The sequence below is a fragment of the Sceloporus occidentalis genome, unplaced genomic scaffold, assembly GCF_023333645.1.
Source record: "Sceloporus occidentalis isolate IW3139 unplaced genomic scaffold, rSceOcc1.0.p SCAF_17, whole genome shotgun sequence".
NCBI classification, from domain to species: Eukaryota; Metazoa; Chordata; class Lepidosauria; order Squamata; family Phrynosomatidae; genus Sceloporus; species Sceloporus occidentalis.
The window spans coordinates 6,252,636-6,540,993 of NW_028316997.1; the positions used below are offsets into that span (position 1 = coordinate 6,252,636).

The following is a 288,358-nucleotide window of genomic DNA, read 5'->3' on the forward strand; positions in this document are numbered from 1 at the left end:
TGTACAGTCTCATCGCCACACTCCGGGTTTGGCCCAGAGAACTTCGTGAGAAGTTGACGGGTGTCAGTGTGCTGTCCTGGCTGCGTCCCGCAAGGGTAGCCTCTGGGTAGCTGGAGCCCAAAAGTTCTCAGGTATGCTCATCACATACTGCACACAGGAGACTTTTCTCATCAAATGTATGAAAACAGTGTACACCCAGATACTTCTAACACTATGTTTTTGTGGTGTATGACAGCAAAACTTGTCACCCATAGCTTCAAAACTGAAAGCTAACATACATAACCGAAGTGGTAGTGGGGGGCAATTTATAAAAATGGCACTAAAAGTTCATCACGGACAGTACATTTTGTCACCAATATTGACAAAATGGGCATTAGGCAGTAGGTATGGAAATAAAAAGAGTTCTTGGAACCCTTTGAGCTACAGTTAAACCCACAACAGCTAATGCTGTTTCACAATTTCCAGCTGTCAGATAAAGTCTACACTGGTTTAGTTACTTGATATGGTAATCTTAATTTTCAATAAAATAAGTGCAAACATCACTACAAAAAAAAAAAAAGTTAAACCTAGTTAGATACCTGACTTGTTATTATAAGTTACTAATATTAGAAATTAGAATACAATATTTAATATTCAAAGCCTTGAATTATTTGAAAACAATGTTTTATTAAATAGGTAATAGATAAATGTGATAAAATATTGTAGCCCATTTTTAAAAGCAAGACATATTGAGCGCCCTCTGAATTAATAAAATAGGTTTACATGAAGACACAGTGTGATCCCCTGCCAAGCTTCGGATCTACGCAAGTGGTTCAGGCAGCAAAACATGTAGGAATCACTTGGTCTTAGTAGTGATCGCACTATGCTGATGTGTATAGGGCCTATACATACAGTATCTCGTTAAGAAGCTTGCTGCTCTGAATAATCTGCTGTTGAGAGCACTCATCACCACCAATTTACGTGAAAAAATTGTATATTAGCTTCTCTGCAAACAAAGACTTTTTTTTTTTATCCTGGAGACAATTTTACACTCTTTTTCCATATCAGTAGTATGCCATGGAATCCAGCAGCAAAACCAATCATATAGAGATTACATTATTTTTTTGTAGTTGGTGTGGTTCTATGTGACCTCAATTCTTGCCATTTATTCTTCAAAATATTATTGTCCTATAGTGTTGAATATATTGACTGTGCTATAAGTCGAAAATAAAATATTTTACACATTTGACATATTTTTTAATTGAATATTAATGTTCACCAGGATCGGACTGAGGATAACAAGGTAGCCTTGACACTTGATAACAAGGTAGCCTTGACACTTTAAGTCCACCTAATGAAGTTATGTGCGGCTGACGGCTGGATATTACAGGCCACGTTACATATTTATGCTCATGTAGTGTGTGACCAGGCATATCCAGCCAGCGGCCACACACTGCACCACCCTATCTGCCCGCTGGAGAGGCATATAGGGTGAGTATGGGACACTGGTATGATCAGGCTTTTTTGAAAGTTTTCTCGTTGCTATCACATATGAAATTAAGACTGATAACAGTCGAACACTCAATAATGACAAGCTACATTCGTAAAGGTCATTTCAAGTACATTTGCTACCAAGTGCAGTTTAAAAATTCTCCCCATTAAAGTTGCATAGTAAAAACATGCCTAAGGCCCTGAATAATTTATTAGACATGTTAGCACAGGCTTTGTCACATAAACACTCTTAAGTTTAGTTGAGATCTGTCTATCTTGTTCAGACAGTTGAAGCAATGTTCTATACAGGATTTGGCAGCAATGTCCTTTTGCGTTTAAAATGTGAATACTTCTTCACCTAGGAACCAATTGTTCTAAAAGATTACTCCATAGAGAAGTGCAATTGGGTCTTGATATTAGCATACCTAAGGTGTTTAAAAAGTCCTTCTGATTTATTCAATGTATCTTCTAGTGGTCCTGTATATAGAAGAACTGGGAAACGAAAATCATCGAGCGAATGGTATTCATTTTACTTATAACACGGATAATATAAAAACATTACAGAAACTATAATAAGCTAAGTGTTTTACTAAGTTTCAACCCTGCTGAGGTAGCATTAGGATGTCATGTGGGGCTTGACTATGAAACTGAAAAAAACATTTATAAGCAAGATAAAAAAACCACAAAAAAACAAGACCCATAGTAATCAAGTAACTTTATTTCACTTTGTTCATTGCTGCAGCCACTAATATGAACATCTGGTGATGAGATTATCATACAAGTTATGCTGCGTTAATGAGTCCAGTAGTACACGCAAGTATTAAATTTAACAATTCTGCTGGTTGGCAGAAATAGAGGCTGCAAAAGCAAATAAACACAGTTTAATATCATGGGTCAAACACTGTACAACAAATTAACTAATCTACACAGAGAAATCAAATTGGCTGTTATAATGATGTAATAGCAGAAGGCAATAGTTCTTTATACAAGTCTATGTATATGCATACATATACATACAAACACATATATTTCTTCTTGCCTTTTACACCTGTTAATGTATGTTACAAACACAATATGTTATATTCCAAAGCCACAACCAATTCTAAAAAAATCCAAACTGCAAAATTGCCAGATACAAAGCTAGCATTACTGGTCTTTTTTAAGTTGAATATTTTTACTAAAACATAAATATTTTTTACCATATATTTTCTTTCGACATTCAAAACTGTAAAGTCAATATGGCTGAATTATTGTTTAAAAAGCACATATATACAAATTTTCAATACATAAAGTATTTGGCATAATTATCACAATCATACTGCATATGCATGTTTTTTGCTTTTTTTTTTTTTAAAAGGTAATGGGATATCTTATTAAAGTTAACGAGTTATGTACAAAAATATTTGAACATTTACTATAGAAAAACTTTCAATAACCACTCAGCAGCATATGCCTGCTTACAGTTTTCTTGGGAAAAATATAAAAAGTGGTCATTCTTTGTCAATCAAATGGTCTGTAAAGCAAAATACACTCTTTACTAAAATTACCTTCCCAGAAAAAAAGGGAATATTTTAACATTATTATTTTAACAAGCGGGTTTAAATGCATAACAATGCTATTAATTGCAAGCACATGAATCATGGGAGTGATTGTGAAGGTGCTTTGCATTCAATGGGGAGGATAAAATCTTTACAGGAATGTTTACAGGTATGTTCATCTGGACATAGAAATCTATATAATCGAATACAACAAAGAAAGATACAATGCCTGTGCTTGCAGGAAACAACCGTTTATTTGCTAATTAGTGAGATGTGGTGAGATGAAAATGTGATTTTTGCTGCATTAACTATGCATTTTTCCTTTAACATACGCTGACCCTTCATACAGCATCTTACTCCAACTTGCCTACATCTTGCCTAAATTTCACAAATTCCAAAAGCCTAAACTGAACACTACTAGTGAAGGCACAGCACTGCATCTGTTCTAGAGGTTTTGAAAAAGAACAATGTTAGCACACAAATGCCATCAATATCAATAAGGATATTTAAGAAATTGCCTCATAATTTCAATGAGGTTGCAAAACTCATTAATGTAAGGGACTAATGCAACGGATTCAGTTTGACACACAAGGGTTATGCTTATCCGACAATTATCAATGGATAAAAAAAACAAAAAACGCAAGATAACATTTCTTCAAATATGTTGAATTGTAAAAAACACTACTTTACCAAACTAGTAGCCACTTTTATTTTTGTAGTATTTTATGCTGTTGTACTTATTTTTTTTCTGCATGTGTTAATATTTATGATATTTAGGTATGTGGTTTGTGTCTTCTGGTCATCAAAATGAGTTCTCGAAATAGCTCTTATCCATTGTAAGAACAATAACACATAAGTCATATAGTTAAAATATTTATCAGTCAAGTGATCTCAATGCACTAATACAAGCTAGCACATATCTAGTGTTAATTGTTTCACTCTGCAGTAGCATTGCCAATACTTCTTTTCAGTGCAGTCCCATGGCTGTGAAAATATATCTGATGATAGGATGAAATGAACCCAATAAACAGAATGGCTGTTACTTGATTTTGGACCTAGTTAAAGAGCGTCTGCATCTACAGACAGAACAGAAAGAGGAAAAACAAAACTGAAAGCAAACAACACAACTGAAACCCCTTTGATTTAATTTACAGAAATACTATACATTATATAAATACGACTGGGGAAACAACATGAGGGATGTGATGAACTATCAGCAAGCTTCACCATGGTCCTTTCGTTCACATTCAATTAACAATGTGTAGTTATGGAGCGGGCATACAGCACCATCTTTATTTTAAGTAGTTTTAGTGAATCTTAGCAGTGTCAAAGACTTTATTCACAATCAAGAGGCAGTGTATCAAACACTATTTGAAATACTGGAATGAAATACTTCTATTGCTTGTCGAAACACGTTTCAGTCAGAAGCTCCACCATCTTGTGTATACAATATCATTGTAGATAAACACTGAGTTACACATTAATATACATTGGGTGGACTGCAAATGCAAGGCACTTTGAACAATGGGCCCAGTTCAGAGTTCGTTACATGGTAATAGCTTCAGAGTAAAAATAAGCATGTGTCATCGGGATCTAAGGAAGGACATTAATACTACTTAAATTCTTTTATGTCGTATGACTTTGCTAACGCATTATTGCTTTAGGAGAATATGATGCATTAAATTACAAGATTTTTTAACATGTCGATTTGCTGGTACACATGCTTTGTGGGATTGTGTAAGGTACGTCACAGTTAGTGAGTAAATGCGCTCCCTATAATAATGGAACAGGCAGAATCATCTCTAAATTAAAGTATCATAAGAGTTATATCAGATCACCCTCCAAGTGCTGGACACATCTTAATTGGTCATTTTAATTAGGTAGTAGATATTTTAAAAACAAAGTCAGATACCATTCATTCAAATGATCAGTCAACACCATAAAATATAATTGGCATTACTTGTCCTTCCTATAATGAATTGGAGAAATACCATGGGAGTTGTAGTCTGACTGACTGCAGCACTTCGTATTACATAGACATAGGATTGAGCTGTGGACAAAGAACAAAATCATCTTGCCTTTTAGTAGAAAAGGCCACTTTGACCAGTCTCGGAGGATAATTGTCAGACTCTTGCTAGTTTCCCTGTAGTTCTCATGAGTGATGTGGCAAATGTGGCCTATTGAGGGAAATCCCACAGCTTCTGAGGCAAAAACAGCTTCAAAATTATGCCAAGAGCCTTAAAGATGAAGTGTGGTTGGATAAGGTGACTTGGATTCGATTGAGTGGTCAAGTTGACATGCAACACTGTGTGTTAATACAATTAAACTGTAAATTTGTGATCTCTCAGCACAACAGCCAGGAGACTATTTCCACCATAGTCAACAAGTCTTTACTGCTTTAGCATTGTAACACATGCAAAGCTCGGATACAAACCCTCAAAGTTTATACAACAAACTGGTCTCTGAATATACAAAATGCACCAAATACAGCAAATTGAGCAGTGGACTATATACATTACACATGCACATCTAAACATTCCTATCAAAATAGGAAAACATTATAGGAAAAATACTATTTCAGAAAAGTTACTCCAAATTAACAATTGTGCCATAGTCTAAGTTTGGGGTTGGCATGCATTACAAATTTGGAACTGGTGACTGGTTAAGTAAACTCTTCAGTAAGCTCTGCTTTACACTTAAAAACTGCCTGTCACGTATTTTAAATAAAGAAAAAAATAAAAAAATTCTAATTTTGGAAATAAACATTTGATGTATATATCTATATAAAACAAAGAAATATTAAAATCCACAGAGCCTTGAAGAGCTTGTTCAAAAATAGCACATATTAGGAGAATAAATGTGCTTCTTATTTTCCTTTACTTGATCAAAAGTGCCTCATGTCAAGTTAATCCTGAATTTATATTCCTAAAATAATGTGCAAAACAATAATACAAAAAATACACTTCACTTCCTTAAATAGGGAATCAAAGAGTAAACAATTAAAGTGCCCACACTTTCATTAAGTATATCTACCCCTTCTGCAGTTTTTTTTATTCATCAAAGGACCCCAAAGGGTAATTTGTTAAATATTATATGATGAATCATATTGTTCATTCATGGCATTAAAATAAAAAAATATGCACATTTTGTTACAACTGTGAAACTTTCCTTGGGAAAGGTCTAGGGCGTTGAAGGGGTTCGGTCCTTTTGCCATTCTCCAGGGTTGTTGGACGAACTGGGCCCGGTTTGGGTGGTAAAGCTGGTGGGTCGATAGGGGCAGGAATCGAAAGGCATTGAGGTATGGGAACAGGGCGTCTTAAGGTCCTTTCATACACACTGTAAGGGGGTGGGGTCTTGTTTTCCTTTCTTGTTGGCTCTTCTGGTATACCATAACCAGGAACCGATTGGTCAAAGAACTGAGTCTCGAAACCTGACATTTCTGAAATACTGCAGCGGCTAAGCGAAGAGATTCCGCTACTGCAACTTCCTGACAAAACTGGTGAATTTGAAATGGATGGATGGCAGTCTACCGGAGATGGGGTGAATGACTGCATTGAACCCTATAAGAAAGAAAATATTTATGATTGTTAAATGAACCATATTGTAACAGAAACTAAGAGAGGCATGGTAGTAACACTGCCGGCATTAAGGAACCACAAGGTAAAACACACTTTTTACCAATTGCAAAATTGTGTAATGGGAAATGTATTAACTATAATTGTTAAAACACATATGTTGTTCATCAGCCATTAGTCAAGTGTGTGTTCTGTACAAAGTTTGTTCATTATAGAAGTCGGACTGAAGACCCAACATTATCGATAGGCAGCCTCTGATCTGCTGTATAAGACCCTATTGACCACCAGCCCACCAGACATTTGCCTGGCGTGCCAGATGTCCAGTACGTGTGTGCAGTGGGCTAAAAGCTAGGTGATCAAGAGGCTGTTTCAAGTGCAACCTCCTCCCTTTTGACCTTAATTCCTACCCATGGCAGCCACGCGTAGCCGTAGTGTCTTCTACTTAGTAGAACTACTTAAAAATGATTTCAAGAACCTTTTTTTATTTCCAGTTATTTTGCTCCCAGTGTTGAAAAATATTACAATCTGCAGAAGCAGAGAAAATAATAGTTGGCATGTCTGTTTATACACGGTCAGATTTTACAATTTTGTTTTCATATCTGACAATAATCAGTGGCCAGCCTTTTTATTATTGTGATGATTATTTTTTTTTGCACAATAAATGCAAAACAGGTTTTAGCATGTTATTAACTTTCCAGAGAAAAAGCCATGTGAGGTGTTTAATGCCAATGCAAATAAAAATGCCTTTTGAGGTGTAATGGTGCCATCTTCTGGGCTTGTACTACTACTGCTCATGTTAAAAATCCATATCGAGACCACACACAATGTTGCCATATTGATATAACAGCTTAAGTAAGTAGTATTTGCATGCCTTCCATCATGTAAAAACATATCAAAGTAACTTGCATTAGTTATATGAGCATCACAGACACTGCTTAGTTTAATGGTACCAGTTATATGAAAATAACTTGGGCACGACAATCTATTACCTTCATTGGGGATCTTCCCATTATAGATGGGGACACGGCAGCTATATTCCTGGCTGGAGAAGCTGTAATCACACAAAACATGAATTATACACTACAGACCTGTTTGTTCAATATATGAATTTGTAGATTTGGTAATTTATTCTTTTAGAATATACAGTATATATCTTGCCTATATGGCATGTATCACTATGGTAGTTAATTTCTATTGAAAGATCAATAGATGGTTGTAATACTGAATTAATACAACAGACTTCCACTCCCACATTTGAAGGAAGGAGATAAATATTCTATCGGGATTGACACTAATACTGCATTCCCACTCTGCAGTTTTAACTTCATTTAGTGGAACAATTCTACAGTTGCGCAGCTGGAACTATGTGTGAGAGGTGACAGTGAGAGGTGGCAGGTATAGTGGCAGATTTGAAGCTTTCTGTTGCTTATCCCTCCAGACATGATTAAGTGGGTAATAGTTAATTGATGACATGTATGATATACAGTCAACCAACATTAACAATAACCAAGCCCTTACAGTCATTATTGGAAAATAAACAAACCACCCTTGTTCTTTTCATTAATAATGCATTTCTCTTCCACACAGCGACAAATGAAACTCACCACCCTGTGTGGGCCTTGGTGGCACAGGAGGGATCATGTGCCGTCCACTTTCTGACATATTTTTAGCTTCTTTCCCACTGTCCAAGCTCCAACTGCTGGGGGTTGAGTTCACTGCTAGAAATCGACAAACATAATTCAGTCTTGATGTTCATTCTGAAGATGTTATATTTAATAGATGCAAAAACTGCTATTTTAGAACTATTATCCAAAACATTCTAAGCACTTTAAAGTATATTTTTTGTTATCTGAAAGCATTGTAACAACTACTCTAGTTTTAAAGAATAATGTTGCTTTTAACCTTAACACAGCAGATTTAAAATCACAATATTCCAGAATTAAATGTTGCCCTTCTACTCTACTTTGATATCTAAAGTAGTAATATACTAGGAATACAAAGCCAGTCGAGAAATGCAAATTCTGCAAATAGCTGTACCATGTTAGTTGTGGAAAGGAAATTAGCAGATTTGATGAATATAATACCTTCATTGGCTAACCAAATTGCAATAGAACACAAGTTTTCAAGGTTACATATATTATACAGTTGTTGAATGGTTGAAGAATGACATTTCCAAGGAGAGCAAATAAAAAAGGAAACCGCTTAAGGGAGGTTGTTATTGATAGCTGCTGCTGAGGTCAAGTCTTTTAGGGTTTAGCCTGTATGCTTGTACGGCAAGTCCGTAGCACTCTAGATTTACACATGTGATCAAACACTTTACACATGAGTCAAAACTACAACTTTTTTTTTATATTATTTAATTCCATCTGGACAATTTTTTTGTGCAATAAAACATTCTAGTTTATGAGAATTCCAATTAGGAAGTCATGGCTCAGAATGCGAGTGAGAATGAGAATTAGCTTTTTTCTTTTTAAACTTGAATAGTTGCAATATATAAAAAATATACCCCTATGCCTGACCTATCCTCGTTTGAATTGTCTTAGACTTTACTACTTCTGCTGGGATGAGTCATTAACATCAAGTTTTTGTTAACTGATCATAAGAAGACATGCAAATTCCAACTACCAAATAAAACTTTTTTTTTGCTAATTTAAGATTTCTATTCAAAATCTTACCCTTTTCAGGAGCAGAAAGATTTGGATCACTCCTCGGCAAAGTGTTCTCTCCAATGTGGTTGAACATCCCTCTCTATTAAGAGTTTTAAAAAATAGACACAGAACGTTAACATGCGTGTGTTTACGGACTATAACCAAGTTTCGTTACAGCAAAAACAGTGACATATCTTGGTTTTTGGCTAAATAAATCACTTTCAATGCTGAATTCTATAACAAAAGTGTGGTTGAAAAGACAGCGGATGCAAATGTCACAGACTGGAATTGGCTTTGACACAGTACATTTGATACAGTATATGACAAAGTAAACTTAATTACACTATCACCTGTAAAGAAAGTATTTTTGTATCCCATGATATTTGGGTAGCTCACATTCAACAAAGACACTTTACAGAAACAGCACCAAGTGACAAATTACATCAGCATGATCTTTGCTTGTGACATCGTCTTTCTGTTACTAGAAGTGTACACATTGCCTTTGTTAAGTGTTATACTAATAGAAACAGTGTTTGTACCAATAGAAGTTAACTGCTAGGAATCAGTAAGTGTCGGCACCATCAACACAGACAGCGTGAACGGTACATTTTCATGAGAAACACATGGAATAGAAATTAAGTGCTAAGCACTTTAAAGGTAATGAGAAACCAATGTAAATAAAATGTTTATTTGCTTCTCTTTTCAATCATGAACAGTTTTCATCTCGTCTGTGGTCCCCAATTGGCTGTTCTATGTGACAGCACAGTACAAGAGTATTAGTTCTCACTGGGTAGACCATTTGAACATATCATTTTAGGCTTTCAACAAATTACCAATGATCATTTTAACCTCATCATGAAAAAAGTTGAACACGTTATACATTCACAGCAGATATTACAAAGAAAAAAAATACAGCTATAATTGGTGATTTCAAACCTATTAATAAAGATGATTATGTTTCATCACTGTTTCTTTGAATTCTAACTAGACCATTAGCAGAACACTTTAGCTAGAATATCAGAAACCATCAATCAATGTAAGTACCAGTTCTGGAAATACGAAAGAAAATAATATTTTCCAGTGAAATGATTATTGCAGCTGGCAGGAGGATAACTGATTTTTCTGCAAATAAACTAAGTGTTGAATGGTCACCATATACGACAAAGAATCAAACACCATTTATTCTAACAGTCTAAAAGGCATCACAAGTAAAATGCAATACATTTAGAATTGCAATATATAAAAAAAAGTTTTATCTTTTTTACATTAACACCCTTAACTCCCAGCTACAGGAAGTGAAATTATATAATGTCATAAATGTTGGGATGAATATGAATACGCCATGTGCTAAAAAATGCATTTTTTATTGGCTTCCATGTTTATGTGTTTTTCAGCGATTTTCTGTATGTTTCATGAGATGCAAAGCCATGTTTCTCTATTTGTCCTCCATAATGTGAGACTGGCTATTAACATGATTTATTTCTAAATGTAATTACTACATAGGTAAAAATGTAGTTCAATCATAATATACATCATATAAAAATTGACATGTACGGTCCAATATGCATCTGAAAAATGGCAGCCAAGTTGGATAAATAAGTAATACGCATCTAACACTGTGTCTTAGCTGATAAGTGCCCTTCTGTGCTCACCGGTCATCTTAGTAAACGCTGTAAAACATTGTGCTATATAACCGGGTACAAAAGTAAATATTCTGGTCATTATGACCAGTTGTTACCTGGGTTTTTAGAGCACAGCAAACTTAAGACAAGCAAAAACACCATTCTTAGTATTATAATGGAAAAGAATCAAATCAAAATAATAAATTAGCAAAAACAAATATCATTAAGATTACAATGTATTACTATACCTAGTATATGATGTTGTCCTGGAAACATTACATAAATGACCAAAGGGTTTTAATCCAAACAAATAAGGTTACCTGGTTGGGTAGTTGCATTTACCAGTCATGTGATGCTTGAAGGCTCCTACAGAATGTATTTTCCGTAGCATAAATTTTAGTACCCTTTTTTATATTTAGCATTTATCTTGTTACAATTTTCCTTAGTTTTATCTTCAAAAGCACACACTGTCAGTTGGGCTGAATTTAAACTGACTACCTGGGGAGGTTCAGCCGGAATTGGAAATATGGCACTGCAGGGTCTCTCTCTGGGGGAAAGGCAAGGATTTTCTCTGGAACTCTTGTGTTTGTCAGATAGCAGTGGGGAAGCTAAAACAGAGGACACAACAATCAATACCACAGTACAGATAACAAAATGAAATACATTTCCAATGGTGCAAAACTGTTTTTAAGACATGCAACCTTTAATGGAGAAGCTAGTAGGATACAGATATCAATGGGCTAAACATCTCCTGGTGGGATATTGTCCTGTGTAGTTCTTTATATTAAGAAATTATTTTCAAATAAAACATATTTCAGCTTTTATTCTGTGTTATGTTATGCTGAAATGGTTAAGTGTGCAGAAACCAATGTGAACGTCCCCTGTACATATTAAAATGAGAATGTGAGTCACACAGATCAGAACCACACAGTACCTCTGGCACTTGATGGAGCCGAGCTGGTCACGTTAGGTGAGGCGGAATGTGTGGAACTCAGACTTGAGGTAGAAGGACTTGGCTAGAATTCAAATAACATTTTGGGAATAAACAAAATAAGCTCCCCTAGAGGTACAGAAAACAAATGATGCACAGGACTCAAGTAGTTCAGAACAAACTTTCACATTTAAGAACTACCGAAACATGGCAAGTACTTACATGATCACCACATGTATTGATGGCTAAGTGGCATTTCTCAGGCAGTAGTGAGACAGCTACTAATACTAATACATGGATGCTAATGGATGGCATGTGCAGTTGGATTAATACCGTTTGAGGTATTGAAACAGCATTGGCTGGTCATCTCCATGTACCTTCCATCCCTAGCCGCATTATAACCAGTTCCTAAACATGGGACTTTCTCTGATAAAGGCTACTCACTGGTGTAAGGAGATGAGTTTCTAGAGTATTTTTTTGATTATTTTCTCTGAAAATCCATAATAAAATGATCCTGGGCTGTAATCTTCTAATCCAAGTATTTTGGTTGTTGTAGGAACATCATTTTAATGTTTATTTTTTTCACTGTGCAATAAACTATTGCTTAAATTAAACAGCAAATTGTACTGTAATCTACTTTCTGTCTACTTGGTCTGCATAAACCTCGAATGGGATAATTTATTCTGTAAAAAAGAAAGAGGTTTTTATTACCTGCCAGCTAATTTCACAATACTACCCTTTTTCTTAGTGATGAGGTTACAGAGAACAGCCACAGCTTTTTTACTATTGATTGTTATATAATAATAATTGTATTGATTTGCAGCATCGGCAGTAAAGCAGAGTACTATGTAAAAACTCAGAAATGCTTGCACCTAAAGATCAAAGAATAATTACGTAATAATTATGTAAGCTAACTGAAATTTGGTCAGTGAGTTATGTTGTAGTAGAGAGGTTTTTTTGGGTAAAAACACTACCATGGTTGTGGTTACTATAGTAACTATCTGCAGAGCTAGATGAGCTGACATTTCTGCATAGCTGTTTATACATAAATGTCAATGTGTACTCTGATGTACGGTATTTATTTTTAATGTATAATATTTAAAATGGTTCCATGATATCAAATAAGATGTGAGAAACTGTAATTTGGAATCCTGACAAGATCTCTTTCTTGCTGTCTCTTGTTTAAAGAGAAATACTAAGAAGCTTTTTCTGGAGAATGAAAAACAAGCAGTGGGAGAAGCAGAAGAACTGAATGACAGCAGTACATACACACACACACACACACACACACAGCTAAACAGAAACTCTTAGAGAGCTTACTGTATTTAATTACCTTAATCTAGAATACACATATATCAATTAACAGAACCAAGCTATGCCAGAAAGTGGGTATTTACATTAAGGAGAATATTTTCATTAATTACAACTTTATATGTAGCCAGTGGCGACTCTAGAAACAATATATAGGGGGGGCACACAAGATACCACAGTCAAACTGGGGGGGCATTAATAATTTCCAAAAGTAATGTGCTATGGAATTATACTTTTGTTATTGGGCTAAAATAATACTTGATCATTCAACATGACAGGCTCTGCCACACTGACAACTGAACACACACACCAGGACAGGCTCTGCCACACCGACAACCAAACACACACACACACCAGGACAGGCTCTGTCACACCGACACCCAGACACACACACCAAGAAAGGCTCTGCCACACCAACAACCAAACACACACACACACCAGGACAGGCTCTGCCACACCCACATCCAAACACACACACACCAGGACAGGCTCTGACACACTGACAACCGAACACACACACCAGGACAGGCTCTGCCACACCAACAACCAAACACACACACACACACACCAGGACAGGCTCTGACACACAGACACCCACACACATCAGGACAGGCTCTGCCACACCCACATCCAAACACACACACACCAGGACAGGCTCTGACACACTGACAACCGAACACACACACCAGGACAGGCTCTGGCACACCAACACCCAAACACACACCAGGACAGGCTCTGCCACACCAACACCTATACACATACACCGAGGACAGGCTCTGCTACACTGATAACCAAAAACACACAAACAGCAGGACACAATCTACGTCACAGACGTCTACATCAGGATGGATTTTTCACACTGCATTGTCGTTTATACCCCCCTTAGTGTTTTTGCCCCTTGTATATTGATGCCCCTGCTGCCCATATATATTAACATTAGCCCCAGTTGCCGATAGCAGGTATAGATCAACACATTAACACACAAACCAAGCTTTGCATGTATAGATCAACTGAAATTCACTTGTGATCTCAAATAAACAGAATCAGACATACAAATCCTGTATTTGCAGGTATACAATAGTATATGAAATGTAGCATTGCAGGTATAGATCAAATAAATACATGGAAACAGCATTGCAGGTATTAATCAACTGAATAAGACATATTAACCCTGTATTTGCAGGTATACATAAATAATGTATGGAAACATAGCATAGCAGATATGGATCTACAGAATAACACACAACCCCAGCTTTGCAGGTATAGATCAATTGGAATTCACAAAAAAACACATCATTAAAAGGTATATTTAAAACCCCCTAACTTACACGCATAGATCACAGGTTGCATACCCCAAAGCCAGCCCTGGAGTCCACACTGCAATCACACTCCTATCATACCCAGGCAACCAGTAAATGCTGGTACCTAGGCATGATGGGACTGTGCTTGCTGTTAGCAATCACACTCCTATCATGCCAAGTCAGCCAGTACATGCTGGTACAGGGTGGCTGTAAGTGATGTGTAGACCCCATACTGCTGGCAGCATCAATACACAAGGGGGGCAGCTAGCTAGGTTTCAGCATGTACTGGCTGACTTGGCATGATAGGAGTGTGATTGCTAACAGCATGTTGGACGCCCCTTCCTTATTACTTTCTAACCCCCTCTCCCTCCCTTATCACTTTCTAACCCCCTCTCCCTCCCTTATCACTTTCTAACCCCCTCTCCCTCCCTTATCACTTTCTAACCCCTCTCCCTACTCACTATCTACCCTCCCCCTTTGTAGTTCTCTCACCTTTAGGTCCAGCGACAGGAGCACGAGGCTTCTGTCTTCGTTCTCTGCTGCGGTGGCCGCTGCTTTACTGCTGAGCGCCGAAATATGACGTCATATTTCGGCGCTCAGGATGAAATGCCAGCACCGCAACGGAGGTAGAGGCCTCGTGGAGGAGAATGGGGGGCACCGAGCGGTTGCTAGGCGCCCCTCTCTCTCCTCCGCATTAAAAAAAAGACGGGATTTAAAGTCGCATTGCGACTTTTTTCCAAATTCGGCAGGGGGGCAACAGGGGGGGCAAGGATTAACCTTGCCCCCCCTTGCCCCCCTGTAGCGACGCCACTGTATGTAGCATGTGATGCCATTAAACAAGGGTTCTAGGTTTTTAAAAACATTTTGTTTCCTTGCTGGGTAGTAATTTTACTTAAATGTGCAGTTAATGCTCTCCACCATATCTTTCCAAATCATAGACATGGCCTTTTATTTAGATGTCATGTTTAGGTGGTTCAGCATCTCTATAAGACAGACTTGAGTAACTGAGTGAGTAACGCACCAACTTATTCAGCCACCAGAGGCCGCTGGTTACACAAGGACAAGACAGACTTGGGTTTCTGGCTGTTCAACGAAGGGACTCTACACAATGTAACAATTCACCCGCAACACAGAGACACATAAGACTGACATACATATCACAGAGACACATAATACGGACATACATAACACAGAGACACATAACATGGACATACATAACAAAGAAATACAGGTCTCACTTGCCGGATTGAAGTTGGGGAGAACTTCCAAAAACCAGACCCTTCTCCTCCATAACAGATAAATCCTTCAGAAACTTATGATAGCCCAGGAAAACCATATAGTACGAACGAATGAAACCAAATCAAACCGCCTTTAAGGGGTCAAGCCTGAGACGAGTTTATGGACAATAAAAATATGGACTAAAAAGAAGCCCCTCTTTAAGGCTCTCAACTCATGAAAGCCACTCTATACTGTCCTCACTCCATGAAAGCCCCTGTATATGTCCCTCACTTCTATTACCTTATTAATAAAAAGGCGTCTAGGACCTTATTAATAAAATCAATTCCGTATTGGAAATTAACTGCAAAGCCCAAGAAGTCAGTGTTCAGATTAAGTGATAACAGTAAGGAGTCCAGAGGGGTAACAGTAAGGTATTCAGAAGAGTAAAGTGATACACGGCTGAGCCCAAACATAACCCAAAAACTGTCAGTTTGTCAAATGAAAAAAGATCACACAAATTGTAATATTCCACATTACCCATTCATACTATATATATATATATACACACACACACAGTATTGCATTGTTTTTAAATGGAAGAACTTAGCCTATAGCTTAAAATGTAGAGAGTGAGAGGGTAGGAACAAATAGGAGTCCAAGAGAAAAAAAAGCAACAGAGAGTTCCAGAGAAAAAATTAGCATGTGAGAGTTGCTTGGTCGGGGGTGAACGGTCCCTGTATCTCTATGCTTTACCACAGAGAGAAAGGATATATCCTTCCATGCTTACCACAACACCTGAGGGATATGACCATACATGCATGCTACCTTGCACCAAGGAACAAGGATTTTAAGTGCACTTCCATCACATGCCTCCACTAGGCAAACATGGAAATATAAAATATGGTGGCAGAGAACCATTTGGTCCATCTAGTTTGCCCATTTGTCCCTGGTGTAAACCCACCAACCTTATTTGGTCTTTGGTATCATCTAATGTTCCAGATAGCCTTATGCCTATCACATGCATTTAAACTCTTCCACTTCTACTCTTACGTTACTTCTAAGCCATTGGGGCAGGGGATATGTATATTAGATATACATTTTTTATGAAGCTTTAAATATTAAAATTTAAATTACGTTTCTGTCTTATAGACATTTGCTACTAGTAAAATGTTTTCATCTGTCAGAATAATACACTTTCATAATCTTACTCATGAAATGAATGCCCAAATTTCAATGTCCTTTAGTTTAACCAAGATATCTATGAACACTTGCTGATCACAAAACTCCTTAGCTACTACACACCTTAAATAGTATTCTAAGATGGCAGGCAAGCACACAGAGACACACAGACAGCTTAAAAGACCCACAGGCATTGTACATCTCAGAGTGTTAGGATTCTGATAACTTGGTGCCATCAAAAAGTGACATTTTGGACTAGAACCCAGACTTGGTCTAGTTCAGTAAAAGTGACTATGGTTATTAGGGATACATTTTTTCCTTACCTGCATGTGAAATACTTCATCAGAACTTTCTGACTGTCCTGTCAAGTTGCTAACTTCTGCAGATGCTTGAGAAGAAAGTGATGAAGAAGAGTATCTGTTGACAGCTGGGTAACTCAATGGACTGTTCCACAGAAGAAAATGAAACAGAAAACCAATGTTACAGAATGAAAACTATTTCCAATGACATCAATTATATTATTCTGAGCAGATCATACACTATAAATCAATGGTGGGTTTCTGACTCTCTGATCCACAATTTTAGGTGCTAGGTTACATATGAACTTGTGAATGTATAAAATAAATAATAAAAACATATCCAATAATAAATGTGTAGTAATTACTCAAAGTGTAAGCTGGGCTTCAGTTTTTCTATTACAAATTTAATATGTGTTATGTATAAAAAGTGTTTCTGGTACAGTCAATAAATGTGAATGCAAAAGGGGTCCATTAAGAAACACTTTCCCGATAAAACGTTTAAACATCTGTGACTATTTTCACGAGCTAAAGTTATTTTTTAGCTCGTATACAGGCCCCTAGTAAGTGTTAGTAGGGAGGTGTGTGCTTCACCTGACCTTCTGTTGAACAAGGGACAACTCCTGTGGGCCCCAAAACTAGGGCCCAGGGCAGCTGACCCTTTTGTCTACCCTACATTAAAGATGGAGCAGATGGGGGTTTCATACCTCTGACTTTTGAATTTCATCATCATATGTCATAATAAGTCTGTATGTATGAGCTTGATAACTGCTCATGCTCTCTCTACACATTCTGCAGTGTTTCAAATTCTATTTTTTATGCTATGAAATATTTATGGCAGCAGGTTACAATTCTAGGATACATATATTATATATTAATCCTAAAACAATACAATAATATATACATATATTACCTTCTTCTAGGTACAACCCTGGCAGCATCTGGACCCATAATAGCAGGTGCAGAATTTCTAGGAACCCGAGGGCTTCCATTTGGAAAATTAACAGGACTAGGTGGTACACAAGCGGAGAAATCCTGATAGTTCGATAAAAAAAATATTAGGAAACACAACTTGACCCACACTTGAGCAAAGTGATGTCTTTATAGACCAGCAATGCCTTAGATCCAATACAGACAGACACACTGACGACATTTAAAGTAGACAGTCATTTCAAATGTGTAGACAATAAACTCCAAACTGTCAGTATACATCAATCAGAAACATAGTGACTTCATGTTCTGACACCATATGTATGAAAACATGTTTTAACAAAGCGAAATTTGTTGAACCCTAATAACCAAAAGATGTCACTGTTGCTTTATGTTATTCGTTTTATTTTTTGAGTCACATGGATATCCGGAATTTAGCCGCATTTGTTATATAACTGGATAGATTCTCATACCTGGATTCCCAAACTTGACTTCATAACAAAGAATTGGTCCACCATCTTCTTGTGCAAAGGTCGCATGTCTTGGGGTACATATTTCTCATGCACAGCTAAACCAAATTCTAAAATCTGGGCCTTAAGAAATAAAAGGCATGTTAAACCCAGTAGCCTGATATATGTTTAGTGTTGGTGCAAACTATATAGTAGGTAGTCTAGTATCAATAAACATGGATTCAGGAGACAGTAAAGATTCATGACTTGCAGAAACCCCTGGGGCAATTCCTTAGGAGGTATTTTAATGCAATAAACAGCTAATAGGGTGCAAAGTAAAAAAACAGATAACATCAAAGTGATCACAAGAAACACTTTCATGTAGTAATGAGCATTTATTCCACATTCCTGCACAAACACTGCTCTAATTGGCTAGACTATGCCAAATTATCGGCAGCAGAGCAGACAAAAAACGAGGTGAGCCTTAGGTTGTTTTATAGATTTTTTTCCTTACATTTAACCTCGGCCTCTTAGGATATAAACTGGGATCGTGTTCACATAGTAATGGCTAAAATAAATCTAGTGCATCTATTTGTAACCAAAGAAATTTAAGTATAGTAAAAGAAAAGATTCTTGCAGTTTTATGCTCCATACACGCTGCATAATATATTTCACTGCGAAATATTTAAACTTTTTAAAAGACTTTCTGCTTATTGATTTGGGGAATTATCATGCTGCATATTCCATTGAAGACGGGGACATTTTAGGGAGGACAGTGAAAATTTCTGTATTATTTTTTAAGCCAATTTTTAGTGCTTATATTTGAAATCTTCTTTGCACTTATTTTAGTAATCCTCTTTCTTATTGCTGTGGTCAGTACAAATTTCATGTTTCTTGCACAGCGGATATTCGGCAATTGTTTACATGAAGAGGGACACATTTAATACATTGCGATTAAATACATCGTATTCAACGTCTATTCAACGAGCTTTTCCAGCTACTCTGCTGAAAGTATTTTATTTATAACTAAATACAGCATCAAAACACCACTCCTGATATTGTAAATGGACAAAATCCCGTTCAGAATACTTTAGGGAATATGTATTTGCCATGTGGCACAAAAACTGACACTGATTGGCTGTCGCCATAGAAACTGAAAAAGCCTCTTAAAGGTTTATGCTTTAGAGAGCTCAGTTAATGTTTTTTTCAAGCTGGCATAGCATCCTTAATGTGTATAGTATAAATTGATTGTATAAATTCCTTGCAATATTAATCACATGTAGCTCTGAAATGAAAACTAGATAAGAATGTATTTCTGCATAATTCTTTTCTTAGACATCAACATTCGTTAGTGTGTTTGAATTATTTAATGAACGCTTTTGGGATGTGAATTGATAGAATTTTTGTTTCATGTGTTGACACTGCTGCCCACATAAAGCAAGGGTTCCTAGGAGACATTGTATTTGCAGTACATCAGCTGGAAGTCTATTGTGTTACAGAGAACAATTCTAACTAGACTGAAATAAGGAACATGAAGGAAAAACAGTAACAATGAGAAGCCACGGGTTCACTTTTTTCTCCACAAATTGTAATTCGGCACAGGGGTTATGCCTTTGGTTGATAGTTTCAATAAGAATTAGATTTAGTAATTGTATATCTCTGTATTAATTTATTAGAAATGCATCGCTTTTCTGACAACGGACTTTTCTGACAAAGACTGCACACATAGATCATGTAATAAGGTTTTTACAGTATGGTGCCTATGTAAGTTTGGTGTAGTAATATTGTTGGAACCCAGCTGCTCGTGCCTTTCCTTAGCTCCTGGTTTCTGTACATTTGTGAGGGATGGCACACTGATTCTCTAGTGGGCAGCAGGGAGATCTGTTTCAAGTGGCACCTGTCTCTATATGTCCTGGCTCCATTTACATATGGCACAGGCAATCAACCATTCAGTGCCAAATAATATTTTGGTTTCTTAAGACATCCTCTATGAACTCTAAGGAGGTAATGACTTTACCTCCTCTCTACTTTACCTGCTCAAGCATCAGTTCTCTCAAACGTGCAATCTTGTCTCCATCCTCGGGGTGCTGCAAGATATACTCTTTCACAAAGAATGCCTAAACAGAACAGAACAAGGCAATGATGAGACTTGGAGACAATCAAAGGTCATGTTATGCATACAAAACAATATCAAATCAAGGTTACACAAGCAAGTAAAATATTACTTGTGAAAAGGTAAAGACTATCAATAAGGTCACATTCAAGCCACAATTTAAAATGTTATATACAAGTGCAAAAAGTACCACTTGGGACACCCATATATCATTATACCAAAGTACAATATGAATGAGTCAACTTTAGTCTCTGTCATCCTGAGAATGAACCTATTCACCCTATCATTGAATTACAAACTATGGGAATCCAAGTCAAACTCCTACCATTCCCAGGAATGCATATGCATGGAGTATGCGACAAACACTGGTTTACCTAAAACGTATGCGACATGCACTGATTTACTTCACACATTCAAGACTTCAAGAATATCCTTCTAATACTGGTTTATAACTTCTGCTGCACCGGCAAGTTCTGATTTACCGTCATCTAATAGTAGAACCTATAACCTTTATCTTACCTCTTGATACCTAGAAACTCCACCATTGACTGCAGCATCTATAACTCCATTCAGACACATTGTCAAGGGGTTTATGTTCTGCATCTGTCGAGTCTGACACTGACTAATAAGAGTTCGCAGCTGCTGGTTCTTATTTTCCAACACTTCAATAGCATTTTCTAGGGGGCTCATTTCCACCTTAAATAATAAGTACAAAGACAATATGAAACAGAATTTTAATAGCAATATATTAAAGCTCTACAGATGTGTGGTGAAAACAGAATTTCAAATAAAATTGGTTTGAAATATTTAACAAATAAAGCACATTAATGTAATGGCAATGAAATTATTTAAGAACAGGAGGTAACAGGGATGGATATTTCAAAGACAGAGAACTGCTTGGACATTACATCTCAATAATAGCTCCCAAGGACAAAATAAATAATACTTCATAACATGCTTTCATAACGTGTTTTATCATTCGGATTACCTGTGAAGTATAGACACGTGACACTTGGGATATTAAAAACACACACCTAAATTACAGAGATATTAATCTGAACTGGCATCACATTATTGTTAAAATTATTATTACATGTTGAGGGCAAATTATGGCTAGTATTGATATGAGAAATATGCCTATTTCTCATCTAGAGACACAGACAACTAAACAAAGGTGGTTTCTAAAAGAATGCTTGGAAAAATTGCAGTGATAACCAATGCCAAGAATGATAGAAAATGGATGACTCATCCTAAGCATAAGGATAACGGCACTTGGTTATATGAGAAAACAATTCAGGCGAGAAGCTCTTGCAACAAAAGTGGAACAGGATCTTAATTAAAACATCTAATTGCTCATTGAATGTTTATTTCAGAGAACAAGCAGATGAAATGCTCCATATAATTTTTGTGCCGGACAATTACTTATTATTACCCAAATAATAGCCTAAGTTGGTTTTAAAATGGTGTTATTCAACATTATATTGAGGTTGTTCAAATGACTATGATATCCACTATAATAGCAAACAGAGGTTGCCTGGCAAGAGAGCAAATTCGACTTGGGACACTCTAGTTTTGGGTCCTAACCTGGAGCTTTTTCTTTTGGAATGTTACTTAAAATATCTGATAGAGCCACCCGGACATAAACAATAGTCAGGACATTGCACATTTACAAGATGATTGTGCTTTTTTGTGGGGTTGCTATATATTGAATGTGTTTTCTGCTTTGAATGTGTTTTTCAGTGCTTTCTACCTGATGTACCATTTGTACACCACCTTCTGGTGTGGCCCTTAATCATAAAACAGTAAGAGTAACAGCAAATTATAGGCATTATTATATGTTATGTTAAAGAGCTTCTACAATTTAATAATAAAAAGCAATGAAAAAAATAATGTTTCTGCACCAATACATCATCATGGCAAAAAGGAACAGGGCTTGTTAGTTTTGTTCCTTATTGTCCTGATGAAGATCCGCTCTGCAATGGGGTGGAAACATTGACTTTTTATATAAAGTAAAATGTTGTGAGAGGGCATATTGTTTTCATTGCCTTCTATATATAATGGTAGAGAACAGGAGCGGACCCTACTGATGTGATCATTGGCACAATGACCAATATGCTGTGAACTGACAGAGAAAAAACTCAATGCATGTAAAAAAAAAATACACAAGGGTTGGTGACTCTTTAAAACAGCATATTATCATTTAAAATAAAACACTGAAAATGGCTATAGAAACATCTAACTTAGTATGTATCTAAAATGTATAGAAAACTGCAAGTCACATACAGCAATTTATATCATCAAATAGTAACTTTGAAAGCAAACATTGCACAATTTCTCGGTATCTAAACGCATTTTAGAAATCAGAATGCTAATTAGGGATACGTAACATATTAGGGTTTCCATGGTAACAACCATATTTAACACCCCCACATATTCTTAACAAATATCATGCAACTGCTAAACAGGTCACTGGAGATTCAAGCAGCTCTGTCTCTTTCAAACGCCTACATTTTACAGTTCTCTTACACTAAATAGACCCATGTCATCATGTTTATAGAGCAAAATAAACCCATCTAATGTATATTCCATGGAAAAAGGTATTAACTTCCTGCTCTGAGAGTCTGCATGAATATTATTCCCTCCTATTATGTTATATCTCATCTACAAGTTGCTGATTTAGTTGCATTAATTAATTTAATTACGCTAAACGCTGTGACAGAGATAGTTCCCCTTTAGATTTCCGATTTTCATAGTCAAGTTAGCCCAATGTGAACTCATCTAAAGAAAAATAGTTTCCATTTACATTTTTTCTAGGTCAACATAAATTTAAATGGTTTCAGAGACAGGATGACTCTAGAGAGAAAGAAAGGTTAGAAGAAGACTCCGTAGGACTTGAGCATTTCTGTGCACTTTAATTACTTCACAGTTGGTCAATAAGGATCAAGGATAATAATGACAAAAAATAAAGATTGATGCACAATTGATGACAAAAAAGAAAGACTGATGCATGAAGAGTAAATAAAAGGGTCAGGTACAGTTTGATGAAGAAAGTGGAACAGAGTGCAAAGGCTAGATGGAGAAGATGCAACAGGAGAAAGGTTTATGCAGAACTGTACAAGAACAGTGATAGGACATAGAATAGAAAAAGACAATGAGGGAAGGACAAAGGAGAAGATGGAAGGTGAAAGTTAGGGACAGAAGCTAATAAAAAGTAAGGCTTCAGGGATATGCTGGTTTAGTGAAAAATGCCACAGAGGGAACAAGAAAATATGACTTTAGGAGAAATGTTATAGAAACAGCTGTTCCTATTACGAAACATAGAATCATCGTCATTTTATACATATGTAGAAACAGAGAAGTTGTGTTTTTGTGCATGTGACGCAGTTACATGGGGGCCCAGGGTTGTAATAAATGAAAATGTGCAGGTTGTTTCTGGACTCACCACTTCCCGTTTTTCAACTTCAAACCAACGAGAAATACCAGGCAAGCTTTGTACAAGGGTCAGCGCGGTCCTCTCTACCCAGAGACTCTTCAAAAACACAAAAGATGTATTATTTCATAAGTGATAAGAAAAATGGATCTAGCCTAAGAGAAAAATGTAATCTTTAGTTGAAGGAAAAGATGTAAACACAGAAAAAGCTGTAAAGTAACATATGATTTTGGACTGCAGAGGTCTCTTCTTTAGGTGGAAGTGGAAGAGAGAGAACATACACAGATTATGCACATGGAAAGAAGAAATTTGTAACAGTTATAGGTATAAATCGCAAGAGAACAGAAAGGATCTGAAAATACACCGATGTTCTCAGTAGGCAACTATTAATTTTAGATCTTTTTCGTGTTATGTCTTAGAAAAAAAATCATTTAGGTATATTGTGGAAATATGGGGAATAAGGGAAAATATTTTCGTTAACAAAAAAAAAGCAGTTGTATAGATCTACCGAGTAAATGTTGGGGCCAAGCGTGCCAATTACCCCCTGATTTGAAGATGTCAAGACTATGAGATTTTTTAAACACACACTGTGTCTATGTATTTAGAATACCATGTCAAGTGTCCCAATACTTTTGTCCATAGAGTATATTCGTTATCAGAGAATTCCTTTCATACAGTACATGTGAAGAGATTAAACTGAAGGTTAATGTTCCATGGCAGTAATGTTTCACAGAAATTAACAATTGTATAAGAACGAATAAGAAAAAAGTTTTTTGGTGTATTTTGATATTTTAGCCAAATCTCTGTCTGAGTAGCATCCAAAACTTTATTATTTCAGACAGCTGCACATGAAAATGACATTTTAGTGGGATGCACATTAATACTGCCATTCAAAAATACCTTTTTTAACCTGGAACTGGGGACTTTATAGTTTTCAAGCTAATAGAACACAGTCCCCATCGTGATCTGACTAAGGCCGTTTTGGAGCTGTGCAGACATGGCATGATGCCCCTCCAAACTTTAGTAATACACTTAAATTAACATGTTGAACATTTTGTAAATATACTGTACCTTGAATTCATTTTCTTTATCCTTGGTTCCTTTGTGGAAAGGTCTATCATATCTGAATCTCCAGATATGATTGACTTTGTAAAAGCTTTTTATGTTGTCAGGGATGCCATCTCTCTGTAACACCTCTTGGCTCTCTGGAATTGGAGTCACCGCATAGATCTGCAAATCTAGTCATAGGGTTAAGGGAATCCCAGTAGCCGGATGTAAGCATTGCATACGTTAGTTATCAGAAAGGCTACTAAGCCGTTTGCTTTGAAACTTACGGTGCTGTCCCATCTGCTTTGCTGAGTTTAATAACTTCACAATTAAATTGAACATTAGAAACAGCATGCTGCCCTAAGCATTAAGAGAAAAATCTTTAATCAGTTAAAATTTTGTCTTTCTGCTGGGAACATGTGACAAAAAAAAGCCGACACTTGTAGCCCGTTGCCGTGGTAACTGAAAAGGCTTCTTAAAGGTTTATTTTTGTTGTTTTTATGTGATAAAGCTTTTAGAGGAAATAATAAAATGACAGACCTCCTAAGGTTTATTTGCATAGCATTCTTGAGAGAGAAATGAAGGTTTTGTCTAAGTGGAACAGCATCTTTAAGTATAGAACAAAAAAAAAACATACATATGTACTGTATGCTAAATATTCTGTACACTGTTCCGGGGCACTGTTCTCTGACTTTCATGGAGATACACAAGGAAAATTCTATTTAGACTGCCCCGCGGTTGGTGGTGTGGATGTTATGAAGGCTAAAACATGTAATATAATTATTTAATAGTTTATAATTTCGTGAAAAAGTAATCAAATAAAATATACATCCTTGATTCGTGATTTGATGTACATGGAAGCTGTCATACAGACAGATCAAGAACCTTTATCTACCGCGTCAAGTGAGCAAAGCTTAGAGAAATTGTCAGACTCTGGCAATTTGTGATTAATCATAAAGCAACTTTTTAATCAGGGTATTGGGAAAAATAGCATACATTGTTTGGGTTCTTAACATTACAAGGATACATTGTGCTTCTGCCTGAAATATTGTTTCATCTGGCTGGTTGGCATGCTGCATTGCAATCGCATGTGGAAATTCAGTTAGCATGCGCTGCTGGAAAGCCTCCAGCCGCTCGTAGTCATGTCCTCGGCAAACAAATTCCTTGTTCTAAATATACAAACAGATCTTCATTTTTACATCAACCAAATATCAACGCATATACCGTATTTGCTCGATTATAAGACGACCCTGATTATAAGACGACCCCCCAAAATCTGAATATTAACTTAGGAAAAAAAGAAAAAGCCTGAATATAAGACGACCCTAAAGGAAAAAAGTTTTACCAGTAAATGCTAATTCATGTAAACTATTTTTTTAAATAAAAGCTATGATTGAGAAAAATATTTTTTTTGTTTTTATTTCCTTGTATTTTCCAACCTGTCCCCCAGTTACGCACATCTGCCCCCAGGCTTGCCACACCAATATGGCACTGTGGCCCATGATATGCCTTGTAACCCCCTATATGCCACTGTGCCCCATGGTATGCCTTTTGACCCCCTATGTGCCACTCTGCCTCCAGAAATGCCTTATACCCCTATATGCCACTCTGGCATTTAGGGGGTTAAAAGGCATATTATGGGGCAGAGTGGCATATAGGGAGGTATAAGGCATTTCAGGAGGCAGAGTGCTCTATTAAATGCCCCCTTAACGCCACTCTGCCTCCTGAAATGCCTTATACCTCCCTATATGCCACTCTGCCCCATAATATGCCTTTTAACCCCCTAAGTGCCAGAGTGGCATATAGGGGTATAAGGCATTCCAGAAATGCCCTATGTCCCCATTTAACACACACACGCGCACACACACACACACTTACCGGTGCTTTCTAATTTCCTGCTGTATTGCCGGGGCAGCGGGTTGACGTCTCCTTCCGCTGCAGCCAGAAGGAGGTGGAGTTGGCAGCGGGGGTTTGTCTGCGTCCGTCGCGGATACCTTCCCCGGCTGTCAGAGATCAGAGTTCCCCGCACCGGTGGGGGGAACTCTGATCTCTGACAGTCGGGGAAGGTATCCGCGACGGACGCAGACAACCCCCGCTGCTAGCCACACCTCCTTCCGGCTGCAGCGGACGTTGTCTACGCGGATCGCGTAGACATCAACCCGCTGCCCCGGGAATACAGCAGGAAGCACCGGTAAGTGTGTGTGGGGGGGGACAGGAGGATCCAGGTCCCCTGCAGCGGTGCAGGGGATCTGGATCTTAGTCTCATAATCAGACCTCTATTTGAGGTCTGATTAGAAGACGACCCCGATTAGAAGACGAGGGGTATTTTTCAGAGCATTTGCTCTGAAAAAAACCTCGTCTTATAATCGAGCAAATACGGTAATTGATTGCAAGTAGACGTAGTGGTTGACATGGTCAACTAAAGCACATTATATGATAAAGTGGTTATGGAAATATGAAAAACATTTCAACAAGAATTTAAGTTTTAAAATAGGTTGTAAAATAATGTACACGTGTGGTGATAAGGTCTTCAAAATAACACATATAACATTTAACAAAGCTTTCTTGCTGGTTTGTATTTATCACTTACCCTCAAGAAAAATGGAAATTTTTTCCCATAAAAACCAACCCTAAAAAATTCAGGCTCCAGGCGTTGTTGATCCATAATTTTATCGTATAGAGATGCTTCCATCATCTGGCAAGAAATACAAGTTACAATGCAGGATGTCGACAGATTCTGAGCTAGTGATAATACGTGAGATGAAGGTGGTGTTTGCTTCAAATGTAATAAGATTCGTATCAATTCAAAGTTAAGATGAAAGCTTATTCAGACCATTTGCAGCCATTAAAATGGCATAACATTTTAAATTCTGCACAATTGCGCATATAATAACAATATTTTTTTATTTTAGTACATTTAGAAAGAAATTGTATGTTAAACACAGGTACAAGGGGGAAGGGGGCAATGTTTTAAAAATTGTGGGCTATTTCTTGAAACGTTGAGTGTTTTACCTGCAGTTCCACACACAGCCACTAGGGAGATTGAAGAAACCACTGATTGACTTAATGCTTTCTATGCTCCCTTTGGGTGTTTTTAATGCATTAGCTTTATGTTAGAGTGCTTTAGAAGAGACTGGATGGTATCCATTGGGCATGTGACTGGATAGTACGCATTAGGCAAACTGGACAGTAAGCCCTGCATATAAATATACTTTGGGCTGCATTATTATTGGGCCTCTGGATCTGGCTGAATGTAGCGAGTCCTCCTCTGATGTCACTGAATACTTGTAAGTGGAGAACATATTCTAGTATTACAGAGCTGCTACATAGCATATGTCGACTACTAAACCCTATGATAAACTTACCCTCATCTTGCTGAGATTTCTGTAGTCGTAGTAATTTTCATACTGCTCAGCAAGCTTCCTGCACAGTATTATTCCATTTTCCCAACACTGTGAATATATAACAGAGTGTACATTGGCCATTAACCTTGTGTTTGTTCCCTGTACTGGAACACATTGCAGGGTATAAACTGTATATTTTCACTATATAGTAATACAATAATGCTAACATTCATTTAATAAAATCCACAAATGTAATCTTTGAAGGCTGGGCTGTGTTAAAGTAAACTTGGGTAACAAGTAGACATCTGCAAATGGACCAAAAACTATTCGGATTATTGGATCGTTTTGGGTCCATTTTTTTCTGACAACAAATTCATTTCCTCCAATTTGTTTTAGACAAAAATCAGACGCCCACATTCACTCTCACTCACTTTCTCACACACTTATTCTCATACACTCTCTCTCATGAGGATGTCACTGTAAGCTCTGCCATTTTTGCAGAAGTTCAAGGGAGATTATCTTTGGGGGAAATGGTGGAGGTTCTTATTAACAAAAAATAATAAAATGAACTCAAGCAAGAACATTTTCATGATCAATGAAAAATTAAGGGTACACAGCAATATTTTATATTCCTGTTTCGATAATATATTTTATATTTATGAAACCCAACTAAACATCTCATTACATAAACACAGAATTTATTCCCTGATCTGTACTTACTTTTCCCCTGTCGAAGTTCTGTATGATGGTCATATGAAGGTATTCTTTTCTTTGCCATTCCGTTTGCATTGGATAGTTGAGAAACTCTCTCAATGGACGATCAGACCATTCTAATAACTCATCATACAGGAGAAGAGTGTAGGCAGCCTCTGACAATGACATGAGCAGTGTCTAATAAAACAAGTTTTTCTTTTCCTTCTTTCAAATCATGTAAAAATTGTTTTGATTTTAACTCATCAATGTCACAATACATTATGAAGGGCCAATCCCATGAGTAAGAGGACCTGAGATGATCTTTCATAATGTGCCATTTAATAGTTTTATCTTTTCACATTAACTATGCATTATATTGGATCTGGATCATAATGGTCACTTTGCTTCATTCCCAAATCACAGGGGGAAATGTTAATTGATGTCACAATTAATATAGTAAACTTTTAGAATTGTCTTTTCTAAATACAAAGAAGTTTTGTGCTAAACAAATGCCAAAAGTCAGGAACTTTTATGTAACCTATTTGTGCTCAACCACTGGGGGGGAACTAACTGACCCTGAGAATCAAGTGAGAGTGTTTTCCATGAGTTCAAATATATGTCAATTAAATTGATGTGTGCTTGTTATTAATATAAAGATTATTTTAACATAGTTAGTAACAACAGTTTTTAAAAAGTTACCCGTAAAATTCTGTGCTTTCATGTGCAGATCGTATAGTTTGTGTATATAACGGATATACATTTCTTCTTTATTCAGTTCAGTTTTATAAAAGTTCTGTAAAAGAAAACGTTAGTTTTGAATTGTAAATATAGTTATAGGGGTATACTATACAATAGATGTAATCCTATTCCCTTAAAAAGCAACACATTTTTTTACATTAATCTAAAGAGCACAACTAACAATATCATCACGTTATGTTTTTTGTTCAAATATTTTCTTTAGAACATGTTATTCAGCTTGAACCGGACCTCCTCTGCCTATGCATTAAAAAAGATTTAGGGGAGGCTAAATGCACAGTGAAGTTGATAGATTGAAATTTACATGTAAATTAACAATACAAGAAACTGTGAATTTCTTACCTGAGAATGTATTCTCCTTGCTTATCAACTGATAGCACATAGAGAAGTATAGATCCTCCTCTTCCTAGGCTGGGCAGAAACAACATTTAAATAACCCAGACCTCTCTTTACTCTATCACTAAAATAACAAAGCCTGACAATTGTAAATATATATATTTGTGCTACTGGATGATAAGCAAGAAAATAAACTCTTAGATAAGGAATTCAGTTTCCCTTGCTACCCCTTGCTATTTCACATGGGGAGAGGTATACAAAAGACTAAGGGAGGGTGAGAATTCTGCGACCAAAACGAATTCTCTGAGGACAAGGATGAAAACCCGTAATGCCTGGTGAAGATCCGGAAACTCTTCCAGACTGCAGCTTTACAAAAAGCACTACGCAGAACGTCTGCAGATTCAGCCCAGGAAGTGGAAACGGAATGTGTAGAGTGAGACTTCAGACCAAGGAGAGGATCAAGAGCAGCTGATAAATATATAGACTTCTTCTGGCACCTGAGAAGGAAGCAAACAGTGTAGAAGATCTTCTCCAAGAACCAGATCCTCTAAATAAATGGAGAGACAACTTTTGATGTCCAAAGAATGAAGAGCTACTTCCTTGCTGTTAGACGGTTGAGGGCAGAAGGTGAGCAAATATATATCTTGATTAAGATGAAATCAAGACACCACATTGGGTCTAGAGTCCAGAGGTAGACACAAAGAAACACCATCTTCATGTAACCTTAGAAATTGCTGGGACATGGAAAGAGCCTGGAGCTCTTTGACCTGACAAGCGGAAGTAGCAGCTACCCTGAATACCGCATTTAAGGTGAGGAAAACTGTCTTGAAGAGGTTCAAATCGAGCCAACATGATCTGGGACCAAATGACATTCCAGACCCCAGGCAGAAAATTCCAGCAACCTTTGTGGCCAAATCCTGGAAGTGACTAGAAGGAAACACCAGATCAAAGGATGACCAGCTAGGCTTTACTTCTTAAACACGCTCAAGGCTGAGACCTGAACCCTCAGAGCAAAGGGGGAGAGACCTTTCTGAAGAAAATCCAAAATCTGGCCAACATCTTCAGTCTCAGGACGCGATGAAGAAAAGTTCTTTCAAACCTTGGCCAACATAACAAAAGTAAGGTATTTACAACTCTGTAGAAGGGTCATAAGCACACTGAAACAAAGACCATGACCGATTGGTAATCTCTACTCAACATCCAAGCCGTCAATTACAGGTAACTCGGGTTGGACCCTGATGGAGAAGATCTGTTCTGTATGGTAGTCTGAAAGGTTCAGCCACTGACATTCTTATCAGGTCTGCTTTCCACAGTCTTCTGGGCCAATCTGGGTCAATCAGAATAACCCAAGCATGATCCATCCGTTTCTTTTTGAACCACCCTGGACAGAAGGGGGAAAATATACAGAAGAACATCCCCCAAATTCTGAGAGAATGTACCCAGAGCCACTGGATCTCTTACTGGAAACACGGAAACAAAATGAGAGACTTTCATGCTGGAGCAGGAAGCCTTCAGGTCTAATCCTTCAATGTATATGGCAGTGAGGTGGATAATGTTTGCCTCTGCCCAACAGCATTTTCTTCTAAATCTCGGCTTTGTGTAGCCCCTTGTTTGTTGAGGTATGTCACTACTGATTGATTGTCTGATTGGAAGCAAATATTTTCTTGAAAGATGAATTCTCTAAAAAAATGTCTAAGAGACTTCTAGACTGCTACAAGTTCTAAGAAACCTCTCGGAGTCCAGCCAAGGACTCCTAAGAAAGGCTCCCCTGAAGCTTCTGAGTCACCTGACCGAGGGTGGAACAGTGGGAATAGAGTGCGAGGACCACCCTAGGGTCCAAAGCAATAAAGGTAAACTCCTGCCTAAGGAAGGGCAGAAACAACACTGGGAGGTCTGAGGCATTTCATTGTTGTTTCTGCCCTGCCTAGGAAGAGGAGGAGCTATATTCCCTTACTGGTGTAAGGGAACGCAATTCTCCTTTTAATGGAACCTTGTAGGATTTATGGTAAATGTGAATTACTGTTAAGAATAACAGATTTTGCTCAGATGTCAAATCCTGCTGTTTCCGCAATGACATCATAATGTTATAATGACACCTTTTATTCAAGACAGGTCCACAATGTAACCTTTTCACAAAGTACAGTTTATAATAGCATACTGTTAACATATTGAGGATCCTTGGACCTTGAATTTACTACATAGTGGTAATTGTCTATAGGAACAGAATAGATTTGCTTTGCATGTTCCCTAGCTGCAGGGAATTATTTCATTTTAAAATAATTTTAAAATGGCAAAAAATTAACAAGTGTAAGTGTGGATGAAAAATGTCCCTTGTTCAAAATCAACATGAGGACATATAACCGAAAAAGTAAAATAAATACCATACCAACAGGCTCACGGTGCAGCCAATCTTTTTCCCATCAACCTCCCCCATTTTCATACAGTCTCTAAAACGACAAAGGAAACAAACAGTTATACTTTTCTTCCACCAATAAACAGATGACAATAACAATCAGTTATACTTTTCTTCTAAAAATAAACAGATGACAATAAGTGTCATAATATGCCATTATATGCCTCTCTCTAGACCATTAAGATTATAAGATTATATTGAACCCTTGAAGCATACTTGGGAGTTTTCCCAGCTGGACCTGGAGTCTCTAGGTAAAGCACTGCTTCTCCTCTTTCTCCATGGAAAAGTGAACTGTCTTTAGTCATGTCCACACTCCGTCCAATAATCCTCTCGTTCCCAATCGATGTAATCATTTCTGGAGCTAGCAACGCCTTTATCATAGCATGCCCTTGGCTTATCACACCCCCACCCTAAGCTAGCCCCATCCTTGTGCTTGGCTAGCCTTGCCCCTACGTGCAGCCACTCCCTCAGAAGACATAAAGCTCTGGGTAGCCTAACCTGGTATGCTTTTAAGACACTCAGTTTCTTACCTGTAGTCCAGCAGCCTCTCCATGAGCCGGGTGACAGTAGCAATCAATGACACACCACTCTCTCTCCATGTTTCCCGCTCAATTTTTTTTAATAAGCTGAAAAAAATAAACATTTTTGGTAACTTTTTAGGAAAGTTTGTGCTGAGTGAAGCAAAGATATCCGATGTGTTATACACACAAATGCATGTTATACAATATATGTACATCATCAGCGACATACTGGACTAGAGAGGAACTTACTTTTTCCCGACTATATAATAAACTGAAAAATCCTTAACCTGGCTTTTCAGTTTAATTATTTTTATAAGGTTCCATCTAATAATGTTTGTTAGTCTAATAATGGTGGCTGCAACTAAATAGGCACCTAACGAGTGAGCAATTCAATATGTTGCTCACTTGCCTGGCAATAACTTTTTTTTTTTTTTAAGTAAACAATGTTGCCCTTTTTTCATTTTTTCATCAGTTGTAGAGTAAGTCTCAAATACCACTGCAACTGAATTTGAGAATACACCCCATGCTCAATTTAGTCGAATAAAATCTTACCTAGGGTAGGGACCAAACAGAGGAATTCTAATCCAGGAAGCATTGACAAAAAATAATGGTCAGATTATCCATAAGGGGAAAATAAAAACATTTAAAGACTAGCAAATTGTAATTGGTAATACACACTAAAACAATATTAATTTTATAAAATAAAAATAACATTTGTTAATGTCATAAAACGTCTGATCATGTTAAAGTACAACAAACAATTTTTTTTTTCAGTGGGGATTATGGGCCGGTTGGGGAGTTCCGTTGCCGCACACAACACTTTACAGCTTAACTGCCACGAGGTCGCTTGTTAGGTAAAACAGGCCCTCCCCATGTCTGACCGTGTTATAAATTATATAGTCAATAACAATTTGATAAATTAGGCACTTTGTAACTCACCTTTGAAGTTTTTCAAATACATGTACTGAAAATTGAAATTCGTAATAAAGGAAAAGCTTTTAGGTGAAAAATCCCCTGATCTTGAATATTTACAGTAAACTATGTCCTGATCAGAAATATGGGGCAGGCTCATAGCATATTAGCGGCTCAGGAGCAGTATTACCATACATTTTTTAAGTCTATTCCCTGCATATTCTCACTAAAAAAACACCTATTCAGAGAAGCATACAACCTACTCTACCTAATATATACAAACCTGCATTTTAAAGGAAACATTCAGTTATTGCAACCTTTGAGACTTCTCCTCCATTGACACTTCTATGCATAAAATGTATTGCCATGTGACAAAATACACTATAATTGTCTGGTGAAAGAGTCAATGTTGATTAATCCTGGTAGAAGATAATGAAGCACACTGGAGGAGACATGTATAAGTATAAACATAAAAGAATACTCCGCTCAATAGCCATACTTAAGTGTTTACTAAAATAATATTGAGTTTGAAGCGTAAGTTGCAACACTGACTCATGGATTATGTTGAGCCAACACTACAATGCCTTCTGTAAGACCAGACCTAAGCGAATGCATAGATAAGTTTATATAGCTGTATTATGTATGTGTTATGCAGCGCTTAATTGCATGAGAAACTCATTGTTTATGGAGAACACCTCTGAATGTCATAGATGAGGTACGGTATATTGTCTTTTGGTGGTCATATTTTTGAACTTCCCAGGCTCTTCTATTCAGAAAAAATACATGTCCTCCCTTGAATCGTGCCTACCTCCTTACTGGCCACATTACCCTGTTTATTGCACAGAATGCCTTCTCCCCCAACACCCAGGTTCACTCGTACAACTGCTCCTTTGCTTTATTGTTGGCCTACCCATAAAATATTTCCTTTACGTTTGAAGTTATTTTTATGTCCCTGCTAAGTCACCTTCATTCCTAAAAGGCAAATAGCCCCAGTCCATGTTCCAACAGATCCTAATTGATATTCTTAATTACAGAGATATAGTATTCCTTTGCCACATAATTAAATGTGGCATTGCCTGCCAGCATAGTTATCTATTTGTATTTGATGTGCTTGGTGTGTTATAATTAACTTGCATTCTACAGTATTACTCATATACTGTATATTACAAGTATATATTTAATTTTATTTGTTCCTGTATATAAAGAACTTAAAAAAATAAGTATAGCTACATCTGCCCATATACACAACTAAGGTACTAAAGTAAATGTCTAACTAGCTCTCTATCCTCTGTTGACAGTATACAATGGTATATCGGGGGCAATCATTACAATATATGTATTGTAAGAAGTGCTGTATAATTGTTGTCACTATATAAATGAAAGATAATAATAGTAATCATAATAATAATAATAAAACCCATCAGCCTCACATATGTTGTGCAATGACTATTTTGAATTGTCATACACAGGGTTGGTCACCCAGAGTGCCACGAGAGGCAGAAGAGAGGCAGTCCCAATAGGTAGGACAGATGGCAGAAAGAGGGTAGAACCATATACCACCCATACCCAGAGAACAAAGACTCCCCGGGAGTCCGGGACGCCTGGTAATCAGTTGTGAGTTCTGGAGCACTGGTGGCAAGCTGGAAAGTTATTTGGAGGTCAATGTTTTAATCTCAGTTACACGATGATGAAGACCTTTATCTTCATCATCATGTATAGATCTATTTACACATGGCTTCTTAATAAATAATGTTATCAATCATATTTTTTATAAAAGCCCCATCCAGTACAGAATGTTAATCACCCAACATACAAAACTATAAACACAACCTGTCATTTCTTCTGATGCTAACAGAATTTTTCCACAGGTAATCATGCAGAATGTAAGAAGGTTGAAGAAATACTAAATACATTACACCGTCACTATGGCAAACTCATGGGCCACTGATTTTTTTTAATTTGTTTATCTGTGTCATGCTTAGCTGGAGAGTTATTTGAAGGGTCGATGTTTTAGTCTCAGAGAGAAGGTCTGAATTCCTCACAGTAGGGGAAAATGGGCAGAATAGGTAGGCTGAATGTTTTTATCTGCCATCAACTTCCATACATCTATGTTTTTACTTTCGTTAGATAACCAAGAATCGGAAACATAGCTGTGCTGTAAATGACTTTGCATGTCTATACCCATTTTGCATATGCATATTACGGAAAAAAAGAATAAATAAACTTAAATTATTTATTATTATTAAATAAATAAAAAAATCTTGTTCGAATCGGTAAACAAATGTCATCAATGTAGATTTGTTTGTCATTTAACTGAAATAACATGTTTTAGGAAACAAGATATAAATGCAGTAAACACAGACAAAAGCAAAATGACCAGCTATTATTTACAGCCAGCAAGCAAACAGTATCTTAGACAAGAGCTAATGGTGTATGGTGCATGTAAAGTATTTCTTAAAATTACCATTTTCTAATAATAATGCATATTGGCATACTGTCACAGAGACGGTTGCCTAAAGATGTTTGGGATACCTTTTCATCCACTATCTTTGAAGGTCACATAACCTTCCAAGAGCTCAGATATCTCGTCTGTTATGTAATGGCATACGTACAGATTTAAAATGAGGAGGTTCAAGTGAGGAGCCTCTTCACTACTCAGTTTGCCATTACGTCCGTAGAATGGTTCTTGAAAGCTTACGTGACTCTACATCTCGTACTGTGAACATTGTCCCACTAAAAGGGTATCAGAAGCCTATTTGGTTTGCAAATTCTTAATAAAAAGCATAAGTTCATGCGTATCTAAAATCAGATAATATAAGAATCTAAGAAACGCATAGACTCTTGCAATTGGCAGTATTTGTGGGATTTAATTTTGAAGGCATTTTTCTAGCCACAGTCATATTGACTGGTATTCTAACCATTCTTTTCCAATTCTTTGTATATTTATCAGTATGATTTACTAAACCTGTAGATTTCATTTTTTGTAATCCAGGAAAAATGCCAAAATCTGGCAAGCATGCCTGATGACGCTGGTCAGTGGATTCTATTCTATGGTTTCGTAAATACCTTGAGAATGTACAGCAATGTAAAGTAATGAGTGGATTCACAATTACTTTGCTAGATGGATTCAGGTCAATAAGTATAGTTAGGAAGTAACTTAGGACGGACAGCTGTTTGTGTTATTGCCAGAGGTCATTAGTTGCCATTTCTACCTGGGCACAAAAACTCGAAAGATGTTCCTTTAACTGCAGCAGAGTGCAGCACTCACAGCAGGCAGCTTTTATGTGCCGTATAGATAAAAAAACAAAAACAAATCCGAGTGATTTGTATCTCAAGAAACCCGTGGGAGATATACGGAGGAAATATATATATATATTTATTTATTTATTTATTTTTGCAAAAATAATATTACAAAACTCTCAGGGTCTCCTGAGTATATAGATAGGACATTTATATATCATGTACACAAACTAGGATTGTCTTCAACACTGATAGATGAATCAAAAAAAATCATTAGTGCCACAGAGGGACAGATTGGGACTGTATTTTTTTCCTTAAAATTGTCTCTGTATTTAAGACTTTATGAAGCATCTGCCGTTACCTATTCTACCTTCTCCTCAAAGCACTACACGCCAACTCTCCACCCACACAGCAGTATTTCTCTTTCAATAAAAGATCACTACTTAAGAGATATACATAGTCATCCCCAAACACAGCGCAGAAAAAATAGTAGCATTTGCAGAGGTAATTAACACATTTAGGTTGATTGAATAGTAATCTGTAAAAAGCACATGACAACAACCCCCCTTTATCTTTTGAAATGCCAGCGTGATGAATATATATATATATATTTTTTTTAATTTTATTACTTACATGCTGTTGAAGAGCTCCCGGTATGTTTCGTCACCTTTTCCTTCAGACATAAGGCTATCCAATTTGTCAATTAGCTTTGCTTCCACCTCAAAGAGATGCATAAAAGATGTTTTAATCAGCAAGAATTCCTCCAGGGCTCAGTGCTGCGCTCCCTTGTATTTCAGATCCCGGAATGTGTACTGTTCACTTATTGTCACTCGTGTTAAGCTGCTACCACTGCATGAAAGAGTTCTCGGGGCTAATTGTTATAGAGCAATGTGACTTTATACTACAAGCTGAGTAGCATTAGCTGATAACGCTGCGAAGGCTTCTAACTATATATGGATTCAAACAAAAAAAAAAAACACGGAACAGCCAACTAGATTGCCTTAATTTTTTTTCCTGCAGGGCTCTATCACATGTAAACCTGGGTATGTTCCTTCCTTAGTGTCCCCTGCTTAGTAGTGTGCATGTATGCTTTTCCACGCATGATGCCGTCGTCATTGTCCTTGTGCATGTGCTGCAGGAAAATAAGATATCTAAATGAACGTTTCAAATGCCACTGCCATTGCGATTCACGGTAACGCTGTACCAGGTAAACCACTGGAATCAGAAGATGTTCCTTACTTCCGAAATTCACGGGACATAATGACTACCTTCTGATAACGGCACACGCAACACTAATGTATCTCCATTAATGCATCAATGACATTATAGTTGTACTGCTGTTTCGGAAATCAATCTCCAATTATCCCCTCTCTGCATCATATCATCACGATCAGCTTATATTATCCAATTCCTCCCACTATGTTTGGTGAAGGTAACGATTCGACTATCTACTAATAAATGTATTATTTAAGACAATTAGCATATTTGCAATAAACATAATGCACATTGATTACAAGTTGCTTTCCCATTCTATTTCGCATTTTTTGTTATGCTCTATGCACCATAAAGTAAGAAGTCCATTTTCATGTAAAAGTATATATGTTACTGATTATCTGTAGATTTGGTTTATTGGACCACAAACCCTGCATATGCAGATGACCATTTATCCATATTTGTCTAAATTAATGCATGTTCAGACAGAGGTAAACATTGCTGCCTTTGCAACAAGTTTGTAAAAAAGATGTCTGGTCTAAACGTTAGCCACATTGGCTTGAACTCCATGCCATTTAAACATGTATGAGTCGAACTTCTGTATCTCTCAAAAAGAAAGAAAAAAGTCCACAGTAATGCAAAAAAGCAAAGGTAAAACATCTCAAACTATCATTCACCAAAATATTCCAAGGTTTAGTGATATAAACTTGATTTTTAGGCATATTTTAAAAGTTGACCATGAAATTCTAATGATGCCTAACAGCTATGTAGACTTTTTCCGACCACCAGTTACTGTAAGGTCTACCTACTTTTCAGTCCTACGGAACTTTCCTTAAAATACCTAATTTGGCCTAACCCATGCCAAATTCATGAAATTACTGGAACACCACACACATTTGCTTTTAAGAAGTGGTTTGTTAGGAGCTAAGTGAAGAAGGTCATTGTGAGGAAAGAAGTCGTTTAGAGCGGACTGTTATATTTTCTATCATTTTGGAAGCTCTAAGACATGAATGTAAGATAACATTGGGAGTTTATCTGGGCCTCTGTAAAGCTGCAATTAACGCAGTGAAATCCCGTTTAAGGAGCGATCAAAAGCTTCAGTAGTTGTTGGGCGACTATATTAGATGTGTTAGAGAAATAACACTGTAAATATTCTGCAATACAAATAGGGAACATTTTCACATTTGGAGTCCCAGCATATTTTTAAATCTTACATGAGAAGTTAGAAAAATATACATTATATGGAGCATGTAAGCATTATTTCTGGGGTTTTTTTAAGATTATCTGCATAATTGCTCATACATCATCTTGACTAAGAGGATCGGTTCAGGGGTTAACGACATTGCTCCTGCACAGAAATCAAAGTCATTTATTGTGTATGTGTTAAACAATGTTTCAAATCGATGTTCCTACAGAGCAGCATGATGGTGGGTGTAGAGAAATGGTTTGAGACAGCAGGAGAAAAATCGAGTGGGAGCTGTAAAAGTACTTGGAACACTTAACAAGCTTCTGAGCTGGAAAATAGAAAATGTATGAGTGTGAAAAATGCTTGGCCAAAATAAATACAGGCTACTCTGCTCACAGATCATGTCTCTTACTGTACTTCAACAAAGTGGTTACCACAGACTGACCTCTTTTCACATCTTTAATTTGTAGCATGCTAACAGGGTAAAGGACGAGACAAAACAAACTTCTTCAATGCCAAAAGGGAAAGAAGGGTTCCCATGCTTATTATTTTACATTCAATCATCACACAATGTTCCTGCTCGGCAATTCCCGATAAAACATTTTCTCAATGGATAAATTATGGGTGCAAACTACGTAACGAGAGAGAGGGGTTTTCAGGACCAGTTTTGCAATTCTATCATTTTATAATAAATGATGGCCAAAAAATTTAGTTCCTATTCAAAGCACATATCTCATGCATCCCTATTCTTTCCTTGATGTGCATTTAGCCCATGTGTGCATTAATTTGGTAGGAATGAATGAACAGAGCTCTATATCAGGTCATCTAACAAACGTACTTGATTTGATTCGTTGATGACCTTTTCACAATGTCTGCACCAGTTCGGCTGGGGTAAGTTTACTATCAATTATTTTTTTGTTATCTTGTTTGAAGTACCTGTTTAAAGTTTCCACTCCGTCGCTGTTCCCAATCCATCATATCATGGAAAATAGGAATCATTACGTTACGTAAATCTGGCTGGGGTATCAATGTGACTTCCAAAAATGGACCAATCAAGGCTGGGATAAAATGTAGCTTATGTTCTCCTGTAAGAAAATAATGTATGGATTTGGATTTGATGATTTAAGGCAATTGAGGAAATTCAAGAGGAAATTCAAGAGGTTTCTTTGAATCACAACACTGGGTTATGGAATGGAATCATCCGAGCCTCCAATTAATAATCCAATTAATGTCTAAAATGGAACCACCTTCATTTTTACATATGGATGACTTATTGATGTGATGGGAGTTCATACCTCTACTTAGGTCAATTAAGTTAGCCAAACATTTATACATAAATGCACCACTTATGGCATGATTTTGTGGATGCATGTGTTGCACTCAAGAGAAACGTTCACAAAATTCGCTATTTCATGTCACAATAACATACCAACAAACGTGAAACCTCTATGCCAACACTTTTAAGTAGTATGGCTTAGTGCATAAAAAAAATAGGGCAGATTCAATGACGGTAATATGGTGTTAGCTTTTTTCACTGAATATATCTAATGACTTGGTGGTGCTGGTTTAGAAACCCCCCATATAAGGTACTTCTTGTAAATAAAAAATGCGTATATCCTTTTAACATTTTAATAATAAAAAGTCCTCTTCAGGCCACACTAACTTCAGCAGCTTTAGCTTTAATTAGTGGTAACATTAAAAGAGATCCAAGAGGCTGACAGAAGTCCAAGCTTCAATGGGAATTATTACACAGCATAAGAAAGATAGAAATGTACTATTGTTATGATGTCATAATTTATTACAAATAAGATCTACACTCAACAACAAAATCCTCTCTTGTCGTAACAAGATTAAAGTACACTCTTTTGTTACACAAGAAATCTGTAATTCTTTCTGGAACCACCATGGTTTTCTTTTTCTCACAATTTATGGAAAATGTTAAGATGTACATCTTGAAAATGATCACATATAAAAATTACTTGGACGATGAAAGAAGGTTAGAAGAAGTCATGATTTACATTATGAAACAAATCTAATAAATGAATCCCTGTGTTTTCATATTATAGTTCTCAAGCTCGTGTTTCTAAATGTTCTTGTCTTTCGCTCACGTCAGCATTAATGAGTCAGAAACAGATGCAGGGAGAAGATTATCTGGTACTTATGTCAAATGATAGTCACTTACAAGTGTCAGCGTATGCTGATAAACTAGGATGGGTTAACGTGCAAGGGTGAGCCAGCCACTGAATTATCACATTTGCAAATATATCAGAACCAACATATAATCTGTTTGTCGATATAACAATGATGGGCCTGTTGTAGGATTCACTCTCCAATGCAGAAAACCAGGGTCTATACATACATTAGAGTAAAACACTCCCAGTGTGCAGCTTTTGTAGAATAGATGACATACAAAAGTCTTACCCAGATTCTGCCACATGCTAAAGATTTCACATCCCATCGTAACACGCATGTCTCCATATCTTACGGAAAGAAGAGAGGTCAGAATGAAATAGTTTGCTTCTATGTCATACAGATATATGGTCCAAAGTATTCTATTATAGGAATATCGACATGAACTATAATAACAGAATAATAGTCAAAGAAAAATAAATCTATGGACCTTTTTAAATGAATTGACAGTGGTATTACTCATATCCATTGTGAATAAAGTAAAATTATTGAATACAAGGGAGGATAGAACATTTCAACTACTTTAAATATGTATTGTTGCACCAAATGGGTCGTGGTTTCCCAATATGTAGATGAAAGTCTGAATTTAGGAATTAATAAAACCAGAGCTTTTTAAATCATGCCAACCAACATATAATCAACCAACATTCAACCAGCACATGTGTTTATTATTATTATTAATATTATAAGCTTGCTTACTTCTCCAGCACTTTTTTCATCTTGGATGGTGTAAATATTTCTAACTGCAGACATGACTGATTAATAAAAATCACTGCAAGGTAGAAGTAGGAATCCCAGATCTGTTGGAAGAAAACAGAAACTGTAAATTGCTATTTCACGTCATTAAACTAGTATTTGAAGAATCTATTTCAAGACAACTAGACACAGATTTTTTAGTTCAACTTATAATAATACGTTTTGTTTCACTAACGGGATCATCATTAGGCTGCCAAGGTTATCAATTAGCCATGTTGACAATGAAGGATGCCCAAAAGGGAACTCAGTAGGAAGGTCAACAAAATCACTACCCACTAACGTCACCTGCAGACAATACTTAGGTACTGGCACCTTTATAAGACAGTCTGCAAGAAGCAGGAGGCAGAAATCATTCTGGACTCAAATGCTGCAGACAACATTACTAAAGACTGTAAAAAACTTGCAATTAAAAGCTCTACTTAAAATGTTACTCCTGGTTGTTAGCTGACAGCTCTCACATATATAAATACATATATATTAAAGACTTTCTTACCTTGTAATCAAAGTTCTCGTTTAAGAAATTCTTTCGAAGGGCATCCGAAAGATATAGAACTGTTGTTATGATGACACTGGCAAAATAAAAAATAAAAAAAGTATTATTTAGAGCACACAGAGGTTCAAACCATATTAACAAATTCTTAGCATCTGTGACCACTGCAGAAAAATAAAGGCACAGTATCTGTATTTTGGAAAAGCTTATAGAAAACCAGACTCTGACAGCAGATATTAACAATTTGATGCATACAGCCAATTATCCTACCTGCTGTAACACCTGAAACCTCAAATGACCTTTACTTGGTCATTGTACTTGTCTTATGTTAGGAAAGGCTTTATGCCTACCTCATGCATGTTTAAATACCATCATTGTATTCAGCTTTCCCACTTCTGCTGAAAGGCAGTTGTGCCTATGCTTCACCCTCTCGGAGAAGTAACAGCAAAATGAACAATTTCTTGATACATCATAAGTAATAAAGCCACGGCTTTGACTTTTAGTGAATGGCAGCCAGTCAGCAGTGGGGCTGACACTTTCTTGCACTCCTTAATGAAGTATGAGCTGCAGTGTGGCTGGGTTACTTATACAGCAATGCCATGTCACCAAACAGTCCTTAAAATGACACAACACTAATTTAGCGCCGAGCACAGACAATGGTTTATTTGTCATAGTTCTCAGAGCAGAAAATATTAAATGCTCATTTGCTGCGGTAACCAAAAAAATACGATTTTATTCCATAGAGAGCTGTGCCGTACTGTGCCTATTCTTGGTAACATGACAAATGTATTTTTTATGGATGTTTAATGCCTTTGATCAGCTCTCAGCCACAACAACAGGTTATTTATTGTTGCCTTTCGTTTTTAATCACATCAAGCAGTTCCCGTGAGCCTCTGTCCTGTCCATTTTAGTGCATGGCCTGTAGCTGGCAAAAGAGAGATTACGAGCAGCTGCAGGAACTGGAAGTCAGGGAGAATGGCTCTTTATACAGCTGAATGGCCCAGGATTTTGACTTTTTAATTGGTCTCTTGAGTGGCAGAGCTAATTAATTGTTTTCTGTTGAATGATAAGGGCCTGCTTCCTCCTCAGGGGCATGGTTTAGAAGGAATCATCTGCACCTAAAGACAATAGGTCAAATTACTAAGCATTGTACAATTTCGAGATTAGCCTCTTTAGTATAAAGGGAACTGTAATCATGGTCACATGGAGCAAAGTGTTCCGTTTGGGGTTCTGAATGCCCTAAATATGTGCACTCGTTCCGCTTTAAATAGCCCATATTTGGCATATCATTGAAACATACAAATGGAAGTAATAGCTGCTTTTGGTATGTGAATCATAGGTATCATTTACAGGGTTATTGCTTTCGATTTCAAATAAACCTTGCATTTAGTAAGAATCACTGTAAGCGTGGATTTACAAAAAAAACCCCCAACAAATTCTTTATTAAAATTTATTTTGCTTTCATACTGGAGCATTCCTAAAAGTGAAAGCTTTAGCCTTGTAATAATAGAGGACACAAGCAGCCATACATTATCTTAAAGAAACATCATTTTTGTTAACATAGTTATCCATTTCAGGTACAAGCTGTGTTAAAGAGTGTGAATGATCTGGAGAGTGGGCTAGACCCACACACATAAGCTCTAGTGTTTAAGTTAAATACTGCTTTTTTTTTTAAATGTGCATGTTTAACATTTTAAATAAGAAAAAAAGACATTTTATTCCTTGGCATAACGTGTTTTATTATTCTTTGGTGTATCCAAGTTTTGAGCATGATATAACTTTATATTACCTACTATACCCTATGTTAACACTAGGCACGGTATCAATGAATATGGATGGGTAGGATTGTGTAGCTCACGCAAGAGGGCTGTGGTAACTGTCTGTCTGTCTGCATGTAATATAGACTCGGCTGCAAATAACTAAAACTAATATAGTGCTAGGCAGTGTTAGCAGTCATTCCGGAAGCATTTATCTAGCTCAGTTTCCCATGCCTGATATTTTATTTCAAGTATAATCTGTTTTCCCAATTTACATTTAACAGAATTCAAAATCAGGCCAACGCACGCTATTGTTAATACCCAAGATGGGTCACAAGATATACGGTAATTCTTCTTCGATAAAGTTCAAGGATACACTTTAAATAACTTTTCCACAAGCCCCTGTCTTTGATGTTTTAGGGTGCATATGTTGCAAATGCCAAAGATATATATCGTGGATTCCTGATGTTACCTACCAGTTATCATTCTATCTTTTCTATCTGGAATTGAACTAAATCCCCAGGATTTTCCAGGATGCGTACTGTGATTTTGTATTAAGGAAATTAATTTCTATACACGTACCTTGACTATGTTGCATTTAAATTACCGGTATACTGGGTGACCGCACTTAGTTTTTTGTTTTTTTACCATGCTTTTATGTATTAATAATATTGCTCATAATTAATAAAATAAATTAAATAAAAGAAATGTCATAGCTTGATTTGCTAAACAAAGTTTTATTAATTTAATAGACAAATACATGTTTTATCAACCCTTAGTAAAGTTAATTAAATGGGGCAGATAAAGAACGAAGGGAAACTTGCCAAGCATTTAATGTAAGAGACATAAAACACGTATAATACTCTAAATGCCTAAGTATGAAAACAAACTTTACAGACACCTTTATTTCCTACACAAATGTAAAAAAATCTGTCAAAATGTCAATATCATAAATATTTTTGCAAGTGCATACTTTAAATTATTTTAATTTGATATGGCTAAGCAGCTATGATTAAAACCAAATATGACTTCTCAATTTTACCCAGTACATTACAATCCTACAATGTTAACCCTTCACAGTTCTTTTGTTTTTATATAAAACGGTGTCCCAAATTGGAGTTTGTTTTTCAGTGTACACTTTCCCTGAGACCCAAGTCATTGCTTTAGAATCCAGCTGTGCTCTTGGTGGTGACAAGACTGCTGTTTCGATAATACTCTTCGGAGCAAACATTAATCCTATTTTTGGGGTGTTTCTTTCTTCTGTGTTATAAGTGTTAAAAAATATAGTTCCAAATTAAACCCCTGTAGGTATCAAAGATCATGGATCACAAGCCCTTCCTCTAGCCGACTTATTTAATTTCCACTGCAATAATTATGTTGTCTTAAACAAAACTCTTTGTCTTTATATACTGTATCTCTTAGCCTTGCTAAAAATCCAATTGTCTGGCATGAAATGTGCTACTGGGAACACTTTATTCACCACCCAATCATAACTGCCACTCAGGGATCTCAAACTGGATGGCGGTCAGTCCAGGCCTAACCTAAGCAGAGAATTAACTTGGGCCGATCACAAACTGGGGTCCTTGGCAGTTTACTATAAGCTTAGTTGTAAGCTGTCGTATGTTTAACTTTACATGAAGAAAATTTTGTTTTAGAAGAGTTCCCTCTGAATTGAGTCTTCATTGAAATTAACTTGAGTGAACTTTGGTGACAGGCACCTATTTAGCTTTAATGCTGCAGATTGATGTTGCTTCTCTGTTTTATTTGAAACTAACTGTAAAAATGAAGAAAATGTCCAAAAAAAAAAAAAAAAGATAAAGAATCATAAATAAATCAATTCTGGACCTAAAGTAAAACGTGTTTTACCCTCCTATATATGCGGTTGCAAAAAAACACATACTTTTGTATATTAAACTATTTATTTCATATCTTACTTGTTGGCAACAAAGCGCATCACAGTCCAATCTTTAGGGAACATCTCCGGCCTTATAAGAATTCGAAACACTGTAAAGATCTGCAGCAAAAAATCCTTAAAAAAAAAAAAAAAAGAACAACAATTACAGCACACGCAAACAACAAACGGACAAATCTTTATTAAAACGTCTAAAGAAGGTAACGATTTTGCATCCTTATTCCACGTGAAAATGGTTAACATAAAAAGAGGTAAGATATCTATATGCGCCTTGAGCTTTGTAGGAACTATGGGGATTATGTATAAGGATACATTCTAATGCAAAAGTTGTAGGATTGGAGCTACTACCACAGAAGCCAACAGAAGGTTCAGCTGACTTTTCCACATTTACAGCATTAGTTGTTATCATTCAGTTTTGTATATCTTACTAAAGGTTACCCCCACTCTGACTGTATACTAAAATATCACTAAATACATTAAATACATTTAATGAAACAAAATAAATGTTAGGATTCTACAGCAAAACAATAGATATGGCTTCACACATTTAGTTCTATGTTGTTATAACACACCACTTTATTTCTGATTACAGCTGTTGGCAGTGCATTATTGTGTTGACCATTTAATAGATTTGTTATAGGTTATCATATGAGAAACAGGCAGCCATAAAGCATGATACTACAGATTTTATAATTCAATGTTTCTCTAAATAAGGAGGGGTAGGTTATTTCAGTTGCCAATGAAAAGAAAATAAATAGATTTGCCCCTGGATATATTTTTTAATTGGACACACACAAAAAAATAATCAAAATGCAAGCACATGCAAATATAGATCAGAAAAAGGCAAGGTTATGTTTCAAGATTTGTATCATTATTAAAAATGATGATAATAAGAATAACAGCATTTCCCTTTACCCTTTCATTGGCATTTGAGCTTTTAAATATGTGTCTCATTTTCTATTACTCCGAGCAACCGAAAAAAAAAACCCTCAGCAACCGAAAAAAAAACCCTCAACTGTCAAATCAATCCAATGTTCCTCAGCCCCTAGACGGTCCTTGCTTGGAGCTATACTCTACAGAAGTCTATATCACTAAGGATTTAATCACCCATCAGTCTATGTAAGCAATGCTTCTGCAATGTTTATTTGGATCAAAATAGTTTCTGGTGTTAAGATCATAACAGAGGAAGCAACACGCTCCAATTTGGGACCTACCTAGCACCTAGCTATTAAATGCTACCCACTGAGAATATAGTTTAAACATTGCTTAAGGTGCCTTGTAGCAGGATGTATTTGTATCCCCCATTTTTTTTAGTATATTGTTTATCTTATATCAATAAGGGACCAGTTCACTGAGCTTGGACGGGCAGGTACAAGAAAGTGCTTTGGAATTTACAAAACAGATAAGCCACTATATGGACTCTGATGAGCTGCATTCTGAAAATGCTAATTAATTATACGGTACCATAATTTAAGAAGACAACCTTATCTGATAAAAATACATGGTTGAATTCCTTCAGTATTACACTCTACATAAAGGTTTTAAAACAGTCCCTCTGTGTTTTTGATGACTCAAAACGTGGATTGGGCTTTGTGCCTACTGCATTAAATTATGAAATGCCTAAGCAAGCTCAATTTTTAAGTGAAAATGTTAGACATTTTGTTCCACTTTTCCAAGCATACTTTAAATTGCTTATCATATGTTTAATTAAAGCAATACTAAATTATTTCTGTCTCAACCTATATAAACTGGAATATTTACAAAATTATGTAAAATGCCTAATGTATTTTAGTCAAATTGTTATGTTATATACTACTTGTTATGTCCTGTTTACCCACTGTACAGTGCTGCGGAATATAATGGTGCTATAGAAATATATAATAATAAGGTTCAAGATTATTTTGAAAGAGAATAACATTAAAATATATTTTAGAGTTTCACTTGTGTCTTGCGTATTTTGATTTGTACTTTATTTTAAAATTGTTTCTTTCCTACATTCACTGATTGGGAAAAAACACATTCAAGAGCCATATCACTGTATTTTAATATGTGGATCTTGAAACAAATTCTGCACAAGTGCAGTTGATTATTGTGATTTTTTGTTATCACATCTGTGCTGCAAATGTTTTCCTTTATCTAGAAAACATCTCACTTTGACCATCCATCTGATCCATTTGACCACACTAGCCATGTGCCCCGTTTCCAAATGGCACTCTACTCTCTCTAGGGCTATAAATAGAATTAATATTTTAGAGATTCTTGATCCAAGGAGAAATCAAATTGCCTCTTGGATGGCAGAATTCAAAGTAGCTTAATTAGGGGTTTTTTGCCTTCTTTTGGAAGTAGGAAGGTTAGGTAGAAGGGTTGAACTTTTTCAACCTTATGTACTATGTAACTATATGTAACTATGTAACTACTAATCAGTTTTCATTTAGGTGCAGTAATGGAAATTCAAATACATCAGTGATTTAAAACCTCATGGTGTGGCTGGCTGCATTTGCATCTATGCCACCACATTACTGCTCCTTGATAAAGAGTTTTGGTATAGATCCCTGTAGCTGTATACTTACTTATGTATGTGCAGATGGTATAAAGAAGATCATTCAATACAGTTTAGAATCATAAACTCAATCATAAAAGTCATAAGACTGACTTACTCTGAGTTCATCCTTTGTGCTGAAACTGTCCAGAAGTTGCTGGTAATGTCGGTCTGTCATTTGCCTCAATAGAGATAGCAGGGAAGCAACAAATTCACCCTAGTGGTAAATGATAAAGAAACATTTATGGAAGAATCAATCATGTAACTATTATGGAAGAAGCCATCATTAAAAGGTCAAAATGCCTAAAATTAATAACATGCAATTATTTCTCTCGGTTCCATATAATGCAAAATGGACAACAAGAATTTAAGAAATATTGTAAAAAGCTCTGTTTAGTATATAGCCCCAATAGAGCAGCCAGTGTATGTAAAAATAATGTGTTAGGGACAGATAGAGAAATAGTGTTAAAAAATCATGAGATAGAATTTCAAATTAATTTTTTCTATTGAATAAACACATTCGATAAGCCAATGCCTTGTTTTGAAATGGCTGGACCTGTTATTACACTGCAGCATACCCTAGCATTGCCAGTAGAAAATCCCATTGCTTACAGTTACGTCCTGAAACTGGAGTCGCATTGCAGTGCCTGATGCCTGAGGTCTGCTTGTAATTTCTAATATAGTTCGTAGCAGTACATCTAGCAGGGTGTTCACAATCACATCAACTTCCTTCATGGCAGACTTCTCCTGAAATATTTCAAAACGTTTAATGATAAGCATGATTCTCCTAAACATGAAAGAGCAGAATGATTAAAGTAAATGTTCTGTACCGTATTACACTCATATCGCATCTCTCCAATGTATATAATGTTGTGATTTATTAGACAGAAATACCAGAATATATCGGAAAAATAAAACACTGGTAGTCTTGTTCTGGTGAAACACAAAGGTTAAGGTAATTGTAGAGACTTTTTTTCTTTTGTGCCTTTTTGAGAAATTATATTAATAGGAAGTCCAACAATGTAGTCAGAAACACAGAATCTGAGGGCAGAAACCTCATTTTGGCCTTGGTATTATTTTCAGGATAGCCTTATGCCTATGTTATGCATGTGTCAGGATCTATGTTTTTGCTTGCTGCTGCATCCAGGCACTGCACGTCTGTGTCTTAGTTTATGTTTCTCTGTTCCTTGTAGTTAACCTGGCCTGTAACTATGTTTGTTTCCTACCTGCTACAGGTAAGCACCTTGGTGCATCTTTAGTTTTGAAGTTCTATTTTTGTAACTTAGAGCTAGGGTTAGGACTTGCCTGATGTGAAGTACTGATCAGTGGTGGCAAGCTTATATCTTAGCGCAGTATGATCAGCTAAATCTTCCCATGTTTTGCATCTGGTCCTAGAGGTAGCCTGTTTATTCCTTTGGTATCTTTATTTTGGTTTTCTGCATGCCTATAGCCCTGCCCTTCCCTTCCATTTGTGATGCCTGCCTCGGCACCTGTACCATCAGACCAGGCCTGAACCTGGATCCTGCCATAAGAGCCTGCATTTATCTTGTACTGGATGCCTGGCTGCTGCAACCCCTCTCCATGGGTCGTAACAACCAGGAATTTCCTCACTATTGTTGTTGTGAGATAAACTATCTAATAAACTATCTAAGTCAGCAAGAGTTATACAAACATATAACCATGCACTATGCAAGTCCAATCTTGATTCTTCTTGAAAGAGGAAGTTCTTTATCTCACCACCACCACTGACCATATTGTTACCAACCAAATGTAAACATTCCAACATGAGCCACTGGCATAGTTGCTAATAGCATACATTTAAAATGGCCAAAAATGGAAACATTTGTTTTAAGGGCTGTGGCAGCTGATATAAACTTGGCAAGACTCTTTTTTGTGACTTTGTGACAGCTAGATACTTATTTATGTAACCGAATAAGGCATTTAGAAGAAGAATGTATTTTATTTACACAGTTTAATTTATGAACACATTTTCTGCTGTTTCTGTACAGATTTTGGCTTTAGAACACTTGGATATACTTATACCCACCAAACATTTTGAGAAAATAGAGAGATGGAATGAAAGGGATCCTAAAAAGGGACACTCGGGAGGTATGTCAAATTTTCAGAATGTCAGACAAACAGACCTGGGTATTGCACGTGTGTGAGATGCCAGTTTTAAGGACACAGACATTATCTAACCATTTGGTATGGGTGGAAGCGAGAAGGGTGGAGCACGGTGACATCTGACAACATGCCACTGACATATGCCACTGACAAAAGTAGGAAGAGCCTGACGCGACATGACAACGCCACGCATGTAAGGCTCAAAAACAGCACTTTGACTATCACTGTATGGTAATGTATGTAGTAAATGTCTTGCAACTACTTACTGAGCTGTTTTTCTTGCTTAGGCAAAACATGTTGCTAAGGATACGCGCACACATTACGAGATCTTTCTGCTCCTGCAAATGCATGTGGAGATGGTGCAGGACAACAGGCAGGAGAATGAACCGTGATTCTGAGAAAAGAAACAGGTCTTTTTACACTCGAATATTATAATCTGCGGCTGACCTAGTACAAAGCAGCGTTTTTTCGCACTTTACCAAAACCAAACATACAGCGATGGCACTCTTAGAAAGAAAATGTTCATTTATAACATTAATACTGATAAAAATGGTGGTTTATTTTAATAGTCATATCTCCTAGTTTACCCATAAAAACATTTATAAAAAATAAAATATGTACATAAATAAATCTAATATCAAAACAGAATTTCAGCTTGTTAACAGCTTGTTAATAGTTATACGGCATAATATGAACAAAATAAGAACATACAGAAACATACATTTCTACTTGAATATTTGACAGTAGTATTGATCATCTATCTACATACCTATTACAAATGTAACAATGTCTAAATAACCGAAAGAAAGCAAGTTGGAGTATAACACTCTGATGTCTTGTACCGTATAGGACTGGTACATTATGAACATAAGTATAGGAGTTTCTGCAACCTTGCTTACTTGTACTTGGATTGACATTATTAACTTTGCTTCATAGGATTAGCATAATTTACTGAAAGGGTCAATGAATGTGGCCAGTATATTTCTCTAATGGTGGCTGACCACAATAGACTTTAGCAAAATGAATTAGCCTTGAGTTTGGAGCAGGGCGTATTGTTTCCTCCGTAATCCCACCATTATTTGTGAGCGACAGATTTCGGCTCAGAGCAATTTGCAATTTTACTATGAAACTGGGTAGTGTCTATGAAATGACATTGCGGGTGATGCAAGTTGTGTCTTGTTCGTAAAGTGTAAATAATAGCATAGGCAAAGGAAAATTGCTCCCTTTGATGCTGGAAAATCTGAAATGAAATTTAATTTGTCTTGACAGTAACAAAATACATCGTATATATTCTGACAGATAGATATCGCTATATCTATATTTTAACTTTTAATGTGTTTTGGTAGTTAGAAGGTCAGAATGGATGCCTTGTCTGTGAAATATGTTAAAGTCAGTGTGAAACAGATTAGTAGCACTGCAGGGGATAACATGATTCCATAATCAGTGGTTCAGTCCATATAGATTTATGATGGTACTTTAAAATCACTAACTCTCTTGTCTGCTGAACTAAACCTTCATTCCCCAGTTAAACTCAGACATCTTCCTGCACCCTTGCCGGTGCTTCTAAACAAACAATACTGTTTCTTGTTGATCTACAACCTATTTGTAATGTCATAAAACACATCATTGAGTCTAGGATGCTGGCCAGAAACTAAATTAGTTATAGCGAATCCATTTAACACCATGGAGGGACTATCAACAAATTCTGTATTAAATTCGTCTTACGCGGATTCATCAATTACCGTCTTGTAAAGCTTGTAAAGGGTAAGGGTTCACGCAGTCCGTTTCTATACTAAATGACTAAGGCAGGAGGATGGTAATATTGACAGGTGTCCATTCCAGGAGAATACTCACACAGAGAAATGGAGCCTAAGTTGATTGCTAGTTTATTGAACCCAAGTCAAAAAATCTATAAAAACCTGTTAGTGACACTTTACTTTGCCTACACAGGAGTATCCACTCTATATTTCTATATATATTGGAATGTGTCATCTTGTCCTTGTACACAACACTGTGTATCATATACTGCAATCAGGGACAGGTACATGATTTTTTTGTTGTTGTTAATATCGGGCTCTTTTCTGTTTTACCAGGTGTACTGTAGAGTTCGCTCTCCACTGTCTTTGCAATGCACTGAAGTTTTATCTCTTGAATGGAGTCATCTAGATGCATGATCTTTGGCAGACTGCCCAAAGTATCATGTACGAAATTTGCCACTTCACGAACATTAAAGAGCTTCAGCAATTCCGAATAAACAGCTGGGAAAGAATTCAGGAATACAGCCTGGAGGAGATTTGGAACAGAAAAACACAGATAATACTAAGAAGAAAAGGTTAAAATTGCTCATGTTCTAGGGTTACAAATAAATATTGTATGCAATAGGAGGTACCTGCAGTGCTGCTGTTGCATAGAAAACAATGATCTGCTGTATCTGTAGCAAATATTGCATGATATGTGTGATTGATTTGCAAATTACTGATTCTATATCTTCCTATCATCTGATTACGCAAACATGCATTTTAATGAAATCGGATATAAATGCCCATCACTGTACATATTAAATTTGATTTGCAATGCGTATTTCACAAAAGAAAGCTCTGTCTCCGTGCCGTAAAAAATGACGATGGTATCCAAACCATACATGTCAAATTTTCTGTAACTTTCTAGAACTTAAATCTTTGCACATCATTCAGAATTGCTGTGCTCAAAAAAAGCAGCACAACATGGAAATAATTAAAAAGAAAATAGGGGGAAGGGGCAATCCATAATACAAGTGATTCAAGTTGTCAAAGTAACAAAGGGATACAGAAGCTAATACCTGATTTTACTGGGCAATGGTATCAATATATCATTAGTCTATTACTTAATGGGACCATGTAAAATTGACATGTGACCAGTTCTGAATCAAATGATTAAGTGTTTCTCACGGTTAAGGGAACATTTTAAGACAGCCAAAGAGTTCCACAAAAGCTCCAGGGGCAATTAGAGCAGATGTATGATAAGTAAAAATGATTGAATGGGTCCTAACATTCCTCATAAATCAGTACTTGATAACATACCCTAAGCTGTTATTATGGGTTTTACAATAATACTACTATAGATAATAATATAATAAGTAGTTTGCATTATCATTGTTGGCAAGTGGCAGAAACAGATATACACATGGGTTCAACAGATATACACTATTTCCCATTTTTTTTGGCTTCTGTGGATTTTAAGCGTGCATCCCCTACGCATATGCTCGTTGTACAATGTTGCTCACAAGCAGATGTTTTGACCATCTGGGTCTCATCAGAGTGATGTTATATTCTAGTTCTTACAGCATAAAGGCAAAATGAATCTTCATAGTCCATGAATTCCTCTACCATAAAACACTCGATGTGAGGAACCTATCCCTATCTCTCCCCTTATTCAATAATGCAACATGCATAAGACAAGATAGGAAGGATGTAGGAGATCCAAGCATGCAGCCAGTGGAGGACGCTCCCATACTCCTACTTCAGCATATTGAAGCAGATGAAAGTCTATACTTGTCCCAAGGAAAATCGCTTTTTAATACATTTCGAAGGGGAGGACATGCCCACACAAAGTGAGCCGAAGATAACCAAGTGTCACGCTTACCTTCCATAGTAGCTGTGCCATGGCTACTATGGAAGGTAAGTGTGACACTTGGTTATCTTCTATCTCCAACAGGCTGTTATATTATACCAGTGGAGTAAATGTGAACTGGTGAATCTGGAATATACCTAGACTCATCTTTTTCTCATATTAGTAGATCCACCGGCGACTATATATTCTTTTTTTTTGTTAATATAAGTTTATTCATTTTTTTCATTTGGTTTTATGCAAGCTTTTGGTCATAGACATTTATGAAAGACAGAAAACGTTCCTATCTATGTTGCCCATTTTTGTGCAATTATACATTGAGAAGTCTTCACAATATTATGTATTTCACTAATGTATGGTGAAGTCAGTGAGTTGAAATCTCCATAGCCTACCAAAACCAGAAGAAATAACTTAAAAGGCATACCAATGATAAAAAAGGCATGTATCTTCTTCGTAGTATACATGTAAACACCATTAACTAAACACAGTTTGGGAGAATGACATATCTGCTTTAAAACAATTCCTGTACTTCGTGCAGAATGCAAGTCCAATTTGGACATACAGTACATGTCAACTGACGGTAATCATAATCTTGCTTAGCATCAAATATGCTCATTAACACGAGTTAGCAAGGTTTAATGTCAAATAACCATATACTGTATGTTCACATTACAGTGCATCAGAATAGCCATCATGTAGCTTTCCTGCTGCCGCGTAACCGCTGAGATAGCCACACTCCTTTCCTTTTAAGCATATTAGCAAACCAGTGTGGATAATGAGCTACATGTTGACTAGCCCTTAATTAGAAGAATGGTATAATATTGCACAATCTGACTGTTCCCTACCATAGTGACCCCAAGGTAGGGTTGCTATATAAGCCACCTTTTGCAGGACATATATATATTTCACATGCTAGTCTCTATGTTAAGTGTTGGTCTAGAACGGGATGTATAAACCTACAGAAGGGAATCTGTTACTTAGTCATACATCTCACATACTGTAAGGAAATACCGGTCAGCTACATGTGAAAGTATATGTGTCCCAAAATAAAATGGGTGATATGGCAACCTTACAGCAAGGTACACATTTGCTAAGTAATGAAACTGATGGAGAGGTGCAAAATATCATTCAGATATACCTAATTAGGGCAACCAAGTCCCCCCAGCCTCTGGTTCTGTATGTATAAAGAACATGTATGCGGAAAAGCAGCCCTTACCTGCGACTGAGATAATGCACTAGTCCCTTTGCTCTTCTGGGACAGAAAGAATCGGATTGACATTAGAAGTTCTTGAATACAGCACCGGAACTCTTCCTCATTCTGTCCCCCAGTGGCGAGAGAATACAGCTTACGTGACTGCACAATGTATTTAAATATATATTCCTGGGCCTAGAACAAGAGTGCCATATGAACAATGTTTTATTTATTGATATGCTAAAATTTCCACTGTTGCCCCTGGCAGTCTTTTAAGCCCCACCGAAAGGGAACGGTAGAGGCTATCTAGTAAAGATGAAATCATTTTAGAAATATTCTATTATAATTTAAAATTCCTATACAGGTGCCTGCAAAATATACAGGGCTCTGCGCTCCATTCACAAATTGCAGAGCAAAACGCAGTTTGAGAACCTGTCATCCTTGTAATCCACCCACCTATAATTATTAATATGCAAAAATAGGACTAAATCCAATTACTGTTACATCAAAGCAATAGAGCTTTAATCAGAATATGAATGTTTCACTGCAATGCAAATGAAGATACGTTTAACCCTTAGTATGTTATATCTCTCATTACCTTTAGTACCTCCTGGAGATGCTCTTGCCGCTCAGCTTCAATTATTCGGTCAACATACCATTTCAGAACTTTTATAAGGTCCCTAAAAAGTCAAGAGAGATTACAATCTTGTGATGTTGTGTAAAAAAATAAAAAAATACTGAATCTACCTAGTTCACGAATACATGAATTTTACACTATTATGTCAGAGCAGTTAAGGTAAAATAGCTTGATTTGTGCCTGCATAATCTAATCCCTTAATCACTGAATCACATCACAAATCTAATTTATAATTTAAGATTACTGCATATAGTTTCTTTATGAGATTTTTTGTTGGTTAAAGACATATGTATATGTATGAATAGAGGCTTTGGTGACCTGCCTCCAGCCTATTAAGCATATTGAGTACATAGTCATTATAGACGCTGGAAGGTACAAGTATATTTAGAGCAGCCTTATAATTTTTTTCTTCAATATTTGATTGGGTAATTGTCCTCAAAGAAGAAGATCATTTCCAAGCTATGCATTTTCTTTTGGCATTTTTCAAAATATGATTATAAATATGCAGTCATTTAAAATACAGACTGGCAATACAGGAGTTCATACATTACCTGTAAGCAAGAGCACCAGCAAAATGTGCTTCTATATAAGTATCCATTACTGGTTTGAAATGTTGGAATTTACTGTCCTGCAGTAAATTAATTATATGGACCTATAAAAAAATTCACAGTTACTGTAGATACTTCAAATATTTATACTGATAATTATCTTTGTGTGATCAGGGTGAAAGATATGTACAAACAAATATACAACTTATATACTCTTAAATACTAAGATTTACAAATGCCTAGAAATCAAACGAGGCGCATTTGCCTACTTGACCCAAAGGTAGTCAGTTAGGATTTGGAGGAAAAAAACTTGAAGTCACTAAGCACTGGAGTTTGGAAATACTGGTATATAGTAGTCCTATTATGTATCTGTCTGTTGAAAGTGAAGGTAATATGTCATTCAGAATAACAGACAGTTAGCTAGATAATGAATTTCATTGTGAAGTACAGGGAAGGTACTTACCAGACAATCAAAAACTTTGGAAGCATACTTTTGAGAACCTTCATCCAAAATTCCAAACAACGTATCCAGTGTGTCCTGCAGGAACTGTCGAGAGAGTAAGGGCGGTGCTTTTATTAAAGCAGTTATACCTAGGAATGCACAGGATCTCCGGGTGAATCCCTGTCTCCCCAGGTCTCCAGATCATCTTCTTCATTCTCCAGTCAGGGGAACAGTGTTTGGCCATGCCTGGTCCCCGCCCACTTCCTCTGTTCCCTGTACAGTTCCCCAATCCACTAAAGGTTGTCTGCATCTAGCCCTGCCCCTTCACAAAGCCCCTCCCCTAGATGAGGGTGAACGCCAGATAACATGCTCTGGAAAGTTGCCAGGTATGGTTATACAATAAAGAAGAGAAACATTCCAAAATGCCAAATAATTTTCTACCTTGACAATTTCCGATCCATCAATCTCTTTTAGCTTGGAGAGACTACCAGGGATTTTTTCTGGGTGCATTCGCCACTTTAGAAGATCTAGCATATCACCTAGGAAATGAATCATAATTTAGTAGTGTAGTACAGAAAGGTGGTAGTTATCTCAAACACAGAGTATAATCATGCAATTAAAATTATCATATAGATGTCAAATGCACATGTTTTATGGATCAGTTGTCATGACTTCCATATGCAATTTGATGTGCAATAAAAGCCCTGTTTGGAATAATTTTGTGATTATATCCCTGAATCCTCATGTGAGTTACAGATAATTAAACACTAGTTCTCAAAAGAGATTTAGGGTACCTAAATGTTTTTTTAGTAATGCAATCTACCAATTAGTAGTGTTTTTAAAGAGACAGGGAAATGGGAATTGGTTCAATGGTAAATACTCGACTTTGGTGCCGGCCAACTCTTCGTGTTCATCTTCATGGGGAAAATAATCTTCGTATTCCACGAATATTCGCCCGTTTCTTTGTTCAGCTCGGGTGAATATTCGTACATTTTTCGTGTTCGTTTTTTTCTTCATTTTTAACGCGGTACGCACTACGCAGCAGCTTTGGCTCCAGGATTTTAAAGGTCGGTACAAGAAACACTATTGGTCGCCGTCAGGGGCCTTCTATGCCATCAACCAATGAAGGCCACCTGCACTTCATTGGTTAATGGCAGACGAGCCCCTTGCTGGCGACCAAAAGAGTCGCTAGTACAGACTTTTTTTTTTTAATCCTGTGCCGAAACTCGGCCTGGGGAGACCACTACGGAAATCCGTAGGTTCGCTGTCAGGGGTTTAATGTCCATAGGAGCGACTCTATTGGTTGATGGCAGATGAGCCCCCTGCTGGCGACCAATAGAGTCGCTTGTACATACTTTTAAAATCTTGGTGCCGAAACTCGTCCGAGTCGCTCGTACGGACCTTTACCTCTTGGAGTGGGGAGACCATGGTCATGGCCAAGTTCCGCCGTCAGATGTTAAAGGTCCTTAACTCCTGACAGCGAACCTACGGATTTCCGCTCTCGTTATCTACGCAGCATCGCAGGGGTTAACTGGAGCGGAAATCAGTAGGTTCTACGTCAGGAGTTAAGGGGCCTTGGGAGCAAATCTTTGGTCACCTGCAGGGGCCTCCTCTGGCATCAACCAATTAACCCCTGCGATGGTGCGTAGATAAGGTAGGCTAGATGAGGAAGGAACCAGGGAGATTAGTAAACGAAGACGAACACAGAGATTCTTGCCACCGCCAAGTTTGTTTCTTCGGTATTCAGGCTGAACAATGAAAACGCACCCTTTGTGTTCATTTTCATGTTCGCCTGAATATAAATGCACAAGTCTAATAAATACCACTAATGGTAGGTTTTCAATGTATTTTCTAACATGCTGTGATCAAGCATTTGATCCTTAAAGCAAAAAATTGTATTGCTATTTAGCACCAATCCATTTATTATTATTATGTTTTATTGTTTTTGTTAAGTGACCACAATCCATAATCCCATTTGTAATAATGCAGCGAACATTGGGGGGTTCGTAACAAAATCAGCTTTTACTATCACTAAATGTACTTAGTAAAAGTACCTATAGCTTTTTTTGTTTGTCATTAATTGTAAAAGTTTGGATATATTTGTAATAAAAAATAGAATGCTTTACATTAGGTGAGTTCTGTGGCTAAAGGAGGCAAACTGCTTCTTTTTCTGAATGCTCTGATAGAAATGCTGCTAGAGCCAAATTGTACTAAAGGGGAGCAGTAATATTACGGGAAGAGTAATCATATGAAGTGTGGTCTAGTAGAATATAATATAAATATTTTGCACCTGCTGGATGTATAATTAATGGAATACACTGAATAAGGGTTTAACTCTTATATGACTGTAAAACAGAGAAGATAATTAAAAACAATTGGCACTGAGTAGCTTATAAATCAGTGGCACTTTTAATTTTAGGACCTTCAGAACTAATTGAGTGCTCCTGCTAATATTTTAATACTATGAGTGTAATCACTAGAATATACTGGTTTTATTAGGTTAAATTGCTTACAGGTAGTCATCATTACAGACGTTATGGCCACTATTTGACTTTTGAATAGTACTGATCATCCTATTAAACGTACTATTTAAAATCAAATATTTCAATACTTTAAGAAATAAAAAATTCTGTCATTCTAACAAACTGGCAATTTCAGGTTAAATCATAGCCCATTGTTATACCTAAAGCCATATGATGTGACTCATAGTCGGTAATAAAACATAACCTTTATTTTAAATATATAATTAAAAGCAAAATTGCAACTTAATCTCAAAAGAAAAGAACATTATTTTTGCTGAAAAAAATATTAGTGAAAAAAAAAGAACCGTGTGTGCAGAAAATGCTGTGCACTAAAGTTAAATAAAAATTTACTGGTTGAGAAATTCTGGCTGAAACCAGGTTATAACCCTCAGTCTAGTGACATAAACATATATATTGAATATTGGGTTTCTACTCTGTCTAATAGAGTCAACAAAGGAGTAGTCTGGTAATATAATTTTTCAAAAAGTTATTTCAACAACCAGTAAAAACTTAAACAAAACCCAACGAACATGCCAGTATCCTTTCAACAAAAAAAAGGAGAAGGGTAAGGTAGTCTTGATTCATCAATGCCAACCCCTACTACTGTGTACTAAATCATTAAAGCAATAAGAGAAATGTTTTTAATGACAACAGGTTTATCGTTTAATGAAACTTCTTTTTATTGCCATACCATTTTGTGTTAGCTTCGTAGAACAAAGAAATGAGGTTATCCAGAAAGACTCTTTCGTATTTTTAATAGCTTGATTATTATTTCCAGGTTGATTTCCTTTCAAAAATGGGAGTTTGAGGTAACGACAAGAATCCTGGAATACGGTATTTTCTTCACACTGTAAAAACAAATTTTCTGTTATATAATATTATATAAATATTTTAAAATTCTCAAATTTCACACTGGTATATTTCCTAATTTGTATTTTTCAGAGTGTTTTAACATTTCGATTACAGACTGATTCATGGATTAAAAATCCAGTAGGCCCCATACAATGTTTGCACATATTCAGGGCATGGCTACTGCTTTCATATTATAAGAATGAATTAACACAAAACCTTCAACTCCTTCACACTACTGTACATAACTGTAATTCCTCAAACTATTCTTTGACTACACCCTTTGTAACTTACATATCAGTTCATCTCCAACACTTCACAAATTGCCAGTGCTAATGTTAAATAAATTGTGAAATAAAAGGTCAACCTGGATTTACAAATAATTAAGAGAATTGTAAAAAAAATTAAAAATAATAATAAAAAAAATATATATATATATATATATACACACATATACACACTTAACTCTATCACAAGGGGTGTTTAATTTACCTTATGTACAACGAGTTCATGTGTTCCATCCGGAAATGTTCTCCCATCTTCTTGCATTAGGGGCACAAAAGAAAAGCCAAATAGCTTCTTCTCACCCTTCTCTTTTGCTAAAAAAATATCAAGAGTTATATGTCATTCCAGACTACTTTTACAAAGTTTACAAAGAGATAACCTGACTCTCCATAATGCATTAAGAAGTGTCCTCCTACTTTCTGGAATACATTACAAATGTTGGCCTTTTATAGTCTATTAATTTTGTGAGATGAAATCTAAAGTATATACATCTAAACAATTTACCATTGAATTGTATCAGTTTTTATATAGAAATATTTAGTAAGGGCTTAGTACCAATCTTCATGTAGTAATGTAAATTCGCTATACACTACTACTACTACTAATAATAATAGCAACATATCTTACTGGAACAATGCCGAAACTCAAAACGTATATGTGCTCCTCTAAATTTATCCACTGGAATAGGAAGCTTTAGCAGCTCAGTCCATCTGGGACTGTTATTGTGATATAAGACAAAGGAATGATACTCATTAGCTGTTGGTTCTCCTGAACCAAATGAGATATAATCCTGCAATAAAACAGAAGGAACGGTTAGGTGTTAAAATAAAATAAAATATTATAAAAATGCAAAAAATATGGGCGTTAGTTAAGGGTTTTTACTGAAATAGTTTTGAAAATATATTTGAAAATAAAACTGGTGTTCGTACGTGAAAACCCCATTAGCCTTTTTGTTTCTACAATTTAAGAACCTCTGCATTCTTAGAGAATTATCCTATTGCAAAATATTTTGCCAATACTTAAGAGTTTTTAAATAATAAATAAACACACAAAATTAAGTTTATGCTCCTTAAAGCTTTGGATTTAATCAGGTATGAGAATCTAGCTGCATAGTACTGTGCTCATTTACCACAATGACAACCTTTTCCTTATAAAGTAGGTTCTCTTCTAGGTAGAAAGTAAGAGAAAACAAAATGCTGCCCCAGGGACTGTACTCTTCAATAGTTGTCTGAAAACAGGAATTGTTTGCATATTTCTAAAATTAGTACCATTTGTTAAGGAATATACACCTAAAAGAAATGTCATTTAAATGAAGGATAGTGGCCAAAACTGGAGCACAGTCAAGGACCTCGCTGCCATCTTATTTGGCATAATACATTCCTTATCCTGGATCATGAGTCCCAATGGGGCATATGGAGTTAAAAGAGATATCCGCACCACACAAGTGTCCTTCAAGGGTTAAAGCTACAACAACATTGCAGCAATGGACATCAGTAATGCTATCCCAAAATATATACCATGTCACATGAAGAAAAGATGTTGCGGTGAAAAAAACAGACCGACAGAGAAAATTAGAAGAGGTCCAATAGTACAATATTACATTATTCATGAAATAGTGTTTAAAGTTAATTCATATAGACGAATAAAAAGAATGATCAAAATAAAAAGTTACCTTCAGGATTTGGCCCTCGTTGTTGACAATGACCATTGTGACTTGAACATTTCTAGCCACACTTTTCCCGCCTTTTTCAAACTCTCCCCTTTCTATTGTGATATAAAGGTCATTCCTCATTTCACCTGTAATAAAAAAATAATATTATATATATATTTAATATTTTTTCATTAGAAATTAAACTACAGATATAAGAATGCAGTATAACTCTGGTAAGAAGAAGAAGCTTTGACATTGTCTTGGTACCCTAAAACTCCTGAGAAAGGTGTAACATCATGAAAACCACTGATCCTTTGTTGAACCTGGGAAAGCAGTCCTTATATGCAGTAGAAAATGTATTAAATTCTTTTGTTGATCCTTCTAACTTTTCCAAACTGATGCACAAGTGATGTTGTACACTAATACAATAATAATATAATCAGGTTTATTGTACTACTTTTCATTAATATACAGTTTAAAAAAAGAAAATGTAGTTAGCGTTGTTAGTGTTGTAACCTCCACATATTTCACTGTATCAAAAAATACACAAATGCAAACATTCCAAAAGTAATTTTAGTTTTCTAATCAGAGAAGAAAAACGAAGCTTTCCTATTTCTCAATAATTAAGTTCTTAAGCAAAGATGTAGGACAAGGAAGGATAAGTATCAAAGAATAGCTCTCTGTGTTGCTATGAAGTGGCCTAGCAACCATGCTTTAACATGCATCACCTCTCAGAGTATAAGTAAAGTAAGTATAAGTAAAGTATAATGTCTATTACCATTATGTTCTAATTTGCGCTAACTTCTATTCTACTCTCTACCACGTTCTAAAATTATTTTGTTCCACTGGTGGTGCTTCTGTATTAAACACAGAAGTGTATGTATGAGGCATGGCTTTTTAAAGGCTTCTTTACAGTTTGTGTTAAATTAGTACACTGAACACAATTTCAGACAATTTGACTGCTGCAGTCAAACGTTATGGGCAAAGCAAATATCCAGAAATCAATAGAATTTTTGTTGAAAATTAAGTATTGAAAGCAGTACTTATGCTTTTAATAATACATGAGAGTAAAATGATAATAGCTATAACTAAAAACATTCTCACAGTATACCCAAATGAAAGCAATTCCATGCTGAAGAGGTTTTAATTAGTAACAAGGGCGTTTTCAAACCATTTAATATGCACCTCATTTGCAGTAATCACACTCGCTTCGTTTTGAATCATACATTTGCTAGAAAATTGGTACACTAGCAATGTATAATGACATGAATGTAACATTTGTGCGGAAGATAGGTCAGTGATGGTCGGGGGATTCAGAGGTAACCAAATGAAACAGTTGCTATGTTCACAGTATATTTAAAAGAATATGATTTATGTATTTTATTTGACCTTGAAGAAAGTGTTTAGTCATGGATATTGGTAATTTAGTCTTGAGTGTGTGCCCAGATTCAATAGGGGGGGACATACGTTTCTCATAATCGATGCAAGAATCTTTCATTTTTTTACTTTTTTAACCAAGACAAAAAAATACTATAGCTGCTTACACTTAATGGATATTATCAGTAGTGTCTTCAGGGATAGGTAAACCATGTTTTCATCTGCTGTTAATGTATTTGTTTCCCTTAAAGCATGCACCAAACAATTATGTGTAATGATCTGAACTACACATCAAAATTAACATAAGAATGGTTCTATGCAGTGTAGGTAAGGGAACAGGACATTTTAAATTCTTATGTATTTTTTTAAACTTACCAGGCATAATAACATCTGAGAAACCAAGTTTTCTTGTTATCGAGACCCCACGGGTAAACACAGAGGAATAATCTCTTCTTATTTGTTCAAGGTCTCCATGCAAGAGCTGAAGGGAAACTGCCAAGCCTAAGATCAAAAGAGCAGAAAAAAAGGCTCACAACTGAACAGTCAGAATACATTCTAAAATGATTTACATCATTGACATATAGTCAACAACACCTAATATATTACTAAAAAGTGAACAACCTACATTGGGGTTAGAGACTCTGTGATGATACCAGTAGGCAGGTAAAGCATTTTCTAAAAGGGAAGTAATCTTTTGTGTCAAACGTAGTCTGATTCTTTTTCTACATTCCCAATATTATTATATCTGTATTATCATACAGATATAATAATAATATTGGGAATGTAGAAAAAGGCTAAAATGCTTCATTCAGTACCAAATACACATCTACAGGGGCTATTTCTCAACAAATTCAAAATAATATGGATATACAAAATGGCGGCCTCCAAATGTTGACCTACATTGTGTTGGGTACCTTGTACATATACTGTATAAACCCCCCCCCATAATATTGAAGCATAAATTAACATCAGCAAGATTTTTAACAGTGGAACAAAGTTGTTTGCTAAAATTCAACAACTCAATTCCCATAAAAACCCTGTGAAGTGTGTTTGGTATATGAAAATTTGTTTTTTAACATTTTTAATTAAATAAAGATTAAATAAATATTAAATATTTATATTTAATATAGGATTAGCCCAACATTATCCCTCAGCAGTTACACTAATGGTTATCCAAGTTATCACAGTGCAACCACAGTGACATTTCGTCTTTATTGCTGGTAGACCATAGTGGTTTCCATTAAATGAGGTATAGGCAACTTGTGCTTTGAGATTTCATTAATGTGATCAGCTCGCAGGGAACTTAAACACATGACATCAAGTAGTTTTGCCTTTAACTTCAAACAGTAATCAAAAGAAGAGCTTCATACAAAAACACAAACACTAAATCATTACCAGCGAACATATCTGTGGCTCAGGAGCCAGAAAATATTTAATTGAAGTTTGGACTAAGTGGATCCCTTCCATTATCATATTGAAGACCATTATCAGACCTCTGACGTCAAGATGACCGCACACCACATCTGCTGCCATAAACCTATAGATTGCCGCGGGTTGTGTTCACTTAAGCAGCCATTTCAAGTATTTATGTGTGATTCAGCAGGGTCACGTGTATGAGAATCCTAGCACTTTCAGTGCTTGCTGAAAGCCATCCTTTGCAGCTGAAACTTGGAGAAATTCAACACTGCAAATAGTGTAAAACACAGGTGGTTTTCAAATGAAAAGATCTCTTAAGGTTAATACCTTATAGAGCTTTACATAAAATATGTTTCCAGACAGGTGCATATTAGCCACGTGCATCTGTTCCAGCGGTGATAAACAAACACTTGGACTCCTGATAATATCACCTTGAGGTAAACAATGGAATACCTCAGTCTTCGAGAGACAGTCTAGCTATCCTGTGCACTTTAAGACGTAACTCCCTTTAAATTATAATTTTGTCCAAAGTAAAAGATTTACATTTCTTGGAATGTCTTCTTTAAAAACTTTGCTTCAATTACTGTGTTCTATAGTTTTACATGAAGTAGAATAGTGATGTAAGGGCAATAATGATATACCCAATGTGATCAAATACAATAAGGAAAACATGTTCAAATTTGATTTACTGATGATTTTCATGGAACAACTGCTATAAATGCGAAAGGCTTTAAAGTGTAAAATATATTTGTGTAAGTTTATTTTTAAATACGTGTAATCGAAGTATAAAAATCATTTCTAGTAAATCTGAATGCAAGGATCTTCAGGTAGGGAAACTGCATTTATTTGACTGCAAAACTGTGTAAACAAAGGAAAGGGATAATTAATGCAAATTGGCCCATTACACAGTGGATTAGTATAGGGCTCTTCAGTTAGCCTGCCTTTTAGAACGGCTTTTCACCATTACCTTCTGTGTTTTTTCATTCTACTTAAATCACTGTGATGTCACAGAAATCCCTGCTATTCTCAGGCGGCATTTGATTTTAACCAATGGATATAAAACAGTTTCAAATGCTTCCTTTATCATATACACTTTCCAACTTTAAACTGTGTGATATTAAAAAATAACACACAGGATGGATAGAAATGTATTTCCAGGTGAAAACAAGCATGGGTACATCTCACTATTACATTTTTGGTAGTCAGTTGCAAACCCAGTCGCTGTGAGTAGAGCTGACAGAAGGCTCTATCGAGTCTCGAGAGCAAGCATTCTCACAAGCATAATCATGAGTTATCTTATAGGGCAACTTAAAAGAACATTCACTTTTTTTGACATGCATTTAGATAATATCTATACATAACATGTATTCTGAATAGTCTCATTAAAAATAGACCAATGACATTAACTATTAAATGTATGAAACAAGGTCCATAATATGTTGTTCTATATGTCTTGCAACACAGGACGTTGTTGTTGTGCACTTTGTGACTTCCTGTAACAGAGGGCTTCCATCATGGCTCGAGATGGCCTCTTTCATATCTTGTGATGTGTTAATAGGAATGCTGCCTCTACAGGCATAAACACACAACAATTACTTGCAGTTTACTTTGACAGAAAATGCATATATCCATGCGCCTCAACTGCTTGCTTGCTTGCATAGCTGCAGTCTGTATAAGAGAAATGACACTATATCCCAGCACTGCCTGGTGCAACGATGAAAAAGACACAGATCTCTGCTACAATGCATCTTGTGGGTGGCCTAGGCCACATCAAACAAAAAACACTTAATTTCTTAACATAAGAAAAAAAGATGCACAGCATCAAATAGTCAGAGGAAAACAACGGCACTCCAACAAGATAATAAATGATGCAGAATTAGCCAAAATATTTAATGCGAACTAAAAACAACTTGCTAAAGTCTCCTACTGCATGGCAGATATAACAAGAATAAATAGTGTTTATTATGCTCTGCATTAAATGCAGTGGCCTAATGACTCCCAGCAAAACACCAAACCTCTGGTGTGTTGAATCTCATTTGTATATACACTGTTCACCTAAATACGACGTGCTCTTCACTACTTTCCTTCACTGGTATTGAAAATACACTGCATGGAGATTTCCTAATGACGTACCATATTAAGTTTTTTTTATTGTGTTATTTTTAAATAATTTGGTGTACCAAATCCAATGCTATTTTATACACCCTCTTAGATAAAGAAATATATGATGCAAATATATAATTTCACATTGTAAATAAAACATGCCTGAAAGAAAAAGAAAAGAAATTAAATGATAAGGGCATTAACAACATAACAGATGGAACCACAGAAAAGGGTTATTATGAAAAACAGAAGGGTAATGGGCAAGACAAGTTTTAATCTGTTATCTGATGAGTATTGTAAATCTCTGATTTCCCATAAGAACATTAACAGTTGTTGCTCAGGGAGAGTACTCCAACAATCTGGTTATTTTATACATTTCTTTGCATTCAATGAGTTAATCATATCACAAGGTTTCTCTGTCTTTTGGCTAAGATCATATGAGAAGGAAAGTTTGGTCATCTGGCCTTAAGAATGTGTTGGTTGTGGAGCCCCAGGTACTCTTGGAGATTCCTTGTAAGGTCTGGTTTGGGGCACTTGGCATGTTACTGTGTTTTGTGCGGGGCACCTTTACTTCACTGATGAGCTTTTACTTCACTGGTGGGCTCTTAAGAGCACTAAGAGACATGTTGTACCCTTCAATGCACCTTTTGTTTTTTGTTTTTATCAATCACTTAAAAAATATAAAATATATAGAAGGTGGTGTGGAGAGAGATATTTATAACACCAGCCATGAGCTGGGACCAGTATGGGACTAACACTTGATCACACTGGCACTATTTTATGCATGTGTTTTTGGCTTTTGATATGGTCACTGCTTTTTTGTTTTTGTACTAAAATGCTACAGTGGAGCCAGGTCCATGGGGAGAGGGGTAGGCTGTGCCTTTTGACTACCACTTCTTCTTGAAGACAGCAATGTCTTTTTGGGCCACCCTGCAAGATTCAGCCCTCCTTAGGCTTTGGAAAGGGAGGGAAAGAATAATGGACATCTTGTCACCACTGTGGCCCTGCCTCTTTTTCTACTTAACATGGAGAGGCATGAGGGACCTCAGTCTTCTTTGAACTAAAGAAAAAAGGTACATACATCATAACTGATGAAGAATCATGAAACAAAATATTCTCACATTCCATAAGTGCATTTGCTTTACTATATAAAGCTCATTGTTATGTACAGGTTGGATGTGGAGTTTTCAACTGCGATTCTAATTGCCTGGTGCTCAAAGTTCATCATCAAAGATTTGTAAGATATTTAATGACTTTGACGGTCTTGCAGCATAGAATAATAATTAGATTGTCGTGTTTATATATAATGAATATGTCCTGAAAAGCTTTCAAAACATGTTCTTATGGTTGTAAATACCTAAAGCTTTTCTTGATCTGAAAATGAATACTTAATCATTTAACTATTTAATTAATGCGGCATTACAACTTTATTTTCAGAAAAAATTTGTTAGAGTTAAGGAAATGGGTAGTGAGTCTACACACAAAATAAACATAATGAAAAATCTTAAATCGTACATATAACAAATTATGAATGGTTTTAAAGATGATAAATTATGAGCACCTAGGAATATGGAGTCAGGGATAGAAACTCAAAATACTGCCCCGTATGGTTTTTATATGTATAAAATGTATAGTATATGTGTTATAAATGCCCACGAACACAGGTCCTGTTAAGTGACAGAGAAATATGTGTCCCATTAAACATTATTTTCTTTCAATTACCATTATGCCCAGTAAGATAACTGCTTCTGCGCATGGATACTGTTGATACCACAGCACAACTGCAATGTATATTTGAATATTAGGCTAATAAACTGATATGAAACATCTTTTTGGTAACATTTCAGTCGATATCCTAGGTAGTGGTAAATGCATGGGGACTCTCATATGTTATTATTCATTTCTAAATGTGTCCAATAATTGTTTGCATTTTATGTATACAGCACCTATAGATTTTGTAGCACTATTACAAGAAGGGAGAGTGAAAAATAACACATGTTGAAACAAACTGGTACAGAAAAAAAAGTCTTGTTCTTGTGAGCTTGCAATCTACTAGGAAGTGAAATGGAGGAATGAGACAGAATTTAGGAACAGCAGCAACTCACAGAGTGGGCTCACCATACTTACATTGGCATTAATATCAGCACAAAAACGGAGCAGTGGGAGCTTCATGGAATGGGTTTCCATGGCCAAGCAACTGCATGCAAGTCTCACGTCACCAAGTACAATGCCAAGCATCGGATTGAGTGGTGTAAAACACTCTGGAGCAGTGGAAACGTGTTCTGTGGAGTGATGAATCACACTTCTCTGTTTGGCAGTCTGGGTTTAGCAGATGCCAGGAGAACATTCCCTGCATGACTGCATTGTGCCAGCTGTAAAGTTTGGTGGTGGAGGGATAATGGTATGGGGCTGTTTGTTAGGGGTTGGGACCCTTACTTCCAATAAAGGAAAATCTTAATGCATTAGACTACCAAGACATTTTGGACAATATGCTTTGTGGGAATAGTTTGTGGAAGGCACTTTTCTATTTCAGCATGACTGTGCCCCAGTGCACAAAGCAAGGTCCATAAAAACACGGTTGAAGGAGTTTGACTGGCCCGCGCAGAGCCCTGACCTTAACTCCATCAAACCCCCTTGGGAAAGCTGGAACAGAGATTGTGAGCCAGGCCTTCTAGTCCAATATCAATTCCTGCAGAAACACTTCAAAATCTTGTGGAAAGCCTTCCCAGAAGAGTCGAAGCTGTTATGGGGGGGGCACTACATATTAATGTCTATGTATTTAGACATTTATAATTGGAGTTTCTTGTCAATAACCGGGCCATCCTGCCACAATATATATTTATTTACACACACACATATGGAAATATATTTATACAAAGCAGCAGGAAACATGCATTTGAGAAAATATAATAATGCTTTGGATGATAAGTCCTGTAAACTAACTATTCATGCCTAAGCTTATGTTTTCTACATTTCAGGTCTAATAAGATGAATCGGGGGCTTTATAACTCTGCAATACTTAACTGCTTGTATTCGCTCAGTTCCTGAGACAGGCACAAAGAAACAGATGACACTTTCTTTTTAACAGGCCATATAGACAGATAAAACAGACAAGTGGGAGATGTGCGATCGATCATGAGAAGGAGATGGACAAACAGATGAGTGTTTTGCTATTTTCCATGACCTCTCCAGATTTGCTAAGCAATAACCTTCAGTGGTAAGTTCTTTTGTGCGACTTCACAGTCTAACAATAAAATAAGTATATTGGATCATAAATGCTCACTTTACAACCTACCCTGGGAGGAAATGGTTCCAGAGGCATCACAGCATGATTGTACAAGAGGATTTGATTCCCTCTTCCTAACATTTTACATGGCTATTTACCAGTCAATCCATTACTCACTGCTCTCAGACATATCCAACAAGGTGCTCAGTACACCAACATCACACACTATGCCAGCAGTACAGACTACAAGTCCTCCCTAGAGTTTAAAGGTGCGCTACAGCCCACATATACACTTTAATGCATATGATAACTGAGTGTTAAGTTACGATTTCGATTTTCACCCAAATGCATTCAGGGATTCCTCAGAATTATCTGTATATTTGGCATGCCTCCTTGTCTCCCAGCTCTCGGCACCAGAGCTCATTTGTGCACAATTTCCATCAAGTCTAATGAGACATGCATGTTAATTTGATGCTTCCATTGATTTCAGTGGGTGTGCTTTCCTGCACAGTGATTGGCTGCATCAGCAAGGCTAAAGTCATAGGCATGAATGAAGTAAAAATTATTATATTCAAGAACTTTGTTAGTTTGGTGAGTCTGGTTGGGGTAGTAGACTGTCCTTTTTATTCTGTAAAAAGGAACCGGACATATCAGTTTTAAAAATGAGGGAAAAAAAGCAATCTATTGCACAATCCTAATGGTGAAAAAGGCTTAGCATTAATAATGAAAAAAGGCCAGAAGTACATACTGAGAAGTGACAGACAGGTTAGATGAAATCTGCCTTGCTGTGGTGTGGGGTGCTCATACAGTTTGCACCTTGTTTTTGCAGTCGTCACCTGTGCCAGGTAGTTACAGCAAATGTACTCTTTCCATAAGACCATTTCCTTTATTGTAATATAAATGTTTTATTTCTGTAAAAATTTATATAATATACAAGAACAAGCTTCAAAAACAGTGCAGAGTTTATCTGCAGAATAGAATAAGCAAATAAGCTCAAGTGACATCAGAATCATACAATAGTTCCTATGTGATCAGACCTTTGAATCTGTGAGTTTATCAAGGCTGGGGAGGATCACCTTCACCAAGGTGACTGTTAAATACTGAATGACCTTCTCTCAACTACCTGCATCTAGTGAGAAAGAAAAATGGTTTAAAAATGAAAATACTCTGGTGTCCATTAACGATGGACCGAAGACCCACTTCAGATCAGCTGCTACTTCAGAACCTGGCAATTCTCACATAAAATCTCCAATACCAGTGAGCTTTTCAAGTGAGGAGATATTGGTAAATTCAACATTTCCACTCGAGTCGGCAGCATGATAGTAAAAGGGCACTATTAATATTTTAAATCACTTATATTAGCTTGGCTGATAGTATATTGCATCAGAGTGCAAGGCTCATTGGCTCTTTAGAACTGTGAGGCCAGTAGGCCTGATACGGTAGGAAATCCTCATAATGAATGGTATAATTGTATCAGATTTCTTATTATTTCCCAGTACGAGCAATGCCTACACATGAAGCCATCCGGCAATATTGATAATTCATGCTGCCTAATGAGATTTGTAATGCTTATTAGTACTTGTGCAAGAGACGCCAAAAGGAAATTGAACATGCTGATCATACAGTAAACGCTTTGGATGGCAAAATGTTTCCAACAGTAATTAGAGAGATTTTGCTCAAACTTTCCATGTACCAAACTTCACTTGTAGCCATCTAAGGATTTTAAAAATACATTTACATTTTGTAACTCTGTTTTTAAGTTCAGCTCAGAATCATATATACATCCAATTAATATTATTCTTTACTTTATCTAAATGTTGTTTTCTTTCTGGCTAAATTACAGATCATACAAACACTTACCTGTATTAGATCCCGTCAAGTTATAACGAGCATTCAGTTTCTTGATAATGTTTTCATGGATTTGATACCAGTCACTTTCAGTGTTGCACCTAGCAAAGCAGACAACTGTATGTATCACATATTTCCTTACCAATTAATAGCATAATGGCAAACCAAAAAAGCAAAATAAATCTTTTCGCCTAAAATAAAGATATTCAAATCATTTAACCCCTTCGTGACAAAGGCTGATTTTACTTTTTGTACCCTTCGTGACAATGGCCGTTTTAACATTTCTGCGCTGCTCGTGTTTAGTTGTAATTTTCTTCTTTCCCGTTTACTGAACCCACACACATTAGATATTGTTTTTTTCAGGACAAGAAGGGCTTTCTTTAGATGACATTGTTTTGATTGTATCATATTATTTACTATTAAAAAAAGTATAAAATATGGTGAAAAATTTAGAAAAAAATGACTTTCTAACTTTTAGTTGAAAAATCTTTTACTCATCTATAAAAGATAATGAAAAAACCTGCTAAATAGATTCTACTATTTGTCCTGAGTTTAGAAATACCCAATGTTTTTATATTTTTTTGCTTTTTTCTACACATTATGGGGCAAAAAGTACAGGTAGCATTTTGCTATTTCAAAGCCATTTTTTCCAAATCTGGTAATTCTTCCCCCCATGTGCCATTTCGGGTATCTTTGAAGCCGGCCAATGCAATTTACCCCATCAAGTCATATATTTTTGATAACTAGACAGCCCAGGGTATTCCAAATGCTAGTATTTGAACCCTTTCCAAGCACTAATTCTACCATCAGCCTTTGTCAAACTTTATGGTAGTCATTTTTTTTGCATTTGTTTTTTCACACACATTTTAATTTAGGTATGAATAAACAGGTTCTGGTATATGTCACTATCATAAAACACCCCAATATGTGTTTAGCAACATATCCTGAGTACAACGATACCTCACATGAATGATTTTGCTTGGCTGTTTGGGGGCAAAAGGGCCACATTTGGGGCATGCGCATTTTCAATGTTGAACTTTGGCATTTGGGGATCCACTGCCCATGCCCTATTTGGTACATCTTTGAGCCGGGCCATTTCAGCATGCCGAATAAAGCCATATATTTTTGAAAACTAAACACCCCAGGGTATTTCAAATGCTGGTATTTTAACTCTTTGCATGCACACATTTTACCACCAGCATTTTTTCAAAGTTTGCAGTAGTATTTTTGTGTGTGTATTTTTCCCACACACACCTACTTTATGTATGAATTTACAGCTCCTGGTATATGCCGCTGTCACACGACACCCCAATATGTGTTCAGCAACATCTCCTGAGTACAGTGATACCCCACATGCATGGGTTTGTCATTTTTGGGGGAGAACTAAAAGGCCACATTTAAATATACAAATATAGATGTGTGGCCATCCTTCCCCCCCCCGTGTTAATTGGGACATTGTTGAATCCGGCCAATTCAATTTACCCCATCAAATCATACATTTTTTAAAAGTAGACACCCCATGGGCATTTAATATGCCAGTATTTTAACTCTTTCCATGCGAGAATTGTTTTAAGCTAATGTGCTAATTTTAGGACTTGCTCACAAAAATATATTTTTTATATATATTAAGAAAGTGATTAGAAAGCTGGGCTCCATTGACTTGCATGGTTGAATTCAGTACCTGTATTCAACCTGCAAGTGGAGCCAGAGTTCTCTAGAGGGTCTGGAGACCGTCTAGCGAACCTTTTAATCTTTATTATTTTTTTTCCCGGGCCGCCGCCATCTTGCTGATGGCGAAGATCACCGGCAGCTGCGGCTGTGACCGCTCTCTGGAGCGGTCACAGTCCATCAAGAGGTAAGTGTTTGGTGTCACTGGATGCCTCCTGATCGAGGCATTCCAGCAACACCATTTAAGTTTAGGAGGTGATCGTTGATCACCTCCCAAACGCTTTTAAAATGGGCGTCCGCCGCCATACATTATATGGCGGATGTTGACATGGCCCCTGATTCCGATCATGGCGTTGCTGAATGCCTTGAGGTTGAGGCATTACAGCAACGCCGTTTGGGTAAAAACATCGATCACGGATCGATTTTTTTTTTTAGCCGTTTTAACAAATGACGATCCTGGCACGTCATTTGCCGTTAACGACATGTTTTTCCATGACGTGCCCGGACTGGGAATTGTCATCAAGGGGTTAAACATCATCTTCCCCAAATTAAGTGTTAAATATTTTCATTAGTAAGTAACAGATTATTAAAACCTAAATTGGATTTAAACATATATCATTGGAACAAAGAGTGTGCGATTTTATCGAAATTTTACTCAAATAGGAAATATAGCAGAAGCCACAGGAAAAAGGAGATGTTCTTACATATACACTTTTAGGATGAGGTCATCTTTTGATTCCCCTGCAAGGAGGTCAGCAATACTGAGAGCTGCACATCCAAACGGTCGTCGATACTGCACATTTGAAGAGTTCTTCTTCTCGCCTGCTCCCATTCGACCTTTAGCATATACATATAAAACAAAACATATGAGAAAAGCCAAAAAGCGTTTAGCAATAATACAAATAGCAATGGAATTATCAGCAGGGAACATAAGAACACCGTGGGATTGACATGCATATAACAGGAGCACATGAAGTTGGTCTATGTTAAAATATAAGGACCTGTTGACCTCTGGTCATGAAGCAAAGACAGGATGCTGTGCTGCTACAGCCCAGCCTTTCTGTCTGCAGCTTTGTTGGTCTGTTTTAGTTTTGCAAAAAAGGGCAAACAACGAACAGCGAAAGGCCAGAAAAGGAGTGGTGTCCACTTCCTTCCTGCCTCATAATAATTTAACTTTCTGTACATGATAACAAACATCTTAGTTTACATAACACCCATTGATCAGAAATTACTTTGAAGGCCAAAAGCAAGATCACAACTGAACACATAGGGCAGACATACCATATGTCTGGAAACGTGAACTCCAATTGTCATGTGATTCTGTAGGGGATAATAGTGAAATAATGATGTCTCTTCCTAACTATGCCTTAGTACATCCTGTGTTAGTGTTTGGATATCTGATGTTCTTTTTAAAATCAACAATGATGACACGCTGCAGATTTCTGATTTATGAAACCATAATAAACTGATCGTATTAGACTTCAGGGAGGGAAGTCAAGAATTTAAATGTTTTTACTTTTAATTAAGTTTTGTATATTTAAATCTGTGGTAGTACTGTTGAGTTATATGAGTTTAGGTGAGTTATTTATTTTACAAATATTTATTTTGTATTTAGATTTTTATATTTCAGTTGTTTGTGCATTTGTTATTCCTCCCCATTATTTTATCTCTGTGTTTTACTTTGCTGCATATTATTGTTGTTGTTGTTATTAGTTAAACTAGCCTTTGTTCATCATCAGGTAAAGTGGTAGAAATGCAGAACAGAAAATTAATTACAAATTGATTACATAACTGGTTATGCTACAGATCGGCCTAACCTATAAGTACTTTTAGATTTCTGTTTGTACTCCTTTAAGTCACATTTATGATTGTTGCAATGATACAATAATATCCATAGTTTTATCTCTTGGCAACAAATCACTAATCACAAATTTACTAAGTAAATGAGATAATCTTATCTAAATTCATTGTGGTATCCCTGCTAATTCTAAGGTATAATAAGGTGGTTTGATAATAAAACATCATAAGGACCATAACATAACTGAAAATATACTGTATAAAAATAATGCACAATTTTTTTATATTATTTTACTATTCCACTAAGAAGAAGAAAAAAAAAACACACTTCTACTAAACGTGTAATTTCTTACCTATTCGGATAATGTGAATAGTAATAAAAATGTCTTTTCGAAGGTCACTTGAACTCAGATCCTAGAAAAGAATAAACAATGTATTTCTTTATGTGAAGAAACATTGTGTATTTCATAGCAGGGAGAGGCACCAACATTGGTTATGGTGGACGTTATTATTTATTTGCTATGAGTCAATGATTTGTTCTACATAGTTTAAAAATGTCAGACAAAAATGTAGGAATATATCAACTACTATACAAATCACATTTTGAATTTTCAATAAACATAGCCTTTGCAAAAATCATTTTTGCTAAATTTTAACATGATGCAATATTGTCACTTTGTTGGTTAATAGATGAACATAGTGATAAATATATTTGATAATTTATCTTTCAAACTTCCCAAAACTTAACAAATATATGCTTAGCTAACCTGATATATATATTATATTAAAGTGGTTACAGTAACTGATCCCATCTGTGTACTAAACAGTAGAATAATATTTTTTTAAAATTGTCCCTGAATAAATTGAGAAATCACATAATTGTGAGTGATCCTATAGATGCTATATTTAGTTAGAATACAGTATAAACTCGAATTCCAAATTCAGCCATGGCAGTGAATGTAAATTTTGGTTTTGGCTGTGACAAAAGTTATGTGAGATCAGGAACAAAAAGCCTTCAGGGAAAAGAGTTTGAGAAACACTTTAAAATAACAACCAAAATAAATGTATGCCATATCCAGTAGTTTACAACAATGTATTAACAAGTGTGCAGCTTGGATGGGAATGTTATAATGCAATAATTAATGCAGAAGTCCCTTTTGTAAAGCTTCTTAACATGGATTACAACAATATCTAGGAACTTGCTGGCCCAGAGTCACTTGGTGAATCGATCCTCCAGGTGAATTTGTTCAATTTCACATTCTGTCAAACTCCCCACCCAGGTTCTGCCAACATCCCACCTACTCCTTGCCAACTATCGTCTAGTCCAGGGGCGTCCAACATGCGGCCCGCGTAAGATTGGCAGCCAGGGCAACCGATCTTACGGGGGCCGCACCTCTAGCCCTGCCACAACAAGAGCCCTGCTACTTACCTGTGGGAGGGTCTTTTGTACTGCATAGAGGAAGCGGAACCCAGCAGAGTTCACGTGACATCACATGACTCTGCTCCAGTCCTGAAACCTAGCTAGCTGCCCCCCTTGTGTATTGATGCTGCCAGCAATATGGGGTCTGCACATCACTTACAGCCACTCTGTACCAGCATGTACTGGCTGACTTGGCATGATAGGAGTGTGATTGCTAACAGCAATCACAGCAAGCACAGTCCCATCATGCCTAGGTACCACCATCTACTGGTTGCCTGGGTATGATATCATTCCAAGTCATATTGCTAATTTTTTTTTGTCCAATTGTGGTGTATTACCTACTTTTATTAAAAATGTGAGTTTTTATTATTATTTTTAAAGGTAGGGGGTCATTTTCGGTTTTGGCTAAGTGAACCGTGAATGTTTTGGTCCAGAATTTTAATTTTGGTGCATCCCTAGAATAAATAGAACTATTTCATTTTTAATTATCCTGAATCCTGAATTTGTAGTCACACAACTTTCTGGGCCCAGAAATCAGTGAGAGGAAAAGTAAAGGTTTTGTGTCATTTACATTATTTTAATCTGCATATTTTATTAAAGGCCATATTTTCTCACAGTGAAAAATGAGTGCGGCCCTCGCACGTATACAATTCTGGTGAAGTGGCCCACTGCAGAAAAAACTTGGACACCTCTGGTCTAGTCGCTGCCCAATTAAGCCTTACTGGGATTGGCCCTATCTCCACTTAGCTAACACCTTTGGAAGACAGTTAGCCTCAGATACCCAACCCTGAGACTTTTCCAGGTATGCCTACAACTAATAAAGAAAACTGTAAACTGGAAAAGATTGTGTGCCCGCTGTACCCTTATTTCAAATATATCATAAACAGTATCATGGTTTGTTAAAAACATTAACACAAAACACAAAGGTCAGTTTTGCAGCCAGAACCACCTTAAATGAAAGGATATCATTCAAAACATCACCAACAGAATACTTACAATGAATAGGGAACTGTATCTTTCTGTTTTCTCTGGAGATTTTGGCAGCCCATTTCGATTCAGCCTTACAAAGAATCTTTCGCTGAAAGAAAATAATACAAGTTTAATTACCCAGGACAAAATACCTGATCAGACCATTGGCATGGTTTTTTTTTATGTGGTATATTCCAGGCCATATTTCACAGTCTACAATGTTTTATTTTATCATCTTAGAAAGCAGCAGTTAGGATGAAAAAATGATGCAAAAGATATGATCCATCGCATTCGATTGACCGAACAACAAAAGCTGCTTACATTTTCAGTCTGTGTCTATTCAAGAATTAAACTAGTAAAACAAAGCTGTAAAATACATAGCAACAGGACATGCAAATCTGACATGAATTCAAATATTGAAGCTATTTGAAATATTCTAAAAACAGGGAAACTTGACAATGTGCCTTTCTGTGGACAGCAGCAGTAGCGCTAGGGGAGGTTAATTAAATACATCTTAAATTTTACAAACAAAAATGACATTAAGGCATGAGAATTTCATTTGATAGAAAAAAAAAAGAGAACAAATACTTTATACTAAAAGATTGGCGGATACAATTTGTAAATTGTATTGTAATTATGCTGAGTGAAAATACCATACCATTGTGTTCCTGAAAGAAGGGAGAGAGTCTGACAGGTTTTAGCGGATACTATTTTTTTAAATAGAAGTACAAATCCTCAGAATTAATGAATTTGTATTATGGTGAAAAACTATTGAACATAGACTCAACCTAATGTTTACATGTCATAATTTGTATGAAGCAAAGGCTTCTCTCATTACGATTCTACATTTGAAATGATTCTGTATGCTGTGCACTAAAGATTCTCCAGTAATAACAAATAGGACCTACTTTTCAAGATGGGGCCAGCCAATTGCTCCATCAACAAAAAAATAATAATAATAATAAAAAAATACATGGATACGTAATATCTGATTATAAAATGCAAAAAGATTATTTGTGATAATATTGCAGACAATCTTTAAAGAAAACATAGTTTATCAAAACTATTGTTTAAGCTTTTGCTGCTCAAATAATTGTGTTGCCCAACAGTACATGGCAGCTAACCCCACCACATATGATAGTTAAACCTTCAATCTTAGAATTATGTCTGATATGTTGGGTGAACGGTTCAAGATACTATAGGTATAAAAGAGGAGAAAATGGAAAACCTTGTCTGGTTCCAATTGTTATCTTGAACCATGGTGGCATTGTTCCTGAACCAAATATCATTGCTGAGGAATTAGAATACAAGGTCATGATGGATGTTAAGACCCATCCTCAATTTCCAAAGTGTTTTAGTATCTGAAACATTAATTACCAGTTTACTCTATGAAACGCCTTTTCAGGATCAAGCCTTACTATAGATAAGGGACTCTTTTGTCTGTTAGCATAATCTAGGTAGTACATTTTAATCTTTTTGTATCCACGTAATTAATCAACTCAAATGATTATTGCCTATCTCTGAAAGAGCTTTATTATGCTTGAGTTTCAGGATTATATTGCTTGTAATAGCTCTTCAAGAAGTTTCCCTTCTTTTACTACTTTGTGAAACATTTGACTGTGTTAGCCTGTACATGGATCTGGTCTTGGTGCTATATTCTTTTTTAATCTATCAATAGTGATTCAGCTCTCTTCCAGAGTAAAAGGGGAATTTAATTCTGTTATGTGTTCTTCAGAAAAAGTAAGGGGGCCGCTTTTGTTTAGATTTTCCTGTATCTGTAGCTTTTCCTGAGATATTAAATTATATATATATATATATATATATATATACTATCATAACATTTTCCTAAAGATCTCCTGATTTCAGCAAGTTAAAAGTTCTCCCATTCTCTTTGATCTTATATATTTGTTGGGCAGCAGTTCTTTTTTAAGTTTAACACACCTGCTCCCCATTAACACCTGAGACCTTGTAACACTAACGAGTCACATGACACCGGGAAGGGGAAATGGCTAATTGGGCCCAATTTGGACATTCCCACTTAGGGGTGTACTCACTTTTGTTGCCAAGGTTTAGACATTAACGGCTGTGTGTTGAGTTATTTTTAAGGGAAGAGCAAATTGACACTGTTATACAGGCTGTACACACACACTACTTTACATTGTAGCAGAGTGTCATTTCTTCAGTGTTGTCACATGAAAATATATAATAAAATATTTACAAAAATTTGAGGGGTGTACTCACTTTTGTGACATATTGTTTATTCGATCAATGTAGTCTCAAACTTAACCTAAGAGTTTTCCTATTTACTATTCAAAAGTGCATAAAAGTACTAGAAGCTGTTGTGTAATCCATTAAATAATCCCTCTTTTTAATATCTCAAGATTGTTAAATAACAATTTTATATTTTTGATACTTATAAAGTATAGGTTAATATATAACTATTACTATTTTAATAAAGTGGATGGAAATGTATTAATGTCAATTTCTTTAAATCGAAAAACCAGCATAAGGTTAAATAGATTCTTCATATTAAGATAACAAATCATAATATGGTTCATACAGAAAAAATGCTCCATTCCCCGTTCAGTGGAAAATCCATGCAGGCTTAGGTTAGAGGTATGCAGTATCTGGTACGGGATTTGGATTACTATGGGGCCTGTACCAGTCACAGGTGCTGGGCATTAAAACCCCCTGGAGCCTGATAATCAGAGATAATCAGAGATCACTGCAAGGAGAGACCCTGAAGAAGACATCCCTGAGCCAAGTGAAGCAATACCTGCCTGGACCTTTTGTGTGCTGTCTGGGGAGGTCAAGTTAGTGGTCGTTTAGGCTGGTCAGTGTGGCCAGCATAGTATAGTTAGAGAGGGCTCCAATTGGGGGCTAGGTTGTTTCTTTTTATGATTTTGTTTTGGGGTGTTTTGTTTGAACAGTTAAAACAGTGTTTTGCTGCAAGTTGGTGTTCCTGTGCTTAGGACCCCTAACTGTGACATTATATGGCCCTCATGCTACAGGGTTTGTCACAATATATTCTTAATAAACAAGGCTTGCCTTTAGACCTGGCCACACTCTGCCTTTAGATCTGCTTGTACTATGCTTTTGTTAAATACAGCCCTACAGCACTCACCACAGTACATTACTGATTACACTACTGTGTACTATATACTATCTGCTATAATTAGATCATCCTCAGAAAGTCTGTTGGGCAAGACTTTAGTCATTAGTGCGGGTGACTATATGGGAACATTATACATGCAGAGCACTACTGCACTACTTGCCACCAACTGGCTGCTTGAAGCAGTTAATCAGTGGCAGAAAAGTGTTTTTATTGAAATAAATGGGAAGACTTTAGGGTCTGAACAGATCCCGACCCATAGTGTCCCTCCAGCCAGGGCTGGAGTTGGCTAGAGGTGAGTATATCACATGCAGAGAGTTTGGCAGAACATATCTCCTGCAAAGCATTTAGCTAGGGGTGTGGAACGGGGCAACTTAATTTGGGGGGATTTGCAAAACAGACCACATAGTTATCAAATGCATTAAATTGCATATAATGGCTGGACTGCCCCTTTTAATTTCATGTCAAAACCATCTCCAAGCAAAAATCAGTAAGTGGATTTCTTGGCCTCATGTTAAAATTCAGACATGCAATTAAGAATGTCTGTCAGTAAGCATTTTCTTGGGAATCAAAAATCCTAAAAAGGGAACGCACATTTATTCACATCACATCATTCTATTTATTCTAAAAATTGATGGTGTCATATAATTTATAACTGCTCTCACCTTCTGATTGGCAATATGTATGGAGGTGAAATGATACATCGTGTCAGACAGCAGACAGCAGGTTAACATCAAGAAAAGTGATGTCTTAGCAGCACATTTAAATTGACAAGGTATAATTCCATATCCATAAATGCAATTAATCAAAAGGTAAGAAAAGGTAAAACTCAAAAAAGTGTTTACAACTTCATGGAAAAGAGGGAAACTGAGCTCACATGTGCATAAATATCAGCTTACAAAATCCACATGCTAGAAGTGGTCTCTTCATGGTCCCAGTACATCTAACGTGAGGATTTAATATAGGAACACTATACACTACTGTAATGTACAAGGCATTGGTTTGCCACACAGGATGAAATTATTAACTCAGGAGTCAATGTACATTTGTAATAAATAACTCATAAATGGCTATTAAAAGTATACATTTTACACTTTTTTATTTCTATATTACAAACGTTCTCTGTCCCCTGTTTACTTTACTTCCTATACCAGCCTTTTTGGTGGTCTTAAAAAGTTGGCAGTGATAAATAAAAAAAAAAAGTCAAAGTTTCAAAGGCGCATTACAAGAATTACCGTTTTCTATATAATAAGCACCAATGGTGCCTCCTTTGTGTAAATGTAAAATACCAATCTGTATCTCCCAACATTTAATCATGTAATTTACAGAAAATGGAGTTAGACAAATCCTTTGACTGAAAGCAGTATGACTTCTTCCCACGCCATACCCAAAGAGTAATGTTCCAAGCACAATGTTCTAGGATAATATCTTCGATATTTGACACATTTAGGTAGGACATTAGAGCAGATTGGTGGTTGGTAATAAGGCTACATGATGTCTTTTTAAAGTTTTAATATACATTTTGTGTTTATTGTATTAACATTTTGATACAACAAGTGCAGTTGAACAGATCTCAGAAAACTGTAAATAGTGTAAAGGTAAGTTCTTGGTTTGTTGTGAATAAGGAAAATAAATAAATAAATTCAATAAGGAAAATACAGCTATACTGGTACAAAGGTAGATGGAATCCTTAATGGGAGGCAATGAATTTTATTGGGACAACGTAGAAAAAATGTACAGTCACATATACATGTTTTTTAGGCTGTAAAGGTCTCTTCTTTGGGTCCCAAAAGCGTTTGTCACTCTAGAGCTTTTTCTGTGTGCCCAGCAAGTCCCGTGTATGCAATCTGGGTGCCAGGGATGGCCCTTGGTGTGTGTGATCTGTAATTTATGCCTGCTATATGGGTCAATGAATACAAATGTTCATTTTTCCCTTTGATCACACTTTGGTAGTTTCCTGTTTGTTGTTCTGATTCTAACTTTGGAAACACCATAACAGCTAACCTTTTAAAGTTTCTTCTAGCTGGTCATTTTATATAGTTAAACTGGCCCTCAATAGTGTATCATTATTGGACACATGTTTACCTACACTATATAATGATAGGAGTTATACTGTTGTGGTTGTGGTATACCACGGTCAGGCTCAGTATATATTGATGGGAGTTATGCTGTACCACCCTCAGTATCAAATTGCGAACAATTCACTGGGTTTAGGGAAATTAGTTTTACTACTAATTTTTTTACTCTCTGCACTTTTAATATCATGAATTTCCTTGCTATAACTCAAATATAACCTGGGTAAAGATATAGTAAGGGGAGATATATGATGGTAATGCAGTATAATAAACTAAAGTAAAACCATACAGCTTGCAAGAAGGCCAACAATACTGACATTTTCTATATTTATGTTCAAGTACTCAGTTTTGTGTATAGTATTACTACAGCGGTAGAGATATGTGCAAATACTGTTATCAAACGCAACTGTTAAAGACCAGAGACCCTCAACATCTACTTTGTCTAATGGAAATGTTGTGTCTAGTGTAGATGTACTTTTGGTGATTATGTAATAATAATTTCATGTCTCTATATTTTGATATTAATAATCAGATCTTCCATTAATATTTTGGTAGCTCCGTTAAGTCAAGCTCCTGGTAATATGCTGAACAATAGAGACATTTGTAGTAAGAGGATTATTGTGATAGCTTACTGTCTATGGGATGATTGCTATACATTTATTTGTAATTTTTTTTTTTACTTACTTCATTAAGGCATTGATCTTCCAGCCCATTGACGTCAGTGGTCAATAGAATCTAACATATTGCTATGTTGAATAAATGGTTGACATAATCTGTCATAGCTCTGGGACTTTACAATGTGCATATTTACAACAGCAATAATTAAACTGCAACCACAAAACTGCCAGCTGGCAAAATGATGAGGGTTAAGGTGGTGCAGCAGCCATATCCGATGTGTTTTCAATTCATGAAATGCCCATACTTTCTGGTACAAACATCCTAACAAGCTTTCGGACTATTCTAAAACCTGATAAATAGTTATATTTATAATGGAGGAATATTTTATGAATATACCACGAAAATGTTGTCAAGTGATGTTTGTGGATCACACGGACACTAACAAAACATATACTTAAACATCACTTCAGTTTGAAAGTGCTAAATACTGGGATGTGTTTTAGGAACCCTATTTTGAATGGCACATTAAAATAAAAAGATTGACAAAGAAGTGCTCCTGGCCTAGTCCGATGCCGCCCGTACATAACTACACATCTGAGCACAATGATCAACCTTTACTTTGGTGGCTTTTGATGAAAAAAGTAAAAAGGGCTCTTCTTATACGGACTGAGTTGCTGAATGCTTGTACTGATTAAAGGCTCACAGCAGAGGCTCTTTTCACTTATAAAATGCAGTTTAAATGTAAAAAAAGCTTCCTCTGTATGCACTGACAGCAAAAAAATAAGCGAATGAAAATTAGACAAAGGAACCAATTAAAACAGCAGTCAACTGTAATTTACTTTTTTGTTTTCCCAGAGCAGTGGGTTGTGTGCGATTGACTTTTGATATTTGTAATCTTTAATTTAAAAGTTTTGACTTTGTTTTCTTTATATCTCAATCTTATTTGACACAATAGTGTAGTTACACGTCATCATGGGGCAAGATTCTTAATAACCAAAAGCCAAGCACCACAGCAACATATCTAAATTGGGTATTTTAATGTACTTGTTTATAACATTTAAAAAATCTCAACCTTTATTGAAAATAAATTTTACAGAAATTGTAGTGAGGTCTGAAAGTTGAAGTGTTTTAATCCCTCGCAACTCACTGACTTTGGTTTTTATATTACTAAAATGCTGGTATTTGGAAGCTCTCCGCAAATTTCATTACAATAATGACATTTTGTTACAATAAACAATATTTGTATTTATTGTAAATCTCAACTAATTGTATTAGTTTTCCAAAGATACATTAAATGAGCAAACAAAATTCAAACAAGATGGTCCCATTTGATGAACTATTTCTTTCTACCGCCTGTAAACACTTCAACATCAAAACATTAATCAGTCCTTATATTCTGGATTAGTGCCTATATCATGCATGCTTAAATTATATCTCTGAAACAGTCATTAGTCCTTCCTGGCAAATGTACCACATAAATAGATTAAGCCGCTGCTTAGGCTTCCGTTGCATATGAAGACCCCATCGGCGGATAGAGAAGAGTGACTTAAGCAGGTGTCGAATCTTAATGATACTGTACGTCACTAGAATAATTTACTTTTGAAGAAAGAAATGAATATATATGTGGCATTTCTTAGTTGTGGATACGTTTGTATTATAGAAGAGACCCCCAATTCTAAGCATTAATGAGCCCCCCTGTACTTTTGCCACCCAATGTTTAATTTATGAGAAAAACTGAAGATTTGATGTATTTTATTTGAAAAAAAACAACAACAGACGTATTAATAATCTGTATAGATCTGAATATAGTATGCCTACTATGTTTTCTTGTAATAAAATTAAGAAAAAAATGGGAAAAAAAATGCAAAATCAGTAGTATTTTAAACTAGCCCAAAAAAAATATAAATTATTGCATCAGCAAACTGATCACACATGACCAAAAAGAAAATATTTCCATGCAGTTTGACTTTGGCTATGCCAAATATGTTTTCTGTTTCATGTGTAGAATTTTCAAAGCTTTGATGTTAGATGGTTTATTATGGTATTATATGCAGGAGGTTCAAGGTTTGTTGAGCAAGAGCTGGACCAGTGCCAATTAGAAAAAGCAACTCAAACTTTTATCAGTTTTTATTTTCTTTAGTCTGCAATACCTAAGCATGGTTTGCTAAATTAGGTAGCCAAGGGAGATGGAGATTGCAGTTATTATTTTTACTCTGCTGCTGGGTGCATGGAAACTCTGCCTAAGTTTTCAGGGGAGGGCTGGCAATGGGGGTAGGGGGGGTAATTTCCTCTTGGGGAGCTTTGTTTTAAAAAATATTGTGTCACTTCACGAAGCTTCTTTTGTGTTCTACTTGCAATTCCACACATATCCACTGACGTGGATTCTTTTGGTGCATTCACTTATGTAATTGTGTTTTGGACTGGACTGACTGGCACACATTTAATGAAAAATATGTCTCGGGCCGCTTTATCTTTACAACAGTCCAGTATTCTTAAATCATTTAGGTAAAATGTCTGTTCACATATTCAACTTCATAAATGTCAAATCGCGGTCCCATTTGGTGAGCCATTTTTTTCTACCTCCTGTAAACACCTTAAAACATTATTCAGTCCAAGATCCCCCAGACTCCACTTCCGAGCAGAATCAGATGCACATTTAAGCCCTTTACTACACATAGCACCTTTCTGTTACGCCTATGGTTACATTTGTCTCTTTGTTACAAAACTTCTAGGCATTATTGCCTCAACATTACTTTGTCCGAGCCAGAAGGTGCCAACCACCCCCAGATAAAGGGACTATGTAAAGCGAATCTAAAATAAATTTTTAGATTGCAAATAGTGTAACTGCGTGAGAAGGAGAAGTTGAGGAGAACTGATTCTACAATACATCTTTTATTGTGCCCTTTTTAGTAAATTCTATATTTAAATATAAGCATTTACCTGATTGGTCGGCTTTCCTTGCTATCATAGAGCGAGAATATTACTTCCAGTTCTTCTCCCAGGTTAGAGCACATTAAACTCTTCATCTGTACAAAGAGATGATGGCTGCTTGCTGGCACTGGTGTGTCTTTTTTGCGATGTCTGTGTTCCATCTGTACCAGGATCAAAAGAAAACAGCATCAACAACACAAAACTTTTCATAAAGCCGAAAGATGTTTAGTTGTATCACATATGATGAAACAGCTCTGCTTATCTGAACAGATACTTAATCTGCTGCTTGTTTATCCATTGAAAAGCCATGTTACATAGACACTCCATTTCAAAATACATTCTCTACATAAGTGGTATTTTTCTATCTAGAATGCTACAATCCTGTGGTTGTCCATACACAACTAGTGTTGTTCATAGAGTACTAGGAGATACCTAGTTAGCAGATAAACATTTTGTCTAGAGTTGCCTTAAAATACATATATATATCTATATTGTTTTATGTGCATCAGTCCTATCCGGCTAAGCAGACACCCACACAGAGAAATCAGGGGGCAAAGTGCTAAAACAGCAAAGAAAGTGTTCCAGTGACTTGATAAATTAAAACATTTCAATGCCATCATTCATTATGCCACAATATTTACTGAAGTTCTAGTTCCTTTTTAAAAGGAAAATCATGGCAGTTCTGGTCTCCTTATCATCAAAAATAAAAAATCTGTCTCTTGATCCTTTGATTTCTTTGATTGCTGTGGAATAATTGTAGGGGTTCAAGTTTCTTGCAGCGTTCCTTCCATCGTTTTTAGTCATGGAAGGTAGCTAATAATATTTTATAATGTGATCTGTAACCAGTAATATGACAATACCAAAGAGATCTAAAATCTACTTACCAATCTATACAGTTCTGTAACACTTATCTCCTCTGGATCAACCATAGCAAATTCCTTTCTTGGGACTAAATCTAGGCCCAGTTGTCTGTAGAATAAATTATTGATTATTTGATGGTATAGTATAAATGCAATATCTCTATAATATTAAAATATAATATGTCTTTAGGCGGAAGTATATTCTCCTTTGAACGTTAAATACTACGTAAGCGTTGCAATGCAGTGTTAAATAAAAATATATTTTGCTTCATTGCTTCTTATTATTTTAAATTATTTTTTTATCTGTTGGCCTGGAGCAACATTGTGGGTTATCATGGGAAATTTGTTCCTCCCTTTCTGCTCCCAAACGTCGCAAACTCATGCTATCTGCTAAACAAGAAATAATTGTAATATATATTTTTTATCGAAAACGACCACTACAGGCCCACACACAGTCTTTGCTGATATTGTGACTTGAAGTAACATTATTTGTCTGGACAACATACTAAATGTGAGGAGTAAATGACATATCAGACTGCATTGAGACAGGGGGGGGGTGGTTGTGGAACTCATATTAAGGGAGACTGTCAAATTAATGTTAACATTTGAGGGAGGAAAGACAAGAAATTCAATTTTAAAGAGACTGAGTTTGGGAATTATATAGACATCCAGTATAAATATTATAAGAATTACCGTATTTCCCCATGTATAAGACAAAAAATTTGGGTCTAAAAATTGGGTGCGTCTTATACAGTGGTGGTAGATTTTTTTTTAACTAACTGCTGCTTACCTTAATCCGCCGCGGCTGCACAGGAACCCAGTGGAGTCACGTGAATCCACATCGCATCACATGACTCCGCTCAGTTCCTGTTCCTGTGCAGCCGCGTCGAGCAAAGCAGAGGGGAAACAGCGGCCCCCACGGAAGTTGGCGAGCGGCAGCAGAAGATATTCAGTTCAGGTAAGGTTGGGGAGTAAATGTATGTATGTATGTTAGCATGGATCCGTGTGTAGGGGGCACAGGGAGAGGGAACAGGGAGGCTGAAAGTACTGCATGTACTGGCTGCCTGAGCATGATAGGAGTGCGATTGCTAACAGTTGCTAGCAGCCAACATCAATCACACTCATATCATGCACAGGCAGCCAGTACAATAACTTTATGTAATTTTTTTTTTTAATTGTGGCCCCCAAAAATAGGGGTGCGTCTTATACAAGTGAGCGTCCTATACTTGGGGAAATACGGTACCTCTGATTGACTACTGTCTTTAGCTTATTTCATATATAGATAAATAAAATTATAAGGAAAATGAAAGGAATCCCTATGATATTAAAGTACATCGGTAAAATAATAATATAACGAAACAAAAAAAATAGAAAAAAACCCCTAGAAATTTCTGACATTATGACTGTCCATAATGTATAACAAGTAGAGGGAATGATTGGAAACTGTAATTTATCAAGAGCGTGATACCATCTAAACAATTGTTTTAGTAATTTTATGATGGTTGGCACATCTAGAAACATCGGAAATATTGAACTTTATTCCATTTTCATAATTTTTTTCCAATTTCTTCCTATTTTGTCATATAAGTAAATATTCCTTGTATCAATTGTTTATGTAAAAAGTATAACAACTCGAAATAGCTCCTCGAGAGTTAGGAGCTTGTTTACAAAGGTCTGCAATAATTAGAGAAGGCCAACTCCCTCCTTGTAAAAGATCCAAGTAAAAAGATAAACGTAGTGGCGTAGTTGTTAATAAATAAAGAATTGCTTGTTAGTCATCCCCATCTCTCTTTCAGTTGACCACAAGAAAGATAAGTGTTCCCTTGAAATAAATCACCAATTTATTATATACCGTTATCGAGCCAGAAAGATAGGTCTTTATGTGGAAGTAGAGTTCTTAGCGTTTGGAATGGTGTGAACTTTTGCATTTTAGATAAATTAGGGCATTTTTTAACAGCGTAGTCCCATATTTCAATAGCTAGAGCTGACGATGCTAGGTCAATCTATGCCTCTGGTTGATATTGCTTGGGGACTACATTTTTTAAACACTGCTAGAAACCACAATGCATAATACATGTAAAAAAATAAACAATTTCAGAATACTTACAAAATGACATGCTATATGTATCAGTTAGGAGAAAAGCTTTCATCTGATTAATAACTTCATATGTAGCTTTAAGGCGAAAGCAAACTAAAATATATATTACGGGCAGACAAAATGTGCCGAATGGTTCTTATCTGCCACAAAATTCTATGTTTCTATGTATGTTTACACTTACAATTCTTCCTGACAACTCAGAAAAGCTTTGCACATACAAAAATTATAGTTTAAACAATATAGGCGGAAAAACAAATTCATCAAGTTAAACAGAAAAGAAAAACTGGATAAGTAATTCAATACCAACACAAATTTATATTTCCTATCAAGAGTCATATAAGAACTCTCTAGATTGACATTCATTTTTGTAACATTCACATTAATAATAAATATTGCGTCCTAGGGGGAGCAGTACAGAACCAAGAGGGAACACAGCATGAGTCTTGGAAAGAAAATCTATACTGTTGGCACATAAAAATAATGGCTGGCATTTTCCATCTGTTTGTCTGTCATTATCTCTGTAACGTAGACTACAAGGCTAGCATGACAATAACTTGTTCCTACGTGATAGAAACTAACCAATCGGCAGAAAGCAGGACTTCAACGTGTTTCACAATAAAAACAAGAAAAAAAAGTGTATTTGATTGTACCAGTAAAATAATAAATAGCACAGAAAAAAAAAGACCTTAGACCGTGGTTTTGTTCAGATATTTTTCAGGATTTGATATTCATATTAACTCTGCACATGAGAAGTACAGCTTGTTCTGCGAATATGATTGCGAAGTTCTTTCAAAACGTCAAAAACTAATATTTATATTGTGATTTATTTATATTTATTATGAAATAATACTGTTTTATGTTTTTATTCATTTAAGGAATATAGAGTTAAACAGGAGTCTGGGAATTGTTGTTCTGACAACTCTTTTGGGATTCTTTTGAGTCATTTTAAATTAGATTAATGTAGATGTGATAAATTCTAAAACAAAAAAATATGACTACATGTCTGTTAACAGTGGAAAACCTGGGTGCCACAAAATACATGACTTATATGTAAAACAACTGAAGCAAAACCATACAATATAATTTGTAACATTAAGCAATCTTGTTTGTGCAATATACAATAACAGCGTACAAAGTCAATCAAAATGTGGGAACTTTACATAGGCTGTATGGATGGAAAAAGTTCTCTCCTTTAACAGACATTACCTTTCATGCACCAAACCAAGATAGGAAGCTTATTTTGTAGTAGTATAGTTTCAATGATCTATAAACAAACATGGGCAAATATGTCTAGAAATTAATTTAAAAGAGTAAATAAAATCCATTATTCTTCTAACTTGATTTCTACATTACATAATGAGTTAACGATATACTATAAAGCTGCATAAAATCTAGGTAAAGCCCTGCCTTGGGATGCCATTAACCACACACCATGCCATGCCTCTTTTTTTGTTACGAGGTATGGAGCTGAAATAGTTTGGAGCTGACAGATTGTTCCCTGTGTATACTCCTACATGGACTATATATTTTGTATATGTCTTAAAGGGGAACGGTTACTAGCACAGCTTCCAGTACAACTGAATTCCATTTAATTTAATTTGTATTTAATTTAATGATGCCATAAATTAAATGTAAATGTATTTTTGGAAAGCAACATAAAGTGGCAAGTAAACCGCTATTTGTTGTTAAAGCTATCTTGGGAACAATTTTACAAAATGCTAGTACTATAATGCGATTTTTTTTTTTCTTGACAGAGTTATAATTTTCTGTACTTTAAATCATTAGATTATAACGAAAGTCTTTGTCTTTTATAATGTATATATATATATATATATATATATATATATATATATATATATATACATATATATATATTTATTTATTTATTTATTTATTTATTTTTTTTCTTTCCTCTCCTACAACAAGGGTTATAATAACAGTGGACAGAAAATAAGATTCTGGAAGCCATTTTAGTTAATTTGTATTTAACTCTAAACCCAGTGGAGCTACTAAACTAGCTATGTATCAGATAAGCAATACTGTATTGGTACAGAACGTGAACATTCCATCTGGTAAATGAATGCCTCATTAATCCAATCATTTCTAATCCTGCCACGTGAAAAATATATGCATTCATAGGCATATTTTGTCTTTACACAGCACATTACATTAAACATGCTATAATATTTATATACATAAAACATGGAAAATAATCATTTACTAAGTGTAAAGTGTATTGGTTAAAGATCGGCATTGCCTCCAAATTCCCAGAAATTTGAAAATGCGTCTAAAATAAAGTGCTATGATCTGAAAAATCACCGATTAAGTCTTAACTCGAATGTAAAGCGTATCTGTCAATTTTACAGAATCTTCCATTTTATATTTTTAATATAAAATAAATCTAAGTAATCGTATCTACTGAATAAAAGTAAGATAAGGGTATTAACTTTTCTTCTCTGCCAGTAGCCAGACTATACTGTATGGACAGTCAGTGCCAAAGTATATCTGTACATAACAACATTATCATCATTCAATAATAATAAATTCATTCCTTGGAAATTATTCTCCCTTGTGCCTATCAAAGCTAACTAAAGTTAGAACAGCTTCCAGTATAATTGTAAAACCAGCAGAGTTGGAAAATATATTGTTTTTAGTAGATGAGTGGGGTAAAAGTCAGAGGCTGGTATATCTGGAAACACATTGGAAGGATCAGTGCACGTTGTGTTGCACTACGTTGTTTTGCTATCTCTATATTATATATCTTCTCTGCTTGCCTGTTAGCGAACAATGACACTTATGTCTCTTTTTCTCTACTTAAAAGGCACACCTAAATCTCATTTTATGGCTCTGCCTCTTCAGGATGTTTTACAGAGGTCAAGGAGTCTGCTGGGAGACTTATCGAACCCATTGCACTTCTACAGAGCTATTACTGATGTTTCTGTCGTTTAGAGCAATATAGTGAACAAGAAATGCATGACTTTGCTTTATAATGTTTCTACCCTTATTCCACGAGGTAGCAAATTACTGAGGCCTATGCCATTCAAAAGGTTATGAAAGACTTAAAGTAAACATTATATATAATGTTTTAAAGTAATACAGTGTAAGTAAATAGCCCTCACAAGCTCAGATGCCTCTATCTGCCCTACCTAGGACAGCGCCCCCAGCCATTTCCTCCACAGTCTGTGCTTCCCTGCATTAAAAGACCTTTAAAACACAGAGCTCCAGGGTATAATGTCTGAAAGGTGTGCAGTGCCATGTAATGCAGTCTATGGAGGTTGTGCTGAGTCAGCACAGCCTTCATAGTGTAAATGGGCTAATTGGGGAGATCAAAGATCCCCCCCCCTATACCTGGCCCATTGAGTAGCGGGACATGAGGGGTCTCATCACCCCAGAGGGCAATCTGCCCCCAGTTTTGCTGGAGGGGGACTGCCACCCTCTGGACCTGGCACCCTAGGCCTAGGCCAGGATACATCAATGGATATAGGTAAAAGCCCCACCACTGGACATGTCTGTCACCCTATAAAACTTGCATTGTTGAGGCACAGATTAAAGGTTTGAAGGTATCACCTTTGACTAAAATGTCCATCTTCTTGGGACCAATACGGCTATATCCAGTAGTGACCGACACCCAAGTTATGTTTAATGTATGTTAACCCAAAACCTTTTTTCATCTGAGCTATTTCTAGCGAGTGTTCATTAACTATGTGGTTTATAGTTATGTTTAAAATCTCTAACCATAACCTTTTGTCTTCAAAAATGTTGAATGAATAGCAGTGGCACCATTATTAATGCTATGTTACAGTAGTAAAAATGAAGTTATTGCTAATACATCATTAACACAATTTTGTGAACAGACTTGACAAACATACGAGTATATATATATATATAGTTCAGTGCTTATTCAGAGTGGATGGAATCAATATATATTATATGTTACCCACTCATTTCCCCAGTCCAGACGAGCGGTGATGTGCCTTTTCACATCCTTCATTCTGTCATGAGTGAGGTGTCCCACAAGAACTTGCCGGCGTAGATCCAAAATCTCATTCATTACGTGCCCCAGGCGGTGGAAGAGATCTCCTTCATTTTTCTATCATGTAAACAAGTAAAAAAAACTGAATTAGACTTGTCTGTAATTAATCAATGTGTTCTCCAAAACACTATAAAAACACTTTCCTCATTTACTTCTCTTTGAGAATTTTTGAACCATCTAGTTGAACTAGAATTATTGCAATTATGTGATTTAATTAACTGCAAATTGTTCAGCTTCACACTTCTCATCACAACCAATACTGTTTGAACGCTATGACAGAAGTACATCTTAATGGAACAATCACAGGTGTTGGACAATTAAAAATGTATAAACTGTTGTTGTCAGAACCGTGTCAAAACAAATGTCTACCCCTATCTATAGGTTCTAAGGGAAGAATGAACCAGGAGTTTAACTACATGTAAATTTGATGTGCAATATTCTACTTTTTTTTTTTTTTTGCTTCATTTTCTTTAAGGTCAAAACTTGCTTCTACATTTCTGGACTTCATACTTTGCCTTCACTCCTGTGTGGTGGAGCAATGAAGTAATGTCAGAGATGATTAGGAGGAGAAGGTAATCCACCAAACCAATGATACAGCAAAGGCTGTGTGTTACCACACTGCAGTAAGTGCTTCTATTCATTACCCTTCCAAATTCTTATTACCGGTATTTTAACTGCAGCTGCATATAAAACGTGGACAAGTATACAGTGTTACTTATGATGCATACAGCAAAACATTAGAGACACAGATCTAGAACACCATCTATGTGTTCCTATCTCACAGCAGAGGTGCATTAAAATGAATGGAATTTATGATAGGGGATTAGAGTAAGGAAAAGTGGAGTTGGGGTAGGGAGGTTGATTATGGTTTAGGAGGTGGGATCACTGCTATGGTTAGGAAAATTAATTACAAGAAGAATCAGAAGAGAAGGAGTATTATGTCTGTGGAATGAATGGGTAATAAATCAAGTACTGGGTGATTGAAAGAGTGTGGATTTAGGCAGTTTAGGGGGAATGCTGTATTCTGAGACAACCAAACCGAAGTAGAGGGGGATTAAGGAAAAAAAGCAGAGGAATTAAGGGTGGGAGGTAATAAAAGGGAGTGCCATTACAACACTGTTGCAAAGCTGTGTACAAGGACTCCTTTCCTGACTTTCCCAAGTTCTTTAATTTAATTTTTACTATAAAGGAAGCGCTTAGGCAATGTTAAGGTGGGCACATCTCAAAAATACATTATATATATAAATATATATATATATATATATATATATATATATATATATATATACACACACACACACACCGGTATATATATTATATAAAAACTACTAGACTTGGGCGCCGGCCAACTCTTCGTGTTTGTCTTCGTGTTCGTGGGGGAAAAAAATCTTTGTATTTCATGAATATTCGTCCGTTCCTTTGTTCGGTTTGAGCAAAAATGTGTGTACATTCTTCGTGTTCTTTGTTTTTTGTACAAGGGGTTTATACAGGGTTAACGCGGTACATACTATGCAGCAGCTTTGGCGCTAGGATTTTAAAGGTCTGTACGAGCAAATCTATTGGTAGCTGGCAGGGGCCTCCTCTGCCATCAACCAACGAAGTGCAAGTGCATTTGGTTGATGAGGGAGGAGGCCCCTGCAGGCGACCAATAGAGTCGCTCGCATGGCCCTTTAACCCTGACGGCGAACCTACGTATTTCCCCTCCGGTTAATCCCTGCGATGGTGCGTAGATTAGGTGGGCTAGAAGGGGAAGTGACAAGGGAGATTAGCAAACGAAGACAAACACGAACATTCTTTGTGTTGTGTATCTTTGTCTTTGTATATGTTTTTCTGCCTCCACCTTCGTATGTTCGGTATTCAGACTGAACAACGAAAATGCACCCTTCGTGTTCGTTTTCATGTTCGCCCGAATACGAATGCACAAGTCTAATAACTACCCTAATTATAAAAACCATACTATTTTCAATACATCTCCAAATTACTACTGGACCATATCATCAAAAAAACCGTGTACAGTTGTTTGTAGACAATTAAGGTATTTTAAAGGAATGTATATACACTGAACTTTCAACTGTAATTTTTTTTTTTCCTACTATGTGACCAATGTGTAATCGCATATATAATCATTTGTATTCTTGCTCTAAAATAATTTAATAAAACCACAAATTCCATAGGTCTACCACTGCACATTTTGGTATCTCCTTGGAATATGTGTTCTATCTCTCTTACCACATAAAGCTGTTTCCACATCATGCCCCAGTCTCTCAGTGTGGAGGTCATCTCTGTGATAACTGCATCTTCTGTAGGAATCACCATTTCAAACTGCCTGTAGAAACAAAACACACAATATTCCACTGTAGTATCAAACACCCTGGAGTAGATCCAAAGGTATTCCCTGTTTGTTGGTGCTGTGAAATAGCTACTTAACTGGGAAAATCCTTTATGTCACTTCTCCCATGTGCTAGGCAGCCCACCAGTTGTTTCAAAATGGAAAGCCAAAGTAAAAGCTATACTCCAGCTATCATATGCTCTTAAATGCATATAATGGCTTTTATAAGAGTGCTCCCTCTAAAATAACATTTACCCTGGCAAACACACGGGGGGGGGATTCATTAGTACCCTTCTACTCATTTGCTCTGTGTCCCTGCCCACAGCTCCTTGACTTGCAGAAGATACATTCGACCAAACATGTCTCCTGCTCGCCAGTTTAGTGGCCCAGCAATGAGAAATAAGTGTTCTAAGTACAAGAAATATGCAACAAAATAAACCATTTATTTAAAAAATGATATCTACTTGGATGCAAAAAATATTTCACAACTTTGTTTAAAGCTTGACACAAAAGGAAAATCATATATTAAATCATTAATTTCATTTTGTACACTTTAATTTATTTTATAACCGGAACATAAATGATGAATTATTAGATATTAAACACGGAATTAAAGGTTAAATATCACTTAGAGGAAGATCATTCTCTATAAAAGAAACTGTAGGCTAATGGACTAATGTATAGCTCCATGTAGATTGTATGTTTAATAAATATTCATATATCTCAGCATGCGTACAGTATATCACATGTGAAGATTGAATTTCATTTCATCTTAACTGCAGATCTATGTGACCACCAAGTAATTTAACTAGCAGAGAAATCCCCTTTCTTCTAGCTTTCAACAGCAACTAAAGATGCAATGACATATATTTGACCACAAAGCAGATGAAGAATATTTATTCTATTAATGTATACAGTATAGTAATTTTATGAGTACCCTATCCATGACATGAGAGTATATAGTTGGCTCTATCGGAACATGTATGTGGCATGGTAGACATCCAGTGTGTATGTATTTTAGAGGTATCACTCACATGAATAAAGAGATGGAGTTGCTGGTGATATGGATGTTGAGTCTTAATGATTGAAAGAAGACGAATACACAAGAAGTCTAGCTTTGCCAAACTATTCAATAAGGAATAATATTTTACTTCTTAATATGTTTACATTTTATTTTTAATGTTTGATGTCTTTAAACTTTATACAAGTATACTTGTTATGTTATAAAGCTTTCTAATGAGTAGTTTGTCTTGCAGGTGTGTTAGAGCAAGTGCAGGTAAATTATAAACACCATTTATATGCTTAGTATATGCAATACAAAATAGATGTAGTGAAATAAAAAAAAAAAAAAAAAACGATACACAAGCAGCTAGTAAAATATGTAACAAAAGTGCTCCCTTTCCCATCTGTTATGAGCTGAACAGGAGCTCTTTAGTAATAGTGCTGGTGGGCAAACGTGACTCATAACTCTCCTTTTACAGAAGTGAGACAAAACACCCTGACATAGAGGAACATCTTTAACTACATGTCAACTGTCCGGAAAGCCAGCTTTATTCAGATTCATTTTTATGACATCCGTTTTTGTGACATTATGACAGAAAATAAGTGTTCATACAAAATGTACCTACCCTTTGTTCTTCACGCAGGCATTCTTGAGATGTACATAACTTGATGGGAAAATTCCCTGCGTCATAAAAAATCATGGGTAGGAGCGTATGAATTAAAGAAGTAACATTCACAATAGACCTGCTTCAGATACAGTTTGTCTTGACATATGGTTAACATTAAGGAGAAAATAATGGCAACAAGCACAACAAGATGAGCTTATCAGGAGATCCCTAATGGTGAAAAAAATCAGGAACAAAATACAATGGAGACAGTAGAGGTCTTATCTGGTGACTGTGAAGAACCAAAGATTCCCAGATGCATTTAATAGAGTGTGATATTAGACATTGGAATGGACATTGTAGTATGTTATGTTTATCTCTAGACAAATTCTGACATTAAATGTGTAATTGCTCAAGTCTCCATGCAGTTATATGCTTTTCTTGTTTACTGACAAATGGCTGCACAGGTAGAAACTGTTTGATATGAAGTAAGCACATTATGAGTGTTAGCCATACTTTAAAGTCCATCAAGGGTGTAATAGACTGTGACAGGCCTAGAAGCTATCAAAAGCATTCGTTTCAACAACGGAATTAGCTTTGGTGCTGCAGGTACCAAGTGAAATCAAGTGCACTTTGTCCCTTTCATCCACCAAAGCCCCATGCTATATCGTTTATTCCCTTTTGCTATATATTTGAAATTACATTATTATTCATATTGGATGAATTAAAATATACCCTGCAAATCCAAAATTCCCTGCTACACTCAAGTTAAAGCGTTGAAATTGTGAAGACTAAACAATGCATGTCACTGAATGTAGACTATGAGCAGGAGGATGCATGGTGGGGGAGGACAAACATACTCTTGTCAGAATAATGCACAGATCCGGCTAGGTTACCTTGGTGTTTGGATTCTTCAGGGCAAATCCTCTGTACCAGCCTGTAAAAAAAAAGAAAGTTATTGCATAATGCTTACCAAAAAGGTATAGCGTACTCTGAGTGGTTTGTTATTTGAGGTGGCTAGTGTATCCGAGATGAAGACATGGGGAACATGTGGAAAACATGGGGAAAAAGTGGATTTCTGGTCGTTGTTTTGAGCAAATTAAGTAAACATATGTTATAGATCTCCACCTACAAAAGTCATTGCCTCCTAAAGATTTCTGCAGATATCTGATCTTTGACATGCCAGGACATTCACACCATCACTACGTCTTAATTATAATTTTTATATTCAGTTCCGTTTTATTGAAATATGAACCACATACATATACATTCACATAATAGTTGTTGGACATCTGGAACATATACATAAGTCAATGACAATACATCAAGAGCATGTACGTAAAGAAATAAAAATACAATGATCAAATGTATAACAAAAATACAGAGATCAGTGATGCAGACGTATGCTAGGCAGGATTATACCAACAGTATGTAGCATGGTTCAATTAAATGGACAGGAGATGATAATGATACAGTCGACAGAGACCAGTAAACAAGTAGTGGCCAAGGTAAGTATTAAGCCTGGACATGCATGGTAGCAGAATAGAATATAAAAATGAATCAGTTAACCAGGAACAGAAACTGAAACAGTGGTGTGAGCAGTGCTGCCGAGTTAGAAAAAGAAAAAATGTTTTGAAATAGTAAAAAGAACAAAAGAGGAAGGTATACGGGATTGACCAGTAAATGGGGGCTTTAGAGAAGGCATATTAATAGACCATGACAACTAGAGAACCAAAGACACCGATGGGGCCTCCTTAATTCTAATTTTTAACATTTGCATGTGATGCAGTAGGCAAGTAGCCCTTGGGATCCACTGCCGTCTTAGGAGTGGTCCCTAGGCACAAAGAAAAAAGTACCACTATACTACACTATATAATTTTTTAGTTTTATCATGAGCATTAGGCGGCAGCACCACCAGTTGCCTTTAGACATCTGTATGAATGTATAACCCTTTTGATGACCTCTGAAAATTAATTTTACAACTCTCTGTGGTACAATAATCATTACTACTTATTTCCTCCCCAGCCCACTCCCAATCTATTTTTCCTTTCTGAATTATTTTATATTCTGCAATATCACACACCACATAATTCAAACCTATTGTTAATTAACAATTAATCTTCCAGCACTAGAGTTGCATCCTGCCTCAATTCTAACATAAGATATAGGTAGGCAACCACCCATACTATGGAAAGGACTTCTATAGTTTCCTGCTGAGGCATAACACCATAAAAATGGATAGGACCCAAGCAAGCATTTACCAAGACAGCGAGTAAACCACTTTCCTGCAAAGCTCAGATGGATAATTTTCCTCTTAGGCAGATGTCATACACGGGAAAGTCACAGGCAGACATTAATCTGTTGACCCAATTAAGGAGAAAGCTTAGCTGTTACTCTTGGTGTGCTTATGTTTTTGATTACTTGTGTATGGCTTGGACTTTTCTTACATTGCCAAACCTTGCTTATTCTTGGTTTGGTATTCTGATAGTCCTGTTTGTGGTTCTACCTTGGCTTGATAAGGACTCTTAAGTATTTCTAGTGTAACTGGCTATGATGCTCAAATATTATCAATGATTCCTGCCCCACATCATTCTACCTAACACTACAGTTGCTCCCTTGGTGCCCAGTGTCACAGTGGCAACTGAGCACTTGGAGGCTCAACCTATGAATAACAAGAATTAGGTGAATATGCTCCCACAGCACCAGGGATCCTAATCATATATTTTGTCAAGAAACTCAAATTAAAGCTGTTATTAAAGCTTGTTGTGATGGCCAAAATAAAAGTGTTAAATGACTTATATTTTTAATTCCTTTCCGAGTAACTTCCTCTCAAAAGAGTGGGTTCATTTTAAGAAAAAATTCAGAACTTTTTGTTTGTTTAAAGGTATATAAGAAACACATTACACTGATGTCAGGGTCAAGGATGGAGTTATTATACTATATTTTTCGTCAAATACTTGAAGCATAACACGAAGCAATCTTCAAAAATAAACTTTCTAATAGTATAATAAGGCTAATTTAGCACCAAGGCGAATGGCTACATTGGGCATGTAAAAATTAGAGGGTTGGCCACTCCTATGTCTGTCATGGTTACAAAAGTGGCTCTGATTCTCAGAGTACCTGAGAATGGAGATTTTTTTTGTCCAGGTTGCCATTTAGTATTGAACTGTCATTGCTTAACTAGGTAAAACATAACCAAAAAGCGAAAAATTTAAAATAAATAAAAATCTCTAGTTTGTCTATTGCCATAAATAGTTATTGAGATTTTGCTTTCAGTTCCTAAATAAAATTTATATGAGTGTCTTACCTTCACATCTTTCAAGAATTTGAACAGTTTCCCCAATCTCTAAGGTCAAACCATGTGGAACAGTCCCTCGAAAGCTGGCAACCACTGTAATGAAGCAAATAAATAAATTAGAGTACTTCAAAAATCTAATTATACCAGTCTTACGTTTTTAGTGGGAATCAAAACATTTTATATATGTAATGAATCAATGAAGGGAGAGAATAAACAAATCATCTGACATTAAGACTGGCCCAACAAATAGCCAAAGAAGGATACATTTAAATTTTAAACCCCATTTCCTGCTGTTTCTATACATATCATTGTTACTTTTGTAGGCAGTGCTCTGAGCTGCAAGAAAGGAGGGACATTAGGGCCAGGTAGAGTTTCCCAAACCACAGGTCATCAGTGATAATCCCAGTTTATTTTCACCACAAAGTCTTGCTTCGTCCACCTAAAAATCACAGCTCTAATACCAATATATTAGGGCTGCAACAACTAATTGATAATAATCGATAATGAAAATCGTTGACAACAATTTTCATTATCGATTATTCTAATCGATTTTTATCGATTATAAAAAGAGGTTTTTTTCAGAGCAAATGTTCTGAAAAACTCCTCTCCTTATATAATCCGACCTCAGAGATCGGATTATAGCACTAGAATCCAGATCCCCCGCAACGCTGCAGGGGACCTGGATTCCCCTCACTGTCAGCCGGTGGGCGTCCGTGCGATGCGCACAGACAACTTCCGTCTCTCCCCTCTACTTCCAGCATCACATAATGTAGAAGCCCCAGTGGAAGTGAAGGGGAGTAACGGAGGCTGTCTGTGCGCATTGTGCAGACCCCCACCAGCTGACAGAGAATCAAAGTCTCCTGCAGAGGATCATCCTCTCTGTCAGCTGGTGGGGGTCTGCGCCATATGCACAGACAGCCTCCATTACTCCTCTTCAGCAATGGAGTCAGCAACGGAGGTTCACAAAACACCAGGGAGTCGGGAGAGAGGCAGAGTGGTGTATGGGAGGGGGAGGAGGCAGAGTGGTGTCTGCCTCCTCCCCCCTCCCATACACCACTCTGTCTCTCTACCCGACTCCCTGGTATCTTGTGAACCGCCATTGCTGACAGGAGGCAGAGTGGTGTATGGGAGGGGGGAGGAGGCAGAGTGTATGGGAGGGGGAGAGAGTGGTGTATGGTAGGGGGAGAGAGGCAGAGTGGTGTATGGGAGGGGGGAGGCAGAGGGGTGTATGGGAGGGGGGGGAGGCAGAGGGGTGTATGGGAGGGGGAGGAGGCAGAGTGGTGTATGGGAGTGGGGAGTAGGCAGAGTGGTGTATTGGAGGGGGGAGGAGGCAGAGTGGTGTATTGGAGGGGGGAGGCAGAGTGGTGTATGCGAGGGGAGAGGAGGCAGAGTGATGTATGGGAGGGGAGAGAGGCAGAGTGGTGTATGGGAGGGGGAGAGAGTGGTGTATGGGAAGGGGAGAGAGGCAGAGTGGTGTATGGGAGGGGGAGGAGGCAGAGTGGTGTATGGGAGGGGGGAGGAAGCAGAGTGGTGTATGGGAGGGGGGAGGAGGCAGAGTGGTGTATGGGTGAGTTATAGTGGTGTATGGGGGTATAATGAATTTCAAGGTACCAGAGTGGTGTATGGGTGTGTAATGAATTTCAGGGAGGCAGAGTGGCATATCTGGGGGAGTTAGAGTGGTGTATAGGGGGAGGTAGAGTGGTGTATGGGGGGTATAATGAACTTCAGAGTGGCATATCAGGGGGAGGCAGAGTGGTGAATCAGGGAGTATAATGAATTTCAGGGTGGTGCAGGGAATTTATGGGGGGCGGAGTGGCATATCAGGGTGCACAGTGGCATATAGGGAGGTATAAGACATAAATGGGGGCGAGTGGCATATTGGAAGTTATAAGGCATATCGGGGGCACAGTGGCATATAGGGGGTATAAGGCATATCGATATTAGGTATATCGGGGGGGCATAAGGCATATCTGGGGGTAACAGGTATATCAGGGGGCTCAGTTGCATATCACTGTCATATTAGGAGTATAAGGCATATCGGGGGCACAGTGGAATCTCTGGCATATAGGAGGTATAAGGCATATCTGGGGGCAGAGTGGCAAGCTGGGGGTCAGATGTGCATAACTGGGGGCAGTTTGGTAAATAAAAGAAAATATAAACAAGGCTTTTTTTCTCATAGTTTTTATTAAATCTGAAAAATAGTTAACATATAAATTAATATTTACTAATAACTTTGTATTTAAACCTAGTTTGAGAAACACTGTGTTTGGGTTCTTGTAGCTTTTATTATTATGTCAGTAAACTAAGAAGGTGAATAGAGAAATGCCATTGTGATAAAGAAATGAAAGAATAAATTGTAAAAAAGTTTTTTATTACATTATTTTAAATAAAAAAAAATGCATTTTTTTTATCCGATTAATCGAAAAAATAATCGGCCAACTAATCGATTATTAAAATAATCGTTGGTTGCAGCCCCACAATATATCTAAAGATAAAGTGAATTACAAATAATATTTCAATTAATTTATTTAATTTATCATCTGTCAAGAGTGCAAAGTTGAATATTTTTAAAACGTGAACTTTAAATTGAATGTCTCAAGAGAATCAGCATATTAGCTGAGTTGATTAGCGTCCAACTGTCCACCACCATACTACCTACTGCTGTAAATGATAAGGAAAAGGCATTTGATGTTCCTCATGTGTAGTGGGTATAACCTGTGTGGTGTCTGATTAATGAATCTGTTGGCGTTATGTGAAAATTGCACCCATGATGTAAAGCAGTATGCCATGACACACTGGCATCGGATGATTTATGAGAAACAGTTTGCACTGTATATGTTACAATAAGAGACTTCCTAAATTGTAAAGATGTTGATGTTACATTGTCCCACACACTACCAAATACTAAAGAAATATGTTTTTCCTCTCACGCAAACTCTTTTTTAAGACATGACCTCACTATATATATATATATACTTCTGCTTTTAAGGATTGTGCAAAACGCATCTGTTAAAAAAAAAAAGATGGACATTGTACACAGAACATTACAGATATGGTATTGGAGTTGTCTTTTTATGAAGATATATAAAAGTGCATCAATAGTAGCTCTTTTTTTAAAGAGACAGTCTATTGACCTGCAGTGTACCACCTTCTTCTTTCTTCAACATTTGCACAAGGTTTTGGCTGCTGGAAGTCAATAACTGGGGGTACTTGCTGCAGATACATGATAGGGTCTCTTTAATCCCCCTGGAAATCTAATGGGAGCCCACATTGTAGCTTGATGAATCTCTCTGTAAGTGCATATGACAGCTGGACAGTCCCTTTTCAGTAATAGTCTTTCGATGCAGACACTTATTGTGTAGCAATTCCACAACATTTATGACAAAGATGTTTCATTTCCCCAAAGCTCTAGGCATCGGTACAGAAAGAAGCAGATATGGGGCAATACTGGATCTGAGACCAGCTCACAACTAATGTGGAAAGAGCACATAATCATCAAGAATATATATTTGCTTATATCCTCTTGCTATTAATAAACACTGGATATGATTACCTAACCCTGAAAAGAGGGGAAATTATATTATTGTCTTTTGCAGCTTCCCCATCCTTCATGTGTGTTGATGGGGAAGTCTGTGCAAGAGGCGATTAATCCAATTTATCTAATCCGAACCCCCCTTTGATCCAGGTGCAGCATGATGCAACTATTTTCAGGTAGATAAGATAGGTAAGGAAAAGAGTGGAGATGAAAAAGGCAGCATGCTACACTACACATTTTTGGAGCAGCCAAATGTATCTAGTAGTCCCATACACAATGTAGCATTTGCCCAGCGTGCCTGATGGTCATTCTCTAAGAAAGCACCTCACTGGAAAACATGGTGCCATTAATGATAAGGAAAATATGACAAGCACTGACATCATTCCACTCTTGACAATAGATCTCCCTCTTGCCAGTTTCTATTGGGCACTCTGTAGTGTAAGGAAGAAAGTTTGGTGACCCACAAGCTATGCTCTTTATTTTATGATATAGTATGGCAATAGCTGTCTATGGTCTGCACTTTGCAAATCTGAATTACATTTTACAAAGAAAAAGCCATTCCAAACTGTCACGTTAGACAAGTGTTTGTAGCCAGGGGCTTATTGCCATTACATTATGCTTTTTATGGGCCTGTTCTTTTTCAAGGCAGGACGTTGGAAGCAGATAAAGTCTAGGAGAATATGTTCTCCTAGACTTGGCATGGAAACACTAAGCAATACGTTAAGTATTCCAAAATCTCCAGCAAACCATATGTTGTTCTATGAACCTTGGGTATTCCGCAACATGGCCTAAGGCTCAATGCTGTCACTGAGGACATCACAAACAAAACCCATTGCATCTGGATGGCAATTGGTTAGCAGATGTTTCAGTTACAGCTTAATAACAACTCCATAGCCATTATTGATCCCTAGTGTTAATAATTAGAAAACAGGTGTACGATATTAACAAAAAGAACAAGAAAGGGCATGCATTTGAAAGAAACATTTAGATCCGCTGTAATCTATTACAAGTAACACATGATAATAAGCATGTTACAGTATACATGTTATGATGTTTAATTCATATGTTGGAAAACTCAAAATTCTTTGGAATTATAATATAGAGCAACAACATTCCAACAGCAGCAGTAATTCACTAGCAAAGCTACTAAGTAGCCAAAAACAAAACAGAAAAAGAAGAAAGGTATGGGGACTGACCTGTTTAAATATAAGATGTTGAAATATGACGACACATAACCTGAGCTGAGTTTCTGAAACATGGTGCCAGGTCTTGGAGTCTAGGTCATCAGTATAACTGGGAATTCTCATTGTTTCTCAACGGGACCCGATTGTTATATATTGTATTTCTTAATCTCAGTTTGAATGTGGATATTTTACTTTGAAGTTATGATACTGGAACAACCCATTGGGTTCTTTCCTAAGTGACATATCACAGATAAAATCCCTGCTTGAGTACAGGTGACTTATTTTAGAATAACCCCCAAACAATTATTGGGTGCCAAATTTAGGGGGTTACTGAAATACTTTGTGACAGGTTGTTAAAATTGTCTTTTGGGTTAAAGTGTCTTGGGATCAGCTGATTTAGAAAATCCCCTGATATGGTCATCGCCCTGATGTATATTTATAAGGAAATATGAATCTTTAGCTGGCCTGGGGGGAAAGACACAATTATTGTTCGGCTCGAACCTTAATCCTTTCAAATTTGCAGTATGGTACCTTGCTTAGAATAAGTAATGCACGTACCCCAGCCATTTAGCTATCTCAAAAACACATTTGAATATCCAAACAAACTGACCAGATAGTTGAAATGAAATACAGGGACAGTCTTTAATGCTCTATTAATATTAATGCTTTATTCATATAATTTCGGGTTTATTTTTCCTATTCTTCTTCAGGGTAGCATAAAATAAAATGAATGAAAGAGTGTTATAATACCAATGGATACTGGACAAACTTTTATTGGCAAATTAATAAAGCAGCCACACTAGGTCACTCTGCCTAATAAATTCAGGTTATCAGAAGCTAAATGGGAGATTATGCATTAGTAGGACCATGTGGTTCTAGCGCCTCCGAGCAGGGCAGCCCGAGGGCAATTGCCTATTCAGACCAGCTTTCCTTGAAATATACACATGTTGAGTATTTTCTTTCTTGCTCACCTAACGAGTTAAACACACTATTGCCCGTTCTGTAATGGTAATTATCAGGTACCTGTGCGCTGCAGCTTCCTCGCGGAGGGTGTTGTTGCCTGGCAACACAATACAATCTACTCTGGAGATAAAGTACATACTGAATCTATTAATGTCTATGTCCCTCTAATTTACCGTTGAGTAAAAGCAGTAATTTAAAAACAAAGCAGAGAGCCTTAATATAAATTATGGAAAGTGTATACAATCTTTTGTGCACAGATGTACAATATTGTCTCCATAATATGGTATAATTAAAGTGAATACGCAGATTTATTGCAAATACTTAGCAATTTCTTTATCTAGTTAATGTGTTATACGCAAGTTACGGATTAAGAACACTCTTTTAAATGCTATGTCATTTAGACAGCACTGTAGTAGCTGTGTGTTGTCCACTAGAGGATGGCGGCAAAACACAGGGAGGATGTCTAAAAATGTTTTGACAAGGAAACTGACATTAAAAGTGTACGATCCGAGTCATGGCAGAGCAATACACATCATTCATGCTTAATTGCTGAAAACAACAAAACAAAAAAAAGATATTTTTCACAAAGCAGCCGTGTGTAGAACACATTCGTTTTTCAGCATTAACCCCTTAAGGACGCGGCGGTCCCTAAACCCCTAAATACGGGCTTTGTCATTAAGGGGTTAAAAGTGTGGCAGACTTGCCATGTTAAGGAAAGAAAACTTGAGAGGAAGAGACTGAACCATTACAGTCTAAAATAGGTTATTTTTGGTCATTGCCCTGCTGTCTCGCCGAGCTGCCCCCACTCTCCTATTTTTCCGGGCAGTGGGTGATCATGAGCTAGTTTGGGAGATCAAAGAATCTCCCCTGGCTAGCCTACTGAGCTGTAAAATAGACCGAGGTCTGTGCTGCAAAAGCTCCCACGTATAAACCTTGCAATATATTGAGGAAGAGCACCTTGATGTGAAGCCAGTGATCTGCTTCATTATATGGAGTGGTGGCTGGATATGTAAGATAAGTCGATGATGGTGCTCACCGGCCCCACCTCTACCTATGGCCCCCAACAAAGCTGTCCTGCTCTGGCCACCTAAAATATTGGGGGTATACACAGATGCAGCTCTGAAACCTTATTCTGGGCTGGTAGCTCACATACACAAAGCATTAGTTAGTGCCATTAACCTATATTAGCTGTTACCACTGGAATGATGGTGTTTTGTTCCCTATGACTGCTGATGATTATACAAGACCTAGGGCTCAACCCTAATGGGGAAAAAGGAGCTTTCGCACTAAAGATCATCCGCAACTGCCTTTAGAATTGTAAACCTCACTTTGTGGTGCAAAGCTTTGAAATGCAGTGCCACCCTATTTACTGGAAAAACTCCAATCTAGCATATAAGCATAACAGCATGAATTCATTATTATACTGTAAACACAGGACCCTTTTTACCTTATGTATCAGTTTGTCTTGGCAATTTGAGTAGGTGCCATGCACGTGTTTATCAAAAATCAAACAGCACATTATTCTACCTCTAGGACAGCCAGATGGGGCAGAGGGGGGGAAAGTGAGATGGGGAAGAAGGGGGAGGCAGTAAGATGGGGCAGTGAGATGGGGCAGAAGGGGGAGGCAGTGAGATGGGGCAGAGGGGGGAAGCAATGAGATGGGGCAGAGGTGGGAAACAGTGAGATGGGGCAGAAGGGGAAGGCAGTGAGACGGGGCAGAGGTGGTAGATACTGAGAAAGGGGAGTTTTGTGACAAGATTTTTTTCCTTTCCTTTTTTGGGATGGGGGGGCGCCACAGGAGTAGTCCGCACAGGGCGTCAGAACACTTAAGGCCGGCCCTGGTCTTAGGACATAATAAACAATTTGTAAAACATCTGATTTAGGTGCATTCTTTATGTTTATACTCTGACATTTCCTAGACATAGAAACATAGAAATTGATTGCCGATAATAACCATTTGGCCCATCTGGTCAGCCTATTTTTCCTGATCTAAAATCACATGCCTTAAAACTGTATACACTGTAGTTACCACTCTATTTTAGTATTTTTATTGTACAAATGAACATTAAGTGGGTGCTCCATTTTCAGCAAGTAGGCATATGGGTGTTCTGGCCACTTTTATTTTTCTTAGTCCATCTAAAGAAAAATAAAATTGCTGTAAGTATAGTTCAGTTAGACCCAGCGTCAAAATTAAACAGGAGCAGGATGTGGATGTTTAGCTAAAACTGCGGCACTCAGTAAAGGAATTCAGGAATTGCCGGGACAGACAGACACACATTCCAAATATGAAAGCAATGGGGCAGGTCTTGAAATCCGAGCAAGCCGTCTGGGCCAACATATCTGTTTCTATGGTGATGTCAGAATGACGTATTACATTCTTCTGTCCTTTCCACATGTACAGGGATATTTATACATTCATTGCTTTCTGTATTAATGGGCAGATATGAGGTTATCTTATGGAAGGTTGCCTATTTCTTTGGCTAGAAAGATTAGAAAAAAAATCAATGTTACAGTATTAGCCCAAAATGGAGTCTTTCATCAAAGTTGATACCTCTTTTGGCTTTTGTGTAGAATTGAAATTAGAACTTGTTTTAAGGATAGCCTTTTGTAAAATTATGTAAAAATGTTACATAATATAAACCTGGTTATAATTCAGATAAACTTGACATGACTATGCAAGTTCATTGCTGAAGGGCTTGAACAGTGCCCAAGAACGCCAATGAGTGTAATGAACTTGTAAATGAGTTTCTCTGTTACTTTCAATGTGCTTAAAATAGAACACTACCATACAAACATACAAAAAGAGCATAGGCTTTGAAAGTTATGAAAATAGTGAATATGACAGTTTGTTGCTGCATGACACTTTCATTCATGCAAAGGATTCTCTTGCGCGTCATGTAGTGTAAATATAACGTTAAACAGGTGATATGTAATAGTAGAGATCCAAGTGTATTTTGGTTCACTGTAACTAGAGTAGCATTATAGCAGTATGGTTTTATTTTGTTATTGCTTAATATATTTAGAATTTTTGGTTGTGCAATCATTTCCCACATGCCACTGCAATAAAAAAAACACTATGAAATTAACTCCAACCCCTTTCCTACTACCCCAAAATCAGTATATGACCCCAAAACTAACCAAAGTCAGACGTTTTGGTTTGCAATAGGATCACATTCAGGGAAGCGGTCAGGATTGCTGCACACTTGTATACTTAAGTGCCGACAACTATATATTTTAAGATCCAGTTCATAACCCCAGCCAGCCAGAATATTTGCGTGCGTGCGACATCAGCAACTAGCTGGGATCAAGAATGGAAATCAGCAGTTATCTAGCAGACTGAAGCATCAAAGATTATAAATCATATCTAGGGTGTGATGTGTTTATATTTCCAAAGAATTTCATATAAAACTAGAAGATTCCTGGTAACTAGCCCCATGAGTACATTTTGTGTTCCTTGACGTTCTTATAGAGGGATTTAGTCTGACTCCTTGTTGCCTATGGTTCCTGGCCTCTGCTGTAGGTCACTGCAAACAACACAATCCTTTCTTACTCACTGTGCCATATGTTTTAAGTTAAATGTATTGGTCCCAAGATGGAGACCCTAATTTCATTCCCTGCCTCAAACTGGTTCTAGTGCTAGAAGGTAACGCAGATAAAGTATTTCTAAGTGCCTTTCTTCAGACATTGAAATGGTGTGGTTCCATAATTATGATTTTTTTTTACATTACTGTGCTTTTAAACCTCAATCAAATACACCAAAAAAGGGATTTCTACAAGCCAATATAAATAGGTCATGGAAAGCTTAGAGAAAGTTGGCATGGCCCAAGGAATGATGTGTAGGGTTATACTAATGCAACTGCCTTTTAATTCATTCATTTCAGACATGAGTGAAATTTATACATGCAATATCACAAAGCATTCCATGTGGTTATATTCACTAACATGAGCAAAATTAGATTAAAACAAACAAATTCTAAACAAAAAAACTATGTTGCAATAAATCTATTTTTTTTTAAGTTACTAATTAGAATAAACGGATTTTTAAACTACAAGATGAAAAAGATAATCCTGATTTTGCTCTACTGATCTCAATGCCACAGATTACTTTTAACACGATTATTGCATTTTAGAAAGGTTTTAATACAGTATATAGTATAATTCTAAAGCATATAAATTCTAAATCTGCTAGCATGGACAGAGTTTTATTGAAATATATTAAATCAAAATGCTTATATTTTTTAAATGAACACTACAATGAATCAGATGTGCAACTGATATTTATTAAGCATTACTGAAAGACTGTAAGACTACCTCGGAGGTACTGAAATTGTTACAGAAAATCAATTTCTGGCCTTCCACAGATACTTAACAAGAGAAGAATAAAATGGAAAAAATGAAGCTCTATGTTATACTTGAAAAATCTGTATTTTTATTCTCTTAGAATGTCAGGTTCTCCTGCTATAAGGAAAACACCCAGCAAAAATTAAAAGTTTGGCCAAGATTAGAAAAACAATTAACAACAATATTTCTTTACAAATATTTAAATGTTCTGCGTTTTTCCCCGTGAAATGGCTTCAACCCTGCTTTTCTCCAATCCAGAGTACAATCCGAGTGCAACATTATTCTGAATACATGTTATTCTTAATGCACAAGGGCATTCCGTAGCAATATTACAATGAGGGGAGAATACAATATTAATAATAACGTTGACCATTTACTAAATAAAAAAACATGATATTAAAAATAGGGTTACTGGCACGTGGGTGCATAACTTTCTGTGCTGCTCCCATAGGTGGGCAAGGCTGTAATATTGAGCATGCTTTTATAATATTACCCCACCCCTTTCTGCACACCTTATCTTCTGTAGGGCAATGAAAATTCTTTAACACCATATACTAACACACACCCACACACTCATACAAACACCATACAGCACCATATTCTGGCCTAGGCCTAGGGAAGCAGGTGAAGAAGTAGACAGCCAGGATATACCACATTGAGATATGAATCTGACCTCATACACATCCACACACTTACTCACTTTAACACACACTCATATACTGTCTCTAACACCATACTCTAATACTTTTACTTGCACAGAGTAGAGCCACCGCACTACTAACGCAGAGTCATGTAACATCCCATTACATGACCCCACTGAGCGTCTTGGGTACATGGGCATCTGGGTACAGTGCACGTGCCGCACCTAACTCAGCGTACCCCTGCAAACATATACTGTTACAGACGGAGACGACCTGCAAAGCAGCCTCCTTTTCAATGTATACAGCATGAACTCCGTACAAAAGGGACATAGAATATGCTTTTACCCATGAAAATAGATTGTGTAAGCAGAGCTTACTAAGAGTAAATGGGTCAGAAGGCAATTGTACTAACATTTCATTTGTTACAAATCTAATTTGCTAATTAAGGATTCACAGCAAGCTGCACTAACATTTCCTAATACTCCTTGAATAAGTAATTAAATCCATGACACTCTTAATTAGAAAGACTACGTGGAAACACATCTTCCAAAGGAAAACAGCCCAGCATGAGATTATGGTCACTTCACTGTAAAATATGATAACCTTTATTCTGATTATGTTAAAAGTAAAAGCGAATACATGTTCTATTTCTGTAGAAAGTATGTATAGCAAAGTTGTGGTTTGTTTTGTGCTATGCTTTATGGTTTGGAGCAGTGGCGACTCTAGAAACAATATATAGGGGGGGCACACAAGATACCACAGTCAAACTGGGAGGGCATTAATAATTTCCACCATTTAATCATACTACTGAAAAAACATATATATATATATATTAGCCCCTGCTGCCCATATATATTAATATTAGCCCCAGTTGCCGATATATATATTAATATTAATATATAGGTATAGATCAAATAAATACATGGAAGCAGCATTGCAGGTATTAATCAACTGAACAAGACATACAAACCCTGTATTTGCAGGTATCCATAAATAATGTATGGAAACATAGCATACCAGATATGGATCTACAGAATAACACACAAACCCAGCTTTGCAGGTACAGATCAATTGGAATTCACATAAAAACACAGCATTAAAAGTATATTTAAAACCCCCTAAATTACAGGCATAGATCACAGGTTGCACACCCCAAAGCAAGCCCTGGCGTCCACACTGCCCACATAGAACCTGGCCAGCACCCAGATAACACACATATGATTTGCCATCTTTGTCCCATATACACCCTGCCTGTGCCATCTTGGTCCCCAAGGCTCAAACATCCTGCTAGTGCCATCTTTGCCCTTCCACAATTATACATCTATGATACACACAAACACATTAACTCATGCTCTACCTTCAGATAATTCATCCACATACTAACTCGTGCTCTCCCTCATTCAGACAGTTCATCCACATATTAACTCATGCTCTCCCTCATTCAGGCAACTCATCCACATATTAACTCATGCTCTCCCTCATTCAGACAATTCATCCACATATTAACGCATGCTCTCCCTCATTCAGACAATTCATCCACATATTAACTCATGCTCTCCCTCATTCAGACAATTCATCCATTTTAAGAAACTACGCCCCTTGGAGCTTCAAATGAGGGGCTACATGTATTTCTAGGACAAAAGTTGAGTGCACAAATAATGATGGCATATGTCGCTTTGGCTAGAAAATATGTTTTTTCTAACCATAGCGACATGTTCATTTGTGTCTTGCGCACTCCAGGTTTGTACTAGATACACATACAGCCCCTCATTTGATGTGCCAAGGGGTGTAGTTCTTGCAAATGTGTGCTTTTTGTGCCATAATTTAACTTCCTACGTGAGCAGTAATGCCACGTCAAGGCTTCAACCCTAATTACTGATCATTCACACGCCTTTCATATCTCCATTGACTCGCAGAAGCACACACCATACTTTCCATACATTCACTCACAGAAGCACACACCATTCTTTCCCCTTACAATACCAAAGAAAAGATGGTAAATGATGGTAAAATCACTTTTACAGCAAAAATAAGTCTTGCAGTAAAAATGCAAGGCGCTGCAGGGATGAGATGGTTACTCACGCACCGCACAGGCTAAATGGCTGATTTTAATAATATTTGCAGTTCCTCAGGATTTCAATTTAACCCCATTATCAAAGGGATCGTGGGATTAAAAATTAGTATCGGCCATTTTTAAAAAGGGAATGTGACTTTTTATAGCTATATGATCGCTGTGGTAACATTGGCTACCACAGTGATCATTTAGCTAGAATACTTTTTTTTTTTTTTTAAGTTAAACTACTTTATGTTTAACTAATTTAATTTGGGGGGTCTCTAGGCAATTTTGATCTTTTTTTTATCTGCCTTTAGAGACCCCCAAATTATTTTTTTTTACATTTTTATTTTTTTAACTTAGTATTTTTTATTCTTATTTATTATTGTTTTACAATAATAATTAGGTGAGCTAATTACCTTTCCAACGGTATATGTTGGGGGTCTGTAGCTGCTTAGGTGCCTGAGATACAGGCATCTAAGCAGCATGGCCCCATACCTCTTTAACTGACAATTGTCAGTTGTTAATAAAGTTGCGCGGTGACATCATCGCGTCATTGCGCGAGACGTCACCGGCCGGATCGGGTGGCCCCGGTGATGCCCTTCAGTTTGAGGGGCGGATCGCCGGGGTAGGGGAAGGTAGGGTAGTGCTAGTGACGGCATGGTGCCGTCGTTAGCACCTGACTGGGACTGCTAGCGACGGCACCATGCCGTCGTTAGCAGTCAAGGGTTTAAAGTCCCATTGCGGGACTGTCCTGGGTGGCTCCAAATTCGGTGGGGGGGCAACAGGGGGACAAGGAATATCCTAGGGGGGGCAATTGCCCCCCTGTAGCGACGCCACTGATTTGGAGATTAAAAAAAAGAAAGGTTAGGGGCATTGATTTGAGCCTATGATACTTATACAGGCTACATTTCTAGCAAATTGTGTATGTGTGTGTATATATATATATATCACATATCATATATAGATTCATATACAGGCAGATACATACTCATAAAAAGCAATTTTGAAAAAAAAATCCCTTTAGGCAGAAAACATATTTTGCATAAAATACGGTAATAAATGTTCCACTCGTCATAGCTTAGAAGGCAGCTAAAACGTAGCTTAGAAAACAAACCCAGTCTATCTTTAGAGCAAAAACTAGTTCAGGAAGCTCATTGCTTATCGGATCTCCTTACACAGTATAACACTATATCTGGCAAAAATAACATCACAGTGCGTTAGTCGCTGATTAAAGGGGCATTCCAGCCATCATAGCACTTTAATGCATATGACAGCTGAGAAGTCTCTTTAAATTTACTGTTTGTTCCTATTGTAAATGCATTCTACAGAATCCCCCCATGCATTTGCCTACCCTGCAACTATTTCCGATGCAGGAGATGTGTTTAGCCGACTCAGATGGGATTGGCAAAAAGCAAAATCTGGATGTGGTCTTTTTAAGAGGGTATTGTCTGTTCTATAGATATGCTGGGTTTTACTCACAACTTTAGAGTCACGTTTTCTAAGCAATGGAGGGTGGAAGATTAGCTTATTTTATGCCAAATTTATGATTAAAACACAACTTTAAAGAGGCATTTTCACCCGAAGATACATATAAAAGCACACCACACAGATCTGCTCTGTTAACTAATAAATTAGCTAAGAGTCATTTCATGCCTGAACAGGTAGAGCCTGTGAGAAAACTATCCATAAGGCAAAATTTACCTCCGCATGATCACCTCTCTCTCCTCTTTTAATTTTGTAGACTATGGGGGTGTTAAACAGCATAACAATGTTATTGGCAAGCAATAAGGCTTTAAGGCAGGTGGCACAGAGAAAAGCGACTGGGTACCATTGGTACCCGATGCATAGCCTGTTCTGGAGAGATGTTCTAGGAAAGGTTTAGCCTTAAAGACTGGCAAGTCCTGGAGGCAAGTTGTACAGGTTAGTTCAGACTTATGGGCTACCAATTACTGGAGACAGTGGAGAGGTTCTAGAACATAGTTTAGCCTAATGTTAATACCGATGCAACGTTAAACATAATATGCACAAGGCTCCACTTAAAATGATTAAATAACTACACTGTTCTGGTTCTTCTTCCAATCAGCAAGGCTAAGGCATACTATCCATTATGCTTTCTTAAATAGCAAATAATTACAAGCATTTAAATCATTCTAATTTGAGTTTTAACCAACGCATTTAATTGATATGACTTTCTGATATGAATAATTAGCATACATTTTATAAGCGCTGCAAAGCAAGTCCTCGTACAAAACCTGATACGTTCATTAGCGAGTCTGTTGCAATGAATTATTTCCACAAAAGCATTCTCTGACTTCATTGCAAGTTACGTGAAATCCACTGCCTGCCATTACCAACCAGTTTGAAATAGCTGAAATGTAATCAACTTTAATCAATACTTATTACTTATTATAGTTTTATATAGTTTTAATATATGCATTGGATTTAAACAATACATGATAACTGTGGTCATAAAGTCATGTTTATTGTATAAAAATACAATACATTGGCACGTTTAAGTCTCAGAGAGATCCCACCAATTCCAAAACAATGCCACTCTTTTATTTGTAATATCAATATGATGTTAAAGGGACATTCCATCAACCATATGCACCTTAAAGCATATGGTAGCTGCATGGTCCCTTTAAATGTTTGTGGGGTGTCTCCTTGCATATCCATTCTTCTTTAGTTGAGGAGTCGGGGACAATAAACCATACCTTTAAGTGAGTAAGGGATGTTTATACATCCCATATTCTGTCGTACTGTCCTGGGGATGGGGATGATGATGGACCTAGGGGCTGCAAAATCAACAGAGGTCACTGCTGTTGCAGCATAGACCTCCATTGCAGATCCAATGTGGCCTCCTCATGACGCTCTGATTCAGAGCACCACAAGGTGAGTCTTCAGGTAAGGTGGCCGGTGGTTGATCCACCTCTCCCTGCCTCTTGCCACATACCCCAACACAGGCATCTGATGTGCTGGTCATGTCAACAACATGCCTTGGAAAAATGACTGATGTGATCACCCAAAGCTGGCTGGAGCTATAGCTTTTAGGACCTGTCTATGATACTGTACATGTTTCAAATACAAACATAGCGTGCATTGCAGTCTGGGAGTCTGTGTGCTTGATGCAGCAAGGTTATAACCTTGTATTTGTCATCATGCAGAAAATCACTTTGAAAAAAACAAATTCAATGAAGTAGCTGACGAGCAAGTTTCTCAATATACTGATTGTGCCACAGCCTTATTGGCAGTACCCAAGATTCTAAGCCCCACATTTTATATTGAAGTGTTTTTTCCACCTAAGAGATGTTCGGAACAAAAAGGCCCGAGGGGGAGAAAGGGGAGATAAGGACATCTGCCATGCAGGCAGGATATTGCAACCATTTCTACTGCACAGCAGGGAGTTTAAAGGGATTGCTTTACTTCTGAATCCAGGAAAATAACTACAGTTCTAATCATCTTAATTCACTTTGATCATAAGGTGCCCAGAAGCATATACACACAAGTTTTTAATACCACATTTAAGGCTGTATCTTAATATTTAAGAGACCAGCTGAAAAGGTTATTTTCTCTCTGCCTATGTTGTTAAGAGTTTGAAGACTTGGTTTTCAAAAATCAAATCTGTAAGCAATTAATTCACAGCTACCCACTCACAATTTGGAAACAGATAGATCATAAACATAAGACAATTCATCTGCTGTTGAAGATTTAAGATCAGGCTAATGAACTATATCACACTGAAAGCAATAGTAACGTCCAAAGGATGCTCTCAAATTAATCGTATCCTTTCCTTTACTGTATTTTATCTTACACTCTGCTTGTATGTGGTATATTGACCGTATCATGGAATCAACTCAAAGCCATATTAACACTAGAATAAATAGAATACAATTCCTGATCCCCAAAACACTGCTTCTTCTAAATTTTAAAGTGTTTTCATTTTCAGTGATTTATTTAATGCAGTTTAAATGTCAGCTAAGAAATGTTAATTGCCCAAGGCTCAAGAAGCATTGCAAGCTTGTCAGCATTTCTCATTTTATGTGACCTATATATCCTGTGTGGATATACATACATTTTACAACAAGACTGAGTGTACACGCTTACAGCGAGATCCATATGCTAGTGAATTCAAGCCTCTGTATTTATAGAGCTTACAATCACTGTAAGTGTCATTCTGCACTCTGGAAGATAAACTGAATAGTGAAACATTCAATACCTAATCTCTTAAAAGAGACAGATTTAAATCCTGCCATAGTAAGTCTCATCAAGGAGCTCTTAAAAGAATGAAAATAGCTAGGGGTGGGCAAAGGGGCAAATGCACATTGGGGGATACTGCAGAGTGCCATGCATTTTTAAGGGGGACACTATGGGAATTTAAAATAACCTTTTGATTAAAGTACTTATGATGGTTAGAGTGTCCACTTTAGCCCATAAGCACACAAGACAGTTGTGCCCAATACCCAGCCGTCCATTCTATGTTACTGGTTAGGAATCCTTATCCAGAAAACACTATTGCTCCACAGTCAGTGCTATCTTGTATGCAAAATCCTACATTCTTTGACTACAATAAACATAGGTATGCTGAAGAGTACTGTACCTATTAAGAACTGACTTTTATTATATTACCCCATTGTTATCAGACACTATCTTTTCCCCAACTGCTGGGTGATTCTGTTTTAATTCATACCAAAATGTTACTGAACCATCAAATGAAGGGACCTTAATTCTGCCAAAGCCACCCAACGTACACACAGACACCCTGAACAACTCTCATATACTAATGCCTGTTGGTTTTCTTTGCTGAAATGTATGTATATACAATTGACCTAACATAGCCTAACATTGTTCAATTATACTACGCACTTTTCCTATTTATCACCCACTCAGTGCCCACTGAAGCTAGGCTTACAAAATCTACAATCGTTGAGAATAACAAGAGGGGAAAGAATGACTCACATAGAAGGTGGTGTTTAAAGGGATAGTGAGGGGTGTAAGAAAAGCTGTCAAAAAACTAAAATTTCTGTTCTGCTTCCCTGTGTGCATATTTATAAATGTTCTAATTTATTTCATGCAGAAGCACCACAGCTGAGTGACTGCTTTGTAATTTAAGATTCTGTTCCACCTATAACGTTGACCTTAATACTTCTGTAACTAAATGAAAGATTAGTAACAACATTACTACTACTGTTGAATGTTCAAACCATTCTCAGAAATAATTTTCAATAATACAACACTTTGTATTATTTGTCATTTTTGCTGATAACACCAAATTGTCACGTGACACAGAAGCAGAAACTGAAAAGGCTGCTTGAATGTTTCTGTGTTGGTTTTATTTGATTAAGCCTGTATTGCACTTCCATCTTACACACTATGTTGTTTTCTTTGCTTTATTTGGAGGATGTTATAACTCCCTATCGAAGAACAACCTACACAGCTATTCGTACATCCAGTTACAATTAATTTTAGTGACTTATTTATTTCTCCCCATCACTCTCTTGAACTTCAGATGCATTTTTCCACTTCCACTTTTTTAATAGTCCTATATGACTATTATTATTTATGACACTATTGTATTTTCCATTAATCAGTAATTTTTTTTTTAATTTATATTACAGATCAGCAGGTTCACGTTTCTGAGAGACACATTATCTAATTATCTAAAAATTATCTAAAATAAGTATTCGGGAATGTTAGGAAAATAAACATTTTAATTTAATTAATTGCTTTTGCACTATACAGAGCCAGTTTAGTCCTTTTCTGTTACTATCTCTGGAGTTGGCCCAAAGTAATGTATTATGGTGCTCCTCACCTTTTGTTTCATTAGGACCAAATTGCATATTGTTTAGGATGCAGTTCTTGTATGTTTAAATTGTATCAACTTAGGGCAAAAGGCAAAACCTTCTCAGTGTTGAGCAGCTTAAAGAATCACCCAATGCAAATTTTTTTGAAAATAAGGCCAAGGTGACAAAGCAAAATGGCAAAGGAATACCTAAAGACCACTTCTCGATGTGGTCATATAAACATCTGGAACTCCAGATCCTTCATCCTCCAATGTTCCCCTAAAGCACCATAGCGTCAGTTGTAAACCATTTACTGTTTCTTACACATTTCCAGTTGGAAAAAAAATACGTTCTGTGTAATAAAGTACCATGGACCATTCTGTTTACTAGATAAGTTGAATGCTTCTCTTCTACCAAGATTCATGGTCTTTTCATGAGCTAGAGAACAAAACTGTACTTCATAGTCAAGTACCGTTCTTAGAAAGGAACTGTAGAAAATTGGTATAATATTTTCTTTTTCGTAAGTCTATAACAGCGTTCATGCATGATAATGTTGTAATCTAACTTCTATACTTATAACCTGCTCAGATGGATCAATTTGTTTAACAGGAACAAAGAACAGCCAATTATCTATTTGAGATCATATAATAACCCTAAATTACAAAAAATAAAACTTGCTTTTGAAAGATGATATTCAAATATACGCATATAGCCTTTCACGTAGAAAATGCTTTGCAGAACACTTCTAAAAGCTGTTGGGTTTTGATCAGTTTTTTTTCTACTTTCATACAAAATCCAGGTTACTAAAAGTAAAATCCTTCTTTTTTCAGCTTGTAGTCCTGGTAAGCTTGGTTTTTCCTTAAGGACTCTTCTAAGAGATTTTTATTGGAATAAGATATCGGTGTGGTTAATATTTAATTAGTATTATTTCATGTTGTGCTTACAGTATTTCATCTTAAGTAACAGAAGTAACTAAAGTAATGTGTTAATCTAACCTGTCTGTATCTGTGTGTGTTTTATCGTTTCATGTCTTTTCTGTATGGACACTTAATTCAGACAGAGCCTCATCTTTCCATGTTCTTCCTGTATGGACTTTTACCTACTCCTGACATCATTGTGACAGGAAGATGTAAAGTAACAAACACAGCCAAGCAAGAAATCTGGGAAAATATTCTAGGTCTGCACTTGTGAATGAGGCTGGATGGGAGGATGGGAGAGGTATTTTTTTAAAGATAGCTTATAATATAAATATTTATTTAATAAAACTATAACTCTAGAAGAAATGGATTCATGAAGACTTACAATTTATGCTAAGAGAGAGAGAGAGAGAGAGAGAGAGAGAGAATATGAAAATATGAATATGTTTGAGTTAATGCCATGGCAACATTAATCCTGCATTCTGCTGAAATATTGGGTCTAGGGACAAAACACAACATGAATAGGTGTCATTATATTAAGCAATTTGATAACATAAATACTATTGTAGACCTAATCGAGTTTTCTACTTAATAGCAGATATGTCAGCCTTCTTTGAAGCCTCACCTCATGTTGATCACCAAAAATACACTTAAAAAAAGACTAAACATTTCTGATCACTCATAGTTCCCTGAATATTCAATTGATACTAAATATCATTATTGATATTGTAGATAATGTAGATTAGTCTGAAGAATAATTAAGCATTTTGTTAAATTTAATTGTTTAGAAAGTAGTTGCAGAAAGCGAGTGTTTAGGACAGAAGTTAGGTTAATGCATTTTTTCCCGACACCTGCCACTAAACTAAGCTTCACTCAGATTGGTTTTAACATGAATTTCACCAACAAAAAGCAAGCACAAGCTCCTGGTTATTTGCTTAAATAGATTATTGACACTAAAAGTTGTATAGGAGGCAATCCCTCTGTAGTATATCATATATATAACAGTGGCGTCGCTACAGGGGGGCAATTGCCCCCCCTAGGTTAATCCTTGCCCCCCCTGTTGCCCCCCTGCCGAATTCGGAAAAAAGTCGCAATGCGACTTTAAATCCCGTCTTTTTTTTAAAAAAAATTTAATGCGGAGGAGAGAGAGGGGTGCCTAGCAACCGCTCGGCGCCCCCATTCTCCTCCACGAGGCCTCTACCTCCGCCGCGGTGCCGGCATTTCATCCTGAGCGCCGAAATATGACGTCATATTTCGGCGCTCAGCAGTGAAGCAGCGGCCACCGCAGCAGAGAACGAAGACAGAAGCCTCGTGCTCCGGTCGCTGGACCTAAAGGTGAGAGAACTACAAAGGGGGAGGGTAGATAGTGAGTAGGGAGAGGGGTTAGAAAGTGATAAGGGAGGGAGAGGGGGTTAGAAAGTAATAAGGCAGGGGCGTCCAACATGCGGCCCGCTGTTAGCAATCACACTCCTATCATGCCAAGTCAGCCAGTATATGCTGAAACCTAGCTAGCTGCCCCCCTTGTGTATTGATGCTGCCAGCAGTATGGGGTCTGCACATCACTTACAGCCACCCTGTACCAGCATGTACTGGCTGACTTGGCATGATAGGAGTGTGATTGCTAACAGCAATCACAGTCCCATCATGCCTAGGTTCCAGCATTTACTGGTTGGATGTGTAAGTGCTGGAACCTAGGCATGATGGGACTTTGATTGCTGTTAGCAATCACACTCCTATCATGCCAAGTCAGCCAGTACATGCTGAAACCTAGCTAGCTGCCCCCCTTGTGTATTGATGCTTCCAGCAGTATGGGGTCTACGCATCACTTACAGCCACCCTGTACCAGCATGTACTGGCTGACTGGCTGACTAACAGCAAGCACAGTCCCATCATGCCTAGGTACCAGCATTTACTGGTTGCCTGGTTATGATAGGAGTGTGATTGCAGTGTGGACGCCAGGGCTGGCTTTGGGGTATGCAACCTGTGATCTATGCGTGTAATTTAGGGGGTTTTAAATATACCTTTTAATTACGTGTTTTTTTGTGAATTCCAATTGATCTATACCTGCAAAGCTGGGGTTGTGTGTTATTCTGTAGATCCATATCTGCAATGCTATGTTTCCATACATTATTTATGTATACCTGCAAATACAGGGTTAATATGTCTTATTCAGTTGATTAATACCTGCAATGCTGTTTCCATGTATTTATTTGATCTATACCCGCAATGCTACGTTTCATATACTATTGTATACCTGCAAATACAGGATTTGTATGTCTGATTCTGTTTATTTGAGATCACAAGTGAATTTCAGTTGATCTATACATGCAAAGCTTGGTTTGTGTGTTAATGTGTTGATCTATACCTGCTATCGGCAACTGGGGCTAATGTTAATATATATGGGCAGCAGGGGCATCAATATACAAGGGGCAAAAACACTAAGGGGGGTATAAACGACAATGCAGTGTGAAAAATCCATCCTGATGTAGACGTCTGTGACGTAGATTGTGTCCTGCTGTTTGTGTGTTTTTGGTTATCAGTGTAGCAGAGCCTGTCCTCGGTGTGTGTGTATAGGTGTTGGTGTGGCAGAGCCTGTCCTGGTGTGTGTGTTTGGTTTTCAGTGTGTCAGAGCCTGTCCTGGTGTGTGTGTGTGTTTGGATGTGGGTGTGGCAGAGCCTGTCCTGATGTGTGTGGGTGTCTGTGTGGCAGAGCCTGTCCTGGTGTGTGTGTCTGGGTGTCGGTGTGACAGAGCCTGTCCTGGTGTGTGTGTCTGGGTGTCGGTGTGACAGAGCCTATCCTGGTGTGTGTGTCTGGTGTGTGACAGAGCCTGTCCTGGTGTGTGTGTGTGTTTGGTTGTCGGTGTGACAGAGCCTGTCCTGGTGTGTGTGTTCTGTTGTCAGTGTGGCAGAGCCTGTCCTGGTGTGTGTCTGGGTGTCGGTGTGACAGAGCCTGTCCTGGTGTGTGTGTGTCTGTGTGGCAGAGCCTGTCCTGGTGTGTGTGTTCAGTTGTCAATGTGGCAGAGCCTGTCCTGGTGTGTGTGTCTGGGTGTCGGTGTGACAGAGCCTGTCCTGTTGTGTGTGTGTGTGTCTGTTTGGCAGAGCCTGTCCTGGTGTGTGTGTGTGTCTGGGTGTCGGTGTGACAGAGCCTGTCCTGGTGTGTGTGTTCAGTTGTCAGTGTGGCAGAGCCTGTCCTGGTGTGTGTGTCTGGGTGTCGGTGTGACAGAGCCTGTCCTGGTGTGTGTGTGTCTGTGTGGCAGAGCCTGTCCTGGTGTGTGTGTTCAGTTGTCAATGTGGCAGAGCCTGTCCTGGTGTGTGTGTTTGGGTGTCAGTGTGTCACAGCCTTTCCTGGTGTGTGTGTTTGGTTGTCGGTGTAGCAGAGCCTGTCCTGGTGTGTGTGTCTGGGTGTCGGTGTGACAGAGCCTGTGTTGGTGTGTGTGTTTGGTCATCTGTTTCCTGGCACTTAACTTACAGTAGGAATTATTTAATTTATATTTATCCAGAGATAAAATGCCCTCCTGAAGTTGTAGTGACTTCAGGGGACAAAACGTTCAAGGCCCTGAAATCATTTAGTGGAAAAGTTATTTATTGTGTTATAATATTTATTTCAAGGATTATTCTCACTCAATTCAGGCGTCCGGCTTCCCATGTTGAATGATCAAGTATTATTTTTGCCCAATAACAAAAGTATAATTCCATAGCACATTACTTTTGGAAATTATTAATGCCCCCCCAGTTTGACTGTGGTATCTTGTGTGCCCCCCCTATATATTGTTTCTAGAGTCGCCACTGTATATATATAAGTGTATCAATAGGGATGTTCGATTGCAAGTGAGCATTCATAGAATCTAAGTACTTGTATAACCGCATGCTGCTTTTTAGTAATTATTCACTTGAGTAAACAAGTGTATGCATGGGTGCACACACAAGTGAATGTATGTGTACAAATATGGTGAAGGCATAAGCTGATACTTTAAAGTGGTTATCTTTAAGGAATGACACTGCCTGTCTGAATATAGCTAGTGCTGTTTTTTTGTTGTTCTTGACCTCTGACCTACGTATATAGTATCTCATTTCAACATTGCCTACAAAGAACATCTTATAGGAATCGAAAAGCTAACACCACTTCAAGGTGTGCGATTAGGATAGTGGCCTTCACAGCCCACCAGTAAATTTAGAATGAAATAATTTCATCTCTAAAGCCACAACCCTGTATTTGGTTATTATTAAGTGTATGGTGCATTTCAGGGACTGGCACACCCAATATTTCATATTGAAAAACAGGAACAATTGTAATTTTTGGTGGTATGGTTTGAGGTCTAGATGAGGTCTGAGTAAGGATTTGAGAGAAAGAAACATACATAGAGGGACACTTGGAGTTATGGTATTGAGCTATTGTATTCAGCAGTGAGAATTGTCAAAAGTAAAAGAGGTCTACTACTGTTAGGATAATAAAGGCAGCTTTAGCTGTGAATAATAGTCATGACTTTTGGTTTCTAGGGGATCAAAAACGTAGGCACACGTATCTCGGAAGTATGTAAAAGTTTGGCCTCTGATTTGAGGAGGCCCTTCCATATAAATATTAATAAGGAACTTCTGTCTAGCTTGTAAACAGGATTTCCAATTGAATAGCAAAAATGCAAGTCAGGAACATTCCATGAAGGCATCTCACCTGAGTTACTTTAGGAACTACTCGCCTTGTTTTTAGATGTATGTGCATTTTATTCTTTCAAGAGTCTGGAGAATTTCTGATGAGGTTCCTGTATGTTTACATTAATTAACATTCACCAAGCATAGGCGTTGGAGAGAGAAGGAGACTGTTTGTGAGGTAGCCATGGAGAGCTCTCTAGCTTGGTTTCAGGTCTTTTTTTTAAATGATTAACTGTTATAAAATAAAGGCACATAATGTGTAAAGAACAACCTCTTACACAGGATGTAGCGAACATGAGAGATAGATGAGCAACACTATGAAATATGAGTATATTTAGTATCATTACTCAGAAATGATATCTATGTACTAAAAATCATACTATCATTACTCAGAAACAGGGACCTTTCACGTAAATATAGTTGGGCGTCTAATGATTATTTTAATTTGTGAACATCATTATATACGTTTATTGTATCGGTTTGTCTTAGTCTGTCAATTCTTGTCTTGTCATATCCCTTGAATTTATGTATTGTATTAAGCGCTGCGTAAACTGTTGGCGCTATATAAATAAAGGATAATAATAATAATAATTAGCTATACCAAAATATAGAACCTGTGAAAGTGACAGAACTCATTAACAAAGCCACAGATTATACCATAATCCTGTGGCAGATTATACAAAGAATGTGATGTAATAAATTATTGACCAAATCATATTTACAATGTTTTAAGTATGGTAAATGCACAGTAACCCAAATATAAAATGATATATTTTGTTGTGATGGTTGGACTGTTTCATTCGGCTGGTAATCAGGTCTAATGGAAGAATAATTACCATATTACAACAAATGAAAGTAAACTGGACCTGCTATGGGACCCTTCTCAATGCTAGTAATTGTCCGGCAGGTGCCATTACAGAAGCTAGACACATATCTGTTGTCTATCTGTGTTTATATAAACATTTGCTACAAGCTTCATTGCCTCGTAATAGGCACAAGAACATAAGCCTGTGTTTGGGATTTCCCACTGATATTATGCAAATATATAGCAAAAAGAGCCTGCAGTGTATATTGGTAATCCTTTCTGGAATTTGAACTAGCTGTTTGAAAAGGTACCAATGCGAAATATTATATGGTCTGTGGCAGGTGCCAAGCAGAGATAACGGTCTTAAATATAAATACAAAATAAAGATACTGTACTTAAGCCTTGTAGCGTTATTCTGGCATTCATAGTAATTCTAGTGGTGTTTGTATTCTAAAATGTAAAGCAGCTGAGAATTTTTGGGGGCTTCTATTCCTACTTCAAGAAAACGTCACCCTTGATTTAGTCATTCTAGTCCTTAACAAATGAGCATGAGATATGAGGATTCAGTCAGTAGGTACCAAAATACTACATGACTTCTAAGGCAGACTAAATCAGCATCCCTCTAAATGAGGTGACCATAGATGTATGTAGATGTGGCAGAAGGCTTTGTCACTGATGCAGAAATGTAGAAATGTATGGGACTATGAAATAGTTTACATCTTTGACTCTGACACTTTTTTATACATGGACGTGATATTGTGGGGAACAGTAGTGATAATTCCAACTAATGAGCAAAAATACTTGGTGCTTAACCCAACACCAGCTGCACAGTGACTCTCCTTTTACAAAAATATATCAACACAAACAAAAAGAACAATGGAAATACATACATTTTATATAATAAACTTTGAATGTTATGCAGTTAAAACTCCAAATTTGAAGTATACATAAAAAATTAAACATATAGTCTAATGTTGCAATGATATAAAGTTTGGTGCTATTTGCGAATGTACTCGCATATACATGAAGATAAAACAGCACCTCAAAAACTGACTACATATACAGTCGTGTGAAAAAGAAAGTACACCCTCATTGAATTCTATGATTTTACATATCAGGACATAACAACAATCATCTGTTCCTTAGCAGGACTAAAAACAAGGTAAATACAAACCCAGATGAAAAACACATAACATATTACACTGTGTCATTTTATCAACAAAAATAAAGCCAAAATGGAGAAGCCATGTGTGAAAAGCTAAGTATACCCTTCCTTAGGAATTAAGATGCTAATTAGCAGACAGGTGTTGCTAATCAAATACCCTTGATTAATTGATCCTCAGACAGTGTGACAACCTCTTTTTTTCCTGCTTAGCAACAGAAGATATGTAAAACCATAGAATTCAAATAGGGTGTACTTTCTTTTTCACAAGACTGTACATACAAACACACATATCCATGTACACAGTGAGCAGACTGGATCAGTGGCAATTTGTTTTGACTGGAAGAGTGGGACTAAATGCATTGCATTGGACAGCTCCACAAATATTGATCTGATTGTCGGTGACATTAATCACTGTACTGGCAGATATTAAGTGTGTCAGGACTGAGCTGGCTTTGGTCACCCATTTTGTTTGCAGTCATTTCCCCCACTGGCTGGACAGGATTCACTCATGCCTACTGTTTTAACCCTTTTCCTTTTTGCAACATGTAATATGTTTTTGTCGCACTGATCTAGTTATCTAATATACACCGCAATTGTGATTTGTTAATTTGTTGCTCTGATTTACCTCCACCGATGTTTTGCGCATGCCAGTGGGTGATACGTGTTTTAGGGGTTAGAGAGAACGGCAATAAATCCTTATGGCAATGTAAATATAAGTCTGGCTTCTTCAAAAGTTAAAGGTTGTAAAGTGCATGCTTCCCGTGAATGCTTGGTGTTTTTGCTCTGTGAGATAATGATTGACCCTATGTTTTTGGCTCTACCTCACTTTTGTATACTGTTATTTTTTGTCATGTAATAACAACAACATATTTGTCATGCTGAGAGAGAGCTCTCCCTGCACTAGTCTGAAAGAACATACATAACAATCAATTGCAGGTGTCAGGATTGTTTGAATACCATTTTTTCTTTCTACCTTCATATCAGCAAAGCTTTATGTCATATCGTTCATGTTATCTGCATATTGTTGCAATCTGAAATCAAGTGTAAACATAAAGGAAGATTTATAAGGGTTTTTGCAAGTAGAACAAAACTCCCGCACATAAACTGATGCTGTATTGCCATGGCAACCGTAAAGCTGCTACACTTCACAGAACACGTAAAGTGTTACAAAAAGTCATTTTCAAGTATTGCACTTAAAGCTGCAGACTTCACTGATACTAAAATTAAATATGTGAAACAAATTTAGGGAGTTGCTAATGATAAGCACTCATTTCATGAAAAGATAAAACAAGGGGCATATCGGGTTATCTTAAAGGCACTGAGCATATCTTATGCTTCAAAAGTTGCAGGAAACGCTGTTACCAAAAAAAACTTTACATCTTAATGTCTACCTTGGAAGATTTTTTTGGTTTACTAATAAACACTTGACTCACAACAAGTACACTTGGTCAAAAAGACTCCTCTTTACATTTAGAGGGGTGAAACATTGTTATTGACCTTAATAATGTAGTTACTGACAAATCCTTAGTAAGTTAAGTTCTCTTACGTGTGTATTTCCCATGCTTGCTGTTGAAATCTACTACTAATGGTTAACATCAAAATCAGCACACCACTTCTCATGGAAATTGAAATCAGTTTCCCTTCTTGAATTTCTGTATGTATTTTATGTTTCTATCCATCCCTTGTTTTCTCCTCAAAGGTATACACTTTAAGATCCTTTAGTCTTTCCTCGTAATTTTATTCTACAAAATTACTGACCATTTTGGTAGCCATTTATTTGAACTCTCTCCAGAATAAATTATTTTTAAATAAATGGGTGCTTTATTCTATTAGCGTAAAGTGTGGGGTTGGAGTAGGACTGGGTATTAAAACCACTGGTGGAAAAAAATGAACACCAGCTCCAAATGTCATGGTTCCGTTATAGCGCAGCACATACTTGTGGCTGAAGACACCTACTTCCTCTGGATCATTGATTTCTCACATGATTCATCATTATTATTATTTATTGTCTGATATAGCGCCATCAAATTCCGTAGCGCTGTACAATGGGGGGACAGGCCACAACAAGTAGTATGTAACATAACAGTTTCACTTACAGAGACAACAGGTGAGGAGGGCCCTGCTCAAACGAGTTTACAATCTAGATTCATGTGTGCATTTTGGCTATTGGAAGTGAAGCTGACTTGTAAAACTTCAACTTTATTCTAGCCAAACCCGCTAATATGGCTAATGTTCAATCATTTTAATTTACCAGACACTGACTCTATCATAAATTAAAAGTGCTATAATACAATTATTGTGATAGTTTCTATTGAGATTTCTATTATGCCACAAGATAAAAACCCACTGCTGTATTTTTATTCTATGGGGAACTTGTGGTGACTACATCAAAACGCGAAAAACTTTCCCATGAGAGCATTTAAAAAAAAGAAAAGATTAGCGTAAGTATATTTTTATCTCCTTGGAAAGAAACAAAATGTATTTCATACAAAAGGTGAGAATGTCTTTTACCATAACAAGACTATCTTTTACAAGCAGACAATGAACCAAATGAAAAATGGTACATCAAAAAACAAAAATCACTGACTTAAGTGGTTTTCCATTAACAACTTAACTAATCCATAGCGTACAAAGGTTGTTATATGATCTAAGAAAATAATATCCCATTATTGGTAGATCAGTCATATAACAGAAAATGACAAAGAACCCCAGAAAGCTTTGTTGAGGGGACCCTGTTTCTTGGTTGTCCCCTACTGAAGATCCAAAATGTTACTACCGTGCATGAGTAAACCTGGCACTCATTTATGTAAATATATTTCAAGAAACCGTAGTAGATTGCAGGAGCTACAGGAGACTGCATTATACCCCAGAGTATGATGGCTTTATTATTAAAAAGATTATAAGTATCCTGCTGGTTTATGATTTAGGATGAGATGTCCCAAGCTGTGCACCTGCAAACAGCACATGTTGGGTGTGAACAAAATGCCTTGTTCCATTATCATTCCTTCTTACTGGAAAAGAGAAATGACTAAGCATTTAAAGAGTTACTGCCGTTACATGAAAATAAGATGAGGTTTACGCTAGTACAAAAAAATGTTCGCTATCAGGGTATTTTGCTTCCTACTGTGGTCCTTTCCTATATTTCAAAATGAAACACTACCTAAATTAATGTGGCAACTGGGAGATGATTCGGGAAATAAAAATATAACATAAAACAAAGGAAACCTAAAATAGAAAATTACTTTGTTCTGCACTAGCAAACAATTCCTGCAAGGGATGGGTGGCCACCTGCCACACCATATGATATATGTGTGACGCTAGACAGCTTTAAGAAGCAAATAAAATTAACCTATTCCTGTCTTTCCGAATGTCCTAGAAAATTCAAAGGCTTACTACACGTAAAAAGGATTAATCCAGCATCCAACAGAGTGCCCAGGACTGGAGTGCATGAATGTTCCAGGATGTCGAAAGAGACATCTTAATGCACAAAAAGCGCTTCCACTGATTTCAAGGAGAACTCATTCCTGCCACTGACCGGCTGCATCACACAGCCAAAATGGACACAACCCAGAGACTGCAAAGGGGTGGGTATGATGCAATGTCTTAAGAAGTAAAAAAAAAAATGCATATTAAAGGACTCACAAAATACATAAATATGATTTTCTTGTTAGTGAGGCTGCATGGGACATTAAACTCCCCATTAATCAGCAAACTGCACAATATTACAGGTCATAATCACATGTGTTTCATATGTGTGATGATCCTGTACCTATATTAACGTAGTATCAAAAGAAAATTGCTATAGATTTTTACTCAAATCACCCTAAAGGACCTTAAAAAGACACGCTATGTATGTAGTATCGCCTCAGACTGTTATCCAAAGTCAGTTAGGTTCAGTCTCCTACTTATTGAATAAAAGGAAGTGAAAGCAGCTGGTTGCTCTAAAATTAAAGAAAAAGACATGGTGATTGGGAGAGGAAGGAAGGAAAGAGCCACATGCATGGAAAGGGGAAGGAAAACAGCTGACTGGTTGTGAATCTCTGGGGAACACAGAATTCATACACTATAGAACTTACTGCTATGAAGCACATCAAGAAGTCAAACCATTGTCTACCTCGAGGTTCCAGTGACACTGGACAACCACAGCTTTGTTTATGGACGAATACACTGGAGCATTTAACCAAGGCCAAACAAAATAGCTGGTGTCTACTGGTATCTACTAGCACACATTGAAGACAATAAATACATCCAAATTGTGAAAACAAAACAAGACCATACAAACATTTTATTGATGCTATTACAGATGATTTGTTGATGAAGCCCGGCTCCAGCAACACTACCAGAAAAGATGCAATGTTTTCTGGGTTGGTCAGGGCTAGACATGAGTTTTCAGGATTAGGTAGGTATGCAAATGTGTAGAAATACTAAACATAGATCTGCGACTGACCATAATATTTAGAATACCAAGTCATCTGCTTACAGCACTGAGATGCACAAGATTGTCTCCTGGGTCAGCAACCAGTGGCATATGTGAAGATATGCCAGAGTCATAGTTCAGCCAAGGTACTTGGTACCTTGGCACCACTCTTGCATGCATCATCAAGCAAAGTCACCATGTTACAATGTTCTGTGTGCCAGTTAGAGAGTGTTTTGTCATCACTGGTAATATGCAGGTGGGAAAGGTGGGACTGACAAGATACCACACTATGTCACCAAAGTACAGTAGAGTGGCATTGCAATGATTACCGCTAAAAAGAAATATTTTAAAAAGCTATTTGAATTAAGAATATGCATTTACTGATCTTCCAAACAAGCCTCAATACTGTCACCACACTGCTTTATGGTGTACTCAGGGCTAGTTTTATCTTTACAGAAAGGAGGCTTCTTTTAATGAACAATGTTATATTTTTTGTATCATGCCACATACTTATAGATCCAAAAAAGCCTATGCAGTGCGAACACTTGGGGTCAGATTTCTGGATATGATTTGCCACAAGTTGCAGATTAGCATCACGCTACTGAAGACAAATGACACAATCATTTATAAGACACACTGAGTACAACAATGGAAAAAATATCTCTTCTGCATCATGTGCAGTCAGTGCCAGCTGGTTCATTTGCCCTTCGTAACACAGAAGGAGAAAAAGAAATTAGGAAAATGGCATATCTCAGCATTAAGCCTCTGAGGATTAAAATAAACATACATGGAAAGAAAGTTATTTGTTTTCTGCACAATAGCTACAAATAGATATAATGCCATCTACCTAATGTACTTTTGGGGGGTTGAAAGTAGATCAACTTGATACATTATAGAGTATTTTAGGGGAATCATGTTTATGCATCTTAAACAGTATTATATAACACTATATATATATATATATATATATATATATAAAAGCATGAATAATATAATTGAATACATTTATTTACGCTGCAATTCAGAATAAAATGAATGGCATAACCTCCAAAAAATCCTGCATCAAGAGACCCATGAACCTACATACTGTATATTCTTTTTTATGGCCGAGTCTAGCAACTTGTCATTATGACCCATGTGTGAAATCAGCTTTGCACAAAACTAAGCCATTGATATAATGCCATGCACATTAATAGAAATTGTCATTGTCAGTCTCAAATGGCCCATTTGTGCACAAAGAAACCTAGAGGCCCACGCTACACCTCTAGGTAGGCTATTATGCAGAGCCTGCATTTCTATTAGTCCAATAATAATAATAAAAAGGTGGTTAGGTTAATTTATACGGCAGGGAGTGTTCTTTACATTCAACCGTCAATATAGAGTGGGGAAAAAAGCTTATGGGTTAGCCAAAGGACAATGAATTCTCGCTCTGTATATAGTATACTGCAAACATGCCTGGAATACATAGAAGTACCACTGAACACCACTATATCCATTTATAAGTAAACTAAGGAAGTGTATACATCATCAACGCATAAGGTAAATGTTGCACCATTCATCCCAAATAAGAGTACAGAAAAAAGCTGTAGAAAAAAAACATTTAATAAACTAAAGATTCGTAAAAAAAACAACAAAACACCATTTTGCTTCAATATATGTATTAGAAACTTCTATAAAATCCACATGTACCTTACACAGAAGCACATGTACAAAGATCACATCTGTTACTGTATTCTCTTTCAGCTTTGTAATTTTCACTGTTTTAACTGAGCTTGGCATAAAATGCATATAGGTTAGCTGTGTATAGGTGAAGAAAAAAAGCAAGAGAAAGGCACGGAGGTGAGCAGGGTATGTGAAGCAGAACAAGAACAAGCTGTCTGTGGTAGAGTGAATGCCCCTTTTATGCCAATGCCAGTAAACACTGCTTTCCATCCAGCTGGAGGGGAAATCCTAATCAGCATTCCCTTCACTTATTCTACAGTACAGAGCATAGGGAAAAATGGGGAAGTAATGTTCCTGTTGAGTGCAGAAAGAACACACCAAAAACATACATTGTTTTCCGTAATAACCTGTGATTTCTAAAATGTTATCAACTGCATGCTTGCCACATATTATGTAGATACATTGGTTGGTGGTATAAAATGTATTACTGGCACTTTAAAGCAAGTAGTCAATGATATGATCTAAGTGTGACCAACTGAAGGCTATCATGCTGAAGGCTACACACTAATAAAAGGTACGCAGGAGGCACCAACTCTCCACCAGGTCTCTCTGGTTGGCCACTCAATACACACATTGTTCTCATTGTGCCTGGTTATAGCTCTTTGCACATACACTCATACACTATTGTTATATTTTTCAGCTGCATAGGTAGGCTTTCATACCTATGACCCATAATTTCATAAGGTTAATTAAGGTGAGTTTATATTGTGTTATAATTATTTTCTCATACCTGGCCTGGCTTTCTCTCTAGACCATGTCTAAAAAAATAATAAGACTTCAGAGATAATGTAGTAATTAGTAGTATTATTTTCTTCTGGCTTTTTATATAACCTTGCCACCCGAATAGGAAGGCAGTGCTATGTTTTTTAATGGGACAACTTCCATGGTGCCACTATACATATGTATAAAGACCAGTTCCGGAGGAAAAAGTCAAACAAACAGCAATAACATTCCTTTGGTTGCTAAGGTAACTGCCCCGGAATTATTTTTTACACACAACCTCTGCCAAATCTATACAGCTGCCTCTTAAGACAGTAACACTACCTACAATGCCTGGCAATCTGCCCCCCTACAATGCCTGGCAATCTGCCCCCCAGTAATGCAGCAGGGAGACTGCCACCCCCTGGACCCGCCATTCTAGTCGGCCTAGGCGAGGATATGTTTCTGCCAATATCCATCATCTATTGCTGTGAACTGCAACTCATTCCTGCCTCTTGTGTTGGTGCTATCCCTTGTCATATACTTTGCCAATTTTCATTAAGGAATGATTAATAGATTCAAAGAAATCAATAGGCGAAGTCATTACCATACCCGTGAACTTTCTAAATGAGCTGACCTTGATACTCTTGAAATATTAACCCTTTAATAGTTCATCATGGAGATTCCATGCAGTGACTCGCCAAATGTGTTAACCAAATTGTCTCTAATACCAGTCCCTCTCAGACATCTTGACCTGCCATTTTTTAAAGATACACTTAATCGGCTAGCATATTGGTAGCAAAAGCACCTTAGATAATATTATTAGATAGTATAATTAGATATTAGAGCACTGTAGATTATGAAGGAGTCAGCTCCAGAGTTGAGAATCTGTCCCTGCACCCCGAGACTATTATTATTATATATTTGTTTTTTATAGTGCCATCATATTCTGCAACGCTGTACAATGGGTAAAAAGGCATAATAGGTAGCGTATGATAACAATTTGACTTACAGAAACAAGAGATAAGGAGATTTGGGCATTCACTTCAGTATCTGGTTATTTGTATAGTATACAACCTATTAATGCCAAACATGTAAACCAAAAATCCTCATAATTACATATACATATAAACATTGCTCAAGACAGACACTTTTGTTACCAGTTGTATAGGAACATGAAATGTACAATATGGCTATTTGCCTACATGGTGATAAAACGTAAAGAAAAACAACACAAATGATTATATAGAAAACTGTATATAAGTTTTTATTTCATTTCTTGAGAAACCAAATGCATGCTAATTTGCTAAAAAAAAATCAAAACTACCTGACCATATAGGCCTAAACACAACACTGTGTAGTTTTGCTCAAAAATTACAACAGGCAGCAGAGCCGTGTGAATGAGAATACTGTAGGACGCTTTGAGAAAATGATTATAAATCTTATAATCAGACCAGAATCTTATAAAGGTTAAATCCAGAGCAGAGAAAATGAAATTAAATCATGCTGATAAATGTGATGCACGCACACATAAACAGAACATTGTGCAGAGATGAATGAGAAGGAAAACACAATTTCAGAAAGGTCTGGGTGAAATTGTAAAGGTACGGAAAGCAGTTCAAACACCACCATTCCAGTTTATATTAACACACTCTATTGTTTCCAAACAATGGAATTATAGCGCATAGAATGAATAAAGATTGATCTGGTAGACTAATGGTTTATTCATACTGAGAGCTAAAGAGAACGCGGATCTTTTCCCCGAGGGTGTAAACAGCTTGAGATGCAAGACCATTCTGCTTAGACTACTTAAAGAGTATCAACAGCTCACTTGTGACATTTACACTTCGTGGCTAATGCACCAGAACAAAGCAAGGCAAGGGTTCTCTAGACGCATGCAATACTGTCCCTGACCACGGACAGAAACTGTACTGTTCTAAGAGAGACAGGATCAATAATAACATGTTTAACAACATTAGTGGGATAAAAAAGCTTGTTCCGATTCTGTACTGTAATATTTTTTTTCTGAGATCCAAGCGTAATAAAAAATAAAATTTTTGCATTATTTCTATTATGCTGACTTTATGATGTCTTCTGTTCCATGAGCACATGAAACGCTGTTATGGACAAATAACTAACAAGCATAAAAACACATGAAATATACTGAAGGATCAAAATGCGGAACTTTTTTAATGTCATTTACTTTCTAGGACATATACATTTGCTTCCTTGGTCCAATGATAAATGAATGAAAATCTGCTATGACTTATGTAGTAATAAACCAAGTTTAGACTTGAAAAAGTTGCAAACATTGTATACAAGCTTTTACAAAGCCATCTGACAGGCGTAATTAGAAATCAGGAGCTAATTACTGGTTTGTTGGTGCATTCACTTGCCCCAAGGACAGCATGACCAGCTGTTAAGGATCAATAATGCTGGGTATTGTTTTCTCTGCGAAAGGGCTGATTTTGCCATTATCAATGCATCATGGCCCACAAACCAAAGCTTAGTTGCATGCAACATATTTGATATTCTTTCTTTAGTTAGTAGCAGCCCAAGACATGTTGACAGCCATCTAGACTAAATGAACGTCCGTGACATCTCTCCAATCTCTCTATTAACACTAGGGGAGTCACTTTATTCCTTGTTATCTACATTCACATTGCTTTTCAAGCTGTAGGAAGACAAATATATACAATTGCAAACCTAGCAGAAAAAAGTAGCAGGTGGTCAAGTAACTAAGTTGGCAAAGCTTTTGGACAGAAGCCTGGATGGCTTTGATTCAATTCTGAGTATATTTGGAATCCCGCTCACCACATGAAGCTGTATTGCACCGGTTTGTGGTTTCAGCACGCTTACAATGCAAATCAGTTCAGACAACATGTCACAATTACCTGATTGCCACACAGCATTTCCCGTGGATTCAGGGAATAGTTCAATATATTTATTTGGCATGATGCATTATCATTTTTCCAAAGTCTCCATGCAACTTTAATGTGTAACATTCTCAAACTCTCTGATTTCTCTGTGGTCATCATTGCCATAATTTATTCTTATAAGGGAGTGGTGGTTTTGGGTGGTATTCATAAAAGCAAGTTTTGGATGGCCATAAAAGTGTTGCTTAACCCTTAGGGTTACATGGTTGGCTTGGAAGACTTTTTGTGCCAACCCCGTGTTCCATAAATGGGGTCACTCTGACCCACCAATTTTCTGAGTGTAATTGGGCTGACGACCGGCTGCTCAGCCATTATGTCTTTCCGTAACGTGCTTTACATGTGGAGGGAGAAAACGTTCTGCTATCATGGCAACTTGTGTTGCTTGCTGCCATGCAGGAGTCATTGTGTGATTACTGCATACATGCAGGGATCACACTCTGATGTCATATGCTTTGGTCCAAATAATAGGGATAATGTACTGTTGTATCATGGGATCTGATGCACAGTATGCATTAAACCAGATGCTGTTTATAAGTTTGTCACTATATATATATATATATATATATATACACCTAGAAAATATAAAACAAAATAAACCTAAAAATATACCTATAGGAAAATTGTCTCTGCCTCCCAATTGATAAAGAAAAGCTGTGCTATTATTGGTGAGTAATGAGTAAGAAATCATTTTAGAGCTTTCTTAGGCTTGCTTGGAAAAAGCCTCTTGTTTGGCATTTTGTGCCAATTTGAATATAATTTCCTGTACTTGACTGCTATGTCTACTAAATTAACATCTCTAGGTTATGACTTCAGACGTTTTTACGATTTTCACCGTGTAAACAATCATATACACAGACTTTCTTTACAATCAGTCTAGGCTACAAAGGATAGGGACACTCAGAGGTGTTAATCTGTGTTTAATGTGTTTGCACCAAAACCAAAGTGTTGTTATTTCCTGTAGAGATGAGTAAGGATAGCCCTTAATAAAGATATGAAGTGTCCTTTGAAGAAAGGATTTCAGTTATACAACATTTATAGAACATTAAGATGATGCGCTTTCTTTTTTAATTAAAAAATAACCTGGAGAAATGCTCTCAACAGATCTAAAACATAACTGATGAATTCTATAAATTCTATAAACCCCCCCCCCGAAAAAAATAATTATTGACTTATTAGTTATGCAAATTAATATAATAATAATGAATGAAAAAAGTAAAAGAAAAATATATAGAAATCACGTATTATGCAGGTGCTGCACACAAACAAATGAATAAAAGAATGACAGGCGATAAAAAAAGTCACCGCAAACTAGTGACTTTAATAAATAAAGAGAAATTTGGATTTTCACACTGTCTAACTAGTATACCATGGTGGAAACCTGTTAGCTATTTTGGCTAGGACAAATCTGTCCTAAACCTGTGTAAATATTGAATTCTAAAGGTGGCCTACAAATATTGACGTTTCATATTCACAATGCTGTTGGAGATGTTCATTTACAAAGCTAGGGTAATAAGTCCACATATTTAAACATATTACTTAAAAGCCTTTAAGGTGCATGATTTCAATGCGGCTTGACTGGTAGTGTTATATGTCTATCGTACAGGCTTAATAATGCATCCATAGGAAGGCACTGAGTTTTTATTCCGGAATTTTTTTCCCAATTTGACACCCCTTCTAACGATTGTCTTGCAGGACCCCTTCAGTGGCGTCGGCAGGGGGGGGCCAGAGGGGGCCATGGCCCCCCCTACATTATGCTGTGCCCCCCAGTGTGCCCCCCCAATTGAAACGATAGTTTTACAGCCGCTTTGAAACTGTCAGCCGCCGGCCGCTTAATGGCTTGCCGGCATGGCGATCACTGAGGCTCTTCGTCCCGCCCCTTTGAAGATGCACCGTGACGCTCAAGGGGGCGGGCACTTATGGAACAGATGCTCTGTGACAGGGAGCACGCGGTAGAAGAGCAAAAGCAGCGGTGTTAAGGCGGAAAAACGAAGACCTTCAAAAAAGTAATTATTTCATTTAAAAAAAATAGTTGAGTTGATAAGCAGAAGGAGGGACATTAACAAGGGGGGGCTGCCTTGGGAAAATTAAATACAAAAAGATGGTGGCTGGCAGGCTGGGGACATAATTACACATCAGGGGGGGTTAATACTGGGGGCCATTATAATAACCATTACAAGGGGCTGGTGCATCAATACACAAGGGAGGGGGGCAGGCTGGGGGCATCAAATAAATCAGTACACAAGGGAGGGGGGCTGGCTGGGGGCATCAAATAAATCAATACACAAGGGAGGGGGCCTGGCTGGGGGCATCAAATACATCAATACACAAGGGTGTATTGCAAAAATGCACAAAGGAGGGTGGCTGGGGGGGCACAAATACACAAGGGGCAATACACACAAACAACAGAGCAATGTGGAAAGCATTTTTTATACTAGTAGTAGTAGTAGTATATAATTAATAATATTAGTAGGTTATCCCATCCTGATGTGGGGGTCCATGTGGCAGCAGAGCCTGCCATGGGGTATGTATTTGGGTGTCAGTGTGGCAGAGCCTGTCCTGATATGAGTTTGGTCATCTGTTTCCTGGCACTTTACTTGCTGTAGAGGGTTAAATAGAACTTTGTAATTTTTATTTATCCAGACTTTGTGGTCACTTCAGAGGACAAAACTTTCTAGGCCTAGAAATCAATGAGAGGAAAAGTAAAGGTTTTGTGTTATTTACTCTTATTTCAATCTGAATATATTATTAAAAAGGAAACGTAGATGTTGGTTCAGAGTTTGTGAAACTCAATTCTTGATTACAGTATACAGGACGCTATTCCCCTTTGGTTTCACAGGCCTTCGCAGACCAAGTGCTATTCAGCTTAGTTATATGCAACTGTATGCATTTTGTTATCTGTGATGAGGTGTTCATTTGGTGATGCAGTGCTAAGATGGTTGTGTTGCATTAATTGCTAAAATATTTTGTTTTCAAGAATATTGTTAAGAATAATGCTATCACTGTTTTGTTGCGCTGAATAAAACTGGACTTTTTCATCTAAAAATTTTTGCAGTAGCAAATGTTTGATTCCATTATGTCTAATCTTAATTTATTTGGGCCTTTTTTTTACTTTTTTGATTTCTGGGATTTTAATAATGTGATAAAAAAGAATGATTTATAGTTGTTTGGATGTCAAATAGTGTGTCAAATTCTGTTGATCTGTATCGGCTAAGTTTCCATACATTATTTATGTATACCTGCAAATACAGTTTATTTTTTTGTCTAATTCAGTTGCATATGCTGTTTCCATGTGTTGTTTATTTGATCTATACCTGAACTACAGGGTGTAAGTAAAAGAGCGGTATGGTTTAGTGAATGAGGGGACAAAGGGACTCTGGGGATGATTACAAGGGAAAGGACTTCTCAATGTCACGGTGCAGTCAGAAGGAAGGAAGACTGTACTGACTCTCACTGTCTTCCCCTGATCTGCAGTCAGTGTGGCAAATATATATTTTTTGGTGTGGTAGCGGAGGGAGTGATTGCATGCAAGGGAGCGTCGAGCAGGGCCCAAGGAAACGCTTGGGTAGGGTCCAGTTTTTTCACTATAAAATATATTGGCAGCAGGGGCAAATATCTATATATGTTTTGGCAGCAGGGGCTAATATTTATTTATATATGGGCAGCAGGGTTTAATATTTATATATATTTGCGGCAGGGTCCAATATTAATATATATTGGCTGCAGGGGCTAATATTAATATATATCGGAAGCCGGGACTAATAATATATACCGGCAGCAGGGTCTAATATTAATATATTATTATATTAGCAGGAGCTAATATTAATATATATCGGAAGCAGGGGCTAATATTAATATATTATTATATTATTATATTAGCAGGAGCTAATATTAATATATATCGGAAGCAGGGGCTAATATTTATATATATATATATATATATATATATATTGGCAGCAGGAGCTAATATTAACATATATTGGCAGCAGGAGCTAATATTAATATTTATTGGCAGCAGGGTCTAGTATTTATAGTCATATTGGCAGCAGGGTCTAATATTTATATATATTGGCTGCAGGGCCTATTATCAATAAATATTGGCTGCAGGGGCTAATATTTATATATATTGGCTGCAGGGACTAATAATATATATCGGCAGTAGGGGCTAATATTAATATATGTTGGCAGCAGGGTATAATTTTTTGTATATCGGCAGCAGGGTATAATATAAGTATGTATCCGCAGCAGGGGCTAATATTAATATATATCCACAGCAGGGGTTAATATTAATATATATCGGAAGCAGGGTGTAATATTTATATATATTGTCAGCAGGGACTAATATTAAAGAATGAAAAACACTTTAGCTGTTATTTTGAAATCATATTTCAATCACGGTCTTTACTTCAAAGAGATAAGTGCATATTATGTAGTTAAAAATGCACGTCTAACGTGTATATATATATATATATACCGTATTTGCTCGATTATAAGACGACCCTGATTATAAGACGACCCCCCAAAATCTGAATATTAACTTAGGAAAAAAGAAAAAGCCTGAATATAAGACGACCCTAAAGGAAAAAAGTTTTACCAGTAAATGTTAATTCATGTAAACTACCGTATTTGCTCGATTATAAGACGACCCTGATTATAAGACGACCCCCCAAAATCTGAATATTAACTTAGGAAAAAAGAAAAAGCCTGAATATAAGACGACCCTAAAGGAAAAAAGTTTTACCAGTAAATGTTAATTCATGTAAACTATTTTTTTTAATAAAAGCTATGATTGAGAAAAATATTTTTTTTGTTTTTATTTCTTGTATTTTCCAGCCTGTCCCCCAGTTACGCACATCTGCCCCCAGGCTTGCCACACCAATATGGCACTGTGGCCCATGATATGCCTTTTAACCCTCTATATGCCACTGTGCCCCATGGTATGCCTTTTGACCCCCTATATGCCACTCTGCCTCCAGAAATGCCTTATACCCCTATATCCCATTCTGGCATTTAGGGGGTTAAAATGCATATTATGGGGCAGAGTGGCATATAGGGAGGTATAAGGCATTTCAGGAGGCAGAGTGGCATTAAGGGAGTTAAAAGGCATTGTATAGAGCACTCTGCCTCCAGAAATGCCTTATACCCCTATATGCCACTCTGGCATTTAGGGGGTTAAAAGGCATATTATGGGGCAGAGTGGCATATAGGGAGGTATAAGGCATTTCAGGAGGCAGAGTGCTCTATTAAATGCCCCCTTAACGCCACTCCAGAAATGCCCTATGCCCCCATTTAACTAACACACACACACACACTCTCTCCCCCCCCTCCCCTCCCCTCTCCTCTCTCCTCTCTCCCCTCTCAGCCCTCTCTTACCGGTGCTTCCAGCCGGGGCAGCGGGTTGACGTCGCCTTCTGCTGCAGCCGGAAGGAGGTGGAGTTGGCAGCGGGGGTTTGTATGCGTCCGTCGCGTATACTTTCCCCGGCTGTCAGAGATCAGAGATCTCTGACAGTCGGGGAAGGTCTACGCGACGGACGCAGACAACCCCCGCTGCTAGCCACACCTCCTTCCGGCTGCAGCGGACGTTGTCTACGCGGATCGCGTAGACGTCAACCCGCTGCCCCGGCAATACAGCAGGAAGCACCGGTAAGTGTGTATGATGGGGGGGGGGGTGAGACAGGAGGATCCAGGTCCCCTGCAGCGGTGCGGGGGATCTGGATCTTAGTCTCCTAATCAGACTCTATTTGAGGTCTGATTAGAAGACGACCCCGATTAGAAGACGAGGGGTATTTTTCAGAGCATTTGCTCTGAAAAAAACCTCGTCTTATAATCGAGCAAATACGGTATATTGTATATGTACCGTTTTATAATTGGCCCCCCTACTTTGGTCCCTGGCCCCCCATGTGCCCCCCCTAAATATGAAAGCTGGAGACGCCACTGGACCCCTTGTAATGATATATATATCTATGGGCCCTGACGATCTTCACATAAAAACATATCACTTTTAAGCAACTTAACTATGGCGTGTTTGGCTTTTACAGCCATAATTGTTGGAGGCTATCATCTTTTCTTCTAATATTACATAGCTATATAAATAACATCTGTAGCGATAAAAAACAATCTGATTCAGATCATTTCATGCTATAAATATAACTTGAACTGTCACATACAAAGCAGTTAGTAGCCTGGGTACATCCAGAAACACAAAGCAGATTCCAGTAATAATGAAACAATATGGTAGTTACCAGTCAAGAATACCTATTAATGATTTTTTAAATAAATGATTCAAATATAATAACTGAGAGAGCCAAATAGAAATATATTGCCAATAATGCGATCTGATAACAACACAGGTATTAAAACGCAGTAAAAAGGAGGGTTTATTTTCCTGATGATTCAAAAGTTACCATATCATAACAGTATCGGTAAGTCTTGTTTAGTTTCATAAAATATTTATTAGATCAGAAAAAAACAACGAGTTCTTAACGCAAAATATATGCCTAACTGCAGTAGGTACTTCAATATCACTGGAAATGTTTGTTCGGCTAAATAAATTGCACATTTGTCTTAACCTGCTTGCTGCCAGTGCAACTAGAATCACAGCTGAAAGCTCGAAAATTTGTTGGGATGTAAAAACCGAACAAGAACAACAGTAATTCTGTGATGACAAGTTTTGTATGAGAGGTTTACTGCATGATTAGAATCAACCTATCGCATGAATGGTTGTAGATTGCCCCCATTAAATGAGAAGAACGGTTTGATATGAGGACGCTGATCTGCACACAATAATCATATTCCGGGAATGTCAGGCTACCAGCGCTGTTTCCAATTAGCTATGAACGATCACTGTGGCTGCTTGAGGATAACAGAGCTCCAGCAGTAGCAGTCTTGCTTCAGAAACAATGTGTTATTTATTGCCGGGGATGACATTTACATTGCTATTATTAAAAAAAAAAACACACACACAAAAAAACAAATACTTATTATATCCCAAGTTAAATGGAGAGTTCACAAATGTAGTGATGTGACATCTTCTAGGTTTAAGTTGAATATTTAGTGCACAGAAACTAAAGATGAACTGAAAAGGTTAGCTTTGTTTGAGATAACGGTGTTGTTTTCATGAATTCAAAGCCATTTGAACATGAAACCTTAAAAATGTTTATTCTTGATATATCCACAATTTCAGTTCTACATGTCTGGTATATACAGTATATGCTTTCATACTTTCTGCTATGGTAATTTAATCTAGACATTATCTGGGTGAATTTCATCTTAAATAAGCACATGTGGTGTTCCACCACCACCACCCAATGCGTGGTGTGGACCTTCTTGAAAGCACTGTCACAATGTTAAGAAAACATGCTATAGATTGTGAATTAAATGTATGTTACAGTTTATTAACACAAAATCAGATCATACATCATATATAGTTTTAAGGAAAAGAAGGATATCTTTTTTTGTTTTACTGCATTCAAATAAGATCAGATATAAACTTGCATGTATGTCAGACCGGTTGCTTCTACTCCTGTCAACTAGTTTTTTGGGCTCCACACATTACAGTTTCAAGTTCAAATTCCTCATAACGTTCAGGTGGCTGTAAAGAAGCCGTGAATATCAATTGTGAGAAAGCACAGACATCCACTGTCATCTTTGCACATATTTTCCTTTTGCTCCACTGGACCAGGATGGACATTTCAAACAGGAGAACATGCTTATCAAACTTAGGAACACACTATATTGCAAAAAGACATCAAATTGAACAGGAGATTAAGGGCAACCAGTCATCATAATTACAAATTAACTTGTTTCTTTACATACTCTTGGGATAAAAGTTGAAGTTACATTGGTTGCCATACTTATTGTTTTTTTGTGCTAGAAGGCAGAAACAGTTATATGACTAGACTTTTATCACTTCCATAAGCACAATGGCTCTTTATTGCTATTGGAAAATGTGCAAAGGACAGGACATTGCACATAGGATTGTTAGTGTCTTGGACCCTAAACATTGATGTCATGCTAGACAGAAATAGAAAAGAGAAAAAAATAAAATATATATTTTCCTCTTTTCTATATAGACACACACACACACGTACATACACTCACTCAGCCGCATAGTAATGATGAGTAAGGACTTTAAATTCACGGTAATCTTTTGGGAGCTACATGCTTTTATTGATTTCCGTATGACATAATGAGGTTTGTATTATGCATATAAGAATGACAAAAGAAACTAATGATGAAGCAATATGGGCAGTGATGCATAAGGTTTTGTATGTACCTTGCTGAAACCTTGAAAATGTGAGTATGATTAAATATACTATAATACCTAGTAGACAATAATATATATATATATATATATATATATATATATATATATATATATATATACACACACAGTATGTACACACACATACATAATGTGAAATATGCTCCTGGCAATGCTGTAGAGTAAAAAAAAAGTAGGTGAATAATTATGCAATTATTCGAAAGCAATAGCCATGGAGAGGAAAAATTAGTATTAGTCCAAAATTGCTACATAATTTAGAAACTAAAAACTCAAGGTAACTGAAATGAGACTAAATCCTCCCAAATGACGCAGAAAAAAAGTCCTTATATTCCAGAACAAATGAAATACCATTTAAAATCAAACCTGGCATTAACTTCTCCGCTAGATGAAATGCAGCAAAGTACTAAAACGGTTAGAATATAAAATAAAAACGTGTCCAAGGGTTCGCTTTAAAGTTGTTGACATTCAACATTCAAGCAATTGTCTGTCATCCCCGCATGACTGCATCAAGTTGAATACATTTTATGCAAACAAGTTTACCACAAAACAATAGCTCTGCCAGATGCTATTCTACGATGTTCTACTGGCTGCCTCATCTATCAGGACATCTAACGTGCAAAAACATCAATATTAAAACTGAGATCATGGGCAAAAAAGCATGCCTGTGAAGCACTCTAGATGGAGCATTGCATTTTATTTAGAAACTTAGAAATTTCTATGCATTATATTCCTTGTGCTTTTGGAAATGTACAATTTGTCCATGCAATGTGTATATACATATATATAATTTTGTTTATTATTATTTATTTTTTCATTTTTTTTTAAACCTCATCAGCCTCATTATCTATCTATGCACATGAAGTCTCCAAAGGCGAGTAATACTACCTTGCCACAAAAAGCTTCAACTACCGGTATTTAAAGTATTTGACATTTTTTTTAAACTTCCATTTCACATCTGAGCCACGGAACCAGATAAAGATATATTGGAACAAATATGCAAATGTATTCTATATCTTAGCAAAACAAACACAGTTAAAAACTGATGTTGTTTCATAAAATGTACAATCTGAAAAAACCTTGACAGCTGAATGACTAAATAATTACAAACTTGTTTACTTGAAACCTGATGTTTGACACATACAGTGAAATGATGTGTTGGCGCCCTACCAAAAGTCTGGGGTGAATGCCTCGCACTTCTGTATGATTGCACATGAAGCTTGGATAAAAGAAACTTTTCTGGTTTCCTACATTTCTTGTTTTAGATCTGCTCTGCTAGACTTTCTCTGAGATCCACACATACAATATTATTGAAACCACATGATGAGCCTGGAAGTTATTGGTGAAATGTTGGCCCCAAACAACTCACATCTTAGTTTAATTGCACTGTATAGAGTTTACAGGTTTCTTGTTTTGATAAGTACAATGATTTTTTATCTGCGCAGTCATGGTTTACTAAGCTTACGACTTCATCTGAGCGTCTGTGCACTGCCAGGTCAGTGTAGAATTTATGGTCAATGAAGATGCCATGTGTTGAGGAAGTTTGGAGAGGAAATTGAAGAAGAGATTTGAGGATTATGGAAATCCAGCTGGTTTTGAGATGGATCTATTGGCATACAAAACATGTCCAGATTCCTTTCTAATGTTTGAAGTACCACTGCCTCTCTCTCTCTCTCTCTCTCTAACATTTCCCCAAAGGATCCCAAATACGAGGATAGCAAGAAATAAGCTACTCACCTATTTCCAATGGCAGAGAGAAAAGGTAGTTGGCAATTAGTGAAAAGGAAAAAGCCGATAACTGAAAGTGTTCTTTTTTTAGGGCTCGTCTTGAAATTTTTAGGGGATTGGCACAATGTTGCACAGGAGTCAGAAAGAGGAATAGAGAATAAGAGAGCACAGAGAAATAATCTGTTTATAACATCTAAAACAGTTCCAAATGAAAAAGGAGAAACATTTAAACCCATAAATATCTTCAATGCATGAGGCCAAGTAGTAACTTGCAATATCTATCAAATGTGGAACATTGGTGTTGTAGAACGATATTTTTAGATGTGAAAGGTTTTACTCCCCAATATATTTAAAAACTGGATACACTGTTGAGCTGTTTCCTATTAGGTATAGACTTTTTTTGTGGGAGAGAAAGGAACAGTCTAGTTAGGCCCAGTTATTTCCATAAAATTCTTTAAAATTCCTAAATGGACAGTCGTAAGAAATAATCAATTATTCATATCCATGCCTCAAAACTACATTCATTTCAAAAGGTAGTACATAAGTGTGTTCATCATTCACCAATAGTGCCATCATTACTTCTCTCCTACTCCTGACATTATATGCACTTTAATGCATGCACATGACAGCTGTGTGTCCCTTTAAATGATCATTTTGGCTCCCTTGGAAATCCATTCATCAGAATCCATATTATGCATTTGCACTATTTCTCAGCCAGAGCCGGCGTTAAGTGTTCTGGCGCCCTGTGCGGACTACTCCTCTGGCGCCCCCTTCTCACTATCCCCCCCCTCTGCCCCTTCTCACTATCCCCCCTTCTCACTACCCCCCTCTGCCCCTTCTCACTACCCCCTCTCCCTACTTATTATCCTCACTTACCTTGTTGCCGGAGTCCTGCGGTGGGAGCGGGAGGCATCCGTATTCCCGCTCTGCGGGCATTTCATGTTGAGCCCCGGAATGTGATGTCATATTCCGCCACTCAACATGAAACGCTGGCACCGTGACGGAGTCACGGAGAGTGAGGGGCGCCGAGCGGTTGCTGAAAACTTCACGAGCGACTGCTCGGGCGCCCCTGCCCGGGACTAAAATTAAAGCATCGTTTTTTGTTTTTTTACTTTATTTAACATGAAGGATGTTAAATAAAGTTTAAAAAAAAAAACGATGTTTTAATTTAAGTCCCGGGCAGGCGCCCCTGCTGCCATGGCGCCCAGGTATTTTTAAACCAGATATCTCCAAAACAAGTTCAATGACAAGAAACAAACAAAAAAAAACTGTTCATAGCCTCAATTAAAAAAATTCTAATTTTCTTATATATAGTAGTGATTTAGATTGTTTTAGTTCTTTTGTGTTGCTAAGGGCTCACTGAAATCATACTAAATGCATCATATGATTTCCCTTTAAACAGACCAGAAAAATAGTAATATAAAATGAAGTGCACAGAGGTCAGTACTAAAATACACAAATATTTCGAAGTTGGCAGGAAAGTGTTATATACAAGTGATACCACATTCTTGTGTTTTGTCCAACGTGGCTTTTAGAATATCATATTTTCTACTGATCCCAAGGTAAAACCATAGCTGAGCTTATAATTTAGACGTAGGTGCGGATTTATTACTAAAGTGGTAAAAGCGTTAATATTTTAAATGCACCAGTCACCCTTTTGTATCTCAATGGTTCAATAAATGATATTAACCCCTTAATGACAAAGCCCTTACATGTACGGACTCAAACTGCATTGGGTTTAGGGACCGCCTATTGTCATTAAGGGGTTAATATCACTTTGTTTAAAGAGCCGGTAAACATAATGAATAAACAGGGGTTAGAGTTTCATGGGAAATAAAATGTTTACTAATAAGATATTATGTAACCAGGTTATTTCCAAAGCCTTGAGCACTTACGGGAGCCCTCTTAAGCCCAATATGTCAGGGCAGCGATAAGCACCTTTTGATTACAAAAGAACTGTGTATTTGAGCTACAATTTCAAAATAAGATCAAAGTACAGGTGAACTGCGACTTGAGACAAAAAATCTATATAACATAAAACTGTAATTCTTAATATATTTAAAGATTTACGATGTTTTAGATGTAGGTTAATTTGTTGTAAATATCAGCCAGCCTGCCATAAACGATAGTGTAATGTAAAGTGCATGCCTAACCCTTGTCCTATTTTTGACGAGAAAAAAACAACCAACAATAGGACCAAGATTATGTATTACAATTTTGTTAAATAATTAAAAAATAATAGTAAATTCAGTATTTGTATTTGACTCTTCCGCTCTTCCTTACCCAGTAGTAAATGTGCAATGTCTCCATACATTAAATAAACATAGTATCAAAGAAGAAGGAAGATCCAAGCCTTTTTAGAGCTGTTCTAAATGGAATACATATATAGATAATTATTTCTATGCTTCAACCTCTAGATCTATGCAAATGTATACATACGTATATCTACACAGGGTGGCCTATAATACAGTCCAATGCATCATTTATGTATTTAGTGCTATGAAGGATTCAGAAGAAGGCCTGGAATTGCAGCGGGGCAATTGTCCCCTGGGCTATGTCCCTTTGGGCCACTGCTAGAAAACAAATTGTGCCAATTGAAGCCACTTGGATTTTTAGACTAAAGGACGCTTGAGCAGTACTTACACTGCGTCTGGATCTTTAGTTATTGTGGTTTATACACTGTTGGACGGGACAAGATAATGCCTTAAATGATTCCAATAAAAACGATGAAAACTAGAAAACCTGAGGTCAAACAGAAACTTTACAAAACATGTGTGGCACCAAACAAAAGCTTTAATTAGGCTTAATATTTGCTCTCCCTCGCTCTAGGGATATAGAAGTGGTTTCCTTGGCAACAAGGCACAGTGGAGGGGCATTGGGGGCCTCCAGTCCGTTTTAGATGATCATCCATCCTGCAACCTGAATCAAGAGGAAAAAGAAGGGACAATACCAAATCAGTCTGTATACTGCATATGCCAGAGATCAAAGGCTATAATTTATTTATGTGCCTAATATTTGCAAGAATCATATGTAGAGCGTCTGAATCATTGAAGGCTATGGGGGATCTTATACATACCTAGCAGCCACCTAGAATGTATCTCTCACTTCACACAGGCATTCACACAATTGCTAAAGCACTGTGATCCTAGACAATGGATGATGTGATATATTTTTTTTAATATATATATATATGCAGGTCTGTATTTTCCAAAATGTGCTGCTGATGGTCTATGTAAAAGAAGTAGTAATAATAATCTAGTATAATTTTTTCTTTTGATATTAATGGTTCATTGCATCTGTAGAATTTCAGGAAAGGTGTGGAATATCCAGTAGCAAACCTGAAGGGGGAGGGGGGCGGTCAGCCCTGGGTGCCACTCATAAGGCAGATGCCACCAGGCCAGCTTCTGGGGTGCACCCTTCTGGAGACAGACTATACTGTCCCCCGCTAGTGGAACAGGCCTGGTTGGGTGCTAAATATGTGTTAATAATCCTGCTCCCTTTTAATGCGTGCCGGCAACTGATGCTGTGTGTCGGGATTTGATGTCATATCCCAGCCCTCAGAACTGAACCTGCACCCACGGCCTGTAAGATTCCACACCAGAAAGCCTTTGCACTGACAAAGAAGACAGAATACGAAGAGCCTAGTGGGAGAACGAAGAGGAGGAGGAAGAGGAGCTGCAGCAGAAAAAGAGACAGTGACAGAGGAAAGGTAGGGAGACATTGAGAGTGTAAGAAAGCCTTAGTAAGTTTGAGAGAGTGAGAGTAGAGGCCTACAACGTGAATGTCTGGCTTAGTATATGGTGATGGGGGTTATGCTGCCCTACCGTCGATGCCTGGCTCAGTGTATAGTGATAGGATTTATGCTGTACCACCACAAATATCTGGCTCAGTGTATAAATCCAAAATAAAGAAGCAGAGGCTCAGCACTCAAATGGTAAGATGAGTTTATTTCACACAGGTTTTTCTCAAGCCTTTCTGCTTCTTTATTTTGGATTTATTGAAGGACTTGGTGGTACCCTGGCTCGTGCACCATCTCACAACTGAGTGCTGTATTCCAACCTTTGGCTCAATATATAGTGATAGGAGTTATGCTGTACCATATCTGTTCAGTAAATGTTATGTATTTAAACATATTAAATTTATTTACAAGTTAATTTATTTTTTCAGTTTTTTCCAGTTGGCATACAGTTTACAACGTTGTAAAATAAATATTCTTGCCAGCATTATTTTTGTTGTGGCTGTCTTTACATTTTAAAGTGTGGAGGGGGCCCACATACAAGGAGGCTACATACAGGATCCATTCGGGTGCCAAATAGTCTAGACACGCCCCTGGGAATACCTGTTAAATTACATGCAATTTTTATGACCTTCCAAACCAATGGTAAAAGTTATTAAATATATGCTTTAGACATCTTTAGCATCTTATTTTTTAACAGAATTTAATAAGTTAACTTTGCCTAAAAAATATTGGTGAACAGCATCCCAGTAACCCATTGGGTTACTCCCTGGATCATATTAGTACCGGTACTGCTTAACTTCTGTAGCTTAAGTTGCATGTATTTTTCTTAGAGGCTAAAGACACTGCTAGTTCTTCTCCATTATAACTATGGGGGCGTAAGCATTGCCTTCAGTTATACTCAATGGATGTCTAGTTCCCATAGGAACAAATCCAGACACTAGTTGCTGTAGTAACAGTCTACTTATTCTATCAACAATTGGATACGTGCCAATTGTGGTTCCTATAGTAACAATATAGGGCTTCTGCCAAATTAAACATTGATCATAAAAAAATATATAAGTTATGTTACTTTTAGTTGTATGAAGTTGGAGAGGCCCACTCCACACTCTTTTGTAACATACAATTATTAGTGTCATGTTAGGAATAGTCTATCTTCAACCATAATATACACATACATACACACACTATATGGACAAATGAATTGGGACACTTATCAGGGCAGGGATTTTATATGGTATTGCATACATAGGCATTCATTTGAAGCTGGTCCCCTCTATAACAGCTTCCATTCTTCTGGGGAAGCTTTCCACAAGATTTTGGAAGGGTTTCTGTGGGAATTTGTGCCCATTCATCCAGTACAGCATTTATATGGTCAGTTACTGTTGCTGGAGGAGAAGGCCTGGCTCACAATCTCTGTTCCAGTTCATCTTAAAAGTGTTTGATGCGGTTGAGGTCAGGGTTCTGCAAGGGCCAGTCAAGCTCTTGCACACCAGACTCATCCAACCATGTCTTTATGGACCTTGCTTTGTGCACTCGGCACAGTCGTACTGGAATAGAATAGGACCTTCCCCAAAGTTGGAAGCATAGCATTGTCCATAATGTCTTGGTATGATGAAGCCTTAAGATTTCCCTTTACTGGAAGGTCTAGCCCAACTCCAGAAAACCAGACCCATACCATTATCCCTTCTACATTAAACATTACAGTTGGCACAATGTAGTCAGACAGGTAACATTCTCCTGGCATCCGCCAAACCCAGACTTCACATCAGACTGCCAAACAGAAAAGCGTGATGTACTTGGTGATGTGAGGGTTGCAACCAGCTGCTCGTCCATGAAAACCCATTCTATGAAGCTTTCACTGCACGGTTTTTGTGCTGATAATAATGCCAGTGCAAGTTTGGAACTCTTCAGCTATGGAATCAGCAAAGCGTTGGCAACTTTTACACACTATGCGCCTCAGCACTTGGTGACCCCGCTCTGTGACTTTAAGTGGTCTTCCTAAATGCTTTCAGTTTCCAACCACTTACAGTTGATCATAGAATTTCTAGCAGGGATGGAATTTCACGTACTGACTTATAGCAAAGGTGGACTGCTGTCACAGTACCACGCTTCAATTTACCGAGATCTTCAGAACGACCCAGTTTTTCCCAAATGTTTTTAAATGCAGACTGCATGGCTAGGTGCTTGATTCTATACACCTGTGTCAATGGGTCTGATTGAAATACGTGCATTGAATAATTAACAGGTGTGTCCCAATAGCGTGTGTGTGTATATATAACTAAGCACCATGCACACTAACAATGCAACTAATTGTGATATTTAACAGCTTCTTAGCTAAGAGGGTCAAAAATTATAACTGCAATATTGTATTAGTTTTAGGATATAACAAAACAACAAAAGCTCTGAAACACAGAAGTAACTTTGCATGTTATGCAATTATGGGCTCCCTTTCGTGTACCTTGTGAAGGAAGTCTCCTTTACAGTGATTCTGAGGTATGGACGATCCCAGCCAACCTTGACCTGCCACCCCAGGCCTAGGCAGTCAAAATACCACATACGATGTACATCAAAGTGTGTACCTACTGGAGCATTTGCCACCAAATGAACCAATACAAATGCCAAGGAAGCTAATCAGTAAAAGTGAGATAGCAGAAGACTTCCAGTTGGAATAGTAAGAGAAAACAAAAGGATAGAAAAAGAGTGATGGAACAAGTACCAGACGAGTAAGGAAACACAAGCAGCAAAGGGAAAACAATGGAGGAGAGACCACAAAGATGCCTATACTAAGACTGAGGCAAATAGAGTTAAAATAGGCAAAATAAGTATTCATAGCAGTATCAATGGAAGTAATTTAGTCTAATGCAGCACAGTTACAGAGACCAAGAACATAGTCACATAACAAGGGACAGAAATAGAGTTGGACAACCATACAAAAAAAGGAGATGATCATAATAAAAGAGTCATTTATAGAAATTCATGTTTGCTGGAAAGGATCTCACAGAACCAAAGAAAAACTTAATGGAGCGCAGGCACACAGTCGCATGTTTTCTCATGACAAAGCCCTTCAGTTGTGCTGATCTAACTCCAAACATTTGAAGTGAGTTCACTCCTGGGACTGAGGTGATCTCTGGCTATTTGTGTACATTGGTAAGCATTTACACCGATATTTTCAAAATCCTTACTTAAATACTAAATAGCAAAGGCTGTTTATGTATCAATTCAACGGTAAAATCACACTATGCACTGTGGATTCTGTGTCTATTGAAGACAGTACATACACTTTGTTAGTTTTGTTATACAACACAAATCAATCTGTCTAAAACGACTGCATGAGATTTTTTCATTCTGTAACATACCATATTTTTAAGGAAGCGTGAACAGGGTGTAGGCCGCTAGACATGCCAAGGCAGGGTGACTACAGACTAACTACATTATAAAGTCCCACACTAGTAGCATAACATATAGTGGATCAAGACAGTATACATACATGTGTGCGTTTATTAAAGTGCTTTTTAAAACTGACATTTTCTTAAATGTAAATAACGTAAGTTTATCAATACATTTATGCATGAACTAGACCATATATCAAATGGCACATGCACGTGCTGGTCTGTTTAAACACCGCAGCTATGCTTGACTCCTAAAAACCACAAGCATCCAGATACTGGGTGTGGGCATGCCATAGGGCACCAACTGGAATCCGGAACTTCAGAGGGAGCAAATCATTTCCCCCAGGTCCAAGTCTATGCATTTCTTTGTTTCCAATTAAATATACGGCTGGGACAGGCAACTACTGTTTTCCTTTGAGCTGCCCCATTATACAATGTTATATCTGGGAATAGAGAAGGGGCTTAAAGGAAAGGTTAAGCAGCTATGTTGATCTCTTTAGAACTAGCTTAAGAAAACAAGGGAATACATACAAAGCAGAGTTCATCTTATGTATTCTAATATCAATATTTTGAAAACAAACACTACTAGAGACAGACATACTTTATAGGTATGAAACCTTTTACAAGGGCTACCCTGTTCTGTGGAAACATTTGCATGATCTTTAAGTAAACAGATATGAGGGGTGGGAGCATAAAATTGCCTGTAGGAATATATGGACAGCTTGAAAGAAGCCAGATCTAGATAGTAAGCTTGTTTGAGCCTGTTGTTTCTGTAAGTCAATTTGTTATGTTACATACTACTTGCTATGTCCTGTCTACGCATTGTACAGCGCTATAGAAAATGATGGCGCTACATAAAATGATAATAATTTGCTTTCAGGCATATAAGCTTTAACTGTAATGCCATACTACTAAGCGGTGCTTCATTCTATGTAGTTTTAAGCACCTGGGAGGTGCTGAACCAATCTGCTTGGGCTACATGCTTCAGTATTCCTTGGCAACCCACTCTTTCTTCATAGCACAAAGAAGAATATGTACATAAATACAAATGAAAGTCTACTTCAAAATGTTGCAGATGGATGTGCCTCTCCAAGCAAAGATCTCTATGTTACTTGCTTGCCTTCCATGAGCCATGTGATGTGGCAATGACAAGATAGCAACCATAACCAAGACAGAGAACGTGTCATGGCTTAGCTGCCCGTATAACCGGACCTCTCCGTTCAAGACCCGCAGGGGGAGGAGGGTGGATTTTAGGTAAGAATGAAACCACTGATATGCATTATAAGACTTGGATCTATTAGATATGCTTCACTTTTACTTTTAAACATTGGAAGCCGGGAGTGCTCTTATTCTTGAATACATTTAGTAACTTGCAATTTCACATTTTTTCAACTGAGGTCAGGCATATTATTAACACTGTTTTGCTACAGCATTTGTGTTACCTCTGAGAACAGACTTTACAATGTCCCAATTTGGTGGTCCAATTGCACATGCAACACAGTGAATGCAAAACCATAAATATATCCTGTATGAAATATGACAACCCCAAATATGCAGCTATTCAATTCCAAAATGCTAGCTTGTACATACAGTTAATTAGCTCTTACGCTTCTCTGTTAACAAACTGCTGACTAATCATTTAGTTCAGTAGACAAAACAGCACTCAAGACAAAGACAGCTCTCCTTGATCTCAAGACTTCTCTATAGCTTACAATAAAGTACTTATTTCTGACAATAATATATATAAAATATATAATATAATTAAATATATAATTAATATATATATATATATATATATATATATATATATATATATATATTAATATGCATTGTGCAGAGAATTAGTCTACAAGACTCAGTATGAAAGGGAAACAAGTATGAATGTCTCCTGGATGTTCTCAGTGTCCGAGAGTTAATAACCAGAATTTCCCAAAACTCCTCTAAATATTATAATCATTACATATGTATATATAAATACACACACATACACGCACACTACCATTCAAAAGTTTGGGGTCACTTAGCTGTTTTCATGGAAAACAAGGAAATCCACGAAATCCCTGTGTTAACATATTTACAAAAGGGGTTTCTGATAATCAATTAGCTTTTTAAACTTAAACTTGGATTAGCGAAGCACCATCTGAAACCAGGCACTTAAGGCTAGATGGCAAACTCACTGGCAGGGTTCTTACCTCCTGATGTGTCTGTATTAATGTATATTTGTTATGTATGTGTTAACTGCCTCAATTCAATTTTACAGTGCTGGGTAATTTGTTGGCGCTTAATAATTAAAAGGCAATAATAATTTGTGAACACAACGTGCCATTGGAACACAGGGGTGATGGCATAAAGGGCCTATGTAAAGTTGCGATGTTGTCATTTTTAACAGAGGTATTATGAGGGGGCTAATTTAAGAGACAGTACAAGAGCCTAAATATACAATAATCTACTATACATATAAAGATACAGCATACATTAATGTAGACATGACAATTTGTATAATGTGTGGCGTTGCTTTTCCATTAAATGAATGAACAACAAAAACATTTTGGTGAAGAATGTCCTTGCTTAAACAGATAGGAGACAGATGTGATGCGCTGAGGCAGATTAACCCATTTTACCACCCATCAGTCTGCTGGACCTTCAAAGGACACTGGTAGTTATTTCCATTCTTGGGGGGAGGGGAAGCAAATGCATTGTTAACTTTTGACACTAACATTGTAAAACAGAGCCAAGAAATGAAGGTCGCTTTTTACCTATTGTCTTAAATAAGCTTTAAAATAACAAATACCACACTTGTGCAATAAGACCCATATAAAATTAGGACCAAAAGTCTTAGAAAAATGAAAACAGATGGCTTTATGTCTATGAGAAATGAGCAGTGAATATTGACCATATCTCTATATTATTTTCCAACACAATTTAGTGCGAATGAATGGGCCATGGACTGGCAAAGTGATATACCGCCATTGTTTGCTCTTCTAAAGGAAGCAGTAATATATTCGGAGAATATGTGCCACCAAGTACAAAGGATGCCTGTGATGGTTTCAGAGGTCCATTTGCTGGGAGGGATAGGAGGGGCTTAGAAAATGACATCCCATGGAAGACCTCACATCATGTCAACAATCACAACACTTCCCTCAGCACAAACAAACAAAAGCAATAACAAAAGGCAAGAAGGCAAGGAATACAAAGAAACCCTGCTGGGGCACTGACTTCTAAGAGATCTCTGACTCCCAGGACCCAAACGATTGTTTGCTTCCTCAACGTAGAATATATTAAGGACAAGCAATATCTGGTTTAAAGGGCCACTGTGTATAATTTCAAGGACAAATGTGCCATGGGAAGTCAATATTATAGCTGTAATATATATATATATATATATATATGTATATATATATATAAAATGTGATCACAGTATGGGATGACAAGCAAGGTATAATGGGTAATTACTTAATTACTAGTGAAAATATATAGAACATTCACAGACATTGTGAAGCAGAGCAGAACACATTGTAACATTTTGTGATACAGTCTGGGATTTGTTTATAAAGGAAATCAGCTGTATAACTTTTGTGTTTATGTTTTATGATGTAAAATAATTATCAGCAGGACACATTTAAGCGCAGGGTGGTCGGCAATATGCATTTTTAAGCCTCCAATCCCATACAAGCCTATAAAATCCCAATTCCACGAGTGTTTATGTGAGAACGCAGTCCACGCTTAACAAGGTAGAGTTTCTGGCAGCAATGCCAGCTTGAGCACAAACATCCAATACAGAGCTCTTTGTTAGCCACGCTAAATGCCTCTAATAGCTGGCCGAACACGCTCGCCGCCTTTGTTTATACTCTCATTAAAGTTCCTCTCGTTCCATTTTACACAGGAATGCGTTCCTAGAAATGACAGATGACATCAAAATACACTCAGACGGTGCGGATCGCATTCACAACGATCACCCTGTGTACCGATTGCCCATGTTTGCGGAGCCGATACTCGGTATGCGGTGCAATACCCCTGTAGGGGCACATAGCACCTTATGGCGATGTTTACGTATGCATTTAAAGCGATCGGTGTTTCAGTGGCTCCGGGATCTGCTGTCACCGTAGACGATCATAACGCCAGCCCCGGTATGTTTACTAGGAGCAGCAGAAGGAAATCAGTGCCATGTCCCTATTGAACGTTAAGTGATCGCGTTTCTCTAAAAGGCGACCAGTACGATCTATGGCGGAGAATACGAACAGAATAGCTGGGTGATCTGGGGCAAGAGAGAGAATGAAAAGTTCGAACGGTTCACTCACCGACACCGTATTTTTCGTGCTCTGTAGGGATCCACATGTTTGCAGTTCGGTGCTTGTTTGCGGCTCAGCAGAAGAACAACATCCCTTCTCCGGGAGCAGTGACAGAGTCTCTCGATGCCCAGCCAGTGTGCTTCCTCTCCCCCACCTCTATCCTGTCTTTGTGTAGTACTCGCTCTCAGCTGTCAGTGTGTAAGTGGGGTAGTAGATGCAGCCCTCCTACACCTCGGAGGTGCCGGAGCCGTGCTACCCAGCTCAGACGGTTCAACCTGGTCCTGACTGCCGGTCCTCTCAGGTGGCACCGGGTGATGCTGCCAGTGGCCGTGCCCTGTCTGGTGTATGTGTGCCTTTAGCTGATCGTTTCGATCCCTGAGCGGTGGCAGCACTCAGCTGCTGCCCGGTGTGTGATGCCCTCTAATGCTAACTGGTGCATATCAGTGTGCGCCCCTGTATATCGCTTTATTATATTGCAGCGGCTCGCTGTACCCTGCCGCCCCTCATCATGCCCAATGACTCGGTGGGCAGGCTATGCCCGCGCCTGGCATAACAGTACTGCTGAAGGGGGCAGGCCCGCTCCTTTGAACTCTGCCCACTGCTGGCAGCGGTGTCAGGCTTAGAGCTGCTTACTGCCCTGGCCCCGTGCGCTTCACACGCGAGCATGCGCCTTCCAGCCCGCGTGCTCGCGCTCAGTGAAGCTCACGGGCACGCTCATTGTTCTAGGTAGCCGGAGTCCAACCAGCACCACGGGTAAGCAGCTACCCGCGCACGGCATGCCGGGAGTCGTGGAACCCACATGCCGAAGTCGGTACTCGTTCACTTCAGTAGAGAGAAAAAAATCGCAGGTATCAGTGATGCAGAGTGTTTATGCTATCAGTGTGTGGCTTACCTAACCACGAAGCACAAATCACACCGTTCCCCAGCGACGCATAAACATGAAGGGCTTATACATACAACATGACGCACTGTTACCACTAAATGGTTTATTGTAACTTTATCGAGGTACCGTGTACGAATAACGGCACCTCACCGGGCTTACAGCTGCTCTACTACGGAGGGACAGTCTAGAAACGGTTGGAAAGGCGAACACGTAAAGATCAGGTCAGGTGTAACGTCCCACCAAACACACTCAGCCAAACACACACCGGGTGAACCCTCTTCTCCACAACCGGAGCGTGGGCGGTGTTTGCGTGACGTCATGACTCGATTGGCGGACACATTCGATAGGAAACCAATCAAAGTTGGTTTATTTTGTATGCGTATGCTACGCAGACCCAATAGCCTATCCGGTGTCAGGCTTGCCCCACCCACTATACGATCCTCCGTTACACACGCGGAAGCTGGGACAGGATACGGCATGGCTGCAGCCTGCAGTAGCAAAGGTACATAGAACCCAGCGGGTGTGCAGTGTGGGGCAGGAATGTGATTTAATCAACACAATCAGCAGGGAATGACTGCTACACAGCCATGTGCATAACAATTAACTCCTAAGCCATATATGTATACACACAAGGAGTAAAACCACATGAGCTCTCAACTTCCCTTACCATACCAATGTTGTGTGTGTATATATATATATATATATATATATATATATATATATATATATATATATATATATATATATGTTATGTTTTATATATGTATATATATATATATGTATGTATAATATATATATATATATATATATATATATGCACAGACACTCATGCTGTGCCTTTCAGACAATTTATTGATTCTGTTGTTGCTGAATTACAGGGGGTACACAATCATTTTGTGTGAAATATTATTGTAAAGCACCGAACATTAAAATGGTGTGAGGTTCTGTTTGTTTTTGGTAAAAATTCTATTAAGAACGAAAAGAAAGCTGGAAGCTCAGGCTGTGGAAGGGAAATTAAGTCCAAGGGGCATTCTACTGAAGCTAGAGATATTATTGCATAGATATGACAGCATAACAAAATGATATCAAAGTGTTTGGATATCCCAGAAGATCCATAATCCTGACCTGTCAGACTGTCCCTCAAACAAGAATGAGACTTGTGGTTAAAACCACAGAGGGACCAACAATCAGATTGACAACAGGTAAATCACATGCAGGGGGATGCTTGGTTTTTTTTTTGGGGGGGGGGGAATGTTCCAACATCAATTTGGGGTATTTGTGCTCTTAGTGCAAGGTCCTACCCAGGGCCGGCCCAAGACATAATGCCGCCTGGGGCGAAGTTTAAAATACCGCCGCCATTATCTACCCTTCCTCTCCCTCCCTATTATCTATCTACCTTCCCTCCCTAGAGGGCTCGCAGAGGAGAGAGAGAGGCGCCGAGCGGGACCTGACAACTTGGTAAGCGAAAACTACTCAGCGCCCTCTCTCTCTCCTCTGCTTAAAAAAAAAAAAGGCGCTTGGGGTGGCAAAGTGCCGCCTCTTCAAAAGTGCCGCCTGGGGCAGTTGCCCCACTCTGCTCCATGGTAGGGCCGGCCCTGGTCCTACCAGCCACTGCGTGTGCGCATCGAGCTTAGCATTGCATTGGCAGAGCATGTCCTTACAGTACATGTGATTCTACATCCTTAGACACATCAGTAGGAGATGTGAGCTAGTATGTTTGTAGTATGTATAGGTTTTTATGCTAGTCATGGTCTCATTTCCAAGGTGTGAAACAAATTAATCTATTTTGTAACACAATTTATCTATTTATTTCAGAATTAGGGATACATGCTTTTATTGAGTAGCCAGGCGTTCTAAACCCTACAACTCCTGTATTGTTGTGGTAGCCTCCTGGACATACATCTGTCTTTTGATTTCTTTTAGCTGAACCCTTCAGTAATTCCGATTAGCCACTGCCACTTGCTATTAGATTAGTGAACAAGATACAAGGTCCATCACCCTATGCAGATGCAGTACATGGTTAAAGATTCACTGTAGTCAAAAGATATACCGGTAAACACAGAGGATAGCGCTGTATATCTTCATAGATACATACAAACATATACGCTACATGTGTGACCTCAAGCCTCTCTGTTCTCACCGTGTGAGACTTCAGAATGGATTGTGTGCATCCCACCTGGCAGCCATATTTATAGCTAGCAGAATACCTTCCTCTCTGTGTTTCCTGCATTCATTTGGAAAATAAACCCCATCTCTGGGCAACCCATTAGTAACATGCCTTTAAACCTGTTGGCTGTCTAAAGCAGGAGCCACACACTCTCAAGTACTGTCAGACAAGTGTAACGAACAATCTGGATTATAAATTATTTTGAGAGTGGGAGGTGTTCTCCTGCACAAGCGATGAAATAAGTTGTCTGGTTTTATCCTTTTCAGATTTCCCGAGTAATCTGTTATTTTATATGTAGACAGCGAGCTTCCAAGGCAACAGCAAAATAATTTCAAGAAGTCAGTCGATTTTTTTTTTGTTCTAGTAGATGGATTAATTATCCAATGACACACATATAGAAACTGCCTCTAAAAGCATCGTTATCACTATTACTACTGCAATCATCAAAATAGTTTACTTAAATGTGTCCATCACGCATTTGACGTGTATATGTATATATATATATATATATATATATATATAGTGCTTTCAACTAATATTGGCACCATTGGTAAATATAAGCAAAGAAGCCTGTGACCTTTTGATCATTTCTTAAATAAATAATAATAAAAAAAAATACACAAAATATACTCTGCTCTGAGCCAGGGCCGGACTGGGACTGAAAAGCAGCCCTGGAAACATTTGGAGACCGGCCCCATATAGTTTATCTCGCAGTCGAGCGCTTATACCCTCGAGCACCCCTTATACACACCCGAGTCACACTATTTGCCATACAAAGAGCTTTAAAACATTATTTTTGTCACATTATTTGTATTAAAATGCCAGAAAGCAAGTGTTAAAAGTTATAAATGAAATACATTAGACATAATGGAATCAAAACATTTGCTACTGATGAAAAAGTTCCATTTTATTCAGTGGAACAAAACAGTGATCACATTATTTTTCACGATATTCTTGTAAGAAACTTTTGGCTATTGATACCACCACAACTGTTCTAGCGCTGCATCATCCAAAGAATACCTCATCCCAGATACATTATTATTATTATTTTTTAATGCACACAGTTCATGGTGCAAAGTGGTCTGCCAGTATGTTTAAGTAAAAGGTCCTCTCTTAAGGACTGAAACCAAAGGGAATAACAAACTAAATTGGGTTTCACTCTGAAGATCCCAACCACCATTCAAGTTTCTGCGATTGATCCTTTGTGATAAGATATGCAGATTAAAATAAGAGTAAATAACACAATGCCTTTACTTTTCCTCTCACTCATTTCTGGGCCTAGAAAGTTTTGTCCTCTGAAGTGACTACAAATTCAGGAGGGCGTTTTATCTCTGGATAAGTAAACATTAAATAAATCAGTTTTATTACAGTAAGTACAGTGCACACCGACACCCAGACATACACACACCAGGACAGCCTCTACCATACTGAAGCATAAAACACTATGTTCTACGCTGCTTTGTCATTAACTCCCCCTGTCGTTAATCCCCTTGTGTATTGATGCCCCAGCCAGGCCCTCCTTTAGTATTGATTACTGTCTTCCCCTCACAACATAACCTTGGGTATTGCCCCATTTGTGCATTTATTCCCCCACACCCTTGGGTATTGCCCCCCCCAGCATTGATTTATGTGATACCCCAGCTAACCCCCTCCCTTGATGCCCCTAACACTTTTGTGAAGCACACTTGTCTATTATTGATGCCCCCCACTGCCATGTGTTTTACCCCCAGCCACCCCTCCTTTTGTATTATTTAATTTAAAAATGTAATGAAGGCAAACCCCTCTCCTTTGAATATGGGTCTGCTTTCCCCTTTAACCCCATTACTATATTTTGGTAATACTAATACTGGTACTTAAAGTTTAGCGTTTTTTGTCCTTGTCTCCTCGAGGACGTGACAGTCCTTTCCCTGTCACGAGGCCCTATGAGGCTGAGCCCGCCTCCTTGAGCGTCACCGCGCCGCCCAATGGCCGTGCCGAAGCTCTTCGTCCCACCCCACAACATGTTTCACACAGCCGCCATGTGGCTGCAGCGTAAGACAGCCGCGCAATGGTCGCTTTGAACTTTCCTCGCAGACGCTCAGCGGCTGTCTTACGCTGCAGCCGCACAGCGGCTGTGTTGAACGTGTTGTGGGTTGGGACGAAGAGCTGCGGCACCATCAGCCCGCCCCCACCGGCCACTGATGAAATTAAAGCGGTTGCTGTGCACGCAACGCGCCGCCCAATGGCCTTCGTCCCACCCCTTTTGTGGGGTGGGACGAAGAGCAGCGGAAAGGCCATTGGGTGGCGCGTTGTGTGCACACCAGCCGCTTTAATTTCATCAGTGGCCGCGCAATGGCCGATTTGAAGCTTGCTCGCAGCCGCTCAGCGGCTGTCTTACGTTGCAGCCGCATGTGTTGTGTATTTACAACACTTACGGCCGCTTTGAATGCTGGCCGACCGGGCGGAGCGGCCCACGGACCGGCCGGCCCACCGGGAAATATCCCGGTGGGCCAGTCCGGCCCTGCTCTGAGCTACTACTTCAGAAGTGTGTTGGACCTGTAAAATGCATAGTTAAATCAGATTTCTTGAAGGGTATATGCGGGCCAAGTAACAAAATGTGTTGCTTTTTCATTAGTGTGAGTAAGCTTTAGTAATGTTTTTATATAGGTTTTCATTTTGAGGTATCCACGGTTACAGCAAATAATGAATATCCATTACTAGAATAAATCGTATATGGTTATCATTGCCTACAGTCTAGAAATCCTCATCGGAGTACCAATCTGTATCCCACGTGGCATCAGTAATGTGTAAAGTCTCCAGGTTTTAATGGGACTATTAATGCAGCAAATAGTTGTTTGTTATAATATACTCCCCATTTACAGTGAGTGGGAAAATGAGGAGTACCATAGACCTATTAATCTATAGACCTATTCCGATGCAAACAAAGTCTAACTGGATCTATCCCATCCCAGGGTAATTGGCTTTCCTTGTTTATGTATATGTAACGGATATGGACTAACTTCAATTAGCTATTTTTTTTTTGTTTTGTTACATACAGGATACAAATTTGAGTTTATGTAGCTAGTGTATGAACTGTATGTAATTTGTGGGTTACAGGCGTACACTTTGTTTTAGGCTAAGCTGTACATACTTGAAATCTCTTAAACCGTGCACTGTGGATATGAATAGTGTCTGGCTAGATTCCCGTACTTCCTTCATGATTCTGAAAGACACAGCACATGATATATAACAGGAACCAGACCTAGGACACAATCTGCTAACATTCATAATATCTGGCAAATGTTATTTCTGTACAGTTCACATCAAATAAGAAAGAAATGGAAGGGAAAGGGGTCACTCATGGTTAACACAGGTTAACAGTGCGGTAAAACTCAAGGTGCATTGTAAGTTATCAATAAAACGGTTTTAGTACCTAATGCTTATTAAACTATGCAGTGCACTGATGTTCACTATTAAGGCTGCAACAATGGTCACAAATATTTCTTATGTTGATATTAGTCTAGTGGGCTGCTGACCCGACGAAGAGTTATGTTAACAATAAATGGGAGATATTTGTCATTGGTTATTTTTCTTAATATAAACTTTTTAAATTAGAAGTCTGAGAAACTCAGCAACTTTATCACTTTTTTTTTTTTTAAATCCGGCTTATGTATACTTATAACTTAATATATATACTTAAAATGGGAACAATGCACATCATTATTTTTGTTTTCTTATTATTTTTGAGAGTTGAAATTTTGTACATTTGTGTAAATTGTTAAATAATAAAGGTGATAATACGAAATAAGGCTTTATGTCTATGGAAGTTCTCAAGATCTGCTTTAATATTCCTCCCCCTTAAATAGACAGTCATGTATGTTTTAAGGGGTCGTTGACTTCTTCACTACCACGATATATGTGAAATTTAAGAAATGCTCCCTGGTTACTCACCTGATTGGTTTTTCCCTGAGAGTAAGGGACTGTTTAAGCAACTTTTCCCATTTGCAGCTGGGTTCATTGATGGGGTATTAGATGAAATTAGAGATGAGATGGAGGCCAATGGAATGATATCGAAAAGACTTGCATTTTGTAAAATAAAATTAATATATAAATTGTGCCCATAAGTTACATCTCCCCCATTTCTAGATGCATTCTGGTGGCATTATGCGTCCACATTTTTAGCACAGAATACATAGTTATTTCCCCTGCCAGCCTGTCTACAAGATGATTCGGTTTATTGACCTACTATGACCAAGTTAGTAGGGAGGCAAACTTAATAGTAGTCACAAAGATATCGAGACCATATTTCATTAGGTTATATTAATAAGAGGTCTACCAATTGACTTAAACTGAGTAGCTAAGCTGTAAATGTCCATATTAGTTTGAGGAATAGCCTTTATGAGCAAGTGAAGTTTATAATTTTTCTTTTTATTAATCACTATATATCTAGTGACTAAAGTACTGTTTTACTTGTATGGTGCTAGCTCTCTGAATTTAAAATGGAATTTCCTAATTAAATGATGATTTAAGGGACATTCCTTCAACATGTTGTATAATCGGATTTGCTCTTAAGCATTTCCTTAAATAATAGAAATGACTACTTACTATAAGTAATGTAGCTTTTTAACTATAATATTCCTGAAATGAACTTCTCAAATGGACTCTGCTTCAAAAACATCTTACAACTTATACAACTTCATCTTCATTTATTCTCTAAATCCACCAGGGATCTTCAAGTTTAGATGCTTCTAGATTCAATGTTTAGGCTATGGGAATCTCAAGTTTGGAAGCCATAACATTTTGGTGCTATGTTTCAGGATCTGTCAATAAAATATAGTTTGAGCAAACTATCAAGTTTGTCTATAAAGTATATGATTGTCTTATCTGAACTGTTCATCCGTTGACCGGCACATCTTCCCCTGCAGACCACCAAGTGTTGGTAAACCTGTGACCACAGTTGTAGCATGACAAAATAGCTTTGTGTTTAGGGTAAATATGCCATGTTTGTAACCATAGACCCACTACTAAACATCGGCATTTATGTAGACAACACCTATTTTCCTTGCCATATTGTAGTCGTTAGAGGCATCATCCTTTGCAGCCAAAGGATGTGGTCAGATAGTGTAGCATGTAGCTAAAGGAGGAGATGCATCTTTACGTGAGTAGTAATACTTAATTGTGGGTTGTGGTTATCGTAAAGGAAATGGTTGTTTCGATGCATATGCAGTTAGTGATCAACACACAATATCATTGTCCTAAATGTGGCACTATTAGTTTTAGAACTACATTTTTACATATTATTTTCTAGAACAATAGACTTTTATAAAGGGAACTTTTTCTTGAGACTAATTGCGCATGGTGGTAACTTGTAAATGTCTTGGTGGCGCTTCACTTCATAATACATCCCGTTATGGTCTCTTTAGCATTGAATTTATCCAAAGGTTTCCGGTCAGGGGGGAACACACAGTAATTAATTTAGCAAGTACTTTTGTGAGATGTTTACATGCGACAGCCACCGCTTCTTTATCTAACAAGTATTTCGCCAGCCCCTCTTTTCTGGTTCAAGGAGCATATAGAAGCAGAATGGAAGTTTCTGGGTCATAACATCTCCTCTAGAAGACTGATATGCAGTCAATCAGGCAGATTCGGCACAGTGGTCGACTGAACCCATGGTTGATCCCACAGTTATCAGAATGGTCTGCAGGACATCTCCCTGTTTGGACAATGCTGCTTAACTTCAAGATCCCATTGAGACATGTATTGAGGCTGGACTTTGGATTTCTTGTCTTGTGGCTGGTGCAGTATGTCATCCAGCAGTTGCCAACATTTTGATTGCATTGCAGAAATGGCTGATAACCTTTGTGGCATCTCTCTCTGCACACAAAGGCAGGGCCTTACAATTCCTAGAGTCTACTGGATGGTAGGTGAGCCCAGCCAATAGTCAGCTGATTCTGACACAACATCTGATTCCTGAGTGGGAAATTCAACACCTCCAAGCCAACCGTTTCTCTATCCAGGGAACATCAAGCAAGATTACTCAGCTGTCAGCGATTTACCTTCCAGGGTCAGAGAACAGATGGGCAGATTTCCTGAGCCGCACCAACATTCTTGTCACAGAGTGGAAACTGCCCGCAAGCATATGCCACCAGATTTGTCTTAAATGGGTTTTTACAGCCTTGGACTACCAATACTCAGGCCTCCCATTTTTACTTCAGGAAGTTTTGTTCCCTAGTGGGCTAGCAATGGTGTTCTTATGGAGATGGTTTACAGAGCTTTCATCTGGCACTACCTTTTGAATATCCAGAAGGTGAAGGAAACCTAAATTGTCCATTCTGTTCTCTTGTCTGTGTCTTCCTCTCATTAAAATGGTTTTCTTTTTGACATTTAATGTACACATCCTTTACATGTCTCAAACTATTTATGTATTTCTTTCCTTTGTTTCATATCAATGGGGTATAGTTTACCAAAGTAGTTTTTTGTCTTTTCAAGTTCAATTTGAGATGGCTCACATCTGATGGATCCAATAATAAGGTGATAGCCAGTCTTTTGTTGCTCCATACTCAATTAGTCTTTTGGTGGTATAATGGGACCATATTCTACAGGCCTGATGAATGCCATCATAAAGTAGCACAATCATGATACAAGTTTGCTAGATTCATGCCATCATGAAACAACATCAACACATGTATTCCTTTGAGTGCTCCAATGAGATACGTGGTTGCCAATGTGGTCTTCGGCAACCAATCATACATCTCATACATGGTCGCACTTTTGGTCCTCTATTTCTCCCCAAATATATGATCTCGGTAAATACCTTTCAGAATATCGCATGCTGCCAGTGGGTCACTCACTCTAGATGCAGCACTTTCCTTTTATTTCCATTATGATCTTATGTTGTTTGATCAGTCACATAGGATTTAAATTATAGAGCATTGTAGAAGGGAGAATCCTGCTAAATAGGTCATTAAACTAGCAGCATGAAAACCAAAATGGTTTCTGCCTCTGTGCAGGGATTTGTGTATGGAAATAACTTATTTTAGGTGCCAGTTACAAGTGAAGAAAAAAAGTCAGGCATACAATGTTAGAAAACATCTGCTTGTTTTTTTTTTCTTTTCTGGAAGACAGTAAGAGGAGCATCCATATAAACACAGAATATGAGGGAAATTTCTTTCCCACTGGAAAATATTTTCAGATATATGTTCAAATATATTCAGAAGAGCCTTATTCCTATGACATACACAGAGGCCATATGAGAACTCCAGTGTTGCAGCACAGATCTTCAGATTTTAGGATGTCCCTAACTGGCCTATAATCCCCAAGGCATACAATATCAAGACTCTTAATTCATCACTGTCCCCCGAAAAAGGATACAATTGGGGGAGGTATGGTTTTGTGTTAAATAGAAATAATTGCCACTGTGTATTCTTTATATTTTTACCTTTCCTTTTTTGTAATATACATGTTGACAAGTCTTTAGCTCCCCATAGCAACACATCGTAGTACAAATGAAACTGCATCTAACAGAACACCCACGCAGTGAAAGGCTGTTAAATATATGTAGGGAACACTATTACATACTACCTGTTACTATAACCCGAAGAAATATCTTCTTTTAAGGTTAATTTCAACTGTTGCAGTTTCAACAATTTACATTCTATTTAAATTCGAAGTAATAATTTAAAGTTTGCAGACACAAAAGTAATTTTTTTTTTTGTTCACAAAAAACAACTTTACAGCCTCTTTCACCTAAAAAGTATTGTTTCTCAGCTCCCCAAAAAACATTACCAGTCCAAAAATCTGAAACTGTAGCTAATTTATATCAAAATCACAAATTGAAACACTAGTTTAAGTAAAAATATGTTAATTTCCTTTCCTTTTTTTTCTCCCTTTTGATTAGCAAGTATATTGTTGACACTCACCTGAATTTAATGACAGACACTTAAAAAAACCTGCTAAAATACCATTTATTTGCTAGGCATTAAAAATAAATGAAAACAAAGGTGGGTACATACAAATAGCCAAATTAGGGTAGTTCTAGTGCAAAGCAGCAATTAATCAGATAATGAATTCTGTTTGTTCTAGGTAATTCCTGCCAATATAGCTCCAAATAAAACCATCATATCATTCCGCATAGTAAAATGAGATTACTGACTAAAACATATTGCCCTTGTGTTCTAAGGTTACAGCCCTATCTAAACACTAGTAACACTGAATCAAACAGGGTATATGTAAGTCAAAAACCTGGGAGAAAAATAATGAAAAAAGAAAAAAAAAAACCAACACCTGTTTCCTAAGATGTGACTTGGCTTCATGGGACAGCATGGGATGTCATAGCTAATAAATGGTATTTTAGCAGTTCTTTTTGATTTGGGATTACATTTCTACTTACTAGTTTGCCTTCGCCTTTTCAGACTAGTAAGGGGAAGGTGGCATCTCTTTTGGCAGACACTGATCCACAGATTCTAATGAATCTGAGAACTTGACTCCATGCTTTAAAGTATGCTTGTCCCGTCGGTGTAAAACTCCTCATTAACTTGAGCTCAGATACTCATTCTGATACCAGTTTCCCTAGGCCTATGTATAGATTGTGTAGATTTTGATGTATGCTCCTTTTAGTTCTGGCCCTGGCCCCAGATCCTACATTTGCTTGTTGTATGGTGTTGAAAGTGTTTAATTTTTACCCTTAAAGTATTGAACATGGGTTATCACAGGCCTTATGGCACACAAAACCTACATTGACATTTTGTGACCATTGCTTCCAATTAATTTCCCACTGAACTGTGTAGCCCTTTGAAGTAATGTGTGTGCTCACCAGGCAGGGGAACTCCCGCTGTCTTCTTGAAATCAAGAAAAAATATTCTGGGCTATTTTCCCAGTCCTGACCTTGTGCATCAACATTTTGTTTCAGAAGGAAATCTGAAGATATGTTTAATTCTAGCATGTACTGGTAAAACTGGATGCTTGATATTACCGTCTTATAATCCAGTTAACTAGAAAGCTTCATGCACTGATGCCTAGATTTTGATAAGATGCCTCATGTTAAATACATGAAATCTAAATACATAAATATTACTTTGTTGTCATACTTTTCAATAATATTATAAAATGTTTGTTTCACAGTTTTGCATGTGATGTACAATACTGTGCAAAAGGCAGGTGTGAAAAAATGCTTTAAAGAATTTTCAATAACTATTTTTTGCAAAAGGGAACACAAGAAAAAGTCTGAATCAAATTGTTTTGCGTGACCACCATTTGGCATAAAAAAAAAAAGCATCTTCTAGGTACACTTAAAAAGTCATGGAATTTGATCAGCAATTTAATAAGTATGTTGGAACACATTTATTAACTGAAACAGAAACATCTGTGCAGGTGAAATGCAACTGGTTGAGGAACAGCCAGACTCGCTAACAATATGAGGTTCTTGAAGACTTAAAACAGCAACAAGACACAAGGTAGTTATACTGTATCAGCAAAGTCTCTCAGAAATGGGCAATGTTGAAGACTCTAGCTGCAGTGGTCTGCCAAGGAAAGAAGATGAAAGACACATCATGCTTACTTCCCTTCGCAATTGGAGGATGTCCAACAGTACAATTTGTAGAGATCAGGGCTCTGGGGGCCATATCATCATTCACATATCATCATTCACAGAAAACCGTGGGACCCTGGTATACTCATCTGCTACGTGAGAGCGTCAGAAGTGGTCTTTGTGGAAGACTTGTGGCCAAAAAGCCATACCTCTGACAAGGAAACAAGGCCAAGAAACTAAACTAATCACGAAATATATGGCTGTAGCACAAGGCAGTTTGTTGGCCCTAAATTCATTCTGCAGCATGACAACTCCCCAAATATACAGCCAAAAAAGAACCATCTTCTGCGTAAAAAAAAGAAGTGATGATATGGCCCCCAGAGCCCTGATCTCTACATCATCAGGTCTGTCAGGAATTACATGAAGCAAGCGAAGCAACCGAGGCTGCCTAAATCCACGGAAGAACTGTGGTTAGTTCTCCAAGATGTTTGAAACAACCTACCTGTCTAACTCTTTAAAACCCGTGTGCAAGTGTACCCCCAAAAAAATGATGCTGTTTTGGAGCCAAAGGGTGGTCACACCAGATATTCATTTAGCTTTTTCTTCTGTTCACTCGCATTTTGTGATAAAGTGATAAAAATAAAATATTAACATGTCTAGTTTTGAAAGCATTCTTGCTTTACAGTATTTTTTTTTTACTTATTTTTAAACTCTGAGACTTCAGTGCAGTGTATAAAGGGAACAGAGGCTCAGACAAACCAACAATGGAGACAAGAAAGAGGAACAAAAGAAGACAAGCAGGGGTTTATCTACATTTGTAAACTGCAAACGTATGCAGAGCTTAGGAACCAGATTTATATTTTTTTAGCATCCAGGAATGGATATTTCCATAGGGGTCATTACAAAGTAACAGTTAAACAACCCCTAGTAATACGTCATTCTACATATCTGAAGTAAATAAAACATTGTTCACTCGTAAATTCTAAGGCTACTTATCATACACTCAAGGGATAAAATCCCTGTGTGGATTGATGTTCAGGCAAAGTTATTCTGCAATCCTTTGTTTTACGTTGAACACATTCCTTAAACCCTGTCTTGTCTGGTATGATTCATGTTTCTGTATTTGTATGTCGATCTGAAATGAAGAACACATAAAATGAATCAACGAAGAGCATAAAGCAACTCAAATTCTTACTCATAAACATGAAAGGCAGTAAGTGTTGTGCAGTACTATAGCACGCAGTGTTTCTAATGGGTACACCTTGAGCTCACCCAAGACTTATCAGAGAACTAACAAAACTTTTTTAAACTTCAAATGCCATTGAGTGTCCAGTTACTCATAAAACATTAAACGCTAAAACATGTTGTTTTCTTGCAAATGTGCTCCACAAAACATCAATTGAACTCTCTAGCCTGTTATGTAATAAACTTTAAGAAGCCTTCTCTGTTTCTATGGCTATAGCCTGCTTTTGTGTCATATGACAATCAAGTATTCCCTGAAAAGCTCTGAAAGAGGAAAAATTTACATAATTAAAAAATTGTTTCTCGGAAGGCTTTTTTTGCATTCAATAGTTCTAGGAATTAGGTTTTTAATTCAATGGTGTTGAATTTAGCAGAGCAGGCAGAACAACACTATGTACACGTGTGTGTGTGTGTATGTGTATGTGTATGTATGCATATGTATATATGTGAAAAGTATAGTTAAAATGATACCTTTTATTAGCTAACTGAGAGTTTGATTGGGAGCTTTTGAGACCAAGTTGTTAGGTCCCTTCCTCAGGATTAATGCCTGAGGAAGGGACCTAACAACTTGGTCTCGAAAGCTCGCAATCAAACTCTCAGCTAATAAATGGTATCATTTTAACTATACTTTTCTCCTGTTTTCTCAACGGCTAACACGGTACAAAACCTTTTTATCATATGTATATATATATATGTGTGTGTAATATATATATATATATACCTGTTGAAGGCTTAATAATAAATAAAAATAAAAAAAAAATTCTTGACGGATCATTCAAACCAAGCTCGGACATCCAGTCTGTTGTAATATTGGACTTGGAGTGTTGGCCCACCCTGCTTTCTAAATGCTTCACCCCAGGGACCCATACACCCATATGATTTGCACCTCATCCATGCACACAATACACGCAAAATATCTCCCTGTTTAATGTCAGAGAGCTCATGAGAGGTCCAGATGTTTTGTTTGCGCTCCCTACTCATCTATTAAAATTTGATTGAAGCTGGCACTACCTAAGACTGTTTAGATCATTGATCATGGATGAGTTTGTTTTGAGGGGGTTTTAAAGAAACTTTTTTCTTTTTTTAGACTGCAGAGATTGTATCTTGGAGCCGCTGTCATTACCAGAAAATCCGGATGAAGCAGCTTCCTCCCAAGATGGGGTGCAGCTACTTCCATGTATGTTCTGCGAGCAGTGTTATCAGGAGGAGCAGAAGAATGATCTACTGAAACACATGATTATCCAGCACAAGCTGGTCATAGCTGATGTCAAACTAATAGCACATTTCAAAAGGTAACTTTAAGAACACAATTTAAGAACTTTCTGCTTTTGTACTTATTTACTTTGATCTCACGGGGTTAAGGGAGTATAATCATTATTGGACTTATATGTCGGATGCAGGAATGTGGCTTTTCAGATGTATGCGGCCATTCACGTAAAACAAATGATGGACATTTATCCGACAAGGATTTACTGAAACGCGTAGCCGGTATTATCTTTGTTCAAATGGTGCCTTACGGATGTTTTTATGCACCAATAGTATGTCTGTTATTCCTGGAAGAAGTGCTGAGCTGGCCCTGCATAATTTATATTTTATAGTACAACTCCGCATTTGATGAATAAACCATAAAGTGTTTTGTAATTTAATAAGAAGGATAAAATAACTTCAGTAAGTCTTTCTCGTTACTTCCTCCTCTGCATACTGATGAAAAAAATATAGTATAAAAACGAATGAAAATGTGTATGTGACAAATAACCACAATTTGAAATGTATGTAATCACAATATGACATTTTAAGAACAAAGGCTCCATCAGTGGTGCTTACATAGGTTCTGCTGCATATAAAACTTGTGTCTCTCCTTATGAGGCCCATATGGATATACTATTCCACATCAGCAGATGCCTCCTATACTGTATGGAGAACTCCAAGAGGTGTTGTTCTTCCCATCTGTCTGCTCTACTGGCTCCAACTCCAGATCCCAGTGTTTTTACCACCTTATGCTTCATTAAGGAAAAGATCACTCTTAATTGTTCATTGCTGCCATGGCTGTATACATTTATATAGTTTGATCTAGGGTAGTGATTCAATGCTTATAAAGTAATCGGATCATTTTAGTTTTTTTTTTATTAATTTACTGTTGATCAAATGAGTAATACACTTGATAATTTGTGAATAAGCGTTCAGGTCAAGTAAGACATGACTAGTATACCCCACATAAATCACAAGGGTGGATTATTTACTAAAGGGAGAGGTGTAGTATCCTCTGCCTTCACTATTCTGTCACTATAACCGATTAAGATCTTACATCAGGACAAATGCGCAAATTATCTTATCTGATGTCAAATTCTATGTTTTTATTCATTATAAAAGGGTCAGCACTGGCAGGTTTCTTCAGCAAGAAGAACTGAGCTGGCCCTACATAAAGCATAGTTCAATGGGCAAGGAGAAAAAAACTATGCATTATACAGGGGTATCCAAGATTTCTTGAAGCATAGCTTTACTGAGGTTAGACCTTCATAATGTATAATGAAGTCAAGGAGCTAAAAACCAGCTTTCCTGTAAGGTCTCTTGCCAACTCTCTTTTTAGTCAATATTATTAGCTTCTGGATAGTAAAGGAATCCGAGACACGCACATTCACATGAACACTGTTCTGTTGGTAATCTGATAATTATTACCTTGAAGAAGATTTGGGGTACAAATGGCATACTTGTATGGTTCATAGTAACCACCTGTGTTGCATATCCACAGTTAATATTAAAACTACCTTTTAAAGTTTAGCTTTCTCCAACAAGGTTGACTGTGGCTGCAGGACGAGAATGTATTTTATTCCTTATATTTAATTTTATAACATATAATTATATTAAACACAATAGTTAACATGCAATATATTGGTTTAAATAAGAAATGTGGGGCCTATCACTGAGTAGTTATTATATACATTTATTTTAAGGTACTGTTTATACTGGAAGAAGCGGTTTGCAGACCAAACAATCAATGACTTCTGCCCGGTTATCAGGACTAATTCTGAAGGTCCAGCAGGTAGGTTGTTTTATGAAAACCACTAGCACTACCGACCTATAGAAACTCCTGAACACAGTTCAGCTTGGATTACTCTCTTTATGTACAACCTACAACATAGTTAACAAGGAACTCAAGGATCACCCTCGTCTTCACAGTACATATGTGACATATGTACCTTATTGTAGAAAATATAAAACATTGGTGCAGAACACTATGGTACTATATGAAAAAAATCAATGTATACATTAACTTTTTGGTCACAGCTTTCTTCATATGTTTGGTTGGAGTGCCAACCTCATTATGGCTTTTACTGTCATGTTTATGTCCCCAATGAGGTTTTTGAGATTTTATTTTTTAGGAAGTTTAGCTCTAACTTGGTTTACCTGTGGCCTTTTCAATCTTCTTACCTCAATGCTACATAGCGAAGGAACTCACCGTTTGTGATTACATGACTTTCTTCTCATTCAAATTAGACTTCACTTCAGTTAATTACATTTTAGTTTTCCTATTTAGGCCTCAATTGCACATAATCGGAAGTTGGAAGGTACGTTAATCAGTTTTATGGATGCCATGTGGTCTAGACTCCCAGCGCACCCATTGACTTTAATTTTCAATGCTAGAGCCTGAACTCCATTTACTGCCTTGAGAAAAATACAGCATTTCATGCAGGTTTCGTGAATCTGTTATATCGCACAGTTTTACCGGAATATTCTCTGTAAAACTTTTCATCTACGTATGTAACCGGGGTGCCAAATATTATTAATCGCTTTCACAGGCAATCTTTTTTTCTGTTACTAATGGGTTGACCTGTTTAGAACAAAAGCATTGTTTCTAACTGCCGAAATGGTAATGTTTTCATTGGAATTGTACAGATGAAACCTGTGATGATACAACACAGTAATTATATTCCTGTTGACTTTAGAAGCTTCTGTCAATGCTGTGTGTATAAGGTGTGAAGGAATAATAGAGCCAATGGTTATATCTGCAAATTGAATTGAGAACTGAAGCATAAATGTTGTGTCTCTGACCTTTAATGAGTAAACCGCCAGCCAGGCCAGTGAGCTAAATCGTTCTTGGTTGTTCCCTCAAACTTTGCTAGACCTGCAAGAAGACTATTTTCTGCTGTGTGATGTTTTACCAGAGGACCGAGTTCTACGGGAGCAGCTGCAGCATGAGAGGCTGGTGAGTCATGCATTTCTAACTGGAGAGATGAATAAATCCCAACTGGAGCTGAACAACTCCTAACACTCCTAACATGCATTTCTCATACTATCACTTCATAGGTACTTTCTAAAAGTCATAGAAAACAGGTCTTAAGTATATATATGATACGTAGATTAATGTTACTTTGTGTGCAGTTTTTTTTTCTTGTATAGTCATAACATACATATACATACATAACCTTTCTCTGGCTACTTTGTAGTCCATCTGTACAGACATTATTTTTCAAAAGGCATTAAATGCCCATTGTACATAAACTAGATTGTAAGCCTGACAGAGGTGGAATGCCAGGAAGACGATTCCTCTATCTCTGTGCTGCTTGAATCTCTGCTTTCATCTTTCCATGTTGTGTAATTATTTTGCTTCTTCTCACTAACTCTTTTGGAGTGTTACATTTTACAGTGAGGCACTTGGAATATTTAACAGTAGTGTCCTATTAACAGTACTAATCTGATTAAGGAACATGTTGAGAAGGCAAACCTTCATTGTATCGAAATTCTCTTTATTGCCATTGCAAGGTTTCTATTCACTGCTGCATTATAAAAATGAGTCCTAACTCCATGCTCTCCATCTCCTTGCGGTTTTGGAAACTAAATATCGAATTCTTCTATAGACCTCATGCCGCTAAACTTGACAATTCCTAGGGCAAAATGTTGGCAGTCAGCACCAACCAAGCATACATTGTTATTTACACCTCAGACTTCAGCCTCAGACACAAAATTTAACAACCGTGTCTTCTAGTCAAATATATTCTGGTTCTTCATTAAATTGCAGCCAGCTGCTTCCAGCTTCAATGTAGTGGAAGCCGTCTAGCCAAATTTGGTTGCCTATAGCAACAGACGGCTCTTTTTTTGAGCAGCCAGCCTGAATATCTATCCAAAAAAACTAATTATATATATATATATGTATATATATGTGTGTGTGTATATATATATATATGTGTGTGTGTGTGTGTATATATATAATATTACTGATTTTTACAGTTTGGTATATGGTTCTGCCTGTCAGTTTTGCTAAGCAATACATATAACAAATAAATATCTAAGATGTATCTTCCACTGCTAGTGATGCTCATGGATAAAAACAGAACCCTCTAAGTCTGTAAAGCAGTGATAGAAATGGAGAAATATTAACCGTGCAAAATATGAAGTATGGAAAATGACTGCTGACACTGGAAACACACAGCTGGTCACAAAATACAGATGTGTGAAAAACAAAGTACATCCTCTTTGAAGTCTATGGTTTTACATTTCAGGACATAATAATAATCTGATCCTTAGCAGGTTTAAAAATTAGGTAAATACAACCTCAATATGAGCAACAACACGTGATATATTACACCATGTCATGAGTTATTTAGCAAAAAAAAAAACCAAAAACTAAGTAGACGTTATAATTCAATAGTGTTAGCAGCAATAACTGTAATCATTTTTCTGTATGACTATATCGGTCTCTCACATCACTGCGGAGGAATTCTGGCCCACTCTTCTTTACAATGTTGCTTTAGTTCATTGAAGTTTGAAGGCATTTATATATGCACAGCTCTCTTAATGTCCCTCCACAGCATTTCATTTCAGGTAAAGGTCCAGACTTTGACTGGGCCATTGCTGCACCTTGATTCTTTTCTTTTTCAGCCATTATGTTATAGATTTGCTGGTGTGCTTGGGATCATTGTCCTGTTGCTTGATTCATTTTCAGTCAAGCCTTAGCCTGATGGCCTCGCATTTGACTCTGGTATACAGAGGAGTTCATGCTTGTCTCCATGACTGCAAGGCTCCCAGGTCCTGTGGCTGCAAAACAAGCCAAAATCACCACCTCTCCACCACTGTGATTCACAGTTGGTACGAGGTGTTTGTGCTCATATTCTGTGTTTGGTTTTTGCCAAATGTGCCAAACATCTCAACTTTGGTCTCGTCTGTCTAAAGGACATAGTTCCAGGAGTCTTGTGTTTTTTTCAAATGCAACTTTGCAAACCTAAGCCATGCTGCCATGTTCTTTTTAGAGAGAAGAGGCATTCTCCTGTCTACCCTTTCAAACAAACCATACTTGTTCAGTCTCTTTCTAATTGTACATTCGTGGCCAAAAGTTTTGGGAATCACACAAATATTAATTTTCACAAAGTTTGCTGCCTCAGTTTAGATGAAAGTTTGTGTATACTCCAGTGTACTCTAGAATATTACAAAGCGTTATCAGAATAATTGCAATCAATTGCAAAGTCCCTGAAAATGAATCCCAAAAAAATAATCCCCCAAAAACATTTCCACTGCATTTCTGCCCAGCCCCAAAAGGACCAGCTGACATCATGTCAGTGTTGGCAAGGACAAGGCTAGAGTTCACCCTGTTATGCTGATTGAATAACAGACAGGAAGCTTTAAAAGGAGGCTGATGCTTGAAATCATTGTTCTTCCTCTGTTAACCATGGTTACTTGCAAGGAAGTGCACAAAAGCCACTTCTCTCCGGGAAAAACATCAGGGACAGACTGATATTGGACTGCTGAGGACTGGGGTAAAGTAATTTTCTCTGATAAAATCCCTTTATGTCAGTCCTATGTCATGCCAACAGTAAAGCATCCTGAGACCATTCATGTGTGGGGTTGCTTCTCAGCTAAGGGAGTGGGCTCACTTACAATTTTGCCTAAGAACACAGCCATGAATAAAGAATGGTACCAACACATTCTTCAAGAGCATCTTCTCCCGACCATCCAAGAAAAGTTTTGTGATGAACAATGCCTTATCCAGCATGACGGAGCACCTTCCCATAAGGCAAAAGTGATAACTAAAGTGAAACTTTTCCTGTATTGTTTCCCCCCATTCTGTCTCTCGTAGTTGAAGTGTACCTATGGTGAAAATTACAGGCCTCTCTCATCTTTGTAAGTGGGAGAACTTGCATTCTAAAAGCTTTTGGCTTTGGCTAAAACATTCATAGAGGTGGTCACTTTTGCTGATGGGCAATTGATTAGCAGCATCTGTAGGCTACTTAGCGTCTTGATTCCTGTGGAAGCAGTAAGGGTATAGTTAAGTTTTTTTCACACATGGCTTCTCCATTTTGGCTTCATTTTGTTGAATAAATCATGACAGTGTTGTGCTGTTGTTCCTCTGAGGTTGTATGTACCTAATTTTTAGACCTGCTTAGGAACAAATGAGAGCTGATCTGTAAAACCATAGAAATCAAAGAGGGCGTGCTTTTTTCATACGACTGTGTATTTGTCTCAACCCTGTATTAGGGTATATATAGCTTACTTCTGGTAACCCCCAAAACGTTGTAGTGCTTTAACCGAGCCAGTAAAACACTTAAAAGCTTCAGAATATGAGGGAATATATATATATATATATATATATATATATATATATATATATATATAATCTCACATTTTAATTATTGAAAGGTTTCAGCCTCAACCATAAACCCAATACACTCACATAATAATATCCAGTTCTAAATGTGCTGTGCTGTTGTACTGCACTGACGACAGTTAAAAAGAAAATTAAATGAAACATTCATTTGTTATTAGTGTATTTTTAAGCTCCAATTACTCCCTCTGCTGTTCACATGCAATATTACTGCTTCACTAATGGAGGAGATTAAGACATTAACTCGGCAAGTTAGATATTTTGTGTCTTTCACACCAAAACAGAAAAGTGGTCTTACTTAGTTTTGATCATGTATCAAAAGTGCAAATATGTGCCAATATTGGATCGCTTTACATGAGAAATCTCAGCCACTTAAGAAAATTAAGAATAAAATAAGCATGTGCTCTCTCTTAGTAGCATAACAAACAAAAATACTGCAGTCCCCCGTGAGACTTACAGTTAAGTCCCCGCACAGTAACATGCTTACACACACACACCTCTACCTTTGTTGCCTGAAGACGGTTGAGTAGCGTACCACTAAATGGTTGCAATTTTTCATGCCTTGGCTCCATGCTGTTATGTATTGAGGTCCTCTCTGGGCATCGTAGCCTGGCATACTCTTTAGGAGCATTGCATTGTGCCTGCACAAACATTCTATCCCTATGCTAGTACAATGTATACACATGGCTGTATAACCCCAGTCTTTCAGGGCCACAATTTGATATCCCAGCTTCTTCTTTAATCATTTTAGCTTGGAATGTATCTGTTTTTTGGTTTTGCATTGTATATGTTTTAAGAGGTTTTTCTTATTTATTTTTGAAAAAAACTTTCTATATAAAGGTTTTTTTAGTCCATTATTGATAGATATCTGATAGATGACAATACAAATAAAGAGAGACATTTGGATTTTGCTCTTCAACAGCTTTTATGTTTTATAAGCCCCATATTTAATTGTGTGCATTGAAAAGCAGAAAATTAAAATATCCATGCCACATTGCAGTCACACGAGGACTCCACAAGCATATATATATATATATAGGGAACATATTGCATGACATCTGATGGAGTGCAAATGACACATCCGTCAGAGGCACCTTGGAACCCAAAGTACCTTCCTAAAGACGCCAAGTCATCACATTAACTTACCTCCCAGAGAGTTGGTGTTGGATGGTTTCCCATTCATTAACACCTGGTTGGCCCAGAATCCCTAGATTCATAGCCCACTGAAACCTTATCCTGCACTTTCTTTGGTGCCACCATTTTTGTGCCTGGTATCCAATATGGACACCCCCTCCTCTAATGCTATTACCGACTGCATTGAAGGAATAAATACAGACTTCACTAAGTATGTTGCATAGCAGCTTGGCCTTTATACAAACAATTCTTTTTTTAGGTTTTGTTTTTCTCTTTTAATTTTACAGAAAGAAATCTTGGAGCAGCAACAACGTGAGAGATGTGATATGATCTTCCGACGTCCGTGTATGTTTTGCAGTGAAGAATTAGAAGGGAATAGGTTTGACTTATTTTTTTAATATACGGTGTGCAGAAGGCCTTCTGTGTTGGTCTTTTCTATGCTAACCAAAACCATCCCCGACTACACCTTTCCTCCTTCGGCATCCTTCAAAACATTTTGTTAATAAAAAAAACTGCTGACACAACTTTAGTGTTTAACAGCATTAGTAAATGCAGAGGAGATTAGAGCCAGTGACGTATCAGCAGATGAGAGAAAAAAATAAATATAGCTTTCTGCTTTGAATAACAAAATAATCCCCTCCATTTTTAATGGCGCACTACCCAAGCAGGGATCTGTTCATCTGTAAAATACTCACCAACACACTGCTGTTGTAGGTACACTATGTGGTCAGTAGATTTTTTTAGGAATAGATCCACTGGGTTTCTGTTACACCTTAACCATAAATACGTTTCCAGTTACCAAAGTATGTGTTTGTCTTCTAGGTCAGTCCTCTTTAACCACATGAATACCGAGCACTCTTTCAACGTTGGACTGCCAGATAACATCGTGTTTTGCAGTGAATTTTTGGATGCTTTACAGAAGAAAATGGACAGGTTCAAACGGAATTATTGTGTGCTAAAATTATTTAGTGTCTGTAGTGCACAAGACTAGACTGAGAACAAATTGAGACAGTACTTGGTTTCAGATGATGTTTGCATCATTTGCTTGGGATGTTTTAGGAAAGCGACAAGAGGGGAAAGAGAGAGATGAGTAAGAGAAGATAGTTTTTAGGTTACAAGAAGAGGCAGGGTTATGGCTGTAGGAGGTCAGAGGGGGAAGGGGCAAGATAAAAGAATGCACTTACCATGCAAAAAAAAGAAACAATGCCCTTAAAATACATACTTGGTATATATAAAGAAAAAACATGTATAATAATACAAAATATGAATTAGTAAACTTGTTTGCAGATCTGGCAAAGTCCAAATGAGGAATGTTTCAGGAAAGCTACTAGAGGGGAAACTATGTATAACTATACTGAACACATGTTGCCGCACTGCCCAGCTATCAGCTAATGTACACAGTATTCTGAACCTTAATGACACACTCAAACGTGCACATGAAACTCTGCAGCAGCCCATCCTACACACAGCACCACCTAGAAACCTCTCTCTCCCACCTGCACAACATTGTGCGGCAGCCCATCCAGCACATGGTCCTGTGATAAACAATTTTATAGAGATCTCTTAGCACCACATTTTATTAAACTAGTGTTTATTTAAGGTAATGGAGTGACAAGTTGCACAGCACTATAATTTTATTCAAAGTGCTTTTTATTCTCACAGTAAGCCTTTTAACCTGCTTACACCCCCTTAGGACACACCAGTACATCATCAAAAGCTGTGCCAAGAAGGCCATTAGTGTGTACCGGTATGCCCTGACTTACAGGAGACAGGATAAGTCTCAGTGATCATTTCTGTTTTAAGTCTGCAGTGTTTATACTGTGAGAAAACATTCAGGGACAAAAACACCCTAAAGGATCATATGAGGAAAAAGCAACATCGCAAAATCAATGCCAAGAATTGTGAATATGACCGGTTTTACATCATTAACTACTTGGTAAGAATCAATATTATCAACTTGTTTTCTCTTAAGATGCACTGTAGCCATTTACTAAGCACTCGCCATGGAAAGAAAGTGGGATTTTGCAGGGACATTTAAATATTAGTCACCAATTTGCTTGAGAAAGCATACTGCTGAATGCTTTGCATGTGCGTCATGCTTTAGGGACTCCTTTATGTCCTTGTGACTTCACATTTTCCATTATTCTACCATGTTACCAGGTTCTATTAGGAGCAAAACTGTGTGTGTGTGTGTGTGTGTGGGCCTATATTCGGGGTCTAGCGCCCGACGCCGGACAGGCAGCGGGGTTAGGATACAGATCCCCCGCAGCGGTGCAGGGGACCTGCATCCTACTCCCCGATACGCTCAGACAGCCTCCCCTGCCAGCACTTTCCACGGGGGGGGTGCCGGCACGGGAGGCTGTCTAAGCGCATCGTGCGGACAGTCACCGGCTGCGGAGGTTGTTTACCCGCATCGCTGCAGCCGGTGACCGTCCGCACGATGCGTTTTACCTCTGCCCCCAAGACTTACCAGAGGAGACTCCCGGGTGTCTTGCGGGGACGGCGGGGGACATCTACGCAATACGCGTATACAACTTCCGGTGCCGGCACATCCGCTGAGTGCTGGCACCGGAAGTTGTATACGTGTATTGCGTAGATGTCCCCCGCCGGCCCCGCAAGACACCCGGGAGTCTCCTCGGGTAAGTTGGGGGGGGGGCAGAGTGGCAGCATATCTCGGGGGGGGGAGGACAGTGGCAGCATATCTCGAGGGGGGGGGACAGTGGCAGCAAATCTCGGGGGGGGGGGAGGAGGACAGTGGCAGCATATCTCGGGGGGGAGGACAGTGGCAGCATATCTCGGGGGGGGACAGAGTGGCAGCATATCTCGGGGGGGAGACAGAGTGGCAGCATGTTTTTTTGGTGCTTTTTTAAAGAAAAAAACTTTTTTTTTTCTTTAAAAAAGCACCAAACTTTTAGGGTGCGGCCTATATACGGGGGCGGCCTATATCTGAGCCAATACGGGATATATATATATATATAATATTATATAATCATGTAATCATTCCTAAGAACAAGCAACGTTTAAGAGGTTGTGTAGTAAGCGACACTGTCAGAAATATCCCCCCACACCAAGGAGCCAAGGCTTTGATCCACAAAGAGAATCCAGAGTAATACACAGGGTTTAAGAATTATTATTGATTAATAATATATTAATCAATATATTATTTGGGGTCATTCAGAAGTGCAATTTCAATCTCTGGCCAGTTTTGTCAGCTGTGGTTGCTGTAGCAGAAGTCAATCTCTAGGGGAGCGTTTATAAAAGGCAATATTACAAAGGGAACCTTTTTAGCTTGGTTCCTCAAGTTCAAGCTATCCGTGACGATTACTAGGCTTTTCTTAAGCTTCCAATTCAGCAGTAAAGCGACTTTCCACAGGAAGCACCCTGACTGTTGGGAAGAGGCATTTACAATAAGACCATATTCCACTGCTATCGTTAAGTTTGCGAAAGCAGGTACCATCCAGTACATCACCATTTTTTACAGTTAAAATTTTAAGGTTACCAAATTTTAGTTTAAGGCTAGAAAAAACTATGCCCTTTTCTTGGTGTACATCTGTGAATTAGGGTAGAACTCAATAAGTTCCTAGCTCTGGTCATGCTAAAAAAAACTAACACTTTACCACGAGATTTGTTCAGTAACTAGCATTCAAAATGCCAATGAATAAAATGTACTGTTAAATGCATACTTCAAGTAAGGGTGACAAACCTGGTATTTTTGAGCACATAAAGTAAGTTGAAAATGAGGCTAAAATAACATATTTTAAATGGCAAACGTTATACAAACATGGACCTAGAAAAGAAAAAACATTCAGTGTTTTTGTTTTGTACTTTTAATGCTGGAGATTCTTTGGATGCTGTTTCGTTGCTTTGAAGTTAAAGGACACCAAATATTACAAACAATTTAGAACATGGAATGCCATTTTATTTTTAAGGAACTTGGAAAAACTTGGGAAGATGTGCAGTCTGAAGATGACCGTGAATTGGTGGATGTCAATGAGGAGTAAGAAACATTCCTTAATGATTTTTAGGCATGTCAGATTTGCAATGTGCAAAGCCCAAGAGCTGAGTGATGATATGATAACACACCCGCACACCCTATCTGGTATCTTATCTCCTGCTGGCTCTTCCGTGCCTCTCTCTAATATCTAAAATATATCATGCCTCCTTTCTTCTTTGCTTTGTCCCTAGCGTTGGCCCCTAGTTAGCCTGTTTCCATAAAAGCCTTTACATCGGAACTTAAGAGCTTTTAGGATAAATGCATTAATCATTCTCCATAATTATGACCGCACATAGCTTGTGATTTGTATTTTGACAGTGCAACTGTTTTTAGAGATATTTGGTATGCAATTTCACCTTGTCAGGTTGGCGTTATCTAGTCTCTAGTCAGGTTGGTGTCTAGTCCTCCTCTTTCTTTTCATCCATCCTTTACAAGCCTGAACAAATCACCAATGTAGCAATAGGCCAGAAATAAGATACGAGCAATAACCATGTAGGTCCTGAGAAAGGGAAGTTAGCGTACTTTCCCTGCGGTGTGTGTAGATATATTTTGCTTATTTTAGTCTGTAAACATCATTGCATGGGGTTATTTAATGTATAAAACTGTAAAATTTAGCATTGGGGGGAATTGACAGATCATCAGAGCATCATATAGTTTGTCAAACCTAGTATTAGAAATGTAAAGCTGTATATGTAGGATTTTGTTTTCCATTTTCAGAGACTGGTCAGACTGGGAAGAGCATCCTGTCTCCGCTGTGTGTCTCTTTTGCGAAAAACAAGCTGACACAACAGAAAAATTACTGAAACACATGAAGGTACCTTTGTAATAAAAATGGGAAAATGAATTGTATTTATCAGGAACATTGTAAATTGAATCTCTTAAATGTTTGTAGGCTACAGATGTAAATGTAACCTAAGCATGCCCATGTCAGATTTTTACAAGCAGTTAGCAGAAAAGTCATTAGGATGAATTGTGATTTTTCCAAAATACAAATAAATTAGCATTTTTACAAGCATGTATGCCAGTTTCACAAACATGTTAAGCATAACTAATAAGACTCACAGTCTGTATTGCAAACACCTCTGTTTAATTGAGTATTGGCACAGCTTGACCTACAGATATACCCGAGGCTTGGCATATCAGTATTACCACATTGGTTATTGCTGTATTTATATTATGATATTGGCTTGAACTTAAGCCTCACATTTTTCTGCTAAATGTGTTGATCATTAAAGTAATAATCAACCTATAGCTATAACATTACCAAAGTTACAGTCAATCAGATTTGTGTTTCCACATGTATCTGAATTTAAGCCTATATCCTATCTGTATTCAAGCTGTGAATTGTCTGTTTACTTGTCATTATTTTTTTATACAAATAGGAGAATCACCAGTTTGACCTTGTTAAAATAAAATCAGACTTAGGTAAGTTACTGTCAAAACTTTGTAGTTGTGCTACTGGTTTGTTGATGTGTAAAACTTCCATGGATTTTTGTTACTATTAATATTTAACTTTGACATATGGTAACATTAATAGTTGAGAACAAAATGCACCTGTGATTCATTGATTAGGTAAACATTTTATTTTCGATTCCATTTTATGTACATCAAACCTTAAAGCAAAAGGACGAGAAACAGGGAGGCAATTGTTGGGACTTTATCACCTTTCTAAAAGTAGTTCCAGTGCCCAACAACTTTGAGAGCCACCAGTTTACACAATGTCATCCTTGCATCATTCATAGACTTAAATAGAAACTTTTCATTCAAAATTAGACATCAATATTATATAACTTTATCACTATAATCTAGAAAGAGTTTTGAAATACAGAGGACATTGGGTTTCTGTTGATATGATGTTATTTCTAAGTTTTAACATGCGTAATTTCTACTAGACTGTAAACCACTAACAGATAAAATAAGTATCTTACAAAGCTCTGTAGTACTCTGCAAAGGGTTAAAGAAGATAGAAGCATGGGGTTTTAGCTGCGAATTAAGTCATTCCAAGCTCTATTGAATGGAATGCACAAAGAGCACGTCATTTCCATTGGTGTCATTCATGTCTGTCTGATTTTTGGCGGAAGTGAGCAGAGCTTTTACGGATGTGTACTGTTTTCTACTTGACAGGACTGAAGTTCTATCAGCAAGTCAAATTAGTGAACTTTATTAGGAGACAGATACATCAGTGTCGATGTTACGGCTGCCAAGAGAAGTTCCCCTCCAAAGCAGAATTAGTAAGGCACATGGATGAAGAGAGACACTTAGGCAATCTCCCTGAGCGATCATTGTGGGACCAGCCTCAGTAAGTAGCATAGTTAGTCCTTGTGATTCTATCAAGAATTTTACCCATCCCACCAAAACAGTATCATCACTTTCCATTATCTGCATCTTTTGCTTAGTGATGAGACAACTAATTACGTATATGTACTGTATCCTTAAAGATCTGCGTAGACGCATAATATATAAATTACAATTTGCAACCTTCATAAAATGTTTGTCCATTCTTAGGTATTACTTTCCCACTTATGAAAACGACTCCCTCCTGTGCACTCTGTCTGACAGTGAAGGTGAATCCGAGGCCAAGGATCAGAATGAAGACATACCCATTATCGGAGAAGACCTTTCAAAACTTGCAGAGCTAAGACAGACCAGTGTGTTAAACCAGTTAATACGTGAAAGCACCTTGGAAAGTTAAATGCACAAGGAGACAATTCTGGAACTGTATGCCATGTTTTGGAAGAGGCTTGCATCATAATCGTAACTAAAATACATATGGAAACATCCTTGTATTAAGCTTTTCTTGTGGTTTCTTGGTGCTCTTAATTAAAGCAAGGACACGAATGCAGGTGTGGCTCTTTATATAGTTTAGTCGTTATTTGGAAGCACATTCATTTCAAGTCCGAGCTGCATGCTGTGTTGGTTTATAGCAGCTTGAATGTAACACAAGGGAGTATGGTCTCAAAAGCTGTCAAAAGACACAGTCACCTAATTAAAATGATAGATTTTAATGTTGTCCTTGCTTTGTCCGCCTGGTTTATTATCAGCCTTTTTGCACTTGCATAAGCACAATGAGCTATTAAGACTTACAAGCATATTGTATATTTTCATTTCAGAAACTCGTGGTTTCCATACTCGTAGGAAATGAAACATTTTTGATGTCTTTATACTAGACCAGTATGCTATATTCCACTAGATTCAAACCAAACCTAATATACTAATAAAACAGACATATTGAATAGAAACCATGAATGCAAGACAAGCTAACGAAGGGACGTCCTACTTCTCTTTTCCTGGTCAGTGAGCAGGCTTCACGGTGTTCTGCATGGGTTTGCCGAGTGCTATTTGCTGGATTGATGAACCAAACTGAAGCGAGCTTAAAGTTTCTGCAAAATCCTTTATATCAGGGCTAATATTCACGAAAACACATGCCTGTATTAGTTGGGGAAAATAAATTACACAAAAGCGTCACTTTTCCATTTGCATCTTATCAGAGCTGGGTGCATCATAGCTGCATCCATTGCAGTACCCCTACTTATACTACTTACATAATTCCTAGTAAACAATAAAAAGCTTTTCTAAATACCCATTTTGGATGCTGTACTCTTAAATTTAGAATATTTATTTTCTAAAATAATAGACTATTTCAGGGGTCTATGCTCCCTTTCTTAAAAAACTCATTAAAACTGAGATTATTTGTAAATGTGGTATTCAAAAGCATACTAAATAATAATCAGATTAGTTTCTTAGTTGATAGTATTTTTTTTACACTATAAAGGCAGCATGCTGCACCCTATAATAAAAATTTAGCCCAGTATGAATGCTGTATGAACAAAATGTGCCATAGCCATTTTTAAAGTAAATGGTTCTCTGAAGATCTGAGCACCACCAGCACACGCCTCTGGCATTTATCTAATTGAGATCTCTAGGGTGTTATATGATCAATTTGACAAGGTTGTAGTGTTTATTCTAACAGGGATAAAGTAACAAGGCATTCAAGGCCAGTAGACAGAACACTTGCAAATGCAAACATTACTTAATAGTAATTAATATTTTACCTTTGCATGACCACTGAGTGACGGCTGGAGGAGATGGGTAAGTTTAGAGTTCCTGTAGGGGACATGCAGGGAATTACCCTTTAGTGCTGCAAACACCTAAGAACAAACAAGCACTTGGTAAGAAGGTTAGAAAATACGGCAACTGTCTGCATTTAATTTTCTTTTCACGCCACACCAGTTTTTCCAGTAACTTGCTAGACAATGCTATCATTGACTGCTATTTTTCTTCAGTATTTTAACAACTGAAGCTGTTAGAAGCCTGGTGGTTCCTGGCTGTTTAAGCAGCACAGCCCTGCTCTGAGGTTTGCATGGCTTGTTCATGTGATGTGATGCATAAAGAAACAGAGCGATAGGGTGCAGGGCAGTCCATCTATAATTTATTTGGTTTGTGTGTGTGATCTGTATGCTGAATGTGCTGAAAATGCAGCCAACTCTTTGTAAGAGGTTTGAGTTTGTTGGCGTACGTGGGAATCGATCAAAGGTACGGTGATGCTCATGGCAGGGAGATTATGAGTGGGAAAGGGAGTCTGTGAAATTGCCTCACACAGCTGGAATTTCACTTCACGTAACTATCAGTTATTCTGCACCTGTGGATACACATTGTACGATGCACTTTATGGAACTAGTTACTTTGTGGCACTATTTCTCAATATAAATTAAAACTATTTGTTACCATTTCGTGCGGCAAACATGCGTACTTCATTTATTACAAAAGTAAATGAAACTAATTATATAATCCAGAAATGTCCAATATCAAATATCCACAGGCGTTTCTGTTCTATGATATAGCATATTTGTTCCAGCATCTCTACAACGTATCTTTTAGTGTTGGCTCGGGTTCTCCTAACGTAAAAAGCAGTCTCAAGTACTCCATATGTGCCAGTGTGAATTGGTCCTGAAATATTACTATGTTGGTGGCACTACGTTCAATATACGCTAACACAGAGGGTTCCACATCACTTAATAAAGTCTTTTTTTCATTAGCAATTGAAGTCAGGGACCTTTCGCTGCTTGTTTTAAACCAGCTACCCAGTCTATGCCTTTTCTAAAATCACACCCTTCATTTTTCAGCTTGTCCCCTGCCAAGTTGGTTAGTGTGTCTCAAACATTCTTGAACGCCTCATCTGTACTGACCCCTGTAAAATACATGTCTAATTTTATAGCCTAAGTCTAACTATACTACCCTTATGTACTTTATGTACTTACACTTAAAAGTAGATTACTAGACAAGCAGTACCAAGAGGTTTACAACACACATGGCGCAAAATCTAGTTTTGAAGGCCTGCTAGGAACACCAGTGGAAACCAGGAGGATGTGGCACAAAAGAAATATGGTGTGGTTGATGAGACCTGTTGGTATCCCAGTTTCTCATCCATATATATCTGGATTGTGTTATAGAATAAACTTGGTCATACAATTTGTGTTTGACTCATGGATAAACCTTCCCAAAATTAGTCAAATAAGATCTAGAGGTACCTGTCCTAATGCAGTCAAAGATTTATTGATTGCCGCAGCCTCTACCAAACGTTGTCCTGTAGCTTCTGTTTTAGAAATGCGTTCTGATCCAGCTAAGTCACACAATGTAAGTGTAGCTGATGACACAACACCAGAAATGCTGTCAACACTGTTTACCCGCATGATCACCATCAGATGAGAACGGGAGCTACAGAAGCAAGCAGATGTTAAGAAACTAAAGACTTTCAAAAGTAATAGCATCTCAACACACAACAATTCCAATTTGAATGCACAATGAATCAGTCATTGAGCTTGGATTACTAAATTAACGGGGCAGATGAGCTTTCTAGTGTTCACCCTAAAGATATAGCCTGTTAGGAGTATCATAGTTACCATGCAGTGGTAGATGCTTGAACACCTGACTGGTGCATATCACTGCTCTTGAATATATATTATTACTTCTTTTTTGGATATTATGAAAATAAATATCGTGTACGTGGAGAACCAGAATCAGACATTATTCTATTGTATTGTTTCACTGTGATGGTAAAGATTAATCTCATTTTACCTTTCAGTATTCATCTTGGTTGATGCAACTGTTCTATTCTTCTCACCAAATGACATTGTCTTTTTGATGTCATCTTCTGTAAAGACCTCCATTTCTGTTAACCCCAGCAGAGTCACAAGTTTCCCCTGTGATCTGATCTCCAGCTGTGTGTTTCCATTTTGTGAGAGCAAATCCCACACAGTTTCATTGTAAATCTCAACCATTGAAATCTAATTAACGATGAAAATAGTTTAAATTACATCTCAACAAAATAAAAGAAGATCTTTGGCTACATGACATATTGCAATCTTAATCCAGGATAGTCTTTTGTTGTAGTAGGAACTCCCACAATCTGGTTGAGGATTATAGGTGTTGTGGTTAAACAAATAGAACATGTTGAGCATTTAGCTACCCCAAATGAAATTGCCCCAGTTATGACAAGCCTACAGAAGATGCAGTAGATTGCAATAAATGATGGCATCACAGCTTACCTTTATCGTATATTTAATTCTCTCTCTTCCTTGACAAATACGCAATAGCTCCCTGATGGACCTAAAACCATTAACATACAACCAGTGTTAGTACACTTGTCGTAGTATTTAAAGAGAAATGGGCTGACCATATACCAGAACTATACTACAGGTGCCCCTAGGCACAAAAAACGGTACACTAATAAGAATCATTAAATACATTTTCTAGGATTCATGAAAAAGGAGTGGTACAGGCAGAAAATGGTGCAGTAAACAGGCAGAGATTAGTGAAATATCTAGTGGAAAATCTAGCTCTTCTTTTGGTGAGTAGATTGAAAATCTACATTTCTGTTATGGATTAAAGTAACTTTAGCCCTACTGCTCAAGATGATCCATTCCAGTACTGGGTTTTGGGCACACATTGTTTGAGAATAGCTCTTTTCTTGCTTCCAGTGCAGCCATTTTGAAATAATTGTAATCTTATTTCATTCGGCAAGCACATATTGACCAAACAGAACCTTATACAGAGTACCATGTTGAAGCATGGGAAGCCTATGCTAATTACCATCATATAATAGGTAAGCCCCAAGGTGAGATACTGCAAAGAGCACTGGTTATCATTTTTCTGGTACCATAAAATCATCTTCAAGCAATTACTTTAATTTACTTCTTATCCAAAGTAGCCATATTTACAAAGGACCAGCATCTTCCCGATGATCTGGTTACCCCTCTCTCCATTATGTTCGCTGCTTGCATTTGTTTCTTCATAATACAAAACAGCAGACAACCATGTCTTTTGCTTTGAATTACTATGTATAAAATATGTGTGTTGATTGCGCACATATTTTGCTATAGACAATTTATTGTGATAGACAATAAATAGGGGATTATAAATTTAATTTATTGAAGAATAGGCCATCACCCTATTAGGGGATGCACTGGAGCTGTTTCAGGGATGGGCTTGGCCTAGTGGGTAGGGGGTCTATTTCTCCCCAGGCCAGTTCAAAATTCTTCAAACAGGACTGGTCTGACTTGAACTGAAGGCTGGAGCGCAATAGGGTCATGTCACACAATTTTACATGGCCCTAATCTAAAGGTGTGGCTGCTTGTGCGATGTACAAGCAGCCAGGCCCGGACTGGCCATCGGGCCGGGCCGCGGCAGGGCCGGATTGACTTAGGGACTGATGCAGCTCCAGGCCCCTACCTTAAAATAGGCCCAGTCAGGACCGAACTGACTGGGCCTATGCGGCCTCTACGGCCGCATTAACGCAGGGCATAAGGGGCACCTGCCCCTTAAGCCCGCCGCAACTGCGACCGGGTCCGCCACTCTAAGGGACTGGGAAGCCCCCACCAGGGTTTAAATTAAAACATCGGGGTTTGGGTTTTTTTTTTACTTTATTTAACATCCTCCATGTTAAATAAAGTTTTTGTTAACATGGAGGATGTTAAATAAAGTTAAAAAAGCCCACCGTTAAAAAAAGTAAAAAAAAAGCCCTTAGAGTGGCGGACCCGGTCGCAGTTGCGGCGGGCTTAAGGGGCAGGTGCCCCTTATGCCCTGCGTTAATGCGGCCGTAGAGGCCGCATAGGCCCAGTCAGTTCGGTCCTGCCGCGGGCCCGGCCGCAGTTGCTGCTTGCTCCGGCAACAAGGTAAGTAGGGTGAGGGAGGGGGGTGCAGTGAGAAGGGGCAGAGGGGGGTTAGATAGTGAGAAATGGGGAGAGGGGATAGATAGTGAGAGGGGGTACATAGTGAGAAGGGGCAGATAAGATGGGGGGGTAGTGTGAATGCGTATGAGAATGAATGAATAAATGTGTGGATGAATTGTGTGAATGCGTATGACAATTAATGAATTCATGTGTGGATGAATTGCTTGAATGATTTGTGAGACTGCATTAATGAATGTGTTAATGATTTGTGTGAGTGAGTAAATGCAAAGATGGTACATGAAGGGTGGGCTTTAACAATAAATAAATAAAAATGGGCTGCTCGGGCTTAAAACTGGACAAGGTAAGTTTGTGATGTGTGAGGTATGAGAGAGTTGTGATGTGAGTAAAGTATGATTAATACTAGATCTGGGTGTCAGTGCAAAATTTGTGTTCTTTTTCATGTATGTTTTTTGGGGGGGTCTTCGTATTTTCTTCTCCAGTATGAGAAATAGGAGGCTGAGGTTCACAAAGTCTCACACAGAAGAATCTCACTCTGTAAAATGCTCAGAGGCAGCACAGCAGTGTCACATAAAGCAGTCACGAAATGGATCCCCTGCCTGCTCTGCTCTTATATAGGCTCTCTTCATTAATAGGGAAAAGAAAAAGTGTCGGTGCGCTAAGCTAGTCTCAGGCTCAAATATACAAATGTATAATATAAGGCCTACCAAACAGTGTGAGCATGCTGCAAATACAGTGTGTTGGCTGTACAATGTATACAAAAAACAAAATACTGTCTGCGCTTCTCACCCTAATAAAGTTGGCAACAAATATATAAACATAATATAAATGAGAGGTTTTGGTTATATGAATTGGTTTAATTGCACCTCCCCCAACACATTAATAAGGTTTTGGTAGCAGTATAAACTGCTTTGTGTGCCCACTATGTAGGAGGTGAGAGTAGGATCTCACCCTATTGAGAGTGTGCCTTGACGTGGCGGGTGAGCTTAATTATGCTTTGGCCAATTCATATAACCAAAACCTCTCATTTATATTATGTTTATATATTTGTTGCCAACTTTATTAGGGTGAGAAGCGCAGACAGTATTTTGTTTTTTCTCTTCATTAATAGTCTACTTTTTTTTCTTTGAAAGATGTAGCACAGCCATTGGACAATCCCTTGGCATGTGGTGACAGAAGTGAGCTGATTGGACAAATGAAGATAAGCTCACTTAAAGTTCCTCCTCTTAGTGCAGGCAAAACATCAAGATTCTCTTCCTCTTAGTGTAATTAAAATGGCAGCCGCGGCGAGGGAACAGATTAATGAATGAGGAAAGATTTTCATATTGCGCACATTCGTTTTTCGTTTTGTCCATTGTTGCATTCGTTTGTCCTTTATTCGGACGAATGGACAAAACAGTAAAATTTGGCACAAAAATTTGTACAAAAAGGAATGCACAAGTCTATATGATACAGTGGGGTATTATGGAGTGAGTTTGTTTTAGTGTAAGTGTGCTTTATAGTGAGTATGTGTAAGTGGTAGTTACTGGGGGGAGCAAGGGGCCTAGGGGCATCATAGCTGTAGCTGGACCACTGGACCCCACTGGACCAGAAGGTGTCAGTCTCCTCTGGATCCTGTGTATCTTGTGAAGGGCATCACATAAGGATATACCATTAAATGCCTGTAAAAATTTAAAAGTCTGTATAATTTCTGCTATGGTAGGACAATCCATGTTAAATAGTGATTCTAAGGTTATTAGACTTGAGCCAACATTATTACTATAATCATAAACTCAGGTTATTTATGTTCAGCTAAGCCACTACTATGTTCATTTGCAAAATGCCATTTTTCAGCATCAATATCAAAATTCTACTACGGCAATTATATTGACCTGCAAGAATGTTCAGTTTCCAAATACAGTTGTTTTTTTTTTATTAGAGCCTAATTAATGTCAGTCAGTAGAATGCATCATACGATTGTATGTAAAAGCTTTTGTTTTTATTCTGTTCTGTGGGTATTTTCCCTCTCTGAATAACAATCACAGCATCATGCAGCAAGCGCTACCTCTTTAAAGCACACTTCTGGGAATAAATTAACAGATGGTGCTCTTGGCAACAGAAATGCAAACGAATCCTTAGGCTCCTTTAATAAACTGGTTCACGGTTCTAGAGATCTAACATTTTTATTGTCTTGAGTTATGCGTTTAACCAGTTGAAAGCCAGACATGTTGGCTTTGCATTACAGAAGCATTGTTTTATTATGCTGGCACTCCATGTGTAACCTTTTCACTGGAGTGCCTGGTGTTAATACATCCTAAACTAAAAAGTAGCTTTGTTTTTTGTTTGTTTTTTAGCTAACGATCTAGGAAATGTCAGTTCAGCTGATTTCTAATTTAATATCAGTGAGTGACATAAAGCAGTCTTTGTATCCATAAGATTATTCATCCATATAAAATGAAGTGCATGGTGATTAGTCAGTGAAGTGACCATCGTATTGTGCTTTATTACGAAATGTTTTAAGGTACCAAGGCTTGTAGTGTTTACTGAAGAGTAATTTCTCAGTTGAAAGAACTCTCCAACTTCTACTTTTCATTCAATTATCTCCACATAATTTTAGTAAGGCTTGAGACAACAAGCAAATAATGCAAAGAAATAACAGTTGTTTATTCCGTATGATATTTAGTGTTTAAAGGATATGCCAAAAAGGTTAAAAGTTATGAAACCCAATCAAACCCTGATATCAAAACATTTTTAAAAAAATGTTAGTTTGTTTTTCAAAGTAAATGAGATAATAAAAAGGTTTCAAGATACACACATATCATTATTTGAGAAGATGAAAGACAGCCAAAAAGATATTATTACTATCAGACTACTACTATCAGATTAAAAATAACTTCTCAAAGGGTTGTACTGTTTTTGGATACTATAATGTTCTCAGGCAGCTGCATATTAGCCATTTGTATGTGCTGGTATCGTAACCTAATCTACAAGACAAACACCCTGACTCCTTTCAGTTGTTAACCAACAGAACTGCTGTCTTAGTCACTGAGCTGACTTATGAAAGCATATGGAGGATCATACTTCATTAGAATTGCCTTAAAGAATGAGCTCAGTGTGGTGTTTGAGCTGGGAAAGTTAGACCTCAGTAAGAGTAATTTTAGAGCATAGGGCCATTATACAGTATTATCGCTTAATAGTTAATACAACTGTTCTCACCTTATATTGACTCCTGGTTTTTCCTCATTTCCCATCATGGTGTAAGTCTTCCCAGAGCCTGTTTGCCCATAGGCCAGGATACACACATTATAGCCATCCACACAGGATCTGATAATAGGCAAAGTTCCTTCAAAAACATCTTCCTGCCATAGAAACATACAATATGTCTATCCCATGCATGTATAAATTCCCTTTATGTGTTAACCTCTATTGCTTCCGCAAAGAGTCTGTCCACTTATCTTCCACCCTCTCAGTAAAGTAAAACGTCCTTACACCTACACCTACACCAAAAGCCTCTCATATTTGTCATTCAAAAAGAGATATTTATTTTTTTCAAAGGCTATAAACCATATATGTACCATTACATATTTAAAGTCACTTTAGAATATATATTGCTAAAAGATATATATATATATATATATATATATATATATATATGAGTTATCATTGTTGTATACAGTATATAACTACTTAACACTAAAAATAAATGCAGAAAATATAAAAAACAGCACTATTAATATTATAAAATAGTGCATAATTGAAATACAGTCCCTAAAAGATTTAACAGCCCTATCTCTGTGTTTTTATTGCAGAAGTAACTTCTGTGATGATCGTCATAGACTTGATGTCATATCCTAATCCCAAATCGATACTCTGGCCTACCACCATGCATCTAGATATACAAAGAAGGGCAAAATAAGCAGCTGGGTTTTTTTTAACTATATACAGCATTAGAAACATACCGTATTTGCTCGATTATAAGATGACCCTGATTATAAGACGACACCCCTAAATCTGAATATTAATTTAGGAAAAAAAGAAAAAGCCTGAATATAAGACGACCCTGTATGAAAAAAGTTTTACCAGTAAATGTTAATTCATGTAAACTATTAAATTTTTTAATAAAAGCTATGATTGAGAAAATATTTTTTTGATTTTATTTCCTTGTATTTTCCAACCTGCCCCCCAGTTACGCACATCTGCCCCCAGGCTTGCCACTCCAATATGGCACTGTGGCCCATGATATGCCTTTTAACCCTCTATATGCCACTGTGCCCCATGATATGCCTTTTAACCCCCTGTGTGCCACTCTGCCTCCAGAAATGCCTTATACCCCTATATGCCACTCTGGCATTTAGGGGGTTAAAAGGCATATTATGGGGCAGAGTGGCATATAGGGAGGTATAAGGCATTTCAGGAGGCAAAGTGGCGTTCAGGGGGTTAAAAGGCATTTCATAGAGCACTCTGCCTCCAGAAATGCCCTATGCCCCCATTTAACACTCCCCCCCAACACACACACACACACTTACCGGTGCCTCCAATTTCCTGCTGTATACTGGGGCAGCAGTCTTCCTTCTGTCTCCCCCCCATTTAACACTCCCCCCCACCCCACACACTTACCGTGCTTCCAATTTCCTGCTGTATACCGGGGCAGCAGTCTTCCTTCTGTCTCCCCCCCATTTAACACTCCACCCCACCCCACACACTTACCGGTGCTTCCAATTTCCTGCTGTATAACGGGGCAGCGGGTTGACGTCCACGCGATCCGCGTAGACAACTTACGCTGCAGCCGGAAGGAGGAACCGGTGCGGGGAACTCTGATCTCTGATAGTCGGGGGAAGGTCTGCGCGATGGACGCAGACAACCCCCGCTGCTAGCCACACCTCCTTCCGGCTGCAGCGTAAGTTGTCTACGCGGATCGCGTGAACGTTAACCCGCTGCCCCGGTATACAGCAGGAAATTGGAAGCACCGGTAAGTGTGTGGGGTGGGGTGGCGAGGGAGTGTTAAATGGGGGGAGGAGACAGAAGGCTCCAGGTCCCCTGCAGCGATGCGGGGGATCTGGATCTTAGTCTCATAGTCAGACCTCTATTTGAGGTCTGATTATAAGACGACCCCGATTAGAAGACGAGGGGTATTTTTCAGAGCATTTGCTCTGAAAAAAACCTCGTCTTATAATCGAGCAAATACGGTAATTCTTAATACTGTTGAATGTCAAACCCTTCCTAGAAATATTTGATCATTTAATCTAAATATTACCTTACAACATGAGCAAGTATCACAACCTCATGCTGATGAGTACCATTAAGGACGAAATAGCTGTCCATGAGTGGTGATCTGGCTTATGCACCTCTGTCCCAGGAGTAGAGCGGACATTTGCTCCAGGGGGTCCATGTTTAAAGTGGATATAGAGGCAAAAGGTGATCATTGTTAACCTTCTTTGCAAATGGCTATCCAGAGTCCCTTGCAGTTGTGGCAGTCCTACAAGATTTCTGAGGAACAATTCTTCAGGCTTGTCTGGTTGGTGTAGACTAGTGTTTAATAATACCTCTGCTTCCCATGTCTATTTCTGAAAACATTCTTACTTATATATAATATATATATATATTATATACATTAAATATTCTTCCCTTTATTTTCTGACACTATTCCTAAAAGATTTGCAACTTAAACCCATGGGTTTTAAGGGTATGAAACAACCCAAAATATTTTACCTGAGTACATTGTGGTTCAAACACCTTGTCAAATCTGAACTTCTTTTTGCTTCCATTGTGATTAACCAGGATTTCTTCATTAGAAGGAAATTCTAGATGTTCTCCTTTTCCATCATCTCTCCTGCAACGGCAAAAGACCCGAATGTTTCCCCGAAGTTCTTGAAGCTGATTATACAGTAACTTCCGCTCTAGAGATTCTCGCTGGTACAAGGCACGGATTTCCTCAAGTTCATGGGTTGATTTCTTCATGTTTTCCATTGTACTCCGCAGACGGGTCAAGTGCTGTCCGATGTCTAATAGGTCGCTTTTTGTATCAATTCGTAACTGGTGGTTGTAAAAGTTAAGCTCTCTAGCTTCTCGTAGCAGTTTTCTCAGTACTTCTATTTTCAGCGGTATAGAGCTTTGAATCGGAGTTGGGGCTTGTACATTTTCCCTCTGAATTTCAGACAGGGCAGATAATTCATTTAGACACTTTTCGTGTTCAATTTGTAACTGTTCTACTCTGTCATGTAAACTCTCAGTCCGTTGAATAAGGTGTTCTTTTTCTTCCTCAAGGTACTTACATTTTGAGCGCAAACTTTCAAGTTCTTGATCTCGTTCTTTCAACTTTTTACTTACATTTTCAATCTCTTTTTCCTTTTCATATAAATTCCTGAACAAAATCAGAGAGCATTTTTTAATTGTGAAATAATGGAAAACCAAACCAAGACTGCATTCTTCACGTGCAGATGTTTTTGTGTAGAGTTGTATGGCTCCTTCCCATGTAATTATATATAAGACTTGTGCATTCGTATTTGGGAGAACATGAAAACGGACACGAATGTTGAGTTTTCGTTGTTCAAACCGAATACCGAATAAGCTAATATGAGGGCAGGTAAACGTGCATTTTCGTGTTCGTCTTCGTTAATATCTCCTACCTAATCTCCCTGGTCTCCCTTTCCCCCATACAAGTAACTGCCTCTAGCCTACCTTAAGTCTTTGTAGCATAGCAGGGGTTAATGGGAATGGGAATCTGTAGGATCAGCCCAAGAGTTAAAGGTCTGTAAGAACGACTTTATTGCCCTTCATTGGTTGATGCCCCTGCCGGCGACCAATAGAGTTGCTCATACGGACCTTTAAAATCCTGGCACCAAAGCTTTTGCTAACAGCATTAACCCCGTATTAATCCCTGCTAGAAAACCGACAGAAAGAAAAGAGAAAAACGAACACGAAGAATTACACAAATATTTGTTGGAACAGGCAAATATTAGTGGAATACGAAACGTTTTTTTCCCCCCCTGAAGACGAACACTAAGACAAAGGAGTACATAATTTGCATTGTCAGCTCAGCAGCTCAGTGTGTTGCTTGAGCAGGGAAAGTCATCCCAAATACCACATGACAGCCTACAATGGCAGCGCCTGGGATTGCATACAGTATAAATGAAGTGTATTAGAACAAAGTAGATTAAAATAACGTTTCTTCAATGCTAAACTAAATTTCTGTATAGAGCACTGTTTTTATGCCCAAAGTGAAATATTACTTAATATTAATGGTCTACGCGGTGTAATATAGCACTTCCACCTATATATCAGGCCACGGGTTCTCACCAGGCACATGCTTGTGGTTTATATACAGTATGGATGTGTATGTTGATCTTTATTTTTTACTCTGAGGATGGTTAATTTTGTATATGTAATGGAAGAAAACAAGCACAGGACATACCGAGTAAGAACTAGTGATTCAACATTTTCCTGTCCGGTTATGGTATCCGCCACGCTATCGCCAAATATTGCATAGAACACTGAAATGACTTCATCAGGATCATAATTACTTAGTCTAAGAGCAGCAAGGATTTCTTTATAGTCCATTATGGAAGGTAATGCCTCCTACAAGGAAAAAGACCAGATGCCAATACAATAATTATTTCCATTGCCCATTTGCAATACCTCAATCCACGCTCTTGTATCTTCACCTTCACTTGCTGCACACGCTGTGTGATAAAATCCAAGTTCATCTCCCAAAGCATTGGTAAAATAAGCCAGGCACCAGAATCACTGTCAAAGTATTTGCAAACATTTGTCCTTTCCTATAAAGAAACAAAATAATCCATTATATCTGATAGGTTAATATGTTAGTGTGACCATATTAAGTACCACATCTGCTGGTTACTGACAAGCATTCATGTAATAATAATAACTTAATCCCTTTGCATGTAGTTAATCAGGCAGTGAGCTTTCCAGTGTCCAGGACTCCGCTTCGCAACTGGGCCTAATTGGCAATTGTGGGGTCAGCTGATCGCTGCGATTAACCAATTACAGCGATCACTGACAGGGAAAATCAATGTATTGAAACATTGACTTGGTCTCTGTGTCACCCTCTGTACGTCACACAATAATTGTGAGGCACAGAGAATGAAACAGTGTTGCACAGCATTCCAGGAGTTCCAGAGTGCGCCAAAATGATAACTATAAAAACGAACCAGCGTAATTTTTACTTTGTGGTGCTAATTTTTTGTTAAAATTTTATTTCCCTTTTTTCACATGTAAAAGCTTTTTTCTTAAAGCTAATTTAATTTAACCCTTGCAGCCATGTGCTACTGCTTGGATTGCTCTGATCAGATTTTTTTCTTCTTCTTTGTTTTGTGGGCATCTTGTTTTTTTTTTTAATCAGTAAATTAGGTGGGCAATTGGTTGTTTCAGAATATAGGATATTTACTGCTTTTTTCCCATACCTATCTCCTCTGATTTTCTACCAAAATGTTATTTTCATGTTGCATTTTGTTGGGATACTATGATGAAGTAATACAATAGTAAAAAAAAAACACTGCTTATCCCTCCAAAAATACATACGATGTATTGTGGCACTTTGTTTTAATACATTGTGAGGTGAGCATGTGGGAGCTGTAATCTAGGGAGGTCCTAGATTAATTTCACATCTTGCTGGCAGTCAGGTGGGATCAGAGGATCTCTCTAACTGACCCTTGATCGCAAAAGCTACCCGCGGGAGGTTGCTAAACTCTCTATGGTGTCCTTAATTATTTCTTTTTCCCCTAGAAATTATAGAATTTCATTAGATTTTAATCTCCCAGAGACACCCAGAGACACAAAATGAAGTAGAGGTGCTGAGCTATCATGTCTGTAATGTGTATATATTCCAGGTGGAACAAGCCCAATGGCAAATGATTTAAGTACATTTTAAAAAATGGTCCAGAATATGGCACCTGCAGTTTAATGTTGATACATTTAAAAAGACGCACGTAAAAACCCCAAGCCAGTATATAGAACTGTGGACAATTTTCTGCCAATTACAATGGGGAAAAAAAAGACTTAGGAGTAATTATTTCTGCTGACTTACATGTACGGAGAAAATGCAATAAAGTGTCGGAAAAAGCAAGCAAGGAGTATAGCAAGACACATTTGTTGCAGGAAGGTGGTTATGCCAATTTATGGATCTCTGGTCTGACCTGACTGAGAGAGAGTTTTGTACAGTTCTGGGGACCGCATCTTCAGAAGGATATTGACACATTAGAGAAGGGCTACAAAAATGGTAAGTGATTTGCAGGACATCATATCAGGGAAGAGTAAGGTATCTTAATATGTATAGCTTGGAGAAAACAAGAGACAGGGAGGATGCGACAGACAATTTTAAATAAGTAAAGTACAGGGGAGAAGAGGTCATAATCTAAAACTAGAGGGTTAGAGGTTTCGATTTAATGCAAGGAAGTTTTATGTCAGCGAGAGGGTGGTAGATGAATGGAGCAGCCTCCAATCAGAAGTGATAGAGGCTAATATATTCGGGGAATTTAAGCACGCATGGGATAGGCATAGGGTTATCTTGAATTTAATACAAGACCAAGGACTCATTAAGGTCTGATTCTTTACAAAGGGCAAATGGTTCTTTTCTGCTGTCAAATTAGATTTTTCAATAACATTACAGCAGCCTTGGTGGGATTATTTGCCATGTGTTATTTCCGTAATGCCATACTGCCAAAGGCTGGATGGATGTCCAGAAGGATTGATTTTTTATATAATTACTAATTATAAATTCCAAGTACCTCAAATATGTAAGTCATAACCATTCCTTTTCCGGGTACGTATATTGAACTGGTACGTTCACTTTCCAAATAGCTTGGAAAAGGATTATTGTCTTCTTTGATGTTTTCAGGTGTCTTGTCTGGCTACAAAAAAAACCCAGGAAATATAACGTAGTTAACTCTGAGGTCTGGTAAAGGGTAGACCATTATAAATGAATTACGCACTAATTAGTACCATTTTGACTTGGATAAATTGGTAAACCATTTTTCCTGAAAAAGCTGGCTGCGCTACATTTAATTTATAAAATGGAATATTGTCTTGCCCATTCTTAATTTTAATCCATTGTGAGTTAATCTCGAGCCTATTGTTCTTGCAGAAGTATATTGAATACAATAATACAATTGCTTTGAGAATCAACTTTATAAGATTACTAATGGAGACTTTACTCTTGTTGTAACATCTAAGATGTCTATAATTTTCCTTAAATTATTTAAAGAAAATCTACCCAGGATAAATCCGGTTTGATATATATGGACTATATCCGATTAGTTTGAATCTTTCAGCTAAAATTGACAAATATAGTTTAATATCAACATTCAGTAAATATATGGGCCTATAATTTGAGGCCCGTTCCTGATCTTTACTATGTTTCTGTATAGAAATAATATTATTTCTTCTGGGATATACCCAGAATCAGCATATATAGAGGAGAGCTAATATTTCAAACTAATATCTTATAGAACATATTATAAATGTCATCAGGGCCTGGGGCTTTAGTTGGTTTTAGTCTGTTTATACCGGTCCACGCTTCATTTTCTGAAATAAGACTATTGATTTTTAACAATTGTGAACTAAAAATCTTTGAGAGATTGATGCTTTTTAAATATTCAACAATTTCTTCCTCCGAAACAGATTTCTGTATGTTATATAGCTTTTCATAAAAGCTGTTAAAAGCTAATCCTATTTTATCTGGAGTCAAGAAAATATATTGATTTTGTTTGATTTTTCTAATTTGTTTTCTTTGTTTTTTTTGTTGTTAATGTTGTTTGTGAATAATATATCCTCTTTATTAACTTTATAGTAATAAATTGCATTTAGATATTCCAATTTTCTACTTGTATCTTGGATTAGTAAATCATTCATTTTATTTAATTGTGTTCATTTACAGTATCTAAAGGAGATAATTTATTAGTTCTAGAAACATTATAATATTCAATATATAAATCTTATAATTGTTTTCCATTTTTCTTTTTTGTTTTCAGAACCAAGTTTCATTGTGTATATTCTGATCAAGGCCTTATATGCACACGAAGCCATAGCATCAGAAACCTGACCATTCTAGTTTTCTTTGAAAAAAACAACCCTTCATATTTAATAAAGTTTTCCTAATTTCTGTAATTTTCAATAAATTTTCATTTAACCTTCATGGCATTTTTCTAAAATATTTTTTGATGTGCTCTCAATTCAAGAATTACCATATTATGGTCTGACCATATAATTTTCTTGATGAAGATGTTATTTTATTAAATTGATCAAGGATATTTTACTTAATATCAGGTTTACCGATTGTCTGTATAAACATAAATCGTCCTGTGCACCCAGTACAAATTATAATGTCACCCGAACGCTGGACTATTGGATTTTTTTAATGCGACCCTGTAACATGCTCTCTAACCTTTTTATAGGAACAATTTGTCACTTGGGGACTACGTTAATAAAATAAGAGAAAAGTATGATATACCTCAGGTGACATCCTCAAATTATTATCTGGGTTATTCAGTAACATTAGTAGACTTGACAGCTAGACTTGATGAAGTCAACATAAAGGTACTTGGGAAATGATCGTTAAAACATAAATTAATTTAAAAGGAGTTAGGCTGTCAAAAGGGGCAGGGTGGCAACTGCTCCCTGTGCTGCTCGAAAAGTCTTGGGCCATTGTGTGAAGCTTAACTGTATGTTTTACTTGCAATTCCACATACAACAACTAGGGAACAAGACTATTGGAGATGATTTACTCATTGACTGCATCTTTTTTTGTGTTCGCTTTATGTGTTTTTATCTATTTTCCTTTGGTTAACATGTTTTAGATGTGACTGAATAGTCAAGAAGGGACATTGCATTATGCTTTAAGCTTCTTATTACTGGGTCACATGACTGGAAGTGTCCCCTGTGCAGAATGTTGCCAGACCACTTCTGATCAGACCTATTTCCACCCTCTTAACAATTGAGTTATATACAGTATATACTGTATGTACATGTGTTCTCAAGCTCTTTTGGGATGCTGCAAAAGAATTCTGCAATCTAAATTTGACTTACACATTACTAGCTGAGAGCAACTAATCAGAGATGAAAAATATGTATATTGTACATAATTTTACATAGCAATTAATGTATAGTGAAGAAAAAAAATTAAATGATACCTCATTTTCTTGGTGAATGAATTTTCCTTGGCTATAGAGTTCTTCAGGAAATGGCACAATGCCCTGATATAATAAAGAAGTAGAGTTAGTGAAACTACTTAGATTTGAATAAAATGGAATATAGATGTGTAAGAACATCAAAATAATAGTGGCATTAATAGTCGTCTCTTACCTTTTCATCATCAAAGTACAGTCTAGTTCCATTCTGAGTGAAACATGTATAAAGCATTCCATTTTTGTGTAAAAAGCTCTCGAAGGTCATTGACACATCTTCAGCTTCCAGTGTTCTCTGCATCGTAGACTTATCCTTGATACAGAAAAAAAATGTGTACATTTTTGTGAATCTACCTAAATAATGAGAAAATTGGATGTGCACATTTCCTACAATAACCTTTGACAGAAAACCTTAATGTAGCAAAATGAAAACTCTTCGTCTTCTACAGTTTGCCAGCAGATTTGTTGTGTGTTTTAACTATGATTTAATATACAACAGCACCTTGCATGCTGAATACTGTACATTAAGAGATTAACAGTCACAGTTTGTGAGGGCTGACATCAGGGAGATACATGCCCAACACCACCAGTATACCATTGATGATATACTGATGATAATGTCTCAGAGAAGGGGCAAACATATCATAATAATATCTATGGAGTCTATTCAGTTCGGTAGACTGCTGCACAGAGAGCCTAAGTAGCTCAGATAACAAGGAATATTGTAAAACATCAAAGAATGTTCAATATTTTATGGAAGCGCTTTACTTTCCCAAACTCCCCTGCAATGGCAGTAAAAGAAAAGCACGAGGCTGATTCAGCCATCGGCCCACTGGACATTTGCCCAGTATGTCAGATGGGCAGTCTGTGTCTGGAGCAAAGAACAAGACACATCAATCTATCTGCTCCATCAAAAAGTGGTTCGGGACAAATACATTTTAAGTATTTTTTTTAAAATACTATCTGATCACTGATTTAGTGACATTTTTGGTTACTGATTATTGATCGGATTCACAGATCAATGTCAGTGGCATAAACATGCCACTTACAAGTGTTACAGATTTTTTATTCTTAACAACTTTTAACCTAATAACTTGTTATCTGATCAGTGATTAATGACTCTTAATGGCGCTGACAGTTAATCAGTCTTACCAATCATCAACTAGTGACCTGATCTGGTGTGTGCGTATTATACACAAGAACTTCATTTTTGAAAGGTATAATGAATAGGTACTTTGTTGTAATGTTATACCTGTATAATATACACAGATGCATATTTTATTATATTACAGGTAGCTTACTTATTCTAAAAGTTTTGGCAGTTCCTCTTTAATGCACAATATCTCTACCTCCTGAGATAGTATGGTTTTGGTTGTGTAAAAGTAGTAGGTTTTAGTCTTACTTAAAATGTGTTTTCTATACAATATGAAATCACCGCTTTCCAAGTTCCCACCATCAAAATATCTAATGCCCGTTATTGTTTATGTTAACAAAATATGTGTTACAAAAGTGTGGGTCTCTCTTACTCTGGTTGAATACCTCTCAGACTCTATTTGCTTCTTTATTTCTCTAGAGAAAATTCTATCTTTGTATCTCTATGGAGAGAGCTCTCAAAGTGTTGACAGTGAATTTATTATTGTGTGTCAAGATTTGAAATGGAATTTTTTGGGGAAGAAAAAATAAAGTTAAAACACAACTCATTTTTTATTCAATAACATGATTCTCACTGTATATTTTCAAACTGTTGTGTGCCCTAAACATTAACTCTAGAAAAATTAATTCATTCTTAAATGCATTTATTAATGGGGGTGGGGGGAAGCAACAAGCCTCTTATATGTTTCACACTAGCTGTCAGTATTCATAGGCACAGGGAGGGCTGGCACTTTCTGGCATAGGGGGGCAGGTATAGCCGTGTAGCCCCTTTCCTCACACTGGTAACATATACTCTGGCACACATTTACACATACACTCTCACACAAAATTACACATGTATGCTCACACACACCCTCACACACACACACACATATACTTACACACACTCATAATAACACTTCCTCCTACACACACACTTACATGCAGATTCATATAGACACACACTTACACATACACAGAGACAGAGCACGGTGACCCAGATTTCACTGAAAGTTTCAAATGAAATCTGGAGAGTATGATGATATGGAGGTGATTCTTATTAAATTGAAGTTTCTACTAGTAATATCCTTTTAATATATTTAACATTATGCTCTACTCGGTTTCAAGTGCTCTGTAACATGTAAATATACACATTTTGAAATTCCTCATGTTAATACAATAAACCTACATAATCCGAAACAAGATGATATGTTCACTGTGTCTACAGACACTGATTAACCATACCTCTGTATTCTCTGGAGGCCTACAAACATTTTGGACCATCTGTTCAATGTCTTCTGCTATCTCCTCGTCCTTTGACTGAGTCCTCTGCTTCCCAATTGAAGTGTTATCAGGGAGAGTAGATGCTGAACCATTTTGTATGACAAATGGCCTCTCTTCAATAGCTTTTATGATATGCTTCTCAGCTGTTTGCCTTTTAGATGCCCCAGTGCCCATATTTTAGTACATACCCTGCAGAAAGTAACTTTTGTTAGCTGAAAGATGGCCATTCATTGTTAAAACGGAGGAGGAGAAGTAAGAATTAGAACTGAACATTTTTGTCTCATGCTGCAAGAATATTGATTTCATAGTAGTACACAGAGATTTATATTGTATAAACTATTGCTCTTCGGAAAATGTGAGGCAGCTATTTAATATTCCATAAGGCTGTTGTTTAGTTACAAAATCAATCAGACTTATAGAAGCGATAAACTGTAAAGGTATTATCTATTTGTGAGATAAAATAGTAGAGAGAAGATAACAGACTAAAAATAAAACATCAGAACATATTAGTGCAAAATGAGATAAAACCATTTTTGTCAATGCTAACCTACATTACTATTACATTACTTTTTTTCCCATAGGACTTCCCCTTTAAGTTATACAAGATTCTAGCAAATGTAAAGGTCTCTTATCTACAAAAAAAGAATGCTTACATCTCAGCATATTGTAAGATGTTGTAATTTTGAGATATAGAATACAGTAATAAAATAATAGAGTAATAATGATTGGCCATTGTAAGTGTTATAACCTTATATATATATATATATATATATATATATATATATATATATATATATATATATAAAAGGGAAAGCAGGCTTTGGCTGGAGCAACTAGTTAGCAAAAACTTTCTCAATAGAGGATACAATTAACTATTTTACACTATAATGTTCAGTGTATTGCAAACACAACACAGTTTTACCTTACAGTATTTCTTCTTGAAGCTGTAGTTTCTCTCCAAATAAACAAACTGTTCATAATAAAAATGTAACCAATTGTCACCATGCTAAGAACACTACAGGTATGTGAGAGGTAATCTGGTAGCTGTTTACCCTAGCTATGTTAGTGCTGTCTCTGGGGCCACCTGGTTGCCTTAGAGCTACTGCTCCACCTATTAAACACACAGCTGAACCATACTGTATGCAAAGCCATGATCAGAAAGCCATGTTTGTGTTGCTTGAACATACACCAGGGACATACACACATAGTTATAACACAAACAATGCCCAAGCATAACATAAATCTTCTACTGCAATACAGTATTTAAGTAAAGACTGTATTTTTTTGTGTAATAACAATATGAATCCCACCCCATACTAACTGCCTTTCCCTTACAACTCAAGAAGAGATAGCCACTCTTCTTTCTTCCTCTCACCCAACAACTTGTCCCCTTGACCCCATCCCATCACACCTCACAAAGTCTCTATGTCCATCCCTTGGTCCATCAGTTACCCACCTATTTAATCTTTCTCTATCATCTGGAACTGTACCAACAGCTTTCAAGCATGCACTAATCACACCCATTCTAAAAAATCCTTCCTCAGATCCCATCTCGCCAGATCCTGCCGCTGATTGTGTACAATCACCTTACTAACTTCCTCTCTTCTTATTCCCTCCTTGACCCTCTACAGCAGGGGTCCTCAAACTACGGCCCGCGGGGCACATTTACCCGGCCCGCCAGGTGTTTTTGCCTCAGGACATCCATGTGTTCCGAAAGATGCTTTCGAAACACAAGGATGCCTCTGTGAAGTCCCTGCGGCACGCGTTTACTTTAAAAACGCGGGGACCGCCGGGAGCAGGCGTACGCAGCGACGTCACTGACGTCCCATGCGCGCACCCATGGCAACCGAGCGCCGCAATATGCCGGCATATTGCGGCGCTCAGCAGTGAAACAGCCGGCACCAGCAATCGGCTTTTAAACACTGATGCGCATCAAAAAAAAGAAGACAGCCTTTAAAAGCCGCTCGCTGGTGCCCGCTGCTTCACTGCTGGGCGCTGAAATATGACGTCATATTACGGCGCTCAGCAGTGAAGCAGCGGGCACCAGCGAGCGGTGCAGGAAGAAAGAAGCCTCGTGCTCCCGTCGCTGGACTTCAAGGTGAGGGGGGGGGTATATAATGGGTAAGGGGGGAGAGGATATATAATGGGTAAGGGGGGAGAGGATATATAATGGGTAAGGGGGGAGAGGATATATAGTGGGTAAGGGGGGAGAGGACATATAGTGGGTAAGGGGGGAGAGGATATATAGTGGGTAGGGGGGAGAGGATATATAGTGGCTAGGGGGGAGAGGGTATATAGTGGGTGGGAGGATATATAGTGGGTAGGGGGGGAGGGTATATTTGTTGATTTAACTTTACTTGTTCTTCATTTTAAATATTGTATTTATTCCCGTTTTGTTTCTTCACTTCAAAATAAGATATATGCAGTGTGCATAGGTATTTGTTCATAGTTTTTTTTTTAAACTATAGTCCGGCCCTCCAACGGTCTGAGGGACCGTGAACTGGCCCCCTGTTTAAAAAGTTTGAGGACCCCTGCTCTACAGTCTGGTTTCAAACCCCTTCACTCTATTGAAACGTCTCTAACAAAAGTCTCCAATGGCTTGATCTCTGCCAAAGCAAAAGGTCACTTCTCCATTCTAATACTATTTGATCCCTCTGCTGCTTTTGATACTGTTGATCACCACCTTCTTCTTGACTCTCCTCATATCTGCCTAACCGTTCCTTCTCTGTCAGCTTCTCTGGCAACACATCATCACCCCTTCCACTTTCAGTTGGTGTCCCCCAAGATTCAATCCTTGGCCCACTGCTGTTCTCTCTTTATACTTCATCTCTTGGCAAACTAATCAACTAATTTAGCCTCCAGTATCATCCAGTTCTCTCACCGTCTCTCGTCCCATATTACTAACTGCTTGTCGCAACGCTACCTGAAACGTAATCTTTCTAAAACTGAACTCATTATCTTCCCTCCTTCCATCTCCAATCCACTACCTGAATTTTCTATCACCATTAACAACACGACTAGCTCTCCTACTAACTAGGCTTGATGCCCTGGGGTCATCTTTGACTCAAACCTCTGCTTCATCCCTCGCCAGATCCTGCCACTTCCACCTAAAAAACATCTCTCGCATCCACCCATTCCTCACCCAAGAATCCACAAAAACTCTGGTTCATTCACTTATCATTTCCTGTCTTGACTACTGCAACATTCTTCTGGTTGGCATTCCACTGCCTCTACTCTCTGCAGTCTGTCCTTAATGTTGCTGCTAGGCTTATGTTCCTTGAACACCGCTTCTCTTCTGCTTCCCCACTTTGTGAAATCCTCCACTGGCTCCCTATTAAATTAAATTTAAAATCCTGGTACTAACATATAAGGTCCTCCATACATTTCTGCCCTCATAAGCAAATACTCTCCTACTCGATCCTTACGTTCTTCCCATGGGCTAAGGCTCTCCTCCTCACTTATCACCTCTTCCTTTTCCCGTCTACAAGACATCACTCGGGCTGCCCTATATCTCTGGAATCTACTTCCACCGAACCATCAGCATTCACCCTCCCTTCCAACATTCAAGAAACATCTCAAAACTCACTTCTTCAGAGAAGCGTTCCATCTTAGCTGCTAGAACTTCCTTGTCATTGATACAACCACCACACTACCTCTCACCTTTTCTCTGTGCCTTATGTTTGTCACCCCATTCCCTCAAGATCGTGAGCTTGCGAGCAGGGCTCCCTCCACCTAATGAATCGGTTTGTCATAGTCTGTCAATTCTCATCTTGTCATACCCCTTGAATATATGTATTGTATTAAGCACTGCATAAATTGTTGGAGCTATATAAATAAAAGATAATCATAATTAATCAATATTATTGACACTTTAACTAGCTGCCATCAAGCAAATACATAAATATATTTTGTAACTGGGTGTTTTTTTTATTTAGAAATGGTTTATATGTAGTAAGTTTGTGTACCTGTCCTGGGGAGCAGGAGATTATGGTTGCTCAGGCAATGACAATGCATTGGGTATGGTGTGCAAACTTCCCTCGCTATACACATGGATCACAGAGTATACCCAGGGTATATTTGGAGTCTTAGAAACTTACCAACTGCTTCAATATGGTATCTTTAGTGTCACATTCTGGAAGCTGGGCAACTACAAGTACATCTGGTACTCTTTTCCACGTAAAGGAATGTGTTGCAAGAATAGTTAAATAAACCAATTCCCTTTATGTGGCTTAATGCTGCATTCAGTCTACTCTCCTCTTGATTTATCACATAGTTTACCTTACATGTTCTTGTCTGCCTCGAAACTCTGTATCATCCTGTCAGATCCCCTGCCCCAAGGACTAACAGAGGTCACATCAATCTGCTGTTTTAGGAACATCTGATTGTTACACTTTGCCATGTTTCTTGGAAGCCTGGGACAATACACTTTATTACACTTTATCTATACAGTTATATAAATAGGACTTGACTCTTGGTGCCAGGCTTGGCTCAATATTTCGGAAGCGTGATCCAAGCCTCAGCCAGTACCGCCAGAAAGCATCTCCCCTTCTTTTGGTGACCGATGATCCTCACAGTGCCCTTCAGGTTGAGCACAATAATCTCTGTGTGAAAAAAGTGACCCGTTTTTTATTAATATTTCCAGAATTATAGAACATATGCAAAATAGTTTCAAATGACCTCAGAGGAAATATTCATGCTGGTTTTTGAAAAGGGTGAATGTCAGCACATAAATAAATAGATATGTGTAAATCAATTCTTTCTTAAAGTACAGTATTATGATTATTATTATTATCAGCTACATTTTATTCTTTATTGGCCTACACAGACAGGTCCAGACACTGCTCAACAGGATGGTTACAAGGAAGATGTTTGATTTTCGTTAACCTGACCATTTACACTATAGGGATGGTAGCCATGGAGCGCTGCCCTCAGTAAAGCCTAGGGCAGTGCCCAGCGTAAATACCCCTTTGATTATTGTTATTATCATGTGTTATACAGCGCCAGCAATGCTAAGCACTCGGATTGACATATTAAGAGGCGATGATGCATAAATGAACATTGGCAATTTTGTTTTTTTGCCAACCAAAATGAAACTCATTAACATAAACAGTAAGGCTGAGTTTGCCAGCATAACAGATAGTTTAATAAAACACTTGACAAGAATTTCCCCTTCTGCCTGCAAAATTCAGATTTAGTGAATACACCCCAAGGTGTTTCAACTTGTGCCCTGCTGACCCAAGGCTGAGCTGTCCAAGAGAAAAACTTGTCAGTGCTTAATCATCTTTGATGTTATCATTCTCGTCATTAATAGGTGTGAAATATGTATGTGGGAAATACCAACATGATTTTATATATATATACGGTATATATATATATACATATATATATATCCAAAGAAGTAACACTGCACTTAACAAATTCGCTGTTTCTTTCCCAAAAGGAAAATGGCTGCCTCAGTAAAAAGACAACGCTAGGGGACAGGATTGGTTTGATCGGTCACCCCTCCTTGTAACGTCAGCGACCGCTGTTATAAAAGCTGAAGCCTCGGCACTTTCTGCTCAATCCCGAGGTCTTGAGAGGTAAAATGTATCGTCTTTATTCACAGGCCTTCACCGGAGTTTCATTCACTTTTTCTTCCTTGAAGCATTTTTCACCTCTGCCGATAGAGAATTCAAACCTTATTCCTGAGAGACGTTTTAGTAAAAAGTGCTCTTCCATCGGCTGATTATTACTAAACACACAGAGAAACCGGAGGCAAGACTCGACCGCTACTTGATCTAGGCCGGGAAACGAAAGTGTGATCTAATTCGGCGGACATGCCTAAATCCAAGAAGGGGAATAGCCGGCCCGCCGGTAAGCAAGGGCCCCTTATTTTTGGCAGATCAGGCCTGATTGCGGTGTATGCGAAAGGCATTGTGGGTCTTGTGGTCCTCACTCCTATCGTAACGCATACAATCACGCGGGTGGCGAAGTCATAAAGAACTACATATACCGTGAATCAATGCGCGCCCTCGAGCCGGTCTATACCGGCATTAGGGCGTGTTTTCAGAAGATGCTATAGGACAAATTGTGGGCTTTAATAGGACTCTGTTAAATCAAGTTATGGTGTGTGCGAAGTGCGTCTGGTTTGATGCGAAAGGATAGCAAAATTCACACAAACCCCGCGCCCTACATACCGTTTAGGGGAAAATGTTTGATGCGTCAGCTTCCCCGTGACGTCACTGCTGGCTTTCCTTCCATGTGTGTTAAAAAGGCCAGTAATGGAAAGGCGATCTTGGACGGCTGCTGCTTTGTGCTTTCGTACATGCAGCCTGTCGTTCATGGCTGCAGATCAGTGTGGGATTTCATATCCACGCGTGTTTTTTTTTTTTTTTGGGGGGAGTGGTCAGTTTCCCCCCTGGTACTTTATTAAATGTTTGGATCAGCGTTCAACATGAAGGGAATATTCTGGAAAAGTAAATATTTTTCTTTATGTCGTGCCGTTTACATTTGTTTAGCTTTTCATCTCATTGTGTTCCAGTAAGCTTTCTATATCTACAGTCTGGGGGCTGACGTTGTCCATCATGTGATATTTTGGATGACCTGTGTAAACACCACATGAGCTTGTTCTTTATGGTAGTGCTAGTGAGGTCCGATTCTCAATAGGCTTTCATTATTAGTGTCCACATGTGTGTTTAAGACTGAGTCATTCTAGGTAGCACAGGCAGTATAATGTGTCAGTGTTTGTTTAGCAGCTTAGTCCAAGACAACACGGCTGGAATGCCCACAAATGACTGTTGTGCGTCATGCTTTAACAACGTGACTACATAGAAGGGTAGAAGTAACGGGTCACTCTGTTAAAAGTTTCTTAAAGTTGCAACATCTTTCATAAATGGCTTCTGCTAGTTGATTCTTGTTACAAAAGTGTCATAAAGTGACAGCTGAGCATTTTAGTACCGAGCTCGGATCTCATGACCATCGATGCAGTGAAAGGGTGTTTAATTTGAACAGATCTAATTGTGCTCTCTTGCCACTCTGTTATTTTCCTGAGCTCAAAAGCAGTAGATGTAGCCTGTAAGTTGGCTCTTTGGCCTCTCGCCTTGTTTTACCTCATGCTGCTGAGGTCATTGAAGGCCAGCTTACACATTTATGCAACTCATCGGTGTCTGCTAACTCATGCTTTTGGTACGATAAATAGCTTAGTGGGGACAGCTGATCTGCTGGTTGTGGTCCACATGAGTCATGATGGCAGAAAGCCAGCGCTATGCTCATGTGTGATGATCAGATATGGATTGTTGGAAAATACCTATTGGCGTCACAGAGTAAAAACTTGGCATGGGTACCCATTTAAACTTGTGGGAAAAGTCCAAGCTACCGGACATGTTAAATGACATGTGCAGGTTATTATCTTTTATTTATATAGTGTAAACAATTTACACAGCACTTATTACAATACGTATATTCAGGGGGCATGATGAGCCTAGACAAACCGATACATTAGGTGGAGAGAGCCCTGCTACTATTTAAATGGATATTACCCTTTTCCATGTGTTAACATGGTGAAGCTTCCTTTGGATTAATAAACAAATGGAACAACTAAAGAGCACTGCATGTTTTGTTACGTTTAAGAACATCAGTCGGATTCTGTATTGGGGGCTGTTATTACTATTAAGCACAAAGCGTATACTCTATTGTAAGTTGATAGCAGGACAGAAGTTTTTGGATTGGCTGTCTGAGGCCACATTTTGTTTTCTGTTTTGTAATGCTTAAATTAATCCCTTCAATCCCCTATGGATGTACCGGTTGTCCATAAAACGCATCCCAAGAAACCCCTATGGCTATACTGGTATGTCCTGCCCTTCTTACAGTGGCAGGGACACATCCCTGCCGCTACACGGGGGATCAGGCTGTCAGCCAGACCCCCCCCCCCCCCCCCCGACAGCCGAAGCCAGCATCTCATGTAACTGGAAAACTTTTACAGTTTTAAATGGCCGACCCCACGATTGGGCGTTCCCTTCCAGGTCCCCTTACTGCTGACATCACCTGGAAATCCAGACCCTTAATGGTACACAACTACATAATGCCTTGCATTTACTCATGACCTTCCTCAAGAGTAGAGATGTAACATTTCTGGAAATTTTGAAGCCATGGAAAAAACATTTCTGAAAAAAATGTAAATTTTCAGGACAATTTAAAAAAAAAAAAAAAAAAATGTAGAGTTTAGTAGTTTTATAAATTTAACATTTTGTTACATTTCAGCTACACATGAGAACAAGTAACCCTACCCTTTCCTCAAATGCAACAAAATAAATAAACCACCAACGAAAAAAATAAAAGATCGCCTCTAATCCTTCTACATGGATTGGATGGGCAGAGCGATCACAATCGCCCGATCAGATTTGCACCTTGGCACCAATTGTAAATGAAAAAGTTAAGTAACTGGCATTATTTGTGCCAGTCGAATGGGGACACATTGCATCTTTCACAAAGGTCTCCATGTAATATAGTTTGGGGGAAAAAACAGGAACATTTTTTTCTCAATTTTTCTGTGTTTTTCCTAGACCTTCCCATCTCTACTGCTGATTTGTCTGACCACTTGACAGCCTCTGTTAACAGAAATAAGTCCATGGAGCGGCCGCCCAATATGGCTACTTGCTTCTATGGTAACCAGTGCATGTCCAAAAGTAAATGGCTGCATTTTGCCAACTTATATTGCGATCAGCTGGCCAGCATTGTTAAAAATAAATAAAAGCTTGATCCATGCAACATAGTGATGTCATAGGTGTCCTTCTAAACAGCATATTGCCGTTTACCCAGTAGTGTTTAAAATTGTGCATATCACAAAAATGACATGATTTTTTGTGTACAGCAGTTGGTTACAGTATCTTTCTATTTTTTATAGTTCTTTACAAGTTATGCCTCTATTTTTAACAACTTTTTATAAATCTTGCATCTTAGATGCTTGGCTCTGTAGCTCTGACTTGGCAAACATTAAGTGGACATTAAAAACTGGCAATATATTTCACAAATAAAAGCTCCCACCTTATTTCATTTTAATCTACATGTAATAAAAAAGCACTTATTTTCTGAATCATGTTGGGAAGATGAGGGCTTCCAGCATGCAAACGATCTTCCCCGACGGCTCCGTTAGCTGCCGGTTAAAGCTCTGCGCTTTAGTTTAACTGAGGGGGGGGGGGGGGGGGGAGCAGCTATTTTTGAGAACTTTGGTTTCTTGAGTCTCCATATGCCGCGTTAAAAATGTCAACATTGACAGTTTTTATGCTTTCTTTTGCCACTGATTGTTTTAGTGATCTTATCTATAAAATAAGAATACCTGTTTCTAAAGCCTAGTACTTTTTATACTTAAAAAGTACTATATACTTTTTATAGTTTCCTTGACCCACTTGCAGCTGTTCAAAATCAAAACTTCAAAATGACCGGTTTTGAACTTTTATTTTTTCTCTAGGTGGTCGGGCAAGAAATGTTCAGCCGTTCAGCGATGATGATTCGTCAGTGGAAACAATGAGTCACTGCAGCAGCGTTAGTGATGCCCCCAGCTTTGTGGAAGATGGTATGTTTTTGATGTTTACATAAACATTTTTATAAACCGCACCTTAATGCATATGAAAAATCGTTACATACTTTCATATGCTATGTCAAAAGTTGGGGGGGGGGGGGCAGTAGTACTTGGTGAGAAGCTGCAGCTCTGTGGTTTCTTGTGGCAGGAAGGAGCTCCTATTGAGTCAACATGATTTTTCTGCCCCAGCGTCAGTAGCCTCTGCCTGGAGCCAACTGATAGTAAGTAGTATATAAGATGTGTTCCTTGCATAGAAAGTAGCTGAGGTTAAGGCAAATGGTGGTATTCTGCAGAATCTTTGTAAATTTAAACGGGACCTCTCAGCTATCGTATGTTAAATTGATATTCTTGCCATCATATGCCATTTAACATCACTTTAAACTAGGGCTGAAACAACTAATTGATTTTTATCGATTATAAAGGTTTTTTCAGAGCAAAACTCCTCTCCTTATATAATCCGACCTCAAACAGAGATCGGATTATAACACTAGAATCCAGATCCCCCGCAACGCTGCAGGGGACCTGGATTCCCCTCACTGTCGGCTGGTGGGTGTCCGTGCGATGCGCACAGACAACTTCCGCCTCCCCCCTCCACTTCAATACACCCCTCTGACTCCTCCCCCTCCCATACACTGCTCTGCCTCTCTCCCGACTCCCTGGTGCTTTGTGAACCTCCATTGCTGACAGGCAGTAACGGAGGCTGTCTGTGCGCATCGTGCAGACCCCCACCGGCTGACAGAGAATCATCCTCTGTCAGCACAGACAGCCTCAGTTACTGCCCTTCACTTACGCTGAGGCTTCTATGAAGCTGCAGTGAAAGTGCCAGTCAGCAACGGAGTCGGGAGAGAGGCAGAGCGGTGTATGGGAGGGAGGAGGAGTCAGAGGGGTGTATGGGAGCCACCCTCCCATACACCGCTCTGCCTCTCTACCCGGCTCCCTGGTGTCTTCTGAACCTCCATTGCTGACAAGAGGCAGAGTGGAGTATGGGAGGGGGGAGGAGGCGGCAGAGTGGAGTATGGGAGGGGGGAGGAGGCGGCAGAGTGGAGTATGGGAGGGGGGAGGAGGCGGCAGAGTGGAGTATGGGAGGGGGGAGGAGGCGGCAGAGTGGAGTATGGGAGGGGGGAGGAGGAGGCAGAGTGGAGTATGGGAGGGGGGAGGAGGAGGCAGAGTGGAGTATGGGAGGGGGAGGAGGAGGCAGAGCGGAGTATGGGAGGGGGGAGGAGGAGGCAGAGCGGAGTATGGGAGGGGGGAGGAGGAGGCAGAGCGGAGTATGGGAGGGGGGAGGAGGAGGCAGAGCGGAGTATGGGAGGGGGGAGGAGGAGGCAGAGTGGAGTATGGGAGGGGGGAGGAGGAGGCAGAGTGGAGTATGGGAGGGGGGAGGAGGAGGCAGAGTGGTGTATGGGTGAGTTATAGTGGTGTATGGGGGGTATTATGAATTTCAGGGCCTATAGGGGGTATAAGGCATATCGATATTAGGCATATCAGGGGGGCATAAAACATATCTGGGGTAAAAGGTATATCAGGGGGCTCAGTTGCATATAAGGAGTATAAGGCATATCGGGGGCACAGTGGAATCTCTGGCATATAGGAGGTATAAGGCATATATGGGGGCAGAGTGGCAAGCTGGGGGTCAGATGTGCATAACTGGGGGCAGTTTGGTAAATAAAAAAAAATATAAACAAGGCTTTTTTCTCATAGTTTTTATTAAATATGAAAAATAGTTAACATATGAATTAATATTTACTAATAACTTTTTATGAAAACCTAGTTTGAGACACAGTGTTTAGGTTCTTGTAGCTTTTATTATGTCAGTAAAATAAGGTGAATAGAGAGAGGCCATTGCAATAGAGATGAAAGTGTAAATTGTACGTTTTTTTATTACATTATTTTAAATTTAAAAAAATTGCATTTTTTTATCAGATTAATCGATTAATGGAAAAAATTGGCCAACTAATCTATTAAAATAATTGTTAGTGGCAGCCCTACTTTAAACCTCTAAATGTTCTGCTGTAGGTGGTGAAGTTGATGAAGATGCTGCACAAGAAGACTTTGAATACAAACTGAAAGGGCTCATTGATCTTACAATGGATAAGAGGTGTGTGTAATTAACTGGCCCACCACAAACCTAGGGAATTGGCACATTCAGTTACTACTTAAGAGAAAAACATTTCTCTTCCCTAGAAGAACCTGATGAGCATGTTTTTGTGTTCTAACAGGATAAGAGTAAAAACACTTAACAGATGCTCATTTTATTTTCGTTCGATTGTTGGGCAAACTGTAAATTTCCAGTTTTACGTGATTAAACACAAGAGTTAATGAATAGCTGTGTGGTCATTCTCCACATAGTGCTGGAAATGTGAAATTGTCTAATGTGCTGCCTGTGAATATAGTCCTTTGTGATGTGAATGCATCCGTTGTAGGAAAATGGGGTGTGCTTATAAAATAAGAAACTTTGGTGTTATGACGCTAAAACTATTTAAAATTGTGTATCCAACCCATTCTGTTAAAATAATTTTAAGATGACGGTCTGTTAAGCCCGTTAATTACTTAAGACAACGTTTTACAGAGCCCATCCCTTTAAATGATGATATACTTGCACACGTGCCCCAAAACATGGTTGGGAAAGCTGGTGTATTTTTTCCCTTTATGTGCAGATGAGTAATCAAACATGCTTGTTACTAACAGTGCGAAAACCAGACAAGCTGCCCTTGAAGGTCTGAAGACAGGGCTGTCCTCCAAGCTAGTGTATGATTTTATTCTGGAACGCAGGCTCACTTTAACAGATTGCATCGAGCGCTGCTTGAAGAAAGGTAAGTGAATCTAGCAGAACTTCTTGCGAAGTGTTCCTAAACCTGCCATTATAGTAATGCTGTATAAGAGCTTATTTGTAAGCACAAAATGTGACTGTAAAAATGTGCAGAATTGTTTTACCTAAACTTACATTTAAGTTATGGGTAGAAATGAAAGTGTGACGCATACGAGTGAGCTTTGTTCTGTTTTCACAGCAGTGTATATGTGTGTGTGTGTGTGTGTGTGTGTGTGTGTATATTAGGGCTGAAACAACGAATCGATAAAATCGATAATAATCGATAACGGAAATCGTTGTCGACGATTTCCGTTATCGATTAATCGAGTGATCGATTCGTTGTTGGAGCACTCGGCTCCTTTTACTTACCTCCGCGAGCGTTCCCCGCTTCCGCTACACGCGCCTTCTTTTAGTTGCGGTTCGCTCTGTGCGAGTGGCTCCGTTCGCACAGAGCGGTTCGCGGGGGTGGGGGTGGGGTTTCAGGGGATGCAGGGCAGAGTGGGGGTGGGGGGGGCAGGCCAGGGTAGGAATGCAGGGCAGGGTGTGAGTGTGGGGGCAGGGCAGGAGACTGGGTGCAGGGCAGAGTGGGGGTGGGGGTGCAGGGCAGAGTTGGGGACTGGGTGCAGGGCAGAGTGTGAGTGTGGGTGCAGAGCAGAGTGGGGGCAGGGCAGAATGTGGGGGCAGGGCTGGGTGCAGGGCAGAGTTGGAGACTGGGTGCAGGGGCACAGTGCAAAGTGCCAGGGCTGGGTGCAAAGTGCCAGGGCTGGGTGCAAAGTGCCAGGGCTGGGTGCAAAGTGCCGGGTGCAAAGTGCCGGGTGCAAAGTGCCGGGTGCAAAGTGCCAGGGCCGGGTGTAAAGTTCTGGGTGCAAAGTGCCAGGGCTGGGTGCAAAGTTCTGGGTGCAAAGTGCCAGGGCCGGGTGCAAAGTGCCAGGGGTGGGGCAAAGTGCCAGTGCCGGGTGCAAAGTGCCAGGGGTGGGGCAAAGTGCCAGTGCCGGGTGCAAAGTGCCAGGTGCAAAGTGCCGGGTGCAAAGTTTCTTGAACAGTAATAGTCCACCTCTTTTCAGAAAAATAAAATAATCGGCCAACTAATCGATTATTAAAATAATCGTTAGTTGCAGCCCTAGTGTATATATATGCGTATATATGTGTGTGTATGTGTGTGTTTGTATATGTGTGTATGTGTATATTTTATAGGGTATTTTACATAATGTTTAAGTTTCGTTGCTAGAGAAGATATTTTACAAAATATCATCTAAAGAAATATCTGTAGTAACAAGCTTTCTAAACCTTTGTCTGCTCTTACATTAGAGGGTAATTTTGAGGTTTTGCATTTTGTCGCTTAAAATATTTCTATAGGGATGTATTGGCCCCATGAAAGAAGTAGCTAATTTCTACCACTGATTGAGGTACAGTACATGGTAGAAAAATGCTTGTCATTGCTGACAATGGCTTTCTTTCCAGGTAAATCCGAAGAACAGCGTGTAGCTGCTGCCGTGGCGTGCCTGCTTTGTTGTCAGCTGGGGTCAGGAATGGAAAGTGAGGAGGTTTTCCGATCTCTGGCACCTGTTCTCAGGACAATCATTTGCGACAGAAGTGCAGCCATACAGGCACGGCAAGCTGTGAGTGTTTGGAGAAAAGTTTATTACCAGTGTGCATGCTTTGTTCCTCTATTAGAGCAGTCCACACATAAACCGATCTGTGAACGCATTGTTTAGGGTGCAACAAGTGGAAGTAATCAGGAAAGAACAATTGTCTCTTGCACTGGCCAGATTGTTCTCTGTAACAGAAGCTTTTCAGTAGAGCAGTGTCAGTACTTAGCAGCACGTTGAATTATAGATTGACTGTGCTGTTGTAAAAACCTCTGGCCAGGTTAATTCAAATGTTTTCTAGAATTCGTCATTTCCAAGCTCTGTAGTTTCAATCTCTTTATGTATCATAGTCTGCTTTTCTAACATTAAAGGTAAATTTCGTTAGTATTGCTTTAGGTAGTATAAAATGGTGTTGGGCTCCACTTATTGTGGTATTGTGGCATATGATAGACCCGCACAATTGTTCTAACAATGTTTTCCTCCAATAGTGTGCAACATACTTGGGGCTTTGTTGCTTCATTGCTTCTGATGATATTGAGGTAAGAATGTATTTGGAATATTTTTTTTTTTTCTTTCGGTTTCTTTGTTGATGCGTTCATGTGGTTAATTGTAAAGTCATTTTCAGGATTTGTACACAACGATGGAGTGTCTGGAGAATGTCTTCACAAAGCAGTATCGTTCCGAAGGTGGGAGCGACTGTTCAGCGCTGCACATCCAGGCCCTTCTTTCATGGGCACTGTTGCTGACCATTTGCCATACAAGCGAAGTAAAGAAGAAGCTAGACATGTAAGTAACCTTTTATAATACCCCACAATGTCCGCTCCATGAACGATGTGAGACAGGGAACCAGATGTTTGTCACCAATTAATGGAGTCTGCTCCCACAAACATGTAGCCGTGCTCGGTAGCGTTTTATTGTTGACTAGTGTATCTTATTATTTCACAGCCATATGCATAAAATCCCACAGCTACTATCTTGTGGTGATGTGAACATGAGGATTGCAGCTGGCGAGACTCTGGCTCTTCTGTTTGAGCTTGCGCGGGACGCTGAAAGTGTATGTATCTGATCAAAGGTTTAGACCCTGTATTGTAGCAAAACCCTGAACGTCATTAATATTCAGTTCCAATTTTATGTAACACTAAAATATGTACATTGTTTTGTAAAAAGTATAATAGGCAACTGTGAAAACAGTATAGTCCTCAAAATATGCAAAATTTGTGTATATTTAAGGCCATTTAAGGGTTGCCTGTGAACTGCCAAAATAGGCAAATGCTGTTCAGAAGTGACATGCGGTGGCCTCATTAATGAAATATAAGTGTTTGCCATACTTATGTAGAGCAAGGGTAGTATAAATATGCTAATATATTGTGGGGTTAACAGTCAATGCAATAGAATGGAATTCACTATTTCTTTGATTTTTTTTTTTTTTTTAAGATAAGATAGCCAGAGCACCATATATAGCACTCTTTTACTGCTGTAGTTTTTGGTTATAACAAAATGAGTGACTTTAAATAGTTCCATTTTTTTTTTTTTTTTTAACCTGGAAGCTGGCTTTCAATGTTCTACAATGTAAACTGCAACTGGAAAGAACAGTTGTCCTGGTGACCTGTTTTTTAACACTGCCTAGTTTTGTTCTATCAAAGAAATGCCAGATGAGCTACATTCAAAGCACATCAGCATTTGGCCCTGCCGGACATCAATCATGGGAAATAAATTGTGTTTAGGAGGTTTTCTGAATCCGGAGGCACATGGTCATCCAGCAGTCAGAAATGTAAATACCTCGCCTTTGCAGATTTTTTTTCCCAGGCTCTACTAGTTCTGTATTTGGTAGAAACTGTCCAGGTAAAAGTGATTTGATTAAGGTAAGTCCTTTTTAAATAAGTTTTTGGAAGTTTTTACCAATAGGTGCTCAGAAAACAGTTCCATCTTGTAAACATATGAGTGCTTTGATATTTTGGTGAATAGCATGGAATTCATAGCAAGGAAGAAAATCCTGTATAAAAATGATCTGCTTTGATGAACCTACAAACATAATTCAGCTAAAGACATACTCTTGGGCAGCTTTGTTCAGTGTCCTATTTCTTGCTGTCTGTACTGGAGTATCTCCCTTGGCATATCTTTTGCTGATCTTCCTCTTTATTTAAACCTAAAATAGAAGTTCTTTAAAGTAGTGTTCCGATTCCTTCGTATGATCTCCAATGCAATAAACTCTTGTAAGTGTGGGTTCTGAGTAATCCTTAATGTTTTTCTGTGCAGGACTTTTATTACGAGGATTTGGAGCCACTAACACAAACCCTGAAAGCCTTGGCTACTGACTGCAACAAGCATAGAGCCAAAGTAGACAGAAGGAAGCAACGTTCTGTGTTTCGTGATGTCCTCAGAGCTGTTGAGGTATATAGTGCTTTTTAAATTGTGCTGGCTAAATGTTTTCTATGTACATGCAGGGCTGTCTGAAGTTTAATTCCATCTCAAATTCTAAATCAGTCGTGAACTTCAAAGTTCACTTTAGATTTTTTTTGTCTGTACAGGAGGGTGACTTTCAGTCTGAAACGATTCGTTTTGGAAGAGAGCGAATGCATATTGACTGCTGGGTGAAAAGGCTCACGTATGGAGTTTTAAAGGAGCTGTTTGGGTCCGGCATGCAGTATCATCTCCTGGTAAGATAATGTTTAAATGTCCGCACCTTGTGTGCCATCAAAAATGGGCAGCGCTAATATAAGTGTGGGTAATCTTGACACACCACTACAATGTATTATGGCCAAAATATATGTATTTTATTATAAATGGTATCAAATATATTATGGAAATTTTTTTTAAAGTACATCAAAATATATATGATTACAAATTCATAAGGAAAACAGCCACACATAATTATCACATATACTGCATACATATATAGCAATAGCTGTTCAGCATGAAAATACCTTTTGGTGGCTCCACCATAGAAGTGATAAAAAAAAATAAAAATGCAGAAAAGACTTAATAAAAAGAAAAGTGTATCTCGGCCAAGAATACAAACTGGGAGAGGCACCAGACTTTCCTGACTGTTACCCCATCATAGGTATATTTGTGATAACGTTTCTGATGAACTTACAAGAATGTATAACTTGATGTACTACACAAAATTCCAAATTATACATACAGATTTTATATTGTATATTCTGATATTTTTTTTTTTTTAAATAAATCTTTTGGCCATAAAACATTGTAGTTGTGTTGTGTGAAGATTATTTTAATCTATCATCGGAAAAGTATAACGTGTTATACTCCTTTGGACTTACTATAAGGATTGCTGCTGAACAGTTTGGAGCTGTTTCTGTCCCCAGTTGTCTGGGTATGATAAATACATTTTCATTGTTCACTGTGCTGTTTATTTGAGCACATTACATCCGGGTTAAACCTTGTGCAATGTTTGTGTGTAAAGGGATGCAATAATATGCTTATCCATTGTGGACCAGTCATACTACTTGCATCACCTTTTTTTTTTCTTCTGTAACAAGAGCAATCATGACTTTACCGCTGGGAATAAAGGCTTGCCATAGTAGTATTCTTGGAAGGGTATACTCTACTGTTAGTTCTTTTTACTGTTCATACAACTGTGTGGCACATTGTGAAGATCATAAACATTTATTTGCATTTAAATCTAAGCCGTTACATTTTCTTGGTGTTTGGAGTCTGCTAAAACTGTGTCTTACTTCATTAATAGTGAACTTTTATTCCTAGACCAATGTATTTCTGCGCAGTATTTTTGAGCTCGGTCCCCCCCTGTTATTGGATACAGCTACTATCAAATCAATGAAAATGTCTCGTGGTGAAAGGGTAAGTAACTGGCTTGCTAACTTCTGTACCAGCTGCTTAATAACGTGAACATTAGTAAACTGCAGGCAGAAATAGGTAATTTCTCTATGGTCAGCCTATTCAATCTTAAAGCACTTTAGATTTTCACATGGTGTTTTATGATGCATCTACTGTTAAATGAAGGACCAAAGTTTTTTTGCAGAAAGAGCTTGCTTTGGTAATCTGCGATAAATTCTGAACACCACTAATGACACAGGGCCAGCAGCCTTTTTTTGCAGGAGTAACTTTCCCTTAATAAAAATGAAAGTATATAATTTCACACTTTTCCATACAAATACATTTTATTGTATTATAGCCTATTTTATGTGTGTTTGGTGCAAATGCTCTGAATGCTGCTAATTTGTATTTCCTTTCTTTTTTTTTTTATTTAGCACATGAACAACTCTGCGGCGTTCAAAGCTCGCACGAAAGCTCGGAGCAAGCTGCGGGACAAGAGAGCAGATGTTGGAGAGTTTTTCTGAAAATTCAGCATGGAATAACAATCCTTACAATGGAAATTTGTTGGCAATCCTTTCTGTCTGCATAACTGCTTTTGAAATATTTAATTAGCATTAACATTTAAGTAGGTTAGACATAAATAGCCTATTGTGGGTGTATATATTTGGTTAATGGTCCCATTTGGCAGGTTGTTGTAGTAATGAAATAGCTTTTGGTAATTTTAAACAAACTGCACATTTATTATGTAGCGCTATGTAATGGATATATTGTGTAATTTTGCATAATTGTAAATAACTCCCATGTGTTCAGGATGAGCGCTGTGAGGTTTGCTGTACATTGCATATGCAGGCCACTGTGACCTAGAACTAACACTTTAAAAAAAGAAATCCAACGCTAATGATTTATCTGAATAAAGAAACATTTGCTTCACCTTTTGCTATGTATCCCATCATTTGCACTGTTTTTGCTGGCACATTCATAAACCAGCTGCTATACGGGAAATGATTTATATACTGGCAGGGTGTACTTCCAGCTGCCATTATCACCCATACAAGGTCTTGCGGTACAAATAAAGCTTGTGTGTATACTGTTATGCATAAACATGTAAATACACGGATCCCTTAATGCAGGATTAACACTTTATTAGGTGTCATTTTTCACCCTAGACTTTGCCTTTTTTTTTTTTTTTTGACTAGTGCGCTTGTCAGTGCTTAAACTTATGTATGTTGCAAATGATTTGAAGTGGATTTGTCATTTCTCAAATTCTACAGTTCAGTGCACTGCCACAGTTTGCAGAATAAAATATATGTACCGTATTTGCTCGATTATAAAACGACCCCCCAAAATCTGAATATTAATTTAGGAAAGAGTCTGATTATAAGACAACCCTATATGAAAAAAGTTTTACTAGTAAATAATAATTCATGGTTTTTATTTTTTTTTTTTTGTTTTTTTTTTCTTTTTAATTTCCTTATTTACCAACCTGCCCCCAGGCATGCCGTATACCCTCCTATATGCCACTCTGCCCCATGTTATGCCTTTTAACCCCCTATATGCCACTCTGGCATATAGGGGGTTAAAAGGCATATCATGGGACAGAGTGGCAAATAGGGAGACACTTACCTACCGACTCTGACACTAATATACTTCCCACAATGAGAGCAGCTACCAACAAACACTCTTCCTCAGTGTGTACAACAGCAAACCAGGGTCGTCGGCTTCATCAGGAGAAAAATAAGTAAAACTGCAGTCAAAATCAAACAGCAGCATAAAACAAATAATAAAACAATATTTGTTTTATGCTGCTGTTTGATTTTGACTGCAGTCTTACTTATTTTTTCTCCTGATGAAGCCGACGACCCATCGGCGAAACGCGTAGAGAGAATAAATTGGAAACACTTTTACCATATACCGGATGTTTGATTTCTACTTGCTTTTGCACAATACTCGCTGAGTTGTGCCACATCTCAATTGTAAGTACATTTTGATCTTTTAAGATCAGTCGATTGAAGATACTGCACCATCCCGGTTTATGCTTGTTTTTATAGAATACTGGAAGCCTGACATTTCGATGAGCCTGCTTTATCCAGTCCCTTTGTGAGTGTAACTTATACACTATAATTATATTTTTTATTAACAATATTACACTATTAGATTTGGTTTTTTCCTTCCCACATGTGTATGCGCTCCATTATCCCTGGTTTACTAATATACTCAGGCGCTTCACTCACCGCGATGCCTCAGCAGGCGCTTGCTGCAGCTCCCACAGGATTTCAGCATGACGTTGTGTGACCCCGCTAGGCCCCGCCTCCTCCCGGAAATTGAAGAGGTCTACCGGGTCTGCTTTGGGACGGCACAGTGCCGCCGGGTCCCGGTCCTGCAGCAATCTCCACAACCGGCTCTGCTTCCCCGCAGTGGGCGGGCTATCCCGGGAGCAGGAAGGTACGCGCGTATGCAACCTCGGCTGCTGCCGGCACTTTCGCCGGCGCTCGGTGATAGACGCCGGCAGCAGCTGAGGTTACCGCACAGGAGGATCCAGGTCCCCTGCAGCGATGCGGGGTATCTGGATCTTAGTCTAATAGTCAGACCTCATTTGAGGTCTGATTAGAAGATGACCCCGATTACAAGACGAGGGGTATTTTTCAGAGCATTTGCTCTGAAAAAACCCATCTTATAATCGAGCAAATACGGTATTAGTGGTCTTTATGGTCTTTGGATCTGCATAAGCATTCATCCCCATTAAATTATTTATCTACTTAAGTTTAAGGTTTTTTGTTTGCTACCTTTTTCTCGGAGATCCAGCTAATTTATTGTGTAGTAGGTGAATTGCTATCCTTCATTGACTACCTTGGGCAACCTTTTTTGGAGGCCCTGTTTTACAATAACTAGTAACTACACGTAAATTAAAAGGTCCTCTTGAACAACATGTTAAATAGCAAATAATTCCTGGCGTGTCCTGGGTGGGTTTGGGTGTATAAAATGTCTCCACCTTTTGAAAGGTGAACCCCCTCCGAAATATATAGGGATATCTATCAGTGTTGTATATGTCAAAAGCTAATCCCTAAATCCATTTAATTTCATTAACCGTTGGGGAAATGATTAACAGATATGTGTTGAATGACCGTTATGTGTACTTTTGTAATGTGCAACTTGAATTTTATATGGCATACAAAGAATTGTAACAGTGTCAAATGGCTCCCGTGCTGGCTTGCATAAGCGTTCCATAGGGTATAACATGCAGGGATAATTATGATCTAAAATATGCTACTAATTATATGACCACACCCTCAACATTAATATAAAGTTACCTTATATTTTATCTTTGATGCCAAATGCTTGCAGATCACACCAAAATTTCAAATTCAACATGAGGTTATGCCACAACTATATTTACGCAAAACGATAAAATATCTGATCTGCAAAGCACTAAATATAAAATGTGAAAAAATGTGAAAATATATCCTGACGTAGAATATTGACTTTGCGTATTGATTCAACAAATGAAACATAGCACATTGCATAAATCCCATATTCATCAAAATGATACCACCCTAGATAAATGTATTAGTTATCACATTTGCACCATGGAACCAAACCAGTTAACCTTCCAATCCACTCAGTAACAAAAGCAGAATGCAATTAACGTATCAAATACAATATATCACTGTGCTAGTCTTTTGCAACGTATTCATTTCAAAAGACAATTACTTGAGTATGTCGGATTTTGCAACTTGAACACAGATTTTTTTTTTTTAATAGATTCAACAAAACTTCAATAAGAAAATGCTATAAACTGCAAGAATGAAACCTTATGCATTGCTACATGCTCGGGTTGTAAAGTGCGACCTCAAGCCGTTGCATGCAATTATCTCACTTTATTTTCCCCTAAAGGGATAAAATGGTTTTAGATGTTAAAGACGAAATTCCCATCTATTCAAAAACATAAAAATACCATTATATTTACTGCCACTTGTTGCTGATGTCCAACTTTCTCTGTTGTAAATTATTTTCTTACAATTAGCCAGGCGAAGATAGTAAATAAGATTAATAAAAACCAATAATTGTGAGAAAAAAAGTGAGCATTTCTGTCTTCTAATAAACTTTTAAAGACGAGTCTTATCGCTACAATTCGCTCCCATTGATTTAAACTCTCCAATCAAAATCCTGGGTGTTGCTTTTTATAAGGAATGTAATCATGCTTTGTACGCATCTACAAATTTCTCCAGATTTTTTTCCTTAAAAAATAATTAGAATTTTCTCTCCTTCCTAATACACTTTTAAAATTCAGTATAAACACACCTGACAAAACATCTCAAAGATAAAAATGTAGCATATGTTACATGCAAGACTTACGTTACATGCATAATTATGTAGGTATAACATACCTACATAATTATTAATTTCAGATGATTAATGGGTAAAAATCCACATTCCACTTTCTATAACCTTCCCTGATGTGATGCTTTCACTCCTTAAATTCTTTCAGACTAGAGCTGGTGTGCCATAAATTTAATTAGGACATTTTTAACAAGGCTTCTAGATTCAGTGAGAACGTTTGTTCTCTTATTCGATAAATATACTATTTGTGTATTTATAAAGAAAACAAGATGGCTCTGACTCCATTTTCTTTTTGTGCGACATGTAATATGCTAAATATACCGTATTTGCTCGATTATAAGACAAGGTTTTTTTCAGAGCAAATGCTCTGAAAAATACCCCTCATCTTATAATCGGGGTCGTCTTATCAGACCTCAAAGTGGTCTGACTATGAGACGACTAAGATCCAGATCCCCCGCAGCGATGCAGTTGCGGGGAACTCTGATCTCTGGCAGTCAGGGAAGGTCTGCGAGATGGACGCAGACAACCTCCGCTGCTAGCCACGCCTCCTTCCGGCTGCAGCGTAAGTGCGTGGGATCTACACGCTGCCCCGGCTACATGACAGGGAAGTCAGAAGCACCGGTAAATTGTTGGGGGGAGTGTTAAATGGGGGGCATAAGGCATTTCTGGAGGCAGAGTGCTCTGTGAAATGCCTTTTAACCCCCTTAATGCCACTCTGCCTCCAAAAATGCCTTTGTAACCCTCTATACGCCACTCTGCCTCCTGAATGCCTTAAACCTCCCTATATGCCATTCTTCCCCATAATATGCCTTTTAACCCTCTAAATGCCAGAGTGGCATATAGGGGTATAAGGCATTTCTGGAGGCAGAGTGGCACATAGGGGGTCAAAAGGCATAACATGGGGCACAGTGGCATATAGGGTTAAAAGGAATATCATGGGACACAGTGGCATTTAGAGGGTTAAAAGGCATATCATGGGGCACAGTGGCATATAGGGGGTATAAGGCATTTCCTACAAAGTCTTCCTAGAAGGTCTTCCTACACTTTCTTGGTTGGTGACTATATGTGGTGTTCGACTTCACAGTGAAAAGAAAATTCTTTGACATTGTTCCTGCCAATCTTTGCTTTAAAGAAATGTCCATCACTGCACTAGGTATAACTGAAGTTCACTTAAAACTGACCTTTCTACGAGTGCTTGCTAGGTAACAGTGTTTGCAGAAGCCTGGTTTCAGATGAATGTGTTGGTTTTGCTTTCATTCTTGGATTATTTTCTTGGGTTATTGATTAAAACTGTTGCTGTGGTGTCAATTCAGGAATGAACACTTTCAGGTCTGGAAGTTTTTCGTAACCGAAGGACAAAAATATTTTTTGTCATTTTTACCATATGTTTGTTAAATCAGGATTCCCCTTTTCCAAATTTGATGAACCCACACAAATTACATATCATTTTGTTCAGCAGAATTAGGGCCTTCTTTTCAAATCATAGAAATACTTAAAACATAATTATTAGTTGTTTTTTACAATCTTGATTGCATTTTCCTCTATAATGTAAGTGTCACAGCTGAACAATGGCGCAAAATCTTCTTTTTACAGTCATGCCCCACATACATATTTGTTTTGTTCCAGAGGGCCGCAACCATGCTTTACACACTACTCCATATTACATATTTTTTAATACTATTGGCTTAAGTGATTTATTAAAATATTTTTATTTTTATTTATGTTGAGATGGCTAAGGGGTATTTAAAGAAAAAAAAAAGAAATGTTTTTTTAATTTTTAATTTTTTCACTGCTTCCAGAGCAATATGGCTCAGGATACCTTAAGGTATTTTATGCCAGTAAAGCCACGGCAACATTACTGAACTCCCAATCAATTTTACTTACTTTTTATTACTTCATTTTTTCCATTTTTATTTAATTTTTATTTTTTGGAAGGGGGAAAATTATTTTTCTCCCTCTCCTCCTGATCTGTTTGTGATAAGCAAGCAGGACCCCATAGCTCTGCATCGCTGATTGCAATAATTGTGATCCAGCCAGCAGGGGGAGATATGGGAGAGCCCAGCAGGTTCTAGAAAGATCCTGCTGAAGCTCTTCTGTCCTCAAGTGAACTTCCGCTGGGTGTAAGCAGTGACACCTACCAGAAGGGAATGCCCAATCTCGTGATCTGTGTTACATAGATCAGTCATCAGGAGAGACAGCCTGACATTGCATGCAACAAAGTCAGGACATACCTGTATACATTGGAATAACTACAGGGACCCCTTCTTCCTGTCTCCTCGTACTAGCTCAAAATTGTTTCCGACATGAACAGCACTGATCCAGGTCCGAAGTGCCCTTTTTAAACTATTTTGAACCGGCACAGGGAGACAGGAACGTATCGGGGGTCACGTGACCTTGCAGTGAAAAGGAAGCTGCAGGAGTGGTGAGAGGTAACTGGAGGCGGGCACGATATATATATATATAAATACATACTTTTATGTGTGTGAGCATGGATGTGTACTTGTGTGTGGGCATGGATGTGTAAGTGGGGCGAGATGGAGTGTGTGTTAGTGAGTATGAGTACGTGTGTGTAATTTATGTGTTTACATATTTTTTATGTTGGAAGGGGGGCAAGGGACAAAGAAGGCACAGACTAGTTGTTGAAGTTGGGGGCCTGGGGGGGAATTCTCACATCAGGGCTCCGTGGTTTCTAGTTACGCTCCTGCCTGTATATCCTAATGGGCTTCTTGCTACAGGTTTTAAGGGCATACAGGTACCTAGTAATGGGACGGAAGGGGTAGTTTTTCAGGCTTCATTTGTTTCACTTTATGACAGGGATAAATTGTCCCATATGTAAAGTGATTAGGAGGTGGGGCCAAAATTGGTATTTTGCCTAGGGCCTCATGGAGTGGTAATCTGTCTCTGATTCTTAGTCAATGGTGTTAGGAAATAATTCCTATCCCAGCTGCCTCTGCTAAAAGCAGGGAGCACTTGTATGTACACTTCTTTCACATGCTCAGTAGTGCTGCCAATCTAGCCAATGGAACGTAAAAAAAACAATTTCTTATTTAGCTGAATTTTTGCATCTCTTATACTCTCTTAACACTAAGTGATAGAAACATTAGTTAAAGGCTGACTTGCATAGGTCAAGACCCTATTTTCAGATTTCTTTGCAAAGAACATTTGCTTGTGCTTAGAACAGCTGTACCCATGGCTTGATTAGTGTTGAGTTATGGACTGCCTAAAAATAATTCTTGAGGCTTTAGACATTTTAGACAGGAGGAGCTCAACAACTTGTTTTGACGCAGTACAATAAATTGTCTAGCAACAGAAGAACGATAAACATATTAACCCACACTGGAATATCTAAATATATACTTATATGCCTTGGATTGCTTTTACGGTTACAAAATAGATTACATTGCGACTTGGTAAGTACGTCATGTGCTCTGCATGCTCCTGAAATAGACTCATGGAAATGATATGTCAAAATGTCTACATTCATCCGGCCGATGCAGTCCAGGAACATTTTGCTTTGTTCTTTTGCATATTCCTCTTACACAATGTTGCTTTCCTCTGCATTATGATACAATCAATTATTTTTTTATTATTCAAAATATTTTTTTGTATATTAAAACAAAATTACAAATAGCTACTGTTAAATAATCTTGGCCAGATTTTTTTACATTTTTAAAAAAAAACTAAGAGTACAGCCATCGAGTGAAAACTAAAACAGTGGGATTTATAATGTAGCTTACAGTTGGTTACTGCTGGTAATTGCTAGTAATTGCTTTTGGATTATATTTAGCCAGAGCTACAACAAGCTAGTCCACAGGGTCAGCCTTGGGCAAACAATGTATTCAGTGCTGCCTAAAATAGGACAGAACCTCACACTGGCACCCTAGCAGCTCAGGTCCCTAAGGAAAAAAATACAGATAAATCATAGATAAATAGAGAATAAGGATGTTGTTGACATAATATAGCTAAGACTAGGCATTATGTGGTTGAAAGTAAATGCTATAGTTGACGAACATAACTAATTGGAGCATTTAGCTTTAACCTGTTCAGACTCCTTAGGACATGGACATCAAGGTGTGGCCCGCATGTGATCTGCAGCAGTAGTCGCACCTTCAATCAGAGCCTAGGCGAGTGCATGGGGTCGTGCACCCGAAGAACAGGGGCGCATAAGGTGAGCAGTGCAGCACAAAGGGTGAAGCCTGTGCAGACTTAGAAGATGGGTTCTTTGAGAAAAAGAAGCGTTTCTGGTCCCCTCTTTCTTCGCAAATATGTCTGCATTATTTTGGCCCCTTGTAGTACTTCAGCAAAAGGACAGAGCTAGGTTTATCCGATCGGGAAGGGGCAGTGCCTGGAAGCTCCACCATTTTGCAGAAATGCTCCAGAGATCCTGGATTATGGCAAGGCAGACAAAAAAACAAGGCACAGGGAGAATCGGACAAAAAAGAAGAGAGAAGAACAAGAAGAGGCAAGAGAAGATGAACGGCAGGAAAGGAGATGAATGAGTGTGAGTTAGTAAGAGTGGGAGAGTGTAAGAGAGTGTAAGTAAGAGCAAGTGAGTGACAAAGCAATGAAATGTATTGTAAATTAAGATGATGGGAGATGAGAGTTATGCTGCACCACCGTCAACGTTTGCCTCAGTATATAGTGATGGGAGTTATACTGTACCACTGTCTGTTTCTGGCTTACTACGTAATGATAGGAGTCATGCAGTACCACCATCTATGTCTGGAATACTATATTATAATAGGATAGATACTGTACTATTGCCTGGGTCTGGATCACTATGTAATGATAGGAGTCATGCTGCATGCATTTCTGATGAAGTGGCCCACTGCAGAAAAAAGACACCACTGCCTTAGAATGTACTGTTACGTCCTTCAAACCTGAGCAACGAAGCCTATTGGCACATTGTCAGGGTTCTCACCAAAAAATTGGAAGCCCGGTCCTCTGAAATAAAAAAAATATTTTAAAAAACTCACTAGCACCAGACTCCTTAAGCCTGAAGGGGTTGAACTTAAATGAAAATTTTATTTTGGTAGGCCAGTGGATGTTCAGCTTACTCAAGACTGGTTCAAGCAGTAGTGTACCTAGTGTACCTAGTGGGGGGCGGTCCGCACCGGATGCCGCTCATCAGGGGGGTGCCAACTTGCCGGCACCCGGACAGTAATGTCCGCTGCTGGAGGAGCAGGCTCGCAAGGGAGCGGTACTTGAACCCGGCTTAAAATCACTCAAGGGAGCCGGAGGTCTGTTAAAGACCTCCGATATCGCTCCCTTGCGATCTGCGCGGCAACAGCTGCTGTGCGCCGGGATTTGTTGTCAGATCCCGGCGCACAACACTGAAGCCGTGTCCACTGAACCGGAAGAAGACAGAAGAACTGAAGAAGAGGAGCGAAGAGGAGGAAAAGAAGCTGTAAGGAGAAAAGAGGAAAGGTAGGAAAGCATTCAGTGAGTGAGAGTGGATTGGTATATGTGTGGATTGGTATGTGTGGATTAGTATGTGTGGATTGGTATGTGTGGATTAGTATGTGTGGATTAGTATATGTGTGGATTGGTATATGTGTGGATTGGTATGTGTGGATTGGTATATGTGTGGATTGGTGTATGTGTGGATTGGTATATGTGTGGATTGGTATGTGTGGATTGGTATATATGTGTATTGGTATGTGTGGATTGGTATGTGTGGATTAGTATATGTGTGGATTGGTATGTGTGGATTGGTATGTGTGGATTAGTATATGTCTGGATTGGTGTATGTGTGGATTTGTATGTGTGTGGACTGGTATGTGTGTGGATTGGTATGTGTGGATTAGTATATATGTGGATTGGTATATATGTGGATTGGTATATGTGTGGATTAGTATATGTGTGGATTGGTGTATGTCTGGATTGGTGTATGTGTGGATTGGTGTGTGTGTGGATTGGTGTGTGTGTGGATTGGTATATGTGTGGATTGGTATATGTGCGGATTGGTAAGTGTGTGAGAGTGATGGGTGTTATGCTGTACCATTTCCAATGTATTTTTCATTATATAATTATGCTCTAGTACATCATAACTCCCATCACTCTATACTGTTCCATACAGTGGCAGAGCTGGGAGACAGAGGCCTTGCACCCCCACCACAGGACTCCTGAAAGGTAAGTGAACTTCAAAGGGGGAGAGGGTAGATAGTTAGGAGGGGGTAGATAGGGAGAAGGGAGTGAGATGGGGGGATAGGGGGTAGATAGGGAGAAGGGAGTGAGAAGGGGTAGATAGGGCAATCATACATCCTGGAATCTGGGTATGCCTGGGCATGATAGGAATGCGATTGCTGTTAACAATCATATATATATATATATATATATATATATATATATATATATATTAATATTGTTATTTAATTGTTTTGTCCTATTTTGGTGTGTTACTTACTTTAAATAAAAGTGTTAGATTTTTTTTATGGTGTGTGGGGGGTCATATTCAGTTTCGGCCAGGTAAATGCTGCATTTTCGGTTTCAGTCCAGAATTCGTTTCGGTGCATTCCTACTACTAATGAAGTGGTAGGCCTACACCACATCAATGTTTGGCTTAGTATATAGTGATAGGAGTTATGCTGCACTATTGTCAATGTCTGGCTCAATGTATAGTGATAGGGATTACGCTATACCACGGTCAATGTGTGCCTCAGTATATAGTGATAGGTGTTATGCTGTACCACCGTCATTGTCTGCCTCAGTATATAGTGGTAGGTGTTATGCTGCACCACCGTCAATTTCTGCCTCAGTATATAGTGATAAGTGTTATGCTGTACCACTGTCAATGCCTGCCTCAGTATATAATGATAACAGTAAGTGTTATGCTGTACCACCTTCAGTGTCTTCGCCGTTATATAACGGTAGAAGCTGTGCAGTTTTAAAGTGTGTGTGTGGGGGGTGCCACATACAGGATCCGCCCCAGGTGCCAAATACTCTAGGTACGCCCCTGGGTTCAAGTATGAGTATTTTTCAGATGCTTGTGTATTGTCATATGCTGCCCTCTGAGGGCATTACGTATCTACAAGGAGTCTTAAAAACCCACTTTGCTCAAACAATCTGACCATTCTTTATAGTTGTTTAAGTGAGCATCCCAGCATAGAGTTTTAGAAGTATGCATATGCACATGATAGTTGCACTGTGCAGGCTTGTAGCTACACGGTCTGATTGGAGGTGCCCCTCTGCGAAGTTAGGCTTTCTAATAAGATAAGTTTCCTCCTACTATAACAATACACTCTGTATTGCCAGAACCTCTGCAGATTCCATTGCATAGTACATTACAATTGGAATTTAGAGGAGAGTTGCAGCCTCAATTTCCAATCTCTACTATGTATTATACAAGGCCAACCCAGGCAAGTTCTTCAAAAGAATGAACCTTCCATTTTAAGTAAGCATTATGCAGGGCCTGCTCTCCTTTGCATTATGAATTGCCAGTCCTGGCAAGTTTCTCATGTAAGTTAAGTCAGGAATCGCATCTGCATTGCAAACTCCTACTTTGGTGAATTAACGTTTCAAAATCAGTGGTGCCCCAGCCACCCCCCACAGCGTACCTCAGTAGCCGTGGCCTCTATGCTGAGCCTATCATATTCTGGTGCACTGCACTTTAAAGACATGTGGAGAGAACAGAGGAGCGGATTAATGTAGCACGTGCCAGCTCGGCAATATGGTCCAGTTACAAGGAAGATCTCTAACTTCCCCAACCGACCAATGGAGCAGTTGCATTCCTGGAAGCCAGATCACCCAAAAAGGGCAGTCTGCCCCCTCAGTTATACGGCAGACAGACTGCCACCCCTTGGAACTGCGCTCTAAGCATAGCTGACCTGGGCCATAATATGCTACCGCTAATAAATATACCTGTGCACTAGTTTCCTTTTTTGTCTGGGAAGAAGTGGACCAAGAAAGAAGGCAGAAGACAGAAGAAGTGAAGAAGAAGGAGAAGAGGCAAGGCAAGAGGTGGTGCTATGGAAGAGGAGACAGGGACACCGAAGCGATTGGCAGAGGAGGTAGTGAGCCTGAATGGTAAGTGACAAGGAATTTGGTTTCTACACCTCTCTTTCTCCACAGATCGGTCTGCATTATTTTGGCCTCTTGGAGTGCTTCCGCAACAGAGCAGAGCCACGGTGCGCCCAGCGGGAAAGCCTCACCCCTATTCTTAGAATTAGGAGAGAGGGTGTGCGTCCTTTTGTGGAAGCACTCTGGGAAGCCAGGCTAACGGAGCAGATAGCAGGAAATGCGGACCAAGAAGACAGAAGAAAGAATACAGAAGAACATTGAAAGGGCCGCGAGAAGCAGAGCTGCCAAAAAGGAAATGGAGACACGGAAGCAGTTGGTGAAGGAGGCATCGAGACATTGAGCGCGAGTCTGAGAGTGTGAGAAAGAATGGTCTATTTCCTAAGATTTTGCATAATGGGACCCAACTAACACAGAGATAGTATATTGTAATCTCTATTGTTGACAGGGTGATTATATTGACACAAATTCTGTAAAAGATTTACAGTAATCATTCTTTAATGTATCTTTCATTTGTTGCTTTAAGGTCATGAGGAGTGCTAGAGATCTTAGACTCCCAAAAAGTCACGTAAACGCACAGCACAGCATATTTCCCTGGTAATTGTCATTTACCTCACACATTTCAATTCTTAGCTCATAATAAGCAAAATGCTCAGGCTATCGTGCTGCACAATTCTATGTCTGAGTTTGCTGCCACCCTGCAATGAACACAATAAAGGTTAAATTATATTGCAGAGTTACATGGGTCAATTTCAATGCACAATAATGGGCAATTAAAAATAATGAGCAATTTGAATGCTACTATGAGCCCTTACTTGGCAAAACTGTTAAATTAAATCCTAAAAAATGGATGAAAAATCAAATATATTACGTATCCATTTTTTTAAATTAAATATGCATCTATGCATAAATTTATTCTGCCACTAACAATTTCTCTATATGTTGAGAGTTTCCTAAAAATCTAGCCTTTTCTCCAGGCTATTAGGTTAATTTGTGAAGGCAATTAATTCATGCAAAACCTTTTCACACAGTGATCCTTAAGTTTGCCAGTGGCCTGTGCTAAACTATGAAGGGTCAGTTCCAGGGAGTTTCTCTTGCAAGAAGGGTTGAGCTGACCCTCTAAAAAGGCAAGGTTAATCTGTGAGATTTCTAGAATTCTAGAAATTCTAGGATTGGCCCTTTACAAGGGCATGCTGAATTTAGTGAAAGTTTTCTTTGTAAAGAGTTGGCCTACTCTTTCTTACTTATCAGAGCCAGCGCTTCACAATGCAGATATTTTGAAATGTCTTAATTAATCATTAAAAACATGAATTGGGCCAAAAGTCATTTATGCTTCTATGTAGCCCCTCTACGACAAAATTTAGGACAAGTTGGCCTACATGGGATCTGGCTTTATTATGCCTTTCTGTTCAATGAGAGCGATCTCTGATGTCACCAGCAGAACCATTTACAATATGGAGGTTTGTGCCTAGTTGCAACAGCCTCCCTAGTATGGTATACCTGGTGTAACTTGTTGTGCACTGGAGGGTACAGAAGATGATGGTCATGGCAGGAGGTCTTGGGAGGCATCTTAGGGCACTGACCCAGGTAAAATCTAGGGCAGATCCCAAACTAAATATACTGGTCACATTGCACAGGAGATCAATCTATCCACCCTTACAAAAATAATCAATGGAAAATGAAAAAAAAAACATGTTGGGGTTATATACAGAAATCTATAATGGTCATATAGGATAAAGTTTTTTTGTAATATGGTCTGCTAGGAAGATATACCGAGGTTTTGTTATTCTAGCCATGTTATTGCTGTCTCTTCATAATTTAGGAATAATATCAGTTTTCAACTATGTATTGTTTAATAAATCCACTCAGGCATGTGACAAAAATATCAGTTTCTCAGCAGCTTGCAGCAGATGAAAATCAACAGTCGGCAATGAATACACAGAACCTTTTTAAACGATTTTGAAAGATTTCAAAAACATTTTCATTTAACCTCAATGCTAACTCATAAAATAAATCTTTGCAAAATGTTTGTCTTTTGACAACACATTCGATGGCGAGAAAACCACAAGCAATTACACAAAATCTACATTCTGAACTCATAAATAAGAAAATGAGTAGGTGGTAAAATCATATGTTACCATTCATCATCCTAGGATGACTAAGTTAGAAATTATTATCATTACTCTAAGGTATTCTTTAGGGCAGATGTGTTGTTTAGTAACCCTTCATAGTCAGAGATGCATCAAATTGCCAAAATGTTACTAAGCAAATGTTTCCCTATCTGAAAGCACATATTTGCCAACATAGAAGAGAACATAGTGGTGGTGTTGGCCCTGAGAATTATTTAAAAGCTCCTATAATACCTGTAGGTTTACCACCTTTGAGCAGAGTTTATTAGTCCGATTTTGGGGTAAAACAGGGCTGTGTAGTTTTGTAACAACTACAGCCACTGCTGGCCCACTGCGATACAAATGAACTTGGAGTAATGGTAGGAAAAGTCATTCAACACTTTTATATAAACCATATTGCATTGCTTATCAGGTAAAATATAATTTTTATCCACACTCAACACGTTGGACCATTTCTCTTTGTCCATGCAGTCTCCAACCATATTTCTCATGGTCTTTACCAGGGCTGCACAATCCAGTCCTACAGAAACGGCAGTTGCAGCACAGACCTCCACTGCAGCTCCCACATGGCCTCCTCTCAACACTCTCACATCCAGTTCCGTCCCTACCCACCACTAGTCAATGTCCCCAACACAGGGGTCCTAATTGGAGGAACTGGAAGAATAAGATAAAATGTTAATGTGATCATTTGCCTCGTCTATGGCATTTCTTTTTACTTGACTCATTTTATGCACTATAGAACATAGGAATCACGATTCTGCTAATAAGTTCCTCTACAGAAGTACTTCTGAATGGGAGTTAGTCACAGTGTTGTTGGCATGGGGGTCTGAGTTCCCTCCCAGCCCCTTGCTATAGGAACATGTATTTTACCAGAGGAGTTGAGTTTTTTTTTTTTTTAAATAATATCTTGCACATGGCACATATCATTTGAACTAGTATTTAACACAAAACTGGTATGTACTACAATGTATATTTCATACACATTGAAAACTAGAACGGTCTTCCATCAGAGGCTAATACAGTAAAGGAACTTAAACACGTATGAGTAAGGGATAAAGCTAATATTAAGCATAATAAATGGGTCAAAGGGTTCTTATCCGCTGTCAGATTCTGTGTTAAATAATCACCATAAGATCTAGAATCTAGATTGTAAGCTTGTTTGAGCAAGTCCCTCCTTACCTCCTGTTATGTTGTATACTACTTGTTATGTCCTGTTTAGCCATTGTACAGTACTACAGAATATGATCTTGCTATAAATAATAATAATAATAATAATAATAATAAATACAAAGTTGTGGACTTGTAGGGCCATCTGTACCTTTTCTATCTGTATGTCAAACTTGTTATGTTATGTCCTTGTACTGTACATCTCTGCAGAAAATGACGGTGCTATATAAATCAACAAATAATAATAAATATATTTACTGCAATATTAAGCAAATTTAGAAAAAAAATCAACTGGGTAACTGCAGTATCATATGTTAAAAAAGAACATACATGTTAAAAAATTATTTGCAAACATAAAAATATTTTGATATGTATTTATTAATAAAACAATATAATGAAACAGTCCTGCTATCCTGTTGATTAATATGCCATGGTCATGCTTTTTCTTTCTAGGTAAAATGAATAAGGCTTTATATGCTGATTTCCAGGAGTTTAGTGAAGATGGAAAATTGTATGCAGCAGATTCGCTCAACAATTTAAATAAGCTTAAACTGTGTCCCAATGAAAGTCAAGACTTATTAGGTAAGTACCGTAACATCAGACCAACTTGCTGTTTAAAGGGCTGTGATGAGGCTCTGATTTGTACTTGACCTATCCCTTGGGACATTATACAGCTGTCCACCAATCCAATTTATATTCACAGCTTTACATTTGGGAGATTAAAGGGAACCTCTTAGTAAATGTGACATATGTAATTGTTCCTCTTCAGTTTAGTATCAAAGTCAGTTTAAAGACCAAGTGTAATCTGTCACAATAAAAGGATCTTTATAGTTGGGCCATTTGGTTGCAGAAGATTTTTGTATCCTTATAACCCAACTTCTTTCTCTGCCAGTTACTGTATTGATTTTGAACTAATGACACTACTTGTCTTGCATGGTAGATACTTCGGATATACTTGGCCAGGATTGTGATGGAGGGAAGCAACCTCTTCTTACTGTGCTCATCATAACAGTAGCAGCCATGATCATACTATCAACATGTATAATGAGTATTCTAGGTAAGAGTATCACTAAATGATAAAAAGGGAAATGTGTCTCGGAATATCCCACACACTAAGGGATAGAGGATGCTTTGCTTAACTTGGAAAAAAAACATTTTGCTAGCAGAAACTAACTGCCTCTCACAACTGATCTGACTATTCTTGTATGTGCTTTCTTGTTTCTTTAGGATATATACCATCCTCTTTTTTTTTTAATTTTAACTCCAACTTCTTTATGGCTAGTCTCATATTTAACTGGTAATGGTAATGGTGCATGATTCTGTTTATTTCTACATATTCTCCCTCACTGTGTTTCTAATTATCCCTCAACTTCCCTTAAATGTTATATTTTAATTATTTTACAATGCGTAATCTATGAATAATCCCATTACATTTTATTTTAAATACTGTTAGTCCAATAAAAAAGGTATTACAAGATTCTGCAACATTCTGTTTTTTTGCATTCCCATTACATTTTAAAGATTGATGAGATATTTGATAAGCCCCTTAGCAACCAGTAACTCACAAACTGTAGCTTTAGAAATGTTATCAAAAACATATTCTCCAATTGGTATATTTCTCCTGCCTCTCTCAGATACATATTTGAAGAGCCTCTTCTTTCTTGAATATTACTTATTACGCTGCTCTTTATCATTTTTTTTATTACACCCGTTGCATTTTTTAGAAATGTGTGTGGGAGTATTTTTAATAGCATGTGAATGTGGGAATCTATAAATTACTCTTAGGGTTTCTTGTTTAATTTAGAAGCTTTAACACAATAGATCCTATATTAAGAAAATGTCTACATATTGGAGAAGATTGCAGTATGTTCTTCAATTTAAGATAAGCTTGCGTTTTAGTTATTTCTCCATCACATTCATAATAACTTTGAGGGGATGAAGAAGAGAGGGTGGAGGTAACACAGTACATTCTAAAAAATTAATTGGACAAGATACAGGAAAAAAGCATATTTCATAGAAAAATAAACTAAAGAACAATAGCTCATGCTCTGGAACCAGCAGGCTGGCTGGAAATATGAAGCTATTTAATTACATAAAGCTGTTCTCTTCGGGACTGCAGTGAGTAAAACCATTGCTGTTATTCATTGCATACAGTTTATGTAGCACAGTCCAGGGAAAATGTTCATTAAAAATTAAATTATTTTGAATATCCTCTATTATGTATAATAAGTGAATGTATTATTAATGAAGAGATTAATAAGAAAACTATATATACTTTATTTTTTAATTTCCCTGTCACAAAGGTATAACATTTCTTCTACCACACTCGAGGTCCTTATCTGGCTTGATAATTGACCCATTGATCATTGATGCACACACTTACTCTAAAATAAATATGTATTTGTGTATTTATTGTTTGTGTATTTACTAGTACAAGATAGAGGGTACAATAAACAAGTGTTAAATATATTTTTCTTATAGAGAAAACTTAAAGGGACAGTTTACTGTCCCTGAAAGCCTCACCAAAGAAGAATGCATATTAAAGTACTGAGGTAGAAGCTGCAGCTATCCATCTTTTCCATGTTCAGCCAATCAGTAGTAAGAAAGCGCTCTCATTGGGCTATTGCTAGTGCTGACTGGCAGTAAGTATATCACTTGCGAGGAGGTGCATTCAACCGAACACATCTCCTACACAGAAAGTAAGCAGAGGGCACATCCACGTGGGGGTATTCTGCAGAATCCCCCCATGCATTTGCAAATGGGACACCATGAAAATGTATTTATTTTATGGTCCTGCCAGCTGTCATATGATTTAAAGTGTAGTAGCACACATATGTCAGATAGAATAAAAACACTTTTCCTATGTTGCTATTTATATATTTTTTATCACCTGCATAATTTTGCTGATATAACACTATTACAACTATAATACTATAATTATTAATCAAAATGTATTTTTTTCCAACAATACAAACAGGATAAGGCGTTATCCTGTTTGCATTTTTGGCCTAAACATATTTTGCTTATTGCTTATACCAAGCTAGCTTGGGCAGGTTGGGAACCTGCACCCTGGTTGAAACCCTGAACTGCAGTTAAAGCAACACCTGTGGATTTTCCTGTCTATAATACAATAGTAGCCTACCATACCACCTAACGTGATAAGGTTTGCTAAATCAGGTAGGAAAACAAGCTGTGTGTGCAAGAACAGCACACGTGTGAATGCTTACCCATACATTTTGCCAGTCAGCCAAACCATAATCTATGTCAGCTCAAGCTTTGTTTAAATTTAAATGTGGTTCCGTCCCATATATTATATTAATTAATATGTAGGCTATGTGTTAATGCACTTAATGAGCCATTCATTTGAATAGCTGTTATTAGCACCATGCATACATAAACCATTTGCCTCGAGGATGGCAGAATGCTAAGAAAATCATTCAATCATCAATTCTGAGTCAGTTTGAAGCAATCACACCATAGGAACCAATGCAATATTAATGCCAAATAAACATAATAATCTCTGCATGCTATTTAATATATAGATGGTGGTAAAAAATATTAAACCAATTAGAAAGTCAAGTGTTTGGTTTTATGACTAGCTAATGCCTTCACTCTTCTTTGATAGATGAATGTACATAAAGCAGTGCTAATCTGAACGGTGGCTAAAGTCATTCTGTGGGACCAATGTGATTTAGCCAAAATGGTAGTGATTTTAAAAAAGGGCCCTGAATAACTTATATGCTCAAGGCCGAATATGCAAATAATTTCCTCTAAATATAGCTGCTTTGTGTACCAGGCATAATGCCAGCTTTGTGTAATGCTGCAGATACAGCAAAATATAAAATTGCAGTAACACAAACACACCCCCTTCTCCTCGCTCACTGTAACACAGAGCACAGTGCCTTCTGTGCTATGGCAGCAAAACATTTAGTTAACACAGTCAAAATTGTGAAATAAAAGCTTCAATTCCTAACATCCCTTATCAGTGAAGAACAGTAGCAACCTACCTCTGGACTAATGCTACATTTCACCTCCTAAAGGAAACTAGTTGTTAAATAATGACCACAATTTAAAAAAAATAATCCAGCACATTAATGCATTTCAGTTACTCATGCTATTGACGTGTGGAAGCTTCAACAAAACAATGTCATGTTTACGATGAGTAATATACATTATATCATTCTACAAGGCTCCTTAAAAGAGTTCCTAGCTGAATCCTATGGCAAGGATTATATCTACTTTAAAAAATGCTACACACTTCATACTACTAACTTCAACCCTATAAACCATTATGCATGCACACCTCCACATTTGGTACATCATGTTTTAGCAGACCATCTCTCTTGTGGAATGTTGTCTTCTCTGAAGGCAACATACTGTAAAGATAGAACTGTTGAGGACGTGAAGGTCGAATACATAAATGAAACACAGCAAAATGATTTATCGTGCAGATATTTAAAGGGTTCTTACAAAGACAAGAGTCTATCTTGTTAATTTTTTTTTTTTTTTAATATTATATTATATTTTATTTATATTTCATCAACAAATAAATCACACAGTAACTCATTGGCTGTTTTGTTCTGATAGGCTCTGTGCTCCAATACACATATACATTAATGGAGCTTTTCCTCAAAAATAAAACATTAATTGAACTCTCTAGTATAGTTAATAGGGTTGCCCCCCTTTGATGAGCTGTTTTATGGACACTCTTTGAGAGGTTGCGTCTAAGGTGTTGCTGGGTCTTGGTCATGGGTTACCAGTGATAGCAAAACGTTTGGTTTAGAAGGGAAGGGAGGAGGGACAAGAAAAAAAAGAGAGAAAAATGGAGACAAGAGAGAAAAGAAAGATTAATGAGAAAGAAAAGTGGGTCAAGGTGATAGAAAACATAGACAAAAGCGAAACGATAAGAGAGAGGAAAGAAAAAGCAAAGGGAGATGGGAGAAAGGATATAAAAAAAAGAGGAGAAAATGAGTGAGAAAGGAAATTACATTTATGAACGAGGTGAAGTACTAATTGATTAAGCTCATTTGAGCAAGGCCCTCCTCACCTGTTGTTTCTGTAAAAGTAACACTGTTATGTTATAAATGACTTGTTATAATAATAAAGAAAGGGATGATATCTAGGAAGGGTTTGGGCACTACTAGAAATTATGTTTCTAATGTTACATTAAAACATAACACTTAGCTTCATTCATAAACTACAATTGGAAATCCAACATCGAATACAATTCTATAAATCTAGAATTTTATGTTGTTTTTTTTTTTTTTTTTTGCAGTGCAGATAAGATCAGCAATCACTGAAGTGGAGGAAAAACTGGACATTGGTGAACAAGAAATCAGCAAGACATTAGTTTTGTTGTTAAACCTAACAAAAGTATAACTTGTCAAGTTCTGGCCACTGCAAAGTATTCATTTAAAAAATGCCAAGGTCTGACTGCACAAGAAAAATAAATCTCTGAAATTATTGTTCTGTTTGGAATGGCAGCCAGCTGATTCCACAATAGGTCACGTTCACTTATTTTATTACAACACTGGTTACCATAGTAGCAAAACTGGATTATTTTAAAACTTTATTTATTTTTTTTTGTTTTTTTTTTTACTGACATGGTTTTGGAGGTTTGTTTGTATGCTTCACCGGCCCTTAGATGGAGCCCCTGTGAAAAAGGCAGGTCCTCATGCTCTCCAACACTGCAGTTTGCCTGAACATGTTGGCATTTTCAGGCCCTTTATGAACTTAGGGCATTGTCTATGATGTTAAATGTTTCCTAAGGCTTAAAAAATGATTGCCTTCTCTCATAGCCCAGATGTCTAAAAAAAAAAGTCCATCTCTCTTTCCCCATTATCCCCTTGTTTAAAAACATCCCTTTTCCCATTGTGTTTTAAAAATCCCCTATCCTCGGGCCCCCATGTAAGGCTCCCCTGTCCTGACAACCATGTTATCTTGAAAACAATGCATCTGTATTTAAGGTAGGGATATGGGAGAAAGTGCACAATATGGGACTGTGGGGACCCCAGGGCCCCTCTAGAGGTTGAAACCCAATCTGATAAACTGACTGTACGCCCTTGTGGAGACCATAGGTATTTTGTCCATTATTTCACATACACAGGTAAGTAAAACTAAACACTGACCTAACCCCTGGTACTATCATGTGAACTGACGAAGGGGCGCTTATGCTATACACAGCACATATTACGCATGCTGATATTTACTGGATACATTTACTGATTAATGATTATGTTATTTTAATCTGTTGAATGTTTTGTGCTGTACATTGGTGGTGGCTTACTTATCATTTTCCGATAATTCATCCAACCTCTAAAAATGTTGCATTAAGTAGCTAAAAAAAAAAAAATCGATTGCTTAATTGGATTGCAATTTTACAACACAATTGGGATACAATACTGTTTTGCGTGCTTTTATTTGTGCAAGCACAATAGCAATATAGCAGAGTACAATAATTGATGAATGAGCTGTAGCTTCATTTTTATGCATCCAGATTTGTCTGCAGTAAAATCCTATGAGTCATAGCCCAGTTTGAAGAAAGTGAGATGCACCAACTGTGCATATAATGAACACAATTTTGGAATACTAAATGCAGTACACGATTATCTGGGGAGCTATCCTCTGACACCATCAGATCTAGTTTTAGAAGGAAAGAATATTTGTTAACCATTTCATACCAGTGTTGCACATAATTTAAGTGTGATTGAGCTATTTTTTGTGTCCTATGTAATTTAGACCCAGGAAAATTTCAAGCTACATTTACTTCTGTGTATGTCAAAATATGGTTTTTTTTTCACTTTGATTTGCAGTATGCTGATCAAGTTAAATTTAATGAATTAAGTGCTTTAATATAATAACGTTTTTAGCTGTTTTCATGTGTGGATAAGAGCAACAAATGAAAACGGTTACAATAATATTACCATGGAAATGTTCATGAGAAATATAATGTATCATATTTTTTTATAGTTGTCTCTAGTAAGAGATGGGCATATGATCACCTCGCACTTGCTCTATAGATGCCCATAGAGGCTGATGACCTCGACTATTTGTAGTTTCAAAGTATGGGCTAAAGTCAGTTATGGGAAACATTTCTGGACTTTGGTAAACAAAGCAAAACATAAACTTTTCTGTCAATATCATATAGAGGGCCGACGCTACTATATAGGCCAACATGGTAGATGCCTGGGGCCACAAGTAGGTAGGGGACAGTGTTATGAAGATATGCTAGAGAGTATGCTCATGGAGAAGAGAGCATGCAATAGGGTCCATTTTGGTCAGTACTTCACAGTTTACTATCCATGACAGCCTCAACTAAAATAATGCCAGTACTATAATAGAATGCGTTCTTTAAAATATCATATAATTCTGCTGTTTGATTTAAATATGCAGTGTCCTCTAAGTACCAAAGGAAACTAAAACTGCTTCATTCCTATTTTGATGCTAGTTGGTAACTGTAAACAAAGGTTATCATAGTAGCTGCTCATGATCTCATGACAATTCAGCCGAGTACATTTTTGTTGGTAAAATGAGCTGTGTTGCTGGCAAACAGATTCATTTTTATAGTTCAAAGCGATGACAAAGCCACTGTGACTCATGTGGTTATGGCTTGTTCATTGTATCAATTAACAACATGGCCTTTTACTACCTTGTTTAGAGACTAAATGAGTTAATAAGCATGACAAATACAGTGAACGTAATGGCTGCACTGTTGCATCAATCAAGGGCACCCTTTGTTAATCAGACATTTCTCACTAAACAACTGGGAATTACATTTAAATGTTAAGATCCAGAGCAGGGCCCATAAGCCCACCATTCTTGCCAGGGACTATGTATAAAAGACAAACAGGATTCTCAACTTCTGTTGTATCTGTATGTGTAAATGTATATTTATGTATTTGTTAACCACCCCACCTTTAAATTGCACAGCCCTGCATAAAATATTGCCGATTAATAAAGGGTAGTAATAATAATAATAATAATAAAAAGTCGGTATTATTCATAGCTAGGAGGTACAATTCGTGTTATTATTTATTTTATATAGCATTCCACAGCAATGTACAATAGGCAATAATGCAAAACCCTTACAAATGCATTACTTGGGCTGTTTATTTGCAATTTGGTTCACCATGTTATTTTAATTTTTGCAGTGATGATTTTGGACTCTGTGCTGTGTACTTTGGTTTCTGTATCAAAGTAGCATTGCAACACTGCCAAAATTCTTAGTACATGTCAATTAAAAACAATGTAACAAGTTTGTAAATATTTACGCTGTCCACTAGGTGGCAGACCATTGCCACAAACATTCGCCTACATAACAAGCACATTTTTTCACAAAATGACAAGGAAAGCCTATATTTACATGACAAATAACAGTAATGATTCCCCGTGAAATTAATAAAATTAGATTTTACATGAACAACAGGGAGAATCTTGAATTAAAATTCTAAATATATTTGTCCAAAATATACTTCATGAAGAAATCCTGTTGTTTTGGAGAGGAGAGGAGAGTGTAATTGAGTGACTATCATTTCAAACATTACACCATGTAATTTTGATATAAAAAGCCTTATATTCATTTGTCACAGCAGGATAGGCTTTTTGCACAGCTTTAATAAATGATATAGATTAGAACTGAGACCCACTTTCTCTAGTTTCATTTGCCAAATGGAAAAAAATGTTAACTGCTTAACGGATTATTATGTTGGGGACATTTGTTTTTTTAAGTTGTGGGGGCATGTAATATTTTCAATAATACATGCATTAACTGTTTACTTATCACTATAGCAGTTCCTCTTCCAGATTACTTGGCACACCTGGCACAGCTATAGAGCATGTTGTAAAATGCATTAAACCTCATCCGCTTTACTTTTCCTATCTATTTTCACCTCATGCACACTACTTGTGAGACAGCATTTTCTGGATCATGTAGAAGTGGATAAAGGACTCTGAAGTGAAATTTCCCACTGTGTGCCAGTTTCTGTTAAAAAATCATGAATAGTCATAAAAAGCTTGAAAAGATTTCAGCAACACTGTGTTAGAAAAACTTTGTGGTGTACATGTATACCACCTCAATATTGTTGTTTCCAACATTACTTTGTCCGCTGGGGATTTACGGATTTTTCATGCTAGGACCTATTTGTGCCAATGGCACCCTAGCCTCCTAAACTCCCTTATATGCCATCAATTCAAAAGGGAGGGTCTGTTACACAGGAACACTCTGCAGATAATAGGGAGTTGGGGCTGCAGCCTTTAGCATAAGGAAGTGGTCTTTTCTAAAATCATTGTTCAAAATTAGAACTTCAGAAACTATTTGAAAATTGTGAATGAGATGTATTTGATACACAGTTATTATGGGATCATGTAGTGTTAACTTTAAAAGCTAATTTCAAGCAAAATGCCACAAACTGCTTTGTTATCTAATTTTCTACCTTCTCTGCCATTTATGAAAGATAAATAGCAAACTATCTTCATAATATAGATCACATTGATATTTACAAACTCATAGAAACAATGTTTCATTTTTTGAAGTGTAAGCACTGAATATAATAGTGGGAATATGCTAGTATATCACTAGCATGAGCTTTGGTGGCTGGCATTGAGGAATAATATATATTTCATGTATTACATTATTTAAGGACACACATGTTCAACTATATAATTTATCTTTGGTAATACTCGATAATAGTGATGAAGCAAACAAAAGAATCAATAACATTCATCTTTAGACATATTGTTTAGCATTGAAACAGAAAAAAATATTAGTTACATATATTTGTCATAAGTTCTGGGTATTGCTTTGCCAATAAATAAACATTTATCTTATGCTTGCTAGAACTATTAGATTATTCCTCCAGATGTACTAGAACATAAAATGAATTATGGGAGCAATACATTAGGTTTTTCATCAAGCTAATGTGGTGTGTTCATGTCTTAAACTTACTGAAACAATAGACTCAATGTGCATCCTCTAGGGCACCTTACATTGGTGATTGAAGCTACACAATTTCCTAAAGTTCATTTTTTGGAGCCATTTCTCAAACCTTTGCCTAGCTCGCTTGATAACATATCGTTTTGCTTTTCCAATGCAAGTCAAAAACACTGGGGTTCTATTCACTAAATGAAAATCATATAGTTTAATAACGATTCATTGGATACCATCCAAAAAAATATTGAAAGTGGCATTAAAGTTGTTTGTTTGAGAAAACAATTAAGCAAGTTTCACTTCCATTATAGAAGAGGCTTGCAGAATTGTTCCCGTATAAGTATTAGGAAAAAAACATGTTTACTTAACTGCCAGGGCTCACTTCCACGTGCCACCATATCTATGGTCTGAAGTAAACAAGCTGGTCTCTGACCATATATGACAGAGACCAAAATATGGTGCCAAAATGTGGCCCATGGGACAAATGTGGCTCGCCGGACATTGAGGCGCGGCCGACATGAGCTCTGCAGCGGTAACCGCAGCTCTGGTGAGTGCATGGGGAGGTGTACCCTGAGCACCTGGGTGTTCTCAAAGGCAGGGGTGCATCACCCTGAAAGTGCAGCACAAAAGGTTGAAAGTCTGTGCAGGCTCAGAAGATGTGTTCAAGGAGAAAGAGCAGCATTTCTGAACCTCTCTTTCTCCTTAAGTCTGTCTGCATTATTTTGGCCCCTTGGAGTACTTCTGCAAAAGTACTTCTGCCACTGGGGACAGCCTCAGCCATGATCATCCAGTCGGGGTGAAGGTGTGCCCAGAGGCTCTGCCATTTTGCAGACGTGCTCCGGGAGGCCTAGTTTACAGAGAAGCAGAAGAAGAAAGGAGGCACAGAAAGAAACGGACAACAAGGAAGAAAACAGAAGAAGAAAAAAGACCAAGAAGAGAGAAGAGAAGTTGAACTGCCCTTACACACATCTGCCCATAAACACACATATACACATACACCGCCCTTACAAACGACTGCCCTTACACACAACTGCCCATTAATACGCATATACGCATACGCTGCCCTTACACATACACTGCCCTTACACACTGCCTTTGCACACACCTGCCCATAAACACACATATACACATACACTGCCCTTACACATGACTGCCCTTACACACTGCCTTTACACACACCTGCCCATTAATACGCATATACACATACACTGCCCTTACACGCACCTGCCCATAAACACATGTGCCCATAAACACACATATACACATACACTGCCCTCACACTGCCCTGCCTTTACACACACATATACACACACACCAGCTTACAAACACACAAATACCTACACTGCTCTTACACATACACTGCCCATACACACATACTGCCCTTACGCACACACACACTGCCCTTACACACACACACCATCTTACAAAAACACACATATACGCAGCAATTACACCCCTTTCTCCCCATCTCTTAGTTTTCTCATCTTCAATTTATCTTCCATCCTGTAGTCAAAGCTCAAGGTCTGTCACTCTAGGCCTCTGCTTTAGTGCTCCCTCATCACTCTGCACCGGCTATTGATGCAGAGCATCGGGGTGACATCATATCCCGGAGATTGTGATCTCCCCAACCAGCCCTGCTCATCGGACACCTCCCCAGACCAGCGCTGATGGTGCCTGGGTGCGCACTGCCCACGGGGGTGCCTGATGAGCAGGGCTGGTTGGGGAGAGCACAATTGTGCAGCTGCCTCAGCAGTCCCCTGAAGACCGGCCAAGGGGAGGTGGCCTCTCTGCTCGCCCCCTCCCCTATAGATACACTACTGTTTTTTTAGGGGCTTTGTGGTGAATCACATTGCCGGCAGCAATGTTGTTCATCATGGGGCCCTGTGAGCTGGTTAGAGAGATCTGTGATCTCCCCAACCAGTCCTGGAGGCTGCAGCTGCTGATCGGGCAGCTGTGCGCCCCCCGCAGCTGTGCCCAAGGCGAGTGCGTCTCTCGCCTCACCCTTCTTACCGCCCTGGTGGTTTCCCTATTACATCTTGTCCCTCATCTCTAAATACAATCCTAACCAGTCTCTCCGCTCATCCTTTCCTCACATGCACACTTGCAAGATTTCTCAAGGCCTGCCCCTATCCTCCAGACTATAGGTGTTTCCCCCTGCCTTCTGTCTTTCCAGAAATCCTTCAAGGCCCACTTCTTGAACGTCTGCAAACTTATGCATTAACGCCTTTCCTCACATAATCCTTAGATCACCTTTCTTGGTCCCTCTTCAGCAATACTTATACTACTGTGACTCTAATTCCTTCTAGATTGTAAGCAGGACCCTCCTCACCTCTTGTTTCTGTAAGTCTAATTGTTACGTTATAGACTACTTGTCATGTCCTGTTTACCATAGTACACTGCTGTGGAATATAATGGCGCTATATAAAACAATGATTAATAGTAGACTTGGGCACCAGGGGGCTCTTCGTGTTCGTCTTCGTGCTCATCTTCGGGGGGAAAAAAATCTTCTTGTTCCAATTGGTTGATGCCAGAGGAGGTCCCTGTAGGCGACCAATAGGCTCATTCGCACTGCCCTGTAAACCGTGACGGCGAACCTGCGGATTTCCACTTCCGGGAACTGCCGCGATGACAAGGTAAGTTAGAAGGGGGGGGGAATGGTAGACGACGACGAAGACGATCACGAAGATCTTCGTCTTCGCCTACATTTTACCGCCGCCGTCTTCTCTTCGGCGTGTCTTCGGAACGAACACGAAAACACACTCTTCGTGTTCGTTTTCATGTTCGCCCGAAGACGAATGCACAAGTCTAATTAATAGTGCACATGATGGCTGGAATGTCCCTTTAAACATGAATCTGGTAAAAACGCTTTACCTGGCAGTGCATTCCAAATCTTTAATGCTCTAACTGCAAAAAACACATTTCATTGCATAACATGAAAGCTTTCACAGAGTTGCCATTCTCTTTTTTTAATTTACTGAAAAATGTCTGAAACTGTATTGCACTCTTTGAGGGCATGCAAAAGCATTTAATTAGCAAAAGTGTTTTTCAATATTTCTAAATGTTGCTCCATATTCAAATATTCTCAAGCTACATTATTAGTATAATTTAAATGTCTCTCTCTCATGAATATTTGACAAAAACATCTGGATGAAATGAATATTCATATAGTTTCAGAAAAGCACTAACAAGCAGATTCTGTAAGTAAAACCATCATATCATAATTGAAAACACAACATATCATACAAATTACAAAGGAAACTGTGAATGAAAAATGTAAGTTTTACTTGTGTACATGCAAGAAAACATTAGATCAATATTTGCTAATTTTTTAATCAAAATGTTACCTGTCTTATCGATACAAAACTTCTCCTTGACACTCTCTTTCTGCCTCTCTTTTTATACACCGATTAGCCACTGCCAGGTTAAGTGAATAACACTGAATATTTTGTGGGCACGTGAGCGTAAGATCTGGACCACGGAGCAATGGAAGAAGGTGGCCTGGTCTGATGAATCACTTTTTCTTTTTTATCTTGTTGTTGCCTGGGTACATGGTATCAGGATGTATCCACGGAGACCTAACCTCGCAACTTACAGGACTTAACAGATCTGTTGCTAACGTCTTGGTGCCAAATACCCCAGCACACCTTCAGAGGTCTAGTGAAGTCCATGCCTCGACGGGTCAGGGCTGTTTTGGTGGCAAAATATTAGGCAGGTGGTCATAATGTTATGGCTGATCAGTGTATGCAGTTATCTCTCTCCATTTCAGTATTAAAGTACACAATATTTTAAGCCCAATGCAATAAAATAACATAGAATAACATATTATTTTAATTGGTAATTAAATCATTTGTGAATGCCTGTGAAATGCATAACAATAGAAGTTAGTTACACTGGACTTGATCAAACTGTATTATATAATTTTCTATTTATTTTCTATTATTCTATAGCAAAGCCACCAGCAAAAAGCACAATGCATTGTTAAAGACTAATATTCTGAACCCAGTTCTTTTTTTAACATTGCACATGTGTTTCCGCTAATGTTGATGCTAACTTGTCACATTTTTACAGAGTTGCTGATTCTTTGGTCAAACATTTAGCCATTTATCCATTGTATTTTCAATTGCAGTTGCAATCATGCACCTTGATTTTTTTAATTTTCTCTTAATGTATGTTTATTTTGAGTGATTTCTATTTGTATAAGCATAGTCTAGTGTCCCAGTAAAGAATGCATGGTAAAGTACCGTGTAGGTACTTTAACACGCATTCTTTTACGCATTCTTTTACCTATATTGGAAAGAATATAAATTAAAAGCAGAGGCCATGCCCTCCACAGACCCAGATGCAGCCAATCATGCTTGCCTTGAAATTAATGGGAGCACTTTCTGTGCAGAAACAGAATGTCTTGTCACACAAGTCTGCACTGGAGCTGGCAGTAGCTTTAGCCCTACATTAACTGTAAAATATGAATCAAAAATAATATTGGGGCTGTACCTCATTACAGGACTCTTTATTCTGTGCAGTGCTGCCTCTGCTCCCAATCTAACATCCAATAAAGAAAGGATGCCAATACACACTGGAAAAACCCATTAGATTATGATAAAATAAAATTGTTTAAAACAAACAAACACATAATTCTTCAAATACCTTCTTGGACAAGCGGCGATTGGGCTTGGTGTGGGGAAATTCTGAGTAATATATGCTAAATGTGTAAACGATGTTGAGTGATTAGTGTATGTTACTTGACTAAGTGCTAGTAATAAACTATTTAGGACTCTTTTTTTCTGAAACATACAAACTAGATGGTCATTGAATATGGGCCCTTTAAGTGTATATTAGTTCACTTTTAACTTTTCTTACAGACCTTATGGTGAGGGTAAATAGATTAACTGATTTAGTTAGCTCTAATAGCAATGCCTTATTAATGAGAAACGATTAGAGGTTGTTATGTTATGTACATGTAATAATAACAAATTGTAATGAAGGAGAAATACATTAACATGCAAATTGAAAATTAAAGAGAATTGGAAAATTAGGAAGGCGGCTCAGTTTAAATAGTGTGATGAATGGCATAATTGTTGTGTTTGACATACCCATAAAGTATATGCATGAGGACTTTATGAAATATTAAGTATGGCTGTCTCATTAACATGATAAAGCATTTTGCATGTGTTTTATATTTTAACAGAAGTCCCACACAGTATGAGTAATAGTAATATAGCAAAGACATGAAAGGATGATTAAAGACTGCAAAAATATATTCATTTAAAAAATAGTATATGCTAAATGTAGTTAAAAATTTGACCAAAATATACTGAATAACTTTGTATAAGACAAATAAGACTATTTTTTTTATATATATATAGTGCCAATGTCTGTGTAATCCCTTGCTATTGTGTCATGTGTAAATTATGCTAATATTTTCCAATTTCCCCTCGCTTGGTAAAGTGGCTATACAAACCATGCCTAGTCCCAATAAAGTGTGTTCTCTTTACAAGAGGTATAGGCAGCACTTACTAGACTTGTGCATTCGTATCCGGGAAAACATGAAAACAACACATGTTGCATTTTCGTTGTTCAAACCGAATAACAAACAAAAGAATATGGCAGTGGATAAACATACACGAAGACAAAGATGCACATAACACGATCTTACGTCTTCTGTAGTATGGCAGGGGTTAATACAAGAATCTGTAGGATTGTGCCAGGATTTAAAGGTCCCCAAGAGGGACTCTATTGGTCGCCGGCAGGGGGCTTGCCTGGCATCAACCAATGAAGGGCATCTGCTCTTCATTGCTTGATGCCAGATGAGCCCCTGCTGGCGTCCAATAGAGTCTCAGACTCAGACAACTGCTCTGAGCAACTTGGCCTGGGAGAAACAGGGATTGTAGTCTCCCGGCAAAGGGCAGGGCATAAACAAAGAGAAAAACGAATAAAAAGAATGTATACGAACATTCGCCCGAAACGAACACAGGAATGGGCAAATATTCGTAAAATACAAAGATTTTTTCCCTCCGTAGACGAACATGAACACTTCGCCAGCGCCCATGTCTAGCATTTACACACTAACTGTATTCTTTCTGTATTATTGTATGTAGTCCATGTTGGCAAATATGCATTGTAGATGACTGTGCACAATGACCTTTGTTGTCCCTGCCATTGTTAACCAAATAATTTAGAGTACCATATTTTTGGGCCTTCAACTTCAGCTTTCCCCTTGGACTAAATGGTAACAGCCCACCACTGAAAAAACACAAAGAAAACAGCTGAAAGATGACATAGTAAGTGTCACGCACAGCAAGGTTGGAGACACCAGAGTCAGGTAGAACCCAAGGATAGCGGTAACATGGTCAAACAAGCTGAAATCAGGCTACCAGAGACTCAACGTAAACGAGGAAAGAAGCAAACACGAAAAGGACTTCTGAGGATAACGTGCACTGAGGACTAGCACTATAAGCAAAGGCGACCATTTCAGGGCAAGGATCGTAGGAAACTGAGGTTTAAATAGGCACAGGAAGGAAGAGGCGTGGCATTCAGTTTGGCACCAAAATCAAGACTTCACTTCTGGTGTCAGGATCTGAGGCCATCTTGTATGTGGCGTAATCTCCCATCATAAAGCCCTGTAGTTCCGGAGTTGACCGCGCGCACAGAATCTTCAGTTGCAGGACCTGACTGCTGCAGGGAGGGAGGTCTCCCTCTCTTGAGTGGCTGTTCTGGTGGAGGTGGCTGTGGAGTGGAGGAGAGTCTCCCCCTCCTTGGCTGAGAGGTGGAAGGGGGGTCTCCCGCTTCTCCATGGAGGCTGCTGCTGTGGCGGTTGTGAAGTGGAGTAGGGTCTCCCTCTTTTCCTCACTGGCTGCTGCTGGAGTGGTTGCGAGGTGGAGGAAGGTCTCCCTCTTCTCTGTGGCGGTTGCTGGGAGGAGGAGGGGGATCTCCCCGTTACTCGAGAATAAAGCAGGGAAGAGGAGCAACATGTATGCAGGTATATAACAGTAGGCAGATCAGATGTATAATTATTGTGATTCTTATACGGTTAGTGCTCATTAGCAAAGATTGTTTATTACTGGAGATCCTTTGGCAAAAGCAATAAGCTAAGGAATATTTCTGTCACAATATATTATGTTGATACATTACTCTCCTTAGCTTTCTTCATCCCCAACTTCACCCCTGCATTATTGATATATAGCAAGCCTTTGGTGCCGGGCTATTATCACAAATGCATGCCAGGCTATATAGGTCTCGGCTATGGCTCATATTTGTTATTACATTATGAGCCAAAAACAAGCCAGCAGCTAGCTGTAATCAGGCATCAGCATTTACATGCTTGTCAGGTTTTGGCAAAACCAACAATCGGGCAAAGTACACTAAAAAGGTGTTTAAACTTGTTTATCTCCATGTTGTATTTCATTAAAAACATAGGAGAAAGGTGCAACAAAAACTGATTGAAATAGGAAAGTTTATGGTGTTCACTGCTGTTATATGTTTTTGTCTCTGAAAAGTGTTAATTAAACTGTATACATAGCTGTTAGAACACCAGCCATAAAAACAAAGTTGTGAAAGAAATAGATTAAAAAGGAGGAGAACGTTGCATGGAAAATAAACCCAGGGCCAGTCCTAGATCAAGTCGTATCCCAACAGTTTACTCTTAGGCACCGTCTTGTCACCTTTAATGAAGTACGACAGGGTGGCTTGCTAAATCTATAACTCACTACATTCCCTCTGTGTTATAGTGTATGTAATTTTATGTCACTTTTAGTTTAAATGAAACATGATATATGTTTCTCTTGCTTTTGTTCAGCATGGTGGTGCATCACCAAAACATTCTCGTAGACATTAAGCAGCTAAGCATTGTATTATTTCATTTCAAACATAAAACAAGAAAACATATGTTTAGATATGATGAGTCATAAGCCATGCTAGATGATGCATTGTGTGTATAATCTAGTTTACAAAATATACGTCAGCATATCTCAACACTTGGTCATTAATAAGCAGAAGCATACTTGACATTTGCTGGTACTGCAGTAACACAAAAATAATAGAAATTGTGTATATTAAAGAAATAGAAATATAATAAAGTGCACGTTGTACACAACAAAACAATTAAGGCAAATATTTTGACAAGAAAGGACCCTTATAAAACTAAGGGGGTGAACTGACTTGCATTATGAAAAATACTGTCTTAAACAGGACTGGAGAGGAGATTAAAAGCAGCCGCTAAAAAACACACTGGCAGCATTCCATTATGTATTCAGGTGTAAGCATTTTGGCAAAAAAAAAAATACAGGTTATAGGAAGCTTTGATAATGTGCTAAGAAGCTCAAATTCACATTAACTCCTCTGTTTGCCTAATGTTTGCCTAATGAATGTACAGGAATACATGTATTTAAAAAATTTTGGTATCTATCAGTTTTCAGCCAAGGTTCCCAGAGGTTTCCTCCATAAATAGGGATTTTTCCTCTCATGAGTTTAAAGAATGTCTCTACATGAGTCCAGAGGTAGCTCTATGTTTTACCTTCTTTGCGTCTGTATATTTTTGTATATATTTGATTTAATAATAAAATTCTAATAGTCTCTTGATTCTTGTTGAGTGTCAGTTATTGTTTCAACATATTAAAAGGGAATATATTGCTTTACGTATGACAAAATATGAAGCTATTGGCCTTCCAAATACTGGAGTAAGAAAATATAAATCTTCACTGGTGAATATGTATAAAGTTTTGGAAGTGAAGGCTCTAATATTACATATTTATATCAGTTCTATATTTATTCCACTGCCACGTGACTGGGTGGAGTGTTTAAAAGGAACTAGTCACTTTAGGTGTTTTAGCTTATGAGTAAGCACTATTGTTAGTACAAAACGCAAAAAGCTGTTCTTCCACAAGGGGTATGACTCTGTCTACATGTTGTCATGAGGAATATACTTTGAAATGTTTGATATATCAACACCTGCCCTCCAGTTTGGACTTACTTTGCGGCTGATGCATTTGGATTACAGAACACTATAATTTTTTCCAGGCATGTGCAGAACTTAAATAACATGTCACAGAATGTTAGAATTTTTTTGGGTGGGAAAAAGCAAAGCAGTTATTCAAAAAGCATTGTACGTTTTCTGTTTTGTACCTAAATGGTCTTGGAACATACAATGGAATGTATGACATTGGTGCTTAGTTATATACACTTATATTACTGAACTAAAAAATAAGATTTTCTTTCATAATTTGTGAAAGATTAGGGTTTCAAACTGCTCTGTTCTGGAGGATGTGGGGGTCCCTGTGCTACACATACACACACATTCCAACATTGAATGTAAGTGCAATGGTCAAAAGCTTATTTGTCATATTCCTTGTGAATAAAGTAATGTGTTGGTTACAGTAACATTTGCACCCTGTGTAGATCATACAAAGACACCATCTATTACTGCAAATCTCTGGCCACCCCCCATGTGTCCCCCTCTGCCTTGCAAAAAACCTACAACCCTTAATTATTTTCTAGGAAAATAAACACTCTTCTAACTGTCAGTGGTTGACTAAATCATCATTTGTTATGCATCACAGGTAAATGATTTTCTTGTCTAGTCAAGCTTTAAGGAAACAGTGAAAAACACAGGCCACTTGCTTTTTTTCTTTTCCATGGCAATTAGTTAGCAATAAAGGTCACAGGCTGGGACAGACTCGAACAATTTATTGTTAGGTGCTTGAAGCTTGGGCTTGCTATGAAAACAGCTGCAGATTAGGTTTATATTCAAGTTTCAGGGACTCACAGGACCTTCAGTGCATGAGATCAGGAGCCAGGAGGACAAGCTTCACTCACAGGCAGGAGGACCAAAGGCTTTGAGTCTGAAAATCCCAAAAGCATGTGTTAGAATATTCTTTGTTTTGAATATCTAAGCTTCTCCAGTGATCAAACAGCAATCAAGACCACAGCTTCTATGTCTTATTAATAAGGTTTATTCGATAACAAATTATCAATTCATACAATACCAATGCTGGAACAAATGTTGATAAAAGGTACTGTAGGCTAAGTATCTTGGTGAGATGAAGATGAGAGCGTGGAAAAAAACCTTGTCCTTGTAGTCATGCCAATTTATACCCCTTTACATTTGGTTAGGGTATACGTAAAGGAATCCTATTGGAACAGTAATAGGATACACCGGCATTCCACAGAAGACCCTCTAAACTACGTCACTTAATTGATACCATATGTTCCTAGCACTCAAGTTGCATTCAGGCCTAAAATGTGCAGAACAAAATAAAAGTATAAAAATGATTTCTTACAGCATGAGAGCGTTGGTGCAGGGAGCAGAGGCTTGAGTGCATGTTTTGTGAGATGTAACAATCTTCCTTACTTTCAATGTTTGCCTAATCTTATCAGTATTCTAACTCTTCTTCACTCCTTACATCCTATTCCATTGCTTTTTCTCCCCTATGCACCAAATGTCTCAAGTACACTTCTTGCTGCAGGCATCAGCCATATACAGTGAGTGAATTCCAAGTGCTGAGAAAAGGTATACTAGCATCTACTAATATGTGTAGATTTAAAACATAATGTGGAATGATTATATCAGCATAAAAATATTTTTATCATTATTTAATTCTCTGAAAGAAATGCTGGCTCCCTCTGTCTCTGGGTCAATTTCCTTTCTCTCTGGGTTTACTGTTGTCCACTCTCTGCCTACTTTCCCCTGCTTCTCTGAACCAATTTAATACTATCTGGGGCTAGCCCTAGTCTATGAATAGCCCCACCTCTGGTCTGTGGCTAGTCTCACCCTTCATGAAGCCATCCCTTCCCAAAGAGGGAGCTCAGGCTAGACAAACGTGTGAAGCTCCCAAGTATGAATGTCAGATTTTTAAAATATCAAATTGGACAAGTGCTGACAACTTTGATGGCTCTGGTGCGAATCTGCAGATTTGGCAGCACTGGCCCCTGCTTCATTTATTTCAGAGAAGCAGGGGAAAGTAGGCAGAGAGTGGACAACAGTAAACCCAGTGAGAAGGGAAATTGACCCAGAGAGATGGGGGTGTGCAGCCACTGGCACTGAGTTTCCACTGGCATTTCCTCCATGAGTGTTTGATATTCCTATATATACATGCATAATAGTAATTCTCAATATATGAAAAATAGTCAAAAGTGGAGCTAACCTGCATCCACACATACTCCGCTCTTGTAGCTGCCCTGAACAGAAGTACTCTAGGCAAGCATCTGCCTCATTAGTCCAACCACAGCCAATATAACAATATTTTAGAGAAACATTAATAAAGCATAAGGTTTGTTATCTCCATTTTGTCAAATGTTTTTATGTGATTTGTTTATGCTCCTAGGATGGACTTTAATGCAGGGCAAAAGGCACAATGAGCACTAGTCTGGGTAGGAGGCGCCCACAGGGGAGATCACAATCTCCCTCTAACTGGTCCAACATTAAAGAAGGACAAGGTCTGGGACCCCAAAGCATTGCTCAGGGTCTACAATGCTGTTAAGACAGTCGTGATCTGCCCTCTCTCTGCTTTTCCCCATCTGTACAAACTGAGCACCTTGGAGCAGGTTTTAAGGGACTAAATAGTCTGATGACTGGTCAATTAAGGCTCATACAGACCCTAAAGCCGCAGGGTGAGCTCAAATGCCAGCAAATGGCATGTGCATTTAACAGACTGGGTTTTCCCCAGTTGGACACTTATCATCCAGTAAAAATGTCCTTACTGGGATTTGTACCCTTAACATACTTCTATGAATACATAGTTTTATTTAATTTTAAATGAGTGATGTTATACTTTTGGTAACTTATATTTTTGGAAGCAAAATAATACAAAGTAGAGGCTGAATTATAAAAAAGTGTCTTCAAACAAAACCATAGCAACAGTCTCTCTCTGCTTTCTTAAGCCTGGCAGGAAATTATTCTATCTGGATAATGCTCTGCAGTATTGTAGTCAGCACAATAGCAAAGGATAATTAAAACGATCCTTAGCTTCCTGTAAATAGATTCATACATGTGGAGTCAGATCTAGGTGATTTGCATAGAAAACAGAACTGGGTCAGGGAAAATTCACACCTATGCATAGTGATACAAAATATGCATATTTATAACCACTAGCACTGTGCTTGTGTGACTCTACACATTTTTTTCTGTCGTCGCATTGAAAGTATCTATTCAGAATATTGAAAAACTCATTCATATAGGAAACTAAAAATTGCATATTATAACTGTAGTAAGGTATTCAGAAAATCTGTGTAAAACACCAGTCTGAAAGATAGTGATTACAGCCCAGATTAATGGCTAAAGACAATAATTTAGGTGAGTAAATTAAAGATATACTTTTCTTGATCCACGTCTATTAAAAGCAGGATACCTATTCATAAAACATACTTTATTTAAAATTACCTCTAAACAATAATTAGAACATCGCACCACTCATTAGGGGGTGGCATACTAGCACACAGAGGTCCCAAGTATCCCAGAAAATCCCTCTGTCGCAATGTCTCAATCTTCTCTGTTGACCACTTCCTTGTCCCTGACTCCTTTCCCACATCTCCCTCCGCTTCTCCCTGGTAACAGCTCAGTTGACAAGGCATCCTGGAGTACTTCCGTTCTTTAGAGCATAGGGCTTGGTCAGTGGAACTGATACCAGGGAAAAGCGGACCAAAGAAAGAGGACAGAAGAAAAAAAGAAGAAGTGGAGCTGCGGGAAAGGAGCAATGGACACATAAGTGGTCAGCAGAGATGGTAGGAAGACATTGAGAGAGAGAGAGTCTGAGAGAGCATGAGATGGTGTGAGTAATTATGACTGAGTGTGAGAGAGTGATAGTGTGAGAGAGCATGAGTAAATATAGGATCTGCCCTGGGTGCCAAATACTCTAGGTATACCCCTGATTGTATGCCAAATGATATTTTGGAGCAATAATCAAATAGCATCCAGAAAAAAAAACAGACTAAAGCAAGTATTTTTTGAATAGCAAAAGCACAGTTTCATATGCTTTCACCTGAAAAAATATGATCAACAGTGACTTTGCTTGATATAATGTTTGATTCTAGCCTGCTGGAACAGTCTGTTTTTCTCATTTACAAGTACCTCCCGTGGTGAAGAGATCAGACAAGCATCAGAAGACTGAGAGAAAAGAAGACCGTGCGTAACTATCAACAGAAAACAATGTTTTTTTATGAAAAATCCATACAATAAAAGTTTTTCTAGCCTAGAAATTGAATGATACACTCTTAGTACTTTTTTCAGTTTATGTTAAAGGTATTTGTTTATATGCAGAACCCTGGCATGAAAATTGTATTATTATATTTAATAAGATCACGTCCTTTCTATACAGATGTAACACTATGAGGACAATTCAATATGATGTACAAAACATAAGACATACTGATACTAAGGAGAAGAGGGCCTTGTTCCTGGGAGACTCTGTTAGAAAGTACTGAGGAATTGAGAGAGTAATTACAAAATAGTTTGAATTACGGAATTGCTAACTTACAGCCAAACCTAGAAAATGTCAGATCTGTATCAGTAAATCAAATTTGCTATCAAAATGTATTGTTACAGAATATATATTTCTATTTAACACTTTAACACACACACACACACATAGAAAACCAACTTTCTCTTAATACTATGCATATTTTTAATCTTGTTTTTTATCTGCTAACTCTATCCTTTTTAAAACTCACCCACATTCTAAAATAGATTTTTAACTCATCTACTTTCACAAGTACATTTGTAACTCACTTTTAAATGAGCAGTTGTATTTGTGTGTGTCATGGTCACCACATGAGCTCTGTTGTGTATGTAATATATAAAAACACAGGAGGGAACCAACCATGCAGTCATAAATCACACACTCTGCAGGGTGGCACTTCAGCCATACTGGTCAGCAATATACAAAAACGTAAGTTTTTAAAAACACGGCCAAAGTGGCCACTCTCGTGTCTGTGTGTGTGTGTATGTGGACCTTGTTGCTTTACTACAAGAGGGAATTATGCTGCTTTTTCTCAGGACCACATACCTGGCCATGATTGCCTTCATGGGCAACACAGCTGAAATCAATGATTAGCAAATGCCCACTTCCAGTTAGGCAAGCTATATAATTTTGCTTCACATAGGGACATATACTCAATGGTGCTACTAGCATTGACAACACAGAGGTTTTATGTTCGCAGTCCTAGGATGTTTATAGGCGAGACAGACTGACAGATTAGGGCACCATTTACATCTTCTGGTATGGAATATGCCACTATGGGAGAGTAGCTGTATTAGATGTAGGCAGTCTAGGATGTAGGGAGGAACAATAGGGTGAATAGTCATACAAAGTTCCTGTCGTTACGAACCTCTCTTTTAAGCAGTGACTGCCACATTGTATTGATCTTATACTTTCCAGTTACAAATTAAAGTTACATTTTAATGGCAGGATTTTAAATATTTGTTTGAGGTCTGATAATTTGTACCCTGCAAACCACTGACCATTTTTGTTGTCTTCTGAACTCTCCCCCTCTGTACCAATATCCTTCTAGAGATTGGTTCCCCAGAACTCTACACAGTACTCTATGTGTGGTCTGACCAGAGATCTGTAAAGTAGCAGATCCACCTGCTTCTTCCTGCTGCTAATGTCTCCATCTATACAACCCAGCACATTCCATGTTTTTTGCAACTTTATTGCATTGCCTGCTTACCTTTAAGAAATAATTATTCCAGTTGTTATTGACAGAACAGTGCCCCCAATGATATACAGTATCTCACAAAAGTGAGCACACCCCTCACATTTTTGAAAATATTTTATTATATCTAAAGAAATGACACTCTGCTACAATGTACATTAGTGAGTCTACTCCCTTTTTTGTCAAGGTTTAGACATTAATGTCTGTTTGTTGAGTTATTTTGAGGGGACAGGAAATGTACACTGTTCTACAGGCTGTACACTCACTACATTGTAGCAGAGTGTAATTTCTTCAGTGTTGTCACATGAAAAGATATGATAAAATATTTACAAAAATGTGAGGGGTGTACTCACTTTTGTGAGATACTGTATTCTGCCTTCTGAGTTTTATGCCCCAAGTGCATAATTTTATATTTATTAACATTAAACTGCAGCTGTCACGCTCTCAATCATTCTTCTAATTTACTTAAAGACCTTTGTATCATCTGCAAAAAAGCATACCTTACCATTAAGATCTTTTGTAATATTGCTAATAATATTAAAAATGATAGGTACCAATATAGATTCTTGAGGTACTCTAGTAACAAGACCAGTCTTCTATGAAGAACAGTGTCAAATTCCTTACTGAAATCCACATAGGAGATATCTATTTCTCTTTCAGGTCAAAGAACTAAATTAAATTAGTTTGACAAGATCTCCCTGCAGTAAACCCATGCTGTTTCTGATCTTGCAACCCATTGCAAGCAATATTAGTTTCCAAACACAAATAATAATTTTTATGACTTCATGGAAAACCAATTTGAAATTGTACTTCTTTTTCAGTTAGTTTGTGATAACGCAATTATTAGTTATTACGCATGTACTCAGGGGATCCTTTTATATCTCATTAAATGTTTTAGTCTTCTTTAATCTCTTCTCTTTAAACAAATTGATTAGCTGAAACATGCTCCCAGCCTTACACATTGTTATTTGGCACCCTCAGGTTATGATGTTTTTTAAATACAATACAATTATAGAAGTACATTAGTATTATAATGTAACCCATACCTCCTGGGGGTAGTGCTGGTCCTTATTCAGTCAGATAAGATTCCTGCTGCAGAGAACTAAAATTCTAATTTGAAAGAAGTTAATGACCATAAGACCAAATGACCACAGAGTAGTTTTTATAGTAGTGTTTATTGGCTATGAATAATGTTTGGTAACCTGCTTCATTAAAAGCTATAAATTGACCTTTAATAGTGGCCCTCTGCAGAAGGGATGCATTGTTGGCTGTTTCTTTGGATCCTGCCTTGACACGCCAGTATTGAGAAGGAGAGCATTTGCGCTCGTGAAATGCGGTAAGGACAAAACTAGCTGCTGAATGAATGTACGTATTAACACTGATCACCAAAACAATAAAATAAAATATCAGGAATTGTTAAATTTCTCAAGTCTGATCTTTGCTGCGCTAGAATTTTACACCACCAATGTACTAGCTGAACACTAAAGTCTGTTGCAAAAAGTCCTTTCCAGACCAAATATTTGCTGTTTTCTCCTTTTTTATTCCACATGTCTATTATTGTTAATATTATCTGTTGTGTATATTCTAGAGAATAGGGAAAAAGAAAACATTTCTGAAGACATGCACAATAAAGTGATGCATTCAGGAGTGGATCATTGACTTTGCTGTCCATGGCAGGAGCTTACATCAGCTAGTGTTTCTGCCAATAGATTGCACTTAACATTATTACCCAATGTATGACTTTAGCGAGAAGCCAATATGAAACAGAAAACAAACGTTCTGTACACAGTTATATATTTAGCCACATCTACACTGAATTATAGTATTTAGTCTTTATGGCTTAGCGATAGCAAAGGCCTCTATGATGCCATGTTTAAGAGGGTAAATGTTAGTTTGCATGACAAGAAGCCAGCCAAATAAAATAAAATTTTGTCGCCATATCTTCATGGAAGTTTATTTGAAATGGCATTATTTTGATTCATTCATACTTGCAGTAAAGGTTAATATGTGATTTGATTAATCGAAAGAGCTCTGTGCTGCTTTATAATGATCTGTGTTATGTAGGCTTGCATGAGAAGAAATATGGAGGGAACATTTTAAGGATGGAGTGGTTCAGAGAACCAAGACAGTAACATTGTTAACACCAGACATTGCCACAGCAGAAACGATGTGCAAATAAATTTAGCTTTTTGGTTTTCATATCTGTTATTAGCAGTAAAATTGTATTGGTGAAAAAAAGATAATTGATGGGATCAAGCTGGGTGGCTATTATTAAAAATATGTTTGCCATTTATATACACTTAACATATTTGGGCTAATATTCTTAGAATGGTGAAACTTAAGCATTCCTTGTGTCAGGATTAGTCTATATTTCATGAAGCCTTTTCTGATTCAATTTAGGTAAAATAAAGAAAGCATTGAAGGATGAAGACATAGCTGTTGTTCTTGACAGGTCAAACCCTGTAAGTCATATGTTTCAGAAGCAAATACACTGCAAGTTCCATTTTAACATGTTTCATTTGTGACTTAATGGTATGTTACATTTAAGCAGAAGCAACCTTTGGATGCACAAGTCCATGCAAAAACAGTTCTATGGGAACGATTGTGGTCATAAGGCTATATCTATACTATACAACATACACCCACTAAGCGTTGTTAAAGTGTAGTGATCATTTAAGGTAATTTACTTTAGATTCAGTTTTGGTCTTCCAATATGCCTAAACTTTATCATAATATGGAGGTGTGTGAAGTGTGGGCATCTGGAAGTATATTAGTGTGACACGTTTCTTCTGGAGAAACTCGAGTGGTCTGCACAGAGCCTTGACCTCAACCCCACTAAACACCTTTGGAATGAATTCAAACACCGAATGTGAGCCAGGCCTTCTCTCCCAACACCAGGCCTTCTCTCCCATCACCAGGCCTTCTCGCCGAACACAAGTGCCTGACCTTACAAATACTCTTTTGTACTAATGGACACAAATTCCCACAGGTGCACTCCAAAATACTGTGGAATTCCTTCCCCTGAGAGTGTAGGCTGTTTTAGCTACAAGGTGGAGTGGACTTCATATTAATGCCAAATGTTTTTGAATGGGATGTCCAACAAGCTCATATAGGTGTGATAGTCAGGTGTCCACACACTTTTAGTTGTTCAAATAAGTTTCAGAAAAGAAAACTATTAAGGATTTGAATATTGCCCTGCATTTGAATTCTTTCATGTTTGCTAATTTTATGATGCAAAATAGTACTTCGGGTATACTTAATGAAGATCAGGAGAAGATAATAGTTTTGCATTATGTTCAATGATAATAGTAATCATAATAATTATTTCTCCCAAAAATATCACCATATAGCTGGGTTTGTTGATTGGTGCCAGAGTCAATTTATATAAGGATTAAATGCCCAACAAATGATTAATACATTACTGTCATCTGACACATTTTATCATCATTTGTACTGTATCTGGCATGGCTATTATACAAAATGTATTGTGTCTATCATGGTTATGTGCAAAAAGTTCATTGATTCTAAATATTTGAATATGGGAAAGCTAACTAATTATTAAGTAAAAAGTCCATATAATTTTCCAATTGGACCATGTATTTTTAGTTACTGGAGTTAGAAAATGAGACAGGAGTCTCCTTTTCTTACTCAAGTAATTACCATGATGTAACATTGCAGTGGCTCCTGGCCAAAAAACAGGGAATGATCCATCCCTCACCCTTAAATATTGTCCCTTCCCTGTTCTCATTAACCTGTCTTCTTTGTTTTCTCTTAACACTTCTTTCTCTGTCCCATAACTATTACCTCCATTACATGTTAAACATTCTCCTTAGCTGCAACTCATTGGTTTTCTTGGAGTATTAGTAAAACTGACTCTTGTTGGCCATGATGAGTTTTTATTTTAGTTTTATAATATCCACTGGGGGCCTCAGGATCCGTGGTGTGCAGCTGCTGCTCAATAGACTGGTTACAAGGAAGATCTCTCCAACCAGCCCATTGTTACAGCCTCTCCATAGACTGTATTAAGAGACACTGTGCAGTTAAAAATATCATGAAGCTCTTGGATTTAACATCATTTCCTGATGCTGCACAGTGATGAAAGTGGTCGTGGAGTGGGCTGCAGATGCCTAGGGCAACACCTGAGGTAAATACACCTTTGACCTTTTCACTTACTTAATTCATCTCCAAAAATGATTGTGCATGAGAGAAGTAGAATGCTGAGGTTTTAACTAAAATCTTATTGCAAATTATTTATCGAGGACTTCATTTTTTTCCTCTTCATTAGACAGCATGGTCTGATATTTTATTCAGTATGGCATCAATATTTTTTCTAAAGATACAACTATACAGTCTCCCATGCTCTAACTTGTTGTGAGTTTCATGTCTGTCATTCACTTCCATATACTTTTTTCTCTTCCACTTATGATAATTGTACATTTTGAAAACAGCACATACTTATATCCATGATGATATACATACTTCTGAATCACACATTTATTGTTATCAAGCAAGTATTTTAGCTATTTGTATATTATATAAAATTATGTAAATTAATTTGTCCCAGACTGAGAATATCTCATCATAACCATATTAGCCTGGAAAAAATTCAACTGAATTCAACAGATTATTTGTTTAAGAGCACCATGAACTCATTCAGGTCCTTTCTTTCAACCAACTAGCTGAAATTATTGGACTGGGCTGAGGTCGCTTGTAATGGTTTGATAATTCTTGTTGTGTTTGCTTTAATAATAGAGCCCCAAGCAAACCATCCTCTGAAGGCCCTGTTCTGATTTTGAAGATCTGCCATGATCACTGGCGCTAAATTCAGCTGAACACAGTTACTGAATATAAAATACCTAATGGATGTGGAAGGAGCAAATGCAGAAAAGCAACCCCATGAAAAATGAAAGGGGCCACACAGCTATCAAGTGCATATGATGGCTGGTGTGTCACTTTAAACTGCACATATTGGGTTGCAAACAGTGGCGTCGCTACAGGGGGGCAAGGGGGGGCAATTGCCCCCCCTAGGATATTCCTTGCCCCCCCTGTTGCCCCCCCACCGAATTTGGAGCCACCCAGGACAGTGCCGCAATGGGACTTTAAACCCTTGACTGCTAACGACGGCACTATGCCGTCACTAGCACTACCCTACCTTGATGGAGGTCTGTGGACCTCCATCACCACCTCCCCCGGCGATCTGCCCCTCAAACTGAAGGGCATCACCCGATCCGGCCGGTGACGTTTCGCGCAATGACGAGATGACGTCACCGCGCAACTTTATTAACAACTGACAATTGTCAGTTAAAGAGGTATGGGGGCATGCTGCTTAGATGCCTGTATCTCAGACCCCCAACATATACCGTTGGAAAGGTAATTAGCTCACCTTTCCAACGGTATATAGCTTGTAAAACAATTATAAATAAGAATAAAAAATACTAAGTTAAAAAAATAAAAATGTAAAAAAAATTATTTGGGGGTCTCTAAAGGCAGATAAAAAAAAGATCAAAATTGCCTAGAGACCCCCAAATTAAATTATTTAAACATAAAGTAGTTTAACTTTAAAAAAAAAAAAAGTTTAAGTATTCTAGCTAAATGATCACTGTGGTAGCCAGTGTGGTACGTGAGTAACCATCTCATCCCTGCAGCGCCTTGCATTTTTACTGCAAGACTTATTTTTGCTGTAAAAGTGATTTTACCATCATTTACCATCATTTCTTTGGTATTGTAAGGGGAAAGAATGGTGTGTGGCTTCTGTGAGTGAATGTATGGAAAGTATGGTGTGTGCTTCTGCGAGTGAATGGAGATATGAAAGGCGTGTGAATGATCAGTAATTAGGGTTGAAGCCTTGACGTGGCATTACTGCTCACGTAGGAAGTTAAATTATGGCACAAAAAGTACACATTTGCAAGAACTACACCCCTTGGCGTATCAAATGAGGGGCTGTATGTGTTTCTAGTACAAACCTGGAGTGCGCAAGACACAAATGAACATGTCGCTATGGTTAGAAAAAAATATTTTCTAGCCAAAGCGACATATTCCATCATTATTTGTGCACTCAACTTTTGTCCTAGAAATACATGTAGCCCCTCATTTGAAGCTCCAACGGGCGTAGTTTCTTAAAATGGATGAATTGTCTGAATGAGGGAGAGCATGCGTTAATATGTGGATGAATTGTCTGAATGAGGGAGAGCATGAGTTAATATGTGGATTTGTCTGAATGAGGGAGAGCATGAGTTAATATGTGGATGAACTGTCTGAATGAGGGAGAGCATGAGTTAATATGTGGATGAATTGTCTGAATGAGGGAGAGCATGAGTTAATGTGTTTGTGTGTATCATAGATGTAATTGTGGAAGGGCAAAGATGGCACTAGCAGGATGTTTGAGCCTTGGGGACCAAGATGGCACAGGCAGGGTGTATATGGGAAAAAGATGGCAAATCTTATGTGTGTTATCTGGGTGCTGGCCAGGTTCTATGTGGGCAGTGTGGACACCAGGGCTTGCTTTGGGGTGTGCAACCTGTGATCTATGCCTGTAATTTAGGGGGTTTTAAATATACTTTTAATGCTGTGTTTTTATGTGAATTCCAATTGATCTACACCTGCAAAGCTGGGTTTGTGTGTTATTCTGTAGATCCATATCTGGTATGCTATGTTTCCATACATTATTTATGTATACCTGCAAATACAGGGTTTGTATGTCTTGTTCGGTTGATTAATACCTGCAATGCTGCTTCCATGTATTTATTTGATCTATACCTGCGATGCTATGTTTCATATATTATTATTGTATACCTGCAAATACAGGATTTGTATGTCTTGTTCAGTTGATTAATACCTGCAATGCTGCTTCCATGTATTTATTTGATCTATACCTGCGATGCTACGTTTCATATATTATTATTGTATACCTGCAAATATAGGATTTGTATGTCTGATTCTGTTGGTTTGATATATACCTTCAGTGCTGAGATCACAAGTGAATTTCAATTGATCTATACATGCAAAGCTGGGTTTGCGTGTTAATGTGTTGATCTATACCTGCTATCGGCAGCAGGGTGTAATATTTATGTATATATTTATATATATAGTCAGCAGGGACTAATATTAATATATATATCGGCAACTGGGGCTAATATTAATATATATGGGCAGCAGGGGATAATATACATATATATATGTTTTTTCAGTAGTTTGATTAAATGGTGATAATTATTAATGCCCCCCAGTTTGACTGTGGTATCTTGTGTGCCCCCCCTATATATTGTTTCTAGAGTCGCCACTGGTTGAAAATACAGAATATGAAGTTGAATAATGACGGAGTAGGTACACACATTTTGATCTTGGTTTTCTATCCAAACTCCATTTTAAAAAAAAATATTTTTGATTAATAATAGAAGTAGGATTCACGACCATATGTAAAGTAGTGTTATGCTATCATAAAAGTGAACTTGGTGATGAAATACATGTTATTACAGTATTTATAGCAACATATAAAAAAGGGTACAGCAACAGCATGTAATATCCCAAAATATATTGCAATGCAAAAATATTGAATTCACCTTTGCTGTATTCTTATGAAAGATAGGAATTCATTCTGATCCCATTACACAGGTGTGCATCGGGTTGGATATGTAGCTATGGGTGAATGTGTTTAGGTTCTATATTAAAGTTAAATAAAAGTTTTGTTTCTAAGGCAAGTGTTCTTTTGCAGAAAATGATTGCAGTGTGAAACCGGTTACATTTCCTTAGGATTTGTTTCAGGTTTAATATGGTGTTATATTATACTTTTATAATCCCGCCCACGATGCATACTTTTACCTGGTAACTGCTAGTAGTGTCTATGACATTATTTACTGTTGTCAGTACTGTTGTCAGTAGCTAGTCACAAGCTATTTTATTTTTCTATTCTTAAATAATAAATTAAACCTTCTACCTCTTCTCTATACTGTATATAGGTTATGAATTTTAGTTTCTCACTCTAACCTCAAATGTCTCCCCACCGTAATCAAAACTAGACTTGGGCGCCGGCGAAGTCTTTGTGTTTGTCTTGGTGTTCGTTTTTGAGGAAAAAAATCTTTGTATTCTACGGATATTTGCCCGTTCCTGTGTTCCTTTCGGCAAATATTTGTATACATTTTTGGTTTTGTCTTTGTTTCCAGTTTTCTAGCCTTCCGTAGTATAGCAGGGGTTAATAAGGGAATCTGTAGGATCACGCCAGGATTTAAAGGTCCATAAGAGCGACACTATTGGTCGCCGGCAGGGGGCTCGTCTGGCATCATCCAATGAAGGACCACTGTCTTAAATGAGGAACAATATTATATTTATTTGCTCCATAACATAAGTGCCCAAACAAACAGTACCCATACGAGGGGGGAGGAAACTCAGTGACCAACATGCGGCAATTATCATCCCTCACTGACACTGTGCGCCTGGAAATGACATCACTTCTTGGAGTGCAGTGTTAGCGAGAGAGGATGATTGCTGCACTTATTACTGGCCACCAGGAACATACAGGAGGGAAGTGAAGGATGTTGTAAGTACTGCATGTATGTAAGTGGATACATACAGTAGATGTGTCTGTGTATTTGTATGGGTATATGTATATACAGCAGACGTGCAAATGGGCCAAAAACTTGGGACAAATTTGTTTTCGGGCAATTAATTATATTCCCACATTTACTCTCATTCACTCTCTCACATTGCCACTCACTCTCTCACACTCCCATTCTTGCTCTCTCTCTCTCTATCTCAATGCTACCCTGGCTTCTTTGCCGACCACTTCTGCAAACCACTTTTGCTCCCACATCTTCTTCTCCATCTTCTTCTTCTATCTTCTCTGTTTCTTCTATTCTATCTTCAATCCTTAATCTGGTACCTTATTTCTTCATCCACATTTCTGCAGTGCTGCGGTGACGTCCTCCAATCGGGGAAGAGAACATTACTGAAAGCTCCATCTAGGGTCAATATGGTGGGGCTTTCGGTGACGTCCTCTCTCAGCCCGCCAATCGGGGAAAGGATGTCACCTCAAGCACTGTCATATTGTCCTCAGTTCACCTGAGGTTATATAATTACTCTAGGGCCCAAAGTTCCTTAATTGAGCCTTGAAACCAGTGAGTGTATCTATACCATTAAGGTACTCTAGCAGGTCACTATTCTACTAAAAAAAAAATATGCTTTTTTGATATGCTTTCCTATCTTTTTTTATTTTTAGAGCTCCTGGTTTATGTCACCTCCTGGTATTTTTTAGCATGTGGCCATCCTGCCCCTATGTGTTAGTTGGGGCATCATTGAAGCTAGCCAATTTACCCACGTCAAACCATATATGTTTGAAAACTACACACCACAGGGTATTTTAAATGCCGGTATTCTAACCCTTTCCATGCACTAATTTTATCACCAGCCTTTGTCGAGATTTTTGGTGGTATTTTCTTGTGTGTTTTTTTTCACACACATTGTACTTCAGGTATTAAGTTTCCTCTCCTGTAGCCCATGGAGAAGCTCAGTTTAGCAGAAGGGGCCTTGACAGAGCTAGGATAGGGGCTTTAGGTGTGAGGTAGGCGATTAGGTGAAGTGGGTATAGGCGGGGTTTAGTCACTATATATAGGACATACATTTTGGGGACTGTCATTATTAACTTAGTTCTACAGACTTGTTTTTGTCCCTCCCTCCCTAAGCTTTTGGGGATTGTTTAGTGTTGCTCCATTTTGTCACAGCAGCGGGGCTGGATTGGTTAGGTGGGGGGTAGAATTGGTATTTTTCTGTTGGATACGGTTAAATAATTGGTGTTGTTGGTTGGTGTGGTAGGTTTCGAGTTGGCCTGTGGCTCAGAACCTAGGGGGTGTAGGGGTGTCGTGGTATGCTCCTACTTTCGGTTTGGACAAGTTATTGGCACTTTATATGGGATTGTTTATTGTTATGTCAATTTATCTGTGGGGTCATTGTCTATGTATTATTGGTATGTTGGGGGAATGTATGAGGGGGTGACATTGTTATGGTTTGCTTTTTTTACAATGACTTAACATAATAAATATATTCATTACTTCATTACTAGTCTGCTTTTTTTCTTTCAAAAATACAGCACAGCCATTGGACAAGCCCTCAGCATGATGTGACAGGTGTGAGCGTATTGGACAAAGAATGATCAGCTCACGTAATCTCTCTCCTCTTAGTACAGGCAAAACGGGGATATTTTCCTCCCCCTAGTGTCACGGTCAGGACTACTTGCCAAGCCGTGACTGTGTGGAGGGCGTGGGCATGAAGGGGTTAATAGCACCAGGCCTCTGGATTTACTAACTTGACCCCTTAACAAGGCATAAATTATACCAAATTAACCCCCAAATCCTGCCTGTATCCCCCCAGGTAGTCTGCCACCACTCACGATTTTGATACCGGATTCGTGAGAAAACCGAATTAGAACATCTATCTCTATATATATATATATCAACCCACCCCGGGCAAACAACATATATATATCCTGTAAAACTTAATAACAATATGGTAACGTGTTATCCTCTCTTAGGGTTCGTGGATATTAATACTAGAGCCCAAGACAGACTTGGATTATGAATATTTTAATAACAAAAAGACAAAGATTACACAGTGCCACAATTACAAAAAACAAGAAATACAAAATAAAAATAAAACAGCAAACAGTTCTTAAACACAAAAGGGACTTAAACACAGGACCCTCACTCACGAGTTTCTCCAATAAGTAGGCCTGTGGGAACTCCTTAAGTCCAGATGGTTTCTTATGATGTTGTTCTGATCACAGAATATCGTGGAGTTCTGCTTTGAGGTCGCTGCATTGTCCCTAAATCAGACTCTGTTTCAAGAAAACACCCCTCTGACATGTCGCGTCTGTATCACTAGAGGTACTCACTGCAGGAGTTATTCTGCCCAGAAAACTGCTGTATAGTGAGAAGCCCAAACAACAGTAATCCAGGATTTAGATGATCCCAACAGTGAGACAGCCTCCGTGAACACAGGTAGCAGGTAAGTACTGAGTATGATAAACAGGTACACAGGAGCAGGTAGGCAGACAAGCCGGGTCGGTACACAGGAGCAGGTAAGCAGACAAGCCGGGTCGGTACACAGGAGCAGGTAGGCAGACAAGCCGGGTCGGTACACAGGAGGAGGTAATCAGACAAGCCGGGTCGGTACACAGGAGCAGGTAGGCAGACAAGCCGGCTCGATACACAGGAGCAGGTAATCAGACAAGCCTGGTCGGTACACAGGAGCAGGTAGGCAAAGGTACAGAATCACTAGGCAAATGGGAGGTCTGGCAGGCAAGGGTCAAAAAACAGGAATCAGCAGCAATCTCAGAAACACAGGTAGTAGACCCCAACAGGGTGCCTGTGAAAGGACAACAAGGATTTTTAAATCTGGCGCCAAACAGAAAACCCCGCCTCCTACCAGAGTCAAGACCACGCCTCCAGACGTCCATCACGTCCACGGCACCAGCCAGAAGGAGTAGCTGCGCCCCTAGTGGATGGACCGGCGGCCGGACAACAGGTAAGGGAACCCTTCTGGGAACTCCTGCATAGACGGGCAGCCTTAGATCTGCCCGTCGAGGAGTACCCGGAACCGACCTTCCTTCTCCCGTGTCAGCGGTCAGTCTGTTCGCCGCCGGCACGGAGAGAACGTGTAAGTCTCTCGGGTGCCCGTGCGCCGTGAGCGGTCGTCCGCTCGCCGACCACGGGTCCGGAGAGAGAAGTATCGGGTCCCCGTGATCCGCGAGCAGACCCCCGCCCGCGGCTAACGGGACCCGAGGACGTGACATGACCACATGACCGATTATATGACACCTTCCCCAAGAATTGGTTCCCATCTTTGATGTGCCAATAAGTTATGGTGGGGTAAAGGTGATGGAAACCCCTCCACTTAAGATAGGAATGGAATTCCTATAACTAAGGATCCTTATCTGTTAGGCCATGAATCACCACAGGGGTCCTTTGGGAAGATGACACCTCTTGCCAGAACAGATACAGAGGGCATGCACAAAGAAACATTAAATCAACCTCAGATTAACTCATTGAATGCTTAAACAAAGAAACTAACCACCTCTGCTGGGTTACCCTTCCATGCATCCACTACATTATATGAGTTAATCATGACACCTAGTGTAGTTAAAATGGTGGCTGCGGTGATGGAACGAATGAGCAAAGATTTTAGTATTGCGCACATTTGTTTTTGCTTTCTTTCATTGGCATGAAAATGCATTTGTAGGAAAACTAATGCGGAAGTCTAGTAACCACCATGTCGAGAATAAGATAAGATAGTCAAGAAATTTTGCAAACAAATGATATAAAAAAAAGACTATATAACGACTGGAATATGAAAATTAACTTTATCAAACAATATAATCATAAAGCTTGCCTCATGAAGAAAGTTCTGAAAATACACTGTGGGGGATTCATAGGACAGAATCTGATCTGAAGGATGTTATTGGTTGTCACTTTACTTTTTATTTTCAAAAGCTCTCATCTTACATACTATATTTGCTTCCAATATGTGTAAAGCACTTGTTGGATCAGGTCTCTTAACTCCTTTTTGCAGAATTGATTTGGATAACCAATAAATATTAGTAACTGACTTTTAACAACATTCAGTCATTAGCAATAAAAAAAATTCCAAATAATGAGAACTGATAATCACAGAATAACATAAAAAATAAACAACCACAAATTGGCACGGTATGATTTTTATGATTGTTATTGATTGTTCCTGCCAGGGAAAACTTCAAAACAGACTTTTCAGGGTTAATTGAAATAAAACCTATTGTATGGTTAATAAAGTTCAACAAAATAAACTACTTTAATTAAGTATTGTCTAAAAAACATACTTTATGGATATGTTTTACATAGACGCACATGCTTAGCGCTTTAAACTTAAAGGTATGTGCATAAATCACAGCAATTCCCTGTGGTGCACACAGTAGTGTGGTGCAATGAACCAGCACGAGCTATGCTATTTTATATTAATGTATGAATGCAATAGAATTGTCATACTTCATTAATTTTTGAGAGCTATGTCTTGGAGTATGTAGCCAACATGCGGTCCTCATCAAGTAGACTTAAGATAAAACTGGAACTGTGCTCTTTTGGCAAAGATGATAAAATAAAGATAGAGAAGCATACCCTTAATAGTATACAAATTCAGATTTTCGGGTGACGCTGAAATAAGGAATCGGCGCTCACCTAGCAAATACTATTTAAAAACACCTATCTGAAGCATAAATATTGGGTATTCCATCACACTATATGGCCATGTATTGCTTAGCCCAACACTACGTCAAAGTAAGCAATTTTGGTGAGTCTTATCTAACTTTACGCTTATTCAGCTAGATCGTAATCAATATAGCTTATATCATATTAAAGTCCTGTAAAAAAATCTTCAAAAATTTCTATTTTTTTTAAGTTTAAGCACTGCAAGCTTAAAATATTTTGTTAAAAACAAATGTATTTATACATAAAAAATATAAACTAAATTGTATTAAAAATTGCTTATGTGGATTGACTAATACCTTGATTACAAAAAGTTCTGTTACCAGCTGGTAGCCACTGTTGCTGGATTTGAAAATATCTTACACACAGCATGGTGACAGCCTCATAATGAAACAGGAAATTCATGGAGGCATAAACACAGCTGTTTATACCCATAAAATAAGACATTTACAAGGACAAATAGTATAATCAGTGGTATGGGGTGCTCCGTCAATTACATTAATGCATTAAAAAAGGAAAATGATACATGTTTGACAGAAGGACAATGTATTTGTAAAAGATTCATGTTTTATCTAAAGAAGCATTGTTTTATGGAACTAGTGTATCCATTATTCATGAATCTAAATAATCTGACCCTTGGAAAATAAAGCAAGCCCAAACATTGCTGCACAGATGTTTGTTCATGAAAACGGATGGAGGTTGCTGAAATAGGCCAATTATTTCCCAGCTTTCCGCAGATTTAAGCATACCAAAGAGCTATCCCCAGTACTCTTTATCCAGATCCAGGCAATCGTTCTTTCAAGTGATCAACTCTGAATGGCTCAATTCCATTGAGGTTGTTCTATACATTTTAATTGGTACTTAAACTAAAGCTGTTCCTTCCATAAACATGATGCCCTTTTAACTTGTAATGAAACCTTAAAACTATTCCCCTTCCTCTAAAATGTTTATCTGTCATGTTCGCCTCTTGTATATTACAGGCAGGGCCAGCCCTACAATGGAGCCGAGTGGGGCAATTGCCCCAGGCGGCACTTTTGAAGGGGCGGCACTTTGCCGCCCCAAGCGCTTTTTTTTTTTTTTTGAAGCGGAGGAGAGAGAGGGGGGCCGAGTGGTTTTCACTTTGCCCCTCTCTCTCCTCTGCAAGCCCTCTAGCTCGGTCTCGGTGCCGGCTTGTAATGCTGAGCGCCGGAAGTGACGTCAATTTCCGGCGCTCAGCATTACAAGCCGACACCGTGGCAGAGCAGGGAGACTCGACGCAGGACTGTTTCAAGGTAAGTACAAAAGGGGGGGGGGATAGGGTAGATAATAGGGAGGGAGGGTAAATAATGGCGTCGGTGAAGTTTCAAATGCTGCCCACCCCCCCAGCATCGGCAGGGGGGGGGGCGGCATTTTAAACTTCGCCCCAGGCGGCATTAAGTCTTGGGCCGGCCCTGATTACAGGGATAGGTAATAAGAACAATTCAAGCAATGCTGAACTGCAACTTACATGATTTCCAACTTTTGGCACATGGAGGATTGAAGAGAGAGAGACCTAAGTCTACCCCTGCTTACATATACTGAGGTATAAAAGGCTGAGGGTTCATGTTTATTGTTAAAAGTAGTTATGGTTCTTTTGTTGTTGGATATTTTTAGGATGCTGTTCACGGTTGCGGAAAAAAATAGCCAATATTGTGGCTTTTTTCCGCAGCATGAAATACCAAATAAAATTTTAATAATTCTACTATGTTCCAGGTGCATAGAGAATTCCAGGATGCCCATCTTTAAATGGCCAGTCTACCAAACCTAGTTGAATTTTCAAATGTTTTATCATTTTTTTCTCCGAAGGGAATTGCAGATTCTATGACATCAAACAAAACTGTGACAAGAAGCTGAGCAATGAGAAAATTGAAGGTTGGTAGCTGGTCCATTATAATGGGGGCCCACTTTCATGTCATATTCTAGGAACCACATACACTGGTGAGTGTCTGGGGTGCCAGGAACAGGGAGAGTGTGTGCTTTTTACATTAAAAATGTGTTGTGTAATTATATTCTATTAAGAATACTAGCTTTTACCTTATACAATTTTACCTATGATTGCCTTTTAACAATTAATCTAGTGTAAACTATTTCAGCATGTGCAGCACTTCATAAATGACAACTGCAGGTCTGTGATTTGCCAATAGTCACAATATTAATTGCCTATCTCGTCTCCGTGAATGAAATAAAGTGCTTAGTGTTATAACGTCATCTGACATTGTGCCACCTTGATGAGAGACATCAACTTATCTTTTCCCCTTTTATAAAAATTCAAATTCTATCTAGCAGAAATGTCTCTTTGCAAATTGTGTTTCATGATATTGCATTCCTAGCATAATTTAGGATATTTCAGAGTATAATTTAAGGCTGTTTCTAGATTGACTTTGTAGACTCAATAACTGTTCAAGATGATTTTCCTAGCATTAGAGGCAATGATGTGGTGACGATGAATATGAATGAAGTTCAAAGCGCTGAGGTTTTATTAGCTACATGCTATACTAAATAATGTGTTCTTCAATGTCCTGCCTTTTCACTGATCTACTGAATATTTTAGAATTAGTCATTTTATTTATTTAGTTTTATTTTCATTAGCACTCAGATAACATCAGAAAATCACTATAAAGTAGGAATGTTCAACTCTCTCTTTTAGAGCTATGAACACAATGTATTTTCAGCATTATATAGTATACTTTGTGCATTGGTTCACAGTGTTAATTGTTTGACTTTTAATTATGGTAAGTAAATCTGGATACTGGAAGTTTTGTGACTCTACAGCGGTACCACACGACAGCATTAAAAGCATTTTAATATCACATATATATACTGCTTGCTAAAATAGAAACAAATAAATGCTAATTTACCAGCCCCACTATTTTCTTGTGTTGTATGCAAGACTTTCTCTGGTAACTTAGTGTGAGGCTTATTTTAAAGGCTGGCAAAATATCATGAACGACGGCTCTTGAAATATTATTAACATTGCCTTACTTTTTTTTTATAGAGCTGGGTAAAAAAAATTTACTACTCAAAAAATGGTTTTAAGTTCAAGAATCTGATGTTCAACCAGTGTCACTGCTTGTGACACTACCACATTTCAGGAAATTTCACATGTGGCATGATAGAGTACACAAACCGATGGTTATTCCCACTTTTCAATTAATTAATGCTTCCACAGGGGTTACTATGCATAATAACCTTCCCATGGAAGCAATTTAGGATATTTTGCCCAGTTCTTTTCTATTTGTTCCTATTAAAAAATGCAGATTTCAGACAGCTGACGAGAGACCCTTTTGTTTTAATGTGACTGTGGCCTATTCATAACTATTTACATGACTGGATAAGGTATCTGGGCAGAAGAACACTGTAATACACTTACCTAGCAAATATTATGAGCACCTTAAAAAGAGGGACATCAGGGGAAGAAGAGGAACAGAGGGATTTTGGGCCCAAAGAGGGACTGTCTCTTCTAAACAGGGACACTTGGGAAGTACAGGATAGTTATACCCATGGGTACTTGTCCTTTAAAAAATTTGCAAATAATAAAAAATATTTTTATTCTGTGCTGATAATTTATTTGGTTTACTATATTATGCCGTTACGTGGTTCATATTTCAGTGGTTCAGTTTAAATAGTCTACTTAGAATAAAATATTTCTGCAAACTGTTTAGGATTATATTACATGAATTAGAGCAATTACCAAATATGCAAAATGACAATGCACATGATAAGAACAACAACTTATTGTTGTATTAGAAAGTTTGTGTATTTCCTTGGTATTTTAAATTAGACTAGGTATAACATTCATAAGATTTTTTTTTACAGGCCATGGAACATTTTCAAACATTTGCACCTTCGGTAAAAAAAGGGGTATTTCCAGCCAACCACGCAGTAAACATATCTTAAAAAAAATGTTTTATTCAAAATATCCCTGGTGCGTACCACATAATGTAGTGTGGACTAGGTTACTATTAAGCCTCATGTGTTTAGAGTTCCTGAACGCAAAGTGTTTAGTGTTCCTTGGGAACCCAACCCTATAGATTCTGTAGTCTGTGTCCATAAAATCCACTTTTGCATTTCTGCAAAGTGGAGTATATTTCTGCGTAACATAACATTTGTTAACAAAAGAGAGGTCAGACAAATGAACGGTGAATATGAAACTGTAACAGCGTAACCATTGGAATCAGTTTAGTGCTTATCAAATGTTGAGGTCCCTGAACATAGTCTGTAATTATAAGAGAAGCAAGTTGGTAGAGCTGTCAGATTGCCATTTAAATATACGCAGCAGGCAAGCCACAGTGTAAAACACAGAAGTACTCAGAGCGTATGGTTTTTCCATAATGACAGGCCGCACTTATGAAACACTGTTGAGAATTCTAGAACTTCAATGTCAATCCGCGAACCTAACGTAAATTTATATTTTTACAGCCCAACTAAGACAAGCAAGTCCAAAAGTATGTTTGTGTCGCTGCCATAATAATTTTATGTTATATGTTTCATAATTGTATTTGTAAAGGTTTATTATTGTTTTTTAGTATGTAAAACTTAAACATTACTGCAACGTATATTGATATAACTTTGTTACTGGTGTCACCAAATACATTTACAGTGTGTCACAATCATACCTGGGAACCCTCCGGGTTTGACCCAGAGATCTCTGGGTGAAGCACCACATCACCGGTTCTCCCGGTAAAGACCCGAATCCTCCGGGTCGCGAGGGCAGGGTCTTGATGCGCCCTGCCCATTTTCCCTTTAATTAGGGGTTGTTTGGACTGCCCACCGACATCATTGGGACCGCCCAAAGTATTGGGACACCTGACCATTACACCAACAGGGACTTTGATGACATCACATTCTAAATACATAGACATTGATATGTAGTTGGTCCCCCCTTTGCAGCTACGATGATCCTTGCAATTGATTGGTTGCTGTGCCTGGTCGTCATACTTGGGAGATGAGTTCTGTGGAACCTGTCATATGCATTAAAGAGTACATGATGGCTGAGTGACTCTTTAAGACGAGGACACGACATTGTTTACTGCCGCCTACTAATTATATGTGTGAATAAAACATGCACACAAATTATTGGTAAACATATATTTTACCATACCATATAAGAAAAAGTCATGCCATAATAATAAAATATTTAATTTGTTTTGGGTTGTTTTTTGTCTTTTTGCAGTAAAGAAAATGAACAAAGCAAAGACAAATATCATGTTTATCAAATAACTTTTTCCAATTAGGACAGACTGTATGCTTTCTCCGGTATAGAAAGCAAAGCAACCAACAACTCTCAGTATAGCCAATCAAATGTCAACGGCAGCAGTCTGATAGAAGGAAGTGACGTTCGCCGTTCTCACTAGTGTGATCAAAGCAGGACGCCGTACATCGCGTCTCGATACTGCCGCTCCCCAGCCCCCGGTCACCGTCAATTGACAGAATGAGCGTGTGGGCGGACTCACGCTGAATGCAGGAAGTCGTGGCAGTCTGCTTGCTCCTGCGTTAAGATGAAAGCCCCCGGTACTTCCGGAAACTGGCTTTACTGACTTCTTTTAAGTCAGCTTTGAAGAAAGTTTCTGTCGTTAATGGCATGTTTCCGGAATTCTGACACTTCGGAAGCCGTACATTTGTTCTTCGCACTGTGCGGGGCGGATGTACGATGTGTCGTGGAAGTGACCCTGAAGAGAGGAGCGCTTTGACACGGTGGTGTGTATAACTTTTTAGAACTGGCTGTGCTGTCACTATCCTGAATGCTCGCGGGTTCATTTACTCGGTTGATTACCTCGGTGAAGGGGGCAAAATAAAATACGCCTTTGGGGCTTCAGTATTCCCTCCTCGCTTTCATGCTATACACACAATCCCCATCCTGATATTTTTTAGTTTGAAAAGTTTTGAGGAAGTTGTGTGTATTTCCGAGTCCATTTTATATGGCTTCCTCCCTCAATAGATCCTCCTGCCTCTTATGGATTCAATATCGAAGGGACAGGTTTTCGGTGAAATATATAATCATGCATGCTTTATTCGGGGGTATATCCACTTTATGACATTTTGGCATCCACGGCTGTTATTCCAAATTAAGTTGTATATGTGATTGAGTGCAATCCATTAAATGCCTCTCTAAAAAGCAAAAGGAATCTGCAATAGTGATGTCCGGATCATGAACGAATCGTTCATTTGATCCGGTTCTTTTTAGTGATCCGGATGAGTCGGTTCACTAGACTGAACGATTCGTTTGTAGCGGTTCAGTCTGTGAATCATCATGCAGCTGTAACCTGATCCTAGAGCTGTGAGTCATCTGCAGAGCACTCTGGGGTCAGGTTACAGCTCATTAATTCTCACAGGAACGATGACTCATAGAGTCAGAGATTCGTTCAAAGAGTCGAATGAACCGAAGAGTCGAATGAACCGAAGAGTCGAATGAACCGAAGAGTCGAATGAACCGAAGAGTCGAATGAACCGAAGAGTCGAATGAACCGAAGAGTCGAATGAACCGAAGAGTCGAATGAACCGAAGAGTCGAATGAACCGAAGAGTCGAATGAACCGAAGAGTCGAATGATTCGAATCTTACAGGGATCCGGATCTTACAGAGATTCGAATCATTCAGAGAAAATCACTGATACCATACTTTTATAAATAAATACATTAATAATGTTCACACTGCCCCCAGGATTTAGATTCCCCTGAGTTTGCCCCCCTTTACCTATAACTGCACCTACAGTTAACTTTATTAAATTAATTAAATTAACCCTCAATCATCAGCATAAAATTAACCCTTATACCCCATCAACCATAACTGCCCCTGAAATTAACCGTAAAGATCCCATTAACCATAACGGCCCCTAAAATTAACCCTAAATACTCCATTAACCATAACTGCCCCTAAATTAATTGCATGTACTCCAGATAAATTACCTAATAAATTGGTATGGTTGATGGGGTCTTTAGTGTTAATTTGGGGGCAGTTATGCTTAATGGGGTGTTTAAGGATAATTTAGGGGCAGTTATGCTTAATGGGGTCTTTAGTGTTAATTTAGGGGCAGTTATGCTTAATGGGGTGTTTAAGGATAATTTAGGGGCAGTTATGCTTAATGGGGTCTTTAGTGTTAATTTAGGGGCAGTTATGCTTAATGAGGTGTTTAGGGTTAATTTGGGGGCAGTTATGCTTAATGGGTCTTTAGTGTTAATTTAGGGGCAGTTATGCTTAATGAGGTGTTTAGGGTTAATTTGGGGGCAGTTATGCTTAATGGGGTTTTTAGTGTTAATTTAGGGGCATTTATGCTTAATGAGGTGTTTAGGGTTAATTTGGGGGCAGTTATGCTTAATGGGGTGTTTAGGGTTAATTTGGGGGCAGTTATGCTTAATGGGGTCTTTAGTGTTAATTTGGGGGCAGTTATGCTTAAAGGGGTCTTTAGTGTTAATTTGGGGGCAGTTATGCTTAATGGGGTCTTTAGTGTTTATTTGGGGGCAGTTATGCTTAATGGGGTGTTTAGGGTTAATTTGGGGGCAGTTATGCTTAACGGGGTGTTTAGGGTTAATTTAGGGGCAGTTATGCTTAATGGGGTGTTTAGGGTTAATTTGGGGGCAGTTATGGTTAATAGGGTGTTAAGGGTTAATTTTAGGGGCAGTCATGGTTGATGGGGTGTTAAGGGTTAATTTTAGGGCAGTCATGGTTGATGGGGTGTTTAGGGTTAATTTAATGGTGAGGGTTAATTTAATTAATTTAATAAAGTTAGCTTAAGGTGCAGTTGCAGGTAAAGGGGAATGTAAATCCTGGGGGCAGTGATTATGAATGTATTATTTATAACAGTATGGTGACATTCTCTGAATGATTACAATGCCAATGAAGGCAGAGAGTCGTTCAAAGATCCGGATCTTACAGTGATCCGGATCTTACAGTGATCCGGATCTTACAGTGATCCGGATCACTGTAAGATTCGGATCCCTGTAAGATCCGAATCTTTGAACGACTCTCTGCCTTCATTGACATCACTGGAGGCAGGGGGGAGGATTCATAATGAAAGGGGCGGGGCCAATCGTTAGTGTGCCTGCACGGAGTTACTGGAAAACAGTAACTCCGTGCAGACACACTGAGTGATCCGAAGATCCGGATCATGAATCGGATCATTTCAGTGAACGAATCGAAATGATCCGATTCACTTTAATGATCCGAACTTCCCATCACTAATCTGCAATGCTGAATTCTGATATATATATATATATATATATACATATATATATATATATATATATAATATTGTTAAAGGGATACCACCAAGTAAGGTGTATATGTGTGTGTATGTATGTATGTGTATATATATATATATATATATATATATATATATATATATCTTACTTGGTGGTATCCCTTTAACAATATTTTTTTATTTAACTAGCAAGGTTGCCAGCTTTTTATATATATATATATATATATATATTTTTTTTTTTTAAATAAATGTAATAATGAAAACATTGGCAGTGCGTCACTTACAAAATGTACTAAAAGCCCACAGCAGCTGAGCAATAATATGTTGGGAAATATTGCTTTTCGTGTGATTAAAAATGATGCTTTGACCTCTTATAAATTGAAATGAATTAAAATGTTTTGGTGCAACATCCACTCTCCATTAAAGGCACTTTATTGCATATGAAAATTGTACAGCATTCTGGAATATGATGGTGCTATGTAAACAACAACAATAAATAATAATAATACGATAGCTGTGACGTCCTTTAAATGTATGT

At 37.9% G+C, this 288,358-nt stretch overlaps 4 protein-coding genes across 5 annotated transcripts; 2 read left to right on the forward strand and 2 right to left on the reverse strand.

Moving 5' to 3' along the window:
* Positions 1-6,157: 6,157 nt before the first annotated feature.
* Positions 6,158-160,389, reverse strand: LOC149302783 (dedicator of cytokinesis protein 4-like). Its single transcript, XM_089481982.1, has 53 exons — positions 160,335-160,389; positions 101,966-102,049; positions 99,555-99,595; positions 98,680-98,735; positions 96,952-97,048; positions 94,631-94,779; positions 88,616-88,700; positions 87,741-87,892; positions 79,023-79,104; positions 76,960-77,020; positions 75,514-75,646; positions 73,154-73,242; positions 64,924-65,049; positions 63,193-63,317; positions 62,148-62,310; positions 61,728-61,834; positions 61,078-61,234; positions 58,306-58,403; positions 57,886-57,969; positions 57,426-57,526; positions 56,836-56,917; positions 56,262-56,432; positions 53,530-53,722; positions 51,706-51,833; positions 49,928-50,062; positions 49,434-49,532; positions 46,799-46,893; positions 43,111-43,186; positions 42,561-42,661; positions 42,093-42,151; positions 40,608-40,756; positions 37,907-37,992; positions 33,674-33,700; positions 33,131-33,226; positions 32,574-32,634; positions 29,795-29,888; positions 29,123-29,271; positions 28,424-28,510; positions 27,649-27,753; positions 26,086-26,227; positions 25,083-25,249; positions 24,024-24,110; positions 21,101-21,277; positions 20,502-20,585; positions 18,493-18,612; positions 18,003-18,124; positions 17,117-17,237; positions 11,788-11,869; positions 11,352-11,461; positions 9,259-9,331; positions 8,188-8,301; positions 7,573-7,634; positions 6,158-6,568 (listed from the first exon to the last, which is right to left on the reverse strand). The coding sequence occupies exons 1-53, from the start codon at positions 160,387-160,389 to the stop codon at positions 6,158-6,160; spliced, it is 5,910 nt and encodes a 1,969-aa protein (XP_089338108.1).
* Positions 160,390-160,546: 157 nt separating this feature from the next.
* Positions 160,547-188,397, forward strand: LOC149302784 (zinc finger protein 277-like). Its single transcript, XM_089481983.1, has 12 exons — positions 160,547-160,571; positions 174,071-174,275; positions 175,935-176,023; positions 177,105-177,187; positions 181,999-182,090; positions 182,534-182,644; positions 183,515-183,647; positions 185,641-185,708; positions 186,423-186,519; positions 187,088-187,130; positions 187,830-188,004; positions 188,211-188,397. The coding sequence occupies exons 1-12, from the start codon at positions 160,547-160,549 to the stop codon at positions 188,395-188,397; spliced, it is 1,308 nt and encodes a 435-aa protein (XP_089338109.1).
* A 599-nt stretch (positions 188,398-188,996) lies between these two features.
* Positions 188,997-208,596, reverse strand: LOC149302785 (uncharacterized). Its single transcript, XM_089481984.1, has 13 exons — positions 208,384-208,596; positions 206,186-206,320; positions 206,014-206,076; positions 203,614-203,736; positions 201,532-201,645; positions 201,282-201,445; positions 199,580-200,231; positions 197,087-197,229; positions 192,251-192,311; positions 191,781-191,989; positions 191,234-191,420; positions 189,758-189,853; positions 188,997-189,131 (listed from the first exon to the last, which is right to left on the reverse strand). The coding sequence occupies exons 1-13, from the start codon at positions 208,594-208,596 to the stop codon at positions 188,997-188,999; spliced, it is 2,295 nt and encodes a 764-aa protein (XP_089338110.1).
* Positions 208,597-214,238: 5,642 nt separating this feature from the next.
* On the forward strand, positions 214,239-226,692 carry LOC149302786 (interferon-related developmental regulator 1-like). Of its 2 annotated transcripts, none has more exons than XM_089482129.1 (12): positions 214,239-214,278; positions 217,862-217,972; positions 219,992-220,073; positions 220,664-220,788; positions 222,246-222,403; positions 222,862-222,912; positions 222,999-223,159; positions 223,319-223,427; positions 224,630-224,764; positions 224,902-225,030; positions 226,097-226,192; positions 226,603-226,692. In XM_089482129.1, the coding sequence occupies exons 1-12, from the start codon at positions 214,239-214,241 to the stop codon at positions 226,690-226,692; spliced, it is 1,287 nt and encodes a 428-aa protein (XP_089338255.1). The 2 variants fall into 2 exon arrangements, with proteins under 2 accessions (XP_089338255.1, XP_089338256.1); XM_089482130.1 differs by having other exon boundaries at positions 214,239-214,275; positions 217,868-217,972.
* The last annotated feature ends 61,666 nt before the right edge of the window (positions 226,693-288,358 follow it).

Bases quoted from the DNA above. Each gene is read 5' to 3' on its own strand.
- LOC149302786 (XM_089482129.1), top strand. From the start codon at position 214,239: ATGCCTAAATCCAAGAAGGGGAATAGCCGGCCCGCCGGTA. The intron at 214,279-217,861 runs AGCAAGGGCCCC...CTTTTATTTTTT, and splicing joins GAATAGCCGGCCCGCCGGTA to CTCTAGGTGGTCGGGCAAGA. The intron at 224,765-224,901 runs GTATATAGTGCT...TTGTCTGTACAG, and splicing joins ATGTCCTCAGAGCTGTTGAG to GAGGGTGACTTTCAGTCTGA.
- LOC149302783 (XM_089481982.1), bottom strand. From the start codon at position 160,389: ATGACGTCACGCAAACACCGCCCACGCTCCGGTTGTGGAGAAGAGGGT. The intron at 77,021-79,022 runs GTAAGTATTCTG...ATTCTTTTCTAG, and splicing joins GATACAGTTCCCTATTCATT to GATCTGAGTTCAAGTGACCT. The intron at 61,235-61,727 runs GTAAATTAAACA...TTGTTTTTACAG, and splicing joins ATGAACTCGTTGTACATAAG to TGTGAAGAAAATACCGTATT.
- LOC149302785 (XM_089481984.1), bottom strand. From the start codon at position 208,596: ATGGGCACTGGGGCATCTAAAAGGCAAACAGCTGAGAAGCATATCATA. The intron at 197,230-199,579 runs GTAAAATATTTT...TTTCTATGGCAG, and splicing joins TTGAACCACAATGTACTCAG to GAAGATGTTTTTGAAGGAAC. The intron at 191,421-191,780 runs GTAAAATGAGAT...TTGCTTCTGTAG, and splicing joins ACCAAGATGAATACTGAAAG to CTCCCGTTCTCATCTGATGG.
- LOC149302784 (XM_089481983.1), top strand. From the start codon at position 160,547: ATGGCTGCAGCCTGCAGTAGCAAAG. The intron at 160,572-174,070 runs GTACATAGAACC...TTCTTTTTTTAG, and splicing joins TGCAGCCTGCAGTAGCAAAG to ACTGCAGAGATTGTATCTTG. The intron at 187,131-187,829 runs GTAAGTTACTGT...TCTACTTGACAG, and splicing joins TAAAATAAAATCAGACTTAG to GACTGAAGTTCTATCAGCAA.